Source organism: Bos taurus, chromosome 7, assembly GCF_002263795.3.
Source record: "Bos taurus isolate L1 Dominette 01449 registration number 42190680 breed Hereford chromosome 7, ARS-UCD2.0, whole genome shotgun sequence".
Lineage (NCBI taxonomy): Eukaryota > Metazoa > Chordata > Mammalia > Artiodactyla > Bovidae > Bos > Bos taurus.
In genome coordinates this window covers 51,271,921-51,560,278 of record NC_037334.1, presented here as the reverse complement: position 1 = coordinate 51,560,278, position 288,358 = coordinate 51,271,921, and the positions used below count along the sequence as shown (strand labels likewise).

At 43.6% G+C, this 288,358-nt stretch overlaps 6 protein-coding genes and 1 long non-coding RNA gene across 15 annotated transcripts in view; 3 read left to right on the top strand and 4 right to left on the bottom strand.

Annotated features, from left to right (window-relative positions):
• The window catches only part of SLC4A9 (solute carrier family 4 member 9), a 14,267-nt gene extending 12,676 nt beyond the window's left edge, over positions 1 to 1,591 (bottom strand). Inside the window, exons 1-3 of one of the 2 annotated variants that reach the window (XM_024994056.2) lie at positions 1,111 to 1,591; positions 599 to 759; positions 192 to 305 (exon numbers count right to left, since the gene is read on the bottom strand). In XM_024994056.2, the coding sequence (XP_024849824.1) occupies positions 192 to 305; positions 599 to 759; positions 1,111 to 1,538 (703 nt within the window). In that variant the 5' untranslated portion in view covers positions 1,539 to 1,591. The remainder of the gene's footprint in view (positions 1 to 191; positions 306 to 598; positions 760 to 1,110) is intronic. The other variant, NM_001192206.2, reaches the window with a different exon arrangement.
• Positions 1,592 to 14,582: 12,991 nt separating this feature from the next.
• On the top strand, positions 14,583 to 27,461 carry HBEGF (heparin binding EGF like growth factor). Of its 3 annotated transcripts, none has more exons than XM_059888201.1 (7): positions 14,583 to 15,241; positions 15,488 to 15,822; positions 16,020 to 16,193; positions 19,061 to 19,238; positions 24,520 to 24,675; positions 25,500 to 25,590; positions 26,004 to 27,461. In XM_059888201.1, the coding sequence occupies exons 2-6, from the start codon at positions 15,777 to 15,779 to the stop codon at positions 25,570 to 25,572; spliced, it is 627 nt and encodes a 208-aa protein (XP_059744184.1). In that variant the 5' UTR covers positions 14,583 to 15,241; positions 15,488 to 15,776; the 3' UTR covers positions 25,573 to 25,590; positions 26,004 to 27,461. The 3 variants fall into 3 exon arrangements, with proteins under 3 accessions (XP_059744184.1, XP_059744183.1, NP_001137562.1); XM_059888200.1 differs by lacking the exon at positions 14,583 to 15,241 and adding an exon at positions 17,505 to 17,558 and having other exon boundaries at positions 15,471 to 15,822; NM_001144090.1 differs by lacking the exon at positions 14,583 to 15,241 and having other exon boundaries at positions 15,496 to 15,822; positions 26,004 to 26,679.
• A 22,454-nt stretch (positions 27,462 to 49,915) lies between these two features.
• On the top strand, positions 49,916 to 123,754 carry PFDN1 (prefoldin subunit 1). Its single transcript, NM_001078062.1, is given in 4 exon segments — positions 49,916 to 49,962; positions 52,514 to 52,680; positions 90,836 to 90,920; positions 123,361 to 123,754. Coding segments are annotated over 4 exon segments (369 nt in total). The 5' UTR covers positions 49,916 to 49,929; the 3' UTR covers positions 123,445 to 123,754.
• Positions 123,755 to 125,027: 1,273 nt separating this feature from the next.
• On the bottom strand, positions 125,028 to 266,720 carry CYSTM1 (cysteine rich transmembrane module containing 1). Of its 6 annotated transcripts, none has more exons than XM_059888444.1 (4): positions 266,424 to 266,720; positions 205,216 to 205,385; positions 169,969 to 170,192; positions 125,028 to 125,506 (listed from the first exon to the last, which is right to left on the bottom strand). In XM_059888444.1, exons 2-4 carry the CDS (start codon positions 205,233 to 205,235, stop codon positions 125,400 to 125,402), a joined length of 351 nt encoding a protein of 116 aa, XP_059744427.1. In that variant the 5' UTR covers positions 205,236 to 205,385; positions 266,424 to 266,720; the 3' UTR covers positions 125,028 to 125,399. The 6 variants fall into 6 exon arrangements, with proteins under 6 accessions (XP_059744427.1, NP_001071632.1, XP_059744424.1 ...); XM_059888442.1 differs by lacking the exon at positions 125,028 to 125,506 and adding an exon at positions 138,766 to 138,950 and having other exon boundaries at positions 266,295 to 266,720; XM_059888443.1 differs by lacking the exons at positions 125,028 to 125,506; positions 266,424 to 266,720 and adding exons at positions 138,766 to 138,950; positions 218,685 to 218,901.
• LOC132345757 (uncharacterized) lies at positions 125,506 to 139,928 on the top strand. The gene is made up of 2 exons (XR_009495279.1): positions 125,506 to 130,141; positions 133,014 to 139,928. It is a non-coding gene; the product is annotated as an uncharacterized lncRNA (long non-coding RNA).
• Positions 245,496 to 245,907, bottom strand: IGIP (IgA inducing protein). The gene is given in 1 exon segment (NM_205771.2): positions 245,496 to 245,907. A coding segment is annotated over 1 exon segment (144 nt). The 5' UTR covers positions 245,779 to 245,907; the 3' UTR covers positions 245,496 to 245,634.
• Positions 257,788 to 261,322, bottom strand: PURA (purine rich element binding protein A). The gene is made up of 2 exons (NM_001205434.1): positions 261,127 to 261,322; positions 257,788 to 260,593 (listed from the first exon to the last, which is right to left on the bottom strand). Exon 2 carries the CDS (start codon positions 260,447 to 260,449, stop codon positions 259,481 to 259,483), a length of 969 nt encoding a protein of 322 aa, NP_001192363.1. The 5' UTR covers positions 260,450 to 260,593; positions 261,127 to 261,322; the 3' UTR covers positions 257,788 to 259,480.
• Positions 266,721 to 288,358: the final 21,638 nt, after the last annotated feature.

Below are 288,358 nucleotides of genomic sequence, written 5' to 3'. Positions count from 1 at the left end.
ATGGAGCTCTGGCCCTTGTGCTTCTAGCCCTTCCTCTCCCCTCAGGACTGCCCCTGCTGCTTCTCACCCTCGAGTCCTAAGTTGAGGTCTGACCCAATGCCAGGCCACTGCTGGTCCAGGAAGGTGAGGGGAGACCTGGGGTCCTCCCACCCCAGGGATTTTGGTCTTGGGCCCAGGGAGGGCCCTCTTACCCCAGCAGGGGCCGGTGCATGGGGTCTGGATGAGGTGCTGGGGTCTCTGCAGCAGCAAAGCCTTCAGCTTCCCTCTCAGCTCTGGGCTCAGCGACTCCACTCTGGTCACTTGCTCTGGAGAACAGAGGTGGGGCTCCCATCCTTTCCTGAGAACTCCCTGCCCCTGAATTCTTCCCCTTTCCCCTCTGCCCAGGCTCCTTTCCCTTCCAAGAGTCTCAGGGAACACAAGTCCAACCAATGGACTTGCTCTTCCCCTCTGCATTTCCACCTCTTCCTTGTGATACAGGGGTGGATAATTCTCAAGAGTAGGGTGGGGTGGGCTCTGGAAAATTCTAAGACTTCATGGGGAAAATCTTAGAGAAATCATGAGGATGCCCAGGCCCTCCCAGCAAAGGGTCCCAGGGCACCTGTGAGCTCCTGGAGGCTCAGAGCTGGACAGTCCAGCAGGACAAGGCCCTTGGCCAACAAGCTGCGGAGCTTCTGGAGGCTGGGCAGTGCCACGGTGGGCACGTGGGGGGTGCTCCACCGGCCTGCACCCACTTCCAACTTCTCCTCAAACAGCACCCACCTATGGTGAGAGGGGCAGACAGTGTTACTGGGGGCATCTCTCCCAGGTCCAAGAGTGAGGATGCAGGAGAGCCAAGGAAGGTGAGACAAGGGTGAAGTCATGGGCCCAGTGGTACAGAGCCCCTCCCCAGGGAAGTCACCCCCTCATCTTGGATCTTGGGGAACTCAAAACCAGACTGCAGAAAAGGCTGAGCACCATAGAGCATGAGGGTCTGAAATGGGGAACACAAAAAGAAACTCATGATTGGAGGTGATAATACCAACCCCGCACACAGGAAGAGCTGGGGTCATGGAGGAGGACCCAATGGGGGAAGGGGAAGGACCCAATAAAACTGTCCTGGATCCCACTCACCTGCCTGTCTCTTTCCACTCGGGTGCGTGGGGCCAGCCCAGCAGCTCATTCAGCTGAATGAAGAGCGGAGGGTCCTTGGGTACCTCCAGTTCCCTGCTGTCTGTGTCTAAGGGGCCATCAGGGCTGAGGCCAGAGCCAGGGCCACTGTCCAGCTCTCCTGTGGGCACATTTTCACTAGCACTGGAGATGTCAGACTCCTCTTGACCTGGCAGCTTCATCTCAGTGAAGCTTCTACAAACTCTCAGGGACTGGTGTGGTCCTAGGTTCTGAGGCCAGGGGCCCTCTGGCTGGCTGCATTTATAATGCACCCCCCACCCCGCCATACAACACAAACAGAGCCAGACCTGCTGACTCCAGAGCCAACTGGTCACCTCCCCTGTGGTTGTTTTCCCCTCTTGGCTAGCCTGAGTGTGAGGCCAACCTAACATTTTCCAGGCTCTCCAGAAACGCCCAACCTGGAGCAAAAGTGTTATGCGTGTTTCCTGTGGGATCAGGTCTGACCCTATTGTATTTTGTGTAAATTAATGGGAGTCTATCACTGGCTTGGATCTGAGGACTGACCCCCAGATTATACCACCCCATACTCTGTATCAAATACAAACACAAAATACAGTGGACTGTTTTGGGTGTCACCAACACACCCTGAGGATATACATTTGGAGAAACAGAGGCCTACTAAATAACTGGGTCTGTAGAAGTTAGGCAGACTAACGAAGAAGGGAGACAGCAAGCAGAGACCCTGTCATTAAATGAGCTAATGATGGAAAGTGGAGGCCGTTCATGGAGAACATAGGTCTGCATCTTAACTTCATTTGTTCAGCCACACCTGGAAACTTCCTAATTTAGCTGTGTGCCTGGTATTGGCCTCTCTAACTCAGCCCCCCAGTGAAGATGGAGGAGCCACCTAGGGTGTGTGTGTGGAGGAGTTCCTGGAGCTAGATGAGCAAGGGAGAACATGGTCTGTTAACATGCAAGTCCTATTGACTCAACCTTCAAAACAGACCCAGAATTCAACCACACCTCCCTACTTCCAACATTACCTCCTTGTTCCAAGCTATAATCACGTCTCACCTGAATTATTTCAGCAGCTTTCTAATTTCTTATGGAGATCTCTCTGCTTCCACTCTTTCATTCTCCACAAAGCAACCAAGAGGACCTTTTTATATTATTAGTGTAAGTGAAAGTCACTCAGTTGTGTCCAACTCATTGCGACCCCATGGACTATACAGTCCATGGAATTCTCCAGGCCAGAATACTGGAGTGGGTAGCCTTTCCCTTCTCCAGGGAATCTTCCCAACCCAGGGATCGAACCCAGGTCTCCTGCATTGCAGGCAGATTCTTTACCAGCTGAGCCACAAGAGAAGCCCTATTATATTATTATTTTAATAATCTTGTTATTTATTTTTGGCAGTTCTGAGTCTTCGTTGCTTCAAGGGCTTTTTTCTAGTTGCATGAAGTGGGGCTACTCTTCATTGCAAGGTGTGGATTTCTCACTGCAGTGGTTTCTCTGGTTGCAGAGCTTGGGCTCTAGAGCTTGAGCTCAATAGTTGGGTGCACAGGCTTAGTTGTTCCATGGCATGGGAGATCTTCCCAGAGTAGGGATCGAAACTGTGTCTCCTGCATTGGCAGGCAGATTCTTTACCACTGAGCTACCAGGGAAGCCCTATTATTTTTATTTTTAATGTTTAAACTACATTTCCATTTCATTCAAACGTAATGGTCCTTTTATTCTGCTGAAAATCCACACAATACATTCTCATTACTCTTAGTAGAATAATTAAACTCTGTCATGACCTGAAGATCTGATCTATAGTCTGGCCCCAGCCCACCTCCCTGATGGGCTCTTACTGTTCTGTCATTGCTCGCTCCTTTCCAGCCACACTGGCCTCCCTCTGTTACGTGAAGCCTGTTCCTGAGGGAGGGTCTGTGCAGCACTTTTTCTCTCTGCAAGAAGGGTTTTTACCCCAGATTGTCACAGGACTGCATCCCTGTCACCTAAGTCTCATTTCAGACATTACCTACTCATGGAATTCTTAGTTTCTTCATCACTTTTCTCTGTTTTATTTTCTACCCAGCAATTGTCACTACTAGTAACTGCCTTGTTTATTTATTTATTTTTAATCGTTTATTGCCTACCCCTCCGCGCACACACACACTGGAATGTACAGTCCACAAAGTAGATATTTTATCTATCTTCTTCACCACTGCCCCTAGAGCACCTAGTGGCACTCAATAAATACCTGTTCAATGAGCTCATAGAAAGGGAGGGGCTAAGGGAAGCGCTGCGCTTCTTCTGGAGACCACACGAGGGCGCTGCTCCCCGCGGACAGGATCGCTAGAGCCGCTCCCTTGGGCCAAGCGGCGGAGTTTGCTTCTTGAGCGGGCCCGTAGAGTGCACAGATGGAGGGGCGGCCCGAAGGAGGTCCTTGAATATTTTGCCTTGCCTTGGGGTGTAGCGGGGAGCAACGGCCTGGGGCGAGAGACCCATCAGGCTCATCTGATGTGGGTCAATCAAACCCCCCACTAGATACCTGGGACCCATTTCCTCTCTGAGAAATGGGATTCAGGCCAGTCCTCCCCACCAACTCCAGGTCTGGACTTGTGGCAAATATCTCCAAGTTCACGGAGGTCCCAGGGCAGGAATTAGAGGATCGAGTCACCATATTACCAGTTGGGAATGGGTGCTGAGTCTGAGGGGGGAAATTGGTTTCAATCCAGGATGAATAGAAACTGGCCTAAGAACTGAAAGTTCAGGGAATCCCTGTGACCACTCCTTCAAGAATGCGTCCTAACCCCAGGGGCCAGTGACTCAAGGGAGCCTGAGGGGGACAGGAGCTGGATTTAGCATGAATACCCCCTCACAAACATGTCCTCCCTTCCCACCCCTACTCCAGCTAAAGTTCAGAGGGTTTGCCCTGCCCTCTCTGGCCCCAGCTACTCTGGCTCCCCAGGCTGCCTATAGTAGAAGGCCACCATGCCTCCATCCTCTCCAGACCCTTTTTTCTCTTAAGTCTCAAGTGCTCTGAGCTGCACAGGTTGATGAGGGAGTGAGTGAAGATCTGTCTGTGGGCATCAGTGGTCTCCCAGACAGGGCCAGTGAAAGTGTGCTGTCTGAGAGATCAGTACTGGGCATGAGCCCTGGAAAATGCCCTGGCCCAGGATGCAAAGACTTGGTTCTCCTCCTGGCTCAGTCACAGACTTGTCAGGTGTTCTTGAGCAAAGCTCTTCCCGCCTCTGAGCCTGTTTTCTTCTACCAAAACTGCGACAGTGTTTAAAGCAGACCTTTAGCAGTACATGGGGGAGCCGTGTCATCAGCTGGCTGCCTGGGTGTAAATTCCAGCTTGGTCACTGTCTAGCAAGTGGAGAAGAGATTTATCCTCGCAGAACCCGAGTTTTCCTATCAGCAGGAGGGGAATAATAAACGTGCCAACTTCATAGGCTTTATTAAAGAAACAATGCATGTAAAATAGGCCTGGTAAATAGTAAACACAATAAAGGGAGGCTGTTATTATTAAAAATGATGAATATAGTCACTTCTAGAGTGGAGAGAAAAGAAAATGTATGCTGAAATGTCAATTGCATCCAACCACTGTGCGTGGCACATTTTCTTATATTATCCTTAGGACAAGCTTTTAAAAAACTTTATTTTTGGAGGGTTCAGGATGGGAAACACATGTATACCTGTGGCGGACTCATTTTGATATTTGGCAAAACTAATACAATTATGTAAAGTTTAAAAATAAAATAAAATTAAAAAAAATAAATAAAATAAAAAACTTTATTTTTACAAACTTTTAATTTATTTTTAAAAAACTGTTTATGTGAGTCTAATTATAGAAAAAGTTGCAAGAAAAAAAAGTAAGTCTCTGGCTGGTACCTATCATCCAGCTTCCCCCAGTGGTAACATCTCACATAACAACAGTACAACATCAAAACCAGGATGATGACATAAGTACAACACTGTTAACTAGACTGCAGGCGTTATTCAGGTTTCACTTGTTTCTATTGGCACTCATGTGTCTGTGTGTGTTTGTGTGTATAGTTTTATGCAATTTTATCATATGTATAGATTCACTTACACCCAACTGGACAAATTGCTCCTCAAGACTTGGTTTTCTCATTTATAAAATGGGAGTGAGAATGAGATGAAATAATGTATGTAAAGTGCTTGGAACAGCACCTAAAATTGAGTAGCAAGTATTCAATAAATTTAAGTTTTCTTTTTTTTCCCCAGAAAAAAAGCATTTTTTAGAAAAAAATGACTTATAATATATGAATAACTTATATTTGTTATAGAAAATATCTTCCTTGGTGGCACAGAGGATAAAGAGTCTGTCTGCAACACGGGAGACCCAAGTTCGATCCCTGGGTCGGGAAGATCCCCTGGAGAAGGAAATGGCAACCCACTCCAATATTCTTGCCTGGAGGATCCCCATGGACAGAAGAACCTGGTGGACTACAGTCCATGGGGTCGCAAAGAGTTAGACACGACTGAGCGACTTCACATCACATTATAGAAAAAAACAGAAAATATTCATAAGATTAAAACTAAAATAAATTTTCAAATGCCCATACCTCAAATTTTTACTCTTACCACAAATTTTAGGTGTATTTCATTATCCTTATTTTATTGTAAAGGCACTGAGGCTCAGAAAGGAAAGCACTTTGCCATAGTCACTAAGCTTATGAATGAGGAGCCACGATTGAATGCATACTCTTGCCTCCAGGAGCTCACAGCTGTGGGGCAGCAGACAGGCCTATGAGTCATACCAACCCAGAACAGACTGGAATGAACAGCCACTGGTGGTTTCTGAACACTTGTTATGTTCCAGTCACTGCCTGAACACCTAGCAGGTTATCTCAGTGAGTCTTTGTAGTAGCCCTTTGAGATAGCTAACATTCTCATTTCTGGTGAGGAAGCAGATGAGGCTCAGAGAGGTACCTTGCTCAAGATCAAAATTAGGGTCTGGTTGGCCCAGGGTTTAAAAAGGGGTCAGTTGCATGCCTCAACCTGAGCTTCAAAGCTCCTCGCTGAAGGATTCAGACAAGGTGTGGAATGTGTGTGGAAGGAGGGTCTCTCCAGCTGGAGCTTTGGGCTTCTCTCGTCCTGGAGCTGGGGTGCCCTTCTCTGACCCCACTTTGACCCCAGACCACCAACATCCAGTCAAGACTTGGGAGTGTACCCTAACAGCTGGAGCCTGCTTCCACTTCTCACAATACCCAGACTCCATCTGGAGCGGAAGAGTGAGAGCCTATGAAAGGAAATCGTGTTAGTTGCTTCAGTCATGTCCGATTCTTTGCAACCCCATGGACTATAGCCTGCCAGGCTCCTCTGTCCATGGGATTTCCCAGACAAGAATACTGGAGTGGGTTGCCATTTCCTTCTCCAGGGGATCCTCCCAACCCAGAGATTGAACCCAGGTCTCCTGCATTGCAGACAGATTCTTTACCTCTGAACCACTTGAAAGAACGAAGTAGAGGAAAAAGAGCAAAACTGTCTGAGCCTAAATCGCTCTACCAGGTGCCTCTGACCCAGACTGCCAGGCTCAGGAATTGTTGGAAAGGCAACTGCAGGTATGTGATTGTTGAGTTTCAGAGTAATTACTTATGCTCCCCTTACTTCCAGAAAAGGTTTAGACAGCAAGAGACATAGAAACAAGTATTTAGAGAATGATTAAAGAACCCCGTAATGAAATGAAATTGGAGAAGAAAGAAATAATTGTCCTCAAAATGCTGAATAGGGGATAATTGCTGTAATTGAGCATCAAAGCTTAACTGTGAGCTTCCTGGCGGTGGATGCAAAAAGGGAACATATGAATTCTACACTTGCATTGTCTCATAAAAGGAAGTACTTCTACCAGATACCAGATGAGCCAAACTTTCTAACACTGAGCTACAAGAGAATTTATTGTACTTCATTCAGGCACTGGCCAGGGGCCTTATATGTAGTAATATCTAGAACAGTGCTTTTATAAAGGATACAGATATTCATATTCCATGTGAATATGTCTTATGTTAGTGGTTCTCAACCCTTTCTGAATCAGTATTTCCTTTCTTATTACAAATATATTAACAACCCTTTAATATTCTGAAATGAAGTTAACAATAATATCCTATCTGCACACTTTTCTCTTTAAAGAAAGTCAATATCCAGGACATCTCTGGCGGTCCAGCAGCTATAACTTCACACTCTCAATGCAGGTTGTATGGGTTCCATCCCTTGTTGAGGAACTAAGATCCCACGTGGTGTGCCACGTGGTGTGCTCTAAGCATTAAAATATATATGTGTGCGTATGTATATATGTGTGTATATATATATAGTCAATACCCTAATTAATATAAAAGTGATTAAAAATATGATATTTGAATATCAAATGCTTGGCCACAACTACTCTAGAAATCTCAATGAAGTAGCCCATTACTTGCACCTACACAGACTTGTCTTGAATGTGACAACTACAAATATAAATATAGGTTTTTTGTTCAGCAACTCAAATACCACCAACATTAATAATTCACGCTTAATTCCATTCCTGGAAAACAGTGCAAAAACCATTTTTGTGTTTTTAAAAATATTTACTTATTTATTTGGCCTTGCTGCAGGTCCTAGCTGCAAGTTGGATCTTCAGTTGCAGCGTGTGACCTCTTAGCTGCAGAAGTTCTCCAACCATGGATCAGACCCAAGCCTCTTGCATTGGGAGCACAGAGTTCCAGCCACAACACCACCAGGGAAGTCCCTCTTTTTGTGTTTCTGTGTGAATTAGGAATGAACCTAGGTTCAATTAATTGTAATCAAGAGTTTTACCCATATGAGTGTCTGGTGAGACACTCAACAGCAGTGTGGAATGTGCGGAAATTTTTTCCCTCATAAATTGCTTATTGACACATCCGTCCAAGTCACCTTTACAAACAACCCATCAAGAATCTTAAATGTCATTGAAGCATCCTCCAATTCCCAGGGGCAATTCTTTTTTTTCCATCTCCCAAACTCCTTTTATTAGAAAACTACTGGAGAATGTCGTCTACCAAAAAACAGAGGTTTGGACCGAATACATACAGATATGGGGGTCCGGGGTTCAGAAGATCCAACGCAAGGCAGAATCAGAAGGAATCCTGAGGGTGACAGTAACGGGGAACCAGGCTAAGACAACACTGAACCCACATTGTTAGAGAACTTTAGGAGTGATTTCTTCAAGAAGACAAACTTAACATAACCCTCAATGAACTTGAAGATTTTGAAAAGAGATTTACATAACTGAGGAAGTGTTTGGATTTGAATTACTACTAAGTACATAGAAAATTAACCCAATATAAAAATGCCAGAAAATCATTTCACTCCAGGGAAAACAAAATGCACTGGAAAAGACAAAGTAACCATAGTATACTATAAGATTTACCTATGAATAGATACCACATTGCTGTTGTTTAGTCCCCATAAATCGTGTCCAGCTCTTTGCAACCCCATGAACTGTAGAGAGTCACCAGGCCCCCCTGTCTGTGGGATTTCCCAGGCAAGAATACTGGAATGGGTTGCCATTTCCTTCTCCACAACAGGCAGTTCTTAATAGTGTGAGCCCAACAGCTTTCCCTCACAAATAAATGCCTGCTGCTGCTGCTGCTGCTTCGAAGTCGCTTCAGTCGTGTCCAACTCTGTGCGACCCCATAGTCGGCAGCCCATCAGGCTCCCCTGTCCCTGGGATTCTCCAGGCAAGAACACTGGAGTGGGTTGCAATTTTCTTCTCCAATGCTTGAAAGTAAAAAGTGAAAGTGAAGTCGCTCAGTTGTGTCCGACTCTTAGCGACCCCATGGACTGCAGCCCACCAGGCTTCTCTGTCTGGGTTCCTCAATTGGTGACAATGAAAACTTTCCCACAGATTTCTAAAATGTTCCTTAAGACTTAGTACCTCTTCCTTTGTGAATCATTGTCTTAGATCAATCCTAAGTTATAAAAAAGAACAAATGGAACTTCCTTGGTGGTCCAGTGGTTAGGACTCTGTGCTTCCACTTCAGGGGGCATGGGCCTGATCCCTGGTTGGGGAACTAAGATCCTGCAAGCCACTAGGCACAGCCCCCAAAATAAAATAAAATAATAAAAAGGCAAATGGATGTTGTTAAATTGCAGCTCTCTGTGACCAAATTTCTTTCCTTTTTTTTCTTTAATTATTTATTTATTTTTGGCTGTGCTGGGTCTTCATTGCCACAGGGGCTTTCCTCTGGATGTAGCGAGCAAGGGCTACTCTGTAGTTTCAGTGCTCAGGTTTCTCACTGCTGTGGCTTCCCTTGTTGCGGAGCATGGGCTTTACGGCACACGGGCTTCAGTAGTGATGGCTCACAAGTTCTAGAGCACAGGCTCAATAGTTGTGGCGCATGGACTTAGTTGCTCCAAGGCATGTGGGAATTTCCTGGATCAGAGATCAGAACCCATGTCCCCTGCATTGACAGGTAGATTCTTTACTACTGAGCCACTAGGGAAGCCCCGACCACATTTCTAAGGGGAATGAAACTTACACATTCCTGGTACAGGATGTGATGTGATCTTGTTCCAAGACTGAGCTCTGGAGATGTTAATAGTAGTTCTGGCCTATTCATATAGTGCTTTCCCTTTTGCCAAGCACTTTCGGAGATGCTATCTCCTTCAATTGTCAAGAGCCCCCTAAGAAGATTGTTATTCTCTCCCCATCAGAAGACAAAGTTGAGGCACAGAGAGAAAGGTTATCACATAGAAAGTTTATCACATCTTGTAGATCAGGCACTGTAGATCGTCATAGAATTGTCTTGGCAAGCCTTTTCACAGCAACATGACTGCAAACAGTTCACGATGGACATCACTGGCCAGTGCCTGAATACAGAACAATTGTTTCAAAGTTTCATTTTACACAGAGGAACCTGAGGCTTGAGGAGGGAGGCAGGTTGTGTGATGCACAAGAATCACATAGCCGTCTATGCTAGGGGATGACTGAAGGGGTAAAGTCCTGGGACTGGAAATTTAAATCTCTTGAAGTCACAGAAATGGGCCCAGAAATGATGGAGGATGGCCTGGAATCCAGGCCTTCGCCAAGCACATCATAAATCCCTTTCCTCCACATCTTCTGTGGATGACATGGGTTCCAGACATCCTCTAACCTCCCCCTCCATCCATCCCTACTTTCACCCTATTCAAAGGATCTTGACTCCAGGCAATCAGACAGCAGAGCCTCTCCACCCCCTGAGTATGCATGAAGCATTATCTGGCACTTCCTCCAGGGGCCCCCAGTCCCCTTGCATAGGAGGTGCAAGGGGACTTCAAAGGGTAGACCAGAGTTCAAATCCAGCTGCACCCCCAAAACTGCTGAATCAACGGGCTCTGATGGGGAAAGAGATATGGATGAGAGAAATCATACTGGGATAGGAGCAATGACCCCTTACCCTGAGCTTCCAAATTTGGGTAACTGGGCCCATGGCCACCTGGTGATAGAAGTATCTTCCATGGAGGAACCCCTCCCTTAGCAGTCTCCCCAGCCAGCTGAGCTCTGGGTCCACTTAGCACTCACCTCTCCGGGTCAGAATAGAAGGAGAAGGCAGCTGTATCCCTCCCCCATGGGACACATGTCGTGAGTCAGGACTGCTTTCTTGGGTGGAGGTTTCTGAAACTCTGAGTGGCCTTGCAGAGCCACTGTCTCATTGGTAATTATGGCCATCTCCCAGCAGAGAGGGACCACTTCAACTGAGGATGACTGGTCCAGGTTAAAGCAGCACCTTACTAAACTCCCACTGGAAGGAAGGGAGGGAAGAATGAAGGAAGAAAGGAAGGAAGTGGGGAAGGAATAAAGAGGAAGAAAGCAAATCTGCTCTTAACTGCAGCTGTCACCAAGTCAGCACCTACAATGGGCCAGGCATCATATTCTATAATTATTGCCCCCATTTTGCAGATGAACAAACTATAGATAAGAGAAATTGACTAACATGTCCAAAGTTAGAAAGCTAGAAAAATAGCAGAACCCAAATTTGAACCCATGACAGTCTGGCTCCCGAGAGTGTACCCATTTCGTTAACTGCCCTGCTGCTCTTACCTAGGCCTCCTTCCAGTCTGTGAGGCAGAGAGTCTTACCACCTCCCCCAGGACAGATGGAGCACTGAGCCTCAGTGAAGCTGAGGACGTTACTGTCTGTAGAGGCAGAGGGAGGGCGGCCATCGTCTCATGTGTTTGTTCAGAGTAGCGCTGAACCTTAAGAGCACAGGCCCAGAAGAAAGAGAGGAATTCTAATTGAGTCTGAGATTCTTGATAACTGGGTGGCATTGGGCTGTTACTCACCTGTTTTTTGCTTTACCCCTTTAAAATAGGGAGGAGTATCTAGTCTTAGGGCAGTTGTGAAGATCATGCAAGATTATGAGCACATGGGAAGTGTCATTGCTTAAAGCTCGACCGTCTCTGCCTCAGAGGTTCAGATTTTGCTCAGATGCTTAATTCGCTACCCTAGTTAATTATGTAGACCAGTGCTTTAAATCCTGGTTGATGTCAAACTTACATGCTCAAAATGTAAATGTTTGGGCCCTACCCCAGGAAGTTTTGAATTAGGAGGACTGGGATGAGGCTTGGACCTCTTTATCTTAAATAAATTCTCAGGTAATTCTGATGCACAGTCAGGTGTGGGAGCACAATTGACCTGCATAGACATCTCAGCCACATTTGGAGAAGGGACTCAGGTGGGTCCCTTCATGTCCCCTTCTCCCCTTTCTTGTCACCACCAGCACCTCCTCCCCACTGGCTTGAAAGTGCTCTTCCCAAATGTAGGTCTGTGTGGCCTAGCAGAGAGTCAGTGACACTCAGGGTCCCATGAAGCCTGCCTTTCCAGAGGCCTGGGAAGCCAGCACAGAGCTGGGAAGCAGGATGCCAGGGTTTCTGCTGTGGATTTGCCCCCTTGGGACTCACTGGTGGCCCAGGGCCAGCAGGTTTCCAAGCCTCAGTTGCCCATTGTCCATCACTAGATAGTTAGGGAAAGCAGAGTGGCCTGTCTGCTTCCTCAGGAGTGTGTCCTTGGTGCTTGAATGCCAGAGAGCATGAGGAGGCCTGGGTGGAGAAAGGGGAGGAGGTGAAAGAATCCTTTATAACTGTGCTTTCCCACTGACATCGCCTTTGATGCTCACAGAGATAGGGAATAAAAACCAGCATCTGCCTGGGGCTTGGGGGCTTCCCTGGTGGCTCAGTGATAAAGAATTTGCCTGCCAATGCAGGAGAGGACCCCTGGAGAAGGAAATGGAAACCTACTCCAGTATTCTTACCTGGACAGAGGAGTATCATGGTGGACTACAGTTCAAAGGCTTTCAAAGAGAGTCAGACATGACTTAGCAAATAAACAATAACAACAACCTGGGGCCTATAACATCCTCTGTTATCTGTCCTTGGTCTTTGCTTTAATGTTATCTAACCCTCCCTCCTTTCTGGCCTTCTTGCTGTTCCCTGAGTGCTCCAGGCTTGTTTCCACCTCAAAGTCTTTGCCCGAGTTGCTCTGCTTAGAATACTTCAGCAGTGGATCATCACAAAGCTGGTTCCTTCTGTTATTCAAGCATCAGCTTCCAGGTCACAGGCTCAGAAAGACCTTTGCTAATCAGTCACCAAATCTAAAGTGTTGTTCCGAGCACTGGGACATAGCATCCTAGAGTATACCATTAAAATTTAACTTTCATCTTAGTATTTGTCATCATAGGATCTATTTTCCTTTTTAATTTATTTAATGTGTTGCCTGTCTCCCCCTACTGTAGAATGTGAGCTCCATAATAGCACATCCTTGGCTGTCTTGTTTTTTGCTGTCTCTTAGTGCCTGAAAAGTGTTCGGTGATTGTGGAATAAATGAGTTAATGATACTGCCCCAGAATGAATTGTGATTCCTTTTTCTATTTTTTAAATATTTTTAATTTATTTTTGGCTCTGCTGGGTTCGTTGTTGTGCAGACTTCTTACTGCGGGCTTCTCTTGTTGAGGAGCACAGGCTCTATGCACCCAGACTTCAGTAGTTGCAACTCCCAGGCTCTAGAGCATAGGCTCAAGAGTTGTGGCTCTTGGGCTTAGTTGCTTTGTGGCACGTGGGATCTTCCTGAACCAGGGATTGAACTCGCATCTCCTGCGTTGGCAGGCAGATTCTTTACCACTGAGTCACCAGGGAAGCCCCTCCTTTTTCTATTTTTGAAAATTAATTTATTTATTGGCTGAGCTGGATCTTTGCTGTGCGTGGGCTTTCTCTGATTGTGATGAGTGGAGGCTACTCTCTTGTTGCGTAGCATAGGCTCTAGCCGCAAGCTTCAGTAGTTGGGGCTCGTGGGCTCAATAATTGTGGCACACAGGCTTAGTTGCTCTGCAACATGTGGGATCTTCTGGGACCAGGGACCGAACTTGTGTCCCTTGCGTTGGCAGGTGGATTCTTAACCACTGGACCACCAGGTAAGTCCGTGATTTCTTTTTCAGATTAGAGGACACTCAAAGTTCTGAGAGAAGTGACTGTCCCCAAACCATTCCAGGCCTTTTGAATTCTTTCTCCAGGTCCTTCCTGTAAAAAGTGAATGACATACAAACGTAGCTGGGGTGAGGCTCACAGGTGTGATGAAAACTTGGAGTTGCCCCGTGAATGGGCTACGACTGATGTGAGGGTGAGAGGGCGGAAGGACAGAGCCTGTGAGAGGCAGGCTGAGACAGGAGAGCAGGGTGTGGCCCTGGCAGGGGCCGGGGGAGGGGTGACCTGGCTGCGTGTCAGGAAGTGTTCCCCCCACCCTCCCCTGGGGAGAGCCCTAACCCTGAGGCAGTTTTGTTGTGGGGAAGCAGGTTGTCAGGCAGCTGTTGAAGGAGAACAAAGGTGTGGCCTGGGTGGTGACTGTCTACTGAGGTCCTAGGCCCGATACTGATCACCCAAAGGAACAATCCCACAGTGGCGCTTGGCCAAATAGGTGATAGGTAAGCTTCCTCCTAAAACCAGCCCAACCACACATGAAGCCTCAGACTTGTGGGGAAGGGAGAGAAAAGAAGTCTCTAAGGAAATGGAATGGTCAATGTAGAATGCTTAGTAATAATAATGATAATAATATGGCACATTTACTAGAACATGTCTGTTCCCTTGATCAATCTTCAAGAAGCTCTCTATAAAGTAGGCATTATTATTTTTGTTATTCCCATTTGAGAGACGTGGAAACTGAGACTCAGTGAGATTAAACATCTTGTCCAAGGTCACACAGTAAGAAGCCAAGTCAGGATTCCAGCTAAGGTCTATAGTGATTCCAGGGCACTGTGGAAACCTAAACCTGGGGGTAGTTGCTAGGGGCAAGTTAAGAAGCCAGAGCCCCATGGACTCCTGCAGAATTATGGATGGGGAGGGAGAGTGGAACAGGCTGTGTATAAATAGCAGGCCTGTTTTTATCCCTACACATGGGCTGAAGCAGGCAAGCAGCTCTATCTGGCACAATTTGAGGGCTCTGAATGCCAACCCAGCCTTGTGTCATACAACTCCCGCCCCAGCATGTCCCTGGGAGCTGAAATGCCTACTGAGAGTTATTTCTTTGGGTCAGGACATTGACTCCAGAGGATTTCTGTAAAAATACATAGATTGTTAGAGAAACACATCAATCTCCTGGCACCTGTTGAAGGTGGCAACGTAGGCCAGCCAGCTGGGTCCTGTGGGAGGGGGCTCAGCTTTTCTGTTGAAGAAGATGGCGTTCAAAGACAAAGAAAAGTATGAGGCTTGTTTCACAGCCTGTGTTTCTTCAATCCCAGAAGCCTGGGAATTATAATCCAGAGTTCAAAAATCCTAATGGAGACTATGTCATCTGGGACAAAGATGGAAAGAAGCCACTCCAGTGGATGGAAGAATACTAACTTCCTTTGCTTTTGCTGGGTTGATACCAGATGCCTGCAGCTGCACTTGCTGGCATTCATGTGTTTAATTTTTAAATGATAAATGAATTAATTATTATTTACTCCTTGATTTGTGGGTAGGCAAAGAAGCAGGTTTCTGAAACTCAGAAGAAGACATGGGCGGAGATCTCTAGTTTAGAGCACGGATAACCGAAGAGACCAGGCCTGGAAGAGAAGAAAAAACGAGGGGTGTCCAAGGGCGAAGCGCAGCTCAGCGGTCACAAGGTTGCAGCGGCGGACCAGCATTTGGGGAAAGGTAGGAACTGGTCCCCGCCACCTGCCGGTCAGCAGCCCTACCCACAGTCAGGCCGCGGCTGCACTGGCCTAGTCCCAAAATATGTGAGCGCCGCCCCTTTCTCCCGCCCCCTTTCCCCGCCGCGCCCGCGGGGTCGGGGGCTGAGCGGTCGGCGCCTGGAGCCCGGCCGGCATCCCAGAGCGGGAGGCGGGAGGGGGCCGCGGGGGGCGGGGCGGAGCCTCGGCGCCTCCCGAAGCCTTATTCCAGGCTGCACGCCGAGGAGTGCTCAGTCGACCCAGGGAGCTGCGCGCGGCAAGCAGCTGGCTCTCTTGCTTGAGGCACTAGGGCTCGGGCGGTCGGACAGACGGAGTGAATAGAGAGACGCCCAGCGGCCGCGAGCTCCGCGCAAATCCCAGGCAGGCTTGCACCCAGAGGCCGGCAGCCGACCGTGCCCGCCGGGATCTCCAGAGCTTCTCCCGCCCGTCTCCCGTGCCAGCGTCCGGTGGTCGCCGCCCCCCAAAGTGATTGCTGCCTCGCCTCCGCCGAGTCCGGGACCATGAAGCTGCTGCCGTCGGTGGTGCTGAAGCTCTTTCTTGCTGCAGGTAAGCGGGCTGCCGCCGCTCCCGGAGGTCTGGGGGGATGGGGACTCTGCTGGGGGCACGGGGGAAGATCGCTGCAGCGTCCCCGGCGCGAGCCACTTGGTGGGGCCCGTGCTCCCTGGCTTGCGGGAGCCGGCCGCGGTGCATGGCGACTGGGGTCTGGGCTGGGGGTCTGAGGCGGCCTCGCCCCTTACCCGCAGTGCTTTCGGCGTTGGTGACTGGCGAGAGCCTGGAGCGGCTTCGGAGAGGCCTGGCTGCTGGAACCAGCAATCTGGACACCCCTACTCAATCTACGGACCAGCTGCTGCCCGCGGGAGGTGGCCAAGGCCGGGAAGTCCTGGACTTGGAAGAGGCAAACCTGGACCTTTTCAGAGGTGCGTGTGGGGGCTGCCCATCTTCGGACCCTGGTGGTCAGTTGAAGTATCATAGGATCTGGCATTTATGCCGATTGGGCACAGTTGTGGTTTGGAGCTTTTCAAGAGAGGACTTCAAGGAAAAGCCTCTTGGCCTGACAAGCTCCCTGGGGGATCCTAGAACGTAGGTCCTGTTATCTTTTTTGTCCTCGGGTCTCACATGCCACATTGCTGCCCTTCTGCATACTTGGGGGCAAATTGAGACAGGCAAGGTGCTTGGGTTTTGTGTGTTCTTCTCTGAGGTAAGCTAGGTGACAGGAACAAGGACTGGTTGAGATGCTTTCCCTAGAGTTTCTATATAAAAATGTGCACAAGATCTAATTTCCACATTAATTGACTATTATGTATAAAATCACAGATGTGGAGGTGCTAGGCACATACCAGGTGTGCAGGATTAGTCTCCTGCATCCACCTGTCTCCAGGTTGGGGAAACAGTGGGGAATGAGGAACACTTGGTCCTGCCAGGTGAGGCCGGCACCTCTTGGGGAGGCTGTGAATGGCGAGCACTGGGACCCTAGAGAGCTGTTTTGATATGCTGGGTGTCCACAAATCCTTCACAAGCCTGGATACTTCCTGACCACTTGGAGGCCCTGAGAGGGGCTCCAGAGGAGGAAGGGCCAGGTGGGATCCTTCAACCAGCAAAGGTGCTGTGGCCAAGTACATACAAGTGCAGGGCAGAGTCCAGAGCCTCCAGTATTGCCTGTTTCCCTGCCCCCAGTCACCTGCAGAGATTCTTGAGGGTGGAGCAGGGACTGAGCCCTGGAGCCCCGGAATGACTATATTTGGTTGGAAAGATACCCACCTGTTCTAACTCTGCCTGCTTCTCTGCCACTCTTCTTCTTCCTTACCCAGGGATTACCTTAGGTGCTGTCCACTCCAAAGCTGAGGCTGGGCTCTCACCTTCCATCCTTTCACAGTAGCCCTCCAAGGGGGCGGGGATCACCCCTGGCCTGAACAACCTGGATTCTCCTGGCCCTCTCCTAGGAAGGGCAGAGCTGGGCTGTGACTCACTCTCCACCCACACAGCTGCTCCTCATACCTCGCAGACCTGACTCACTGCTCCCTCTCCCCAGCAGGAGCCTGACTGTCACCCTGTCACTCTCTCCCTCCCTTTTATGATTGGCTCGTTTCTCCTGCCTCAGTTTCACCACAACTGTGGTCACTAATTTCCTCTGAGCATCTGCTTCTTCTGAGTTCTGAAGGGGCCTGGGTCTGCACGGTAGGAACAGGGGACTATGGGACTATTGGCACCTGTCTCTTCTCTTTTCTCAGGTTTGCTGGGCAAAGACTATTTTTCAAGTCTAGGGATCCTGTCACCTGAAATAAGTAACTGTTACCATTTACTAAGTGTCTTCTGTGTTCTAGTCACTTAACATGTTATTGTGAATTAATTAATCCTGCTGCAACCCTCTGAAATAGGAACGCCTGTTCACTTTTTACCAAGAACCTCAGGGTTCAGAGAGATTAAGGGACTTGCCCAGGATCACATGGCTGTAATTCGAGCACCATTCTGCTGACTTCAGAGCCCATTCATTGTCTGGTTCCTGGCTCAGCATCCCAAGTGCTCTGGGCTTGTCTGGAGGAGGACACTGCTGGGGTGTATGAGGCAGCTTAGTGTGTTGGGGAAGAGCACTGGATATGGAGTCCAGAGACCACATTTCAGATCCCAACCTGCATGACCTTGGTCAAGTCAGTACCTTTTGGGACCTCAGGTTTTTCATCTGAAAATGGAAAGCCATATATTTTGAAGTAAATTCTACTTTCAGAATCCTAAGCCTTCAATCTAATAATGTATGATGCTCACCCTTCTGCCAGACATGTGCCTATAGCCATAGACAGCAGGCACCTTTTCTTCTGCTGGGACAGGGAAGGGAAGACTGGCGTCAGACCCCTGGGCTGATGGGCATAGCCCAAGGTCAGTCCCAGCTGGATGTCTGTGTGAGATTGTTTTTCTCCTTTGAAGCATGGAAAGAATGGAGAGAGCCATCATTGTTCTAGTTCCTTTTGATAGTTCTTTGCTCTCCGTCTTTCTGCCTCTTGGGCACCCCATCCTAGAAAGCAATAAACAGGACATCTGGGGATAAATGTAAATGGGCCTTCGAGAAGTAGTGAACTGCAAAGAGCACCGAGCAGGGTAAATATTTACCCGAGCAGGGTAAATATGTCAAAAAAGCAAGGCTCTTTGAAATTAGCACAATATTATAAATCAATTATAGATCAATAATATTTTTTTAAATTAAAATTAAAAAAATTTTTTTTAAGTTAAGAAGCAAGTGTCTGACCAAGGATGGCCTGCTTGCTGTCCCTGAGCTGGGTTCTGGTCTGGGCTTATGGTACCCTGGTGCTACAGGGTACCCCAGAGGGTACCGCCTGGGCATTATTATTATTTTAGAAACCTCTTTCCTCTAAAATACCCTCCAAGTGCCTTCTCCAGAAGCAGTTTTTATCTCTGACACTGTCTTCCTGTAAGTGGGTCACTGAGTGCAACATCAGGAAATGAGGCTAATTTAAGGCCAAAATAGAACCAAGTGGGTATGGGGGAGTAGGAGCTGAGTATAGACAGGGGTAGGAGTGAGGTCGGTAGAATTGCCCAATCAGCTGCAATTACTCTACTGAAGCTAGCATTCTTAGAATGAGATTCTTAAAATGAGGTTGTGAAATACCTTCGTTGGGACCCCCCACCAGCCTCTACTTCCTCTACCACTTTTGGGTGGTCTGCCCAGACTGACTTTAGGTAGAATCAAAGTGTCCTTCCAAACACTGTGCTGTTCTGATTTTTTTTTCCCTTGAGGGAGTCAAAGACTTAACAGGGTACTTTTCTACTGCAGCTGCTTTCTCCTCCAAGCCACAAGCTCTGGCCACACCAAGCAAGGAGGAGCGTGGGAAAAGAAAGAAGAAAGGCAAGGGGTTAGGGAAGAAGAGAAACCCATGTCTTCGGAGATACAAGGACTTCTGCATCCACGGAGAATGCAAATACGTGAAGGAGCTCCGGGTTCCAACCTGCATGTAAGTGTCCCTTCCCTGTGGCTGTTATCAGCTCGGTCTGTCAGCCTAGTGGCTGTTCTTCCATTATCACTGTTCCTTGAATTCATAAATCCACTCAGTTTCTTCTCACCCTCTGGGAGGAAGTTGGGAGGAGGGGAAATATTTTTAGTCAGCGGAAGGGGCTCCCCCCAACATAGGATGCAATTTCCTGTGGCGTGGGTTTGTGACGCTCTTTCATCTTTGGGGGCATTTCCTGCTTGTTCAGAAATGAGCATGTGACTAGGAGAGCTGACACCTGAAGGCAGGTTCTTCATCTCTGCCTCATGCTCTACTCCAGATGGGAGAAGCAAGTAGGAAACACGGCAGAGTGGGGCTCCTGGGCGGAGTGCAGCTCCCGTGGCCTCCTTTGCTAAGTCCTGCAGGCAGGTACGAGGTGCCTTTGGACGTGTGCTGTGCAGGTGTGCTCAGACAAATGTGCATGTGAGTGAGCAGATGTGGGTTAATTGTAAGGCATGGCAGGATTGTACAGAAAGCAATCATTGTGGGAGCAGGGAGAAACCCTTCTTCCTCACCCCAGCGAGGGCCAGGATGTGAGGGACGTGGTGGGTATTGACCTTTGGCCATGGGGGTGGGAGAACACTTCCTTTGTGCAGGATTAACGGAAAATAGAACCCATCTCAGTAGGCATCAGCCCCCGGTCAGACGGCACCACCCCTTCCCTGGGCAGGGGTGTGGGTGGAGGGGCCATGGGTTCCCCAGCTACTTTGCTAGGCTGAGCCCAGCAAACGGCTGCCTTGGCAGTCCCTCAGGGATGACGACACTGCCATGCTCTGTGGCAGGCATAATGTCACCACTGTACCCAAGACCCACACCCACATCAGGCTGCAATCATGCCCTGTCTTCTTTCGGGCTGGAGTTTCTATGGGGAGGCAGCCTCTGTGACCTGGGAGACTCTGGGCAGATCAGGAAACTACTGTGTGCACACTGCCTCCCAGCGTGGCAGGAAGGCTTGGCTGCCTGGCACTTCTGCTTCTGTGATTGGTACAGATCCTTTGATTTTTTTTTTTTTTTTTAAAGCTTCCTTTTGCCATCTGGTCTCATATAGCAGAGTTGCCCTGTATTTGGCAGTAGGATCCATCATCCCTCTCCATGTCCACAGTCACTTGTGGGTCGTCTCCTTTAATATCTGTATCAGGAACTTGGTGTTGGATGGGGGTGCTTAAGAGTAACCTAAACAGTTCCCATATTATTCTTCCAGAGGTCTGGGGACAGGGCAGGGAATGTTTGTCTTAAATTTGTAAAATGGCCTCATTAACACAGGGTGGAGGCAGTCACTCTGAGGGTTGTCAAGATGGATTCAGGCCAGGAATCTGTCTGGGCTGAACTGGCCAGGGCACCGGTGGGTGGACTTCCATTGCTCAGCTGAGAACCCTTGTAAGGCTGCTCTCCTGGACACCTGGGCTCGATCGACCACCTAAGCCCAAAGAACCTAGGTAATGGTGTCCAGGGCCAAGGTGCTCCTAGGGATGGTGATGAAGACTGTGATGATGCCTTCTCTCCTTTTTCCTGGAGCTTAACAGTTTACATTTAATATGAATTGAGCCCAACAGGTATATGTTGACTACCCACTTGGTGCCAGTTATTCTAGGGGATGGGAAAATATAGCCCTGTATTCTCAAAAACACTCTGCTGGTTAGGCAGGGCTTACTGTCTCTACTTGAAAGATAAGGAAACTGGAGCCCGGAAGTAGGAAATGATTTGGTTTGAGATCAGCAGCTAAATAAAGTGGGTGGAAATAGGACAGGCACTCAGGTGCCTAACTTCCAGTCCAACATGCTTTTCATGCCCCCAGGCTGCACTAGGTGTTGGCTTGCTTCCTTCTTCCCCGTCTGTTCTTACAGAGTTGGAGCACAGTTTTATAGAGAGCAGCTATTATACTAGAGGTCTCTTAAGGCTTTTACTAGTTGAAGAACATGTTGAAGTCTGATGTGACTACTTTGTCTGCTTCCAAGGCAAGATTTTCAAGGGGCTGGATTCTGTGTCTGGTTTTTCTGCCTCCTGCCTCCAGCCCTTGGTACTCAGGGCAGCAGACAGCAAAAAGACATAGAGCTCCTGGTTTGGGAGAATGTGACATCTGGGCACCTAAATCTGGGGCCCTTTGTGGCTCCTTCTAGCCTCCAGACCCAGCAACCGCCAGCCAGGGTGTGTCCAGGCTGCCGTGGTAAGCTTGAGGCTGGCCGGCTTCCTAAACCAGCCCTCCACAGCCATCATCCACAGGAAAACCCTTTTGTGTCACCAGCCAAAAGTTACCCTCAAAGAGCAGTTTCCTGGGGCTCCTGACGAGCTGCTGACCCAGAAATTGACTGCAAAATTTCCTGTGGCTGGAGGAAGCCTAGGGACAGTTAGCCTGAGGAGGACTCAGGGCTGAAAGAGGGCTCTACTTGGCCTCGCTGCCCAGTTGCCAAGAAGCAATAGCGAGCCCCCCTCCCCTTGACTCTGACTCTGGTACCCCTTTCCTAAGGATATGGGCAGTATCCTCTGGAATCTGATTAACTCCCACACAAGTGGGATTTGGCCTTTATTCAGTGCTTTTATCCATATTATCTCATTTGATCTTCATAAAGCTCTAGTGAGGTAGGCACTTATTATTCCTGTCTTTCACATGAGAAAATCAAAGCTTGGAAACGTGACCCTCCCTTGCTCCAGATCACCTGGCTAGAAATAGTAGCAGAGCCAGTCTGGAACTCATATATGCAGAGTCCCCTCTGCCAAATGGTGCCCCTCCACCTCCTGGGATAGGCATGGAGAAATCCAACTTGGAAGATGTCTCTGGACTCTAGAGGGTTCTGTTATAATACACGTTCTGAAACGGGCCACAGACTTGGGTAGGAGGAACACGTCCCAATTTGATGGGTCGCCGGCTCTGGGCAAGAGACACGATCTTGTCACCACCCTGGGATGCTTGGAATGCCCCTTCCCTGGGGGAGCCAGGAGTTGTCTACAAAGGGAGGGGGAGGTGGGTAATATTAGGATGTTTACATTATTATCCTTTTGACTCAGGGTGGCGGAGGGGGTGGAGGGATTATGTAACTGAATTGCGGGACTCTGAGACCAAGCTTTATTTCTATCATCTGAGTAAGTACCTGTGGGGTTTGAATGATGGGCTTGAAGTGAAAAACAGACTCAACTTCAGCTCCCCTCCCCCCAGGAAAGCACAGTCTCTGAAGTCAGCCAGATTACTGGGTTGAATCCTTACTCGACTCTACCACTTACACGCTGTGTAGTCTTCGGCAGGTTATCTAACAGAAGTCCAACCTCTGTCCCTTCATCTTTAAAATGGAGATAGTAACTCCTATTTCAGAGGGATATTTTTAAGAAGAAGTGATCCTTGTAAAGCCATTAGCACAGTACTTGGCTCATAGTAAACCTATAATGTGTGCTATTAATTATTATTTATTTATCATTCAAGATACTAATAATTAAGAAATCAGAGTCAGACAACCCCCAAAAATCCATCAAGCCCATCAGATATGTGTTTCCTTGGGGTAACAGTGTTCAGAATGGAAAGAATTATGAATTTGGAATTTGGCCCTTCTGCTCTCTAGTTTTGAAACATTTGGCAAATTCTTTACTCTCCTCTGACCTTAATCTTAGTCTTTCAATATGTAAAAGAGGCTATCGCTGCCTACCAGGGTGTTGTCTTAGTTAAGCTAGTTGATAAGAATAGTGTCTTGTAAAGTGTGGTGCACAGGTGATGTTCCAGGGTGCTCCTGAGAGCATCCTGTATGTCCCGGCAGGAAGAGGGGTCATTGTCTTGCCCACCTGGGTCGATGGGACAGTTGTGTGGAGAGGCTGGGCACGGAACTGTGTGCTGTGCTGTGGGCCTGACCTACCTTTATCTTGCAATGAGATGGTTCTCAAAACGTGCAGGAGATGGGAGAGAAAGAGGTGCTGGGCAGGATGGCAGGGGCAGCCTGCCCCTGGGCCTGCGTCGGTCTGTTCCTTGGAACTTGCCTGCTACCCTTCCACAGGAAAAAGAGGTGCTTTGCTCTGAGGAACCAGGTGCCTCACCTTCTCCCCAGAGGATGTGCAGTTCAGAATAAAGGGCCCCCAACTTCTTGGTGCTTCCTTTTGCAGCAAATGGCCTAAAGGCCATGGGCAGACAGGGCCACCACATCCCTGACTAGGCATTCGTGGATGCGAGTGAGCAGCATGCTGAGTTCAGCGTCAGACAGTCGGCATCTGTGTTTCTGCCCTGCTGTGTGACCATGGGGAAAATTTCTCTGCCTTTCTGTGACATGGGCTCCTACCTACATCAAAGGATCTGTGGGCTGCTCAGATAAAGAAAGGGACGTGAATGTGCCTGATCAACAGTGCGCATTTCTCAGTCTTCCCAAGAGCTTCCAGGAAAAGTTTTGTGTTAGAAGAGGCTGTTGCCTGTGATTTCTTTCTTTTTCTTTTTGGCCATGCCCTGTTGCAAGGATCCTAGTTCCCTGACCAGGGATCAAATCTGCCTTGGAAGCACAGAGTCTTAACCATTGGACCTCCAGGGAAGCTCCTGATTTATTTCTTGAGTGAAAAAAGCCGAGGGGGTTGTTTCTGATGATCTAAAATGCGCTGGCAGGACAGCTGGGCAAGATGTTTTTCTTGCTTTGTTGCTTTGTCTTGGGATGATAGCTGGATGTTCAGAGGTCAAAGGCCAGAATTCAGCTTTCAAGTTGGGCCTTGCACCCAGGGGGAGCTGGGAGTTAAATGAAGGAAACTTGAGAAAAATGACTCCTGGCAAAGGAACAAGGCCTATTAATAGGCTGGGCAGTGGCAGAGAGGGACTGGCTGCTGGGAGCATCGGTGGGGAAGGCTGGGTTTATTTCTGGGTCAGAGTGATGAGGGGCCTCACTAGAGAGAGTGATACTGAATCCCCTCAGTTCAACCCATGTGTCTAAGTCCTCAGAACTGACTGAAACAACATCTTTACACACATGTAGTTAATCATCCACACGTGGAACCTGTCTAGCCAAAACCTGCAGTCCTTTCTTTTTTCCTGCCTGGAGCAGGATTCTGGGGCCAGAAAACCAAAGGGAATGAAGAAGGGGAGGGCTTGGAGTGAAGGAGGAAGGCCACAGAGCCTTTAGAGGGGCTTCCAAAGAGCCTTGTACTAGAGAAGAATAGAGGAGCAACAGGGATCACAGAGACAGAGAGGCTGAAGCTGTGAGGAGTGGAGTTTGGCTTATGTAGGCAGCCCATCATCAGGAGTGAAACCAGACCACTAACTTTGTCTCTGCTTTGTTCTGTTTTGGACCAGCTGCCACCCAGGTTATCACGGAGAGAGGTGCCATGGGCTGAGCCTCCCGGTGAAAAATCGCTTATATACGTACGATCACACAACCATCCTGGTTGTGGTGGCTGTGGTGCTATCATCCGTCTGTCTGCTGGTCATCATGGGGCTTCTCATGTTTTGGTGAGTGTTACAGGCTGTTTCTGAAAATCACTTCTATTTCTCCTTCGTTAGGATCTTTTATCTGATGGTCACATGAGCCCTCCAAACCTCCAACCCCACCTCCTACTCCCCCTACCCTCTGCCAAATCCTGGGCTAAGAGCCTGACTGACATTCCTGGGTATGGGCCCTCCAAGAGCCTGGCTTCTTTGGTATGACGTATGTCCAGTGTCTAGAGCCCAGGGCCAAAGTCACCAGGTCATAGGAGGTCCTGTTCTAGCAGGCTCTGCAGCCCTCCCATGAAGCCACATCTTCACACAGTTCTTTTTCCTGACTCTATTTTCTGTTGGCATCAGGATGTGATTTGGTCAACAGAGCACGAATGGTGCTATTGGTATATTTTTCTAAATCTGAGGCATCCGGACCTCAGGCCACACTTCTGATCCTGCTTCTGTTCTAGATCGGAGGGACCTATTAATCACTCTGTGCCCATTTATAAGCAGTGCAGCTCATCTGTTGTGAGACCTGGATCTAATTACCTGTCTTTCTAAGAGCTGTAATCTTCCAGGGATTGTAATCTCTGTTCCCCTACTTCATAAGCATGTTGTGAGGATTGTATAAATTAGATGAAAACTCTTGGCAAATTGTGGCCTGCAATTAAGAGACGGGCATCCTTTGGATATGGGCATTTGGACCTTTGGGCAGAGGTCTGTTGACCCACCATGTCCTCTGGGTTTTTCCAAGTGTGAAGAGAACCACTGCGCCAGAATCTTTTAGGAGGGCCAGCTCTGGAACCCACACCCTGTTACAGCAGGCAGAACTTGCTCACAAAACTTACCTTCCTCAGGTACCACAGAAGAGGAGGTTATGACGTGGAAAATGAAGAGAAAGTGAAGTTGGGCATGACTACGTCCCACTGAGAGGAACCTGCGCTCAAGGTAATGGTCCATCCTTTGCCCCATGGTACCATCACCGCCTTTCCTGGATCTAGGAAGAGATCCAAGCATGCTGGATTCTTCTTTCTAGGCATTTTTCTCTTGACCTGGAAGTTAGGGGGCAGGCTTCCATGGAGTCAGGGACCCATTGCGGAATTATTTTCAAAAAGGTTGTCAGTGCTGCATCTCTACTTAGGGTGAAAGTTGCCAGAGAGATACCCAAGAGAGATGCCTGAGAAGACAGCTTCTCCCATCCTCCTCTCCTCTCCTTCCCACCCCTTCCCAGAAAATCTTTCCACTTCTTTTTGTTGTAGTTGTTTGTTTTTAGATTTTCCACTTCTTAAAGCTGGACCTAGGAGACTCTTAAGACCTCTTAAGCTGGATCCAGCTTTAAATACCTTCTTCTTGTACTTTAGGAATCAGCTGGGGACTGCTACCTCTGAGAAGATACAAGTTGATCACAGATTCTACAGAGGGGAAGGACTTCACAACTAGCCATGAAGATTCCTTCATCCCCAGTTGCCATCTAGATTGGGCCTCCCATAATTGCTTTGCCAAAATACCAGAGCTTTCAAGTGCCAAACAGAATATGTCCAGTGGGATCTGGGTCAGAAGAAAGCAAAAGTGAGGGACCTTCGTGTCCTGATTCTCCTGCACCAAGCCCTACTTACCCCCATACGTTTGTTTGAACACTTCTCTTCTGGATTAAAAATGCCAGTTAAATTCCATATGCTCCAGGATCTTTGACTGAAAAAACAGAAGGAGAGGAAGAAAGAAAGATTTGGGGACTGGAAGAAAGTAATAAAGATCGAGAAGCCATGTACTCAAGTCACCACCAAGGGATCTGCCATTTGGACCCTCCAGCGCTGGATTTGATGGGTTAACTGTGAAATACCATAGACCTGAGAACTCTGAATTTTGGGACTTCTACCCAGATGGAAAAATAACAACTATTTTTGTTTGTTTGTTTGTAAAATGCCTCTTAAATTATATATTTATTTTATTCTATGTATGTTAATTTATTTAGTTTTTAACAATCTAACAATTTTTCAAGTGCCTAGACTGTTACTTTGGCAATTTCCTGGCCCTCCACCCCACATCCCCCACCATCTGGCTCAACATTAGACTCTTCTGCTGCAAACATGAGATGGCTCTGTGACCCATCTGTAGTCATCCATTGTCTGTCCACATTTCTGAAGATCTTCCATGATCAGAGTGCCACAGGGGGAGTTCTGTATGGTCAGGATGTAGGAATTAACTTTGTCAGATCCACTCTGTGAGTTGGACTGCAGTCTTGCCTAGGCGATTGTGTCTACCGTTTGTGTTTTGAAAGCCCGCGGTGCTGATGTCAAGATGTAACAGATATCAGTGTTATCCTGTGTCCTCTCCCTGCCCAATCCCAGAAGAGGTTGGGCTTCCATGCCTCCAGCTTTCCTGGCCCCTCACTCTCTGTGGGCCCAGGTCCACAGAGTGGGAACTCACTGTCCCTTGTGTCAAGACATTTCTCTTACTCCTGCCGTTCTTCTGGTGCTACTCCATACAGGGGTCAATGCAGCAGGGGATAACCTAGAGAAGGTATTTGCAAAGAAAAAGGCTGAGGAGGAACAGGAGACATTGGAGCTGACTGTTCTTAGTAATTGATAACCTACCAATTGCTACAGAGAAGGATGGAGGTGGGGAGGGCTTTTGTGTAATCCCACCCACCTCACCCAAACTACAAAGGTATGCTGTCATGGTCCCTTCTGGAAGTTTCTGGTGCCATTTCTGAACTGTTACAAACCTGTATTTCCAAACTTGTATTTCTAAAACTGTATTTCCAAACTTGGTTCATGTTTATACTTTGCAATTCAAATAAAGATAACCCTTACTCTGTAGTCTTCTGTGTGCTTGTTTTAACTGGGAAGTGGTTTAATGTAGGTATTTTCTAAGCCCTGACTCTCTGTTGGGCTCTACATCAAGTCTGTTTATACTATCTCAGTATCCCCAACAATCCTGTGTAGGAGCTACTGTTGTCCCATTTTTCCAGAATCAGAAACTGAGGCTTGGAAAGTCTATGTAACTTGCCTGAGGATACCTAGTTGGTAAGTGACAGAGCTGCAACTGGTAATCTGACTTTTATTATTTGTCTTAATACTTACATGATAGCATATCTGAGGCAAGAGAGAACAGACTTTCACAAAGGAAAGGTTGTAACCAAGAAAGACATCTACTCTTTCAGTCAGCAGACCTTGGCCTCAGGGCCTGACCCTACTATGCTGTCTGTGCAAGCAGGCATTGCTCCTGGTGGAAACAGGCACGTTTGACTCCCCTCTCGTGCTCTACATTCCATCTATCATCCATCAACCAATCTTGTCAGACCTATCTTTTGGGTATATGCAGAGTGCAGCCACTTCTTATCACGGCCACCATCATCATCTCAGTCAAATTCGCCATCATCTCTCACCTAGACTTTTTTTTTTTAACTTTTGATTTTGTCTCACCACTTGTGGCGACCTTAGTTCCCTGACCAGGAGTTGAACCTGTGCCCTCAGCAGTGAAAGTGTGGAGTCCTAACTATTGAACCACCAGGGAATTCTCTCTTACCCAGACTCTTGTGATGTCCCCTTTCTTCCTCCTCACTCCCGTATAGCCCATTTCCAACATAAAACTCAGTGATCATTTAAAACATAATCCAGATCTTGTCTGCCTTGCAGGCCTTTCCCGACCACCCTGTTACACAATAGCACATTCCTTCCCAGCCCACTCTTGCTCTCCTTGTTATTCTGCCTTATTTTTCTCCACTGCCCTCATCACCACTAACATATTCTTATTTGTTTTTGTCTATCTCTTCCTACTAGAATGCTAGCTCCATGAAGATTGGGGTGTGGACATTGCTCCAATCCCAGATTGTAAAACAGTGTAATTGAGTTGTAGGCACACAATATTTGTTATGTGGATAAGTGAATGTAAGAGATGACTAAAATCCAGTCCAAGGCCAGCAAATGGACAGATACGGGATGGAGTACTGCCCTGGAAGTGTGGTTAGGTTTAAAGAAGGGTCTTTGTTGGGGAGGATGGATGGGGATGACAGGGTGAATGGAAATTGGGGCAGGTCATGGTGCCCTGGATAGACTGGAGGCAGAGATCCATTGGGAGGCCATGGAACAAGAGCTAATGGATGCCCCCTCCTCATCCTCTTCTCGTAGAGTTGTGACACTGTGAAGTTTCTCCAGGAGCCCACATAGAGATCTTATATCTCTTTGAATATCCAGAACTGAACACATGCACACCTGTAACCAAGCACTTCCAGGGATATACACAAGACAAATGAGTATGTGTGCTCATCAAAAGGTATGTGCAAGAATGATCTTAGCATTATTCACAATAACTGAAAACTGGGAACTACCCCATTGCTCATGAGTATTTGATGAAGAATAAATGCATTGTGGTGCAGCTATATAATGAAATGTTAAATAGCAATATGGATGAATCTCAACATACTCCAGTATTTTTGCCTGGAAAATCGCAAGGACAGAGGAGCCTGGTGGGCCACAATCCATGGGGTTGCAGAGAGTCAGACATAACCGAGCACACAGCACAACATACTGCGGAACCAAAGAAACCAGACTCAAAAGGATTCTGTGTGATCCCATTTATTTAAAATTTTAAAACTAATATATAGGGAAAGAAATCAGGAAAGGGATTGCTATTAGGATCTGTAATGACTGGAAGGGGACAGATGGTGATACTTCTGGTGTTCTGATAATGTTATATTCCAAGATTTAGGTACTGACTACCTAGGGGCCCCCTCCCTTTGAGAAAATTTATTGAGTGGGATTTGTGCAATTTTTTTATAGGTACTAAACTTCAAAGATTCTTCTTTGTTTTTTCTTTTTTTTTGTTTAAACTTCAAAGATTCTTAAAACTTGGGTAGGGGACTCTTTTGCTATTTGCATTATGCAAAGCTCTGTAAAATACCAATGTATTACTGTAGTAGTCAGAAAAAATGGTATAGATGTCAGAAGTAATTGGAGTATGAGTTACTTTGAACTCTTCATGGGGCTCCCTTTCCTGCTTCTAAGCTTCAAGCCTCTAGTCCTCACACGGGCTGGGCTTTTCTGAGCACAGCTAATGTTTCCTGTGGGCTCTGGGCTTCCTGCCTTTCAGCTGCTTTCTCCTCCTGCCCCTGCTGCTGCTGAAATCTCTCCTCAGCATCCTCAGAGGAGGTCCCTTGGGCATCTACCTGGCTGATACAGTGACTCTGGGAGCCTCTGAACCATCAGCCACTTTTCAAGATTGGTCAGCAGAAGAGATTGGGCCCTTGTGAGTACTGAGAAGCATCTACCTCTTGTCTATGAACTTCCCTTTCAGCAGCCTTGGAGAGACTTTATTTTATGATGTTCATAATCATTGTTATCAGGTTAATAAAGATTTAACAGTCATTGAGTGCTCACTGAACCGGGTCTGCTGGGTTAGGAGAGAAGTGCTCTGACTCTCCTGTGTTGTAGTTGCTTAAGTTAAGGGGTAAAGTTAGACTGTTAACCTAATCCTTTAACCACTAACTACATTCCCAAATGAGTTCTTGGGGTCATATTTATCTTCTCTTCCTCCCAAATCCAAAAACAATATAGTGAAGAAATCCCATCAAAGGAATCTGAGAGAGCAGCTCCTCAGAGTTTCTTCTCCTGCCCCAAGGTGCCTTATTAGGGTGCCAGGGGAGGAGCAGGAGTGTAGCCTGATACACACTTGAGCCCGTGTCTAGGCTCCACTGTTTCATGCATGATACCTGACCTCTCTGAACCTTCCTTCCTACCTATAAACTAGACATACTAAAAATACCCACCTGGAAGAGTTGCAGAAATTATATGTGTGAGTAAAGTGCCTTACTCAGGGCCAGCCAAATGTTAGATGCTCAGTAAATGTTGATTATCATCAGCAACCTGTCCAAAAAGCTAATTAGTGGCACATCCAGGATTGAAACCCAGGCTTCTGATTCTCAGTCCACAGTTCTTTTCCTTAGAAACAAGCAATACTTTTCAATTGTCTTACATTTTGTCATCAGTTTTGGTTTTTAACAAATATCTGTGGATTTAAGAAGCCATGGAACAGCAACTCAATCCAAACATATCACTTCAACTTGGCTGGCCTGAAATTTTTCCCTTTGTCAGCGGTGCCTGAAATTCAAGCTTCCTGTTTGAGAATGCTGATACTCCTGGGAACAGCCATGTGTTAAGAGGCTAGCATTCTTAGTTGACATAAGTCATTTTAGCTTCATTCATTCAGTGAATATTTGTAGAGGCCTCTCTGTCAACTTCCAATGAAATCCATGCTCTGAAGAAGAGGGAGGGCATTTTGATGGAGTTGTGGGAAGCAGGGGAGGGAGAAGAAGTTGTCTTGTAGCAAGTACATTCATTTACTCATTCAAAAAAATCGACTGGGCACTTATAATGTGCCAAGTACTATCCCTGTTTCTGGAGAACAGTGAACAAGAATGACACGTGGATCAACAATACATGTGTAAATAAAGAAATAGAATAATTTCAGAAATATACAAGTGTATTCTGCTAGAGAGTCAGTGGGGGTAGAATTAATTTATATAGGTGGCTCAAAAAAGGTCTCTCTGAGGAGATAACATCTGAACTGGGACAAGACAAGATCAGGCACGCAAAGAATAAGCTTAGTATGTATGTGTGACAAAAAAAGAACCCCTGAGCTGCAGCATAGGCATTGGAGATTTAAAAAGGAGGTAAGGACCAGATCATGTGGGGCCTTGTAGGCTGTGGTGAACAATCTGGAAGCCAGTGGAGTGTTTTGAGCAGAGGAGTGATATGATTTGATGTACGTTTAACACATATGACTTCGATATACAGAGAAGGAGTCTTAGGGGACAAAAGTTAGGAGACCTTTGGAGTCATCCAGGCAAGACAATGGTGGCCAAGATTACGGTGGGAGCAGAGGAGGTGGTGGTCAGATACAGGATACATATTGGAGGAACCACCTATAAGATAGGCTGGTGGATCAAAGGTGGGCACTGTGGGAGAGAGAAGAATCAAGGTTGATTTCTTGGATTTTAACCTGAGAAACTGGCCACATAATGGTTCTGTTCATCAGGATGGGAAGGAACAGGGCAGGCATGTTCACAAGGGCCACAGAAATCAAGAATTCTTTCATGGACATATTAAGTCCAAATGAGGTAAAGAAAGGCACTACAAGTGAGAGTGATGGGTGGGAAAAAGATGCAAGGAGGAGAAAAATGGAACCAAAAAGGTAAATAAGAAGGACTTGAAGATAGAAAAAGGAAAAAAAGAAAAGACACTTGACATATGGTATTTCACAACTCTTCTGTTAGAGGATCTTATTTAATCCTTATAGTGCCTGGGGGAGATGGGTAGTATTATTATCTCCAGTTTAATGGAAGAAGGCCCTGAAACTCAGAGGAATGAATGCAATTTGGTGTATGCTGCCTAATCAGGCAGGGCCCAGGCTCCTCACTGACCTCAAGCTTCTATCTTGACCCCTGTTCTCCAAAGAGAGAAGAAGGCTCTGTGTTTTCCTTCTTGCTGTGGTAAGGTGCCCAAGCTGAGACAGGCCTCTAGGAATAGGACACCAGGCAGTGTCATTCTTGGAAAAAAGGAAAAGGCTAAACTTGTCTGAGAGCAGAAGAGGGAAGTTAGAATTGCCCCTTCCATGGTTGGTTTCTGGAGGGTCAGGCCACCACCATGTTAATGTAATTTGGAGGTTGTTGTGGTTTGGATTTTCTTTTTGAATTTTTAAAATTGCATATTTTTTCTTGATTTCCCCCTTGACTGATGGAGAAGAAAATGGGACCTCTTAGCTCACTGCCACCCACACAGCTGTAAAGGAAGCCAGCCCTCTTGCTCTTCAGAGAATATGTCCCCTCCCTTCTTTCTTCCCTCCCAGCATCTTGGCCATTACTAAACAACAGGGCATCTAAGGAAAAGGGCTCCTTTCAGAGCTGGAGTGCTGTAGTTAGTGGCTCATAGTCTGTGTGGGAGGCTTCCCCAAAGATGTATGATGTGGGTGCAGCAACCAGACAGATGGGAGGAATTAAGTCACCCTTTTCCCCAACCCTCATTTCCTTGTAACCTAGAAGTCATTGGGTTGGTTTCCCTATGATGAGAGACTGGTTTTATTTTTGTTGTCCTCCAGATTTCAACAGCAGGCATGCTTCACTGAGAGTGTGAAAAAAGGAAGAAGCTACCAGCTTGTTCTTCCTTATGCCATTAGTGTCTGGGTTAAGCCTGGTTATGTATACCACACTCTCACCCAAGACTGTCTAGGAAGGCTTGATTTCTTTCTGTTTCTTCGGTGGTACTGAGTGGATCAGTGGCCCTGGGAAGCCCTGTGCTTGGTAAGGAGGGCCTGATCAGGTCCATTTGCATGTAAGTGTGCTCTCCTGCCCAGCGGATGCAACTCCAGACCCCAAGATTCAAGGCGAGAGAAGCCTGATCCAAGTTCCACCCTGCAGGTACAAACATCCTTTCCTAGTTTGGACACCTGGAGAAAGTCCACAGGTCCCAGTTGCGTTTGTCACTCCTCCTCTGCGCTTTCACAGCACCTGGGCCTGGACAATGCAAGGAAAATTGGTCCTCTTCTCATAGCAGCTTTGGTTTTCCTCTCCCATGGCTTCCATTGCACTGTGTATGGTCATTGCTCATCTGTTTTTCCCACTGTGAGCTCATGGAAGTCATGGAGAGTGTTCTTTTTTTTTTTTTTTGAAGAGTGTTCTTTTCCAGCTCTCTCTGCCTGTACCTGACACAGTTCCTAGCTCATCAGAGGCTCTCACTAAATGCTTGATGCATGCATGAATGGACAATTGAATAAATGAATGAATGCATGAATAAAGAAATGAGTGAAAATAGGGGAGAGGTTAAGAGTTCAGGCTCTGCATTAGACAAAGCTGGGTCCATGGGATTTTCCAGGCAAGAACACTGGAGTGGGTTGCCATTTCCTCCTTCAGGGGATCTTCCCAACCCAGGGATTGAAACCCCAGCTTCTGCGGCTCCTGCATTGCAGGTGGATTCTTTACCGCTGAGCCATCCGGGAAGTCCTCAAATCCTGACCAGGCCAATTTCTGGTTGTATAATAATCTTAGACAAGTTATTTGACCTCTCAAAGCTTTACTTTTTAAAAATTCTTTTCTGTTATGGTTTATCATAGGATATTGAATATAGTTCTCTGTGCTAACCAGTAGGACCTTGTTTATCTGTCCTATATAAAAGCTTAGCTTTGTTAACCCCAATCTCCACTCCATCCCTCCCCCAACCCACTCCCCCTTGGGAACCACCAGTCTGTTGTCTATGTCTGTGATTCTGTTTCTGTTTCATAGATAGGTTCATTTGTGTTATTTTAGATTCCAGTTATGAGTGATATCATATGTTATCTTTCTCTTTCTGACTTATTTCACTTGGTATGATAATTTCTAGTTGTATAAAGCTTCACTTTTCCTATTAGGATTTTTGTGAGGATTATGGTGCATGTAAAGCATTTATCATAATACCCAGTGTGAAGGACATACTCAGTCCAGGATAGCTATTGACAAGCTCCGACTTCTAGCCCTCTGCTGGTTTTTCCCATTGTGGATCTTGTTGGCAGTCTCCTTGCCAGACTCATGGCTGTGCGGGTACAAGTCAGAGTCAGGCTATGGATGTGCATACAGCACTGGGCTTTCCTGAGAGGGGGGAAGCTCTGACAGGGTCCTGCCTGGAGCCGGGCACAATAGGTCAGCGGCTATCCCCATTATCTCAGGCCTTCTCTACGGGCAGGCGTCCTTAGAAAAAGTAGGAACAGGGCTTCTTTTAAGGTGTCTGGATGACAGCCACATCAACTATGTGACCTTTTCCTAGGAAGCCTGGTTTCCATGGTGAGCAAGGCATGTTCTTTCTCAAGCTATGGTCTGTGGTCTGTGACTTGTGGCCCTCTCTGGAATCTGGTGGCAGTGGCCCCAGCAACTGGGTGGGGACATCTGTCCAGAGGCTTCCCCTCCAATATCTCCAGGGTGTGCAAGTGCAGAGATAGCCTCCCAGGCTCTCCAGTGTCCACACCAGCCCTCTAACCTGGAAGGATTTGCCTTGAAGTACTGACATTACTTCCCTACCCCATGCATGCACACTTACTGGCTCCTGGCCAACTGGCTGCCAGACTAGGCAGAAAGAAGGGGACTCTTTCTGTGATCCCCCATCTTAGGCAGAGGCCCTGACCTCCTCTACCTCATTCTGGCAGCCTGGGCCGGGAGAGGGCCGGCCTCCCTGGCCTTGGCAGAGTATGTGTTTGGGCCCAGGCTCTGCAGCTGCCAGAACAGGAGCTGAATGCCCAGTGCGTCTGCCAAAGCTTGCTAACTTCTTTCTTCTCTCTCAGAGCTATGCAAACGGAGGCCGCTGAGGAATGTGGTGGCAGCGAACCTCCCCGCCACCGCCTCCCTCCCGCTGTGGCCTGTGCTCCCCCAACCCCCCAGGCTGGAGTCACATCAGAAAAATGCTGTGGAAGAAAGAAATCCCCCAGTGTGTCATGACATTACATTTCCGCCTGGTGCTCAGAAACAAGAAAAGTGGGGTGGGGGGAGGTGGAGGTGGTGTGGTCATAGTTGGATCCCTGTGACTGCCTCACCTCTCTGCTTCCCTGGGGCAGATCACCTGCTCCCTTGGAGCTCTGTTTCCTCATTAAGAAATCAGAGCACATCACCACTGACTCAGATCACAGAGAAACTCTGAGAATTAACTGCTATCATGAAAGAGCACTGATATTCCTAAGAGGCTGCTGAGAGAGGCCATACTGCAACTTTTAGTTGATAGTTACTGATCTAGTTTACTGAGAGCATATGTTCATTTACCGTCATACAGTGATTCCTATTTTGTTCTAGAAGCTAAGAACGCAAGAGTGAACAGGACTCAGGCCCTGCCCTCTTGGAATTTGCACTCTAACAGGAAAGATAGACAATTAAACAAGTCACACCAATCAAGTATCAAGAGACTTGTGATGGGCAGTAGGCAGTGCCAGGTGGGTGAGCCTGCTCCAGGGGTCAAGGAGGCCACTTCTTGAGGAAGTGAAATTCAAGCTGAGTCCTAAAAGATGAGCAGATGTGGCCCAGGGGAAGAGAGGGGTTAAGCTTGTTCTAAGCAGAGGAACAGTCAGTTGGGGGAGGGAGGATGATATGAATGAGGAACTGAATTTGCTGTGACAGGAGGGCAGACAGCTGGGCTGGGGTCAGCAGAGGGGCGAGGAGGTAGAGGGAGGCTGGCTCAGATCATGCAGGGCCTTCAAGACACTGCCAAGGAGTTTATACTGGATCCGCAGGGTGATAGGGAGCCAGCCTAGGGTATAAAGTAAGTGTGGTACCTCAATGTTCAGAGCAGCACTCTTCACAGTAGCCAAGACATGGAAACAACCTAAATGTCCATCAACAGGTGAATGGATAAAGAAGATATAGAAAACTTATGGTTACCAAAGGGGAATAGAGGTGGGGGAGGGATAAATCTGAAGTTTGGGATTAACAGATACATACTACTATATATGACATATAAATAGATAAACAACAGGGATCTGTTGTATAGCTCAGGGAACTATATCCAATATCTTATAACTGCCTATAATGGAAAATATTCTGAAAAAGGTTTTATATAACCACTTTGCTATATACCTGAAACAATGTAAATCAACTATATGTCAATTAAAACTTAATTAATTAAAAAATAGTAAGGGTGGGTAGGGGATGCTGTGATTGGATCTGCTTTTGAGTAGATGCCTCGGGCTATAGTATGGAGAGTAAGCTAGAAGGGTAGCAATGGTAGAGTAGTGAGACTGTTTAGTGGTGGCTATTGTAGTAACCAGATAGCAGTATCTGATGGTGGGAGCAGTGAGGAAGAAGAGAAGTACATGAATGCAAGAGATGTTTATGAGGCATGTGGAGGAGAGAAAGGGAGAAGAGTCAAGGAAGACTCTGAGTTTTAGGCTTATGTGCCTGGATGGACTGTGGTGCCATCCACTGAGATGGGCCTTACTGGAGAAGTAGAAGCTGGTTGGGGATAAAGAGAGTAAGCCCAGTATTGACCACATTTGACATCCCACCCTATCAGTAGGGTGTCTGGTGCTTAGTTGTAGAGCTAAGTTTGGAGCTTAGCTCCAAAGGAGAGGCTCTGGGCTGGAGAGGTATCATCATCCTGGACAGAGTAAGGAACTATATAATTAAGATAATGCTATCAGCTCTTAACAGGTAAATGCCCAGCTTAGTGGTCCATCACAGTGGTTTATTTCTCAGATCAAGTCTAAAATAGGTGTTATTAAGGCTTCCCTGGTGGTTCAGTGGTTAAGACACCATACTTCCACTGCAAGGGGCACAGGTTTGATCTGTGGTTGGAGAACTAAGATTCTGAATGCCACGCAGCACAGCCAAAAAAAAGGAAAAAAAAATAGGGTGTTCTTAATAAATGGGAGGCTCTTCTCCAAATATTAGTTCAGGGACCTAAGTCCTTTCATCTTGGATCTCTGCCATCTTTAATACATGACTCGACCTCTGAGGTCACTGTGATGTAGCAAGAACATGAAGGATTGTGCATGGGAGTTTCTATCACTTCTGTCCACATCCCACTGACAAAAGCTCATCATGTGGTCACATCTAGCTATAAGAGAAGTGGGAAAGCATAGTCTAGGTGGGTGTCTATGAGAAAGAGGAAATGGGTTTGGCAACCAGCTAGCCAGTGCCTGGCACAGGAATGCACAGGAGAGGATAAGATCATCTGGCAAGTCTGGAGCTTGTGCCCATTCATTTACCCCTATTTGTTATATGCCTACACAGGCCCAGGGCAGACAGAAGTGAAGGTAAGCCAGTTCTTCCCCTCCCCAGGCTCATGTTCTTAGAGACCAACAGGAGAGGGTAGACTCCAGCCCATTTTGATCCCTCCTGTAAGTTCAACAGATCTTCAGGGTGAAATGATCCTGCAGTAGTGAGGCACATTGATTCTGACACTGGCCACCCTTGCCTCTTCCCTGAGGCTGGCTGCCACTCACCCTTACTTACGTTCCTTCACCTCAACAAGCATTTATTGAGTATCTACTGTATGGGGGTATACAATGTCCAGTTCTGCAAATGCAGCATCGAAAAGAGCAGGCTTATTTGTTTATTGTCTACCTCCCTCACTAGAATGTTAGTATCATGAGTAGGGTCTATGGCTTATCTAGCCTCCCACTGTATCCTCAGGCTCCCAAACAAGACCTGGCACATAGTAGGAATTCTAGAAATGATTGTCGAATACATAGATGGTTGAATAAGGCCCTTTGGGAATTTATATATGTAATGAGTGCTAGGAAAGGAGGAGGACAGGTTTCTGTGGGGTGGCCCACAACAGTGACCTATTCTGGTTCAGGAGGTCAAGAGAGCTCTTCCTGGAAAAGAAATTTTTAAGCTTAAAATAAGTGGGTGACCGGAAGATGGAAGAATGTGCAAAAGCCTGGCATCAAAAGGGTGTGTGGAAGAACGAAGGAAGTTCAGTGTGGCTGGACCCTAGAGGGGAGGATGGAGGAAGTGCTGCAAGATGAGACAGTGGGCAGGGGGGGACCAGACTGCATTTGGCCTTGCGTGTGTGCTCAGTCGTGTCCAACTCTTTGCAACCCCGTGGACTGTAGTGTGCCATGCTCCTCTGTCCATGGAAATTTCCCAGGCAAGAATACTGGAGTGGGTTGCCATTTCCTACTCCAGGGGATCTTCCCGACCCAGGATCAAATCCGCATCTCTTATGTCTCCTGCATTGGCAGGCAGATTCTTAACCACTGAATCACCTATATGAATCACCCCACATATAGCCTTGAGGAACCTCTTAAGTCTCTGTATTCTGTCCTGAGGATGCATCACTCAGCAGCATCTTTGACATGCAATCATTATATTTCAAGTCATTGTCCAAAGTGGGCAATTTTTACTTCACTAGTGATTTGCACATCACTGTCTCAATAGTGTTTGAACGTAGGTCGGAATGAAAGTTCCTGTCTGCTTGCCCTACTTCCTACACAGAGAGAGCTTCTCTTCTTTTCAGCAAAACAGACACCTAGACTCTTCTTCTTGCTGAAAGGATGTTGAGAATTGAACAATCGCCTTGATGTGCTCAGTGCTTTTACATAAGCCCTCATTTAATTATCACAACAACCCTGGAAGGTTGGCATGACCACCCCCATTTTATAGATGAGGAAACTGAGTCCCAAAAGGAATGAGAATCTGCAGGAAGGCTTAGGTAAAGTGCATCTCTCTAAACTAGAGATGTTGAAGTAAACGCTAGTCTTTATCAGAAAAATAATAACTCTGAGCTGCTCTGACAGGCTGAGAACAGAATTGCAAAGGAGTCAACAGTCCAATGAGTTAGGTTAGTTTAAGCAGCCAGTTGGAAAGTGTTAATGTCTGAGATGCTTAACATGACATTTTAAAAGAGTTAAACATGGTCCCAGCCCTGGAGGAGCTCACTGACAACTGAGAGACAGATGAGGGAACTACAGTTTCAGCATCATGTAAGCAGCTACTCTCCAGAAGGTGTTGATGGAGAGCTGGGAGCCCGCAGGAACTTTGGTCAAGTTTACTGTGTGCTCAGAGCTGAGGGGGCAGGGAAGATGTGCAAAAGCTGGCAGTTCTGATACTGACCCAGTCTCTCTCTTCTTTTGAGATCCTTTCTTTTACCCCGCAAACATTGATGAATTTCTAATTATGTGCCAAACACTAGGGATAAAGCAATGAACAAATATACACAGTACATACTCTCAGTTTAATATAGGAGATAGCCATTTAACAAATAATTACATGGACCCACAAAACTATATAGAATTTTTATAGAATATAATGGCATTTGGCTGTGGGAAGAAGAGCTGAGAATCAGGGGGTCAGGAGCATGAAGCTAATTTTCTTTCCCTGCTATATATAATTTATACAGTTTTCATTTAATATGTGGTTATTGCATGAGTTACCTTTTTTTTTTTTAAAAAAAGTGATTTGGGACTTCCCTGGTGGTCCAGTGGCTAAGACTCCACATACGCAATGCAGAGGATACAGGTTTGATCCCTGGTAGGGGAACTAGATCTTCCATGCTGCAACTAAGATTCCATATTCGGCAGTGAAGAGCCAGTGCAGCAAATAAATAAATATTTTAAAAAAATCATGCAAATAAATATATTAAAAACTGTGATAAATGCCATGGAAAAAAAGTGTAGGATTCTCTGAGAAGATAACAGAGGCATCTACTTTACATTTTGGAGTCAGCACAGACTGAGAGAACAGACTTGTGGTTGCCAAGGGAGAGGGGTGTAGGGGGGTGGGTTGAGAGTTAGAATCTAACGGGATTAGCAGATGCACAAAGCCAATGTGTGAGTAGTTTTTGTTCAGAAACTATAAAAATACCAAGAAGGGATTGATTTGCACTAATGCTCTACTGCCCTAAGGACTGGGAATTCACAGAATCACACAGTCACTGGTGGGTAGAGTCAGGGAAACAAAGTCTGGGCTAGGAGCTGATCTGCTGGGTATGACCTGTGGTCACAGTGCAGTACAGCAGAAACTCGGCACCTGCTTAATTCCACTGTTCTCTCTACGGCTTCTTGGGTTTCAACTTCCTTCCCTTTCCAGGAATTCTCATTTTCTCTTTGTAATAAGCACCTGAAGCATTTATATCAGAACGGCTTTAAAGTTCTGAGCTAATTTTTCTTTCTCTCTTCCAGAAAAGCATTTCATTAATATTTCCTTCCTGGTAAGTTCCTGGTAACATGCAGGTTCTCTGGGCTCCAGCACACAGATCCACTGAATCTATCTCCCCAGGAGGAGGGGCCCAGATATCGTGCTTTTGAAGATTTCCTGGGGAACTCCTTGACGGTCCAGTGGTTAGGACTCTGTGCTTTCACTGTCGAGGGCCCGGATGTGAGCACTAGTTGGGGAACTAAGATCCCACAAGTCATGAAGCACAGTTGTGCTTATGGTGTCCCCAGAGTTCATGTGTAGTCCAAATCTGAAATAACACCAGGTTCATGTTTCTTCTAGGGAGCAGAGGCCTAGAGCTTTTTCTATACCAACTTCTCTTTGTGCCCTGGGATTGAGGTCCTTTTCCAAGATCTGCATGTTAAAGTCCAGTCAAGAGTAAGTGGTTACAAAAAGGAGTCCCATATTCCCAAGACAAATGGAACCTTTTGATTCTAAATTCTGTTTGAGATTCAGCATAGTTTTGCCAGGATCCACTCAAAAGAGGCCATAAGGTGGCATGGAAGGAACTCTGGAAGGAAATCCAAGACTCCTGGGCTCTAGTCTCAGCTTGGATACCAATTTGCTATGTTCTAGACAAACTACTTTTCTTTTGTGAGCTTCATTTTCTATATTTCTATATTATGCTGTCCTATATATTTCTGTGTATTTTCTATATTTTCAACTATAAAATGAGAGGATAGGTGACAAATGGATGGACTAATTAGGATCCGTTGCAGTTTGCCCCCTGATTCTATGTGGCTTTCTGTCCTCAGAAGCTGATGTTTCCGGATAAGTATTTCTGCTAGGGACTTCTTATGTATTCTTCTAATCCCTGTGGTTAGAAAGACCAAGACCTATGAGGTCACTTACCCACAGCCAGCTACCCTTTGCCATCTTCCCAAGCCCAAGCTGACCTTAGCATTTGACCTTAGCTGAGGGGACAAAAGGAAGTGGTAACTTCCACATCCCCTCAACAATGCCTGCTACAATTTGTCATCAATGAAACAAAGAGATAGTCCTTAGTGTCCCTGAGCTAGAAACGCCAAACGATTCTAAAACTTAGATTCAGTGCCCTTGGGTGGGACCCTCCATATTCTATGATCCAAGGACTCCATTGCAAAATAAAACTCTTTCCTTGAAGTCCCTGACCTCCACCATCTCAGGAAGAATAGAGGTTCACTATCATGAAGTTCATGTATTGACTGAAATGGAATTGACCTAATCATTAGGAGAGAGGATTGAGAAAATTGAAATTTTGGACACTAAATTGTAGTGGACACATTTTTTCCCCTATTTGTGACATCCATCACCTCTTTCTTTGATAGTTACACTTTGTCCTTTGGTAAAGAAGACACTTTTCCCTCATTCTCAATCCTTGTGCTTTTTGGGTGGGGCTGTACCCCTAACCTTCCAGAAATGGTTGTATGACCTGCTCCTGGCTGATCAAGAGCCATGCCATTGGCTATTGTGATTGTTTCAAAGATGGGCATATGATCCAACCTAGGCCTGGAAAATCCAATCCTGGCACTCTTTTTGGAAACAAAGGAAAGAGGTCTCTCTCTGCTTGGAGGCTAAACTGGTCAAATGGAAGCCTGGAGTTGCTTGTGACTACAGATGAGAGTTAATAACAAGGTGGGCAATGTGCGGCTTCTTGTTCAACTAAGTTTTCTGCTTATTAGGTGTTACACTTACTCATGTTCTAATTTCTGAAAGGAAAAATAGTAAGTTTTAAAGATTCTTACAATTTAGAAACCCTTGTTTAAAAAATTTGGAGCTGCTCTATGTGAGTGCTCTGAGGAAAAGCTTTAGTCACCATGTCCTAGGAACAGCTCTGAGGACAGAAAAACATTCTTCCATGTTGATGCTTTTTTGGAGCCTATTTAAAAATCGCCTGTGGAGTTTTGTCCAGATCTCAACCCAACTCCATTGTATTCTTCTTCCTGTTTTAAAGGACAATGAACATTTTCCATTTAGGGTGAGCTGGGCGATAGAGACATGGATTCTCCACTAAGCTTTTGATTTTTCTGATTTTATTGCTTCCCTATTCTTGAGTCTTCTATTCTTGGCTCTCACCTCTGCCAGGCCCCACACCCTCACTTTCTCTGGTGAGCAATGGGATAAATATCCCAGTCTTTGTTATGCTCTGTTACCCAGTTTCATCTCTGAGGCAAGGTTAAATCATCAGATTGATTGAAAGTACCCACTTTCTTTGGATTTTTCATAAACAGTTTGAATCAAATGTGGCCAGGTGCCTGGGAAAAGCTGCTGACTGTTCCTCCTTAGGACAACTCACTTCCTCTCTTTGCAGTTCACAATGACTGTTTCATTTGCTAGGCACAGCTAAGGCTCCCTCCTAGGAATGTCCCAGCCCCAAATCTTACTTTGTCAGCCAGAAGAGCTACTTCAGTTTCTTTGCAAATGTGTCACTTGGGAAGGACCACTCCCTATTCTTGTCCCTAAAGCCCTTACAGAACCATATAAGTCATACAAATGCCCCACCCCATCCTACCCTACTCCTAGGCAGACCCCTGCATAATTCATTTTCAGAGGAAACAGGTGCAAATTCCCTATTCCTGAGGATATCAGGAAGTAGCCCACTTGGAAGAGAATCTTAAAGGCCTTCAACACTATTAAATTCAATTTAATGCTCCCAGAGGCTACCCACAGATAACAGAGTCCCCAGGATCACAGAACTACTTTTTCTCACCATCCTTGGGTAAGGTGACTGGGAGCTTGAATGAAAGATCTGGAGACATCCAAGAAATAATGACAGAGCAAGAGGACATGTGGGACAGAAATGAAATAAACCAGAAGGCAGTAGGTTTATGCGTGTTCAGTTGCTCAGTCGTGTCTGACTCTTTGCGACCCAATGGACTGTAGCCCATCAGACTCCTCTGTCCATGGAATTTTCCAGGCAAGAATACTGCAGTGGGTTGCCATTTCCTCCTCCATGGGATCTTCCCAACCCAGTGATCGAACCTGTGACTCCTATGTTTCCTGCATTGGCAGGCAGTTTCTTTACCACTAGTGCCAGCTGGGAAGCCCAGTAGGTTTATAACAGCTATAATTTCAGAATGGTCATGGCAAATACAATTTTCTGGGTATCAGTCTAAATTTTAAATAGTATAGTTGTCTTTCAGTATTCACCAGATATTGGTTCTTCCGATCCCGTGGATATCAAAATCTCAGGATGTCCAAGTCCTTTAGAGTTAGCCCCTATCTTGAAATTGCATCCACAGATACAAAAGGCCAGTCTATATTATTCACTCAGTTAATCTTCACAATAACCCTGTGAGGTAATTACTACATTGCATCATCTCCATTTTTCATGTGGAGAAATTGAACTACAGAGAGGTAAAGTAACTTGCTCAAGGTCCTATACTTGATTCATAATTGGGCTAGGATTTGAATCCAGGCAATCTGGGTCCAGAATTTTTCTTTTATCCAGTACACAGTCTCTCTGTAAGCTGAGTGGTTGTCCTGGCCTGCCCAGGATTAAGGGGTTTCCCAGATCACAGGGCTTTCAGTGCAAAAACTGGTATAGTCTTGGGTAAACCATGATGGTTGATCACCTGAATATAGAAATATTATCAAAGAAGATGTTTCTGTAGTAAATTAAGTGATGCAAAAGCAGCTGAGATAAGGCAGAGTTAAGAGAGAACTTGCTCAAAGGAAAGGAATTTTGAAAAGCAGATGAACCCTAGGGCTCTCCTCTCTCCCACTGCCTTAGTTTTGGGCCCTTGCTATCTTCATGGCTGCTCTATTCTGATCTGGTTTCTCATCTTCTGCCTTCTAGGAATCACTCCCCCTAAAGCAGCCACCACAATTTTCTGGAGTGTAAATAAATGTGACCAGTCACTCTCTTGCTTACAACACTCCATTGCATTCAATGACCATCGCACTCAATGAGCTTGACTTGGAAGGCCCTCCACTGCTGGCCCTCATCGCTCTGTCCCTTTCTCTCTCAGTGTTTAACATGCTCTGTGCTTCAGCCATACCAAACAATTTGTATTCCCCCAAAGACACTAGGCTCTTGCCTTGGTGTCTTAGTCTCTTCTAGGAATATTGTTTCTACTTTCTTTGCTGCAAACTCTTACTTTTCCTGCAAGACTCCTGGATTAGGAGTCCCTCTTCTCTGTTCTTCCAACTCCTGGTGTCACTTTCTCTACAGCTGAATTTTCAGATTCTTTCATAACTGTTTATCTGTGACACCTGCTGTACTGTGAACTGCTCTTTTATTTATCTGCAGGTTTGTAATACTTGATACATAATAGTAGCTAGTGTAGATTAGGTGTAACTGTATATCAAGAACTTTGCATGCATTATCTCACTTAATCCTTATAAAAACCTATGGGATGGGTACTATTACTATCTCTGTTTTATAGTTGAAGAGAAGGAGACTTGAGAAGTTAAGTCCTTTTCCTTGAATCTTGCAGCTAGAAAATAGTAGAAACAGAATTTGAAACTAGAAGGTCAGATTTCAAAGTCTATACTCTTAACTACTCTGCTAAACTTTCAAATGGAATGAACCCTTCAGAGTCTATCCATCTTACAAAGTTGTTAAGATCAAATAACTTGATAAATAAGAAATGGCTTTGTAAGCTGAAAAGCTCTGATGTCAGAAACTGCTAATTTTAACCCAGTATCTCTCTTCAATTTCTCTTTCATAATAATATAATTCCTGGTGTTTAGCTGGTCACATAATTGCCCACAATAATAACTACATTTCCCAGTTTTTCTGGTCTCCAGGAATGGTCATGTGATTCTGTCTGGGCTAATGTGATATGAACAGAGCCACATTTTTATTTCTGGGTTACGCCTTTAAAGGGACAGAGTGAGTGTCCCCCGCACCCCCTCCCCTCCTGCTGACCCCTGGGTCCTTTCCCCTTCCTTGTAGCTAGGCTATGAACATGGTGGTGATGAGTCATTTTGGATCACAGGGATAAGATAGAAGGAGCCTGGGAACTGCGGCACTGTAGAACTCACATACTTACCCTACATTGCTTTTGCCTGGATGATTGAGATGGAGAGAAAGAAACTTCTATCTTGTTTTAGCCATTGTTGTTTTGGATCTCTATTATAGCAGCTGAACGTATCTCTAACTAATATAGTCTGTTCACAGGGAGAAAGATTATTCTTACTATTCCTATAGAGCAGCTTTGAAACTGCTTATAGGCTATATCATAAGAATTAACTTTCTTTTCTCTGTAAAAGACATTATCATTCAACTATTAATAGTTTGCTTGGGTCAAAAACCTTGGAGTCTTTGCTTTTCTTTTAAAACAACTTGATTGAGGTATAATTGACATATGATGAACTGAATATGTTTAAGTGTACACTTTGATAAGTTTCCACCTAGGAAACCACCTTCAGAATTAAGATAATAAGTATATCCATCACCACAAAAGTTATCTAATGCTCCTTTGTAATCACTTCCTTGTGCTTCTTCCTTAGGTTTCACCACCCCTAGTCTGTCTAGTAACCACTGATCTTCTTTCTGTCACTTTAGATTTGTTTGCATATTCTAGAACTTTAGACATGGAATCATACAGCATGTTACTCTTTCTCATCTGGTTTCTCTCACTCAGCATATTTATTTTGAGATTACAAATCATCTTTGATTCATCTCTTTGTTTCATTGCCAACCCCTCTGCCCCCAATCCATTCCTTCATTAAGTTTAGTAACCTCTACCTGAATCCATCTACTGCTATCTGTCTCCATCGTCATCATTCTCAGACCATTAGCATCTGTCTCGTGTACCACTGCAGTAGTCTCCCGACTGGTCTCTTTGCTTCCAAGCTTGCTCCTTCCAATCCATTCTCCACCTTGAACCCACAATGCTTTCCTTAAAATAGAATCATATCAATCTCTTCAGATCATATCAGTCCTCTGCTTGAAATTATTCACTGGCTTATAATCACACTCAGAATAACACTCTGATCCCTGACTGTAGCTTAAAGGTCTTTCATGGTCCGGCCCTCTGTGCAACTCTCTGATGTCACTGCCTTCTACCATTCTCTGCGTCCAGCCATGCTGGCGTCTTCCTTTTGTTCTTCAAATATGCCAAGACTGCTCCCATCCTAAACTCTTTGTTCTTGCTGTTTCTTCTGTCTGGAAGGCTGTTTCCCCAGCTCTTTGCACAGCTATCTAATTCTCATTTTCCAGGTCTGATTTCAAATGTTATGGCCTTCCAGAGAGCTTCCCACACGTAAGTGGCCTCCACCCAGCAGCCTCTAAGCACATTGCTGTTTCCTTCTTAATAACACTAATTAGTTTATTAAATTACTTGTTGGCAATGTTTATTGTTTCTCTTTTCCCACTGGAATGTGTGCTCCACTGGGACAGGGAATTTGTCTCTTGTTGTTGTTATATCCCAAGGACCTAACAGATATTATTCAATAAATATTTGTTGAATGAATAAATAAGGGTATTGTGCATGGGTTGGCAGAGCTGAAGGGTAATAGGGGATCACTTTTTAAGTTCCACAACTGTGGTCTCTTTGCACCTCAGGAGTATATCCCTGTACTAGTGAAGTTTTCAGTGTGAAGGCTGTTTGTTTGTTTTTTTTTTTAATAAAAATAACAGAAGCAAGCTCAGCATGGTTATTCTCTAGACAAGTGTCCAAGGACTGAAAACTTTTTAGGGCTTTCATAGACAGTGTCTTCCTGTCATTTTAGAAACTCTAAAGAGGGAAAGGCAATAACATTTATTTTGAAGTCCAAAATAAAAGGGTGATAATATAGTGGCTGCCCATCCATAAATGTGGATCACATTCTGCCAACTTTATGCTCTGGGCAAAGTTTATTTTCCCCTAGGTTTGCTTCATTCATGTAGTATCAAGAATTAGCATAAAAATTGGTCTGGAACCTATGACTCTCTCAGGGATCTGGTAGAAATGAATGTGGAGGAATTCCCTGCGAGTCCAGTGGTTAGGACTTGGTATTTTCATGCCAAGGGTCTGGGTTCAGTCCCTGGCTAGGGAACTAAAATCCCAAAAGCCACAAGGTGCAGCAAAAAAAGTGAATGTGAGACGTTTCTGTAGTCCATGGACATGCTGGACACTGAAGACGGGTTCTAATCAAAAATTTATGAGTCAAATGAGAAAATCAGCTCTCATAAGAAAGACCAGCAGATGCCCAACAGTGGAAGAATTCATACCCCAAAGATTTCAACTGATAAGACATAAAGAAATTAAAAAATAGTTATGTTAATTATGTTTTAATTATTTTCACCATTAGGCAAGAATATACCACTGCATATCACTATGAAAAAGAAAAGAACATGTAGATTTGAAAAAAGAACAAATACATTTTTTCATTTTTTAAAATGTGGTGAAATATACCTAACATTTACTATTGTAATCATTTTTAAGTGTACAGTTCAGTGGTATTAAATACATTGACATTGTTGTGTTACTATCACTACCATCCATCTCCAGAACTCTTTTCATCTTATAAAACTGAAACTCTACACCTATTAAACAAGAATTCCTAGGCTTACCTGGTAGCTCAGTGGTAAAGAATCCACCTGCCAATGCAGGAGACACTGGTTTGATCCCTGATCTGGCAAGATTCCACATGCCCATGGAGTGACTAAGCCCACGCACCACACTATTGAGCCTGTGCTCTAGAGCCCAGGAGCCACAACTACTGAGCCGTGTGGCTGAACTGCTGAAGCCCTTGCACCCTGGAGTCTGTGCTCCACAACAAGAGAAGCCACCACAACGAGAAGTCTATGCATCACAACTAGAGAGTGGCCCCCGCAGCAATGAAGATCCAGTATGCTGCTGCTGCTAAGTTGCTTCAGTCATGTGCGACCCCATAAACGGCAGTCCACCAGGCTTCCCCGTCCCTGGGGTTCTCCAGGCAAGAACACTGGAGTGGGTTGCCATTTCCTTCTCCAATGCATGAAAGTGAAAAGTGAAAGTGAAGTCGCTCAGTCGTGTCCGACTCTTAGCGACCCCATGGACTGCAGCCTACCAGGCTCCTCCGTCCATGGGATTTTCCAGGCAAGAGTACTGGGGTGGGGTGCCATTGCCTTCTCGGAAGACCCAGTATACCCATAAATAAATAAATACATTAAACATTTTTTTCCTTTCTATCCCTTCCTCCTGGCTCCTGGCAACACCATTTTACTTTCTGTCTTTATGATTTTGTCTACTCTAAGTCCCTTATATTGGAGAAGGACATGGCAACCACTTCAGTATTCTTGCCTGGGAAATCCCATGGACAGAGATGCCTGGCTAGCTATAGTCCGTGGGGTTACAAGAGTCAGACACAACCACCACCACCACCACCACCACCAAGTCCCTCGTACAATGGAATCATACAGTATTTGTCTTTTCGTGACTGGTTTATTTCACTTAGTGTAATGTCCTCACATTTTGTTTATCCATTTATCCAATGATGGACATTTGAATAGCTAATAAGTCTAATAAAAATTTTTTTTTAAGACAGAAAGTGTCATGTGTCTTGAAAAAGGAACAGAAGTAGTCTTGAAATTCCGAGATTATTTATGATCTGTGTGATGAGTGATGTAAAAAATAAAAAAATACATAAAGGATACATATTACGTGTCTGCTTGCTGGACCTTGAAAGACAAATATAACAATGCTAATTACATGAACTTAATTACAGCTTTTTATTGTGTTCCTACTGTGTGCATTGTGCTATGCCTGGAGCTTTCCATCCTGACCTTATTTACTCCTCAGAATAACTCTGTTAGGTCAATACTGTCATTCTCATATTAAATGAGGAGACAAACTATTGATACACAACTAGTAAATGGAAGCAGACATACCTATGCTCAATGTAGACCAAACCTTGAATAGATTTGTTTAATTCCAAACTCCTTGCCCTTTCCTCTGACTCACAGGTTTTTAGAGTAAGGAAGATATCCATTTCTTTCATGTCCATCCTTCTAGTCATCCTTCTGGTTCAAATGCCAGCTATTTTACAGCCGATTCTCAAAATGTGGTTTGCAGACCACTTAGACCAGATCATAAAAGGAGTTTGCAAAAGTACATATTTCTGTGCCCCATATCAAAGATTCTAATAAAGTTTGGGATGAGGATCAGAGAATCTGCATTTTTTTTTTCTTTTCTTTTAAAAAGAAATTTGGTCTCTCGTGAGAACTCCTGTGTCTACAAGGTCTTCTGAGAGCATTCAATAGAAATAAGTTCTTTGGGAAAACACTTCAACTACGCCTTCTGGTCTTCTCCATGCTGCCACGCCTGAAACTCAGGCTGATTTTTTCTCATCCCTCCCTGACAGCACCGGACCCACTGAAGGCATGAATGACTTTAGAGGTTTTAGCCTGATCCACACACATTTTAATTTAGCGACACAAACTAAACTATTTGTCGAAGTGCTTAAAACCACACACGAAATCTGTGCATTGTGCTGTGTTTGGAAGGACGTGGAGAATCAAGGCAGGCCTATAGGTAACGTGGGGAAGACGTACTCTGAATCGGAATCCCGGTTATTTTAGGCGTTAATAACGACGGGGAAGGTAGGAAAACCAAGCAGCCCCCTCATGCGCAGGCGCAGAAGGAAGAGGCGCTATCAACCCTTCAGGGCGCGCCCTTCCCCCACGCTCTTTCCGGGCTTCTCCCACTGCGCAGGCGCAGTAGTGAAGCAAGATGGCGGCCCCCGTGGATCTGGAGTTGAAGAAGGTAAAAAAGGGTCTTGAGCAGGCGGAAGCTTTTGTTTGGAAGCTAAGGGGACTGTGGACAAGAATATCGAATGAGTCTCTAGTGCTGCAGAAGGAAAGAGGCCCCAGGGAAATGGGGAGTGGTTTCTCAGAGTTCAAAGGCGGGACCGGGCCTCCTTAGGCTGGAGTCGAGGGCGAGCGGCTCTTTGCCGGGTAAGAGCCGGTTGGGCTGGGCCTGGTTAAGTTTGGCGAGCCTATAGCGGTTTTGTTCCCTTGTTCCGAGTTCCAGAGTCCTTTCGTTGCTCTTGGTGCCTTCAGTTCCATAGTGAGGCCTGAAGTGAGCGCTTCCAGTTGGAGCCTTTTTAGCCTGCTTGCCCGATCTGTAGCATCTGTAATTCTGTATCCTAATTTGCTTTGAAAAACTTCAAGTCCAGTCTGTTTTTAGGTCAGTTCTTTAATCCCATATCTTGTAAGGTCGCTTCATACAGTTCAGTCATGTATCCTCATAGCAATGTTCATCTTAGGGCTTTGCCAACAACCCTCCCCCCCCCCCCCCCCCCCCCGTTTTTAAAGACTTGTCAAAGAAGAAGCAAGTCAGAGTTTTCCAGATAAAATTGGTATCAGAAGGAATTGAGTTTCTCTCTTCAAACAATTGCCTAGAAATGTGTTACACAGAAACGTTTTCACCACCTAAGAGTTGTCAGGATTCTAACACCACTACCGGCTCAAAAGCATATCCTTTTTTTTGGCGAAGGGAGGGAGAATGGGGATTGGAAAGGAGCCTAGACTTCATCTACTTTAAACCAATACTTTTCTAGAAAAGGAAACAATTTAACAGAAGATTCAGCCCAAGCTTGGTTCTAGAATACTGCATTCTCTGCCTCACTTCACACCTTTTGACCACTACTTGAGGTTAGAAGAGCAAATTTTGTTTAAGACTGTCTTGTGATCAACCTTTGCATGAGAAATAAGACAGTTGAAGTAGCTCTTCCACGTAATAGATGAAGCAGTGTATTATTGCTCTGAGGATTTGCGTGTGTGTGTATTGCGTTTTGTTTGGAACTTGTACCTTTACTCCTTACGGTGCTCTCTAGTGCTGTATTATCTCAGCTTTAACAATATACTAGCTTCCTTAGCAAACTGTGTCTTAAAGTGTTTTAAAAGTTTACCTTTTTTTTCTGTTAGAAGTTCAAATTTAAGTTAGGGTTTAGTGAGAGCTAACAATAGAATACAGCTGTGAATGGACTTACCCCTCAATATTATTTGAATCTGTTGCTGGGAAACCTATGGACAGTGAATGCAAACTAAGAAAATAATTACAGACTTAAATTGGGTAGTTTTGGCAACCAATAAAATTACAGAAGAAACTTGTTTAAAGGTCTTTTAATATGTTTATAATTTTGGGGGGAGGGGGAGGGATGGAGACTAAACTTTGGGTACCTCCTCTCCCCTTTAGATAAATCTTTTGAAACCTTACTAGTAGGTGAGAACAAAGTCAGAATAAAAGTTTAGTAGCGTTTTGCCATGTATTGCAGCCACAGGTGTTATTATTAAGTCAGAATTTGACAGCATGTGAAAATCATTCTAGGCACTTCAGAAGTATCGAAAACCTTTTGAGTTAAGAGTACTCAGAAGTCAAATTTGGCTTATTGTGTACATATGAAGATTATGATGTAGTTCTTTTATCAATGCTTCGAATTTTTTGTGTCTTTCTCTTAAGATATTCATTTTCTGAATATTACTGTGGATAGTAGAGTAGAAAGATTCAGTAACTAGCGGTCAGAAGAAGTTAAGTACTCGGTTTTTGAGCTAGTAGTTGTTCAGCCCTGTGAAGGTCATTTATATCTCTTCAAAATGTTTAGTTAATTTGTAAACTGTGCTGATGAATCTGCCATCCTTAACTCAGGATTATTGAAAAGAGAAAATGAGACATTTATTATATGTCAGTATTCTCATATTAATTTTCACATGTTAATATTTTGAACAAGTGTGGGAAAGTGCTTTAAATAATCTTGAGTAGTACAGATGTGGTGAGTTGTTACATTTATGGTTCTTGATTTCGGTCTCTGGGTTTCTGATTTTTGCCTTTAGAGCTTTTATTACTCCTTGGGTACCTTCTACTTGGTATGGTTATTATTTACCATGCCTTTGTTCAGCTTCTTCAGATAGGTTGCATCTTCTGAGGACTGGGTAAGTTCAGTACAGTTGACTCTTGAACAGCATTGGTTTAAACTGCAGGGATCCAGTTGTACACAGATTTTTAAAATAGTAAATACTAGAGTAATACATGATATGTAGTTGGGTGAATCAACAAATGTAGAACCAGGGATACAGAGGAACTGCAATATGGAGAGTCAACTATAAATTATATTTGGATTTTCAACTGCACGGAGGGTCAGTGCTTCTAATCACTGAATTGTTCAGGGCTCAAGTTTTTAGCAGACTGGCTTTGAGATGTTTGCTGTGGTAAATTTCACAGCTTTTTCTGTTTAGCAGGCTTCATTTTAATAGATTTGATTTAAACATTTACTGTAAAATATTGCACCTACTAAATCAAGGACATTTCTTTTTAGGCTTTCACAGAGCTTCAAGCCAAAGTTATTGACACTCAACAGAAGGTGAAGCTTGCAGATGTACAGATTGAACAGCTGAACAGAACGAAAAAGCATGCACATCTTACAGATACAGAGATTATGACTTTGGTAGATGAGACTAACATGTATGAAGGTGTAGGACGAATGTAAGTAAAGTATATCCTTAAGGGGGTTATCCTGAAAGAAGTTTATCTGAATTAAGTTATAGAATTTGTTCACTTTACAACTTGGATTAAAGTATCATAGTAGCTTTAAAGAACACTAGGTCAATATCTTTTTTCTTTTAAATGAGAAACTGAATTCCAGGTAGATGTGTTTAATCTTAAACTTTGAAGTATATTTTAAAAATATTTATTCCATGTTCTCTCCATACTTAGGTACTTATGTGTGTAACTTCAATGGTAAAAATATGATTTGTTGTGAAAAGATGTTTATAGTAGTTTTGTGTGTGAAGATTTTTTTTTAAGTAGTTGTAGTTTTAACCTCTTCTTCCCACCCTGATTATTAATAGTCACACAAGTCATGAATCTTAGATGTCTGATCAGGTTGTAAAACAAAAATAAATATTCAGTTGTCTATTTAAATATACTCATTCTGTCAAACATGAGAAATCTAGTAAGTCAGCTTACCGTGTTCGTTCTAATTCTTATTATATGATTAACCACCTGCACTTCACTTTTTTTTTTCTTTTAAAAACTATATTGCCATTCTGAGGGAGAATACATCTGCTTCATGTTCTCTAAGCGGTAAATGGGAATGGAAAAGCCCTTAACTGCAGGTCACATTCCATTACACTGAGCTAAAAGGAGACTGATTTTTTTTTTTTTAAGTGGAGGAGGTACAAGAGAAGGGTTTTTCTGGAATTTGGTCTTTGAATATTACTTAGTAAGTGGACCATTACTTAAGTTTGGAGCTCCTTTAGTTGGAAAGGAATTTGACCTCAGTCTAGGATGATTTGTTTTGTGATTGATTTGAAGGAAGCACGGCATGTGTAACATTTACTGATGGCTTTAGAATGACATCATGAGAAATAGACTCTGCTCATGACTGGCTAATCCATATTGGTTTGAAACAGAGGTAAATTATGATAAACTGTTCATCTGATTTGCTCTCTGAGAATAAACAGCATGGATAAGTAAACAAAATCTTATTGTTGGAGTCCATTTTTTCATTTTAGCTTGTTTTAAAAGGAAGAAAATTCCAATTTGAGAGTTTGTTACTGGGACACAAAAGAATTGGGATGAAAACAAAGTAGAACCCTTGAATATGTGTCTGTGTAGCATGAAGTGCATTGTTGGCATTCACTGCAGGATAATTTTATCTTTGTTATGAATATCCTTAGGTCTTAAAACAGTAATGGTAGCTTTTATAGCATGCTTGTTAACATGTTGTGCTTCAGTTTCACATCATTACATTAGCCTTTGCTTGCTGCTGTTAAAGAATTTCTCTCTCCTGAAAAGAAAAACTCTTTGGTCTTTTGATCTATAGTGAATTTGTTTTTTTTTAATAATTTTTTTTTTGGCTTTGCTGGGTCTTTGTTTCTACACGCTGGCGCGCTCTAGTTTTGGGGAGCAGGGGCTACTCTGGTTGCAGCGCTCTGGCTTCTTGTGGTGGTGGCTTCTCTTGTTGCAGAGCACGGGCTCTAGGGTGCACAGTCTTCCGTAGTTGTGGTTCCCGGGCTCTAGGGTACAGGCCCAATAGTTGTGGCTCACAGGCTTAGCTGCTCCATGGCGTATGGGATCTTCTGGGACCAGGGATTGAACCTGTGTCTTCTGCACTGGCGGGCGGATTCTACCAGTGAGCCACCAGAGAAGCCCAATCTATAGTGAAGTTTTAATTTTTAATAGAATAATTTCATTTACTAAACATTCTGCAGAGATGGTAGACAAGTTGCCTTTTTTTGCTTAGTGCCCAAAGTGCTACTTATTGGTTGTATTCCACTCAAAGAATTTTAGAGTTTAAAGGCTGGGATATGAATTAGTTAATGGTAGAACAGTAGTATTTCCAAAAGATTTATTTCATGTGAATTATGTTTCTTAAAAGAAATAAGTAGCTTTAAGTGTTTAGATAATGTGGAATATCTACACGGTTTTAAACTTTGGTTTTAAATTTGTCTTTTGTACTTTGTGCATCTCACTGGAGTTTGTAGGGGCATGTAAGGTAAGTTGTATTTGTTGTTTGGCTAGAGTGTTAGTGCCCTCAGGAGGAAAAGACTTGCTGAGTATTAGTCTGGTCATGAGGATGTTCTCTTTCTTGATGCTAAGCCTGAAATAGCTATTTCTGAATTTATAGTCTTGAGTAATCTTGAGTATCATTGTGAAAGAAAAGACAAATTAAGGTAAAGACTAGAGTTAAAGAAGTGAATCACAATGATACTCTTCTTTAACTCTAGTCTTTACCTTAATTTGTCTTTTCTTTTCCTTTTTGAAAATTGTTAGGGAATTCTAATTAGAATGCTAATTTTTCTCAAACTGTTGTTTTAAAACCAAGAATTATAAAATCTAAAACATTACATTTTGGTTTTAGAACCTGCAGTTTTACCATTGCTGAAATTCAGGCCTCTTGCCTGGACTAAGAAGCAATAGCTTCTGAACTGTTCTTTCTGCCCTTATTGTGTTGGTTTAAATGCTTTCTTCACACATCTGCCAGATATGATTATGTCATTATTTTTCATAAAATCTTTTGTTCATCCTTGGTTGCCCACAGGATAAAATCTAAACTTGTTAGCCTAGCATTCATAGTCATTCATAATCTGTCCTTAATTTACCCTTCTAGCCTCAAATCCTACCACTTTCTATTCCCAGGCTGAGGATAGCACATAAATTCATCTCATGGACTTACTTCTTTTCATTGGTTTTGAGTTATCTGTTGAGTTTGAGTCTCATGTGGGCTTAAACATGCTTTAATTGATCAGTGAGGTCTGTCATGGGCTGAAGGTAGAAGGGGAGTGGCTCATGTACCCAGAATTGTTACCCACCCTCGTCACATGGGCTTCCTCGCACATGCCATGTTTTTGTGTTTTCTTGGTTTTGCTCCTTCTGTCCTTCTTGGCCTGCAGTATCCCACTTTTCCTCCTGAAATTCACATCCTTTAAGACAGAGCTTATCTTCTCTGAAGAGTTTTCCATCTTCCCTGGCAGATTTACTAACACGTTCCTGTAGCTAGTAGAGCATGTGGGTGGTGGCATGAGGGTAGCGGGCAGAACCTGACTGAGTTTGAAATGGTCTGGTCTCCCCAACTAGATTGTCAAAGACCATATTCATATTTATCTTTGTTTCCTCAGTCCTCAGTATAATGTCTGGCACAAAATGCGTGTTAAATGTGTGTTGGTTTGAATTGAATATAATTCTGTTGGCTAAAATAACTGCATTTTCTTTTGGTCCTTTAGAAAGGAAATGTTTAGTAAGTGTCAGAGACTTAAGAATTGAAGTTTATTATGCTTTTTAAATATATGATTCAATAAAGTAGAAAATTTTAAAGTTAACATATTTTGAGTAAGGTCAAAGGAATTGTTTCTGACCAAAATTATGTCCTCTAATCTGACAGAATTAATTCTTTATTAAATCTTTTGAGAAGATTGACTAATTCTAAATGCCAACCGGTTGCAGAGATAGTCAGCATTGACAATATAGAAAAACCCCAAGCCTTTAGGATTACGCTGAGGGCAGTATAATCCTTGGAGAGTAAAGGCTGTTCTGTGCAGAGTAATACTGGTATAATTGTATATTTTACCTTGCTTATGCTTACATAGGATGGAAGTCATATTTTTCATTTTAGGGTGTGCATTTAGTTTACAAAGTCATTTCAAGCCCAGATGCCTTTCCCAGTCATGAGTATGGAGAAAACTGGTAGTGTTAAATATCTTTTATATATGGCTATTTTCGGGTTAAAACAAAGAAAATCAAGCTACAGGGTAAGAGATAATGAATTGCTGTATACTGTAAACTCTGCATATTCGTTGCTCAAAAGTTATCGTCCATCTAGTCTCTTGGCATGTTGCCAGCACATTTTAGTTCTCTTACTTCATATTCTTTGGAGGGGCTGTTATGTAGCCTGATACTACTACCACCAATTTCTAGTTTTGCTACTTAAGCTGTTTGTGAGCTGACCTCACCATACTGCTTTGAGAACTATGATGAAAGTTACAACTGTGGAATGATGTGTCTGAATAGTTGGACGTGTTTGTCTTTTCATCTTTCTAGCATGCAAGGAAGGAATAGACACAGATCTCAAATAAATATTACATGAATGTTTCTTGTAGTTTTTTTGTGTGTGTGTGAATAAAAACCAGCTTGTAATTATTTATGGTAGTTTTCTTCCATTTTCCTTTGCATAGTAGAAATAAGAATATTTTTCAGAGTTAGTATTACATCTGAAAGTGCATATAAATGACATTTAGTCATACTAATGTTTGAAAGGACCATCATTAGAATAAAGGTCAAATTTATTTTTATTAACAATAGGTATGATCCAGACTCTGATTTGATATTAGGTCCATTATTCTAATATCTTTGTGCTTGAGCATTACATTAATAATACTTCTTCTTTCCAAAAGAGATAAATTAAGCTTTATATTTCTTTAATGAGAGGAACTTGAGTAGATTAGCCTTTGAGAAGAATGATTAGTGCCTTTGTAAAACTTGAACCTAATTAAAAATAACTTTGTACCATATTTAAACTAATTTAGAGGTATGCCACCATTCTGTGGATATTTTTTACATTTAAGGAACTAAGAATGAACAATGGTATAAATCTACCAACTAGATAAGTGTCTAGCAATGCAGAAATTGCTGTTTGGGAGCGGTGTTGCTATTTCTACTTGTTGAAGTAATTTGATGGTTGATCTCTGGTGGTTGAAAAATCCACAAGTATAAAACTTAAGATAAATGTGGCACAGGTAGAAAATGAAAACAGTAGGTATATTTCTGATGGGTAACAAAATTTTAAAAAAATCCAAATAATTGAACAGATTTTCAACTAATTATGATGTAGAAATCTGAACTGTGACAGTTTGGTTGAACTGCCCTTTGTTTAGAATGTTATGTTAGTTTTGTTTTGATTTTAATTTTTAGCTTGAATGTTGACTTGTAATTTGGATTGTAACATTTAGAAAAGTCAAGATGAAACATTTGCAGTTGCTCTTGGTTTAGATATATTAAATATTAGTCAAAAGGGATATAACCAGGCTGTCTTAAGTTTTGCAGCCGTTTTACTTTATGTAGAGTTGATATTCCAGTCAATTTGAGGTAATTTTAAAGCTGAAGATAAGTTGCATTATATTTTATTCCTAATACATTAGGAGAGAAACCACAAATCTTGGTGAATTAGACATTGTTAAGTATTATTGATATTATAGTAATAATAGTCTCACTAGAACCAAGTTTAGATATTTTATGCTTACTGTTGGAGAGAAAAAATTCAGTCTACTTTTGGTGTGAGGGTCACATTGCAAATTCAAATTTATAAGCTCCTTTATATACTGTCTTTAAAGGTGTTAGTCTGTATTTTAGAGCAGAGAAAATGAAGCAAAGATAAAATAATTTTCAGAGGTAAGAAGAAATTTAATCATTTTTTAGGTTTTAAAAGGAAGAGGAGTTTTAATGTTGAGCTGCTTTTCCTAATAGAATATGAACCACCCTTCTTGTGTTTTTAAACAGAGCTGTATAAAGTCATGGCTTTCATTTCTCAGAGTTCTAATGGGGAAAAAACAACTCTTTCTGTTGTGCAGGGGAAAATGACTTCAGTTTTGTTGATGTTGAGTATGTATATAACCCCAGCTGGGCATAGTCTCCTCTTCCACAGATGTGATACTCTAGGGAGAGGAGATTTCTGAGTCATAGTCTTAATTTTCTTAAGCTGTCAGTGATTTAAAAACTTGGTGTTCATTATAAGTCTTCTGACTGGTGTGTAGAATGACATCACTGTTTTTATGCCAGGAGAAGTTAACAAACATTTGCGTAGGAATGACATAGCTATGTTTCTTCTGCAGAAAGAGTAGTTTTAATAATTCTCTCCCTTCTTCCCCTCCCATGTCCTCCAAGATCCAAACAATCTCATTGAAACACTGGAAATTAATTTCCAAAATGTTGTGTTAATTAGGAGTTTATTGTAAAAAAAAAAAAGAGAGTTTGTACACTTACCTTGGGATGTACAAACATACTGAAATAAAAATTTTATTTAATGTGTCTTTGTTGTAGGGTTGGTTCATTTATGCTAGAACTTGTTGAGAAAAGGTAAATGTAATTGATTGATTTTGTTAATCGTTACTGGGAGGAGTTTGCTTCTGCCATCTCCTGACATCAAAAAGCCTGCCTTTTTTTTCCCCATCTGCTTTTGTTGCATGAAAGTAATTAATCAGCAACATGAGAGGATTGTGGTACAGTGTATTCCAGTTGGTGATTAAGCACGAAATTAATGTAGTTAACTGAGGGAAGGGTGAAAAAAATTACCTTGTTGTTCCTATGTAAATAAAAATAAAGCTAGCAGTAATCTTGAACTTTGTTACTTTGTCCTTGGGGATTTGGGTGCTGTAACTGACTTAAATCAGGTTGAATTTCTCTGAAGTAAAAAACAATCAATTTTAAGCTGTACCAAGGATTTTCTGATTTTAGCTGTCACTTATCTCATAGTGGCAAATTTAGGAACAACTTGTTATCTAATCTGTTTGAGAGAAGACTGATATGGTCAGGTCAAGGAACATAATCTGCTTAATGAAACATCCAAAAAAGAACTAGAAAAAAAAAACTGGCTTAAAAGGTAAGAGCCAGTCCATATATATGAATATATAAGTAATGACTTATTGGTGTTTTTTTAATTTATTAGTTTTGTCAGGAATTGCTGTGAATTGCAAATATCTTTTGCCCAGATAGAATAATTAGGATTGCATTGTGTTGCATGCACCATTAGTGCCTGTGGTTTTGTGAAGAATGCATGCCCACTTTATTTTTAGAATTTAGGTTTGAATGGACATTCTGGGAGAACGTTATCTCGTTGTTCTGACCAGAAACGCTCATTACCAACTCTTGTTCTAAGATCAGTTACCTTGAAATGAACCAGATTACTTGGAAAACACTACCCTTTGGCTTTGAAGGGCTACCCTTTGAGGACTTGAAATATTCTTACATCAAAATTTCACAGCAGCAGGAGCACAGTATTGAAAATGTATCTTTAAATAGGTAAGAGCATAACTGGCCTAAGCAAAGCCTTTTACATTGTTTGGCTTAGGGTAAAAAGATTTGGACCACAGTATGCATCCTATATGTGTGTAACTCTTTTGTGCTTGTACCAAATTGTGTTTATGTTTCTCTCTGACTTTCTGCTTTTGCACCAATAGTCTTCTGTTTGTGTTCTTCAGTACTCATTTTTTATTATCTGGTGATTCTAGTTTATCCAGTGTTATATTTTAACCTACGAGTGAAATAAAGATCACATCTTGGAAAAATTTATAGCATAGCTCGATGCTTATGTGTGAAAATGTTTAGGTTTTGATGAGGCCAGAGTAAAAGTGGTAAACATCAGAGGTGATTATTTACCAGAATGCTTAGAATACCAAGTAGTGACCAAAAATAAGTGTCATGTTTAAAATAGATTAGCATACTACTGTTTCTAATTTTGGAGTAATACTTTGATTTAAAAATACACAGTGGTTTTTAACTAGTACAGATTGAACCTGTCAGTATATGAGTTACTCATCTAGAACAAGGAATGTTTACATGAAATTGGGTTCCTGATGGAACCATGATTTTTAAAAATAATTCCAGTGAATTCCCAATCCTCATCTTATTTAACTTATCAGTAGCATTTAGTCCAGTTTATATTTCTTTCCTTTATGTGCTTTTTTCCCATGGCTTCTAGGATACTGCCTGTTAGTTTTCCTTCAATTTCACTGGCCATTCCTTCTCAGTCTCCTTCACTGTTTCCTTTTCTTTCCCATTTCCAAATATTATTTGGGCTCATCTCAGCCTTTGGATTTTTTTTCTCTTTTCTTATATATAGTCAGTTTCTTAGTGATCTCATCCAGGCTTATCTCTTTAAATGCTTTTTTGTATTCTGACAACTCCCAGAATTTTATCTTCCCTTCCCTGAACTCCAGACTTGGATATGTCTACCTCCTTCCTTTACATTTCTTTTTGATGGGCTAATAGGCATCTCAAAACTAACTTGACTAAAATAAAAATGTTATTATTATTTAAAATTTTGTGTATTTTTGGCTGCGCTGAGTCTTCATTGCTTTTCACGGGCTTTCTCTAGTTGCGGCGAACGGGGGCTACCCTTTGTTTTGGTGTGCAGGCTTCTGATTGCAGTGGCTTCTCTTGTTGTAGAGCACAGACACTAGAGCACAGGCTCAGTAGTTGTGGCACATAGGCTCAGTTGCTCCATGGCATGTGGAATCTTCCTGCTCCAGGGATTGAACCCTTGTCACCCGCCTTCACAGGTGGATTTCTTTCCAGTGTGCCACCAGGGAAGTCCAAAATGTTGTGGCAGTCTGAATAGGGTTGACGAGTTGGAAAAGAATTTCCAGACACAGAGTATTTCAGAAAGGAGTGAATTTATTGAGAACAAAGAGCAGAGATAGTGAGGAGCATTGCAAATGCCAACTTTGTGACACACCAGGGAGAGCCCGCTGTGAGAACAACAGGCCGGCTCAGGGAGAGCTGTCGCTTTTCATGGTTTAAGTACCCAATTTTTATAGCCTCAGGACAAAGAAGAATCCTACTGGAAGGATGGCATTAGGTAATTGGTTAGGGTGCTATAGGGTGAGTACTGGAGTGGCATTTTTGCCTAATTTGGAGTCAGGAAGCTGGCTGGTAATGATCAGGGGGGCTTTTGGCAGGCAGTGGTTACAAAGGGGCTCATTCAACTTCAGCGGTGACCTTGGTTTTGGGCTCTGCATCTATGGCCTTGGTACGAGGCCTTGCTACTGTGATCTTGGGATGGGACTCCACACAAAATTCTTATTATTTACAAATTAACCAGTTCCTTCTTCAGTCTTTCTCATTTCAGCAAATGCATTTTCTTTCCTTTTAGTTCTTCTAAATCTTGGCTCATCCTTGACTCCTCTCTTTTAGTCTTAAGTTCAGTCCGTTAGCAAAGACTGTCTAAATTTTGTCTAGAATCTGCACATTACTTGTTACCAAGTTGGTCTAAACTGTCACTGGATTGCAGTTTTCTCTTAAATGGGTTTCCTGCTTCCATCCTTACCACATTATAGCTTTTCTCAACTGTGTAGCCAGAGTGATTCTTTTTTTTTTTAATTAATTTTTAGGCTGTGCTGGGTCTTTGTTGCTGCTTTCAGGCTTTCTCTAGTTGAGGCAAGCAGGGGCTACTCTCTAGTTGCAGTCTGTGGGCTTCCCATTGTGGTGGCTTCTCTAGTTGCAGAGCACGGGCTCCAGGGCACAGGGCTTCAGTAATTGTAGCACACAGGCTCAGTAGTTGTGATGCACTGGGCTTAATTGCCCTCTGGCATGTGAAGTCTTCCCCAACCAGGGATCGAACCCATGTCCCTTGCATTGGCAGGTGGAGTCTTAAGCACTGCACCATCAAGAAAGTCCGAGAGTGATTCTTTTAAAATATAGATCTTTCTTCCAGATGTCTGTATGGCTTATAACTTCCCTTCCTTCAGTCTGTACTAAGTAGGCATTGAGACCTTTTGTGACTACCCTATTTAGTTATTTATCAATATATTAAATTTTTAAAAATTGATACATAGTTAATTACAATGTTGTGTTACTTTCTGCAGTATAGCGAAGTGAATCAGTTATACATATACGTATATCCACTCTTATGACCGCCCAGTTTAAAATTGGTAATGCATACTTCACCTCCCACCTACTTGCCTTGTGTACTCTTTTTTTTTCCTTGGCTTTATTTTTCTCCTGCCACTTTAAACCATCTGACATACCATAGTACTAACTGTCTATCTTTCTTAAATCAACTTTATTGAGCTATAACTTACATATAGTAAAATGCATTCATTTTAAGAGTAGAGTTGGGTGAATTTTGACAAAGTGGTGATTACACTCCAATCATGATATAGAACATTTTCATCTCTCTAAAATGTTCTTCCTTGCTTTAGTCAACGCACTCCCCTAAATCCTGCCCTGGGCAACTGATAGTCAGATTTCTATCGCTGTAGATTAGTTTTGCCTGTTTTAGAACTTTATATAGAATATATAAGTAGAATCATTATAGTATATACTCCTTTTGTGGCTTCTTTGATTAAGCTTAATACTTCTGAGATCTGTCCATATTGTGCCTATTAGTCTTCCTCAGGGACTGTATTTTGGGCTTTAGTTCCACTTTTTAAAGTATTCTTGCCTCTGCCCTCCCCGCTGTGTTTGCCAGCTTCATCTTGAGATTGGTTGCAGGAATTCCAAGGATTTCATTCAGATGTGACAACATCCAGAGTTAGAAAGCTATCGTGTTTTTTTGTGTCACTTTTTGTGAGCAAAGAAATCTTTCCTTGAAGTCATCAAAAGGACCATCTCTCATACTTCACAACAAGAGCTGAGCTACATGCTTGGCTTAAATCTTGGGGGTTGGAACTGCCATAATTAGGAAAGACCAAGATTTACTGCAGGATTCACCTCCCGGAGTCACTCAACAGTGCAGGCTACCCAGACAAAACTGGGGCTCTGTCAACAAAGAAGAACAGATATTGGATAGCCAACCAGTAGCATCTGCTAAAATCATGAACAGTAATCATTGCAGTGTCCAACAGTTCAGGGCTAGCTACATGAGAATTATGTAAAATATTTAAGAAGAATTAGGGAGTTTAATTAGGGAATATAGGTAGGAAATTCTTGAAGTAATTCAGGAGTATAGTAATAAGGGCATAATTAAGGTGGAAGAAGTGGGATGGAGAGGAAGAGGGTGAAAGAAAGTGATGAGCCTTGGAGATAAATTGGGAATATGGGGACACAGAGAATAGCTGTAGGTTTGGGACTTAGGTGAGTGGGCAAATGGTGACATTATTGATAGAGACTGCATTTGAAATGGGGAAACCTGATTGTAGGCAGTGTTGGCCTGGGTAGATAAAATGAGTTTAATTTGGGACTTGTTGAATTTGAGGAAATGTGGAAAATATAAGTGGAAGTGACCATTAGATGATAGTGCAGGTGGTAGGGATTTGTACTATTTTGAGATTCATTAGCCAAGTTTGTGGTGGTTTAGTCGTTAAAGCCATGACCAACTCTTGTGACCCCATGGACTGTAGCCTACCAGGCTCCTCTGTCCATGGGATTTCTCAGGCAAAAGTATTGATGTGGCTTGCCATTTCCTTCTCCAGAGAATCTTCCTGACCCAGGCATTAAACCTGTGTCTACTGCATTGCAGGTGGATTCTTTACTGCTAAGACAGCCAAGTTTAAGCCTTGAAAATAAGAGAGTTCTCAGAGGGACTTTGGGTGCAAATAGCTTAGCCCAGAGCTTGCATAATACTTTTAATATGGGCACTGGAAGAGAAAAGGAAAGAAGGACTTAAAGAATATAGTAGTTGGTAAGGGGAGCATGAATAGTATAGTACTAAGATGCAGCAGTATCACTCAGTGTGTATTAATTTTTGATAATATTCTGTAGGTTTTTATCAGGGGATCTCCTGTATGCTTTTAACATGTTCTCAACCTGCTTTATTTTAATTAATAGACTTTTATTTTTTAGAGCATAACTTTTAGTTTAAAAGAAAACTGAGCAGAAAGTACCAAGAGCTCTCACATTCTTCCTCCCCAGTCTCCTCCTTTTATATCTTGAATTTGTGTAGTATATTTGTTTCAGTTGAAGGAATATTGATACATTATGATTAATAAGATCCAGTGGGCTTCCTGGTGGCTTAGTCAGGAGATGTGTGTAGTATTTTAGTTCCCCAGCCAGGGATTGATCCCATATCCTCTGCATTGAAAATGGTGAGTAGCCACTGGACTGCCAGGGAAATTCCAGCTCACTTCTTTTTTTTTTTTTTAATTTATTTATTTTTGGCTGTGCTGAGTCTTTGTTGCTGTGCAGACTTTTTCTCTAGTTGCAGTGAGCAGAGACTACTCTCCAGTTGCAGTTGCTGGCTTCTCATTGCCGTGGCTTTTCTTGTTGTGGAGCATGGGCTTTAGAGCCTAAGGGCTTCAGTAGTTGCAGCTCTCGGGCTCTAGAGCACAGACTCAGCAGTGTGGTGCCCGGGCTTAGTTGTTCTGTGGTATATGGGATCTTCCCAGATCAGGGATCCAACCCATGTCTGCTGCATTGGCAGGCAGATTCTTTATCACTGAGCCAGCAGGGAAGCCTTCATTTCTTTTTTAATTTCCTTTTTTTCTCACAGTGTTTCCGTCTGTCAGTTCTGTTGTTACATCTTTGAGTGTACTTATTTATTTGTTTAAAACATTTTATTGGAGTAGAGCTGATTTATAAGGTTGTGTTAGTTTGGGTGTACAGTAAAGTCATTCAGTTATATTCATTATTTTTCAGATTCTTTTCTCGTATTGGTTATCACAGAATATTGAGTAGTTCATAATGTATACAGTAGGTTCTTGTTGATTTATCTGTCTTATAAATAATACTGCATGTATGTTAATATCAAGCTCCTAATTATCCCTCCCCACCACATTTCCCTTTTGGTAACCATATTTGTAAAATGTTTGTATATCTGGATATCTGTTTAATCAGATAATCTGTAAGTCTGTTTCTGTTTTGTAATTAAGTTCATTTCTATCATTTTTTAAAAATTACATTCCACATATGAATGATATCATTTGATATTTGTATTTGACTTACTTGCATTAGTATGATAATCTCTAGTTCCATTCATGTTGCTGCAGATGGCATTATTTCATTCCTTTTTATGTCTGAGTAATATTCGTGTGTGTGTGTGTGTGTGTGTGTGTGTGTGTGTGTGTGTGTGTATACACCACATTTCTTTATCCATTCTTCTGTTGATGAACATTTGGGTTGCTTCCATGTCTTATAATTGCAGATAGTACTGCAGGGAACATTGGAGTGCATGTGTGTTTTCACACCATGGTTTCCTCCATATATATTCTGAGCATATTTTCATGTGCTTCCTGTTTATGCTGTGTGTTTCCTTTGGAGAATTGTCTGTTTTAGATCTTGTGTCCAGTTTTTGATTGATTTTTGAATTGAGCTGCTGGAGCTTTCTGTATATTTTGGAGATTAATCCGTCAATGGTTGCATTATTGGAAATATTTTCTCCCATTCTATGGATTGTCTTTTCATTTTGCTTATGGTTTCCTTTGCTGTGCAAAGCTGTTGAGTTTATTAGGTCCCATTTGTTTGTTTTTGTTTTTATTTTCATCACTCTAGGAGGTGACTCAAAGAAGATATCACTGCGATTTATGTCATAGAGTATTCTGCCTGTGTTTTACTCTTTAGGGTTTTATAGCGTCTGGCCTTACAGTTTTGAATTTATTTTTGTGTATGGTGTTAAAAATAGTTCTATTTCATTTTTTACATGTAGCTGTCCAGTTTTCCTAGCACCACTTATTGAAGAGACACTCTTTTCTCCATTGTATATTTTTATCTCCTTTGTCATAGATTAATTGACCATAGGTGCTTGGATTTATTTCTGGGCTTTTTGTCTTGTTCACTTGATCTGTATTTCTGTTTTTGTGCCTGTATCATACTGGTTTTTTTTTTTTTTTAGTTTATTTTTAATTGGAGGATAATTGCTTTACAATGTTATGTTGGTTTCTTCCATACATCAACATGAATCAGCCATAGGTATACATATGTCCTCTCCCTCTCCCTCCCATCTCCCACCCCATCCCACCCTCTAGCTTGTCATAGAGCACCCAGTTGAGCTCCCTGTGTCATACAGCAAATTCCCACTGGCTGTTTTACCAGTGGTAATGCATACGTACCACTGTTTTGATGACTATAGCTTTGTGGTATAGTGTGCAGCTAGTGAGCCTGATTCCTCTGGCTCTTTTTCTTTCTCTAGATTGCTTTGGCTATTCAAGGTCTTTTGTGTTTCAATAGAAATTAAATTTTTTGATCTAGTTCTGTGAAAAATGCCATTGGTAATTTGACAGGGATTGCATTGAATCTATAGATTGCTTTGGGTAGCATATTCATTTTAATAATATTGATTATTCCAATCCAAGAACATGATATATCTTTCCATCTGTTCTGTTATCTTCAGTTTCTTTCATCAGTGTCATAGTTTTTGCAGTACAGGCCTTTTGTCTTCTTAGGTAAGTTTATTCCTAGGTATTTTACTTTTTTTTTTCTCTTTAAAAAATTATTTTTTAATTGAAGGATAATTGCTTTACAGAATTTTGTTGTTTTCTGCCAAATATCAGCATGAATCAGCCATAGGTATATATATGTCCCCTCCCTCTTGAACTTGCCTTCCATCTCCCTCCCAATCCCACCCCTGTAGGTTGTTACAGAGCCCCTGTTTGAGTTCCCTGAATCATACAGCAAATTCCCATTGGCTGTCTGGTTTGCATGTGGTAATATAAGTTCGCATGTGGTAATATAAGTTTCCATGTTACTCTCTCCATACATCTCACCTTCTTTCTCTTCCCTGTGTCCATAAGTCTGTTTTCTATGTCTGTTTCTCCATTGTGTATGTGCTTAGTCTCTCAGTCGTGTCCGACTCTTTGAGATACCATGGACTGTAGCCCACCAGGCACCTCTGTCCATGGGGATTCTCCAGGCAAGAATACTGGAGTGGGTTGCTATGCCCTCCTCCAGGGGAATCTTCCCAACAAAGGGATCAAACCCAGGTATCCTGCATTGCAGATGAATTCTTTACTGTCTGAGCCACCAGGGAAGCACAAGAATGCTGGAGTGGGTAGCCTATCCCTTCTCCAGGGGAACTTCCCAACCCAGGAATCGAACTGGGGTCTCTTGCTTTGCAAGCGGATTCTTTACCAGCTAAGCTATCAGGGAAGCCCGTTTCAGCATTGCTGCCCTGCAAATAATTTCATCAGTACCATCTTTCTAGATTCCATACATACATGTTAGTATATTTCTCTTTCTCTTTCTGATTTCACTCTGTATTTTAGGCTCTAGGTTCATCTACCTCATTAGAATTGACTCAAATGCATTCTTTTTATGACAGAGTAAGACTATTTTTGGGGCTCCAAAATCACTGCAGATGGTGATTGCAGCCATGAAATTAAAAAGACGCTTGCTCCTTGGAAGGAAAATTATGACCAACCTAGATAGCATATTCAAAAACAGAGATATTGCTTTGCCAACAAAAGTCCGTCTAGTCAAGGTATGGTTTTTCCATACCTTGGAAACACATTCCCATTCACATTCATGTATGGATGTGAGAGTTGGACTGTGAAGAAAGCTGAGCGCTGAAGAATTGATGCTTTTGAACTGTGGTGGGTTGGAGAAGACTCTTGAGAGTCCCTTGAACTGCAAGGAGATCCAACCAGTCCATCCTAAAGGAGATTAGTCCTGGGTGTTCTTTGGAAGGACTGATGCTGAAGCTGAAACTCCAATACTTTGGCCACCTCATGTGAAGAGTTGACTCATTGGAAAAGACCCTGATGCTGGGAGGGATTGGGGGCAGGAGGAGAAGGGGACTACAGAGGATGAGATGGCTGGATGGCATCACCAACTCAATGGACATAAGTTTGAGTGAGCTTGGGAGTTGGTGATGGATATGGAGGCCTGGCGTGCTGTGATTCACCGGGTTGCAAAGAGTTGGACACGACTGAATAACTGAACCATTGTATATATATACGACAGCTTCTTTATCCATTCACTTGTCATTGGACATCTGGGTTGCTTCCATGTTCTGGCTATTTTAAATAGTGCTGCAGTGAACATTGGGGTACTGTGTCTTTTTCAGTTTTGGTCTTCTCAGGGTAAATGCATACTAGTGAGATTGCTGGGTCGTGTGGTAGTTTTATTCCTAGTTTTTTAAGAAATCTCCATAGTGGCTGTTTACATTCCCACCAGTAGTACAAGAGGGTTCCCTTTTCCATACCTCTCCAGCATTTATTGTTTGTAGACTTTTTGATGATGACCATTCTGACTGGTGTGAGGTGATACCTCATTGTAGTTTTGATTTGTATTTCTCTAATAATGAGTGATGTTGAGCATCTTTTCATGTTTGTTAGCTGTCTGTATGTCTTCTTTGGCGAAATGTCTGTTTAGATCTTTCCCCACCTTTTGATTGGGTTGTTTATTTTTCTGGTATTGAGTTGTATGAGCTGCTTGTATATTTTGGAAATTAACCCTTTGTCACTTGTTTCATTTGCTATTAATTTTCTCCAATTCTGAGGTTTGTCTTTTCACCTTGTTTATAATTTCCTTTGCTTTGCAAAAGCTTTTAAGTTTAATTAGGTCCCACTTGTTTGTTTTTATTTCCATTACTCTAGAAGGTGGGTCATAGAGGATTCTACTTTATGTCAAATGTTCTGCATATGTTTACCTCTAAGAGTTTTATAGTTTTTGGTCTTACATTTACGTTTTAATCCATTTTGAGTTTATCTTTGGGTATGGTGTTAGGAATTGTTCTAATTTCATTCTTTTACACATAGCTGTCCAGTTTTCCTAGCAGTAGTAACTGGGATTGGCTCCTTAAGATCTCTTTCTGATCTTTCATTGTTAGTGTTTAAAAATGCAGCAGATTTCTGTATATTTTGTATCATGCAGCTTTACCTAATTGATTGATGAGCTCTAGTAGCTTTTGGTAGCATCCTTAGGATTGTCAAATATAGTATCACGTCATCTGCAAACAGTGACAGTTTTACTTCTTTTCCAATTGGATTCTTTTTATTTTTCTTCTCTGATTGCCATGGCTAGGACTTCCAACACTGTTTGAATATCATTGATGGAAGTGGACATCCTTGTCTCGTTGTTCCTGATCTTAGAGAAAAATGCTTTCAGCATTTCACCTTTGAGTATGATGTTAGCTGTGGGTTTGTTAGATATGGCCTTTATTATATTGAGCCATGTTCCCTTAATACCCACTTTTTGGAGATTTTTTTTATCATAAATGGGTGTTGAATTTTGTTAGAAGGTTGTTCTACATCTATTGAGATGGTCATATGATGTTTATTCTTCAGTTTGTTGATGTGATATATCCCATGATTTGAAGAATCCTTGCACCTCTGGGATAAATCCCACTTGATCATGGTAAATGATCCTTTTAGTGTATTGCTGTATAGAGTTTGCTAGTTTTTGTTGTTTTTTTTTTTTTTTTTTGCATCTATGTTCATCAGTGATATTGGCCTGTAGTTTTTCATTTTTTGTGGTATCTTTGCCTGGCTTCGGTATCAGGGTGATGGTGGTGTCGTAGAATTAGCTTGGAAATGTTCTTTCCTATGCAATTTTTTGAAAGAGTTTCAGAAGGATAGATGTTAATTCTTCTCTGAATGTTTTATAGAAATCCCCTGTGAAGCTATCTGGTCTTGGACTTTTATTTATTCAGTTCAGTTTAGTCGCTCAGTTGTGTCCAGCTCTTCACGACACCATGGACTGAGCACACCAGGCCTCCCTGTCCATCACCAGTTCCCAGAGTTTACTCAGACTCATCTCCATTGAGTCAGTGATGCCATCCAGCCATCTCATCCTCTGTTGTCCCCTTCTCCTCTTGCCTTCAATCTTTCCCAGCATCAGGGTCTTTTCAAATGAGTCAGCCCTTTGCATCAGGTGGCCAAAGTATTGGAGTTTCGGCTTCAGCATCAGTCCTTGCAATGAACACTCAGGACTGATCTCCTCTTGGATGGACTGGTTGGATCTCCTTGCAGTCCAAGGGACTCTCAAGAGTCTTCTCCAACACCACAGTTCAAAAGCATCAATTCCTCGGCACTCAGCTTTCTTTATAGTCTTAACTCTCACATCCATACATGACTACTGAAAAAACCATAGCCTTGACAAGATGGACCTTTGTTGGCAAAGTAATGTCTCTGCTTTTTAATGTGCTGTCTAGGTTGGTCATAACTTTCCTTCCAAGGAGTAAGAATCTTTTAATTTCATGGCTGCAATCACTATCTGCAATGATTTTGAAGCCCCAGAAAATAAACTCAGCTACTGTTTCCACTGTTTCTCCATCTATTTGTCATGAAGTGATGAGACCAGATGCCACGATCTTCGTTTTCTGAATGTTGAACTTTAAGCCAACTTTTTCACTCTCCTCTTTCACTTTCATCAAGAGGCTCTTTAGTTCTTCACTTTCCATAAGGGTGTTGTCATCTGCATATCTGAGGTTATTGGTATTTCTCTTGGCAGTCTTGATTCCAGCTTGTGCTTCATCCAGCCCAGCGTTTCTCATGATGTACTCTGCATATAAGTTAAATAAGCAGGGTGACAATACAAGCCTTGACATACTCCTTTTCCTATTTGGAACCAGTCTGTTGTTCCATGTCCAGTTCTAACTGTTGCTTCCTGACCCGCATGTAGGTTTCTCAAGAGACAGGTCAGATGGTTTGGTATTCCCATCTCTTTAAGAATTTTCCACAGTTTATTGTGATCCACACAAAGGCTTTGGCATAGTTAATGAAGCAGAAGGAGATGTTTTTCTGGAACTCTCTTGCTTTTTTGATGATCCAGTGGATGTTGGTAATCCTCTGCTTTTCTAAAACCAGCTTGAACATATGGAAGTTCATGGTTCACGTATAGCTGAAGCCTGGCTTAGAGAATTTTGAGCATTACTTTACTAGTGTGTGAGATGAGTGCAATTGTGCAGTAGTTTGAGCATTCTTTGGCATTGCCTTTCTTTGGGATTGGAATGAAAACTGACCTTTTCCAGTCCTGTGGCCACTGCTGAGTTTTCCAAATTTGCCGGCATATTGAGTGCAGCACTTTCACAGCATCATCTTTTCGGATTTGAAATAGCTCAACTGGAGTTCCATCACCTCCACTAGCTTTGTTTGAGGTGATGTTTCCTAAGGCCCACTTGACTTCACTTTTCAGGGTGTCTGGCTCTAGGTGAGTGATCACACCATTGTGATTATCATTTTTTTATAGTTCTTCTATGTATTCTTGCCACCTCTTCTTAATGTCCTCTGCTTCTGTAAGGTCCATACCATTTCTGTCCTTTATTGAGCCCATCTTTGCATGAAATGTTCCCTTGGTATCTTACCGGGGTCCAGCCCTGGTTGGACCCAGGGATTCCTTCGGGAGGACGGCGTTGGCGATTAGAATAGCAAAGCAGAGAGATTAGAGGCTCATTATAACTGGTTTACACGGAAAATCAATGTAACCTGTGACATCAGGTTTGCTTTAACCATGGAGGCCGCAGGCGCCTTCTAGAATCGCTGAAGGTGCCCCACCTTAGGCACCTTCTCGAGTGGTTCTTAGAAGCCCAGACAAGTAAGTGGTCCCAGAGGACCCCCGCGCTCTAATTAAATGTCCTGAAGGAAGAACAGAAAAGAAAAGGAGAGAAAAAGAAACAAGAAGGAACGACCCGGGGAGACCAAGCTTTGAGCAAGGCCCGTAGCTTTATTTTCAAAGGGAGCTTATATACCTTAAATTGTGCATAGAGGATAATAGGGGGTGTGAAATCATGCGAAGTCAGCAGTCTTTGATCCTTATCAAGACCAGGCTTTCTTTTCTGCAAACTTATCGTATACAAATGGTTTAGGTGATTTACATCATCTTCTGGCCAGAAGGCCTGTTAACATTTTATGACTCTGATAAAGGTTTGTCAACCATAAGACTTATTTTCTCTAAGAGTAATTATTTTAAAGTTTGGTGCCATCCTCCGAAGGTGTTAGATAAAGTTGCATTCCTATAGGGCAGAGGTGCAGTGGGTTTACAACAAGGAAAGAATTTATTACCTTAAGGGTCTAAAGTTGTTAGCACCAAGGCCACTACTTATTTTTTCTACATACCAACTATATTAATTAATACATGTCCAAGGATACAATACAGGGCATGTGGAAACTTGGCAGCAAGCATTGGCTCAACAATGAAATCTTCTACTAGTTCTAACAATTTCTAACTCTCCAAGAGGCTCTATACTATTTGAATATCTTAAGCTTCCCTTGCCTCTCTTGGTTGGGAGACTGTAAACAATGTATGAGTAGCTGTAGGAGTCCTGGTAAACCTGTCAGGCAAGTTAGAGAGCTGTCTGAGGGGTTTGGATTGAAACACTCCTATTATGCCCAGGAGGCTAATTAGCTAGAGCTCTAAGTTGATTTCCTTCAGAGAAAAGGTGGTTGGGGATAGCCCCCCCGCCGTGACTGTCAGAGGAGTTGGTGAAAGTCATGAAGCAGTAAAACAGACAGACTCTGGTTTTGGGGTAGACGCTCAGGCAGGCCCAGAGGGCCTTGAGTTCTGGCTCGACTTGCCCACCAGAACTCTCCCACGTGACCTTGTCATGGGTGGGGACTCCCGTGCTGGCTCCCGGCAGTATCTCTAATTTTCTTGAAGAGATCTCTGGTAGTTCCCATTCTGTTGTTTTCTTCTGTTTCTTTGCATTGATCACTGAGGAAGGCTTTCCTATCTCTCCTTGCTATTCTTTGGAATTCTGCATTCAAACATGTTATCTTTTCTTTTCTCCCTTGCTTTTTGCTTTTTTTCTTTTCACGGCTATTTGTAAGGCCTCCCCAGACAGCCATTTTGCTTTTTTGCATTTTTTTTCTCGGGGATGGTCTTGATCCCTGTCTCATGTACAATGTCACAGGAACCTGTGTTTATAGTTCTTCAGGCACTCTATCAGATCTAGTCTCATAAATCTATTTCTCACTTCCACTATATAATCATAAGGGATTTGATTTAGGTCATACCTGAATGGTCCAGTAGTTTTCCCTACTTTCTTCAAGTCTGAATTGGGCAATAAGGAGTTCATGATCTGAGCCACAGTCAGCTCCCGGTCTTGTTTTTGCTGACTGTATAGAGCTTCTCCATCTTTGGCTACAAAGAATATAATCAGTCTGATTTTGGTGTTGACCATCTGGTGATGTCCATGTATATAGTCTTCTCTTGTGTTGTTGGAAGAGGGTGTTTGCTGTGACCAGTGTATTCTCTTGGCAAAACTCTGTTAGCCTTTGCCCTGCTTCATTCTGTACTCCAAGGCCAAATTTACCTGTTACTCCAGCTGTTTCTTGATTTCCTACTTTTGCATTCCAGTCCACTGTAATGAAAAGGACATCTTTTTTTGGGTGTTAATTCTAGAAGGTCTTGTAGGTCTCCATAGAACCGTTCAACTTCAGCTTCTTCAGCATTACTGGTCAGGGCTTAGACTTGCATTACCATGATATTGAATGGTTTGCCTTGGAAACAAACAGAGATCATTCTGTCATTTTTGAGATTGCATCCAGGTACTGCATTTAGGACTCTTTTGTTGACTATGATGTTTGTTTACTGGGAGTTTTAAAATCACAGTTTCAATTTCAGTACTTGTGATTGATCTGTTTATATTTTCTTTTTCTTCCTGGTTCAGGCTTAGAATGTTGTACATTTTAAAAATTTAGAAAATTTCTTCCAAGTTGTCAGGGTTTTTTGCATATGATTGTAGTAGTCTCTCATCTTTTATATTTCTGTGGTGTCCATTGTAACTTCTCCTTTTCCATTTCTGATTTTATTTATTTGAGCCCTCTCTCTTTTTTCTTTTTTGATAAATTTAGCTAAAGCTTTAACAAATTTGTTTATCTTTTAAAGGGCCAACTTTTAGTTTGATCCTTTTATTGTTTACTTCATCTCTGTTTATTTCTACTCTGATCTTTATGATTTCTTACTTCTGCTACCTTTGGCTTTTGTTTATTCCCCTTCCCCTGTTACTTTAGGTATAAGGTTAGACTGTTTCAGACTTTTCTTGTTTCCTGAGGTAAGGTTGTATTGCTGTGGACTTCCTTCTTAGCACTGCTTTTGCCATATCTCAGGTTATGGATTGTATTTTCATTGTCATTTGTCTCTAGGTATTTTTTAAAAATTTCCTCTTTGATTTCATCAGTAATCTATTGGTTGTTTAGTAGCATGTTGTTTAGCTTCCACATGCTTGTGTTTTTACAGTTTTTTTCCCTCCGTAATTGATTTCTAATCTCATAAAATTGTGGTTGGAAAAGGTGCTTTATATGATTTCAGTGTTCTGAAATTTACCAAGTCTTGTTTTGTGGCCCAAGATGTGGTCTGTTCTGGAGAATGTTCCATGTGCAGTTGAGAAGAAAGTGCATTCTGCTGCTTTTGGATGTCCTATAAATATCAGTTAAGTCTGTCTGATCTAATGTTTCATTTAAAGCCTGTGTTTTTTAAAATTGATATTCTGTCTGGATGATCTGCCCATTGGTGAGAGTGGAGTGTTAAAATCCCCCACCATTAATTGTGTTAATGTCCGTCTCTCTTTCTTTGAGTGTTAGAATTTACCTTATATATTGGGGTGTTCCTTTGTTGGGTTGTTGTTGAGTCACTGTTGTATCTTGACTCTGCGACCACATGGACTGCAGCATGCTAGGCTTCCCTGTCCTTCACTGTCCTGGAGTTTGCTTAAACTCAAGTGCATTGAGTCAGTGATGCTGTTTGACTGTTTCATCCTCTGCTGCCCTCTTCTCCTTTGCCTTCAATCTTTCCCAGCGTCAGGGTCTTTTCCAGTGAATCAGCTCTTCACATCAGGTGATCTGAGTATTGGTGCTTTAGTTTCAGCATCTGTCCTTCCTATGTTGGGTACATATGTATTTTATAATTGTTACTCTTCTTGGATTGATTCCTCGTTCATTATTTAGTGTCCTTCTTTCTCTCTCGTGACATTCTTTCTTTATTTTAGTGTCTGTTTTGTCTGCTGTGAGTATTGCTGTTCTGGCTTTCTTTTGATTTGCGTTTGCATGGAATACCTTCTATCCCCTCACTTTTAGGTCTGTATGTGTCCTTAGATCTGAAGAGCGTCTGTTACAGACAGCATATATGTGAGCCTTGTTTTTGTAGCCATTCAATCTGTGTCTTTTTGTTGGAGCACTTAATCCATTTATATTAAAGGTAATTATCAATATGTATATTTCTATTGTTTTAAATTTGTTTTTGTGGGTCTTCTTCCCTTCCTCTTTTGTCTTTTTGTGATTTGATGTCTATCTTTGTGTTTGGATTGCTTTTTCTTTTTTATGTGCATATCTATTGTAGATTTTTAGTTTGTGGTTCCCATGAGGTTTTGCTATAGTAGTCTATATATAAACAAGTTTGTTTTAGTTACTGGTCTTTTAATTTCAAATGCTTTTTTAGTATTCTGCATTTGTGCTCTCTTCGCAGTATTGCTGGTTTTGATGTCATATTTGTGTGTAGATATTTACTACTTTTGCTTTATGCTTGCCTTTTCTGGTGGTTTTTGTGATTGCAGTTTTCTTATGTCTGATAGAGGCCTTTTCTATTTGGAGAAGTTCCTTTAGCGATTGTTGTAGGTTATCTTGTGGCATTGAATTGTCTTAGCTTTTGCTTGCCTGTAAAGTTTTTCTCCATCAAATCTGAATGAAAGCCTTGCTAGGTACCGTGTTCTTGGTTGTAAGTTCTTCCTTTTCATCTCTTTAAATATATTGTGCCACTGCCTTACAGTCCACAGACTGTCTGCTGAGAAATAACTGATAATCTTGTGAAAGTTTCCTTGTGTATTATTTATTGCTCTTGCCTTGTTGCTTTTAATATTTTTTTCTTTGTCTTTTTGTCAGTTTGATTGCTGTTGTCTCTTGGTGTGTTCTTCCTTGGGTTTATCCTGCCTGGGGCTCTCTGTCCTTCATGGACTTGGGTGACTCTTCTCTTTCCCATGTTAGAGAAGTTTTCAGCCATTATCTGTTCAGGTAATTTTTTATTTTATAATAAAATTTTTATTATAAAATATTTTCTCAGGTTCTTTCCTGATCTCTCTTCTCCTTTTGCTGCTGCTGCTGCTGCTAAGTTGCTTCAGTTGTGTCCGACTCTGTGCGACCCCATAGATGGCAGCCCACCAGGCTCCTCTGTCCCTGGGACTCTCCAGGCAAGAATACTGGAGAGGGTTGCCATTGCCTTCTGTGTCTCCTTCTGGGACTCCTGTAATACTCATGTTGGTGTGTTTAATGCTGTCCCAGAGGTCTCTGAGACTGTCCTAATTCCTTTTTCCTTTTTTCTGTTCCATGGCAGTGATTTCCACAGTTCTGTCTTCCAGCTCACTTATCCGTTTTTCAGCCTCCGTTATTCTGCAATTGATTTCTTCTATTGTACTTTTCATTTCAGGTATTGTATTGTTCATCTCTGTTCATTCTTAGTTCTTCTAGGTCTTTGTTAAACATTTCTTGTATCTTCTTGATGTACCTCCATTTTTTCTCGTGAGATTCTTAAATATCTCTACTGTTATTATTCTGAATTCTTTTTTGTCTAAATTGTCTATCTCCAGTTCACATCTTCTGAGGTTTTATCCTGTTCCTTGATATGGGACATGCTCCTTTGCTATCTCCTTTTGCCTCACTTTCTGTGATTGCAGTTTCTGTTCTGCAGGCTGCAGGATTGTAGTTCTTGATTCTGCTGTCTTCTTCCCGGTCGATGAGTCTAAGAAACTTGTGCAGGTTTCCTGCTCGGAGGTACTGGTTCTTGCCCACTGGGTGGTGGAGCTGGGTCTTGTCCGTCTGGTGGGCAGGGCTGTGTCAAGGGTTGTATTTATTGGGCAGCTGTATGCTTAGGAAGAATTTAAGCACTTTTCTACTAATGCATGGGGCTGTTTTCACTGTGTTGGTTTTTTGATCCAAAGTGTACCTGCACTGGAACCTACAGGTTGTTGGGTGGGGCCAGTTCTTAGGAGAAAATGGCAGCCTTTCAGAGGGCTCATGCCAGTGAGCACTCCCCAGAACTACTGCTGCCAGTGTCTTTTTCCCTGCAGTAGGCCCCAGCTGCTCTTTGCTTCCACAGGAGACTCTCCAGTTCCAGCAGGTAGATCTGGCCCAGGCGCTTCTGAGGTCATTGCTTTTTTCCCTGGGTCCTAGTGCTTTTGAGACCTTGTGTGCCCCCTCCAGGAATGGAGTTTATGTTTCCCCCAGTCCTGTGGACTTGCTGTGTTCAAACCCTGCTGACCTTCAAAGCTAGATTCTCTGGGGTCTACTCTTGTTGCCAGATCCACAGGCTGGAGGGCCTGACAGGTGGCTTAGAACTGTTGTGCAAGAACTGTGATATAGTTATTTTCTAGTTTGTGGGTTGCCCACTCAGTGGATATAGGATTTGATTTTATCATGATTGTGCTCCTTCTGTGCTGTCTTGTGGGTTTTTCTTTATCTTTGATATCTTTTTTGGTCGGTTCCAGTGTTTTTCTGTTAATGGTTCGGCAGTTGTGATTTTGGGGTTTCCATAAAGAGGTGAGCTCATATCCTTCCACTATGCCATCTTAAGTTTATAATTTACATTTAGTTGATATTTAATTCAGTAATCTCAAAATGTTCCAAAAATAATTTAATGTACTTATCGCTGTAACATTGAGAATATCTGGCATACGGTTTGAAGAGACTGGTAATAAGGAAGGGGGCTTCTATGCTGTTCCACGCACAGTGAGGCTCCTGCAACATCTTCCTAGGACTGCTCCAGATCCCCCAGCTGAACCATAATTACACATCATGTGCCCCAGGCCCCCCACGCCCCAAACTTTGGAGACAGGTGGGGTCTGCATGGTCCACATAATGCTGTCCAAAGCAGGTAGCTAGCAGGGGATCGGTGTGTAAGGGTGGATTTCTTCTGCATTAACATTTTAGTTGTATAGTTCTGTATGTTTTGAGAAACATGCTGCTGTGTAATTATCACCACAGTTAAGTTATAGAATATTTACATCCCCTCAAAACATTCCTTTATATTCATTTGTAGTTAGTTGTCTCTTTATCCTCACCCCCTAACAACTGTTAATTTGCTTTTTGTTCTTGTAGTTTTGCTTTTTTAAGAATGTTTTGTAAATAGAATCATAATGTATGCAACCTTCTGCATCTGTCTTGCTTGGCTTAACATAATGGTTTTGAGACGTCTCCATGTTGCTTAGTATGTCAGTAGTTTGTTCGTTTTCATTGCTCAATAGCATACTGTTGTATAATTGTACCACAGTTCGTCCATGCAATTCTTGGTGGACATTGAGTTTCCAGTTTTTGGCAATTCTGGATAACCCAGCCGTAAATATTTGTGTACAGTCTTTGCATGGACATATGTTTTGTTTCTCTTAGGTAAATATCTAGGAGTGGGATTACTGTGTTGAAGGGTAAATGATTGCTTACATTTATAAGAAACCGCCAAACTCTTTTCCAAAGTGGCTATACCATTTTGCGTGCCCACCATCTATATGTGAGAGTTCTAGTTGCTTCCATCTTCACCAACGCTTGGTATTGCCTTTTTTTGTTGTTAATTCTCGCTATTCTAATAACTGTAACAGTATCTCTTTGTGGGCTTAATTTTTATGTCTCTAAAAACTAATGATGTTGAGCATTTATTTGTCATTCTTACCTCTTCCTTGATGAAATGTCAGTTTAAGTATTTTGGCTTTTTTTTTTTTAAGGTTTTGCTTATTTATTTGACTGTGCTAGGTCTTATTTGCAGTATGTAGAATCTTTTAGTTGTGTCATGAGGGATCTTTAATCATGGCTTGCAAACACTTAGTTGTGGCATGGAAACTCTTAGTTGCAGCATGGTGGGATCTGGTTCCCCAAACAGGAATTGAACCCAGGCCCCCTGCATTGGGAACACGAAGTCTTAGCCACCTGACCACCAAGAAAGTCCATTCTTGGCTATATTTTATTTTTTAAATATTAAAAAAAATTTACTTGGCTGCACTAGGTCTTAGTTGTGGTACACGGGATCTTCGATCTTTGTTGTGGTACTCAGCATCTTTAGTTGTGGTGTGTGAACTCTTTTGTTGTGGCGCGTGGGATTGAGTTCCCTGACCAGGATCAAACCCGGGCCCTCTGCATTGGGAGCATGGAATCTTAGCCACTGGACCAGCACGGAAGTCCCTTGGTTATTTTTTTAAAGATAAAATTAATTATAACAAAATTCACTCTTAATAGTTTTTAAGTATACAATTTAGTGTTTTTTTCAATATTTATGAAATTTTTAAAGATTTTTATATATTTTTGGCTACACTGGGTCTTTGTTGCTGTGCACAGACTTTCTCTACTTGTGGTGAGCGGGGGCTACATGAGTGGGCTTCTCAATGCAGTGACTTCTCTTAGTGTGGAGCACAGGTTCTAGGGTGTGCAGGCTTCAGTAGTTGTGGCTCAAGGTGTTTGTTGCCCCATGACACATGGGATCATCCTGGAGCAGGGTTTGAACCTGTGTCCCCTGCATTGACAGGTGGATTCTTAACCACTGGACTACTAGGGAAGTCCCCAGAAAAATATAGCCACAAAAAGTATTCTTAAACCTATTATCAGTTATTCCATAATACCCCTTTCCTCTGGCTGTGTGTGTGCGCACGCACATGCTTAGTTGTGTCTGACTCTCTGCATCCCTATAGACTGTAGCTTGCCAGACTCCTCTGTCCACGGAATTTTCCAGGCCAGAATACTGGAGTGGCTTGCCATTTCCTTCTTTAAGGGATCTCTCCAACCCAGAAATCGAACCCATGTCTCTTGTGTCTCCTGCATTGGCAGGTGGATTCTTTACCCCTGCACCACCTGGGAAGCCCTTCCCCTCGCCCTTTGCAATCACTAATCATTCTGTCTGTATAGACTTGCCCATTTTGGATATTTCACATAAATATAACCTTACAGTCATATAGCGTATGATCGTGTCTCTCTTGTCAGCATTATGTGGTAAAGGTTAATCCATGTTATAGCATGTGTCAGTACTTTGTTCCTTTTTATTGCCAAATAATATTCCTTTGTATAACTGTGCCACATTTTATTTATCCATTTATCATTTGATGCACATTTTAATTGTACTTTTTGGTTATTGTGAATAATCTACTTTGAATGCTTATAGTCAAGTTTTTGTGCATGTGTGTTTGTGTGTATTTGTTCTTTTCTCTTAGTATATTTCTAGAAGTAGAATTTGCTGAAGTGTAACTCTAACATTTTAAGGAACTGTCAGAATGTTCCACAGCAGGTATACCATTTCATGTATCCATCAGCAAAGTATGAAGGTTCCAACTTCTCCATATGCTCTTAAAAATTGTTATTATCTGTCTTTTTTGATTATTTCCATCCTTGAGGGTGTGATGGTTGTGCTTTTACTTGGAACATATCTGTGTCTTTTTATTGAAAAGGGATTTCTTGTGATTGTATGTAGTTGGGTCATGCTTTTAGATTAAATCTGGCAATCTTTGCCTTTTAATTGGGGTCTTTAGATCATTTACATTTCCAGTAATTAATGCTGTAATTGGATTTAAATCTACCACCTTGCTGCTTGCTTTGTCTTTTCCTCATCTGTTCTATATTCCTTTTTTTCTTTTTCTGCCTTCTTTTAGATTAATTGAGTATGTTTTATGATCCTGTGTTATCTTCATTTTGGCTTATTAGTCTTTAGTAAAATTTTTTTTATTTAGCTATTACCTTATTTTTATGCAATATGTCTTTAGTTTATTGTAACCTGTTGTTAAATAATATCACTTCATCTTGTTATATTTCAAATTTCTGCACTTTTTTTATTGTTATACATTTTAAGATATGTATTGAAATCCATGGTATATTGTTACTATTTTGCTTTAGATCATGGGTTAACAAGCTTTTTATTTTTTAATTGAAGAATAATTGCTTTATAGAATTTGACAAGCTTGCTTTTTAATGGGATATAAATAGTTTTGCTGACTGTATAATTCCTGTCTCAGCTCTCTTACCTGCCATTGTTGGGAGAACACAACCATAGACATTCTGTAAACAAATGAGTGTGACCAATTCAGCCTGCAAGCAGTAGTTTGTCAACCCATGTTTTAGACAGTGAACTATTTTTAAAATCATTAACAATGAGAAAAACATGTGTTTTATATTTACATCTTTTTTGTTGTTTTAATTCTAAACTTTAAACTTTTTATTTTGTCTTGGGGTATAGTTGATTTTAACAGTGTTGTGGTAGTTTCAGGTGAACAGCAAAGGGACTCAGTTATACATATACACATATCCATTCTCTCCTAAACCCCATTCCCATCCAGGCTGGCACATAACATGGAGCAGTAAATTTATCTTAATTTGTAATATTTTTAGTGCTTTTCATTTCTTTGTAAGTTGACATATGTTATCATACTCCTGCTGGAACAACTACTTATGAAATTTCTTGTTTATGTTTGCTAGAATAAGTTCTCTGAGTGTGTTAGTTTGAATTTCCCCTTCATTTTTGAAAGATATGTTCCATGTGTGTGTAATGCTGATTAATAGCTTTTGTCTTTTAGTACATTGAAAATGTCATTCCATTGTCTTCTTCCTTGCATAATTTGTGGCAAGAAATTTGATGTAACTCTTACCATTGTTTCTTTTAATGCAATGTGTCATTTTCTACCTTCAAAGTTTTCTTTCTAGTTCTCAATAGTTTGATTATGTTACATGTAATTTTGTTCTGTTGTATTTATTTTTGTCTGGCTTTCTCTGAGTGTCTTGGAACTGTGATTTGGCTTCTTTTTTTTCATTTGTTTTAGAAAATTTTTGTCCATTATTTCTTCAAATATTTCTCTAATTTTCTTCTTCTATTTTTGGGTCTCTAATTACACATATGTTGTGTGTTAGTTGCTCAGTCGTGTCCAACTCTTTGCGACTCCATGGACTGTAGCCCGCCAGGCTCCTCTGTCCGTGGGATCCTGGCAAGAATACTGGAGTGGGTTGCCATTTCCTTCTCCAACACATATGTTAGGCAGCTTAATTATTATCTCTTGCTTGCTATATCCTGTTTTTGCTTTATTGGTTTTCATGCCATTTTTTCCTCTTTGTGTTTCAGTTTGATTAATTTTTCTTAACCCATCTTCACGTTTACTAGACCTTTGCCATTTATGTGAGTAGGAACACTGTAAATTAAATTCTGTGAGTGAAATTTTCTGGACCGTATATAGTAGGTTTTTTTGTTTGTTTGTTTGTTTTAATTATTTTCGTGTTTTATTTTCGGCCACCCTGCACAGCTTATGGAATCTTAGTTCCTTGACCAGAGATTGAACCTGCATGCTTGGTAGTGAAAGTGTGGAGTCTTAACCACCGACTTCCAGGTAATTCCCTGATAGGTTGGATTTGGACCACAGCCCATGAGGAAATGAGCTTGAATTTGGACCACAACCCATGAGGAAGTCAGCTTAGGGTTACAGATTCTTAGGGGACCTTTTTTTTTTTCCATTTTACTCAATACCATGGTATGGATAGACGAGTTTCTTTTATTTTACATACTGAGAGACAAGTTTTTTTTCCCCCCTCCCTAGACTGAGGGTGGAATCCTTTAATTCAGGATTATCTTAATAACTCCTTACTTTGGATGGTGCCTAGATTTTATCTTCTGTTTTAAATCCTGTTTCTTTGACAGTTTGGATGCTCAAGGTGAAAACCAGTTTATTGCTTTCTTCTTGAGTTGTTCAGTTGCAAAGTTGTGTTCAACTCTTTGTGACCCCATGGATTGCAGCACACCAGGCTTCCCTGTCCTTCACTATCTCCTGGAGTTGGCTCAAATTCATGTCCACATTTCACTTCATTTTGGCCCTCTGTATTTCTTTTTTTATTCTGTTTTAATGAGATGTAATTGACAAAAAAGCATTGTGTATGTTTAAGGTGTACAGCTTAATGATTTGGCTTACATACATTATGAAATGTTTGTCACCTAAGTTTAGTGAACATTTATCTCATAGATACAATTAAAGAATAGAGAAAAATATTTTTTCTTTGTGATGAGAACTCTTAGGACTTACTCTACAACTTGATATATAACATACAGTAATGTTAATTATATTTACTATGTTAAACACTGCATCTCTAGTACTTACTTGTCTTAGAGGGAGTTTGTACCTTTTGACTGCCTTTATCCAATTCCCCTTCCCTCACTCCCTGCTTCTCATAACTACAAATCTGATTTCTTTTTCTATGAGTTAGTGTGTTTTTAAAGTATAATTGACCTAAAATGTTATGTTAGTTCCTGTTATACATCATAGTGATTTGATATTTCTGTACATTTCAAAATGATCACCATGGCAAATCTAGTTGTGATATGTCACCACAGAAAGATGTTGTTGAGTGTGACCCCCATGCTGTACATTTTATACCTTTGACTCATTTATTTTGCACCTGGAATTTTGTTCCTCATTATTTCCCTCACCTGTTTCTTCCCCTTGCCCCTCCTCTCTGGTGGTTGCCTGTTAGTTCTCTGTATCTATATCAGTGTTTCTTTTTTGCTAAGTTTGTTTATTTGTTTTTTAGATTCCACGTATAAGTGAAATCATAGGGTATTTGTCTTCCTCTGACTAATTTCACATATGGGAAGATTTTATTCTTCTTATGGCTGAGTAATATTTCATCATATATTTATGTATGTATATATATGTATATATCTTATGTCTTTTATCCATTCATCTATTGATGGACACTTAGGTTCCTTCCATATCCTATTACAAATAATGATGCAATGAATATATGGGTGAATATATCTTTTCTAATTTGTGTTTCCATTTTCTTCCTATAAATATTCAGGAGTGGAATTGCTGGATCATAGGATAGTTCTATATTTAATTTTTTGAGGTATCTCTATACTGTTTTCTGTAGTGACTGCACCAATTTACATCCCCACCAACAGTGCACGAGGGTTCCCTTTTCTCCACATTGTGGAATATTTGTGGTTGCTCAGCAAAATGTTAAAAAAATTTTTTTTTCTTTGTCCTGGATGTCTGCTCTACAAGATGCCAATAATAGAAGTCTTACTCAGGCTTTTACAATGTGGAGAGTTGTGAAAGGCTGAGTAATTTAATTGCATTTTTACTAAGGGATTTAGGTTGTTGTTTGTTTTTGTTTTGCTAAAAAACTATGAAATAAAAAAAATTTGCATGTAGGCCTTTGTGCACACAGGCAAAGTTATTTCATCATCATGGAATGAGACAAAGGAATAAGATACGATCATTCTTATTTAGCTTTTTCTATGCTATATAATTTGTGGATTCCTTAAATACCACTAAAATATGTTTTTATATTCTAAAAATTTCCCACCCAGACAAAATACATTATCATAAGCATATCGTTGTTTCTGAATAGTGTGTGTCCAGGTTACCATACTTTGCAAGTGTAGCCAAAAGACAGCATTGCCACTGATTCTAGGTTGTGTTTTGGCAGGGAATAACACTGTGGATACGTGCTGAATCATTAGAAAACGGAAGTTATGTACCAAACTGCATGGCAGTTCAGAACACAGCTTCTGATGTTTCTCAAATAAAACCAGACGTCATTGTAAAATTATGTTTTTCAGATGGCATAGTTACAAATAAATGAGGAAATGAAACAGCAGGCTACGCATCATTGGTAGATTACGTACATAGCCACATGGCATTGATTTCCAGTGTAGAGGCTTTTTTACAAAGCAGTGACAATTGTAGGTTATGTAATACTGAGGATTAATAAGTACATTTTGGATATATCATTTGTTATATGAAAATAAATTTTCATTTCATGCTCTATTTTTCCTTTGCAGCACATTCTGAGCTGTAGAACAGTATCTACCATTTGGCTTTCCATAAACCATCAGGCAAGATACCTTTGAGAGTCTCTACTTTGAGAAGTAGTGTACATAATACTTATTATATACCACTCATCAGTTCAGTCGCTCAGTCGTGTCCGACTCTTTGCGATCCCATGAATTGCAGCACACCAGGCCTCCCTGTCCATCACCAACTCCCGGAGTTCACCCAAACTCATGTCCATCGAGTCGGTGATGTCTTCCAGCCATCTCATCCTTTGTCGTCCCCTTCTCCTCCTGCCCCCAATCCTCCCAGCATCAGAGTCTTTTCCAGTGAGTCAACTCTTCCCATGAGGTGGCCAAAGTATTGGAGTTTCAGCTTCAACATCGGTCCTTCCAAAGAACACCCAGGACTGATCTCCTTAGAATGGACTGGTTGGATCTCCTTGCAGTCCAGGGGACTCTCAAGAGTCTTCTCCAGCACCACAGTTCAAAAGCGTCAATTCTTCGGCGCTCAGCTTTCTTTATAGTCTTAACTCTCACATCCATACATGACCACTGGAAAAACCATAGCCTTGACTAGATGGACCTTTTTTGGCAAAATAATGTCTCTGCTTTTGAATATGCTATCTAGGTTGGTCATAACTTTCCTTCCAAGGAGTAAGCGTCTTTTAATTTCATGGCTGCAGTCACCATCTGCAGTGATTGTGGAGCCCCAAAACGTAAAGTCTGACACTGTTTCCACTGTTTCCCCATCTATTTCCCATGAAGTGATGGGACCAGATGCCATGATCTTAGTTTTCTGAATGTTGAGTTTTAAGCCGACTTTTTCACTCTCCTCTTTCACTTTCATCAAGAGGCTTTTTAGTTCCTCTTCACTTTCTGCCATAAGGGTGGTGTCATCTGCATATCTGAGGTTATTGATATTTCTCCCAGCAATCTTGACTCCAGCTTGTGCTTCTTCCAGCCCAGCGTTTCTCATGATGTACTCTGCATATACGTTAAATAAGCAGGGTGACAATATACAGCCTTGACGTACTCCTTTTCCTATTTGGAACCAGTCTGTTGTTCCATGTCCAGTTCTAACTGTTGCTTCCTGACCTGCATATAGGTTTCTCAAGAGGCAGATCCGGTGGTCTGGTATTCCCATCTCTTGAAGAGTTTTCCACAGTTTATTGTGATCCACACAGTCAAAGGCTTTGGCATAGTCAATAAAGCAGAAATAGATGTTTTTCTGGAACTCTCTTGCTTTTTCGATGATCCAGCAGATGTTGGCAATTTGATCTCTGGTTCCTCTGCCTTTTCTAAAACCAGCTTGAACATCTGGAAGTTCATGGTTCACGTATTGCTGAAGCCTGGCTTGGAGAATTTTGAGCATTACTAGCATGTGAGATGAGTGCAATTGTGCGGTAGTTTGAGCATTCTTTGGCATTGCCTTTCTTTGGGATTGGAATGAAGACTGACCTCTTCCAGTCCTGTGGCCACTGCTGAGTTTTCCAAATTTGCTGGCATGTTGAGTGCAGCAGTTTCACAGCATCATCTTTTAGGATTTGAAATAGCTCAACTGGAATTCCCACCTCCACTAGCTTTGTTTGTAGTGATGCTTTCTAAGGCCCACTTGACTTCACATTCCGGGATGTCTGGCTCTAGGTGAGTGATCACACCATCGTGATTATCTGGGTCATGAAGATCTTTTTTTGTATAGTTCTTCTGTGTATTCTTGCCACCTCTTAATATCTTCTGCTTCTTTTAGGTCCATACCATTTCTGTCCTTTATCGAGCCCATCTTTGCATGAAATGTTTCCTTGGTATCTCTAATTTTCTTGAAGAGATCTCTAGTCTTTCCCATTCTGTTATTTTCCTCTATTTCTTTGAATAGCTATCTTCAAAGTAACATCTAATAACTCATTTTTTTTTTCTTTTTGACACCAGATAAAGGTATTTTCTAAAGACTTTCCCCAGAAATCCAAATGTTTCTGGGGACTCCTTCCAATCCTCAATACAATGTGTCTTTGGCATTTTAAAAATTGAGGACTATGAAAATGAGTATACTACCCAAAGCAATTTATAGATTCAATGCAATCCCTATCAAGCTACCAACAGTATTCTTCACAGAGCTAGAACAAATAATTTCACAATTTATATGGAAAACCCAAAAACCTCGAATAGCCAAAGCGATCTTGAGAAAGAAGAATGGAACTGGAGGAATCAACCTACCTGACTTCAGGCTCTACTACAAAGCCACAGTTATCAAGACAGTATGGTACTGGCACAAAGACAGAAATATTGATCAATGGAATAAAATAGAAAGCCCAGAGATAAATCCACGCACATATGGACACCTTATCTTTGACAAAGGAGGCAAGAATATACAATGGATTAAAGACAATCTCTTTAACAAGTGGTGCTGGGAAATCTGGTCAACCACTTGTAAAAGAATGAAACTAGACCACTTTCTAACACCATACACAAAAATAAACTCAAAATGGATTAAAGATCTAAACGTAAGACCAGAAACTATAAAACTCCTAGAGGAGAACATAGGCAAAACACTGTCCGAGATACATCACAGCAGGATCCTCTATGACCCACCTCCCAGAATATTGGAAATAAAAGCAAAAATAAACAAATGGGACCTAATTAACCTTAAAAGCTTCTGCACATCAAAGGAAACTATTAGCAAGGTGAAAAGACAGCCTTCAGAATGGGAGAAAATAATAGCAAATGAAACAACCGACAAACAACTAATCTCAAAAATATACAAGCAACTCCTACAGCTCAACTCCAGAAAAATAAACGACCCAATCAAAAAATGGGCCAAAGAACTAAATAGACATTTCTCCAAAGAAGACATACAGATGGCTAACAAACACATGAAAAGATGCTCAACATCACTCATTATCAGAGAAATGCAAATCAAAACCACTATGAGGTACCATTTCACACCAGTCAGAATGGCTGCGATCCAAAAGTCTGCAAATAATAAATGCTGGAGAGGGTGTGGAGAAAAGGGAACCCTCTTACACTGTTGGTGGGAATGCAAACTAGTACAGCCACTATGGAGAACAGTGTGGAGATTCCTTAAAAAACTGGAAATAGAACTGCCTTATGATCCAGCAATCCCACTGCTGGGCATACACACTGAGGAAACCAGAAGGGAAAGAGACACGTATACCCCAATGTTCATTGCAGCACTGTTTATAATAGCCAGGACATGGAAGTAACCTAGATGTCCTTCAGCAGATGAATGGATAAGAAAGCTGTGGTACATATACACAATGGAGTATTACTCAGCCATTAAAAAGAATACATTTGAATCAGTTCTAATGAGGTGGATGAAACTGGAGCCTATTATACAGAGTGAAGTAAGCCAGAAGGAAAAACATAAATACAGTATACTAACGCATATATATGGAATTTAGAAAGATGGTAACAATAACCCGGTGTACGAGACAGCAAAAGAGACACTGATGTATAGAACAGTCTTATGGACTCTGTGGGAGAGGGAGAGGGTGGGAAGATTTGGGAGAATGGCATTGAAACATGTAAAATATCATGTAAGAAACGAGTTGCCAGTCCAGGTTCGATGCACGATACTGGATGCTTGGGGCTAGTGCACTGGGACGACCCAGAGGGATGGTATGGGGAGGGAGGAGGGAGGAGGGTTCAGGATGGGGAACACATGTATACCTGTGGCGGATTCATTTTGATATTTGGCAAAACTAATACAATTATGTAAAGTTTAAAAATAAAATACAATTAGGAAAAAAAAAATTGAGGACTAAACCAAATTTTCTGTAATTTTTTTTTGAATTTTGTCTATGTAATTATTCTTTGAAGTAGACATTTGCATTTACTCCATACTCATCCCTGTTTAAAATTTTCAAGGCTAAGATGTCCTCAGGCTTGTAAGTAGATTGGTCAGCTTTGATGACATCTCTTTGGCCTTTGAAGTTGGCCCAGTTCAGTATAGATACCTCAGGGGTGTATGGTCATGGAAAAACATGTTTTTGTTGAGTGTTCTTGCTTTCTAGTAATTTTATTTTCTGCTCAAGGGATTTAGTATCTGTTCAGATACTTTATTTTTAAAGACCACATAAGTAATGACTTGACCTCTAATCTTAGCTTTGAAAATTTCCCAGACACTAATAAAGATAATGTCTAATGACCTATTATTTGAGAATACTACTCACTGGCTAGCAATCAGTGCTATTTAAAAATGTATATTTTACTCTGAAAATTATTTCCTTGGCCAAAAGCCTTTGTTAGTAAAATTGTGCGTATAATGACATAATTTGGTAACTCGGGCCTTGATTTGTAATACTTTTTATATGTTGTCACCAAGACTTACTACAGTTCAAAACAACTCTTTTCCTTGAATACTACACTAAATAATTAGTTCTGAGAAAAATATTCTGTAAACTGTAGTCTTATCAGAAATAGCACCTGTCTCTTGGACTAATAATATGAGTATTTTGGACACAAAGCATTACATGGTAATCCTTGTTTTGCATGAATGTGGGCTATCTTTGCAGTAAATATATGAATAAGATTTTTGCAAAGGGTCAAGTTAGTACTGAAGACTAGGATTATCAATTAAATTTCCTGGACTGTCTTTGTCAGGACACATGCTTAATAATTTGTGGAGTGAAAGAAAGAATCACACCATACTGTGTTATATGTGTGTCAGGGTGTATTCATGAAGAGAGGAAAAAAGTTTCCTCCTAGGTGTCTGGGCAAAGCTAGAGTTGTCCTTTTTTGGTTTTTTTTGTCTGTGATAACAGACCCACTTAGTAAGAACCTACCTAGATACAGTGTTGTTTTTGTGAGATACGGTGTTGTTTTTGTGCCCTTGGTAGAGGAAACATTCTGTTGCTAACTTAATGTGCTTTCTTGTATGGGTTCTTAAGAGATGATGTTTAGTTTTTTGCTAAACTCTTAAGTTATATGCAAAGAGAAGAAACAGTCTGTGTAATTATTTTTTTTTTAAATTTTTTATAACTGAGTTGGATAATTCTTAAAAGAGATTTGAGTAATTGAGATTTTCCCTTGCTTCCAGTGGAAGGGAAATATTTCAGTTTACTTACTTTAGGCTATAAAAATAGTTTGTTCTTCCTTTGCCTGCAGCAAGACTTATGAACATAAAGTCCCAAAACAGTTTTAGTATTAATTTTTAAAGGTTCCCCATATTTCTTCCCTCATCTTCTGTAACTAATGTGTCTGGATGTAAAATGGAAAAAGTTGAAAATTGCCACTGTGCTTTTTGAGCTTTTCAGAGGTATTATACACTCTGGATATAGTAAAAGATACTGGGGCTTATACAGTGCTTTTTGTGTGAGGAACTCATATAAACACTAATGCATTGATCCTAACACAGTAGTTGATTGTGACTTGAAAAGGTCATGAGTTACTGCTGTTACAGAGAAAATTTTTTAAAGATTGGAGGAAGAGCTGTGGTTTACAAATATTGTTTGAAAGATATCTAGATAAAATTTGATACAGAAAACTGAAAAATTAAAATTGGGGCGGATTTTTATTATTTGTTCAGTTTTCTTTTAGCCTGCAATAGATTTTTATCTCCCTTACTTTTTTTCTTGTCTGTGAATATCCTTGAAGCCTGATTCCCTTCTTGAAGGCAAAATTTACTTTTAAACTTTTATTCCTTCTCAGCCAAGAAGGCTTCAGCCTGAGGACGTTTCGTGAGGAAGTTGGTCATATTAACATAATAATGCATTTTATTTGTTCTGAGTTGGGAGATGATCCTTCTGGTTTTCTTCGTTTAGTATTTGTGGCATATGGTTATTGATAAACATAGTGGTCAAGTGGCTTAATCTTCAACCATTTGTGTTTTTAGGTTTATTCTTCAATCCAAGGAGGCGATTCATAATCAGCTGTTAGAGAAACAGAAGATAGCAGAAGAAAAAATTAAAGAATTGGAAGTAAGTAGGTTTTGAGTGAATAATGATAGCTGTAGTCAGTTTTTAGGCGAAAAGTAATGATCTCATTTTGTCACATGAAATGAAAATGTGTGCCTACCAAGGTCATGTCACATTGTTTTTATTTTTTCTGATTGTGCTAGAGCTAATGATGCAGTCTTTTTATGGCAGTGTATGACCAAAAAAAAAAAAAAAAGACTAGTCTCTTAAAACTTTAGGGAGTTTTGGATACTTTAGGATAGGATATTGTTAACCTGAATGTGTTTCTTCCATTTCCTTTGAGTGAACATGTTTATTTTTAAAAAATAAAAGCACAGTGTGTATGTGAATACCACATATTGTGGCAGATGGGTGTGAGAGTGGGTAATGATAATAGTAGTTAAAGAATCTAGATATATGACTCTTACATGTTGTAATTCTACATAAGGACAGAGTGAGTAGTAAGCTGTAATTGGGCTTCCCTGGTGGCTCAGACAGTAAAGAATCTGCCTGCAATGCAGGAGACCTGGGTTCAGTCCCTGAATTGGGAGGATTCCCTGAAGGAGGGCATGGCAACCAAGCGAAAACTAATTATTTATCTGAAGGATAGTGCTCCAGTCAAGAAAACAATCTTTTTTTTCTTAAGGAAAAAGATGATAGGTAAGAAAAATAACTTTATAAGTGTTTGGAAAATAGGGAGTTTATTATTATCATCTTCTTACACATTAAAACCTTTGCTGTTGCTGTTTAGTTGTACGACTCCGTGTCTGACTCTTTGTGATCCCATGGACTGTAGCCTGCCCGGCTCCTCTCTCCAGGAACACTGGAGTGGGTTGCCATTTTTTTCTCCAGGAGATCTTCCCAACACAGGGATTGAACTGGGGTCTCCTGCATTGCAGGTGGATTCTTTACCAGATGAGCTTTCAGGGAAGGCACCTGGGAAGTCCTTAAAACCTTTAATGAAATAGTTTTCTTGGACTTTGGTGAATGGTCTATCCTCTGTGTAGTAAAAGTTGGATAGGACAAAAAATTGGTCATTATTTTTGGGGACCAAGATTTCCTGAGATGGGGGTGGATACAGTGACTTCATAGGTCACTTTATCTAATTTCTTTGAATACTATTTGAGGCAGTGGTTCAGAATCTGACTCAGCCTTTTACTGAATTGATGAGACATCCCTTATAGCCTTTTGGGGATTTCTCAAGGACACCAACTTGGCATGGCCTGGGCAAGGATGTGGTGTTTTAGGTTACTTAGGCTTATTTTTGTTTGACTACTGATAAAAATTTAAGCAGACTTGATAATGGCTTTGTAGCTTAGAAAATGTATTGTGAAACAAAACAAATAAACAACAGAAAAAAGAAAACTTACCTTGTAGTAATCAGGTTTTTATTATTTCCTACTTTATCATTTTTGTCAGCCCAACTCTTCTAGGTTGAGTTTTCCAAACAAAAATACCTTAAAAAAAAAAAACTGAACAAAACTATTTCATGTAGAGTACCAAAAAAAAAAGAAAATGTGTTTTTGCAATTGTTGATAAATATATCTAAACATTGTCCTGATGAATAAGTGGCAAAGTAATATGTAAATAATTCTTTTTATGAAAACAAACAAAAGCCAAGATCTGTATATGAACATTGAGTATGATTGTTGTAAGTGTGTATTAAATTAACACTAGTTACCCTAAGGAAATTAGATGGGATGTGGCTGTAATTGTTTTTTTCTTATAACCTCTGTGTTGGATAAATTGTAACAAGTATATGTTAACTTTCATAGTTAAAAAGAAACATCAAGGTGTAAAATTGCCACAGATGATGATTTTAGCATACTATTTAGCTCTGGTGAATATCAGGAAATTCATTTTCCAAGTTTCCTTTCATGGAGTCTCTCAAATACTGGTAAGAGTATTCTGATATCTGTCAGATGATAGAATAGATTAGCTCGCTTTTTGGTATTTGAAATGCTTGTTAACAACTATAAAAAGAGTAATTCTGTCTGGGAACTTCCTCTTCTTCTTCCTACCAACTCTGTTAATCCTTAAGATCTTAGTTTAGGGCTACTTCTGAGAAGCATCTTCTGATTCCTCAGTATTCAATTAAGTGCTTTCCCCTTGTTCTAATTTTTCTAGTTTCATAGCACAATGTGAGGATTTGAGCCTATAAACTATTATCAGTTGAAGTCATTACAAATATTACTTCCTATTACTTGGGAAGCCTGATACAGATTCAGAGCTCTAAATAGTTTTTCCCAAGGTCTTCCAGTTATTACTCTGCCTTTCAAATATAGTCTCTTCTTTTGAGCATTAGTATTTCTTGCCAGTCCAACATAATTATCATTATTGTTAATAATTTTGAACCCTCAGATACCTTACTATTAAGTTGAGGAAGCATAATTTATACAATAACTCTGCAGACTAAGGCCAGGCTGCTTCGTTTAGCACCTATCATCCCTTATGAAGTAAGGTTTTTGGTTTGGGTCAAGAGTTCCAGTTTCTGACCTGGTTCGCTGGGTATGCCTCTGCATCCCCTACCAGTAGTCTATATAAATGACACTGTGGATCAGCCATGATGTAGCATAGGTGCTGGTCTGATCTGAGAGCCCACCTTCGTTAGTATTTTTTAGACTGCCTTTTCTCCACCTCCATTCTTAGTTTCTTTTTGCCCTCTCCATATTTTTTTCCCCTAGTCCTTAACTTATGAGTGCAAGGATTACCTGGAATTTGTTTAGCTTTTAATAACGCTAGTATGCTGTGCCGACATTGTCAACTAGCCTGGTATCTCACTTTCTGGCCCTTTTCCTCTTCTGAAGCAAAAGTGGGAATACTGTAATGTTGCACTCAAGTCCTTAGTTCCCCAACCAGGGATTAGACCCATGGCCCCTGCAGTGGAAGCCCAGAGTCTTACCCACTGGACCTCCAGGGGAGTCTCTGCTCTCATGTCCTCTTGATAGGGAGTTCTGTTACCTACTAGAAGGGTAGAAATAAGTACCATGTTAACCTTGGGAAGATAGGCTGTCTTTTTCTTTTTAAAATTCAGTATTTTACATTTTAATACCCCTATGTTGGTTTTTCAGGCTATAATCAGTTTCTTGGGTTAGGTTAGGAAGTGACTTCATAACAGACTCACAATGTGATAGTGTTGTATAGATTTTTACCTTTCCTTTATAAAGATGATTGATCAGGTTCTGGGAGCAAATGTCACAGTTTCATCCTCGTGGTGATTAGCAGACCAATGATGCTACTCCAATTGAAGAGAAAAAATAAAATGATGCCTTTAGTATGGTAGAGTAACCATGTTGTTTATGTCATTGAGGGAATTCATTTTTTTTTTTTTAAATACTGATAACAAATAACTTTAAGGAAGCTGCCTGAGTATATAACACACAATACAGTATATGCTATTAGAAAGTATAAAATTGTACTTCTTAAAAATGACATACATATAATTGGGGTTTCTGATTAGGACTTCATGTGTCTCATCTGTCTGTATATAAATAATTTTTGAAATATACAGCATTGCTACATAAAGAAAGTACAAGTTTTTATTTTTTTGAGATTTAAGAGTTTAATTAGACACCCTGTCATTAAACTCACAGACACTTTTGAGGTATCAGACACAAAATACAGTAGTAATGTAGTGTTGTTTGTTCAGCTGTGTCCGACTCTTTGCGACCCAATGGACTGTAGCCCGCCAGGCTCTTCTGTCTGTGGGATTTTCCAGGCAAGAATCCTGGAGTGGATTGCCATCCCCTTCTTGGGGAAAGTACAAGTTTTTAAAAGTTTTATTTTTTTTATGGCTGCTCTGGGTCTTTGTTGCTGCTTGCAGGCTTTTTTTGTTGCAGCTACTGTGTAGTTGCAGTGCGGGGCCTTCTCAGTGTGGTGGCTTGTTGGGGGTGTGGGCTCAGTAGTTGTGGTCCACAAGCTTAGTTGCCCCGCAGCATATGGCATCTTCCTGAACCAGGGATTGAACCTGCGTGCCCTGCACTGGCAGGCGGATTCCTAACCACAGGACCACCAGGGAAGACCTGAGTTGTTTTTTGTTTGTTTTTTTTTTAATTTCAGTTTTAGTTAAAGTGACCTAAAACCTTATTGATGGATTGAAGAGATATGTATCTTCTAAAGAGTGAAAAATACATCCTATATTTTTGCTCACTTTTGGGGGGTAAAAAAAAAACAACAACAAAATTACTTGTGGACTTTTACAGTTGCAAAAACTTAGATTCAGCATTTAGATGAGCTAGAGCTGAATTTTTGACCCCTTTTGCCTTTGACTCTCAAGTATTTGGAATACTTGAGATAACTGTAAGCTTTCAGTGATGTGTTTGAATACATTTTGACCATCATTCTCCTGTGTTCTCTCTCATTGAATTACTGCTTCAGGCTCATCTGCCTAAAGTCTAAGATTCACCTTATATTTTAGGCACATGCAAATATTGGTTGACCACTTTCCTTCCTCTCTTTTTCTGACGTGGTTCCCACCCTTCCACCACCCAGGTTAGCTCAGCAATGACACAATAAAAATAAGAATAAGGAAATTAAGACATCTGCCCTGCATAATACCACTCTGACGCAGAATGTTTCAATCCCAGAGTTGTGAAATAGCTCTCCAGCCCATGCTATAAGTAAAATCTGAGAAACTGTGAAAGTCCTGACTCTTCCATAAAAATGGCTATTATGGTCAGATGATAGTTCCTGAAACAAGTTGAAAGACTAGTGGTAAGAAAAGTGGATAGGAGGTGCCTGTGACACTCTGCAGTTGGCTGAGTTCTGAGACTCTGATGAGAAAATGTTTTGGAGTAGTTCCCATGATTAAGGATATTTCACTCTGCCTAAGGAGGATCATTTTTTCCACAGCATGGGTGGTGACTGGTAGGCACTTGGATGGATGCCTAGTTTTTGCCCTAAATACTTCACTTTTGAGCTGGTACCTTTGTGTGTATGATGGGACACCCTCTTTGGAGGTGATGTCAGGTGGACACTACTGTATGTTAAGCACTGATTCTTACCTGTGTTTTCAATGAAGAGAGAGGGGCAGGTGAGAGCAAAGCCAGTGGCAGAATGTTTTACATATATTAAACAAGAATTATACCCAGTGGTTCATCTGCTTGCATACCTCAAAGTTTAGAATCCATTAAAAAATTCGTCATTTCTTTATTTTGTAGTGAAATACGGCATTTACAGAAATATGTATTAAAATTCATGTAGTTTAATCAGTAATGATAAAGCAGTCACCTGTAACAATCATCCAAGTCAGGAAATCAAACATTGACAGGACACCAGAGTGCCACCCGCTTCCATTCACCTGTTCTCCCCCTCCCCCAGGCAACTGTAAATTCTGGATATTTATTTTCTTTTATAAAAAGTTTTACTACCTCTGTAGGTACCCCTCAAAAGTTTTTGAACTTTATGTGAACAAAATCAATCTCCATATTTTTTGCTTTTCTTCTTTCCCTCAACATTGTGTCTGTAAACTATTCGATATGTTCATGTTGAGATTGTGATTTGTTCATTTTCATTGCTGTATGTAGTCCGTTATATAGTTGCACCACAATTTATCTTTCCAGACAGCTCATTTTTAAAATTTTTAATTGGAGAATGATAGCTTTACAGTGTTGTGTTGGTTTCTGCCATATATCAACATGAATCAGCCATTGGTATACATATGTCCCCTGCCTCTTGAACCTCCTTCCCCACATATATCCTATCCCACTGGTCTTGGTTGTTAGAAAGAACTTGGTTGAGTTCCCTGTGTCATACAGCAAATTCCCACTGGTTGTTTTACATATGGTAATGTATTTGATTCAGTGCTAACTCTGTCAGTTTATCCCACCCTCTCCTTCCCCATGTCCACAAGTCCGTTCTGTATGTCTGCATCTCTGTTGTGACCCCCCAAATTGATTGATCAGTACGATTTTTCTAGATTCCATATATATATATATATGCATTAATATATGGTATTTGTCTTTTTCTTTTTGACTTAGTTCACTCTGCATAACAGGCTCTAGGTTCATCCTCAAATTTGTTCTTTTTTATGGCTAATACCCCTTTGAATATATGTACCACCATCATTCATTTGTCGACGGACATCTTAAGTTGCTTCCATGTCCTGGCTGTTTTAAGTAGTGCTGCAGTGAACGTTGGGGTACATGCAGACAGCTCATTTTTACCCTTAAGACAAGATGTTTTCATAAAATATTTGCATAGTTTATCGCTTAGCCTCTTGCTGAGGAGATCTGTTTTCCAGAGACATCTCCTACTCTATCCCAGGAGAGTTTGAGAGTCTAGAGAGAAGTGAAATATAAAATGTCTGTGCTCTAAAAGTTAGCTTGGTGAGTACCCACCTTCAGTAGGAACTAGATAGCTAAGCATGTCTGGTATCTTTAAAATTAAAAAAAGAAATAATTGCAAGTTTAGCAAATCATCTCTTTTCTATGTTGATTTGAATTTGGGAGTCTTGGGTGAAACTTCTCTTATTGTTCCATATGTTGGGATTTCAGATATGAATCAGTTCATTCATTCGGTTGTGTCTGACTCTTTGCGACCCCATGGACTGCAGCATGCTAGGCTTCCCTGTCCATCACCAATTCCCGGAGCTTGCTCAAACTCATGTTCATCGAGTTAGTGATGCCATCCAGCCATCTCATCCTCTGTCGTCCCCTTCTCTTCCTGCCTTCAGTCTTGCCCAGCATCAGGGTTTTTTCACATGGGTCAGTTCTTTGCATCGCGTGGCCAAAGTATTGGAGTTTCAGCTTCAACATCAGTCCTTCCAATGAATATTCAGGACTGATTTCCTTTAGGATAGACTGGGTGGATCTCCTTGCAGTCCAAGGGACTCTCAAGAGTCTTCTCCAACACCACAGTTCAAAAGCATCAATTCTTTGGCACTCAGCTTTCTTTATAGTCCAACTCTCACATCCATACATGACTACTGGAAAAACCATAGCTTTGACTAGATGGACCTTTGTCGACAAAGTAATGTCTCTGCTTTTTAATATGCTGTCTAGGTTGGTCATAGCTTTTCTTCCAAGGAGCAAGTGTCTTTGAATTTCATGGCTGCAGTCACCATCTGCAGTGATTTTGGAGCCCAAAAAAAGTCTGTCACTATTTCCATTGTTTCCCCATCTATTTGCCATGAAATGATGGGACTAGATGCCATGATCTTTATTTTTTTAATGTTGAGTTTTAAGCCAGCTTTTTCACTCTCCTCTTTCACTTTCATCAAGAGGCTCTTTAGTTCTTCGCTTTCTGCCATAAGGGTAGTGTCATCTGTGTATCTGATGAATACTTATCTCTTTGTAGAGCTCATTTGCATTCTCAGCATACATAAAAATGAATGTTTTTAAAATAGTTTTTAGTTACTTAAGACTCAAGTCTAAAAGGGCCTGATGGTTGGAAGGCTAGAGTTATAGTGAACTATATATATATATATATTACACGCACATACACACTGTCTCCATGTCCTGGTGTTTTAGGACATGTAGCTTAATGTAGCTATGTGATCCTCCTCTGTGGCTTTCAGAGGAGAGTGAATCTGAAAAAGCCCATGTATGGTCCTTTTTCTGGTTGAGTATTTATTGGTTATTATCAATATTATCAGTATCTTGGTCAATATATATGTGATATGATTCAAGTGCTAATATTTGCCCAAATGTAAACTGTCTGTGGTGTATTTCATTTCCTCAGCAGAAGTATTTCAGTTCTGGTAAGAACGTAGATGTAACCAGTCCAGATACATTTACCCTTTATTGACCATTTCTTGTTTGTCTGTGAAGTGCATATTACAGATATTTTACACACATACTCCTTTGATTTGATCTGTTCATTTCTGTGTCTTCATTTTGTGATTAAGATTTTAAAAAGGTTTTGCATTCCAGTTAGTCCAGAATTAAGCTTTTTGCATCTTGATTCAGTTATTCTTTTCTTCTAGGATACATTCCCAGGGTGGAACACTTGTCTGTAACCACACCAGACTCTTCCTTTGAATGCTTTAGAGGGTTGTTGACCTCAGCCTTTGCAGCTGTATGCTTTATATGGTCTGTACTTTTCTTTGTCTAACCATAAATGTTTGTCCTTAGCCTCCTCCCTCCCGTGCCTGAGAGTTCCTCCATTCATTTTCAGGCTGCCTAGTGAATTATTTCTTTTGATGAGTTAGAATTTGGATTTTGTTTTCTGTTATTTGTATGCCTCCTTGCTCTTGTAACTTGATGGTAAGGTGAAGTTGGTCGGTATACTTTCTTTGTACTAGATTTTTGGGACTTCCCAGGTGACAGTAGTGGTAAAGAACCGTCTTGCCAATACAGGAGACATGAGATGCAGGTTTGATCCCTGAGTTGAGAAGATCCCCGAGAGGAGGCCATGGCAACCCACTCCATTATTCTTGCCTGGAAAATCCCACAGACAAAGGAGTGTGGAAGGCTACAGTCCATCGGATTGCAGAGAGTCAGATGTGACTAAAGTGACTTTGCACACACAGCACATACTAAATTCTTACTATGATCAGTCTTTATATGGTAGGTCCCCTTTAATCTGAAGTAATAGATGCTGGCCAGAAGAAATGAGTTGTTCAATACTTAATGTGGACAGGCCACACCTGTATTAATGAGCACACTGTATATGTTAACTCAAAAAAACAAGATCCAAACTAATATTTGAACCTGTATAAATAGAGATCTCCAAGTCAGCTAGACTTGTAGTAGAGCATTCGTTACTCTAAATTCCTAATTTAAATACTAAATTCTCATTTAAATGCCTTCTGTTGAGTTATGAGTTCTGGATTCTAGCCCTTGCTGTATTCTAACCCTCGGTGTCCTCATCTGTAAAAGAAGAAGGTTGGACTAGAAGATATCTAGGGTCACTTCTATTACATTTATTGTTAGAACCTTGTTCTTTTTTTGAATTGCCACTTTAGAAGCAAAAATGCCCCCTTAAAATGAAAAGATGAAGGGAGGCAGACCAGAACAAAAAAACCCAGTTTCCTTTCTATTCAGATCATTATCTTAATTTAAAAAAGTAAATTGTAATCATATTTTTGCAGGTAAATAAAATTAGTTGTCTGTCTATAGCTTTGCCAGCTAGAATGTAATACAAGGTGACAGCATCTCCTTTGATCTTTGTAGTAGTTGTTTAAGTTTCTGAAATCACAGAGATTGTGTGTGTGATGGCTTAAAGGTAGTTTACATTAGGTATCACCTGTTCTAGAGATACTTTTGGATAGAGCTATGTAATAGCTTATTAACTCCACATTCATAAAGTAGCATTCTCAAGGAATGTTATTATTTGTAGTGTTTTATCTTTTAGTGATCATGTAAAATACATGATACTTAAAATAGTGGCAAAAATATTCAGAAAATGTTGAAAAATTATTAAATTCCTTGAGTGTATGTGGACATTTTTTATAAGTGGCAAATTTTATAAAATGTGTTTTAATGAATTTTAGTTAATCTGCTGATATAGATAGTTATGCTGCTTAGGACTTTAATATTTTTATTTTTACCATTTTATTCATTTTTCAAAGCATTTTTACTCCATTATTTCATTTAAAAGTAGTGTCTATGCTTGATGCTGTCTTGCTAATTATGATTAATTAGAGGATTTTCTCCCATCTCACTTTGTCGTTTCAAACAAATCTCTCACTTGCCACTAGGATAATAAAAATATTTGAATTCCATCACTGTTCATGAGGCTGTTCTTTTGGGTAGGTAATTATCTTGTGAGGAAATTTTTCCAAAATGGACACACATGCATTAAACTCCTAACTTTTGTATAAAACAGTGTCGTTCATTTTATTCTGCTTATGTTTTTAAGAAAACACATGAGGGTGGAACAGTACTTCATGTCAGGAAGCATTATCAGTTTCCACTGATGTTTTATACGTGCTCTGTTTTTATATGAGACTCTAAAAGCTCAAATGCTGTGTGATGCTATAAAGACATGGAAAATGATTCTTTCTTAGGGTTGGAGGAAGTGATGACTAGTGTTTTGCTGGTAGTATCTGATAATCCCCCCTCCCTTTAGCTATTCTAGGCATGTTTAGTTGTTGGGCGTTGTCGGACTAAATTGCTAAAAATAACAAATAAGGGGGAGGCTGTTATAAGACCAGCTCTTGCCACTGTCTGTAATCTGTTTAATTTAGTTCCTAAGGAGAAAGGGCAAAAGTAACATGGTGCCATTCTCATTGAATGGGTTTTTTGTTTGAAGTGCTGACAAGTACATGGAGCTCTGTCTTTCCACAAACCCCATAGGGCTCACATATGCACATCCACTTATAGTGGAGAGCCGGAGCTGGGGGACTCAAAGAGCATGTTCTAATCAGTGGTTATGCTTGAGATTAACCAAGTGATTGTGGTCTTTTGCATAACTTTAATGTGGTTTTTGACAGTGGAAATGTGCAGTTAGCCTGTGAGAGAGGGTGAGGTGGAGAAGATGGTGATTAGAAATGGATATTGTAAGAATAGACATCTATATAGTACTCTCTACTACACTAACTCAGTGTTCCCAGAGAGTCAGGTTGTTTAAAATTAACCACATATGTGACTTCAGTACATCTGCATGTATTGATAATTTTAACTCACATTGCCAGCATAAACCTTTCTGTGGATTTGGCTCTTGATCTTTCTTCACCTTAACTTCTTTCTAGTAATAGAAATAACTTTCTGTAAAGTGGAGATAGCAATCTAGTCAGTCAGTTCAGTTCAGTCACTCAGTTGTGTCTGACTCTTTGCAACCCCATGAACCGCAGCACACCAGGCCTCCCTGTCCATCACCAACTCCCGGAGTCCACCCAAACCCATGTCCATTGAGTCGGTGATGCCATCCAACCACCTCATCCTCTCTCATCCCCTTTTCCTCCTGCCCTCAATCTTTCCCAGCATCAGGGTCTTTTCAGTGAATCAGCTCTTCGCACCAGGTGGCCAAAGTATTGGAGTTTCAGCTTCAACATCAGTCCTACCAATGAACACCCAGAACTGATCTCCTTTAGGATGGACTGGTTGGATCTCCTTGCATTCCAAGGGACTCTCAAGAGTCTTCTCCAACACCACAGTTCAAAAGCATGCATTCTTTGGCGCTCAGTTTTCTTTATAGTCCAACTCTCACATCCATACATGACCACTGGAAAAACCATAACCTTGACTAGACGGACCTTTGTTGACAAAGTAATGTCTCTGCTTTTCAATATGCTCTCTAGGTGGGTCATAACTTTCCTTCCAAGGAGTAAGCATCTTTTAATTTCATGGCTGCAATCACCATCTGCAGTGATTTTGGAGCCCCGAAAAATGAAGTCAGCCACTGTTTCCCCATCTATTTGCCATGAAGTGATGGGACCGGATGCCGTGATCTTAGTTTTCTGAATGATGAGCTTTAAGCCAACTTTTTCACTCTCCTCTTACACTTTCATCAAGAGGCTCTTGAGTTTTTCTTCACTTTCTGCCATAAGGGTGATGTCATCCCCATATCTGAGGTTATTGATATTTGTCCTGGCAATCTTGATTTCAGCTTGTGTTTCCTCCAGCTCAGCGTTTCTCAAGATGTACTCTGCATATAAGTTAAATAAGCAGGGTGACAATATACAGCCTTGACGTACTCCTTTTCCTATTTGGAACCAGTCTGTTGTTCCATGTCCAGTTCTAACTGTTGATTCCTGACCTGTTTATAGGTTTCTCAAGAGGCAGGTCAGGTGGTCTGGTATTCCCATCTCTTTCAGAATTTTCCACAGTTTATTGTGATCCACACAGTCAAAGGCTTTGGCATAGTCAATAAAGCAGAAATAGATGTTTTTCTGGAACTCTCTTGCTTTTTCGATGATCCAGTGGATGTTGGCAATTTGATCTCTGGTTCCTCTGCCTTTTCTAAAACCAGCTTGAACATCAGGAAGTTCACGGTTCACGTGTTGCTGAAGCCTGGCTTGAAGAAATTTTAAGCATTACTTTAGTAGCATGTGAGATGAGTGCAATTGTGCGGTAGTTTGAGCATTCTTTGGCGTTGCCTTTCTTTGGGATTGGAATGAAAGCAATCTAGTACTTGTTAGTAAAGCTATTGAAGATCACTGAAGTGAAAGTCGCTCATTTGTGTTTGAATCTTTGCGACCCCGTGGACTATACAGTCCATGGAATTTTTCAGGCCAGAATACTGGAGTGTGGGTAGCCTTCCTGTCCTCCAGGAGATCTTCCCAACCCAGGGATCAAACCCAGGTCTCCCACATTTCAGGTGGATTCTTTACCAGCTGAGCCACAAGGGAAGCCCAAGAATATTGGAGTTGGGTAGCCTATCCCTTTTGCAGGGGGTCTCCCCACCCAGGAATTGATGATGACTGAAGGAATGAGTTAAGTGTCTTTCCTGTCCCCTGTTATGCATTTACCAGCAGTAGAGTGTGTGAAAATTGGAAGCAAATTTGCAGTTATATTTCTGGTATTCCACATTCTTTGTTGACTCACCTGAGCATTTATTGATTTTTATATTCTGAAGTTGCTTATTGATTTTTGCATCTGAAGTCCTATCCAGAAATCCCTTTATGTAATAATTGTTTTGTTTTTTTCTGTGTGTGTTTTGTTTTGGTTTGAATCTGGCCACTTTACTGCCAAAGAAAGAATGGATTGCTTTTATTAGAGATTCTTGCTAAGGAGTATCTTGGGAAAGCCTGTTTTTAATGAAGATCCTGATATTTACCTAAAGCTTTGAAATCTGAGCGGTTGGACACTGCAAGCTTTGGGAATGCTTATTCCTTTTAGGCATTTCTTAAGTCACCAGCCTGCCTTACTGCCTAATTTAATGAAACACATAATCATTTTAACTGAACTAAAGGGTCTTAGAGAGATAATTTAGAGCACAGTCTTCAGCACTACCTGTGCTATATAGTTGATGATGAAGTCTTGTGATTCATGTGGAATGACATGTATGGCAGCACTTAAAACCTTTACAAGTAGCTCAAGATTGATATCATTTATGGCCAAGTTTAATCAGCTCTAGAAATTTGTAAAAAAAAAAATCACTTTGCACTTCTGGATTTTTGAGGTTCAAATTCAGATCCTTCATTAAGGCAGGCTTAGTGTCTTTATCTCTTTAGAGAAGGCATGAGAGGGAAATAAAAGGTAGATGGTGACGGAAAACATAAGAGGAAGAGGAGCTTCTGGTACTAGAGTTGATCCTTGAAATGGATCAAGTTTTGAAATTAATTGTAAAATGTCAGCTGCCTTAATTTTTAAGTGTTGATGCTTTCAGTATCAGGGTTTGAGTTTCCCACCTACAGTAGATGTTCCTTCCTTTGGGCTGTGTGTGCCCTCAGTCCTGTCCACCTCTTTGGACCCCATGGATTGTAGCCTGCCAGGTACCTCTGTCTGTGAGATTTTCTAGGCAAAAATGCTGGAGTGTGTTGTCACTTCTTCCTCCAGGGGATCTTCCAGACCCAGGGAGCAAACCTGTATCTCTTCTGTCTCCGGCATTGGCACAGATTCTTTACCACTAGTGCCAGCTGGGTGAACAATTCTAAGATTCATGAGCTAAGACTCTGGCCAATAATAAGTTGGCCAGAAGAAGAGTATGCATGTAAAAAAAAATGCATCATTAAATGTTTGCTGGGTGTCTTGATTATACAGTATACTTTGGTGTTTTGACTAACTGTGGAGGTTTTTTGTTCTTATTTTTATACATCAAGAAACCTACAGTCTATTGTAATACTGTGTGCCATGCACTATTATAGGCAAAGAAGACATAATTAGCAAAGACCCTGATGGCATGGAACTTATATTCTGGAGAATGGGAGTGAGGGGACAGATAATAAATAACTGATAAATGTTAGAAAGACAAACAACACAGGATAAAGAGAGAATGGTGAGAGATATATATGCTGTCTTACGTAGTGCTGACAGGGAGGGTTTCTCTGACAAGGTGATATTTGAGCAGAGAGACCTGAAGAGAGTAAGAGAGCAAGCTGTGAGTACATCTCGGAGAAGAGGGTTCCAAGCAGAGGGAACAGCGAGTATAAAAACGCTGGAGGTGAGAGCATATTTGATGAGTTGTGGGAACAGCAAGGAGGCCATGTCAGCTGGAGCTGAGTGAGCAAGAATAGTAGGAGATGAAATCAGAGAGGTATCAGGGAATAGATTATATAGGGCTTTGTAGGCCATATTAAGGATTTTGTATTATGGTCTGAAGTTGGGAGTTTTGGGAGGGTTTTGAACCAGAGGAATGATATTATCTGATTTACATTTACATTTTAAATTTCACCATTCTGGATGCTTTGGTGAGAATAGATTATGGAGAGTAAGTGTGGGAGCAAGGAGACTTGTCAGGAGGCTGTTGCATTAAGATTGATGGTGGCTTGGACCATGGTGGTGGCAGTGGAGATGATCAGAATCTGGATATATTCTAAGGTAGAGCCAAAACAAACTGAGTGTAGGGATGAAAGAGACTGAAAGTTTTGAACCTGTTACAAAAGAATCATACCTCCTTTCTCCCACATATATCACTCATCACCTGTTGTAGAGATCTGGATTGGGTTCATGAGAGAAGGAGGCATTTTAGCTGGGCCTTGAAGATCAATTAGAATTTTATTATTAATACATAGGATTGGTTCAGGGGGGTCAGCATTTCAAAGCAAAAAAATGCTATGACCAGAAGTCTGAAAGTATAGGTAGAATGGAGAGGTAAAGTGAGAAACGAAGCTGGAAAGGCCTAAGGGAAAGAAGTGGAAGCTAAAATGAATGAAATCAGTATGGTGTATACTCATTTTAAGTTCTCCTTGTTCTGGGTGAGTAGTTGTTTCCAGTGCAATGCTCTTCATTCACTCTGGTTTCCACACAGCACTCCATGTATGATGGGCTTCACAGGGATTCCGTGTGTTTATGGGAACATACATGCTGTTGATAATTCATAGATCAGTATTTCTTAGTCAATTTTCAAGTTTCAAAAGTAATTTTAAAAGCAAATTGAAAGTTTGTTTTGGGCCTTGTTAACCTTTGAGATACTGTTAGACACCCAAGTAGAAATGTTGAATAGACAGTTGGAAATAGGAATCTGGAACTCCAGGCTAGTGAAATAAAATTGAGAATTGTCTATAAATTGTCAGTTTATAGGTGGCATGTAAAGTCATAGAACTGGATTAGATCAACTAAGGAGAAAGGTAGCTGCTTATAGGAGGTATAAAAAAGGTCATGTACTGAACCAAGGGCGCTGCAGCAGGATGTAAAAGCTCTGTACAGAGGTGTGGACTGTGTGCAGTGTGAATTCAGAGAACTGAGTGAGCACCCCCATGGGCAAGCCTCTGCTGTGAAGGGGCCAAGCTGCAGTGATGAGACCGGCTTCCTCCATGGTTAGGGGGCTGTGCGGGCCCCTGGTTTTGTGCTGCAGCAGTCACTGTCACCCCAGTTAGCCCTAAGTTTCTACGGCTTTGTGACCTTCTCTCATTAGCACTGACCTGGAGCTGGGCAGGCCTGGTCTGTTGAAGGACAATTTGCTTTCTCTGGGGAGACATTGCAGAATGTAGAGACCGACATCTAGTTAATCTCAGAGCTGACCGGGCTCTGGGGGCTGCACTGCAGGGAGTGGTGCAGCATAGCTCCTTTAAAGCACAGGAGATTATAACACTGCCTGTGTGTGTCTGGTTTCTTGGGTGAGACCTGATGGAGGAGTGTGCTTGCATGGGTGGAAGCAAGCGTGCCTGCCAGTGCTGAAGGGTAAAAGTTCCCTAAAAGGATTTTATAATACAGTACTTTCACTGGTGTTTATATACACTCAGCACACATGCATATACAAACGTGCAGTTTCCTGCCCTCTTTCAGTGTGTATTAAGAAATACTTCAACCTTTAGAATATTTTTTGAGTTCCCCTTACAAATTCTTAGCAAGTAATTGGCACTGCTTTTCTTGGCTCTGATAAGCACAGCATAATGCCTTGACATAATTATTAAGAAGATGAACTCTGGAATCAGTAAATATGAATTTGAACTCTAACTCTCCCACATACTATCACCTTGGGTAAATTACTTAGTGTCTCTAAGCCTGAATATACTTTTCTATAAAATAGCAACAACAGCAGGGTTGATAGATAAGGACAGTAAATAACCCTCTTATTTCCTGTTTAAGTATGGAATCAACTGAAAGTTGGGCATATTGATATGAAAATTTAAAATATCAGATCAGTCACTCAGTCTCGTCTGACTCTTTGCGACCCCATGAATTGCAGCACGCCAGGCCTCCCTGTCCATCACCAACTCCTGGAGTTCACCCAGACTCACGTCCATCAAGTCAATGATGCCATCCAGCCATCTCATCCTCTGTCATCCCCTTTTTCTCCTGCCCCCAATCCCTCCCAGCATCAGTCTTTTCCAATGAGTCAACTCTTCGCATGAGGTGGCCAAAGTACTGGAGTTTCAGCTTTAGCATCATTCCTTCCAAAGAAATCCCAGGGCTGATCTCCTTCAGAATGGACTGGTTGGATCTCCTTGCAGTCCAAGGGACTCTCAAGAGTCTTCTCCAACACCACAGTTCAAAAGCATCAATTCTTCGGCGCTCAGCCTTCTTCACAGTCCAACTCTCACACCCATACATGACCACAGGAAAAACCATAGCCTTGACTAGACGGACCTTTGTTGGCAAAATAATGTCTCTGCTTTTGAATATGCTATCTAGGTTGGTCATAACTTTCCTTCCAAGGAGTAAGCGTCTTTTAATTTCATGGCTGCAGTCACCATCTGTTATTACTGGTGAAGATTAGGTTGAAGGATGTGTCTTAGGTGTGCAGCAGTAATAATGATTTCTAATACTGATCCAGAATTAAGTTACCCAGCAAATCTCTGGAAGTTTGGGACAAGCACAGGTCTCTCTCTGCAGAGGCAGGGAGAATATATCTGTTAAATTTATGAGGAAAATATGTACCTTCTGCAAGCAGGCAAATCCTGGCAAAGTGGCAGGAGCCAAGCCATAGTTCCTTTTCCTAAACACACCAGTCAGAAAAGCCAGTAGTCTTCCTGAGAGTAGATTGGGGAGACCAGGATGGATAGCTGGTGAAAACTGGAGGTGAAGAGAATCAGCATTTCTTCGTTCTTACAGGAAGTACCTACTTCATAACATGATACAGACAAATCAATTGGTGGCTGGCACCCATTAACTACTTGGTAAATGCAGGGTTTTGTTACCTGCATATGATGGGTGCTCAGTAACTACTGATGGAGCATTTTGCCACCACATGCTTATAAGATAAAAGTTTCCTTTTAATTGGGAAAAAAATAAAGGCACACAAATGTACAAAACTAACACAACAAACACCTGTGTACTCATCACCCAGAGCTAACAAATGTTAGCATACAGTAATGTTTATTTATTTTTGTTTTTTTACAAAAATAAAACCATACTAATGAAATTGAAGTCTGCTTTGTAACTTGCCTCCTGGCTATACATTCGTTTCATTCGCACTAACTAGGAGAAACTACTCTGAGCTATTAGGTATAACTTTCCAAGCCATGTTTCATAACATCCTATAGTCAACAAATGACATTATATTGTTCATGTCTTTAAGTAACTTGCCTTTTTTTTTTCTTTTTTTTCTTTTTTTTAACTTGCCTTTTTTTGAGTTCTGTTCACACTAATATATGTAATTTATTCAGTTTGCTGTAGGGTATTCTATAAGAATATGTAACTTTCTGTATTTTATTCAAAGGATCCATTGTTGATAGCTTTAGTGTATACATGTAAATGTGGGCAAGGGACCCGATGACTCCTTTCACATGTAGCATAAATACAGACATGTTAAGGCTAGTCAGTGGGCTCAAGGATGTAAGTGCCAACAGGTTGGTGAGATCTCCTGCTCTCACTTCCTAATGGCCAGGGATTCTGTGGTGAAGCCATCTCCTAAACTAGCTGGGCGGGATTGAAGACGGGAGGAGAAGGGGATGACAAAGGATGAGATGGTTGGATGGCATCACCGATGCAATGGACATGAGTTTGAGTAGGTTCCAGGAGTTGGTGATGGACAGGGAAGCCTGGCGTGCTGCAGTCTTTGGGGGTTGCAAAAGTCAGACACGACCGAGTGACTGAACTGATTGAAACTAGCTGGCCTCTGCCAGTGTTTTAGAAATGGAGATCACATGTCCTTCACAGAGCCAGAATCAGAATTGATGAGAAAGAGAGGGCAGGCCTTAGTGGGAACGCAGGATTCCAGATTCTCATTTCCAACGACTTTTGCTGTGAAAGAAATGAGGATTCCTCTGCCATGGTTGGATACTTCTAGTAGCTGGGTCCTCTAATGTTAGTGGTCCTTTTCTTATAAAATTATAAATCCCTAAACACCAACTCTTTGAGTAAAGAGATAAAGTGGGTTCTAAGTGGCCTTGTGTCTGGAAATTGAAGGAAGGGCAAAAGAAAAACCACCCCTTGAATCATGTTTGCAAAGAGAAGTGTGCCAAGTGCTCTTTATTACTCCAGTGTCATTATAAATTTAATTGGTCTTATGTCAGCTACTTAGATCAGAGCTAATAGCATGTTCAATTCCATTCTGTTTGTACCAGTTCCATGGTAACATGGGTGGGTGTGGAGTTGGGACAAGTGGCAGCTGCGACGTCTGGTCTGTGGAGTGATTTCATCATGATACGAGCCCCTTTATCAGCCTGGATGGAGAAATGTCACTGGGCAATGTGACCTGACTTTCCAGTGCCCTCAGAGCAATGAGCCAAGGCCTTGGGCTGCTTGTCCGACCTAGAGGTTTAGCTCAGAGTTAGAGAGCAGTGATTTCTTGGTGACATGAACAGGTGTAACTATCAGTTTCCCTTTTCTCTTTCTGAGTAAAAAGAAAGCTGAGGTTTTTTGAAAGCTTTATAAAGTAACCCTTTGGTGTTAGAGTGAGTTTGTAGTTCTCTGGTTCTGCCCTCTGATGACCTGTACAAATCAGCAGAGGAGGTGCCCATGAGTCATGCATCTGTGCTTTTAGTGGCTTTGAGCTCTTACTTGTTTTCACTGTCTCCTGGTCCTTTTATGGGTTTCCGGTTGCCATATCTCTATTTTTTTAGTTGTATAAATATGTTACTCGATTGGAAAGTAATATTGTGATCACATAGAAGTTTCCTTGCCTTTGTTTGTCCATAGTCTCTCCCATAGTACCTTATAAACTCATGAAATGTTAATGCTTCTGCTGATAACATTAATTTTCAGAAATTAATACATCAGTTTATTTTATCCTGCCTGGTTTGTGTATGTGTTACTGTCAGCCTCTGGGTGGAGTAAAGACTAATTTGCTCTGAAAATAATTCATTCGGAACTTAGATTGCTATGCCTGTTTTTAAACACAGCCTTATTACTTTCTAATTCTAGAACATGTTCATCACCCCCCAGAAGAAACCCGTTAATCATTAAGCATTTGCTTCCCATTTCCCCTTCCCCCAGCACCTGGTAATCATTCATCTATTTTCTGTCTTTGTAGATTTGCCTGTTCTGGATATTTGTATAAATGGATCACACAGTATGTGGCTTTAGGAGTCTGGCTTCTTTCACTTAGCTTAGTGTTTTCAAAGTTCATCTGTGTTGTAACATGTATCAGTACTTCTTTCCTTTTATGGCTGAATAATATTCAGTTATATGGATATATACTACATTTAGTTTATCTGCTTATCAACTGATAGACATTTGGGTGGTTCCTACTTTTGGGCTATTATGAGTAATGCTACTAACAATCACAAGTTTCTGGTACTACACCTGTCTTCATTTTTCTTACTTGGATATATACCTAGGAGTGGAATTGCTGGGTCTGATGGTTATTTTGTCTTTTCAATTTCTTGAGTAGCTACTAAATTGTTTTCCATAGCAGCTGCATCATTTTACATTTCCCACCATCATATATGAGGGTTCTGATTTCTCTGTGTCTTCATTAACACTTATTTTCCATTTTTGATTGTAACCATATTAGTGGGTATAAAATAGTATCACATCGTGGTTTTGTTTGCATTTCCCCAGTGAATAATGATGTTGAACATCTTTTCATGTGCTTATCGGCCACTAATATATCTTCCTTGGAGAATGTCTACTTGAGGGTCCCTTGCTTGTTTTTTAACTGGGTTGTGTATCTTTTGTTGTTGAGTTGTAAGAAAATAGAAATTCTTAACTTGCTTGGAGCAAAGAGTAGAATCAGACTGACTTCTGGCTTTTGCCACACATATTTGCATGTTAGTCTTGCCACCACAGGTGAGTCAGTTACACCTCCACTTCTAAGAATGCAAGGTGTTGCCCTTACTTCCGCTCTGAGAAGGCACACCTTTGTTCACCTAACCCTTTACCATGCCTACAGGCCAAACTCCATAGTAAACACTGTTGATTTGATCCTCTTGCTCTTCTCGTAAGAGGGCAAACTAAAGACAAACTGAAATAGTAAAACTTGTTTTATTTGGTCATTTGGAAGACTTGGATAGTTTCGATAGTCCTGTTGATAGGTCAGGCTTTCTGACCCTGGAGAAGCAGAAGAAACTAATGCATATTAGAAAATTTCCTTTTGTAAAACTTGTTTTCATGAGACTTATTTATTATGTACTGTGTACATTTATTTTTCAAATATGATGAAACTTAGAATAATGTTCTAGTTGGGCTCTAAGGAATCAGAGACCCCAGGGTTGTGATATTGGTAGTTGTGTTTGCCCATCGTTTTTCTGATCTCTTTCCTGCAGGCCCTGAATCAAACACTTACCATGTTTAGCATACTGTTATGAGATTTGTACAACACACAGTTCTCAGTTGTGGCATTACGTGATCTCTGAAGGATATTTTCTTTGTGTGTTTATTTCCTGAATATAGCAATTCGGCCCTTCTAATAATTTCCTTGGGTGTACTGATACTCTACAACTCTTGTTTTAGACCTATGTGAAGCCCAGTGTCTCCTTTGAAGTTAAGAGGTAAAATTAATTTGTCCTGACACTTAACGTACTCTTAGGGCTCATCTGTGACAATTAAAATACCAGGTGGTTTCCCTTCATGAAGTTTTAGGGTCAGGTCTCAAAGAGCTATAGCCTTTGAATTTTTATTTTCAGTTTTTTTGGCTGTGCTGCTTGGCTTGTGGGATCTTAGTTCCTAGGCCAGGGATTGAATCCAGGCCCTCAGCAGTGAGAGTGAGGAGTCCTAACCACTGGACTGCCAGGAAATTTCCTGCTGCTAAGTCACTTCAGTCGTCTCTGGCTCTGTGCGACCCCGTAGACGGCAGCCCACCAGGCTCCCCTGTCCCTGGGATTCCCGGACGTTTTAAAGTTGGAAGATATTCCAGAGGCCACTTGATGGAACACTCCCCCCACTGCCCTCAACATTTCTGATGTGTTGTCGTGGTTCCTACTTGAACACATCCAGTGATTTCTCAGAGAAGGCAATGGCACCCCACTCCAGTACTCTTGCCTGGAGAGTCCCATGGATGGAGAAGCCTGGTGGGCTGCAGTCCATGGGGTCGCTAAAAGTCGGACATGACTGAGTGACTTCACTTTCACTTTTCACTTTCATGCATTGGAGAAAGCAATGGCAACCCACTCCAGTGTTCTTGCCTGGAGAATCCCAGGGACGGGAGAGCCTGGTGGGCTGCCATCTATGGGGTCGCACAGAGTTGGACACGACTGAAGTGACTTAGCAGCAATAGCAGCAGCAGCAGTGATTTCTAGTCATCTCATCCTTTTTTCCTGAACCACTCTTCTCTTGGTTTTTATGAAACAGTGCCCCTCCTCTTTAGATATTACTGGCTGGTGCCTCTTCTTCCTTTGATTCTTCCTAAACGTTGACTTCCTATAAGGCTAAGTCCTTGTATTCTGAGTTCTTTCTCAAAGAATTCCAATCATTCTCATGGCTTCAAGTACCTATATGTAAACTTGTATCTCTAGCCCAGACTTCTGTGAACTTCAGGGATGCAATCTAGTTTTCTTTTCACATCTCACTTAGATGTTTCACAAGTACCTTAAACTCGGCAAGTCTAAAATTAAACTTAGAATCTTTCCTTCCAAACCTGATCCCCTTGGGAGGTGTTCTTGACACCGCTCCCCCCTTCTGATTAATAATGAAGGTTATGGTGAAGTCCTCTGATAGCTTTTCTCTTAAATATTTCTTAAATATGTTCTTCTCTAGCTCCATTGCCATCACTAAGATACTGTCATCTCTTTCCAAGATTATTACAATGGCTTCCTAATAGGTTTCTCAGCATTCACACTTGTATTCTCTAACCACGTACTTCCCAACCCTTTTCACATCACAGCACCTAGAGAATAGTATTTGCATGGTTCACTGGGATAAGTGGACAGAGGGTGCTCAAGGTGGCAGCAACTGCCCAGGGGAGGTGGGGGGCCCTTTGGCTACTCCAGGGACTAAAGGGATCAATATCATGGATACATCTGTTACCCTTTCATTACTCACCGGGCTTTCTGCAGGAAGCCTTGCTCTAGCTCATTCTCTGTGTTGCAGCCAGAGTAGTTTTTGTTTCCAGTGGAAATTTGATTTTTGTCACTCTGTCTTAAGACCCAGTGGCTTTTCATCATCTTTAAGATCTTTAATATGGCTTTTGACCCTCTGTGATCTGACTCAACCTCACCAGCCTTATCCTTCTGTCTTATCTATCCCTCCCTCCCCCTTCAGTACTTCAGCCTCACTTGCTGTCATTTAGTTCCCAGACGTGTCTTGCTTCATTTGACCTTTGCACATGCTGCTCCATTTGCCTGGAATTGCTCTCTCCCCCTGCTAACCTCTCCACTTAATTTTCATTCATCCTTCATAGCTTATTCAAAAGTGCTTCTGTGATTTCCTTGATTATACCAGGTGTTTCCTGTGTTAACATGCTCAGACACTCAGTTGTGTCCGACTCTTTGCGACCCTTTGGACCGTAGTCCACCAAGCTCCTCGGTCCATGGGGTTTCCCAGACAAGAATACTGGAGTGGGTTACTAATTTCCTCCTTCAGGAGATCTTCCCAACCCAGGAATCAAACTCACATATCCTGCATTGCAGGCAGATTCTTCACTGCTGAGCCATCAGGGAAGCCCCTTCCTCTCTTAGACACTGTGGTTTCCCCTCAGAGCCCTTATTGCAATGGTGATTAAATGTCTGTGTGTCCAGCAACAGTGTGACCTCTGTGAATAAGTGTGTGACTTGTTCACTGCTCTAAGCCCAGTGCTCTTCGGGTGTAACATGCATTGAGTGCCCAATAAATATTGGTTAAATTATGTGTCACTTCTTGATACTGAGGATGAAGGATTAATCACATCAGAGAAGATCCCTACTTTTATGAAACTCATATTCAGATATAGACAGTGACAATATAAGCAAGAAGACAATGTAAGCAAGAAAACACGTAGTAAAGTGATGTTTTAGAGAGCTGTTGGGCAGGCCTCTCAGAAAAGATGAAATTTCAGCTGAGGTCTGCATGAGAGGAAACAGCCAGCCACTTAAAAGTATGCAAAGGAAGAACATTCCAGGTGGAGGGCACAGATGATACAAATGTCTTGTTAGAAAACATTTTGAATTGTTTAAGCAAGTGAGAAAAGGAAAGTGTTGTAATAAGATTGGCGTGGTTAGTATGGACCAAATGATGCAGGGCCTTATTCCTGGGGTGAAGAGTTCAGATTTTATTTGAAGTGTAATGGGAAGATATTCAAGGGTTTTGAGCAGAAAGTAACCCTGATTTACTTGTTAAAATATCCATGACAAACATCCAGGCGAGGATGATAGAGGCTTGAGCTAGGATGGTAGCTGTGGTGCTGGATAGAAAGAAGAGGATGGTTTGGGGATATCTTTGGAAGTAAGTTAAGACTGATGGGTGGGTGGAAGAGGGGATATTGGGTTCAAGGAAAAGAGAAGAAAAGAGTGGCTTCTGTTTTTTTTTGTTTCTCTGGTTTTTAAATTGAGCAATTGAATGTATAAATCAATTGTGCTTATTTTAGACATGTTAATTTGGGGTTTGACAGCCAGGAAGATACGTTTTATAAGCAATTTGATGTGTAAATCTGGAATTAAGGGGTCTGGGTTGGAGATACAGATTTGGGAATCATAATGATGTTTAAAGCTGAGAGTAGAGGGTTTCTAAGAGAGAGTGATGAAGAGAAGAGAAGTTAAGGACAGCTTCCCAGAAAATACCAACATTTTGAAGTTGAGCAGAGAAGTAGTCAGCAAAAGAGAGCTTAGAAGGAGTAGCCAGTAGTAGGAGAAAGATAGGAGTGTGGTATCATGAAAGCTAAGAGAGGAAGTTATTTCAAGAATTGTGTTGAATGCTGTTGATGAGTAAGAATGAACAGGTTGAGTAAGAAGAGAACAGAGAGTAGCCACTGCTTTGGGTGACATAGAGATCATTGGTGACCTGGACTTCATTCAGTTCAGTAGAGTAGATGGGAAGCGTGATTGGAGAGGTTTTAAGAGATAATGCGAAGTGAGGAAGTGAAGGCAGCTGCTGAACAGTTAGTTCAGGAGGTTTTGCAAGACGGAGAGGAGAGAAAGGAGACAGTACTTACAGGGGAATGTGAGGTCAAGAAAAGTGTGGTTGTGTGTTGGGTGCGTGACTTGCCTTACCAATAGTTACCTTGCAGAGAAAGAGAAGTTGAAGATTAAGAAGAAAGAAAAAGGATAACTAGGAGTGAAAATTTTGAAAAGGGGATGGATTCAACCCCAAAGTGGAATTGTGTTTTTATAAAAACAGAGACACGTGTCCATTTTGGAGTGTCTCCAACATGGAGAAAGAAGAGAGTATATTTATAGGTGTAAGTCAGGTGATGGATTTGGTAGTGAAAAGAGATAATACTCCTCAGATTGTTTCTGTTCTCTCTGAGCTGGGGATGAGAGAGGAAGAAAGAGTATAGGAAATTTGAGGAGATAGGAAAGCATGAAATAGTTATTTGGGAGAGCAGAGAAGTTAATATGTTAAGGAAATTTAATAGAGCTTCTGGACGCTGGGTGAGTGCTGAAATTCATGGTCTTGAATTTAGGTGAAACTGTGTAGCACAGTTCCGTGTTTTTCTCCAGCTACGTTCAGCTAGTCGGGTACAAACGTGGAGTAGATGGATGGTTGGATTAGCTTGGTTTGTTAGTATTTTGCCAGGGGAGTGCAACAGAGGGAGAGAGGGGGCAAAAGGGAGTTCAGAAGGGGAATAAATATAAATGATTGACTGTGGAAGCTGAGCTGGGTGGGAGGGGAGAAAGTCCTGGAAGCAGAGTGGATAATGAAGAATTTGTTGAGTGATGAGGTTGAAGAAGTGCTGGAGGGAGAGTTATCAGATCAAAATGACCTGGAAAAATATGAAGTGGTGGTGGTGAAATTGAAATTCTGGAGGAGGTACAGTTACTGGTGTCAGTGTCTCTGGGGTATGACTATGGCCTGGGTGACTCAGGTGGGGTAAAGTAAAAATTGTGAGAGGGGAGAGAAGGTCATAGTATTAAATGGATCATCTCCACTCTTGTTGAAGTCACCTTGAGTGGTGTAGCTGTGGTGGAGAGGGAGACGGTGAGCCATTGATGAATGAGGGGCCGCACCCAGACTACTGGTAGATTGCGGCAGCAAGGAGGGGAGAAGAGGATGGCACACTGTGATGCCACAGACTTCAAGGAGGAAAAAAGAAAATGGTTTGGCAGTAGGCTTGATGAATGAATGGAAGGCTGGATGGATGGAGATTTATGCTTTTATTAGGCAGCTTTCATTGAAAGTTAAAATCTCTGCTTGCTGGATTCAGTTCTACCTTGTTAAGGCTCCCTCGTTTTTTAAAGATTCTCTTCCTTGCTGGCTAGATCTGGCTTGCTTCTTGTTTTTGTGTTTTTAGAACACAGCTAGCCCATCTGTTTACACATTAAAAAATTTTTATTTTTGGCTGTTCTGGTGGGTCTTTGTTGCTGTGCTCAGACTTTCTTTAGTTGTGATAAGTGGCAGCTACTCTCTAGTTGCGGTGCGTGGGCTTCTCATTGTGGTGGCTTCTCTCATTGCGGAGCACCGGCTCTATAGAGTGTGTGGGCTTCTGTAGTTGGGGCGCACGGGCTTGGTTGCCCATCAGCATGTGGGATCTTCCCGGCCCAGGGATTCTTAACCACTGGGCCACTGGGAAGTCCTGTTTACACATTTTTTATGTTGCGTTTGCACTACAGTGGCAGAGTTGAGTAGGTGTGACAGAGGCAGTTCCACAAAGCCTAAAATATTTACTCTCTAGCCCTTCATGTATTGAAGAAGGAAATGGCAACCCACTCTAGTGTTCTTGCCTGGAGTATCCCAGGGATGGGGGAGCCTGGTGGGCTGCCGTCTATGGGGTCACACAGAGTCGGACACGACTGAAGCGACTTAGCAGCAGCAGCAGCAGCCCTTTATTGAAGGAGTTTGCTGAAGTCCATTTTTGAAGGAGGTTCTCAAACTTCAGTGTGCATCAGAATCACCTGGAGGGCTTGTGAAAACAGATTGCCAGGCTCCATCTCTAGAGGTGCTGATTCAGTAGGTCTGGATTGGGACCTAAGAACGTGGATTTCTAATAAGTTCCCAGGTGTTGATGGTGCTGCTGGTCAGGGGACCACACTTCAAGAGCCGTTGTTTTAGATATTTAAGTTAGTGATTGGATTCCTTCTCTGCTTAATATTCTTTGAGCCAAGTTCCCTACCTCCATTAGCTATATATCTCTTTAACATGATCATTGTCTTATCTTACCCCCTTTAAGCTTGGTGCCTGTGAACATAATGATTCTTTGGCTAAAGCCTGATCTTTGCCACATGCATTGGAACAGGTGCCCGACCTTGCTCTTCACTTAACCTGTGAGCTTGTTTTCTTTGTTTCTCACATTGTCTAATGTACGGGTCTTTCTCTGAGACTTAAATGAAACTGATGTGGTAGGGAGAGTAATAGTAGGCAGAGATCACACACTTTAGGTGGACTAAAATGCTAATAAATGTTATTATTTGGAGGAAATAAGACCCCTTTCCTCCCCCTGCCTCCACCCTGGTATATCTCTGCTCTAAGGAACTTGAGTTTGCTCTGCCTTGGGTAGATTGAGCCATGTGATCATAGGTGGGATATGGGAGTCTGGCCTCATATGGTAGCTGTGTTAGAATCTCTTTAGATGTTCTCTTTAAAAGAACATCTGGGAGAAAAAAAAGGTCATTGCTCAACTAATCCAAGTCTTTTGTCCCTGTCTTTCAGCAGAGGAACTTCTGAAAGGTGTCTTGAAAGCAGTTTCTAAAAGATACGGAGACAGTAACCGCTTCTTAGGCTTCTTTTTATTCTCTTGCTCCATGCCTAAAATTGCTCTCTCGTTCTTTGAGCTCATCTCCCGGCCATATGTAGCTCAGCAGTTACCTTGCAGCCTCATTGTTTCCTAATGGTGAAGTGGATAAACGCAGATGAGTTCACAGGTGGACGTGTGTCCTTGGATCACTTGTCTCTTATCTCCAGGTCCTGGTCAGGTTTGGCCTTCCCTTTCTGCCTCTGGTGCTCCTCACCCACGCAGACTCTCGTTGCACTTGGACTTTCAGAGCTCTGCCCATCCCTGTCTCATTTCCCTTTCTGACTTCTCTCATTGTGCCCTTGCATGGCCTTTGTTTTTCTCTTCTTCCTCTTGTTTCCCTGCCCTCTTCACGTTTTACCCCATCTGCCAATACATGCCTTCTCAGCCTCAGATGCTGGCCTCTTGCTAAATTTCCCCATTATGGGCAACTGGCCCCCTCTGACCATTTTATAGTTCCACAAACCGAGAGAACAGGAGAATCATTGAATCTCTTGAGTTTTTAATTTGGTATTGTCTAAAGCCTCATTTGATAAGTTGGAAAATAAAAAGGGAGAGAGGAAAAAACTTCTATACCCCAAGGTAGGACAGACAGGAAAAGCATTACTTTCGAGAAAGAGAGGAAAACAATGTTCCTAAGAAAAGTCTATAGAGATAGTGTCACAAGATGCATTACCTCAGGAGTCTATTTGAGAGATTGTGTCATGTCAGAAAAGTTCTAGAGGACTTGAGCCTCTTTCCTCTGTGAGAGGATGAGAATGAACTCCAGGCCCTCAGTCTGACTCCGGAAAGAAGGACTTCACGCTGATGAGCAAGAAGGCCAACAATGTCATTTCCCTGGCTGTGCTGAGCCCCACAGGAAAGCTCAGAATTTTGCGTCAGGACAAGGCCCACAAGAATGTTGCTGCGCCCAGAGCCCTGTGGTTTGATGCCACTAGAGAATTTCCTACGGAAAGGGTTCTGAGGGAGTGCTCAGTAAGGCAGAAAGGTGCTGCAGTGAGGCCAGCAAATGCCTTCCTAGGACTCAGGATGGAAGGTGGGGGTTGAAAATGCCTCCTAGAGTTTCCACAGCAGTCATTATGCCCTTGTCACGCACAGCAGCCCTGACAGACATCACATGGAGCCCTTTCTCAAGGATTTCTGACTCTCGGATGCGGGAAATGGGGATGGTTTGTATTATGGTTTCACAAGTTAACCAATTAAAGCATAAGGGCTTTGACCTGTACATAGGGCCTGTTCGCGGGAGCAAGGTTTTGATGTCCGTGTCAGTATCAGTGAGGTCTGAGTTTTAAACCTGTGTATTTCTTGAGGCAGAGGTTAGAGGGCAATGCCAGAAACTGAGAACCACCTTGAAAGAGAATGATCATTTTCTGCCTTTGCTTCCTCTGGTGGGTATTCCTTATTCATTCAGATTGGGAGGGAAACAAAAACCGAGTGTGCATATGAGGAAATCAGAAAGGCCTCGTTTCCCATGATAAGTGTATTATTCAGCTACTGAGTTCCTGTTATGAACCAGCCATTCTTCTAGACACTGGGACTCTGTCATGAGCAGAGTCTTGCCATCAAGGACCATTTCTTCTCATAGGGAAGACAGACAGACAAACACATACACGCCTTCAGGTGGACAGGTCCTAAGGAGGACAATCACAGAATGAGGAGAATAGAGTATGGAGCTACACACGTGGTCATGAAGGCGTTTCCCATAGGTGACATTTGAGAAAGACCTGAAGGAACAAGTAGTGCGGATGTCTGGGGAAGAAGGGCCCTACACAGAGAGAACCAAAGGCAAAGGACAGGCAGGGGCATGGCTGGTGGATCGGCGGGACAGCTTGGAGGCCAGGGGGCTGGAGCCGAAGTGAGAGAAGGAGACGTGGGAGGGGAGGCCAGAGAGTCAGCTTAGAGCAGGACTGTACGTGGCTCTTTGAAAGGCCTTTGCCTCTTGAGAGAGACAGGAAGCTGTTGGAAGGTTTTAAATGTTGAAAGATGACTCTGGGCACTGTGAAGAAACTGAAGGGGGTGGTCAAGGATAGAAGAAAGGAGACCACTTAGGAAGCTCTTGATTAAGGTCAGAGTCTGGAGATATTTTGAGATAGCGCTAGCAGGATTTGTTGTTTGATTGGATGTCAGGTGTGAAAGAAAGAAAATTCAAGGATGACACTGAAGTTTTTGCCTTGAGTTGCGAAAATGGAGTTATTTACAGGAATGAGGAAGAGCCAGGTCCACACAGTTTCTGGTTTGACTAATGGTTTTAAACTGGAAATTCAAGGAAGAGAAGGTTTAACTTAATCATTGGTTCCTTAATTTTATCCATTCTCTCTGATGGTCTCATTTGTATTTGGGTCAATTCTACAGCAATTATTTCTGAGATACATACAACCCCAGCATTCTCACTTTCAGGGCTCCTTAACTAAGCCTCTGTGATGCGGTGTGGTGAAAGGTATGGTCCACAAGAGCCTTGGGGTACACTCTGTCTCTGGGAGCACCCTTCACTTCAGGTGCTGTGTTGGTATCCTAGGGCCGCATAACAAGTTACCAGAAACTGGGTGGTTTAAAACAACAGAAATTGATTTTTTTTTTTTTTTTTGCAATTCTGGAAGGTGAAAGTCCAGAATCCAGGTGTTGCAGGCTGTGCTCCGTGTGAAGGGTTTGGGGAAGATGCCTTCCTGCTGTCTGGCTGATGGTGGTTGTGGGCCACCCTCGGCCTTCCTCCTCTTGGAGGTGCACCTCCCACTCTCTGCACGGCGTCTCCCCCTTGTGTCCCTTAGTCTTTGTGTGGCCTTCTTACAAGGACAGGAGTCATTGGATATAGAGCCTGCCCTAACCTAGTGTGCCCGCATCTTAACCTGGTTACATCTGCAAAGACCCTGTTTCCGAATAAGGTCACATTGACACATACCGGGGGTCAGGACTGCCTCATGTCTTTTCGTGAGACACAGTTCAATCCATTTCATGTGCTTTGGGACAGGTTTGACTGTGAGGGTCTGCTGGGCTTGCGTGTTTGAGGATGAGACAACTGAAATACAGTTGGAAGGCAGGACTATGCTAGAGATGCCCCATCTGTTGGGATGAAAAAAATTCTTTATTGACCAGTAAGTCTGTAAACTGAAGATTAAAAGATAGACAAGTTCATTTTACATTATTTGAAACTTGAAGACTTTAGGATATGCAGTAGTAAAAATAATGAAAAAGTAATGAAATTGGAAGTGGAAGATTGAAGGAAGAGATGTGACAGTAAAGAATTTTAAAGTTGAGAGTTACAGCCTGGATTCGATTGGCCAGAGGCTGGGGCTGTGTTCAGTTTGATGGTTTTGCTCATTGGGGCAGCAAGTGGGTGGACATGAAATGCAGCAGACGTGGGTCCTGAGCTCTGGCTGAACTGCAGGGCTAGAACCCCACTTGGCTCGCCTCACCTCTTCCTTGGATTCCTTACCGGGCTGGGACCCAAAAGGTGCCCGGATGGTGCATGGCATTCACTCTCTGGCTGCCATGCAACAGCTGGTACATGTACATTCTTCAGCGGTGTGTCAGGAGTTACTAAGTATTTGCCTTTTTTACTCACAAGTAAATCTAATGATTGTTTATCAGAGGAAGTTTAAGTTCCCACTCTGATATCACAGTGATAGATAGGACTGTACCAGGTTTAGTGGTGCACAAAATTTTCTTGGCAGTAACACACTTGTGGCCATAGAATCACCATGGTCACTAGGAGTTTTTGTGGAAATCTTGTTCTTTTGTAAGGAATTGAGTGCAAGTTGAAGGGATGCGAGATGGGTAAAGAGACAGGGCTCTTCCTGGTCTTCAAGAAATTTGAAGTTCGGAGACAAACAGGAACCAGAAGTTCACATAAGAACTGTGATAAAGATTTGTGGGATTAGCAGATGCAGAGCGTTACACAGGATGGATGAATGGTGGGCCCTGCTGTGTAGAGCCGGGAAGTGTGCTCCATGTCCTGTGAGGGGCATGGTGGAGGGATATGAAAGAGAACATGCATGTGTGTACTGAGGTATTCTGCCATGCAGTGGAAATTGGCACAGCACTGTGAATCAACTATACTTAAAATTGTGGCTGCCTCAGCACACGGCACCTAAAGGAAACTGTACTTTCCAGTGTATCATTTAATAAATGTCTGGACAGAGAGTGGGAGAAGTTTCAGGCAGGGGTATGGAAAAGGGGTGCCAGAGAGGTTTCATGGTGAAGGCCCTGGGCAGTAGAAGCCCTCATTTCCATTTTTCTGCTTCAGAGGTTGGGGATCAGGTCTTTGCAAGGCCTGAGACCAGGCTGCTTACCTGCCCTCTGCCGCCGCCCTCCCCTGGCTTCCCTGGGTCATCTGGGCACCTCAGCAGTCAAAACCCTCAGCTGCTGGGGTGAGGGAGGGGCAGTGGCTGCCTCTGGGCTAGGGCTCTGCACCTCTGACTCTAGTGTGGCTCCATCCCATGGGCCCTGGCAGGGGGTTATTTTGAGCACTCCCCAAAAGGGAGACTTGCTGTCATGTCTGTTCAGTGGGCGGAGCCACAGTGTGCCCTCAGGGCAGGGGCCAGTGGTGAAGCCACACTTCTGGGGTGGCCACGGGGCAAATAACGCACAGACATCATTTCCTTTGACTAATCTTTCGTAATCCTGGTCCAGATGTGGCTCCTGAAAGTGAAGTTCTTTGTCTAAGTCGAGATTTTTAATTTAGGACCCAGATGGGGTAGGAGGTACACTTCCAGAAGGTCTGTTTTACTCAGTGTGTCATTGTCCTGGATTCCTGGCAGGCAGTGGTTTCATTAGAAAAACAGATTTCATCCTGACTCATCTGCTTCGGTGAGCCGTGTGATACAGCTTCTCAGTCCGCGGGGCAGCCGGTCTCCCGTCGTGCTGGACAGAGCGGAGGGCATGCTGTCCGCTCTGCAGCAGCGACAGCTACAGGCGCCTGGCCTGGGCTTTGGAAAACCTTGAGAGACAGTCTGTTATGGGGCCAGAGCTTTGTCCTGGAATTTCCTGGCCTTTGTCTGTCTGGTGTAACTTCATGTACCACGACGCCTGTTTTTAGAGTCTGCTTCCTTCTGGGGGAAGAGTGCTGTTGCTTTCTACAGAGCACTTCTGCTTCCGGAACTGAGCGACACCCTCCCCGGTGCCCAGGCGTCAGGGTCGGGGAACGCTCTGGGGCAGGTGTGTACACCTGGCTGTCAGTAGACAGTAGGCTCCTGGAAGTCACTAGTCACAGAGAAGCCATAACCCTCGGGCATAAAAGCAGCATCTGTCAGCTTGGCACATTCACCCTGATCCTAACCCTTGTTTCCTTCTCATATTGCAGCAGAAAAAATCCTATCTGGAGCGGAGTGTGAAGGAAGCTGAGGACAATATCCGGGAGATGCTGATGGCGCGAAGGGCACAGTAGGCAGCCTCTCAGGAACCTCTTCCTTCTCACCCCTGCCATTCCTGGCGAGGGGCTTGTGTTGGGAAACTGCTCTGCCCGAGGGACATTTTATCTGGATGGTCTAGTAACCTTATGTTTTATGCATGGCCTGGAGTCCCTTTCAGATCTTATCCTTGTATGTTTTATCCTGGCTCTGCCTGCCACCCTTCTTCCCTGTGGTTGAATCATGAACTCCAGGGAAGGGAACAGGGGAGCCAGGACAGACAGGGGAGTTCTTCTGGGGCCTACTGCTGGTCACGCCAGTCAGACCAATAAAAGACATCTGTCCCACTCTGCTAAGTCTGCTTTTCTTGAGCTGATGGATGAGAACAGAGGACCAGAGAGGCAAAGAGTGTCTCCACGTCACTCCTCCCTGTTGCCTCTCCAGGGGATCCTTCTGCATTGAAGCCTTGCCCTCTTTTTTCTGTTTCTGTTCCTCTAGGTAAACCCCTCAACTTCTGAGCCTTCATGTATCAGTAGTATGCAGATGAGGAAAAAGGGAGAGCAGGCATAGCTGAATGTATGATCACAACAGTGGTACCTCAGTGGCAGTCTGCCTAGAGTCCTCGTGTCTGACTCTCTGCAACCCCCCATGGACTGCAGCACGCCAGGCACCTCTATTCTCCACTGTCTCCTGGAGTTTGCTCAAATTCCACTGAGTCGGTTTAACAATAGCCGTTATTAAAAATTACATTTGTAAATTTACTATTATAGTAAAAGTAAGGTTAATAATTATTAAGAACTTATCCTTTCTGAATTACTTTACTGAATATGACCATTATCTATGTTTTTGAGGTTGACAGTCTGTTGTGTCTGGATGGTGGAAATACAACCTAGCGGTGTGAGCCTGCCCTTCTCTTCCCGACTCCATGTTCAAGATACCACGTTGGTAGCTTCCAATCAGCCATGGGGGTACCTACCGTTTACTCCACAGAAATCAGGTGATGATACAAAATCATGGCTTTTTGCTTTTAAAGAGAGAGATGGTAGTTACATATTTTTGTTTTTAAAGCAAGAGAGCTAATAGTTAAGTATTTGTCAGCAACTGTAGAGGAAAAGTGGGCAGGCGCAGTTATGCAGGGAGAGCTGTCAGCTGTGCCTCAGGATGGGCCGCTGAAGGAAAATGAGACTTGCTGCCATGGTGGCCTAGCGCCACCCTGCGGCCAAAGCTGAGATGGATGGCCTGATCGGCTAGTTTGTATTTAATATTGTGACAGCTCTCTCTTCTTGTGTGGCAATGGAGGGGGAGGTTCTGGGAGGGCATAGCAGGAAAAGACAGACTCAGGTCTGTCCGGCCCTGGGGGCAGCCATGGTTACCAGGACACCCTGCTCTAGGCTCAGGGAAAAAGCCAGCGTGGCTCCTTGGTGAGGCCGTCTCTCAGTGGGCCTGGGGAGAGAATGCTCGCTTGGCGAGGGCCCCATGACCCGACTGAAGGACACCTGGCTTTGGACCACCCTGCCTTCCCTAGGAGCTGCCAGGATGAACAGGTAAATCAGCTTCCTTGTATACTGGTCAGGGACTGAGAAATCCAGGGCTTAGATTCTATCTGAAATAACCGAGACAGTTGAGGCTTAGACAGATTTATTGAAACATACAGGATGTGAGCAGAGAAATCATTCAGTGGTAAATTACATCAAACCTGAATATAATTCTAAAATTATAAATATATATTTTATAACTAAGCCTTTGGCCAAAAAAATAAAGAGAAAAGTCATTTAGGACATTTGTGAAAGGCCAATAAGAATGGATTTGAACATTAAAAAGATCAAGTCACTGAATTAAACAGCAGCAACCCCTGCTAATCTAGAATCCCACTGAGTTGAAGGTAGAAATGTCTGTGCAGAGCTAGTCGTTGATTTCAGCAATCAGAAGAGGCGGGGCAGGCACACCCGTGCACGGTGGTGGCAGAGCTGGCAGGACAGGAGAGCTGGGCTGGTCAGGTGAGCATGTCCCAGAGACAGCAGCAACAGAGGGCTGTCCAGCAGGCTGTGAGGCAGGTAGATGTGCCCAGGTCATCCCTTCTTTGGTCTTCTACCACGTACACTGCAGGGGGAAGGGGACAGAGGGTGAGAATGAACTCTAACAGTAACTTAACAGTAAACCCCAGGCCCTATAAAGCCAGCACCACCCAGATCAAGGGAGAGCTCCATACAGCAGCCAGAGCCACTGAGCAGACATCGTGCAGCCTGTCCACTGATGCAATCTCGGTGATGAATGCAGGAAGGGTAGCTTAGGACTGTCCCCCTTCCTGCTAAGGACAGTCATCCCCGCAGGAGGGCAAGCCCAGGGGAACCTCCACAGTGGCCTCACACCAGGCCAGCCTGAGTTAAGTAAGGAATGTCCATTGTGCTCTGGCCAGAGCCGGCTAACCCTACTGGGTTCATAAACCAGGGAGCACCCTGTTCCAAATCTTACAGGGGAACTGGGGGTGGGGGTGGGGTTTCCTCAGATATACCTAAGCCATCTCCCAAGAGCAAGAGGGTAACTATAATCTAAAGGGGCTTTAGGTTGTAAAAGATTAATCAAGAATCTTTTTTTCATACCTGACCAATGCAGAATGTGCTCCAGCCTCTAAACTTTTGCACAAAGCAATGGAAGGCAGGATGAAAACCTAGGCAAGTGGGAGGGTATGGCCGGAGCTTGGTACTCTTGTGTTTCCTCTGAATGGAGTAGGAACTTGGAGCCCTGTCAGGGCTAAGTGCTCTATTAGGAGAGATGAGTGCTGAACAATCCCCAGATCAAGAAGGACCCCCAGCCGCCCTTTACTCATCAACTGACTTGTGGCTGACATCAGCCTCACTTCCTGTTAGAATATCTGATGGTTGACTGTGGCCTGATCTGCAGACACTTTTAAGAAAATCTCAAAACAGCTACCATCATCAAACTCAAGTTATAAAGCAGTAAGGATCTTAAATTTTTTTTTTTTTTGCAAGTTCATGAATACATGAGTCTTCTAAGTTAAACCAATCCTTGGGCAATCGTCTTTCAGTTCTATTTTTGCATATCTGTTTTTATACCTCCTCGCTTGGCAGCTCCTCTCTCTAGAGCCTGGTATATAGTAGCTAGAACATGCTGGGTAGTGTGAGCTTGTCCAAGTTCTGTTGTATCAGCTGCCCTCCACAGAGAGAGCCCTTTCCCTTCTCTCATGGCACAGGTCTAAATCTCATTTGGCCCCACTCAGCAACACAGGAAAAGCTGTTCAGGGTCTGGGAGTCAAGACCCACCACCAGGGGAGCCTAGTCAAAAAGAAGAGAGCCTGATAAGGCACATGACCTATGTGGAACTATGTGGTGGATGTTCCCATTTCACAGGTAAGGAACTCGAGGCTCAGAGAGGTCAGGTCTCTTGTTGAAGCACAGAAACAGCCAGAGCAGGAATGTGAGCCCAGGCCCCAACTAAGATAGCAAAGGGACCAGGAGGAGCAGAGGAGTGAGTGGGCTCCAGGACAGTCTTCTCTCACCAGCCATCGCACACCCAACTTGGGTCACCAGAGCAGGAAAGCCCCAGGCAGGGCGACCTGCCATTTCTGCCCCAATGACCGACCCAGGTTCCCAGCCTCCCCTGATCCTGCAGGGGTAGCGCTGGACAGGGGTTGGCTGTGGCTTCCCTTGCCTAATCTCTGGTTGCATTCTCCTTGACAGGGGACTGGCTCTGCTGCCCTGAGGACGGAAAGGCTCCCTCCCCTGCAAAGGCAGCCTGTTGGACCCAGGCCAGAGACCTAGCCCAGGGCTGGGCTCCTGTGTGCTGGGCCCTGCAGTCTCTCGCAAGCTGCCTTTACGAGGTGCTCACTACGTGCCCCAACCTATGCTGAGGGCCTTCACAGCCCCACAGGACACCTGTCTGCTCCCGGCTTCCCCACTCCCAGCCCTTCCTCCTGTCAGAACCACTGACCCACAGGTAGCTTCGTCAGGAAAACAAAGATGTCTCCGTCTTGCTTCCTCTTGTCACCTTCCTCCTCTTGTCCACATCTGTCCTAGCCAGGGCTTATTTCACATGACGTCCTCCACAGCCTGGTGCAGTGGAGAGACTCAGCTGATTACCCCCAGACAGTGGTTACAGAGGTTAGAAATAGTCAGTCTGGCTTAAAGAAAAAACAGAACTTCAAGCCCGAGGGCTGCGTCAGCCTTGATGGGGGTAGTTAGTGCTGTACCTACCTTAGAAACCCGGTCAGTTATTTCCTGGAGCACTGAGTCTTCCAAAGCCCTTATTATGTCTTTTTCCTTCGCATTAGCTGAGGACAGAACCTATCCCCCCAGACTGTAGAGAAGACGGGGGCGGGGGTGTGGAGGAGTCTGTTTGGTAAAGTAGGTCTGGAGGTAGGAGTGAAGTGATTTCCTTGCTTGCTTCCCATCACCAAAGCAGGGATGACGGGCACAGGAGAAAGCTCTGAGGAAGGCCTCACAGCACCCACTGTGGGGCCCGGAAACTGCGTATTTTATAACTGAATCTTCCTAGGTGCCCTGCCTACCTGCGCAGTCTGAGGTACTGCTCCTTCAGAGAGGCCTGCTGCACTGAGCAGCGGGTCTGGTCTGCCTCGGGCCCCACCCCACCTCGAGGCTTCTGCTCCTCACATCCTCTACTCTGCCACCCCTCCCCATCCCTGCCCTGCAGTGGTGAACCCCCGTTCCCCCCGAGAGCTCCCACACTGCCCTAGCTCAGCAGTCAGGATGCAGCCCTGCTGCCCGAGTCCTGGGCCAGGACAGCCTCCCTGGGTACCTTAAGTCAGGGCACTGTATATACACCACAGCTTCGCTGGCCGTACTGGTTCCCCAGAAGGAACTGGGGCGTAGAGGATTCTAACGCATGTGTTTCCACACCCAGGCCACATGAGCCTTTCTGGCAACTGGCCTGTACTGGCGAGCTGAGCATGGGGGGTGGGGGTGGCAGGACCATGGTTATGTAAGATGTTAAACATTAAGAGAGGCTGGATCAAAAGTACACAGCAACTGTACTATTTCTGACTCGTCTGTAAATCTACAATTATTCCAGAATTTAAAAAAAATTTTTTTTCTTTTAAAGGAAGGAACAATGGAGAGGGATCAAAAGTGCAGTGGGAGCAGTCAGTGCCCAGTGAGGGGCACTGGGTCTGGTGTGTGCAGGGTCTGGTGTGTGCAGGGGCTGCGCACACAGCGCTCCTACTGAGGGGTCCAGTGCCCCCTTGTGGCCAGCCTGGGCACCAGCTCCTGCTAACGCAGGCAGGCCTTTACAGATGGGCCCACGCACATAGCAACCAAAAGGCTTACCGCCCCATTTGCTGTGTAGTATCTCAGGAGTCAAGGCCACCTTATTCAGCCTGTGCCCTGGTCCCAGGAAAGGGACTGAACAGACTCTCAATTTCCAGAAAACTGTGGTTGAGTTGGAGAGCAGGTCTAGAGGTTCCTTCACCAGCTTGTCTGCCTTGCCCCGACACGGCCCTTTTGTACCAACCTTCAGTGTCCTCAGCCCCATTCCAGGAGTGGGGCCAATACTCAGAGTTGCCACGTGAATGCAGGTGCAAAAGACGGCGTGAGTAGTGGTGGTGTAGGGGTTGGGGGATGTAGAGGGAAGGGGGTGTGAGCATGTGTGTGACTTGGAGGCCCAGCCTCGGTCAGAAAGGCCCAGGGGCGCTGAGCAGACTCTGGCAGAGGATCCTCATCCACTGTCTTGCCTCAGCTGGAAGCAGAGAAGACAGATGCAAGATGCCTGGAGGCACGCAGCCCCCTGGGCCCAGCTGCCTGCTCACCGAGCCCTGGGGTCTTCTCCGGGGCCACCAGCCACACCAACCAGCAGTCCCAAATTCTAGGACTACCGTAGTGTACACCCAGGGAACAGGTATTCACATGGGCTACTCAGAACCCTGGTTCTGGGCATGCAGTGGGCAAGCAGGCTCCAGGCCACACAGGGACCCGGGCAGGAATGTGAGTGGAGACTCTTAGCCAAAGGCTCCAGTTCTCAGTCAGCCCCATCCTGGAATCTGAAACCTCGGCTTGCTCAGCTCAGACATTTTAAATGATTAATCAAGGGCTTTGAAGTGGTAATTGAGCCTTAGCAGGCTGTTAGTCCTTGTGCCTGCATCTGTCTGCAGTCCCAGCCCAGGAAGCTAGTAAGGAGAAGCAAATACAACAGACCGGGGCCTTCCAGACAGTTCTGACATCTCGGGCCTTCTTGCTCCAGAAACGAAGGAAGCTGCACCTTGGCCTCTTGTGCAGGCTCAGACCAATGGTGGGCACCCCATGCTGCTCCTTTACTGCTGAGACCACCACAGCCCAGCGCCGCCCCGGGAGTGCCCCCGGTGGAGGTGACAGCTCTGCCAGAGGCAGGAGGCCTGTGGTCAGTGCTCAGCTGTCTTCACCCCATCTTCTAAACCAGCATCCAAAACAACATAAGGCCAGCCTTGCACGAGGTATCAGAGGATGCCGAACAGCCCTCCTCCTGCTCAGACCAAGAGGTAGGAAGAGGGAAAAATCTTAATGCATCTGAAGAATAAGTACAATCTCAAGACGGCCCCAGGACAGCTCCTGTGCCTTCCGAGCAGCCAGAGACAACACACTGCTGGCTGAGGATGCACTCGAGCTTTCCTTGGGTGTGCACGTGCGGTGGGACCATTTTTTACTCAGCACAAGGGGGCTGCACCCGGGACGGAAGCTGTCCTAAAGGCAGTACCCCTCTGCCACCTGCTCTGAAGGCCACGAGCACCAGGTAAATACGCTGGGGGAGGGCTGCCGTAGGGGATGAAGGGCGGCCAGGAGCATAGAGGCAGTCAAGGGAGTGTGGTTTTCACTGGAGCCTGGAGGTTAAGAGCAGGAGAGGTGAGGCGCAGTTTCCTCTCTCCACGGCAGGAGGGATGCGGGCTGGTGCACCGGCACAGCCTTGGTCCTCTCGCGCTCTGTGACAGCACCGGCCCTCCCGGGCCTCACGCCTGCCCTGCTCCTTCTGCCACTTCAGCCATGTCTTCCACGACTGTGTCCCTCTTCTTGCTTCAGTGTCCCAAGACACCTACTCTAAGGCACGGCAGGCTGGGAGCTGGCCCACCAGTTCATCCGTCCACTCATGTGCCTACTGCCTGCCGCCCCACTGAGCAGCCAGCCAGTCCAGCATCACTGTCAGACATTGAGTGCCAAGTGTTGCTGTGGATTGGTCTGGAAAGGGTGGGATGTCTGCTGACTGTGGGTCCCTGTCCCGAGATGTCCAGAAGTGCAGCCACCACCATCCTCTGAGGAGGAGCTGCTGGACAAAACCCAGCAGCCATCACGGCCCAGCCTGCCTCAGCCAGAGCACCCAGAGGAGGGCTCAGTCGCAGGCCAGCTTGTACTTTCGCCCTGTCCAACACAGTCAGTCCTATGAATAGCAGACCTGATGGTAAAATTTTTTCATGAACTACAAAAAGGTTAAGTACATGTGGACATCTCGCACCAGTCTGGTAAGTAAGACTGGATTGCCACCACCTCCTGTGACCCTATCCTTGGGTTAGACCTGCTGGGGCCACTGGGACAGAGGTGATTGTGGATACAGGGGCAGTTGAGCACATCCCGGATGCCAGAATTGCAAATGAAACTGCTTTGGAGATCATGTGGCAGTCATTTTTTTGGTAAGAAAAGGATCCTGAGCTCAGAAGGCAGGTGGTAGCCAAGGCTGCGTGGTAAGTTGATGGTAGGCCCTGGCCTGTCACCCAGCACTCCTGGCCCAGTGCTATCTGCACATCAAGGTTAAGCTCACTTAAGATCAGACGGCAGGCTGCCTGCAGGTGACCTGAAACCCAGATTGTGGAGAGGCGAAAGGCCTCTCCTCCACTGCCCCATTCTCCCTTGAAATCCAGGGTCTGTGTGCGAGCAAAATCTAGCCCTCACCCTCCCCACAGTGTGTCCCCAAAGAGAGCAGAATGGCCCTGGCCCAGCAGCAGCCAGACGGGAGACGAGTGAGTTCCAGGGTCCCTCCTGGCAGCTGTTCGGCCCAGAACAAGGCACTTCTTGGGGGCGTCCGGGGGAGGTGTACTTGGACTGTCCCCCTGAAGAAATCGACTTCAGACTTCCCCTGGGCCCCCACCACTTGAGTTACTTTATTCTCTGAGGGCAACAGCCGCGTACATGGGCTCTCTGCAGGGCACTGCACAAGTGACAGCTTGCCCATGCCCCAGCCTCTGGCTGGCGAAATGGGGAAGGGGCATAGTGCCTAAGAGCCTATGTTTTGTGACAAAAACATAAAATGTTTGCTCTGGGGCCTGTCACAGAGTGAAGCAGGGAGGACTCATAATAAATGGGAACCACAGTGTGACGGTATCCTACAGAAAGAAGATCACTGAAGTCTGTTTCCTTATTCTCAGTCTGTGTGCAGGGAGGGGCTCCTCCCACCAGTCCATATTCAGGTTGGGATTCGTACTTGTAGCACTAAATCACGCGATGACGAAAGCAGAGGAACCGGCTGTCCACGTGAAGCACAGTTGCTCAGAAAAGGGAAGGAAGAGACAACCCAGGGAGAAGCAAGGGGCTGTGTGTGTGTGTCGCAGGGGCTAGGAAGGCTGAATACAAACAGCTTTAGCTGTTGAGGCCCCTCAAGAGAATAGAGAGAAATATTTAGCAACATCCCATTTCTCGAGATAAAGGGAGTAAGGAGACCCTCCTAACGTACACGGGCGAGCATCTGCCTGGATGTGATGCGTCTGTGGTTGTCCCTGAGACAATGCATACACTAAGGGCCGCAGGAGAACATAATACAAAAGAGAACAGTCAACAAAGCATGTACACGTTCAAAAATACTTCTGTCCACAGTTGTAAAATATTCAAGTGAAAGGACATCCTCCTCCCACCTCCCAGATGGAGATGCTGCAGAAGGCAAGGAGGTTGCTAAGGAGCCTGAACAGGGCATGTGACCGAGAACGCACGAGTGCTGTCCCTCTTCCTCCGATGGGACTCGATGCAGGGCTGGAAGCTGCCAGTCTGGGTGTACGCGGTGGAGATCCAGCCGTGCTCACTAGTCAGTAGGGCCAGGCTGTTTGTTCTACAAGTGCAGAGACAAGAACTCATTGCACTTACACAACATACAAAAAAGGCTTCCTTCCTTCCCTGTAGCGACAGAAGAGGTTAAGACCAGGGCCTACAAAACTGAGCTGAGAGGCCCTGGCTCTGTTCTGCTGTAGCTGGGTTACTTCGGGTTAAGTCACTTAACATCTTGGAGCCCCTGCATCCTCCTCTATGTGAAGGAAAGACGGCAGGGGAAGCTGCTGCCTTAAGAGGACATGTGAAAATTTAATGTGGACAGAGGTGAACATCATTAAGATGGGTCAAAAAAAGAAGTATCAGTTTACAGCCAGGTCACCATGGGGTGAGATCATATCATTCGTGCTTAGTCATGTCTGACTCTCTGTGACTCAGGGGACTGCGGCCCCCCAGGCTCCTCTGTCCATGGGATTTCCCAGACAAGAACACTGGAGTGGGTTGCCATTTCCTTCTCCAGGAGAGCTTCATGACCCAGGGATCGAACCCGCGTCTCCTGCATTGGCAGGTGGATTCCTTACCACTGAACTTTCACACATTATCTTTCACAATTTGAAAAGCTAACTGTTTTATGTCCACAGAGCTGAAGACCTGAGGTGCCAGGAGTTCCAGTGCAGCCTCTGCAACCACGTGTGCTGCTCGGCAGTGTGCACCAAGCTTCGTCTTGACAACTTGGCCACAGTGAGCACCCCGGGCCCACATCTACAGAAATGCCCCAGGCTGACGCAAGGGCTGAACAACTTAGGGGACGAGTGCTCTATCCAAACTTATAGAATGAAAAACCTAGATAAATCTTTTGTTTTTTATTTTTTCTAAAAATCTGAGAAGATAATCAAGAGCTACTACTTCTGCTGATGAGAAAAGAAAATAGGTGATCAAAAGGGAAACTCAAATGATTGGCTAAGGTGACGGCAAAAGACTTCAGTGAGTGACCTTATATACCCTGAGACCAAGAGACAGAACAGCTGGTGTTCTAGAATCCTGAATTCAGCCAAGAGACTAGGGAGGGGACTGAAGAACAGTGATGGGGGGAATACGCAGGTTGAGAACGCACACAGCGACCCCTCAGCACCAGCTATTCTGCTCCAAGTCTGTGTGTGCCATTGCCTCGGGTGAGAGGAACCATGGTGTGACCTAGGGAAGGTCAAAGGGAAGAGTATGAGAAGTCCTGACGTCATGGCTGATGTTACTACAGCAGACAGGAAGACGCAATTCATTATATTGTGATGCATCATGAATATATTTCTAATGTGGGTTTTTAAGAAATAATTACGAGTGAGGCTGCTTTGCCAGGCAGAAGAAATTAAAGGAGAATCTAGAAAAAATTCAGATCATGCCCAGTACAGGACAGTTCTATGATCCTGTGGCTGCAGTTTAAAGACCCCAAGGCAGGGAGATTCCTTTAATGACCAGCAGGTCTTGCTCACAACCTACTCAGGAAGGAGGCAGAGATGAAGGTTGCGAATGATGGTGGCTGACCTGCCTCAGAGCATGACTTGGCCCATAAGCCCCTCAACATACTGGTCATCTTTTCGTGACTGTTCCTACCCAGTTCGATGTAGACACACCTCTACCGCAAAGCTTCAAAAGACACCAATAAAATCAATCATAAGCTAGAATTATCACAACAGAGCAAATGAGGGAGCAGGCTGCCTGGCTTCATTAGAGGTTATGGCATATAAGAGGGAACAGTGAAGTGAAAGTTGCTCAGTGGTGTTCGACTCTTCACAACCCCATGGACTATAGAGTCCATGGAATTCTCTAGGCCAGAATACTGGAGTGGGTAGCCTTTCCCTTCTCCAGGGGATCTTCCTAACCCAGGGATTGAACCCAGGTCTCCTGCATTGCAGGCGGATTCTTTACCAGCTGAGCCACAAGGGAAGCCCAGGAGGGAACAAGTCATGCCACTAAATACCCACCAAGCCTCATAATCTATAGATTTAATGCAATTCTAATCATAATCCCAACCATTTTTTATAGATAAACTGATTCTAAAATACATGGAAAAAAGAGAACTAGAATAACAAAAAATACGGAAAAAGGACTTAATGCTACCTTATTTTAAGGTTAATATAAAGCTACAGGAGTCACGACAGTCAGTTCAGGAGGAGGGACTGCCAGATGACAGGAGCGGCACAGGACGGCAGCAGCGCCACAGGAACACGCCAACTGGCGTCTGACAAACGCGAGAGCGGCTCCATGCAGAAAGGACAGTCTTACCAAACGAACGACTGGCACACAAAACCCCAAGAACTTCAGCCATTTTAAGCCTCACATTTTATGTAAACATTAACCCCAAATGGCTCATAGATCTAAAACTATAAAAATTTAGAAGAAGACACAGATTCCTCATGACCCGGAGTTAGGCAAAGAGTTCTCCAATCTAACAACAAAAGCATGATAGTTTGGATTTAATCAAAATTTAAACTTTTGCACTACGGAAGACACGGTTGAGATGAAAAGACAAGCTACAGACTGGGAGAAAATACATGGAAATAACATGCGGTACAAACCTTGTATCTAGAATGTAGAAACATTCTCAAAACTCCACAGTGAGAAGTCAACAGACATGTCACCAAACAGGATTTGAGAAGAACAAACACATGACAACATCATTAGCCATTTAAAGAACACAAATTAAAACTACACACCTATCAGAGTGGCTAAAATTAAAATCACTGACAATAAGTGCTGGCAAGGACCCAGGGCGACTGGAACCCCCAGTCACTGCTGACGGGGATGCATAATGGTATAGCCACTCTGAAAAACAGCTTCTTAAAGTTAATACACAATCATTTAAGCCAGAAATCATACTTCTTAGAGAAATGAGAACTTACATTCACACAAAAACCTGTACATAAACTTATAATCACCTAAAAGTGGCAACAACCCAAATATCCTTCAATAGGTAAATGAATAGGTAAACAATAGGTAACTGTTACCTTCAGACAATGGAATACTACACCCAGATCTTCAGAAGATCCACCAGCAGTTACACACTGATTAATTCTGCTTACAAGGCAGTATCTCGGAAGGACATTCTAGGGCAGAGAAACCATTCAGCCCAAATCTCCCTTGGCCAAATGTGCTGGAAAATCCAGAACAACTAAGGTTCTCAGATGTATTCCTCAGGTCCGTGGGATTCTAGACAAGAGGCAGGTGACGGCCCCTCCTTGCCTCAACTGCAGTTCCACAGTATCTATTCCACATTGCAGTTACATGGGGAGTTTCTTATAAAACAGTTTATACTAGAAAAATCTATCAGACTGAAATGGTGGTTATGAAGGATCTATACTTGCTGCTGTTCAGAAGGACCTCCCCAGCACGGACAGTCACATGTTTGACAGTCTATGTGCTGGACCCTCCAACGGAGTCCATTTGGAGAGCAGGGTCTCTGTCCAGAGGCTCAAAACCTGCGTGACATTAACTGACTCCCTTGGTGTCTGACCCCTCTGGAACGTTTTTTGTATGGTTCTCTTCAATTTAGCAGTCTTTGAGCTTTCATGGCCCAGCTGGTTCTTTGCACTATGAGCTTGTCTGTTTCTCTCTCTGTCTCACACACGCACGCATGCACACTTGCCTTCCTTTGGACTGTGTTTTTGGTCCTAGCAATCTTGTCGTCTCCTCTGTTGGTGTCCTTCAGAGAATAGAAGCTGGAGGAAAGTTTGCCCACCCTCTGTGACAATAGTGTGGCCAAATCCAGTGCACACTTTTTGAGTTCATACCTGACTTCCCAGCAATATTTGATGCTACTGATGATTCCCCTAATACAAATTCTCTCTGCTTTCAGGGCATCCCATTCTCTTGGTTTTCCATCTTTGATTCTTTTGCAGGTTCATCATCTACAGGTACAAGTCAGTTTTCCTTAAAGCTCAGCCCTACATTGCCACCTTCTCTTTTTTCCCCTCCGTATTTCTACCTGATGTGATCTCATTCATTCCCACAGTTCTGATTGCTACCAATATGCCAGTGCCTCTCACATTTCATCTCTGGCCCAACATCTCCTCCAAGCTCCAGGTGTATTTACACCTGCTTATTTGACATCTCTACTTGAATGTCTGATAAGCACCTTAACACCTCAATCTAACCCAACACATTCAGAGCCCAACATGATTTTCCTCCTCCTGAGCAAATACAGTTCCTTTCCTTTGTTTCCAGCCTCCATAAACGCCATCACCAGGCGGTTAGTTCCAGTCAGAATCTCAGGAGTCACCCCCATTTCCTGTTTCTTCAATCCCCATAGCCAGTCCCTCACCAAGTCTTGTTAATTTTACTTCCAAATATCTCAAGTACATTGATGTCTCTCCATCATCACCATGTGAGTTTGTGCCTCAAACCATTTTCTACATGGAAGCCAAAGGGAACTCTTAAAAATGCAAAGTTGACCATGTCATTCCTTTGCTTAAAATCCTTCCATGGCTTCCCACTGTGAGCAGGACAAAACCCCAAAATCCCTAAGTAGGGCTGTGGGCTCCTTGTCGTGTTCCTCCCTGTTTTTTTGTTTTTTAAATCTGTTCCCATCATCCCACTCTTCTGTGTCACACCAATTTCCTCTTCTAGTTTCTCAAATGACGCATGTTCTCTCCTCCCACTGGGCCTTTGTACATGCTTTTCCTACTGTTTTGCTTATTAACAGCTTTTCATCTTTCAGCACCTTCCCAGACTGTCCCATGTTTATATGTTTTCATGGCAATACATATCTCATAGTAGAGTGCCAGTAACGCCTGTGGGGTTATTAATGTCTGTCTGCCTCCCTCCCGAGTGTAAGCCCCACGGGGCAGGGATGGGGTCCCGTCTATGTGGCCCACCACCTGGCACACTGCAGACACTCGGGTGTCAGTCCTTGTAGACAGAAGGTGGTGCCCTGGGAGTATCCTTGGGGCAGACTGAAGAACTGCACCTCCCAGTTTAAAGTGCCCCCAAGGTGATGTTGTGACAAAACTGGATTGAAAATCCAATGTGACCCCAGTAGAGTGAAGAAATTATTTTCACCAAAAAAAGGAATAATATTGATATTTGGCAAAACTAATACAATTATGTAAAGTTTAAAAATAAAATTTAAAAAATTTTAATAAAAAAAAGAGTCCATATATAATAGCATTAAAACTGCAATGCACCTGAGAAGACATCCAATTTTAAAACCAACAAAGGATATAGGAAAGCTGTGTGAAGAAAATTACACAATTTTATCTAAGGACATAAAAGATGACCAGAAAAAAAAAAAAAATTTAAGAGGGGCTTTCCTGGTAGTATGGGGGATAAGAATCTGCAATCCCTGGTCTGGGAGGATCCTGCACGCTGCGGGGCAGCCAGGCTGGAGCACCGCAGCTGCTGAAGCCTGAGGGCCCCAAGCCTGTGCTCCGCAACAGGAGCGGCTACTGCGGCAAGGAGCCCACGCGCAGCAGCTAGGGCAGCCCCACGCGCCTCAACTAGGGAAAGCCTGCACACAGCAACGGAGGCCCAGCTCAGCCGTAAATAAAGTTTTCTAAAAATTAAGAGAAATCATGTGCCTGATAGGAAGACAGCACTCTAAATATGTCAGCTCTCCTCCATTTACTCTAAATCAAAGTCAGACATGGCAGCTTTCCATGACAGTGTGTCATTTTAGGATGACACACGCATCCTAAAGTCCTGATTAAACGAGTAAAAGGCCAAGAAACTTCTAAAGAAGAAAAGGGTATGTGTGTACACATGTCCGGGGGGGGGGGGAGGGGGGCAGCGAAGATGCTTATCACACCAGATTCCCCATTCTAGCCCATTTGTATGTGGGAATTTGGTGTATGACAAATCTCATTTTAAATCAATGGGGAAAGGGTGACCTAATTAATAAATGGTGTTGGAACTATCAAAACAGAAAAAACCAGAACCCTATCCTACACGGTGATCAAAAACCAATTTAGGTGGACTAAAGACTGTTAAAAAGTTTTAGAAGAAAATATAGACTTATCTTTCATCGAAGATTAAAACACACAAAGCATGAGGGAAAGATTGATAAACATAACATTTAGAAACTTTCATACTAGAAAACACACTATAAAAAGGTTAAGAGACAGGCAGAAGATATTTCCAAACCTATGAAAGTGACAAATATTAGTGTGTGGAATTTTTTAAGTTTCCCTACTAATCAGTAAGAGAAGACAAGTAGAAAAAATGGGCTAAGACTCTTAACAAGCAAGTCACAGGATTTGTAAAGACAAGTCAAAAACATATTTATGTTCAAGGTCACTAGTAAGCAGGGAAGGTAAAATAGCAAGATACCATTTCACACCCATCCCAGATGCTAAAATGTTGAAGTCTGCAGATGAGGTAATTTTTAATGAAAGAAAAACTGTCAACTGTGCAGCACTAGTTGTTTATTCCAGTAACAGAAGGTAGCGGGCCTGGAGGGAGCACTCGGGGCGCCGCTGCTCAGTCCAGGCTTTCCAGGAGGCAGCAGCAGCAGAGAGCGGCCCAGCACGCGGCCAGGGCCGCCTGACACCCGGTGTCTTCCGTCTTCCTCTCCCGCTCCACCACGTACGCTGGGGGGCAGGGGAGGGGCGGGGAGAGAGAGACCCAGTCAGAGGCGACTGTGAGCCGCAGCGGCCCGTGCTGCTCAAGCACCTAGCGCATGTGAGGAGCCGGATTCCAGTCTCCCTCCCTCTCCAGACTGTCAGCTCCAGGAAGGGGAGCCCCGCCTATCTGCCCGCCCGCCCCCGGTGTCACTACCTGCACGTGTCAGGTAGCTTCCTGGATGTGGGAGTGAAGGTGGCATCTGCTTGAAAGTGAAAGTGAAGTCGCCCAGTCGTGTCCGACTCTGCGACCCCATGGACTGTAGCCTACCAGGCTCCTCTGTCCATGGGATTTTCCAGGCAAGAGTACTGGAGTGGATTGCCATTTCCTTCTCCAGGGGATCTTCCCGACCCAGGGATTGAACCCGGGTCTCCCGCATTGTAGATAGACGCTTTACCGTCTGAGCCACCAGGGAAGGATCACTGTTGCCTGCCACCTCCCCTTCCCCAAGCTGACCACCAAACACCACCCAGTACCTGCCTGGACAAAGTCAAACAGTTTGTGGTGAGGCCCGCCCTGCAGCCACATGTGGCAGGCACTGACTGAAAGCTTTACACATTGTCTCATTTAATCCTCACAACAGCTCTGTTACTATCATTTGTAACTCTCAAACACAGCTTGCAGGAGTGTGAATTAATAGAAGCCCTTTGAAAGAGAATGTGTGTGTGGGGGGGGGGTAGGGTGCTGCATAGAATTTTGACCCAGAAAATCTGTATCTAGGGTTTTTCTATAGAAACAATTGTTTCATTGTTCAAAAATGTGTGTACATTGTGATTGCTGCTGTATCAAAATAACCCCAAGCTACCAATAACCTTGATGTCCGTCACCTGGAGACTGACTAGGTAAGCTAATACATCCCATAGAATAGAATACTAAATAGCCATTAAGAAGAAGGAGATGGTTCTTCCATCCTGCCAATAAATTAAGCAAAGGATAAAAGCAAGGTATACAGCAGTGTGCTTGTTATGTTTGTACAATGAAAAGGATACACATACACACAGACATACAGACAGATATCTGAAAGAATATAAACAAAGGTCAGAATGTGGAGGGGGAGGGGCTTTTACTCTGCTTTTGCATTTTATGTTTTTCTCAAATCCAGGCTCGTCCAGTTCCAAAGTCAAGCTCAAAGCTGCTGCTCCTCCATGCCACTGCTGGGGTCCTGTGGGCAGGAGGGAGGGCTGTCCAGGTTCAGCACAGCTTAGACAGCCCCCTCGCCTCTGCCTCTGTGCTAGCTCTGGGGCTTTCTCTGGGGGCAGCTGGCATCGACTGATCTGGGTTCCCTGGTGGCACTGGCCTCAGTCCCAGATGTCTTCCCCAGTGTCACGATCACCTACAGACCACCCTCGGCCCAGCTCCCCTAACCTGTGGTCCCAGTGATGCTGCTCCCTCCACAGCCGGGCCTGGTGGCCCCTATGACCTGGAGTTTGACCCATCAGATTTGCCTTCAAGGCAATTCTGACTTCCCTCAGACCTTGCTGACTCAGCCCCAGGCACAAGCTAGGGTTTCTGCTGGGCCAACCTGGCAAGCAGCGGCTGATCAGATCACCACTCCCCCCACAAGAAGCCTGGAGACCAGAGGGTCCTCACGCTGGTGCAATTCCTAAGGCTGAGCCCCATGAGCCAGAAAACCCGCCACCACGCCAGGTCCCCAACAGCCCCGCTTCCAGGGTTCCTTTTGCACTCTTCCCTCTCCAGTGACAGGAGTTGCTGGCATTTCCCAAACCAACCCCAGCCTCTTCTCCTCCACTCCGGGTTTGGGCAGGAGGGAGTCAGGAGCCCACCTGAGCCTGGTCTGGCACAAAGGGCGCTGAGGAGCAGGTAAAGTCTGTCTAGCCTTGCAAACCGCAGGGAGCCCGTGATCTGCCAGGGGCCGCCTTCAGGTCCCTCACCACCCCTCCTAGCTCCCCTCTCTCATTCACTGCTTTGAGTGCCAACATCAAGATCTTTCTGCTCCCACCACCTCAGCAGAGCCCCCACACAGACCCAGCCCCCCAGCACAGACCTGGCCGCCCCCTCCCCCGCCCCCCCGCCAGCACTGACCCGGCCCCCCAGCACAGACCCAGCCCCCCAGTACAGACCTGGTCCCTGCAGCACAGACCCAGCCCCCCAGTACAGACCTGGTCCCTGCAGCACAGACCCAGCCCCCACCCCTGCCAGCACAGACCCAGCCCCCCAGCACAGACCCCTGTCCCCCCAAAGCAGCCCCAGAGGTTCCAATGTCTCTTCCTAGGAACCCAAGGTTGAACAGGAGTAGGGGTGGGGTAAGTAGGTAGTGAGTTCTCATCAGATTCCAGAGATGGGGAAGTTCAGAGAAGCGGGGCAGAAACTTCCCTATCAGATATGGCTGCCCCAATCCAGGTCTCAATTCCCAGACACTCTGCTCCAATGTAGTGAGAGACCACAATTAGAATTTCAGAACAGAGATTTTTAATAAGATGTATCAAATTGGATTTAAATATAGGCTTATCTACTCGTTGACCATGTAATGAACAGGTGACAACCTCTCTTAGCCTCAGCTTCCTGTGCTGTAAAATAAGAGTGACACCAGTAATCTGTACCCCACAGGGTTGCAGGGAAAATGAGGAGATTAGACGTGCACAGTGCCCAGCACATTGTCACCGTTCAATAAATGCTCATTGGTGTTATTCCATGTTAAAATGACTGACTCTCAGGACTGACTAAAGAGATGGCCTACACACAGGTAGAGAGAAGGGGTTCGGGGGCTCACCTGGACTCAGAAATAAACCAGAGGCCAGGAGGCAGTTACAGGCTGTTCTGGGAGCCAAGGGCCTGCAAGGTCACCTAGTCCTTCACTGTGCAGAGGGTAACAGGTCCCACCCAAGGGAGGGTGTGCCCGAAGCCCGGAGGAGGGGAGTGGCGGAACACAGTCAGGCCCCCACCTCCGCGGCCCCACAGCAGGACGTAAGACTGCTGGAGGAGAGCTGCCCGCAATTCTAGGCCCTGCTCTCACCCCAACTTAGGCGCACGCGCGCGCACACACACACACACTCTCTCTCTCTCTCTCATTCCCTGTCACTTTTCCTTCGGCCTCAACCAACCACAAGGCATCAGAGCCCAAGTTCAGGGTTGGGGAGGTGCGACTCTGGGAAGTTCAGAGACAGTCCAGGACAGGGAGCCTGGGACAGAAGAGGGACCTGGTTAGCAGGGGAATAAACAGGACAACAGCACAAGGTGTAACCCAAGGACCAGAGACAGACCTGCGTCCTGACTGCCAGACCCGCGGCCAGCGACAAGCCACCCCGCCTGCTGAGACCCGGGCACCGACCCAGCGGGAGAGCCCACAGTGGGTGGCACAGGACCTCCCAGACCACCTGCCAGTCATCCACCTTCCCATCCAGCCTGTGACACCTGAGCAGAGATGCCAGCCCCCCTCCCAGGTCCGGCTGTGCACCCCGTGAACAGCTTCCTCTCCTCCTCTCTCTGCCAGAGAACTGCTCGCCTGCCCCAGGGCAGAGAAGTGCCCCTGTGCTCCACGTCAGCGCCAGGAATAGCGGCCTGATCCACTTGCAGGCTCCTCCCAGGGTCAGGCCAGAGATAGCGCTCAAGGTTGGGTTACTATGTGAAAGGCTCTCCCCTTCGACTCAACACACAGATCTTTCAGACGCTCTGAGAAGCATCTTATCTGCCGTTTGTTTGAAGGCAAACTCCTCCCTTCTTCCTCCAGCATCTAAAACCAGAGCCAAATAAGGCGACCCTCAGGAGACTAGAATGGCCACCTGGTGCTCAGTGCATCTAAGGCCGCCTGCAGGACAGCACCCTGACCTGGGGCTCCCTGCGTCTCCCAGAAGCCTTTCCGACCTGGCCCAGCCCAACCCAGATCTTTCTGACTTTGATCTGCTGCTATCACCTATCAGTACAATCATTCAGAAACCTTGGTCTGAGAAATACCAAGCAGAGACAGAGACAGGCCCGAGGGCAGTCCTCAGATGAAAAGGGGAGGCTGCGTGCGCAGTGGTCAGTCCGCGTCTAGAACGCAGCCTGGGGCTAAGAGCGCGGCCTTTCCCTTTGTGGGCCAGCAGTGCTTTCTGTTTACCTGAAGCGCTGGAACAGATAAGAAAACAGGACTGCCTCAGAAATGGCTGGTTTATCCTCAGGGTTTCTGAGTGCCATAGCTATTAACAGACTATAAAGGTCCTCGAGTGCAGGGAGCAGGTCTTCTCCCAGTGCTCCCATGTCCACTTCCTAACTGGTCTGGCAAATACAGACGGGCACTGGCCAAAGAAGTCTCCTCTAGAGGTCGAGGGACCCACGACAGGACAGGTGAATCCGCTGAAGGCCTGTCATCCCTGGATGTGTCCACCTCACCAACACTGTGGGCCTCAGGCTGGTCTAAGCTGGTGCGGGGAAGACCACTTCCTGTGGCAACTCCAAATGCCAAGCTGTTTCAGAAAAGCATTTTATTTTCCTGGGGGGAAAATGACATATAATTCGAATAATGCTAAATGTTGTGTAAGAAAACCGGATCAAATAAAAACAGATGATGAGAACCAGTAGACCTGGGGGATAACACCATGCCTGCCCAAAGCTGCTGGGAGTGAAGACAAGTGACTTCAATATTCTCAGCTGGCAGGGGCTCAGGGTTTTGGGTCCCAAGACGGAGCCAGGGGTGGGGACAAGGCCAGAAGACCAGCTCAACTCAGGTGAGGAGGGGCGAAGTCAGCAAGAGCCTGCACCCCTGGAACAAGCCAGCTGTAAGGAAGTGCACTGCCGAGGGTCAATGCCCACCGCTGAGTGACAAGGGGCTGCCACAATCACAAGGGAGTCACCAGCTAAGTGTAGTCAACAAAAGCTAATACATAAAACTGGAATTTTAACATGTTGTGAAATCCTATCAAATATCAAAAGGAAGCCTGATGTTACGAGTGACCAGTGGTGGTTGCGTTATAGTCTAAAATTAGGCCATGAGTAAAGCCTCCTTTTGGCCCATAAGCCCAGCTCTCAGTGGAGAAGGGTGAGTCATCAGAAACTGACCTTCAAAGACATCCTGCTCCTGTGCTTTACAACTCCTACTCAAAAGAACTGAAAGCAGGCGCTTGGACAGGTATTTGCACACCTATGTCCACAGCAGCGTGTTTGCACTACCAAAAGGTGGAAGCCACCCAGGTATCCACCAGTGGATGAAAAGATAAACAAAACATGGTTTACACATACAATGGAATACTCTTCAGTCGAAGAAAGGAATTTTGACATATGACACAACATGGATTAAAGACATTTTGCTAAGTGAAGTAAGCCAGTCACATAAGGACAAATACTGTAAGACTCCTGCTACATGAGGTACTTAAAGGAATCAAATTCATAGAGACAGGAAGTGGGATGGTGGTTGCCAGGGGCTAGAGAGGGGATTTACTGTTTAGCAGGTAAGGAGTTCTAGTTTGGGATGATGAACCAAGTTTTGGAGACTGATGGTGGTGACGGCTGCACAACAATGTCAACAGGCTCACTGCCACCCAAACTGTACACTTAAGAGTGGTTAAAATGATAAAGCCTATACTCTCATCCTCTGCTTATTTGGGAGGGTTCCAAGCGTATCAACACCTGGGGAAAGGGATATGGATCAGAGCTTTGCTTCCCAGCAGGCAAAGCTCTGTGGGCTGGTGCCCCAGGGCCGTTCCGCGCCAGCAGCTGTGGCCATTCTCCTGGGCTGGTGGTGTGGTGGATCCCACCACCCCGCAGAGGAGGGATGCTCTGCCAGTCAGGTGCCTGCCCACCCTCCGGCCCGAAGACCCCTCCAAAACGCTCCAGCCGGACCTCACAGACAGAGGATGTGCCAGAGGAGACAGAGACACTGCTCAGGGTCCCTCCCAGCCCATACGCTCACTTCTCATTTCCCTGACATGGCCAACTCTGCAGGGGAGTCTGGGAATAAAGGACACCAGGCCTGACTCAGGCGGCTCACAGACAGCCTGGATGGAAGAGCCCACGAGCCAGCTGAGGAAGCGCACTGGCACGCCACGCTGGGGGCACCAGTAATCACCAGAGAGCCTGGACAAGGCCTTTCGGTGAGCTGAGGAGACAGGAACGCCAGCCCATTACTGCCCTGTCCTCGCGTTCCTTCCTTCACAAGAAAACCTAGAGAAACGCGGGCTTTGAGCGGCTCACTTACAAACAGGTGGCATTGTAGGGTGGCCCAGCTGTGTTCCAGCCCCGACCTCTCCTGACTGGTAAGAGTCATCATGGCCTGAACTCCCAAGGAGGGAGTGGTGGTGATGGGGCCTGACCGCAGGATCTGTTATTTCACAGCCTGCTGAGCAGCAAGAAAGACGCTTAGAACCAGGCAATCGGGGGAACAAGTGATGAGAGAAAAGGTAAGAGGAGAACAGAAATAGACTCAGAACCCACAAACTTCCAACACTGCTGCCCCTGAATATAAGAAAACAACTGCCATGATTTTGGATGCTAAACAGAACTAGGAAAAATTTTTTTTTTGGTTTCAGGCACTGCTGCTGCTGCTGCTAAGTCGCTTCAGTCGTGTCCGACTGTGCGACCCCAGAGACTGCAGCCCACCGGGCTCCCCCGTCCCTGGGATTCTCCAGGCAAGAACACTGGAGTGGGTTGCCATTTCCTTCTCCAATGCATGAAAGTGAAAAGTGGAAGTGAAGTCGCTCAGTCGTGTCGGACTCTTAGCGACCTCATGGACTGCAGCCTACCAGGCTCCTCCGTCCATGGGATTTTCCAGGCAAGAGTACTGGAGTGGGTTGCCACTGCAGGAAAAAAAAGGTGAGCTCATCAGAGGGGAGCTGGCTTTTTGGACTCTCTTGTTGACTATGAGAGCTACTCCATTTTTTCTAAGGGATTCCTGCCCACAGTAGTCTTTAACTCAGAAGTTAAATTCACCCACTCCAGTCCATTTTAGTTCACTGATTCCTAAAATGTCGACGTTCACTCTTGCCATCTCCTGTTTGACCACTTCCAATTTACTTTGATTCATGGACCTAACATTCCAGGTTCCTATGCAATATTGCTCTTTACAGCATTGGACCTTGCTTCCATCACCAGTCACGTCCACAACTGGGCATTGTTTTTGCTTTGGCTCCGTCTCTTCATTCTTTCTGGAGTTATTTCTTCACTCTTCCCCAGAAGCATACTGGGCTCCTGCTGACCTGGGGAGTTCATCTTTCAGTGTCTTATCTTTTTGCCTTTGCATGGGGTTCTCAAGGCAAGATTACTGAAGTGGTTTGCCATTCCCTTCTCCAGTGGACCACATTCTGTCAGACCTCTCCACCGTGACCCACCCATCTTGGGTGGCCCCACACGGCACGGCTCATAGTTTCACTGAGTTAGACAAGGCTGTGGTCCATGTGACCAGTTTGGTTAGTTTTCTGTGATTGTGGTTTTCATTCTGTCTTCCCTCTGATGGATATGGAGAAGAGGCTTATGGAAGCTTCCTGATGGGAGAGACTGACTGTGGGGAAAACTGGGTCTTGTTCTGATGGGTGGGGCCATGTTCAGTAAGTCTTTAACGCAATTTTCTATTGAAGGGTGGGGCTGTGTCCCCTCCCTGTTATTTGACCTGAGACCAAACTATGGTGGAGGTGATGAAGATAATGGTGACCTCCTTCAAAAGGTCCCATGCACACACTGCTACACTCAGTGGCCCCGACCCTGCAGCAGGCCACTGCCAAGCCAGGCATCCACCGGAGACTCCTGGACACTCACAGGCAAGTCTAGGTCAGTCTCTTGTGGGGTTACTGCTCCCTTCTCCTGGGTCAGTACTTGGGTGCAATCTCAAAAATGACAGAATGACCTCTGTTTGTTTCCAAGGCAAACCATTCAATATCACAGTAATCCAAGTCTATGCCCCAACCAGTAATGCTGAAGAAGCTGAAGTTGAACAGTTCTATGAAGACCCACAAGACTTTCTAGAACTAACACCCAAAAAAGATGTCCTTTTCATCATAGGGGACTGGAATGCAAAAGTAGAAAGTCAAGAGATACCTGGAGTAACAGGCAAATTTGGCCTTGGAATACAAAATGAAACAGGTCAAAGGCTACTAGAATTGTGCCAAGAGAAAGCACTGGTCATAGCAAACACGCTCTTCCAACAGCACAAAAGAAGACTCTACACTTGGCCATTGGCGGACGGTCAATACAGAAATCAGACTGATTATACTCTTTGCAGCCAAAGATGGAGAAGCTCTATACAGTCAGCAAAAACAAGACTGGGAGCTGACTGTGGCTCAGATCATGAACTCCTTATTGCCAAATTCAGACTTAAATTGAAGAAAGTAGGGAAAACCACTAGACCATTCAAGTATGACCTAAATCAAATCCCTTACGATTATACAGTAGAAGTGACATATAGATTCATGGGATTAGATCTGATAGACAGAGTGCCTGAAGAACTATGGACAGAGGTTTGTGACACTGTACAGGAGGCAATGATCAAGACCATCCCTAAGAAAAAGAAATGCAAAAAGGCAAAATGGTTGTCTGAGGAGGTCTTACAAATAGCTGAGAAATGAAGAGAAGCAAAAGGCAAAGGAGAAAAGGAAAGATTCAAGCATCTGAAAGCAGAGTTCCAAAGAATAGTAAGGAGAGATGAGAAAGCCTTCCTCAGCGATCAATGCAAAGAAATAGAGGAAAACAACAGAATGGGAAAGACTAGAGATCTCTTCAAGAAAATTAGAGATACCAAGGGAACATTTTATGCAAAGATGGGCACAATAAAGGACAGAAATGGTATGGACCTAACAAAAGCAAAATATATTAAGAAAAGGTGGCAAGAATACACAGAAGATCTATATAAAAAAGATATTCATGACCCAGATAACCATGATAGTGTGATGACTGGACTAGAGCCAGACATCCTGGAATGAGAAGGCAAGTGGGCCTTAGAAAGCATCATCATGAACAAAGCTAGTGGAAGTGATGGAATTTCAGTTGAGCTATTTCATATCCGGAAAGATGATGCTGTGAAAGTGCTGAACTCAATATGCCAGCAAACTTGGAAAACTCAGCAGTGACCACAGGACTGGAAAAGGTCAGTTTTCATTCCAATCCCAAAGAAAGGTAATGCCAAAGAATGCTCAAACTACCACACAATTGCACTCATCTCACATGCTAGCAAAGTAATGCTCCAAATTCTCCAAGCCAGGCTTCAACAGTACGTAAACTGAGAACCTCCAGATGTTCAAGCTGGATTTAGAAAAGGCAGAGGAACCAGAGATCAAATTGCCAACATCCACTGGATCATGGAAAAAGCAAGACAAGAGAGTTCCAGAAAAACATCTACTTCTGTTTTATTGACTACGCCAAAGCTTTAGACTGTGTGGATCACAACAAACTGTGGAATATTCTTCAAGAAATGGGAATACCAGACCACCTGACCTGCCTCCTGAAAATCTGTATGCAGGTCAAGAAGCAACTGTCAGAACTGGACATGGAACAACAGACTGGTTCCAAGCCGGGAAAGGAGTATGTCAAGGCTGTATATTGTCACCCTGCTTCTTTAACTTATATGCAGAGTACATCATGAGAAATGCCAGGCTGGATGAAGTACAAGCTGGAATCAAGATTGCCAGGAGAAATATCAATAACCTCAGATATGCAGATGACACCACCCTTATGGCAGAAAGTGAAGAACTAAAGGGCCTCTTGGTGAAAGTGAAAGAGGAGAGTGAAAAAGTTGGCTTAAAACTCAACATTCAGAAAACTAAGATCATGGCATCCAGTTCCATCACTTCATGGCAAATAGACAGGGAAACAATGGAAACAGTGGCTGACTTTATTTTGGGGGGGCTCCAAAATCACTGCAGATGGTGACTGCAGCCATGAAATTAAAAGACTCTTGCTCCTTGGAAGAAAAGCTATGACCAACCTAGATAGCATATTAAAAAGCAGAGACATTACTTTGACAACAAAGGGCCATCTAGTAAAAGCTATGGTTTTTCCATAAGTCATGTATGGATGTGAGAGTTGGACTGTAAAGAAAGCTGAATGACAAAGAGTTGTGATATTGGAGAAGACTCTTGAAAGTCCCTTGGACTGCAAGGAGATCCAACCAGTCAATCCTAAAGGAGATGAGTCCTTAGTGTTCACTGGAAGGACTGATGCTGAAGCTGAAACTCCAATACTTTGGCCACCTGATATGGAGAGCTGACTCACTGGAAAAGACCCTGATGCTGGGAAAGATTGAGGGCAGGAGAAGGGGACAACAAAGGATGAGATGGTTTGATGGCATCACTGACTCGATGGACATGAGTTTGAGCGAGCTCCAGGAGTTGGTGATGGACAGGGAAGCCTGGTGTGCTACAGTCCATGGGGTCACAAAGAATCGAACACGACTGAGTGACTGAACTGAACTGGCTCTTTGGAACAGGCCCAGATGGACAGAGATCAGCATGGAGGTCACTGCTGGGCCCTTCCCATTAGTGTCCAGGCACAGATGGGCACAGGCCCCTCTGCTATCAGCAATGTTAGTCTGACTCACGTTGAGCACCGGCCTCGGGAGTCTCATTCAAATAGGTCTTGCTGCATTTTCTCACAAGGCAAACACCACCCTATTGTTTTTTATCGAACACCAAGTGTGTCTTTATCTTACGTATACAGACCACAACTGGCTTCTGCAGGTACCAGGTTCCTACGTTATTGATTAACAGTCCTAGCAGATATATTGATGCAAAATGCCCCAGGTTGATTTCTTCCTCCTTGGTCAAGCTTAATTTGGCGACAGTAAAAATAGCTGGGTTTTCACCTGAATGCACCCCAGTGCAGAGCCCTGGTACACAGTGACCTCTAGGGCAGGGCGGGACAGGATGACCACTCTCAGTGAGCATGCTGAGTGGTGATTTCAGCAAGGCAAACCTCACTTGTAATGACTGTCTCCTCCATAGGCCTCTACTCCCTGAAGCACACCGCCAGCCATTTCCCAGCAACAAAGGTCGTCCTTGTAGATTTGGAAAGAACTGTGAGGGGCGCCTGGGCTCTGCCGAGTAATCCCCAACAGTTCCTCCTGCTCTTTAACTGCCACAACCCAGCATCCACCCAGAAGTCAACCAGGAAGGGCCCCGAAAACCACCACCCAACCTGCTGAGATGTGCCCCTCGGCAAATGTGAGGCCAGAGACGTCCCTAGTGGAGAAAGGCGGGCAGAGGGGGAACCTGGCCCGTAGAAAAGCTTCTTTCCATGGTCAACTCTACTATTAATATTAATAGTTCTAGCCAGCTTGTCATTGAAGCTAGATCCAAAAAGTCTCCCAACATCGTGACCAATCACCTTTCCAGTGAAACAGGAAGAGACAGGCTAATCCTTGCCATGAAAGGCTGAGGTGGGAAGCTAGGTGAGGTTAGCCCTGGTGATGGAGCAGGTACAAAGGGAGCCCCATTGTGTCAAGAGTGACGGAGGCAGCTGACTGCTCCCCATCTGCTGAGCGGGGTTCAGTTGCCCAAAGTGGCGGGTTTACTCACAGCCCTGCCGGTCTGGAGAACGCAAGGCCTCTCAGCAAAGTCAGAAAGCCCAGCCCCCTCGGCCGAGGGCCCCCTCCTGTTGCCCAGCTGTCGTCCTGAGTCAGGAGCACCCCGAGGTCACCACACAAACAGACCCTAGCCTCCTAACAGCTCACCAAGGAACCCTGTGCGGATGAGGAAAGACGGTTGTAGAGTCGGGTACCCCAGGGTCCACTCTAAGTGCCACTTTGAAGGGTGACCACCTCTCCCAGCTTTGGTTTTCTCACTTGTGAGATGGGAATAATAACAGCACCTCGTCCCTCACTGGGTCCTTTGGGGACTTAGTTAAGCCACACTAACCGCCTAGTATACAGTAGGCTCGAAGTTTTTGTCAGCTGCCATTACTACTCTCAAGACAGAGACCTGAAGGACAGAGGTGCCGAGACAGCTGGAAGCGGCCCTGGCATTATGTGAAGCTGCTAGGAGAGCCTACAGACAGCTTCTCCTTCTACCTGATGAACTGAGGTTTTTGAAGAACAACCAAGTGATGTGGAAATCGGGTAAAAGAGGTGTCTATTTCCGTTAAGTATTGCCTAGACCCCCTCCTTGTGGATGCCAGGCTGCTGGGCAATGACCCAGGAAGGCAGGGGGCACGGCCGCCTAATGAGGCACAACCACTAGGCATCCCCACGACCCCCCACCCCACCACAGCAGCAGCTGGAGCTGGCGACCCCCAAGAGTCCTCCTACCAGCCCCTCACTCTCCTGCCCCTTCCACTAGGCCCACAAAGTGGAAAGGTCCAGTCCAGGAGGAATTCCTTTAGATCTCCAAGATGAAGTCTGGTGACCCTTAGCTCCCGATTCTATGCTGCACACGCCAACGTTACTAACCACGCCCTGAGTCTACTCCACAGACCTGAGGTACAGGAGACATGGAATGAATGAGTGAATGAATGGAGGACTGAACAAAAGGTGTCTTGCACCTTTTACCTCAGCTGGAAAAGCTGTTTGTAGCTGGCCTTGCAGGCAAGCTCAGATACGGCCTCAGCTGGCTCCTCTCTGAAGCAATGGCAGAGTGCAAGTAAGAAAAGATATGAATATCCTGTCAGTCTGAAGTTCTGAAGGAAGGTGCCACTCTCACTTTGGTCAATTTAAATCCTTCGAGAGATCTTGGCTCATCCTGAACTTCTCTGAAATGGTTGAGGGTATCAGGGCCATCACTCTATCCCAGAAGGAATCCATGTGACTAGGAGGATATCTTGGAATGAGTGAAGCCAGCACAAACAGCTCAGGATCCCAGGCCTGGCTGGGCTGGGGAGAGTGGGCCCCACAGCCCCAGGATTCACCTTCTCAAGAGGGGGGACCCTCCCGAGAGCCTTTCCTTCAGATCCGTAGGCCTAGGGCACTGCGCCCATAGCTGTGAGGAATTCATGGTTACCCACGGCTGCCCGGGGTGCTGGACAGGGACTGGGGTGGAGGGGGGAATACTGATCTTTTATAAACTACCCATGATACGCCTACTCTCAGAAGCAAAAATCCATTTTTATTCAAAAACAATCTGGTCCACTCTAAAATCCTCCAGGCTGACAAGGTATCCCAGGCTACCAAATGGACTTATTTCAGGGGTAAATGGAAAAGCTCAGAGGGAATCAAGACACTACCAAAAAGAAAATCTAATGGAATTCTTTTTTTCCCCTAAGGAAAATGCAATTGAAAGGCACTAGAATCTTCCCTGGACCATTTTGATTTACAGTCTTGAAGCAGGCATATCCCTGGGAAAAGACTCTGATGCCTGGGCTTCCAAGAACAAAGCTCTCCATGTCACCACATACACCCAGGGATAACCTCTAGAGGAAAAGTGTGTGCGTGTGCCTGCACTTGTACGTGTGTGTGGGGGGTGGGGTTGCCCTTCTCCAGCTTCAGAAAACCTCTCGAGTCTAAAAGGCTGAGAACGTGTAAGGGCAGCCGGAGGGAGTGAGTCACCTTTTCCATCGCACCACAGATCTAATGAGGAAAAAGCCACCAAGCCCAGCACTGGGACAAGGAGGCAAGCGGTACTGGCTTCTCGAAACTAAAAGGGTTGGCATCTACAGCCATACCACCCTGAACGCTCCTGATCTTCTCTACAAGGGTGGGCAGCCTTGACAGCACACAGCAGCAAGCTTCCTGGTTGCAAGCTGATGAGGCTTCCCAGAAGAGTGGATAGGAAAGTGCATTTCCTGGAGGAGGAAGCCACTCCCTCAAGAAGCCAAGGCCAAGTGTGGACAGCAGAAGGCCAGGGCGGGCTACTAATACTGCCACGATCCGCTCGCTGGCGGTTCTTGGTGGGTTTGAGACCAGCTCTCAGGGCAGGAGCTGGGCCCTCCTCATCCCTGTAGTGCCCCACCCCCGGCCCAATACAGCCGCTGCAGACCTGGCTTCACTGGCTCTGGGGCTAAGCCTGCCACAGCGGAAATAGCCCATTTCAATACAATGCACTTATTTCCCTTCACTTCTTTGTGGCTCATCTGAAAAATGGAGGCAATACCACCATCCACCTCTTGGGATTGTTATAAAGATTAGATGACTAACTTGAAAAGCAGCACAGTGCCAGGCACGAAGTAAGTGGATAATATACTATAAGTATTACTGTTACTGTAAAAAAATAAAGGGCTAGAAGGAAAGGCACTTCTGGAGACTGGGTGGAGGGCAGGCATGAAGTCAGCATAGTGAGACTCACATCTGCATGGAGACCTCACTGAGAACCACTGCTCACTGCTCACAAGACTCCCACATTGTATGGGGCCAAGATGCAGCTGAGGAGATACAGACTTAATGAATTTAAGAAGAAGGAAAAAAACCCAGAACACCCAACCACACTTTTATGCAGCATTTATATCAGCTACAAATAGATCTCCTGGACAGAGATGAACATAATAGTCAAATTTCAAAAGGGCTGCATCATGAAGAACTAAACACAGACCAAAAGATTTATATGAAAATGTTAACTATTGTCTCTGGATAGCAAAAGTATGGGTATATTACTTTTTATAAGGAAGAGCTATTTCTGTAAATTAAAAAGTTCTTTAAAAACAAAGCCATGTTTTTCTGTGTGAGAACCTGGTTGTCCCCAGGAGCAGCGGCCTGGGCTCTGGATAAGCGGCACTAAGTCAGGGTTTGGAGAAAGCCACTCTGGCCCCTGACCACACTGGGCTTGGTCCCCACACTCGTGTCAGCGTCTGCTGGGCAAAGCCCTCATCCACTAATGAGGCTGTCAGTCCTTACCATCTTCAATGCCAGCATTTTAGTTACAACCATCCCATGTTGCATCCCTCCTTTTAGAGAATCTCAACTCTGGGGAGCCACCATATAAACCAAATATAGATTTTTTCCTCGGTGGCTAACCACACTGACCGCGGGGAAGCAGGTGCCCGTGGGCACAGGGCCACAGCAGCACGGGTGCAGGCAGAGCCTCAGGGCCTGTGCTCGGGCCTGGGCCGCCTCTCAACAAGGCTAGTCTTACTTCTGTTTGGAAGGGTTCATCCTAGGGAAAGACCCACCACTCTAGTGGCCTCACACTCACAGGGCAGTCCCAACACCCTGGTGCTGGCTCCAAGCCCACCGGCGCCTCCCAGTTTCCCTGGATACCTTTCACCAAAAGCAGCCTTCCTCTCCTCACCCGCCAAACCAATTTCCTCATTGTTTATACCAACCTAACTGAAAAGGCTTATGTGAGATGTGAAGGAAAGGCGTCTGTCAAGTTTCAAGACTGGATGAGAGCAGTTGCTGCTAAGTCGTTTGTCCGACTCTGTGCGACCCCATAGACGGCAGCCCACCAGGCTCCGTCGTCCCTGGGATTCTCCAGGCAAGAACACTGGAGTGGGTTGCCATTTCCTTCTCCAATGCATGAAAATGAAAAGTGAAAGTGAAGCCGCTCAGTCATGTCCGACCCTCAGCGAGTCCACGGACTGCAGCCCACCAGGCTCCTCCGTCCATAGGATTTTCCAGGCAAGAGTACTGGAGTGGGGTGCCATTGCCTTCTCCGGGATGAGAGCAGTATTAGAGCCGAAAACCCTGGCTGCATCTGGAGGGCGGGGGAGGCTGACGAAGCAGTGCAGCAGAGTCGTTTGGGGGCAGGAAGGACTTCAAACCCCGGCCACATGCCCCTGGCCAGCTGAGCAGACTGGACCCACAAAGAGCAGCCGCCTTTTATACTCCATTACCCCTGCGTGCTGGGCGGGCCAAGGCTTTTGAAAAAGCAAAAGTGTTTTGCATTAAGCACTTGAACAAAACAGACTGTGTCTCTAAATCCAAAAAGAATTAAAAGCCCAAGGCCATCTTTAGGAGCCTGTGGTCCTCCAGTGTCCTTGTGACCAGGCTGTCTTCATGTGATGCCAGGTCCCAGACCTTGGGCTGTCACTAGGGAATGGGGGACAGGGCATGGGTCTTCATTTAAGCGCAGGCCTACCGGAGCAGATCTGTCGAGTTAAAGCCTGAGGTCACAAACCTGGGGACTCAGAATCAAAACTGGTGCCAAGAGCCCACTCACTAAAGACTAGTCCCATCTGCTTTTGTGAAGAGTTGCAACTGAGGGTCCCAGAAAGAAGAGGTGAGCCTGCCTCTTCATTGCTGTTAACAATGTACGTTATTGTTATGAATATTATACATCTTATATTTAAACTATTATATATATTATTAATATTTTGAAGTATTTCAAGGGCATTTTCTAATGTAATGTAAATAAGCATGCAAATTAAGAATACAATTTGAAACCAGACAGACGTGGGTTCAATTCAAGGCTCAGGGAGTTACTCTCTGACTTTAGGGCAGTTAAATTCATCTCTCTGAACCTGTGTCTGCATCTCTGAAATAGGAAACCACCAGCACAGGACTGCTATATGGATTAAATAAGATAATATACACAAAACACCTGAACAAGATCTAATTAGAAACAGCAACATTTACTTAGTGCTTGGCACTAAATTACACAAGGCATTTAACAACTATTGGAGCAAGAGGTGAGATTCCAAGGGAAAGTGAAAGACAAAGTTAAAAAAAAAAAAACAAAAAAAAAAAACAGAAAAAAACTTTTATTCATTCATGGGAGGCCGAATGATACATGGAAGCATGTCAGGCCTTGGGTCAGATCCCCGGGGAACCATGGTCAAGCCATCACAGCCTAAGAGTCAGGTTCCCTGACTGTAAGGTCTGGGATAACTTACCCAGAAGGACTATAAAAAGAATCAAAGCCATGTCCATAGAGCTTCCAGCCCAGCATGGGGTACCTCACTAGGTGCTTAGTAGTCACAGAGGAGCACAGCTTTGGGGTTAAGACTGGTGGGTCTGAATCTCAGCCCTACAACCTCCTAGTTGTAGGACCATGAACAAGGTTCATGCTTTCTCTGCTTCAGTTCCTTCATCTATACCAGTGGTCCCCAGCTTTTAGGCACTGGGGACCAGTTTCATGGAAGACAATTATTTTTCATGGATGGGGCGAGGAGGATGGTTTTGGGACGATTCTCATATTCTCATAAGCAGTCCCCAACCCCGATCCCTTGCAGGTTCAGTTCACAGTAGGGCCTGAACTCTAATGCCACTGATCTGGCAGGAGGTGGAGCTCAGGGGGTAACGTGAACAGTGGGGAGCGGCTTTAAATACAGATGAAGCTTCACTCACTCACTCACTGCTCACCACCTGCCCTGGGGCCCAGTTCCTAACAGACCACAGACTGGCAGCAGTCTGGGGCCCGGGGCTTGGGGACCTCTGATCTGTATGATGGGGATGGTAAGAAACCTATTTCACAGGGTTGTTACAAGGACTAAAAGAGCTGACTCATAAAAATGCCTGATACACCATAACCACTTGATAACTATTCGTTCTTTTATTTAGCTTTTATTAATTATTCAACAATTAATAATTAATATTAAATGTTCAAAAACTTAGACCACTGGCCTCAAACTCTTCTTGTCCTGCTAGTTTTAATCTAGGAATTGCTTCCAGACACCCAGATTCTCCAGGCCCACCTGCAGAGAGGCTCAGAAACAAAGCTTGTCTATCCAGTAAGAAGTCATGAGTGAATTCTTTAAAGCTCCAGGTTCCTGGAGGCTTTTTCCTGGGCTGGCCACCAAAAAAAAGTCATGAATTTTTTAGCTGCTGATAAAGCTTTTCCTCCACTGGGCTCAAAAGCCCAACTTACAGCTTTCATATGAAAGACTCTATAGAAGTGGTTCTCAAAGGCAAGTGATCTGAGCCCCTCAGGAACATCTGGTAACGTCTGGACAACACTGCTGGTTGTCATAACTGAGTGGATACTACTGGCGCATAGTAGGCAGAGGCCAGGGATGCTGCTAACCACACAGTGCACAGGGCAGCTCTGTGTTCCCCCCGCCAAAACCATCCAACCCAAATATCAAGGCGCCAAGGGTGAGACACCCTGCCCTACAGGGAATCTGCTTATACAGGTAAGTGGGGTGGAGGACGGGACCGGACACACAGTGGACTCTACACGACAGTGGCCGCCAGGTGCAGACGACACATGCATCTAAGCAAGAACTGCTGGGCAAATGAGAACACAAAAACGATTTGAGATAATGGGGTATCTGGACTATGAGTGGAAAAAAATTTTTTTCTATGAGAGTTGTTACTATATTCAGTGACCAGACCACTCAGTGGAAGCAAAAATGACCCAAAGCTGCATCTCTCAGTTCTGATAATTCACACACCCGTGACTCTGAATATCCTGCTCAGAGCCCAGACCAACAAATGAATTACACGAGGGAGGGGAAAGTGGTGTAAATGATCCTTTCTGCAAATTCAAGTTTAAAGTTTAACAACTTAACAAAGCTTACTCCAGAAACTCACTCTGTCCTCTCTCCTGTGTATGTTCAAACTCCTCTTCATCTTTAATCACTCAAGTACTCACCGGGGAATCAAGGGGTCAGTCAATTTATTCAAGGTCTCTGCAATCAGGACACTTTTGGACAGCGGTGGGGACCTTAATTCTCTAACTAGAACCAAGGCTGTAAAATTACAAACCTACAGCGCGCTATGAAGGGCAGAGAGCTGACCCAGGCTACGCTGGGGAGCGAGGGTGAGGTACCACTCAGCGTCACCGATGCGACACAAGAGTGAGATGGGAAGGATTAATAAGAGTTACTCGCACTGAGTCAAGAGAGGTATGATTTTGCAAGCCATACAGAGGAAACACCATTTGCAAAAGCCATACGGGAGGAGAGGCCTAGGGAGGTTGAGGAAGTGGAAACAGAATCTGCTAGCAAGGCTAGAACATGAAGGACCTCTCAAGGCCTTTGGAAATGTTGGTCTTTATTCTAATAATAGGAAGGGAAAAGAAATGTTTAAACCCTTAACTTTTATAGGTTCTACTCTGGCACACTCAAGGGTTAGGTGAGGAACAGCTCTCCCCAAAACCTCTTTATCCTCAGGTAAATCAAAACTTCTGGCCTATCACACAGAAACCCAGGCCAGCAGCAAAGCCTCAAACTAAATGGAAAACAAGAGACCATGACCAAAAGTAAGGAGGAGCAGTTTTCTCTCCAAAGTAAGGATGAGCAAGCTGAAAGCCCAGTGGGCTGGCCCCCCCTGCATCAGGGAGAGGGGAGGTCTGCAGTGCTGAGAGAAATAGCTGGTGCCACAGCCCTTGTCAAGAGCCACAGATCCCCGGAGGACCCCACAAGCAGCCCACCCCCTCCTGGTTGAGGGGTGAGCATGTTCAGGCTGGCCCAGACCACAGGCAGCTGTCCCTTTTGCCCCATTCCTGTGCCTTTGTCTGGACAGGCCCTGGGATTGATGCTTTCTGTAGCTCTTTCTAGAAACCCTACTCACTACCAGCTACTGTGCCAGCTCTGGGCACCTTACTGTCTCCATCTCATACCCCTTCTTTGCTCATCCTCTTCTTCCTCCTCCCTTTCTAGAGACCTTCCTCCTTGTGGTCACTGGGTCTGTCTCAGGTCACACATGGTGTTAGAATGACTGCTTGCCACTTACTAGCTCTGACCTTGGGCAAACTCTTCTTTAATAAGACCCACCTCATGGAGCTGTCCCCTAATTAAAAGCTGAAGGATATATAGTGTTCAGCACCAGGTCTGACCCACAGCAAAAACTCAGAGCCACTCCCAGGATTCTATACAGAGAAGATGAGAAGGGAGAGGAACCCAAGGTAACGTCACAAGGAGGGTGCTGCAGAGACACCTGTGCAGGCAGAGGACCCGGGAGGGGACAGCCTGCCAGCCAACACACCCTTGGAATCAAGTAGAGAACATGATGTACAAAAGGCCCTGCCTTCAAGCAACCTACGTTCCAGCAGGAGGACGAAGGCAGCCAAGGAACCCGCAAGCAATGTGCTGGGAAGGGAAAAGAGGCGGGCAAAGTGGGGAGAGAGTGCAGGCTAGGGTGTTACGTTTGATGCGGTGGGGAGAGGGAAGGTGGGTGGAAGGCCTCTCTGACCAGGTGACAGCTGAGCAAGAATCAAGAGAACACAGGCCGGGTGGATTTCGGAGCAAAGAGAAAGGCAGAGGGGAAGGGAACTGCAAATACCGCAAATACCAAGGAGCACTGGAGCAGTGCACAGCGGCAGCCTGCCCATGGAGGGCCTGGCTGGTCACCTAAGGACTGGTTTTTACTCTGAGTGACAAGGGAAGCATCTAGAGGGTCTGGGGGAGAAAGCAGACAGCAGGGGCAAGAGGAGGAGGAGGGAGATCAGTTATAAGGCAGATGACGTGACTCTGGAGTTGAGGGTCCCATGGCTGCCTCAGGCTGGTGGGGATTCTGGCGGGGAGATCCGGAATGACTCTCAGTAACTGGGATCCCCACCTTTCCCCTGACAGCTTCCTGTCTTCAGCAGCCCCATCCACCCACAAGCAAAAATTCAGAAAAGTGGTGTGGGCCAAGGGAGGGTGCTGAGTCCTCCCTGCCTGTACACTGGACAGTATATGACTTTATGTTTTGCCTCAGTCCTGCGATCACAGTATGACAGATAAGGAAGCAGAAGCTCAGGGAACTGGAGAGACTCCACCTAGATTCCTGAGCCAGCGTGGCTTTTGGTGGCTCCACACAGAGTCCTTGCTGGGACATTGTGTCATCCGACACCTGGTGAAGAAGGTACTGTGCTGGGCTTTACCCTGGAAAGGCTTCCCGGGGCAATGAAAAATGCCTCATCAGAGTTTCTGATTAAAAAAAAAAAAAAGCATAAATGGCTCAAACAAGCCAGCTGTAATTTCTTAGCAGAGATTCTGGATCATTCAATTCTTTCCTTGTTTACCCCTGCGCTGAGTGAGAGAGCAGCGTCAGACATGAAGGCGGTGCGCAGGCAAAGCAGGCTGCGCCGCCAGCCTGCACCGACTGCGGACTGGGGACAGGCCGGCTGGTTGGCCAGTGATCCGGGTAGGGCTCTCCTCCTGCAAGCACTCACCTTTGCATCTTCAAATTACAAAGAGCAAAAACAGGCACATTTTACAGGCTCAGAAACCCCGTGCAAAGGCCAATCAGCCTTCTGAACTCCACGGAGACATCCTAGGGACTCTGCTGAAGCAGAATTTTTCATTTTACATCCATACATTGCCAAATGTCAGTCCTAACCCAGAAGAACATGAATAAAACCCCAGTATCTGGACCTACAACAGTTAAATAGCAAGGGAAGAGTCTCAAAGGGAAAGGGGACCAGAAATGGAACATGAATTCACAAACATCTTTCGAACTGATGTTATTTCCATCCATTCAGCAGACATTTACTGAGCATATACCACGAGTCAGCACTGTTCTAGGTTCTGTGGAAACAGAGGCTGAGAGAAAAAGATCACCTTCCTGAAGCTTACAAGGGGAAGCAGGCACACTCAAAAATCAGAGAGGTTAAGCCATCTACCCAGGTCCTAGCACTAAGGGGATTTGAATTTAGCTTTTATTACACTTGCCACCTGTCTACTAGGAAAGTGGTTATCCCTGTTATAACTACCAGCTTTCTGTGTTTCTTTCTGTGGCTAGGGGGTGAGGGGGAGGGAGGAAACAGGTGGGGAGACAGGGGAAGAAATAGGCTGAGAAGAAGGTACTTTCCTCGGATGGGTGTCTGAGGGCTGCTGTGGAATCAGTGCTGGATTGCAGCAGCATGCAGTAAAGAGGAAATGCATTTAGCTTGGATTCAGGACTTAGGTCCTTGTCAAAACACAAGCATCCCAGCAAGTCACTAAACCTCTCTGTATTTCAGTATCTCTAAGAAAGAGGGCCTAGAGCCAGACATCCTGGAATGTGAAGGCAAGTGGGCCTTAGGAAGCTTCACTACAAACAAAGCTAGTGGAGGTGATGGAATTCCAGTTGAGCTATTTCAAATCCTAAAAGATGCTGTGGAAGTGCTGCACTCAATACGTCAGCAAAGTTGGAAAACTTAGCAGTGGCCACAGGCCTGGAAAAGGTCTGTTTTCATTTCAATCCCAAAGGCAACCCCAAAGAATGTTCAAGCTACCGCACAATTGCACTCATCTCACATGCTAGTAAAGTAATGCTCAAAATTCTCCAAGCCAGGCTTCAGCAATACATGAACCGTGAACTTCCAGATGTTCAAGCTGGTTTTGGAAAAGGCAGAGGAACCAGAGATCAAATTGCCAACATCTGTTGGATCATTGAAAAAGCAAGAGAGTTCCAGAAAAACATCTATTTCTGTTTTACTGACTATGCCAAAGCCTTTGACTGTGTGGACCACCACAAACTGGAAAATTCTTCAAGAGATGGGAATACCAGACCACCTGACCTGCCTCTTGAGAAACCTGTATCCAGGTCAGGAAGCAACAGTTAGAACTGGACATAGAACAACAGACTGGTTCCAAAAAGGAAAAGGAGTATGTCAAGGCTGTATTCCTGCTTCTTTAACTTATATGCAGAGTACATCATGCGAAATGCCAGGCTGGATGAAGCACAAGCTGGAATCAAGATTGCTGGGAGAAATACCAATAACCTCAGATATGCCGATGATACCACCCTTATGGCAGAAAGTGAAGAAGAACTAAAGAGCCTCTTGAAAGTGAAAGAGGAGAATAAGAAAGTTGGCTTAAAGCTCAACATTCAGAAAACTAAGATCATGGCATCCAGTCCCATCACTGCATGGCAAACAGATGGGGAAAGAATGGAAACAGTGGCTGACTTTATTTTGGAAGGCTCCAAAATCACTGCAGATGGTGACTGCAGCCATGAAATTAAAAGATGCTTACTCCTTGGAAGGAAAGTTATGACCAACCTAGACAGTATTAAAAAGCAGAGACATTACTTTGCCAACAAAGGCCTGTCTCGTCAAGGCTACAGTTTTTCCAGTAGTCATGTATGGGTATGAGAGTTGGACTATAAAGAAAGCTGAGCGCCAAATAACTGATGCTTTTGAACGGTTGGAGAAGACTCTTGAGAGTCCCTTGGACTGCAAAGAGATCCAACCAGTCCCTCCTAAAGGAGATCAGTCCTGGGTGTTTATTGGAGGGACTGATGTTGAAGCTGAAACTCCAATACTTTGGCCACCTGATGCGAAGAGCTGACTCATTTGAAAAGACCCTGATGCTGGGAAAGATTGAGGGCAGGAGAAGAAGGGGATGACAGAGGATGAGATGGTTGGATGGCATCACCGACTCAATGTACATGAGTTTGGGTAAACTCCGGGAGTTGGTGATAGACAGTTCTTCTGAACTGAAGAAAGAGGGCACAAGGAATGGTAAATGGCCGCATCCTACCTAACAAACAATTTAAGCCTTGTTCATAGCTGCTGCCTAGGACCCTTTGGTAAGGAGACTTCTGAAGCCACATTTGGGCTGAGCAGATAGAGCTGGAATTGGTGAGTGACGTCTCCCATGAGCTTGGGAGAGTGATCAGCTGGGCAACCCAACATTTTCGATGATCTGAGGTATCCGAGTGGGAGCCATTTCAATTTTGGTGACAGAATTTAAAAACCTCTGACTTCCTGACTTTCTAACCAATTCACAGAGTTTTCCTTAAAAAGACAGATGGCCTATTTTCTGACATAAGACTGGAGATGCTGCTGTGTTTAACTGCCACCTTAAATAGTTTTGTTACTATCGCATATGCCCAAGAACCTAGAAAGACTTTTATTATTTAGAATGCTTCACTGAACATGAGCTCACCCAGCACCAGGACTTGGGGGTGCAGTTTCCTAAGATCTTCCCACTCATTTTGTATGTGGCTTTGCCACCCACCCATCAAGAGTAAAGTCTACCCACTCCTCCCACCACCACACACACACACACACACTGAAGTTTTGCTGCATAGGCCTGTGCCTTCTCTGACTGAGAGAGTGTGATGGAAGTGACATGCTGAGACTTGTGAGTCCGGGCAGTGAAAAAGCCAGGCTGATCATTACTCTAAAGTTATATAAAGTTTGGGGAAATCTGGGTGAAAGGTACACAGAACTGCTTGTACTATTTCTGCAAAGCTTTTATAAAGTCTGGAATTTTTTCAAAATTAGAAGTTAAATGAAAAGTTTTTTGTTTCTTTTCTTTTTTTTTTAAGGGAGGCCTGGGAGTTGCTACTTTTGCACTCTGATGCCAGAGGAGCCCAGACCTCTTGAGGCTGTCACACTGTGCGGCCCCAGTCAGCCTCACTGAGAGGCCATGTGGAGGCAGCTGGAGGTGGAAAGGACACCAGATGCATTTGGGGTTTTTTGTTTGTTTCGTTTTTGCATTTGAAAGAACAATTTCTTGTTATAATGAAGCAGAAGTATAAGATTTCACTGAAACTGAAACAACTGACAGAATGCTACAAAACTTAAACTTTCATGGGAAACAAAAGGGTCAGATCAAGCCAGTAGCAGTGGAAAAGCCCAAGCCTGGACTGCATACAGATGGAGAGAGTAACTTCTCAGCCTGTGCATCACCTGACCCCTCCCAGCAGTGAGACAGCCACAGTCATGCTCCTATCCCCCTCTCCCTTCCAAAGAATCTGCCAAACCAAATAGCTTCTTCCTCTGTGATACAGGTGTAAGCCAAACCAAGAATATCCCTTTAGACAGCTATAAATATGAAAGCCAAGAAGGAAAGCGTGTAAATCCCATTCAAGGGTAGAAAGCACACAGACTCAGCCCAGCCCCCTCTAGGTCATCCTCTATGCTCCAGCCCCAGTGAGCAGAGACACATCTTTCTGGCCAAGTTCTGCCAAATTATAGAATCTTTAATGGCAAGATTTAGGGTAATTTACTACATAAAGATCTGTTTAGTCAAGGCTATGGTTTTTCCAGTGGTCATGTATGGATGTGAGAGTTGGACTGTGAAGAAAGCTGAGTGCCGAAGAATTGATGCTTTTGAACTGTGGTGTTGGAGAAGACTCTTGAGAGTCCCTTGGACTGCAAGGAGATCCAACCAGTCCATTCTAAAGGAGATCAGCCCTGGGTGTTCTTTGGAAGGAATGATACTAAAGCTGAAACTCCAGTTTCAGCTCATGCTGAAGAACTGACTCTTCATGCCACCTCATGCGAAGAGTTGACTCATTGGAAAATACCCTGATGCTGGGAGGGATTGGGGGCAGGAGGAAAAGGGGACAACAGAGGATGAGATGGCTGGATGGCATCACCGACTCGATGGATGTGAGTTTGAGTGAACTCTGGGAGATGGACAGGGAGGCCTGGCGTGCTGCGATTCATGGGGTCGCAAAGAGTCGCACACGACTGAGCGACTGAACTGAACTGAACTGAATGTGTATTACTGCAGGGAGATCCAACCAGTCCATCTTAAAGGAAATCAGTCCTGAATATCCATTGGAAGGACTGATGCTGAAGCTGAAACTCCAATACTTTGGCCACCTGGTGCGAAGAGCTGACTCACTGGAAAAGACCCTGATGCTGGGAAAGATTGAAGGCAGGAGGATAAGGGGACGACAGAGGATGAGACGGTTGGATGGCATCACTGACTCAATGGACATGAGTTTGAGTACGCTCCAGGAGTTGGTAATGGACAGGGAAGCCTGGTGTGCTGCAGTCCGTGGGGTCGCAAAGAGTCGGACGAGACTGAGCGACTAAAGTGACTGACTACATAGTAACAGACACCCAAAACATACGTCAAACTTCCACCTGAGGGAAAAAGCCTTAAATTCTGGTTTGGTAAGACCTGGCTTTCCAAATGGGTCTTTGAACCCAATCCTTGGGCTGATATAGCTCCTTGCCCAAGTGCTTTTGTTTCCTGAGTTGCTTTTTATAGAGCATCCCTACTCTTATTTCAATAAGAAATCTCCTTGCATATCTAAGAATACTATAAGATTCCTCTCCTCCCTTTCTTTTTCTAGCAAGGTTTTTGCTCCCTGTGTTGCCTCTGTTCCCTCAGTGACCCTTTTTCCTGTCTTATCATTTGGGGCCTTTACTCAGGTCTCTGAAGATCCTCTGTTGTTTGTTAATATTTAAGGCTGAGATTCTATTACTTGCAGTCTTATGAGTCTTGACTAACACAAATGGTGAAATCTAAACTAAAACAGTAAGGGCAAGGTTGACTGCAGTCAGTCATTTAAGAGGTTCTTTACGGAATATGAAACCTAACTGAATTTGCTGAGAGGAAGTGCTTTGAAAGAAGTCTGTATGGAGTGCAGCTGAAGCACCTAGGAGTGGTAAGTCTACGGAAGGTGTGGGATTCAGGAGGGAAAGTTTCATGGAGATACTGATATTCTGTTTGATCTCTCTGTAGGGTTGGGCAGAATGAGAATGAGGAGCAGGGACTGAAGGGAGCAACATGGCTGGTTACAGGCCATCCTCAGTGGTGACAGCCTTAACTCCAAGCCAGGGTAGTTAATGGATGAGACATCTGATAGTCTAATAAGGGGGTGGGTATATTTTTCACATGGGAGGGATGTGAACTGTTAAAAGCCAAGACCGGAGCGTGGTGGACCAATTGCCAAGACAGCCACAGCTCCGCTCACCCTGGATTCCCATGCTGTTTCTCCTAGTGTGTGCCTGCTCAGTCGCATTCAAATCTGCAATCCTATGGACAGTAGCCCGCCAGGTTCCTCTGTCCATGGGATTCTCCAGGCAAGAATACTGGAGTGGGTTGCCATTTCCTCCTCCAGGGGATCTTCCTGACCCAGGGATTGAACCCCTGTCTCCTGCATCTCCCACACTGCAGATTCCTTATCACACTGAGCCACCTAGGAAGCCCCTGTTCCTCCTAGTGAGATGAAGTCTGTTTTACACCAATATTTGTAACAGCCAATTATTTATTATTCATAAGATTTCAAAAGCAAATATCCATCAACTAATGAAAGGATGAATAAAATATGGTATATCCATACAATATTATCTGGCAAAGGAATGGAGCACTGATATTTGCTACAACGTGGATGAACCTTGAAAACATTACACTCAGTAAAAGAAGCCAGTCATAAAAGACTACATATTACATGATTCAAAGTTCAGCACAGACAAATCTACAGAGACAGAAAATAAATTAATGGAGGAGGAGATTTAAGGCTATGGGGAGTAACTGCCAAAGGGTCTCTTTTCAGGGTGATGAAAATGTTCTGGAATTAGTGGTGATGGTCACACAACTCTGTGACTACACCAAAACCCACTGGACTGTACACTTGAAGTAGGATAGCTATATGCTATGCGAATTGTATCTAAACCAAACTGTTACCAAAAAAGCAGAAGTGGGAGAGACAGCATCTATTTCCCCTCCTGCTGAACCTGGCCAGCCTTTGTGCAACAGGATACAGGCCTCACTATTAAAAGCCTGGCAGCTGCTACTTTCAGACTCTTGAAGGACAGGGAGATGTGCAGAGAGAGGCCTCATGGAGGTAAACGAGGTCTTAGTCATGTGAGTGAGGTCGTCTTGGACATTTCAGCTCCAGCCAGGCTGACAGCTGAATTAAGTCATGCAAGTGACCCCAGGAGAGATCTCCTAAAGCCAACACACTGGACCATGAGAAATAATAAGTCACTGTTGTTTTAAGCCACTTAGTGTCAGAGTGATATGTTATACAATAGTAACTGAGCCTCATATTCCACCATAACATGGGACTAATGCCAGAGGGTCACTGTGACAATCATGTGAAGCTAATGCCAATGCAAGAGATATTAACTATTATTATTAAAAATCATCCCCAGAGATCCTTGACATATTGAGGGTGTGCTCCCCAGGGAAGCCTCATTCTCACAAACACCTGCTCCTTCCAATCACATGGTTCCCAAAAAGCTGGTTTGCTGAGGAAAACAAAGGCTTAAAAAAATATTATATCTGAGAAAATGAAATCTGAACTATAAACAGAGTACCAAAGAAGGGTCTGCTTAGATCAGCCATCTACCCACCTTCTTGTACATTCAACACATCTTTATTAAATCCTTACTAATTACTAAACATCAATTAAGAATAGCTAAGACCCCCTCCAGCTCAGCTGGTAAAGAATCTGCCTGCAATGCGGGAGATCTGGGTTCAATCCCTGGGTTGGGAAGATCCCCTGGAGAAGGGAAAGGCTACCCACCCCAATATTCTGGCCTGGAGAATCCCATGGACTATACAGTCCATGGGATCGCAAAGAGTTAGACACGACTGAGCGACTTTCACTTTCACTAAGACCTTAGAATAATTTCCACCTAGGTGGCTGTTAACAGAATGGACTACACACTAGAACTCCAGCCGAGAGATGGCATAGGCAGCAGTAGATACATCTAAAATCATCCTGCTAGAGGGAAAAAAACCCTTTAAATTTCTGCAGAGCGCTCAAATTCTCGTGCTTAGAATACAGGCCCCAAGAATGATTCTGACTGAGAATCCCAGAAGCAACAGAGAGAAATAAATAAAACGGGTTCCCTAAAGGTGCATCTCTTAGTGAGGGGGGTCAGGGGGTCCCATTCACAGAATCTGGATCCCCCAGAACCCAGGCTGAGAGAAGGACTTCACCATCTGGCATCGCCTGCCAAGTCTGGTGCAGAATGGGTGTAGGCAATTAACAATACCCAGGCTGATGTCAGTGAGAAATCCTGTAGAGAAGGATGCTCAACAGCTTTCAACTGCATTTATGAAATCATGACAAATTGATAACACTGAACTAAAAGAACCTTTTAATCCTAAGAACAATTAAGATCCTATTTTTTCCTCAAAAATGCTGACATAATATTAACACTTAAATGACACCAAAGTTAAGAAAGAGGGCCAAACCCATGAATATTTTCTGCATGAGGGGACAAGGTCCACCGAGCCCAGGAAGCACTTATTCTAGACAAGCTCTGGAACATTCCAACCCACTGAATGCTACTTATAATCAGTACAAACAATACAGGCCCGGAAATGTTTGCAAGGCCTGTACTGCCTGTATTATTTAGGCCAGAAGGGCTCTGGGTGAAAGACACAACCTAGGGAGGCGCTGGACTGAGTCTATTGTTTAATACAAATGCTGGGCTGACTTTTTTTTTATTGACATATATACTAAAGTGCACAGATATAAAGTTTGAGGCTTGTAAAATGTTTATACCCAGATTAAGATAAAAGCATACTCCTAATACCCAGAAGGTTCCCTGTGCCCTTCCCAGTCAATAACAAACCCCACCCTAGCCCCCCACTCCACTATTTTGATCTCCAGAACCACAGGTTAGTTTGGCTTAGTCTTGAACTGCACATAAACAGAATCATACATTGTGTGGTCTTTTCAGACTGCCTTCTTTCATTCATCACAGGGTTACCTTATTTTGAAACAGAAACCTAAAAACTGAGCTTTATTTTCAGGAAATCCCCCTCTGATGTCACAAACCTGGATGCCAACTATTCTGATAATACTGGTTGTACTTCCTGAACTCCTCCAAGCACATGCTGTAACACTTTAAAGCAGAAACAGAGCCTTGGATTATAAAAGTTTTTCTTCAAAATAAACTAAATCTTTTAAAGGTGTTCAAATCTATTCAACCTTAATATAGCCTCTGACTTAATACCATAAAAGTGTAATCTTTCCCATACTGAGCCCACAACTCCTCTTAAATCTATTTTTCTTCCTTGGTATCCACCCATTCTAAAGAACCCTCAAATTCTGAAATAGAAAGAACCTTCAATTCTGTTACTACTTTCGATTAGTGAGGAGTTAAACTATAAAATTGAACCTTAGGGGTTAAACTATTAAACCTTAGGGGTTAAACTATAAATTAACCTCAGAAAATCTCTGAGGCAGCTTAAGGTTCTAAAATTCAGATGAATGTAGCAGTTCAGAAAAGAGAGGAGAGGGACAACAGCAACAAGATACAGGTACAGAGTCCACAGTTAACCTGTCAGGATTCAGATCTGGGCTCTGCCATTTCTAGCTGGGGGGCCTTGTGCAAGTCATTACTCCACTCTGTGCCTCAATCACTTCCCTGGAAAATGGGAATAACCTTGTAAGACTGTTGCAAGAATTAAATGTGAATGTATATAAAGCTCTTAGGAAAGCACCCAGCACATAATAAGCACTCGGTAAGAATGAGCTATATTCAAAAGCTGGAAGCTCTAAGAGAGCAACTATTCTGCAAACCACAAGGTTATAGAACAGTCACAGCAGTCACCCGGACATACACAGTGCTTCTCAAGGTGTTTCCTTCCTAACCCTTCACAGACTGCTACTTTTTGTAAAATGCAGGATTACAGGCTTGAATGTCATAGCAATGTCAAACTATTTTCAAAGTTTTTAGATGTTTACTCTAAAAATGTTTGCACTTCCTGTATTTACCTCATGGCAGCCTGATAGCTGCTCACGGACTGGCCCTTGTCTCTGGAGTAAACTTTGAGAAGCACTGTTCTCGCACACAATAAGGACCACAAGCCTGCTGACAACTCAGCCAGCAGGTTACACAGAATTATGAAAACACATCAGCAAAGAAAACCAACCTCAACAGCAGGGGCAAGAGGATGACTTGAGGGTCAACAAGCTGAGAGATAAAATAATCCCAACAGGCTAAACTTGGAAAACAAAACTGGCTGCCAGAGCAAGAATCCAACTGCTAATTTGCCCCTATTCGCTGCTTGAGGAGGTGTCCTCAGAAAACATGCCGGCCAGGAAGTGATGTGAAGGAAGGAAGGGGTCAAGAGATGTGAAGAAGGAAGCAGAACTGAGTCAACGCTCCTGAGTTAGAAGCCAATCTATGCAGTCAGCAAGCTTTGGGAATGTCAACCACAGCACACAAAGGCCAGAGTTTCTCCTCTGCTAAAGAAAACATGCAAAGCAAACATCTCCCTTGGTGACGTGGGACTGCACACATTGCACCCAGGTACACACAGTCGTCCCTCAGTGTCTGTGGGGACTTACTTGTTCTAGGACCCACATGACACCAACACCTGTGGTGCCTCGAGTGCCTTATATAGAAATATTTATATGAAAGGTATTTGCATATAACCTACACATGTCCTTCTGTATGCTTTAAATCACTTATAAATTATTTATAACACCCAACACAATGTAAACGTTGTTTAAATAGTTGTAAATACAACAGGAATGTTATGGAAGTAGTTTCTAGAGTGCAGCAAACTCAAGTTCTGCTTTTTGGAAATTTCCAGCATTTCTTTCCCCAGACATTTTCAATCTGGTGGTTGGTGAACTCGTGGGTACGGAACCCACAGACACGGAGGGCCGACTGTACACCCACCCCATTCCCATCACAGTACCTGTGGTTTTAGGAGGCTCCTGAGGTCCGCCCTGCCAGCCGTACTGTGGGTATCCTTGGTAGGGGTACCCACCCTGAGGAGGTGGGTAGGGTCCCCCTGGAGGTCCTGGAGGGTAGAACCCAGGCCCCATCGGTTGCGATGGATAAGGGGGATACGGGGCCGTCGGACCGGGGCCCGGATACGGCGGAGGGTTCCCTTGGTTCATCAGGGACTGCAGAGTACACCTAGGAGACAAATGGTGAAAGTTATTTGTTTTTAACCTGACGAAATCATTAGGAAAAAACTGTAATCACGAGACACTTTACAAATTGCCTTAGAGATTTCCTAAACCTCTTGCACACTTTGAGCTCTGCCCATTTTGTTTTCTTCTCACTACTGGCATATATCTTAAGTATCTGATTGCTTTCTGTCTGCCTGCCTCACTAGACGACAGGCCGTGACAGCAGGAATCAGGCCAGGTGGCCACGCCAGCAGTGAGTGACCAGGGACGGGGTAAGGGCTGCTCCGCCCTGGGCGCTGGGTGGCCTGGTCACTCGCCCCAGACCCAGCTCTGAGCAGCTGAGCAGTGTGCTCGGTGGCACCGCGCAAAGGGTAGAGCTATTTACAGAGGATGCCAAGCATCTTCTCTGACCATCCAGGCTCCCAGGACTCTGGAGGGCTCACCAGGAACCCCCACTGTCTTGTAGTTCCTGTTCTGGGTGCTTTCTTCTGTGAGGGAGGCCACTTCCTCCCAGCACCCAGAGCCTTTTATCCATTTTCTTGATTAGGCCTGAAGTCTGGAAGGGGTCAGCATCTCCTTTCTATCATCTCTGTAACCCCCGAAGTGCCTGATCAAGGACTTCCTGAGTAAAAGCATTACTGCAGAATGCAAAGTCCACACACGCTGGATGAATCGGATACTGCCCTCTTGCTGCCTGGTACTGTTACCCCTCTCCTGTGCTGATATGTAACGTTTTACCTAAGTTAATAAAGGAAAGAGTCTCTTGCTCAAAATTTAATAATTTCACCATTAATTCTTTATAACATGCAATCAACAAATTCATAAATGTCTCTATAAAAAGAAGAGAACAACTTCTTATAAAGTAATAAATTACTTTTCTTACTTATAAATAAAGTAAGCCTCCCTAAAAAATATGGATTAAAATAGTGGACTTTGCTGGCTGCCCACACAACAACCATATCCCCCTTCATAGGAAGTCAGATTTCCAGTTACGGATCCATTCTTTCCTCCTGCAGTTCGTGTGCTTCATAGGAAGCTCATTCCTTACCAGCTCCAGGGTAAACCCAGTCTAACCTAGCCAATCCAGGTGACCCTTTCCTCTTTTCCATCAAGACTGATTCAAGGAATTTAGGACTAAGCCAATCACAAATGGCAACCCTTGGCCACTCGGATTATTTCTAAAGTGGTTTGATCAGTTAAAATCTTAGGGCTCTTCAAACACGCTCCCAAACGTCCTTTTGCCTTAACATAGGCAAACACATAGTCCACCAAGGACATGGGCTACAAATTGCTGACAGCCAATCTTCAGCCCTGAGGGGGTCACTGGCCTTAAGATGAAGTAGGTACTTTAGAAAGGTACAGCAGGAAGAAGGAAAGAAATGGAATTCCAGATGACTTTATCAGTTCAGTCGCTCAGTCGTGTCTGACTCTTTGTGACCTCATGAATTGCAGCACGCCAGGCCTCCCTGTCCATCAACAACTCCAGGAGTTCACTCAAACTGATGTCCATTGAGTCGGTGATGCCATCCAGCCATCTCATCCTCTGTTGTCCCCTTTTCCTCCGGTCCCTAATCCCTCCCAGCATTAGGGTATTTTCCAATGAGTCAACTCTTTGCATGAGGTGGCTAAAGTACTGGAGTTTCAGTTTTAGCATCATTTCTTCCAAAGAACACCTAGGACTGATCTCCTTTAGATGGACTGGTTGGATCTCCTTGCAGTCCAAGGGACTCTCAAGAGTCTTCTCCAACACCACAGTTCAAAAGCATCAATTCCTCGGCGCTTGCTTTCTTCACAGTCCAACTCTCACATCCATACATGACTACTGGAAAAACCATAGCCTTGACTAGACGGACCTTTGTTGGCAAAATAATGTCTCTGCTTTTGAATATGCTATCTAGGTTGGTCATAATCCTGAAAGATGATGCTGTGAAAGTGCTGCACTCAATATGCCAGCAAATTTGGAAAACTCAGCAGTGGCCACAGGACTGGAAAAGGTCAGTTTTCATTCCAATCTCAAAGAATGCTCAAACTACCACACAATTGCACTCATCTCACACGCTAGTAATGTTATGTTCAAAATTCTCCAAGCCAGGCTTCAGCAATACGTGAACCATGAACTTCCAGATGTTCAAGCTGGTTTTAGAAAAGGCAGAGGAACCAGAGATCAAATTGCCAACATCTGCTGGATCATCAAAAAAGCAAGAGAGTTCCAGAAAAACATCTATTTCTGCTTTATTGACTATGCCAAAGCCTTTGACTGTGTGGATCACAATAAACTGTGGAAAATTCTGAAAGAGATGGGAATACCAGACCACCTAACCAGCCTCTTGAGAAACCTATATGCAGTCAGGAAGCAACAGTTAGAACTGGACATGGAACAACAGACTGGTTCCAAATAGGAAAAGGAGTACGTCAAGGTAGTATATTGTCACCCTGCTTATTTAACTTGTATGCAGAATACATCATGAGAAACGCTGAGCTGGAAGAAGCACAAGCTGGAATCAAGATTGCTGGGAGAAATATCAATAACCTCAGATATGCAGATGACACCACCCTTATGACAGAAAGTGAAGAGGAACTAAAAAGCCTTTTGATGAAAGTAAAAGAAGAGAGTGAAAAAGTTGGCTTAAAGCTCAACATTCAGAAAACGAAGATCATGGCATCTGGTCCCATCACTTCATGGCAAATAGATGGGGAAACAGTGGAAACAGTGTCAGACTTCATTTTTTGGGGGGTCCAAAATCACTGCAGATGGTGATTGCAGCCATGAAATTAAAAGATGACTTTATAATAGCTCATAAATCAGACTGAATCCAAACCTAACCTAAGCTACTACCTCTGTAGAATTTCCAGTGCTAGGAGCCAATAGTAAGGTAAGCTAAGGAATCCCTGAGTGATGTTCAAGCAAGCAGACTTTTATGTAGTGCTGACTATGCCTGGCACTGGTCTAAGTAGTGGGGTATAGAAATGAACATGGTTCAAATCCTTCCCTGGACAATGGGTTAAAAAGAGAAACATAAGGATGGTGTTTTTTAGAAAAGGTGGTAAACAGATTACTGGGCTGGAGTAGGGGCTTAAACCCAGAAGGAGGAGGTGCGACTGAGGAGACTGTCATTTGAAGGAGGTGATAATAAACTAAAACTTTATAATATGGAGTCAGAATGGCTGGATGCTCTCTCTTTTGACCACATCTGTCTTCTGTCTCCACTCTTCTTTTTCCAGGGGCCTAACAGGGATTCAAAAAAGAATGGGAGTTCTTTTCCCTCTTTGCTATCTGGCCTATTCCAACATGGCATCATACTCTGAGCTGGGAATGACTTTCCCTTTAACCTAAGGCAAAGGCTGGTGGTGACTAACACCGCAATCATCACATGAATCTGAGCATACTTAACTGCTGACTACTTCTGCATTTCCTCTCTCCTACCTGGAAGGCTGTGGTAAAGCTAGTGAGCCCTGGCTAATACAGTAATCAGTCTTATTAATCCCCTATGGCTATTCCATTAGTTACAGAACACAGCCATCATAACTATTCTTTCCTAAAATTCAGTGTGTGTGTATAGGGGGTGGGGTCAGTGGGTATCCTCTGAATTGACCTAATTCCATCAAAACTAGTTTAATAACTTCATTAATCCAACAAGACCCTGTAATAATGATTGTTCTCCCTCTAGCAAAGTCTAGACCTATATTTCTCTGAAGACACTGCCCTTCTACAAACAATGAGCAGTGAAAAGGAAAAGAGAACAAAGTATTTAGAAATATTACAACCTCATACCTCAATGTTTCATGACTTTTCTTGATTGATTTCTGTGTATGTATTCCTCACTATTCCTGGGACCCTCAAAACTCTCTCAAATAAATGTGTCTTCCCTCTTCTCCCTCAACATGTTTCCCCCTCGTTTTTGGTGCATATCTTTCTCCTGCCTGACAAATTGCTTGATGTCTGGCGTTGGGGGGAACCTCATGTGCTACTCAGAGGCACTTATAAAGAGGATAAACCAAACAGTGCTCTACTGTCACAACCCAACCCTACTGCACACTCGGTCCCTGTGTTCCCAGAACACAATCATCTTAGGGCAATAAAATCTGGATTTATTTTTAGTGTCCTCTAGGCTGGAAAAAAATTCCAAGAAGAGAACATCAAAAATCACAGAATCTCCATCTATATTGAGATCAAGGATTCCAGAGCTGGCATCTGAAAAGCAGGAGTTCACCCAGTGAGAATCAATTGTTCCCAAGTTTGCACAGAAGCAAACCCAAGTAAAGAAAGATTCCCTCACATTAACACAGTCTAGTACAAACCATTTAACATAACAAAAATATAAATGAGCTTTAAATTTAAGGTATGATACAAAACTTTAAAACATGAATTTTTCGTTATAAATTTGGTTGGGTGAAATGTAAGCACTGCTCTAGGAGTGTGTGTTATACTGAAGATCAAATATAAACAGTGGAAACTGCAGCATTAAGGACAGTTCACAGCTCCAAACGGAGAAGGCAATGGCAACCCACTCCAGTACTCTTGCCTGGAAAATCCCACGGACAGAGGAGCCTGGTAAGCTACAGTCCATGGGGTCGCTAAGAGTCGGACACGACTGAGCGACTTCCCTTTCACTTTTCCCTTTCATGCATTGGAGAAGGAAATGGCAACCCACTCCAGTGTTCTTTCCTAGAGAATCCCAGGGACGGGGGAGCCTGGTGGGCTGCTGTCTATGGGGTCGCACAGAGTCAGACACAACTGAAGCAACTTAGCAGCAGCAGCAGCAGCACAGCTCCAAAAAAGACCGTTCAAATCAAGCAGCAGCCAGGATCAATTAAGACTGCATTGAATCCATCTGAAAAAGAATTCAGAGTAATGACAGTAAATATGATCCAAGGTCTCAGAGAAAGAATGGAGGCAAAGATCAAGAAGATACAAGAACTGTTTAACAAAGAGGTAGAAAATCTAAAGAATAAACAGAGATGAACAATAACTGAAATGAAAAATACGCTAGAAAAAAATCAATAGCAGAATAAATGAGGCAGAAGGATTGGTAAGTGAGCTGGAAGACAGAACAGTGTAAATTATTGCCATGGAACCAAATGAAGAAAAAATAATGGGAAAAAAAAAAAAGGATGGTCTCAGAGACCTCTGGGACAACACTAAACACACAACTTGCACTATAGGGGTCCCAGAAGGAAAAAAGAAAGGACCTGAAAAAAATATCTGAAGAGATAATAGCTGAAAACTACCCTATCGTGGGAAAGCAAATAGTCATACCCAAGTCCAGGAAGCATAGAGAGTCCCAGGCAGAATAAACCCAAGGAAGAGTGTGCTGAGAGGCATAGAAATCAAACTGACAGAAAATATTAATACATTATTGACTGGGAGATTTCTGCAGAAACTAATGCCTGTGGCTGGCAATTTCTTATGTAAGTGAATACTGAAATGCTTCCAGTCAATAATGCTTGGATAACAGATATATTAATATGTCTCCAGTCATTAAGTTGTTAAAAGCAACAAGGGAAAAGCAACAAATAACACAAGGGGGAAGTTCTCTGTTGGTCCAGTGGTTAGGATATGGCACTTTCACTGCCATATCCCGAGTTCAAGAACCCTGGTAGAACTCAAATCCCATAAGCTGCACAGTGGAGAAACAAAACCAAAAATAGAAACCATATATAAGAATTCCCCTAAGGTTATCAGCTGATTTTTCAGCAGAAATTCTGCAGGCCAGAAGGGAGTGACACATTATATTTAAAGTGATGAAAGGGAAGAACCCACAACCAAGAACTCCACCCAGCTGGACTCTCATTCAAATTTGATGGAGAAATCAAAAGCTTTACAGACAAGCAAGAGCTAAGAGAATTCAGCACGAGCAGACCAACTTTCCAACAAATGCTAAAGGAGCTTCTCTAGGTGGAAAAGAAAAGGCCAAACTAGAAACAGGAAAATTATGAATGGAAAAGCTCACCAGCAAAGCAAACATATAGTAAAGGTAGGAAATCATCCACATACAAATATGATATCAAAACCTGCAATCATAAAAGAGGAAAGCACAATGCAGGATATTGAAAATGCATTTGAAATTAAAAGACCAGCAACTTAAAACAGTTTTGTTTATATATAGACCACTGTATCAAAACTTCATGGAAACCACAAACCAAAAATCAACAATAGATGAAAAAAAAAGAAAAACCAACCCACACACAAAGAAAAGCAATCCAAGACAACACTAAAGTTAGTTATCAAATCAGAAGAGACAAGAACAAAAGAGGAAAAAAGACTTACAAAAACAAATCCAAAACAATTAACAAAATGGCAATAAGATACATACCAATAATTACCTTAAATATAAACGGATTAAATGTTCCAACAGAAGACAGAAACTGCCTGTCTTAAAAAAGACAAGACCTATTTTTCTCTCTCTACAAGAGACCCAATTCAGATCTAGGGATGCATACAGACTAAAAGTGAGGGAACAGAAATCTCCATGCAAATGGAAATCAAAAGAAACCTGGAGTGTCAATACTCATAGCAGACAAAATAGACTTTAAAATAAAGACTGTTACAAGAGACAAGGAAGGACACTACATAATGATCAAGGGATCAATTTAAGAACAAGATATAACAATTGTAAATATATCTATGCACCCAACATAGGAGCATCTCAATATTTAAGATAAATACTAACAATCATAAAACGAGGAAATGACAGTAACACAACAATAGTGAGGGACTTTAAGACCCCACTTTCATCAAAGGACAGATCATAAAGACAGAAAATTTAAAAGGAAACACAGGTCTTAAATGACACATTAGACTACAAACACTTAACTGATATTTACAGAACATTCCATCCCCAAATCAGATGAATACACATTCTTTTCAAGTGCACATGGAACATACTCCAAGAATGATCACATGCTGGGCCACAAAGCAAGTCTCGTAAATTAAAGAAAATTAAAATAATAGCAAACATCTTATCCAACCACAATGCTATGAGATTAGAAATCAATTATAGGGAAAAAACTGTAAAAAACACAGACACGTGGAGGCTAAACACTGTTACTAAACAACCAATGGATCACCAATGAAATCAAGGAGGAAATTAAAAAAAAAACAAAACCTGTAGACAAACAACAGTGAAAACACAACAACCTAAAACCTATGGGATGCAACAAAACTAGTTCTAGAAGTAGAGAGAGGTTTAAAGCAATATAATCTTACCTCAGAAAACAAGAAAAATATCTAACAACCTAACCTGACATCTAAAACAACTAGAGAAAGAACAAACAAAACCCAAAGTTAATAAAAGGAAATAAATCCTAAAGATTAGAGCAGAAATAAATGAAATAGACACACACATACACACACAAACCCAGAAACAATCAATGAAATTAAAAGCTGGTTCTCTGAAAAGATAAAATTGATACACCTTTAGTCAGATTCATCATGAAAAAAGGGAGAGTGCTCAAATCAATGAAATAGAAATGAAAAAGATATTACACTGACATCACAAACATACAAACGATCATAAGAGACTGCTACAAACAACTATATGCCAATAAAATGGACAACGTAGAAGAAATGGACAAATTCTTACAAAGGTACAACCTTGCAGAACTGAACCAAGAAGAAATAGAAAATATGAAAAGATCAATCATAAGTACTGAAACTATGATTTAAAACTCCCAACAAAGAAAAGTCCAGGACCAGATGGCTTCACAGGCAAATTCTATCAAACATTTAGAGAAAATTGTACATCTATCCTTATGAAACTATTCCCAAAAAATTTCAGAGAAAGGAACACTCCTTAATTCATTCTATGAGGCCACCATCACCCTGCTACTAAAACCTGACAAAGATGCTACAAAAATAGAAAATTAGAGGCCAGTATCACTGATGAACATAAATGCAAAAATACTCAACAAAATACTAGCAAATCAAAGTCAACAATATATTAAAGGGCTCATACATCATAATCAAGTGGAATTTATCCCAGGGATGCAAAGACTCTTTAATATACACAAACCAATCAAGGTGATACACCATCAAGAAACTGAAGAATAAATACGATCATCTCAATAGATGCAGAACAACTTTATGACAAAATTCAACATCCATTTATGATAAAACTCTCCAGAAAGTGGGCATAGAGGGAGCTTACCTCAACATAATAAAGGCCATATATGACAAACCCACAGCTATCATCACACTCAATGGTGAAAATCTGAAAGCATTTTCTCTAAGATCAGGAACAAGAAAAGGATGTCCACTCTTGCCACTGTTACTCAACATAGTGTTGGAAGTCCTAGCCATGGCAATCAGAGGAGAAAAAGAAATAAAAGGAATTCAAACTGCAGAAGAAGTAAAACTTTCACTCTTTACAGATGACATGATACTATACATAAAAAATCCTAAAGAGGCTACTGGGTAACTACTAGAGTTCATCAAGGAACTTGGTAACATTGTAGAATACAAAATTAACACACAGCAATCTGTTGCATTTCTCTACACTAACAATGAAAGAGAATTAAAGAAACAATCCCATTTTCCATTGCATCAAAAAGAATGAAATACCTAGTAATAAACCTGCCTAAGGAGACAAAAGACCTGTACTCTGAAAACTGTAAGACACTGATGAAAGAAATCAAAGATGACACAAACAGATGGAAAGAAATACCATGTTCTTGGACTGGAAGAATCAGTATTGTCAAAATGACTATAATACTCAAGGCAATCTACAGATTCAATGCAATCCCTATTAAATTACCAGTGGTATTTTTCACATAACTAGAACAAAACATTTAAAAATTTTTATGGAGACACAAAAGACCCTGAATAGTCAAAGCAATTTTAAGAAAGAAAAATGGAGTTGAAGGAGTTAGGTTCCCTGACTTCAGACTATACTACAAAGCTAGAGTCATAAAAACAATATGGTACTGGCACAAAAACAGAAATATAGACCAATGGAACAGGATAGAAAGCCCAGAAATAAATCCAAGCTACTATGGTCAATTAATCTATGACGAACGAAACAAAAATTTACAATGGAGGAAACAGAGTCTCTTCAATAAGTGGTGCTGAGAAAACTGGACAGCTACATGTAAAAGAATGAAATAAATTTTTTTAAACACCATACACAGAAATAAACTCAAAATAGATTAAAATACCTAAATATAAGACCAGATACTATAAAACTTAGAGGAAAACATAGAGAATGCTCTATGACATAAAACAGAGCAATGTCTTTTTCATTTGACTCTGAAAGTAATGGAAATAAAAACAAAAATAAACAAATAGGACCTAATTAAACTCAAAAGCTTTTGCACAGCAAACTATAAACAAAGTGAAAAGACAACCCACAGAATGGGAGAAAATATTTGCCAATGATGTGACCAACAGGGATTAATCTCCAAAATATACAAACAACTCATGTACGCTAACATCAAAGAAACAACCTAATCAAAAAACAGGCAGAAGACCTAAATAGACATTTCTCCAAAGAAGACATACAGATGGCCAATAGGCACGTGAAAAGATGCTCAACATTGCTAATTATCTATCACCTCACATCAGTCAGCACGGTCATCATCCAAAAGTCTATGAACAACAGATACTGGAGAGGGTGTGAAGAAAAGGGAAGCCCTCCCCACACTGTTGGTGGGAATGTACACTGGTGCGGCCACTAAGGAGAACAGTACAAAGGTTCCTTAAAAAACTAAAAACAGAGCTACTATATGATCCAGCAATTCCACTCCTGGGCACATATCTGGAGAAAACCATGGTTTGCAAGGATTTGTTGTTTAGTTATAAACCACGTCTGATTCTTTTGCAATCCCATGTCTTAATTCATGCACCCATATGTTTACCGCAGCACTGTTTACAATAGCCAAGACATGAAAGCAACCTAAATGTCCATCAACAGATGAAAAGATAAAGAAGATGTGGTACATACGTACAATGGAATATTGCTCAGCCATAAAAACAATAATGTCATTTGCAGCAACATGGATGGACCTGGAGATGATCATAACTAAGTGAAGTAAGACAGACAGACAAAGACAAATATCATATGATAATGCTTATATGCAGAATCTTAAAAAAAGATGATACAAATGAACTTATTTATAAAACAGAAACAGACTTAGAGAACAAATTTATGGTAACTGAAGGGGAAACATGAGTTTGGGATTGACATATACACACTATATTTAAAACAGATAACTAACAAGGGCCTATTATATAGCACAGGGAACTCTACTCAATCTAAATGGGAAAAGAATCTGAAAAAGAACAGATACCTGAATATGAATAACTGAATCACTTTGCTATATACCTGAAACTAACACAACATTATAAATCAACTATAACCCAATATAAAATAAAAACTTTTTTAAAAGACTGCATTGAATAGTATCTGATGATCCCACTCAAGACATGCTTGAAGTCACAGGATTTTCAGTCATTCAACCATAAAATGAGAAGAGTAGAAACCATTCTTTCAGAAAGTGGTCCATGGAGATAACAATCAAAGACCTCAGTAAAGTAGAGATGAAGGAAAGAACAGTTTTTCAAAGTTGTTAGTTTTTAAATGACAAGATACCTGGTATCTTGGCACTGACCTTGCAGGCAGTAGGGTGGAGAATGTTCCTCTGGAAAAACTGAGCAGCCCCAAGGGGAAAAATATATTGATAATGATACTCGAGAGTCCAAAGAAATGACTCACCCAGTCATTCCATATAAAACCCATGAACAGAGAACTTCTAATCGACTTTTTATTGCCTCATAAATAAATGAATGAACAAGGATTATCAAGACATTTGCGGAAAGCCTGCAACATAAAAGAGCAAAACAAAAAAGAAAAAAGAAAGAAAACCCAAATGTCCAAAAAAACCAAAACAATAAATTATGGTATATCTATATAATAGTTTCTTTGCACTTATTTTTAATTTGCTTTCAAAGCATGATATAATATTAAGTGTAAGAAAAATGCAATAGCATGATCCTAATTTTCTTTAAAATAAATATTAATAAATGGATCAATGTTACAGAATCAAGAATCCCTACAAGAGACCCACATAGTAGTCACCTAATTTAATAGAAAGGTACCACTGCAACTCAGAAAGTAAAAATTAGTCTTTTCAATAAATAGTGCCAATTATTCTTATGGGAGAAAAAAAAATGATCTCCATCCTTATAAACCATGAATAATTCATACTACACCATGGATTTTTATATAAAAGCTAAAGCAATCATACCTTTAGAACAAAGTTTATAATATATTCATGACTCAGGCAGTATTTACCTTATGACCTAGCAACTCTTCTCTTAGGAATACACTGAAATAAAATGAGTGCATAAGCACACCAAAGATATATGCAAGAATCGTCAGTGACTTCCCTGGTGGTCCAGGGGTTAAGATTCTGCACCTCCAGTACAGGGGGTGTGGGCGCTATCTCTGGTCAGGGAACTAAAGATCCCATATGCTGTGTGATCCGGACAAAAAAAAAAAAAAAGGTCAAAGCAGCTTGATTTATTATAGCCCCAAACTGGAAACTATCCAAGTGTTCATCAACAGCACAACAGAAAGATTACAGTATAGTCTATCAAATAGAAACTGCCCACCAATAAAGAAAGAATGATTACTATCTGCAGCAACATGGATGAGTCAAACAGATAATGATCAATGAAAGAACCTGGACTTCGTATTGTTAAGATTCCATTTATACGACGTTCAAGAACAGCCAAAATGAATCTACGGATATTGACTGGAAGAGGCACTGGAGGTGACTTCTGGGATAATGGAGATGTTCCCCATCTTAAGCTGAGTCATGATTACATGAATACTCCTGGAGTTGTACATTAAGATTTTCATGCTTTAAATGTACAGTAACAGTAGACAAATAAAATTTGGCTAGATGGGGAAAAAAAAAAAAACATTTATAGTGGTTTTCCCTGGGTGCTAGAATTACAGGCAATTGTTATTTATTCTGTATTTTTAAAAATTCCACAGTCAGAAAAAAATTGTTTTCTTAGTGCTTTTTGGTGTTTTCATGCTACCCACCTATTTTTTTTTTTTAATAGCTAGAATGCCTCTGTAAACCTTCTGTCTCCTTCTAGTACTAATTTCCCTTCCTATTACTAAAAATTCTCCTTTATGGATAAACTACTTTATATCTGCTCATCACTGCTTTTTACAGTGATTTTTGTAATTGTGATTTTTTTTTTTTGGTTATACCACGAGGCATACAGGATCTTAGTTCCCAACCAAGGATCAAATCTGTGCCGCCTGCAGTATAAGCTCAGAGTCTTAACCATTGAACAGCCAGGCAAGTCCCATGATTCTTTTCTTCACAAGACACCACAGTTCCTTAAGCTGTTTACATGTTTTCTTCTGCTTCAAACTGAGAAGTCATCTGGCTAAGTGACAAACTTGGGGTTAAAAAAAAATCTCTCTAGGTTACATACAGACTTTCCCCACCTTGGAACTATTCTTATATTCAAAGCCAGAAGTTATGCTTATCCCTCTCCCTTTACATATCCTTTCTGGGATTTTACAAAACTGCAAAGTTTGAAAACATGAAAGCTGATCTTATTCTAAAGACCTCCTCTGTGTCTTTTTTTGAACTCCCTAATTAGCTGGCCTTTTAATAGGATCTTTGTGAAGAGATTATTTTGTATTCTAGGTCGCTCAGGTTTTTTTTTTATTCTCATACCCATAATTTTGGGTATGACTGTGCTAAAAAAAAAAAAAGCTTTAGAATTACTAGTTCTGTGCTGCTCTACCATCTCAGGTTTATAGTTTTCGTTAATTTTGGTGTTGACATGTTTGTTTATTCTATTCACAGTCATCTGGCCATTCTAAAAAAAGCAGAGACAACAGGTCAGGGGAGTCAGAGAAGGCTTTTAAGAAGAAGCAACGATCACACCGAGAATTAGGCAGAAAGAGGAATTCAGATTACTCAAACCTCACACTCTTGTCAGAGACAACACTCAAAAACAACCTTGCTAAGAGTAAACTTTCAGGATCATTGCAGCTTCTTTTTCTATTATTTTTATAACTTTTTCTAGTTATTCTTTATATCTTTTAGTAGGATTCATGCAATTTTGTTTGCCTGGCAGAAAACTATTGGCAAACCTGATCATTTGTTTATTCAACATTAAGTACTTACTACCTGACAGGCCCAGTAATGAAGATATCAGAGGAAGAACTAACTCTAGCTGGCTTGCTCTTCCTCTTCAGTACCTCTGATAATAAAAATAAAATTATCTTTTCCATTTGTTGGTTACTGCATCAGATGGAAAAATCTGGAAGTTCACCAAATTTCAACAGTATGGTGTGGGTGGTTTGGCTAAACAGACCAGATGCTTTGCCTGGTTCAGAGGGCAGTTATTGCAAAGAGTTACTCAAGTTTACTGAAACTCATGTACAAGTAGAGAATGACCCTGCCAACAGAGGAAGTGGGCCACATAGTGTGAGTCTGCTGTGGGCCAAGAAAAGAAGCAACGGCATCAAATCCAAACCCCAAAGCCACAAGAACAGGCATTCCACAGCCACAGGCCTTCATCTAGGAAGAACCTACTCCTGACATGCAAACTTCACACTGGGGCCCTGGGGAACAGCAACAGCAAGGGTTCACTTCTACTGAATTTTTTTTTTTTGGCCATGCTGCATGGCTTATGGGATCTTAGTTCCTGGACCAGGGATTGAACCTGTGGCCTCCTCAGTGAAAGCACAGAGTATTAACCACTGGACCACCAGGGAATTCCCAGGATTCCCTTCTAAAAGGTGGCAGTGACATTCACAATAACAGAGCAACACCAGGAGACTCTGACAGTTGATACTGTGACATAGACAAGATCTTTGTTTTTATGACTTCCTCGCAATGGGTAACACATTTGGCTGTGTTACCACTTCCTAAGTTGTTTTTCTTTGGGGAACAGGCGGGAAGGAGACAACCTGCTGTTTTATTCATTACTGTCTAAATACTGATTCTGGTATCAATCTCCCAAATATTATTAACCATCCCTACTTCATTCATGATCTTTCGTTTGCCAGAGAGTTAACCGGGCCTGGAGCTGTCCTCACATAATCAATGAATGAATAAACCAGGGCATGCCTTTTGTATCAGCATTTTGGCTTGTGGCTTTAGCATAGTAGCCTCTCAGTGGAATGCACAATGACACAGAGCTCAGAAATGGGCTTTTCACTGAACAAGAGCCTCAAAATGAACAAGGGAGGCAAAAAAATAATAGTGGATCATCCACCCCTGGAGGCCCTGTCCTAGAGTAATGAAGAATTTCACAGACTGTCTTGTTTCCCCTTCTTACAAAGGCTATAAAAACTATTTATTGCTTATATAACTGAGTTACACATGAAACTAAAAAAATCTACGAATTGTTTAGTAACATGGCTTGCTAAAGCCACTCAGGTAATTGCTTTAAGCCACTATCTCCAAAATTAAACTAACACAAAGATATAAGCATTCTCCATTTGTCCTGATATATTAGATGAAGAACAATGAAGTCTGAAAAGTCATACACACGTTAATAATCCACAATAGTTCAATATTATTTGAAAACATGGCTATAGCCAATCTCATCTCCCTCCAACAATAAACTTGCAGCCTTGGAGACTGTGAGAATCCAGAGAAGTTCCCCTCAACACAGAAAACATATCATCTGCTAAAATCTCACTGCATAAAGCTTTCTATACAGAATCTCTGGCTGGATCCTAGGCCTGTCACTCTCTAAGGAATAAGATATATAACCTTTACTAAACAGCCCTCAAAAAAAAAAAAGCTTCCTGAATTACTCAACCATCAAAAAGAATGAAATAACATGGATGGACCTAGAGATTACCATACTAAGTGAAGCAAATCAGAAAGAGAAAGACAAATACCATATGCTATCACTTACATGTGGAATACAGAAGACAACACAAGTCAACATATCTGCGGAACATAAACAGACTCGCAGATACAGAGAACTGACTTGTGGTTGCCACTGGGGAGAGGGAGTAGGGGAGGAAAGGACTGAAGTCTGGGATTAGCACAGGCAAACTTTTATGTATGCGACGGATAACAACAAGGTCCTACTGAATAGCACAGGGAACTATATTCAATATCCTGTGACAAGTTATGAGGGAAAAGAATATGGATAGAATATACATGTATGACTGAGTCACTCTACTGTACAGCAGAAATTGACACAGCATTGTAAATCAACTATACCTCAATAAAATTTAAAAAGAGAAATGCAAATGCAAAAACAACAAAAATCGCTCTCTGAAAATATCTACCAACAACTAAAATAGTGTATGCTGAACCATCCACGCATCAGAATCCCATTCCTCTCTAATGTTTGGAGGAAACACCCTTTCTTTTTACTGAGAGTTCATTCTTTTTCCTTATAAATTCTTCAATAAAGACTCATTTTTAAGTGAAACTTTCAAATAATAAAAAGAAGTCTATTCTATGAACGAGAAATTCCTCCTTTAGGATTTATCCTAGAGGTTATAGACTAGTGCCAGTATGCCAAAAAAAAACACACCACTTACACAATTTTATACCACAAACACAAATACTTACTATAACATTTGTTTACAACTATATAACATATTATATATAAAATACATACAAATACATATATATTTGTTTGTTGTTTAGTCACTAAGTCGTGTCCAACTCTTCCTCTGTGCATGATATTTCCCAGGCAAGAATACTGGAGTGGGTTGCCATTTCCTTCTCCAGGGGATCTTCTCCACCCAGGGATAGAACCTGAATCTCCTGCATTGGCAGGCTGATTCTTTGCCACCACAAACACAAATATTTATTATAACATTTGCTTATAATAACTATATAACATATATTATATATAAAATACATACACATACATAAATGATAGTTAACATCCTAAAGGTCCACCAATATGGGGACAGTTAAATAAGCAACGGAATTTCCAAACCACAGAATTTCTATTTGACCCTTAAGAAGAATGAGGTAGAATTATATGCACTGATAATGGAAAAGTGCCAACACAGTGAAAAAAGCAAATTACAATACAAAGCATTCTTACTATCTCATTTGGGCTTAAAAATAAAGTTCTATTTCTAGACCTGAATAGGTTACAGTTATATTAGTGAATATAATTATTCATTAAACTGTACTTTTTTGTCATACACACTTTTCTACACAGTTGGCCCTCTGTATATGCAGGTTTCACAACCTTGGATTCAACCAACAGCAAATTAAAAATATTCAGAAAAAAAAAATCCCAGAGAGTTCCAGAAAGGAAAGCTTGAATGGCAACCATTTATAAAGCATTTACAATGTGTTAGGTATTACAAGTAATCCAGAGATAATTTAAAGTATTCAGAGGATATGCATAGGTTATATGCAAATACTATGTCATTTTATCTAAGAGATTTGAACATCCACATAATTTTGGTGAGAGGGTCCTGGAACTACTGAGAGGTGACTATACATGCTAAAAAATGGAAATTATCTTTAGGTAAAGTCTATTTCATAGCTTTTAGGAGAACCCAGGTGGTGCAGTAGAAAAGAATCCACCTGTCAATACAGGAGACATAGGAGACTCAGGTTCAATCCCTGGATGGGAAAAATCCCCTGGAGGAGGGAATGTACCCACTCCAGGATCCTTGTCTGGACAGTTCCATGGACAGAGGAACCTGGCAGGCTATAGCTCATAAGGTCGTGAAGAGTCGGACACGACTGAACAGGCGCACAACCTATTTCTTAACTTATTGAGCTGGAAAGCCATGCTTCTAGATGCTTCCAACAACCATCCAACTACTACTGAGAATATGTTTTGTTCCAGCTTCAGGGCAGGATCTACAGCTGTGAACAGACCCATAGATTCTAGGCAAACCTCACCAAGGGCTCCTTCTCCAGCCTTTATTAATCTTGGATGGTTCTCTGCAGAAACCACAGGACACCTGAATGCAGGGCAGACTACTGTCTTCAGCTTCTGGAAGGACTCCTCAAAGGTGGACCTCACTCAGCCCCTTGTCTGACAGACAGCTCCCCAAATGCCAGTAATTCCCCCACCTCTCAATACCTCCTTTGGAACTCCAATGTCCAGCTTCATCCGACCATAAGTTCAGGGACTCTGGTCAGTACCCCACTAATGTAGCTATCTGAAAGCCATGGGGAAGTGAAGACTGGCTCCTCCTCAGAAAGAAAGGCTGGGATCTCTGAATTACATCTAGTCACTTGGATGTACAAGATGGCATTGTCACTCTGCAACTTCAAACAGCCAGTCCTCAAAGTGACAATGGAGAGAAAATGAGTTCAGCAAGAGGGAGGGCAGAAGCGAAAGCAGCAGTGAACAGAAGGAAAAGTAAAAGGGAAGAAAGCTGTTAATAGAGAAAGTGAGTTGAGGAGATGAAAGGACAGGTTAGAGCAGGGAGAGAGAAAAAAGGGAGGAACTCTGCCCCCTGCCAACTTGAGAGGACACACTAGAAAGGCACAGGTCCGTCCCTCCTACAAGCTGACGAGGCCACTTCCCAGGCCAGGTCCCCCACCAGCACAGCCCCTGAAAGACGGGCTCTGCCTGCCCCCTCCCAGAGCATTAGACTAGGCTTTGTGGGAAAGCTGAAATCTTGATAGCTTAGAAAGAGGCCCCTACAGCTTCATGTGCTGGTAATGTAACTGAGCACTCCTGGTTCCTGCTGTCTACCAGACCGGCCCTGGCTTTGCTTCATCATTAAAGCAAGCTCTCCTGACCCTCTGCAGGAGCCACAGCTCAGTCAGCACCGCAGGGCGGCTTCAAAGGACAAGAGTGGATTTCACTGCGCACCAGCAAGTACCAGTCACACCTGCCATGTGGTCACCCCAAGGACCAGACAACCCAGGGCAGTTCATTTCTTCCTCCTTTCTTTTCTTCATTTTCTTAGAATTTTTAAAATAGGCATTACAGACAAAAAGGTTACACAAAACAGAGGCTAGATGCTAACTTCAGAGTTCTGTCATTAGTTACACCCACCAAGAGCAACTGTATGTTAATATATGGAAGCCAAGGAGATCAAAGGAGTATGGGGTGGTGATTACTTGAAACCAAAACAAAAAACACAAACTGCATCCACCCTGAGCAAAATTTTGAGTTTTCCAAGCACACACTTGCACAGAAAGAGCAATAGAACACAGCACCAATAAAGTCACATCCTTGGCAGAGGGCCTAGAATCTATTGATGATATAATATACAGGTTCAACACCACCCAGACCTCCTTCTGGCAAACCTCCTATCAAAACAGCAGTGGTTTCAACTGACTGCATGCATTTCTTTTTAGTTCCTAGACCCTTCACTCTACTGTCTTCCTGGTATCACAGAGCCACTAGGAGTGTCAAGAGGTGGGGTTCAAGGGGCCCTCTCTGAAACCTGGCTACCCGCAAACCATCCCTATCACCTGTCTACTGCCGCCCGAAAAAACTCACAGTGAGTCATATCTTTGGATGAAGGCAGTATTTTTCCAAGTGGGATACATGGCAGGTGTGGGGAATGTGGACAATTGTAACAGTTATGCTTTTTAAGATTTGCCTTCTATTTGTGTCAGGTGATAGCTGTTTCCAATTTAAGCCAATCATAGTTTTCCCCTGAAATAACTTCTGGAGGGTTTTTTTATAAATGGCACATTTTAAAGAAAAATATGTTAACAGTACTGACAGCAAAGAGATAAGACAAAAATCATGCAGGTGGAATACAAATGAACTGTGAGAAACAGGTAAAGCATCCACCTCCAAGCCCTTTGACTTTGCATGCAACTAGCCCTCACTGGGGCCTTCCCAGGTGGCTCAGTGGTAAAGAATCCACAGTGCACGTGGGTTCAATCCCTGGGTTGGGAAGATCCCCTGGAATAGAAAATGGCAACTCACTCCAGTATTCTTGCCTGGAAAATCCCATGGACAGAGGAGCCTGGCAGGCTACAGTCCATGGGGTTGCAAAAGAGTTGGACATGACTGAGCAACTAAATAGCAACAACAGCCATCACTGGTGTTTCTACTGCCACCATCACGTATCAAGATTTGCCAAGGTTTAGCTCCACAAAGTCAGCAGAACCAGAAGGATGCAGAAACTGCATCAGAGACTGAAGAAACAATCTTAATGAGGGTGTTGCAGAAGAAAGGCTGGGGGGTGGGGGGGAAGGAGGGACACTGGGTCTGGGGTCTATGGGAAGCTGGCAGGCAGCAGGAAAGCAGTAAAAACAAGCTTAAAGATAAGGGCTCATGAGCTAGGCACATTCCTACAGAAGTCCCCCTCTTCACATGTCTTGTACCCACATGATCCTACCCAAGGTCCCAACACTGAAAGCTGACGGGCGAAGTACTGAGGCCAGAAGCCAGGCACCACTTCCCAGGTCTTCTTGGTCCCAAAGAACTTTGCAGCTCAACAGCCCCCAACCCCTACCTTTTTGTGAACACTGGCCATGAGGTCAGATAGTTTTCAGTCGTGATCTACACTATTTTCTGAGCCAACTCTCTTGACACTAATAACTCTTTAGCACAAATCAGAGAAGTGATAAGAGGCATCCGTGAATAAGGCATTACTCTCTAATGAGTAAATTCAGGTAAATCAAACCCTCTTCTCACCATGATTACCAAGACTCCCTTATATCATTTACTTGCATCATCACAATAAACTGAATATCACAATAAAGCAACTAACACAAGTTTTTTGGCTTCCCAGTGCAGATAAAGGTTATGTATTCACTATACGATAGTCTGAGGGTGCAAAAGTATTACGTCTAAAAAAACACTGTACACACCTTAATGTACAACCTCTGATGCTGGTAAAGACTGAAAGCAGGAGAAGGGGATGACAGAGGATGAGATGGTGGGATGGCATCTTCGACTCATTGGACATGAGTTTGAGAAAGTTCTGGGAGTTGGTGATGGACAGGGAAGCTTGGCGTGCTGCAGTCCATGGGGTCGCAAAGAATCGGACACAGCCGAGCGACTGAACTGAACGCACCTAATTTAAAAATATTTTATTGCTGAAAAATGCTAACAAACATCCAAGCCTTCAGTAAATTGTAATCTCTTTGCTGGTGGAGGTTTGAAGTATTGTGAGAATTACCAAAATGTGACACAGACACACAAAGTGAACAACTGCTGTTGAAAAATGTCATCGACAGACATAGGGTTGCCACAAACCTTCAATCCCTAATAATCGCAGTATATGCAAAGCACAACGGAGCCAAGTACAATAAAATGAGGGAGGCCTATTGAGAAATGGAGTGTTTCCTGCCCGATTAGTAAACAGGGATATCACCATCATTAGCAATTCAATTGCAGCCCTCAATCGTGAGCCTGAGCCAGGCAGCCCCAAGGGAACTCAGGAAGGAGAATGCCTGCCATCCAGCCTCCCTCAGACTCGAGCCTCTTCCTACGGTGAGAGTAAGCCCTGATGAACTGAGGATATTCATTCACAGGATACTGGCCTGATAGCTGAGGTGTATATCAAAGGAATGATTTCAGTTAGCTCAGCCTCTCACATCTTCCACATACAGAAAATAGATATATTCCTTAACTTGGGTTATCTGGTTTTCTTTAAATAATAATAACCTTTTGATGTTCAGACTACCTGCCTTTTGTTGCAAAATTTCTATATAACCTGGCTCCCCTTCTCATCTCCTTGGAGCAATTTTCTCAGGATTACTTCAGAAGCTGTTTTCTGGGCTTAAAAGTCCTCAAAATTCCCACCAAATAACACTCAACTTTAAGTTGTGAATATTTTTTAAGTCGACACTATAATCGAAAGGTTCAGAAAAATAGACACTATCTCTTGTTTTTGGCAAAGACATAAAAGACTTGCTGCCTGCCCACAGAGACTGGATTCAAAGCATTTATCTCCCTTGCTTTAGAAGGGAGGGCCCATTCAGTTTCCCAGCTCTGATTCTGAGGCTTAAAAAAGTACTAATATTCCACACAGCCCAGTGAAAGTCGCTCAGTCGTGTCCGACTCTTTACAACCCCAAGGGCTACACAGTCCATGGAATTCTCCAGGCCAGAATACTGGAGTGGTTAGCCGTTCCCTTCTCCAGGAGATCTCCCCAACCCAGGGATTGAACCCAGGTCTCCCATATTGCAGTGGATTCTGCAGTAATATTCCACATGTGCCTCTGAAAAACTACAAAAGAAGTCATTCTCAGTTCACTTCCTTTTGAAGAGCCCTTTATATACAGTATCCAAGATGGTGTGAACTTTTTGGTCAGAGCTTGGAGGGTCAACTCATGCCCACTCCCCTTGCTTCTAAACTGCTGGGTTTTAATTACTGACTCCCATTTTACAGCCAAGTCAATTAGTAGCCTTGGTTAAGTGTGAGGAGGTTGGAGGCCTAAAATACAGCTTTCAATTCAGCATGAGAAAAACAGGAAGCCTCTCCTGTCAGCAACTTCCCTCATGTGATAACTATGCCACAAGTCTAAGAGATGGATTTTGTAGTTCTGTAGGGTCCCTGGATGCTTCAGCAAGCACCTGAATCCCTACCTGACCAAGGACTGGCAGAGTGACATAGTAGGAGAGGGGAATTTTAAAAGGTGACTATTTCACTCCTCATTCAATTTAGTGAGCATTATTGCTCACTTCAGTCTCTGAAGAGCTTAATAACTAACTCCTGGGTTGAAAGGATGCTGGGTCAAAAGCCCAAGAGGCTGCTAGGTTACTGGTTTACTCCAGACACTCTAAACCAGCTGGATAAAATGTAAAACAGTCTGAACTTATTTACATATGAAATACAAACATGAACTTACCCTTAGGCCTCCAGATCACACTACTGGTTTACTGGTGACCAAACCCAAATATACCAGGAAACAAAAACAAAAAAACCTCAGGGTGCTCAATGAAGCTTTTATAAAAATTCAGAATGTTCACCTCTTTTTTTTATTTCACGGTATCTCAAAAAAATACCATTCATCCAACAAAGCAAAATATTTGCTTTGGAGGAGCTCAAATTTCATATAAGCGTCCTATGAATACTCCTTCAGAATCTCTGTGAAGAGAGCGCTGCCCATTACCCCATTTCAAGGGTGAGGAATGTTTCCAGCCAGGAAAGGAGGGACTGCTGTTGGGTGACAAAGGCATAGGCCTAGAAGGTTCCATGGGGGTCTGGCTCATACCCCAGCCCTGCCTCTCTCTCACCTGGGCCCAGTTTCCCTTAAGGGAGGTTATTTCTGTTCTTCAACAAAACAACCAGAGAGAGGCAAAGTGACAGATGAGATTTACTAGAACAAGATGCTTGTAAGGTTTACAAGCAGGCAGGCAAGTGTTGCACTGCCCTGAGTACTCAGTGGGTTACATTTTTATAATCAGAAAAAGAGAGGGGTAGGGGAGAAGATCTTTGTCTTTCTTGAGTAGTGTCACACTTCCATGATCAGTTCTTTCCCCAGGTAGAGCAGGCAAGTTTTCTTGTCCCTATTGGATCGGGCCAGGACTGTCACAGCACTTTGGAAAAGTTATTCAGGTCTCAGTACAATGCGGGTCTTTCATTTTGAAAAGTCACCTTCCCATAAATGACTGTTTTTGTGTGCACATAGCACATCCTGAGGGTCATTAACTTGATGACGCCACTGGGTAGGTTGTGGGTCTTATTCTCTACTATTGTTTTATTGCTTGGGGGGCACTGTGCAATGAACATGTCTTAGGGGTCAAAGAGTATGTTTTAGGGGTCATTAACTCACTGAGCTCACTGAGTAGGAGGTAGGTCTCATGCCACCACTGCTTTATTGTCTGGGGGCATGTCTTGTGCTTCTGTTGCATGGTTTTGTTGCTAAGCAGGTTAGATTTGATTTTATTGTTAAGCCAACCAATCTGGCTTTGATGCTAAGTGACTTGTTTTGCTTTGTGAGTCAAGCAAGCGCACATGGTCTCAGAATCTTCCCATTATTTTCTTGAGTGATCATTAATCTTACTGTAGTCTCCCAAAGCCCCCTGAAGTTCCCTCTCTATCTACAATTCCCTAACCGGGTTTCTAAGCTAACTGTTTGCTTATCCTTGTGCTTGCTTGCGTGTGCGCTCAGTCCGACTCTTTTCGATCCCATGGATTGCAGGTCACCAGGCTCCTCTGTCCATGGAATTTTCCAGGCAGGAATACTGAAGTGAGTTGCCATTTCCTACTCCAGGGGATTATCCTACTCTATCCCTATTAGTTATCGTGTTTGGAGGGTGGGGGGACCGTTTACAAAGAAAGCATGATTAACTGGCCGTTTCAAATGCTTCCAAAGAGATTTAGAAAATTGATAACAATTTTTAAAAAAAGTGGCCCAGAAATCTAATCTCCAGTGATTCTTAAAATTATGGGGCTCCTGGAGAGCCCAATAAAAAACACTAACAAACCCTACCAATGAATAAGCACACAAGGGGAAAAGCTCTCCGGCTTAGTAGAAATATGTTGTAAACACACATTGCTCAATGCTCAAATGGCCTGTCTTAAGATGTCATTTACAGAGAATGATGTTGCTGATCTGACTGGAAGTTCGCTTTGCCCAGATACCACCACTCTGGATTTGTCCTCCCTTGGGTGCTGTGCTGGTTTCTCCATTTATACACAAACCTTGCCAAGTTCTCAGCAATTCCCTCAACTGGCTTTTACTGTACAGGATCCCTGGAGGTTCAATTCTGTTTTCTGGAGTCAAGCAAATACAAAACAAGTTGGTGAGAAGTTTCAGCTATTTCACTTCCTCCAGAAAAGAGAAGTTTGTGGAAGATTCAATATAAAAGGGACAGCTGTTTTGTTTTTTGTTTTTTTAATTCCCCCCCTCCACAGGATCAGTAAATTTCAGAGTTGTAAAAAATTGTACATCAATCATTCCTCTTCAATAATCAAAATATCTTCTTCTCACTTCTTAAGAATTTAAGACAAAAATGGCCAATTAACACTTATGCAGCGTTACCTGGAAAGCCCACACACTGAAAGTAGTAGGTAGGAAGGGGGGAATCTGTTCTACAATTAACAAAGAGCATGGAACTCCTTTCAGCTTCCCCAGTGCCCCCATATTCATGTTTTGGGCACTGATTATCCTTCAAGAACTTCTGTGCCATTAAATCTCCTATCATTCACTTGCACTTTGGGTTTCACCTAGGAGAAGGCAATGGCAACCCACTCCAGTGTTCTTGCTTGGAGAATCCCAGGGACGGGGGAGCCTGGTGGGCTGCCGTCTATGGGGTCGCACAGAGTCGGACACGACTGAAGCGACTTGGCAGCAGCAGCAGCAAGGTATAAGAGGTGTTGTAGAACACTCTGAAACCTCTAAAGGGTTAAGTGCTGTGGACAATACAACCTCAATGCATATGGAGGAAGGCAAATCCCGTAAACAGTCATAACTGATCGGATCAAATGAGATAAGAGAAGGCAGCTGGGTGCTTCTTTTCCCTCAGAAGAAGGAATTATTTAAAAATCTAGGATAATTGGCACCTGGCTGCCTACGCCCCCATCCCTGTCTCCTACAAACATTTCCGAAGCAAGGTTTCCAGAATCCCAACAGATTAGAGTTCTAGGCGTTGTCATCTCTTTTCCAGGCTGTCACAACAGCCTCCTCAGTCTCCCCATACCAGTGTTCCCCCTACCGCAATCCAGCCGACGCTTCAATGGGCTCCCACCCACAAACCCTCAGCTAAGCACTCAAAAGTTTTTTCAAATGGGCCCTAACCTAACTTTCCAAACTTCTCCTCCGACCCCAAAACCTCCCTAGCACTCAATCCAGTAAGTCTTTCCTTTACTTCCAGCTCAAGGTCTCTTTCCCAGAGGTCCCCGTTCCCTCCCCCTACTCTTCCAACCCCCACAGCTGCCGGAGATTAGCCCCATCCCTTGGGGCTCCGCTCAGATTTCACTCCCCCCAACAGGTCTATTCACATTTCTATCAACCGCATTCAACAGGACTGAAACATCTTTTCTGAACACCTCTGGTCCCAGCTCCCGCCGGGCCTCGCGTCCCCAGCAGGCTCGGTTCTGCGCATGGAGTGGGTCGCCCGCAGCACTCTAGAAATCGCAGCTCAAGGCGAAGAGACGCGGACGCCTCCCGCAGACGTCCCTCGAGACCGGGTGTGGCAAGCCTAGCTCTCAGTCAGCCGACTCCTCGCTACGCGGAGCCCCTAAGTCCTCGGCCCAGAGGCCCCGGCGGGCAGTGCGGGATCTTCCCAGCCTCAGCCAGCGGCGCTGCGACTGGACCCGGAGGAGCAGCCGCTAAGCGCTGGGGTGTGTATCAGGCCGGCTCCAACAGCTCCGCCGGCTCCCGGCCTCTCCCCCAGCTCTGCTCGCTTCCCGGCTCGAGTCCGCCCATAGCGCCCGGGAGCCCGTCGCTTTCCCGGCGCCCTCTGGGGAGCTCGGGGGTGCGCAAAAGCCCGGAAGGGCGCTGCCCGCGCCTAACCCCCTCCTTGGTCCCAGCTTGGCTGGGCCCGGGTCCACCGCGGGCCTCACCTCTCCTCTCTACGAATCCGCTGAGCACTGGTTCGGCCGGGACCCGCTGGAACCTGACGACACCGCACAAGTGGCGCCGCACCTGCCAAGGAGCAAGAGAGGTGACTAGGCTCGCCTGACGTCACGGCCTCCCCGAGCGCCGCGAGCGCGGAGTCACCTGATCACCCTGGCAACACGCGCGGGGCGGGGCGAGGCGGGGGGCGGCGTCACAGCGCGAGCCCCGCCCCGAGCAGCGAGGCCCGGAGGCGCCACCCAGAGAGCTCCCGAGCGGTTTACGGTAACTCGAGGTCCGGGTCCGGCCGTCCGGCTCCGGCTTCCCTGCTCTGGCCTTAAAGTAGGCATGGATAAGTGGGCATGGATACCCGAGGCTCCAAAAGGCAGTCACCTCAGGCTGGATCAGTGCTCCGAGACTCCAGACGTTATCCCCTCACCGTCAGGGCAAGTGCCTGGCCTCAGGGCCTGTGTCCTCACCGAACCCATAAGGGATTCAGTGCAAGGCATGCTGCAGGCTTCGCTTGTGGGCCGCTTCTCTCCGCGTCTTCTTCTAGATCCAACTAGGTTTGAGGGTTTGCTTCGAAAACTGTACATGAGAGGACTGGGGCTGAGTTTGGTAACTGGATTGCTCTCTGGCAACTTTACCCATAAGCCTCACAACAAGTAGTGCAGCCTTTGCTGGAGAATATAATAGTAAGACTTCATTCACTCAGGATGAAGAACAGGCTGTAGGCCAGCCCAGTCCTCCAGTCCTGCAGCCCTCCTCCTCTGCCAACAGAAAGAGAAAGCACTGAAACACCCAGAGCAAAGCTTAGCACAACTCTGAAAGTCCTAGTTGAAGTCCGATTTGTTTTCAGTTTAGAAATTGATTTTCCCTTCAGTTTCCTCCCCTAGCTCACTATGATGGTATGCCTACATCTCTGTGACTTTCCAGTCACTAGACATAGACCGTCAGTTTCAAAATGAAAATGTAAGATCCTGTGGAGGCCCTGGTTTGAGAGCCACTGCTTATTCTATCCCTTTACTTCTTTCTGAGTTCCATTTAAGTTTTACTCTCCTACACGCTGCACCACTATGGAAGTTTCATATATGTTGTCCTTCCCTCTTAGAGTATGGGATTTTAAACCAAAAAGTTACTTTATAAATAACTTCTAGTGAGCATCTTTGACTGGCAATGGGTACTTAAGGCACGATCCTTGAAGATTAAAAGTTTATGAGTGGTGCATCTCATATCCAAGTACCACCTGTACTGTTTACTTAATAGTTTTGTTTCAAGTGACACTTGTTTATTTTTATACATTTAAAAAAGAAACTAGCATATAAATGGGGTGGGGGAAAGACAGCTGTGAAAGAGAAGAATCATGGCTCCAGACAGAGTTGTACTAAAAGGAAAGAGATTTAAAACATGAGCCCAGGTCCCAAAGAGCAGAGATTAGGAGGCAGGAAGATGGTGGGAGCAGAGCAGGGGTAGCCAGACCTGGGGTGGCTGGTTGGGCTGAGGAGAGGAGCTCTAAATGCAGGTTAGGGATGCGTGGGGGAAAAGCTGCGCTGGAATGAGGTTTGAGGGATGCAGTAGAGGGGAGAAGTCTGGGAGTGGAGAGAATGGAGAGGGGATCTAGAGGAAGAAGGAACAGTGGTTTGAGGAGGGACTACTGAAAGGAAGGGTGTGCTAACAGCATTAAGGAAAGGGAGATTACAAAAATGAGGACTGCAAGGAAGGAGGAGCAGTGAGAAGAACCTGATGGAGGCCCTATGGGAAAGCTCAGAGCTTCTGAGGCTGTAATGTGGGCAGAGCAAGGTGAGATGAGAGTGGGGGCAGGGTTAACTGCCTTGGAAGAGAGGGCAGCTGGACATACAGGGCCATGCTGTGGGAGAAGAATGGTGTTTTCAGTAAGGTCCTTGGCCACTCCCATTTTACTGAGTTGTTTGGGATAATGGCAATAAGCAGTTCATGATCTGAGCCACAGTCAGCTCCTGGTCTTGTTTTTGCTGACTGTATAGAGCTTCTCCATCTTTGGCTGCAAAGAATATAATCAATCTGATTCCGGTATTGACCATCTGGTGATGTCCATGAGTAGAGTCTTCTCTTGTGTTGTTGGAAGAGGGTGTTTGCCATGAGCAGTGCGTTCTCTTGGCAAAGCTCTGTTAGCCTTTGCCTTGCTTCATTCTGTACTCCAAAGCCAAATTTGCCTGTTACTCCAGGTATTTCTTGACTTCCTACTTTTGCGTTCCAGTCCCCTATAATGAAAAGGACATCTTTTTTGGGTGTTAGTTCTAGAAGGTCTTGTAGGTTTTCATAGAACCGTTCAACTTCAGCTTCTTCAGCATTACTGGTCAGGGCATAGACTTGGATTACTGTGATATTGAATGGTTTGCCTTGGAAACAAACAGAGATCATTTTGTCATTTTTGAGATTGCATCCAAGTACTGCATTTGTTGTACTTGACTCTTGTTGACTATAATGGCTATTCCATTTCTTCTAAGGGATTCTTGCCCACAGTAGTAGATATAATGGTCATCTAAGTTAAATTTACCCATTCCAGTCCATTTTAGTTCACAGATTCCTAAAATGTTGATGTTCACTCTTGTCATCTCCATACAGTCAGCAAAAACAAGACTGGGAGCTGACTGTGGCTTGGGTCATAAACTCCTACTGCCAAATTCAGACTTAAATTGAAGAAAGTAGGGAAAACCACTAGACCATTCAGGTATGACCTAAATCAAATCCCTTACGATTATACAATGGAAGTGACAAAGAGATTCAAGGGATTAGATCTGATAGACAGAGTGCCTGAAGAACTATGGACAGAGGTTCGTAACATTGTACAGGAGGCAATGATTAAGACTGTCCCCAAGAAAAAGAAATGCAAAAAGGAAAAATGGTTGTCTGAGAGGCCTTACAATAGCTGTGAATAGAAGAGAAGCAAAAGGCAAAGGAGAAAAGGAAAGATATAAGCATCTGAATGCAGAGTTCCAAAGACTAGCAAGGAGAGATAAGAAAGCCTTCCTCAGCGATCAATGCAAAGAAATAGAGGAAAACAACAGAATGGGAAAGATGAGATCTCTTCAAGAAATTAGAGATACCAAGGGAACATTTTATGCAAAGATGGGCACAATAAAGGACAGAAATGGTATGGACCTAACAGAAGCAGAAGACATTAAGGAGAGGTGGCAAGAATACACAGAAGAACTATTAAAAAAAGATCTTCATGACCCAGATAATCACAATGGTGTGATCACTCACCTAAAGCCAGACATCCTGGAATGAGAAGGCAAGTAGACCTTAGGAAGCATCACTACGAACAAAGCTAGTGGAGGTGATGGAATTCCAGTTGAGCTGTTTCAAATCCTAAAAGATGATTCTGTGAAAGTGCTACACTCAATATGCCAGCAAATTTGGAAAACTCAGCAGTGGCCAAAGGACTGGAAAAGGTCAGTTTTCATTCCAATCCCAAAGAAAGGCAATGCTAAAGAATGCTCAAGCTATTGCACAATTTCAGTCATCTCATATGCTAGCAAAGTAATGCCCAAAATTTTCCAAGATAGGCTTCAACAATACATGAACCAAGAACTTCCAGATGTTCAAGCTGGATTTAGAAAAGGCAGAGGAACCAGAGATCAAATTGCCAACATTCACTGGATCATTGAAAAAGCAAGAGAGTTCCAGAAAAACATCTACTTCTGCTTTATTGACTACGCCAAAGCCTTTGACTGTGTGAATCACCACAAACTGTGGAATATTCTTCAAGAAATGGGAATACCAGACCACCTGACCTGCCTCCTGAGAAATCTGTATGCAGGTCAAGAAGCAACAGTTAGAACTGGACATGGAGCAACAGACTGGTTCCAAATTGGGAAAGGAATACGTCAAAGCTGTATATTGTCACCCTACTTCTTTAACTTATATGCAGAGTACATCATGAGAAATGCTGGACTGGATGAAAAACAAGCTGGAATCAAGATTGTAACCTCAGATATGCAGATGACACCACCCTTATGGCAGAAAGTGAAGAAGCCTCTTGATGTAAGTGAAAGAGGAGAGTGAAAAAGTTGGCTTAAAACTCAACATTCAGAAAACTAAGATCATGGCATCTGGTCCCATCATCACATGGCAAATAGATGGGGAAACAGTGGAAAGAGTGACAGACTATTTTGGGGGGCTCCAAAATCACTGTAGATGGTGACTGCATCCATGAAATTAAAATACGCTTGCTCCTTGGAAGACAAGCTATGACCAATCTAGACAGCATATTAAAAAGCAGAGACATTACTTTGCCCACAAAGGTCCGTCTAGCCAAAGCTATGGTTTTTCCAGTAGTCATGTATGGATGTGAGACTTGGACTATAAAGAAAGCTGAGTGCTGAAGAATTGATGCTTTTGAATTGTGGAGTTGGAGAAGACTCTTGAGAGTCCCTTGGACTGCAAGGAGATCCAACCAGTCCATTCTAAAGGAGATCAGCCCTGGGTGATGCTAAAGCTGAAACTCCAGTACTTTGGCCACCTCATGTGAAGAGTTGACTCATTGGAAAAGACTTTGATGCTGGGAGGGATTGGGGGCAGTAGGAGAAGGGGACGACAGAGGATGAGATGGTGGCTGGATGGCATCACCGACTCGATGGATGTGAGTTTGAGTGAACTCCGGGAGATGGTGATGGACAGGGAGGCCTGGCGTGCTGCGATTCATGGGGTCGAAAAGAGTTGGACACAACTGAGCGACTGAACTGAACTGAACTTGGATGTGATGGGGCATAACCATCAAAGGAAAAATAGAATGTTCCCCACCCTCATTCCCACCACTCCCTTGAGGAAGGAGCGCTATCATGAATACAAATTCAAGGAATGTTACTTGGCAGCAATCCAGAACTGAGACATGGCAAAGGAGCATGGCCATTTCTAGGATTTGACCTCCAATCCCAGAAGTGAATAGTCAGCCAGATGTAGAAGTTATTGGAGTTTCTTAAAATTTTCTTTCCTGAAAATAAAGAAAAATGCCTGTGTGAAAGGTCCTGAAACTCCAGTACTTTGGCCACCGCATGAGAAAAGTTGACTTATTGGAAAAGACTCTGATGCTAGGAGGGATTGGGGGCAGGAGGAGAAGGGGACAACAGAGGATGAGATGGCTGGATGGCATCACTGACTCGATGGACGTGAGTCTGAGTGAACTCCAGGAGTTGGTGATGGACAGGGAGGCCTGGCATGCTGCTATTCGTGGGGTCGCAAAGAGTCGGACACGACTGAACGACTGAACTGAACTAAACTGAACTGAAGGTCCTGACAACGCAAAGTTTTGTGAATGGATTAGCCACAGAAATGGCAAAGGATTTTCAACATTTGTGAACTCAGGAAAACCATCCAAGGATTGTGGAGGCAGCATAATGCAGGGGTAGGGAACATATGCTCTGTGATTTATCCATTTTGTAAAATCAGACAAGTTATCCACCTTCCTTGACCCTCAGTCTTATCTGTAAAATGGGTTTAATACCTACTTCATGAGACTGTCATTAACTCGAGGTGAATTCTAAGTCAAAGGAAAGACACAGATTCAGGTTTTCAGGAGGCCATTTTCAAACTCATTGTATTTGGGGGACTTCCCTGGTGGTCCTGTGGTTAAGAATCTGCCTTGCAATGAGCAGGATGCAGATTCAATCCTTGGTCAGGGAACTAAGAGCCCATATGCCACAGGGCAACTTAGCCCGTGCCACAACTACTGAGCCCATGGGAGCCCACTCACCACAACTAGAGAGAGTCTATGCCCCGTAACAAAAGGTAACAGATGGCGCAATGAAGATCCTGCATGCTGCAACTAAGACCTGATGTATCCAAATACATAAATATTTTTTAAAAATCACTCTATTTTCATTGGCCCCATTTGTTCACTTACCAACTGGATGAAGGAATGTCTCTTGGATGCCTAATATACACACTACACCGTGATGGATATGAAAGGGGTGAGTTCTCTGACTTGGTCCTCCAGACAGGACAGTGGGACAGTATGAGAGCTCCACAAAGACCCTGTGAAACTGAAGGCTAAACTATGTCATGCCCTTCTCTGCCCTTAGCATTCACAAAGAGGGACACCATGCTGGCTGCATTGGAAGGTGGGATGTATGAAAGACAGGGTCTGGAACACAGCCGGAAAGGCAAGATTTGGAGAAGTGGTGAGAGAAAAGAGCTTTCTTGGTCATGTCATCCAGATGACATGAACACCTGGGACAGGGGCTTAGTAAATATTTGCTGAGTGAATAAATGAATGAATGAAAGATTTGAACAAATAAGCAAAGGCCATACCATTAGGGAATGGTGGGCCCAGGCATAAGCCCAGCCTAGGTCGGCTGTGGAAACTAGAGAGTTGTGAGAAACAAGGTAGGGACAGGGAAGACTGTAAGAGGAGCTTTTGAAACAGCAGAATCTTCTGGTAGCAACACAGGGTCTGGAGCCAGGGTGACAGGGTTGCATTCGAACTCTTATCACTTATTGGCCACATGTCCTTGAGAAAGTTATTTAGCCTCTTTCTGTGTTAGTGTCCTCATTTGGAAAAAAAATATGGATTACATTGTTATCTACTTTATAGATTTTTTCCCCACCCTATCCCTATCCACAGTGTATCTAGAGTGTTATTTTGAAGATTAACTAAGATGATGTGTATGAAACCTAGACATGGAGCTTGGCACCTAGTCAGTGCTCCTACCGGAAAAGATGCTTTTGAACTGCGGTGTTGGAGAAGGCTCTTTTTATTAAAATCTAAATTTATTTATTTTAATTGGAGGCTAATTACTTTACAATATTGTATTGGTTTTGCCATACATCAACATGAATCCGCCATGGTGGAGAAGACTCTTGAGAGTCCCTTGGACTGCAAGGAGATCCAACCAGTCCCTCCTAAAGGAGATCAGTCCTGAATGTTCATTGGAAGGACTGATGTTGAAGCTGAAACTCCAATACTTTGGCCACCTGATGTGAAGAGCTGACTCATTTGAAAAGACCCTGATGCTGGGAAAGATTGAGGGCAGGAGGAGAAGGGGACCACAGAGGATGAGATGGTTGGATGGCATCACTGACTCAATGGACATGAGTTTGAGTAAACTCTGGGAGTTGGTGATGGACAGGGAAGCCAGGTATGCTGCAGTCCATGGGGTTGCAAAGAGTCGGACACGACTGAGCGACTGAACTGAAGCGCTCCTAACTGTTCACTTTTCTTTATTATTGGTATTGGTTTTATTAAGGCATGAGAAGAAGAGTATGGATTCAATACAAAAACAATAGGAATCTACTGAAGCTCCTCAGAATGGAAAGTGGGAATGGAGGCAATGTTTTTGTGTTTGTTTTTTAAGAATATATTTTTATTTATTTTAAAATTTCTATTGGAGTGTAGTTGCTTTACAATGTTGTATTAGTTTCTACTGTATGGCAAAGTGGATCAGCTATATGTATACATATATCCCCTCCTTTTGGAGGATGTAGTGTTTTGTAAAGAATTGTTTGGAAGCAGCATCCGACATGGTCAGAAGGGAGAGAAGGGGCAAAGGTGCAGCCCCAAGAGCTGAGGAAGGGCTGACCAAGGACTAGAAACCACCCCTTCTGGAGAGGAGGAGGGCTGTCTTTTGCTCACATGTGTGTGGCAGTTGGAGCCTGGCAGGTGGAGGTGCACAGAAACCCTATTAAAATGAACATCTCTACATGCTGCACAGGTGAAATAATGTCTTTCTGGAGCTCACAGGCTCAGTGGCAAACACTGTGGAACTCCTCTCAGAACAGAGTTTTAAAGCACTGGGAAATCCACTAAGAGTTGGCTTCTGGCTTTCCTCCTGTGGAAACAGACAAATGAACACATGTGAAAGGAAAGCCAGTGAATGTGGCCAGTACGTACACAAACACCAGAAAAAAAACAAATCAGATTCTTTTCATGTTTGAGGATATTAAAGAAAGGGGAAAACAGCTTCACTTCTGTTTGCTAGCTCATTGGTCTGCCTGATTGTAACAGAATTTGAGGTCCATGTGAAGGAGAAAGGTGTCAGTCTGCTTTCGGCCGTGCTTCAAGGTTTGGGGTTTCACCTGAGCAATGAGTTTCAGTTTTACACATCTTTTTTCTGATTTACATTTTCAGATTCCAATCTGCTAGTCAGGATTGTCTCCATTGCAAGGAACTAAAATGCTCTTCAAATCAGTTTAAGAGAGAGAGAGAATTTATTGGCTCTTGAAACCAGGAGTCCAGACACAAATCTGAACTTCAGGTATAGCTGGATCCAGGCACTCAAACAGTTTCACCAGGAATCACCTCTCTTGCTCTATCTCTCGGCTCTCTTTTCTGTGCATTCTCTGAGAGTGCAGCCCCTCTGAGAGTGTTAGAAGCACATTCTCAAATCAGACAAAAAGCTTTCTCTTTCCCAGAGAACTTTTTACTAAGAAAAGTTCCAGATTGGAGTCTTACTGGTTGCATCGGCTTGGGGTAAATTGCTTCTCTCTGAATGTGTGGTTGTGGCTAGGGGATGTGGCATCTTGGCTAGTTCGTGCTGTCATCTGGAACTGGGGGTAAGGCTAGCCATCTCTCAAACCCCACGTTGGAAAGTGCGGAAAGAACAGCTTCCCCAGGAAAATTGAAGTTTAGTTACCAGAATTAGGAAGAACAGATGCCTAGCAAACAAACAACACAGCTGACCCCTACAGGCCACTGATACCAAAACCACAAGCTTATTGAAGAGTCCTGTAGGCACATGTATTCAATAATATGAAATTCCAGTATTATTCCAAAAGGGTAGCTTTGACTCTAATTGGGAGCCAACTCACCTCCGGTATTTCCAGGAAAAGTGCATCCACTGGGGGGCAAACTCCAGCACTGAGAGGTTCAGCCTTGTTGAGATCATGGTATAGAGCCCACCACTGGTTTTACCTAAGTGCACTCTCTTCTCTGGAAGGATTACTTCTGAGGAAAGTGCTTCAGAGAGTACTTCATGCTTTAAATGTGTTTGCACAGCACCTTGAGTTCTCAAGAAGCACCACATAAAGGCGTGCAATTTTAATTGTGACTTTTCAAAGCACTGATTCCTAAAGTGGCCTGGCATTTAGATAATGATCTTAGAAACCCAGCCCTGGAGGAAAACTCATTTTTCTCATAGGCTGTGACTCAAGTGAGTATGAAGTTTTCATCAACTCTTAAGAATCTCCCTGATTTCTGATATTTTGAAAATAAGGGGGAAAAAATCAGCACCTATAAATTTGAGATACTCAGCCTATATGTCTGTTTGCATTTATATTTATTGAATGAACCAATGATTCATGGAGAAGGGAGCCACAGAGGATCAGATGGGTTGATGGCATCACTGAATCAAAGGACATGAGTTTGAGCAAACTCCAAGAGACATAGTGAAGGACAGGGAAGCCAGGCATGCCGCAGTCCATGGGGTCGCCAAGAGTTGAACACAACTTAGCCACTAAACGATAACAAATGATGATTTAGCACTTGACATATGAAGAATATGAACTCAGGGAAAACATTAAATCCACATATTCATTCAGCACATGTATTAAGTACCAACCACGTGCCAGGGGCTGTTCTAAGCTCTGGAGATGTAGGAATAAGCAAAACAAAATTTTCAAAATCCTTGCTTATATCAAACTTACATTTTAGTAGCTGTGTCCATTCATATACAGCTTTGGGTCTCCTCTGTGTCACTGACAGGGATTGTCATAATCACCAGTAAACATGCAGGACAAATTCTTTGCGAGTGCTTCCTCTAAGGCAAGGCTTTTGGCCAGCGCTCTGTGTACGTTTTCTCGTTATTCTCTTCTTCCTAGGGATTAAAAACAGAATTCAGAGAGATGCACAACCTGTTTAAGAGGCCCTAGGAAGTAAGGGGTGGAGCCAAGATTGAAACTCATTTCTCCATTTCTGCCTTTTTAAAAATTATTTCATTTCTTACGGTTGTATCATCTATTTATTTGTTTTTGACCATGCCATGTGGTATGTGAGATCTTTGTTCCCCTACCAGGGATTGAACCTGAGCCCCTTGCATTAGAAACACAGAGTTTTAACCACTGGACCACAGGAAAGTCCCTTCACATCTGCCTTTTAATTTGTACCCTTTCTTCGAGTGTGGAAGGAGGATGATGCGAAGTGGTGGGATTATGGCAAACTGGAGAACAAGCTCTGTGCAAAGGGAGCCACTATCTAGCCACTTGGCACAGGGGAGTTGGCCTGGTGTAGCCAAGTCTTATGATTTTTTTTCCAGAGAAGCTAGCAAACAGAATTTTGACGTGAAAACCAGTTTTTAAAATACTAGTTAAGCTAAGTATTTTTTAAAATACTGGTGAAAGCTAAACACAATCTGTCTGAGCATTATTCAGGCCATAGGTCTGCCCTTCTATGAGAAAGCACCCCAAAACGAAAAGTGGGTTGAAAAATACAGCTCTGGGGGCTTGCATGATGTAGTTGTCAGGTTGATTTGATAAGGCTAAGTTAAACAGGTGCCCCTGTTTACCAGTAAAGCAATGTCCTTAATGAAAGTTAACAGTGAGGGAGCAGCTGGGGCGTTCCTACCCACTAGCATGGAGGAGGCTGAAGTGAGCCATCTTAGGCTGGGTTGACAGGCCATGCTTATCTGAAAGGGAAAATTTAACTTCAGGGCGGGCTCCATGTTACATCTGAGGCCCTAATAATGATGATTATGCTGTCACTGCACAAGACGCAGTTCAAAATAATTCTCTTCCTAAAAATTACATTCTGCTCGCTTCCTGGTTCTTCTTTGTCTCCTCTTGCCCCAGGACTCCCATGCTCAGCAAGCCTTTCCTCTTACCCACCCCAACGACTGGCAGTCACAGGACAGATGGTGGTCCCATCACTGGGGTGGTCTGAGACCAGAACAAGGCTGGTCACCTGTTGGTGGCAGTGCCTCTTCCTGTCCTGGCCTTTGGAGGGAGGGCAGGAGAACTTCCACATTAAAAAAAAAAAAACATTTGCACCATCAATAGGCTGAGACTCTACAAGACAATAGTTTTGCTTAAAATGAGTAAAGGAATTCCCATCTCCTGGATCTTCACAAGATCAGAAAACCTCTGTTTACTACAAGGATAGTTTCAAAAAGGAAAGTGAAATCTGGCACATGAAAAATCCCCTTTCTATCCGTTCTCAAGATAGTAACTCTGCAGACATATGCCACGTGTATTCCATCACAGCACAACAGTGCTGTCGTGCGCTGGGGACAGATTTGCTGCTGCTGCTAAGGCTGCTGCTGCCACCGCCGCCTCCACCACCTCCTTCTGTTGCCTGGAGAAAGCCGAGGCATGTGGCACTGCTGTGAGATTCTTAGAAGATCAGGCAATTGTTCCTGGCTGGGGCCCTACAACTCAGTTTGTACAGCAAGGCTCTGAATCCTACCTCTCCTGGGCCCTGGAAGCCTTGTTTTTGTTTTCTTTGGAAAACACACACAGTAAGGACTTAGACACTTTCTGAAAGGAATAGGAGAAGGAAAACTCCCCCATTCCTTACTTGAAAGATCATTTACTTCTCCCGCTCAGGGAGGCAGGGCAGTGCTATGAGTGTCCAGAGACCTGCATTCTAGCCCTGGTTCCCCTAAATCCTTGTTTTGGAACCCAGAACCATTTATTAAATCTTTTTGGGCCTCAATTTCCTCATCTGTAGAGTGGGAATAGTAATAGGCCCAGACACACAGAGCTGTCACAAGGGTTAAATGGTATGGGCAGTAGAAGCTGCTCTCTGCACAGAACAAGTTCTCCAGGTCACGGGAGCCTCCATGTATCCCCACCATTGACCGCCAGAATCCACACCCTAGGTTGCTGCTGCTACTGCTGCTAAGTCGCTTCAGTTGTGTCCGACTCTGTGCGACCCCATAGACGGCAGCCCACCAGGCTCCCCTGTCCCTGGGATTCTCCAGGCAAGAACACTGGAGTGGGTTGCCATTTCCTCCTCCAACGCGTGAAAGTGAAAAGTGAAAGTGAAGTCGCTCAGTCGTGTCTGACTCTTAGCGACCCCATGGACTGCAGCCTACCAGGCTCCTCTGTCCGTGGGATTTTCCAGGCAAGAGTACTGGAGTGGGGTGCCATTGCCTTAGGCATCTGCTTCACCTTGGCCTCACCACTAATTTTTCTGGGGCCCCTTGGTCAGGTGATCAGGAGTTATACATGATGACCAGGGTTACTCAAGTGCAGTTCTTTTTCAAAAAAAAATTTTATAGAAGTATAGTTAATTTGGGTTTTCCAGGAGGCAGGAGTGGTAAAGAACTCGCCTGCCAATTCAGGAGATGTGAGACAGGTTCGATCCCTGGGTTGGGAAGATCCCCTGGAGGAGGGCATGGCAACCCACTCCAGAATCCCATGGACAAAGGAGCATGGTGGGTTACAGTCCATAGGGTTGCAAAGAGTCGGACAAAACTGATTCGCCTTAGCATAGCATGTGTAGCACATAGTTACACACTTTACAATGTTATGTTTAATTTCTTCTGTAGAGCAAACTGACTCATTATATATTCTTTTTCACATTCTTTTTCATTATAGTTTATCACAGGATAGTGAATCCCTGCGCTGTAGAGTAGGGCCTTGTGGTTTACCTCTAGTGCAATTCTTTGGCTGCTGCAGGGGAGACCTTGGTACCAGCTACACCCGGAGCCTTATTTAAGTGTCACCTTTACCTGAATTTCTGGGCTGCTTTGGCCACAGGCCAGAGGAGAGTAAGTCTGTCTACCTCCTGCTCCAGGCCGCTCCCTGGAGAGGCCAAACTCGCAGTTCCCTGGGTGTGGAGTCCACCTGCATCAGAGAGGGAGGGGCACTGTGGCCATGCAGTTTCCTCAGCTCCAGGCTAGATCCACTGCTTCTTTTTTTTTCCCCCATATTTTAATTTTTATTGAATATATTAACATAATATTTGGACATAGGTGAAAAATATATTGTTGAAATTCATTTCACCTGAGCTTTTTACTTTTAATTAAAATTGCATGTATGATTTTCATTATATTTCTATTGGCGAGCACTATCCTAAGGTGTCCTGGACGAGCCTGTTCTGGGATTCCCTGGTGGCTCAGTAGTAGAGAATCTGCCTGCCAAGCAGGAGGTGCAGTTTCGATCCCTGGGTCAGGAAGATCTCCTGGAGAAGGAAACAGCAACTCACTCCATTATTCTTGCCTGGGAAATCCCATGGACAGAGGAGCCCGGCATGCTACAGTCCATGGAAGACTCACTGCTTCTGAATCACTGGGGCCAGGGCCTAGGCATCTTCAAGTAACAAACCCTCTGAGAGAGAACAGCCTATCAGATCAGATCAGATCAGATCAGTCCGACTCTTTGCGACCCCATGAATCGCAGCACGCCAGGCCTCCCTGTCCATCACCAACTCCCAGAGTTCACTCAGACTCATGTCACAGTTAGCATTTATGGCCCTCTGGTCCCTCAAACTCTGCAGATGTTTTCCTCAACCTATCTCTCCTCGTGTGTCCTGCTTAACTGGGTCATTGTCGTGCAGGGAAGCCACGCCTTCAAGCTACAAAGTCCCCTGAGTCTGGGATCGTCCCCATCACCTCATAGCAGAGTTTGGCCCTTCTCCCCTCCCCCTATCCTCACCCCCCAGACCTGTTCAGGCCTTCCCCTTGATTTCACACCAGAACCAGTGGTCTTGCTCTCACCTGTCTAATCTGGAGGTCTTGATCTGGAATGGACACCTGGTTCTAATATTCCCGTATTTAAAATTTTCCAGTGGTTTCCCATCCTGCAGGATCCAGTCTGAGGCAGTTAAAAGCCTTTGTCCTCAGCTTCATCTCTCTGGCCACTCCCCTAGAAGGAAAACTCCAGCTGGACTTATCTGATGCCCAGATCTTTGAATTTTCCATGGAGCTGCTTGCCTCTGGGCTACTACAGACACAGCACCCTTCACTGGAACAGTCTTCTTTGCTACTCTTCCTTCAAGTCTGAGCTGAAATGTCACCTCCTCTGGTGAGAGGTTACAAATAGAACATCTGTCACCTTCCCAGATGTTCTCAGGTAGTGCTGACTACTCCCTCCTCTTTCCCTGTACATGCCCTCAAAATATCACCCATGACTCTGTATTGCCTTTATTTGCTTGTGTGTTTCTGCCCCTCTAGACCCATGAGGGATTTCCATCTCATTAATTTCAAATTCCAAACCTTTATCAGGGTTGATAAGGTCCAGTATGATTTGGCTCACACCTACCTCTTCACCCCAACTCCTATCACTCTGCCCTACCCACTTCACCCTGTCACTCTGGCCTTCGAACTGTTTCCAAGATTACCAGACTGCTTCCTGTTCTGGGTCATTGTTCTTGAAGTGACCTTTTTCTGGAATGGCCTCCCCTAGATCTTTCATGGCTGTCTCTCTTGAATGCTCAGTCACTTTAATCGTGTCCTACTCTTTGTGACCCCATGGACTGTAACCCAGCAGGCTCCTCTGTCCATGGGGATTCTCCAGGCAAGAGTACTAGAGTGGATTGCCATGCCCTCCTCCAAGGGATCTTTCCAACTGAGGGATCAAACCCACGTCTCTTATGTCTCCTGCATTGGCAGGCGGGTTCTTTACCACTAGTGTCACCTGGGAAGCCCCTTGACCTCCAGATCTCCTCTCAAATGTCACCTCCTCAAGAATCACTTGGCCAACCAATCAAAAGTAATCTTCCCTCCTTCCATTGTCTCTTGCATACTATATTTTCTTTCCTTTATAGCACTTACCATAAGCTATAGTTAATTCATTTTAAGAATCAGCCCTATTGGAGTACAATTTACATATGGTAAAATGCACATGTTTAAGGTGTACAGTTATGTGAGTTTTGACAAATACCCAAATATTTACCACTCTACTCAAGATGTCAAATATTTCCATAATCTGTATAATTTTCCTGATACCCCCTTCCAGTCAGTACGCCCCCTCCCCAGGGCCAGCCCCAGTCAATCTCTACTCTGCTTTCTGTTCTGTTCCCATAGCTTCATGTTACTTGTTCTAGAACTGCATTTAAATGCAATCATCCAGGGAGTTCTCTGGTGGTCTAGTGGTTAGAATTCAGCACTTTCATTCCTCTGACCCAGGTTCAATCCCTGGTCAGGGAACTGAGATCCCACAAGCTGGGCAGAGGCAGCACCCCCTAAAAAGAACAGTGTAAATGTTATTATCCACCAGCATGTACTCTCCTGCCTGGCTTCTTTCACTTTGCAAAATGTTCTGGAGGTCCATTCATGTTGTAGCAGTTATCAGCATCTGTTTCTTTTTATTATTGAGTAGTAAGCTATTGTATGAATATATCTATTTGCTTGTTGATGGACACCTGGGCCATTTCCATTTTCAGGCTATTACGAATAATGCTGCTTTGACTTACAGACACAGGAAACAAACTTATGGTTACCAAAGGGAAAAGGAGTTGGGGAGGGATAAATAAGGAGTTTGGGATTAGCAAATACAAACTATTACATATGAAATAGATAGACAACAAGGTCCTACTGTATAGCACAGGGAACTATATTCAATATCTTGTAATAAAATATAATGGAAAAGAATCTGAAAAAGAATATATCTATATCTATCTGAATCCCTTTGCTGTATACCAGAAACTAAAACGGCATTATAAATCAAGTATACCTCAATTTTTAATTATCTAAATAAATAAATAAAGCTGCTTGGACAATTTATGACAAGTCTTTGTGTAGACATACATTTCATTTTTTTCAGCTAAATATCTGTATTAGAGATTGCTGGGCATATGGTAAGTGTATATTTTACTTTATAAGATACTGCCACATTTCTTTCCAAAGTGATTTTCCATTTCACACTCCTGCCAGCAAGATATGAGTTTCAGTTGTTCCACATCTTTGACAACACTTATTACTGGTCTTTTAAATTTTAGCCACCCTAATAGATGTATGGTGTTATCTTATTTGTATTTCCCTAACAGCTAATGACATTAGACAGCTTTTCATGTGTGTATGGAATTTGTGTCACTTCTTTTTAAAGTATTTGTTAAAATCTTTTGCCCATATTTTATTTTGGTTATCTTCTTAATATTGAGTTATATTTCTTTATGTATTTTAGATACAAATATTTGTCAAAAATGTGATTGCAAAACTTTCTTCTAGTTGGCAACTTACCTTTTCATGTTCTTAATGCTGTCTTCCAACTCACTCCCCCTTTTATAATTAGTTCTTTCCATGATCTGAGAAATCTCTGCCTATCCCAAGGTCATGTAGATTTTCTTACGCTTTCTTCTACAAGTTTTAAAGTTTTCTTTTTAAAAAATTTAGTTCTTTGATCCATCTCAAGTATGTTGTGAAGTAGAGACTGAGAGTCATTCATTTCCATATGGATATTCAATTATTCCAGCACCATCTGCTGGAAAGTCTATCTCTTCACCTGTAGTTACTTAAATTTTAATTACTGAATTTTTCATTTAATTATTTGTCTCTCCCACTAGACTGTAAACTCCATATATTTGTTCTAACTGAATCTGGGCTGTTTTCCATCACTGCTACCCCCTTGCAGGGAGAGGAAACAGAGTAAGGTTTACTCGGCAGTTAATTTTAGACGTGACCCTGGGAACAGGAGTAGGGTGTGGGACGGGAAGGAAGGAAAGCAAGACATGTACTGTGGAGTTGGTGGCCACCGTGGAGCTCAATCCAGCAGGGGCCTGCTGAGGAGCAGCACAGACGGCACCTCAGAACTGTCCACCGAGCATCAGAGCAGCGAGCATCCACCCACCAATACCAGTCCAATGGGTCCAGGGTTACCCAGCAGGGCTAACTCACCCACACTTCCAGACCATCATGCCTGAGTCCAGATACAAGCAAGAAGGCACACGTTGTGGGGAGCAGCTAAGCCAACCTGCCCGAAGCTGGTTGCCATGGCAATGGCTGAGTAAAGGGTGGGCCAGAAGGATGGGAGAAGCGCCACAAGAGGTCTCCGACCCACACTCATTCAACAAATACTCATTGTCTCCTCTGTGCCAAGCCCTGTGTTAAGCACTGGAGACAGTCATCAAAAAGCCAACAGGAGACAGACAGTAAACAGTTTGGTAACTGAATCAACATTTTATCAAGCAAAGTACTATGAAGACAAATAAAACAGGGTAGGAGAACTGTGAGGCTGAGTAGCAGGATGGGGTTCCTTTGGACCATCAGGGAAGGCCTCTGAGAAGCTGATATTAGACAGAGAGTAAATGGGGTGAGAAACTGAGCCACCTGCATACAGAGAGCAGGAACATTCCAGACAGAAGCAGCTTAGGGTGTTAGAGAAGCAACAGGGAAGTCACTGCGACGGGAGCTCAAGGCACAAAGGCCAGGAGAGAGGGTCTGGCAGGCCTCAGAAGTGAATTTGAACTTTATTTGAGTGTGGTGTGAAACCACTGGGGGTTTTAAGAAGGGTCATGGCATAGTCTTATTTACAGTTTAAAAGTTGTGCGGGCTACCATGACACATGTATTAGAATGGCTGAAATTAAAACTGATAATACCCAGTAGTGGCAGGAATGCAGGGTGACTGCAGCTCTCATACATTGCTGGTGGGAATGCAAAGTGGTACAGCCAGTTGGCAAAAGAGTTCAGTCATTTCACATAAAGATAAACAAAGATAAACTTACATTTATCATGCAACCCAACAATCCCATTCTTAGGGATTTACCAGAGTGGAATGAAGCTTATATTCACAAACCTGTTACACAAATGTTCACAGTCATTTGTGTAACAGAAACAATTCAAATGCCCTTCAATTGGTGAAAGGCTAAAAGGTGGCAAGTCCATGTAAAAATATTCTTAGTAACAAAAAAGGATGAACTACTAATCATACATGCAACAACCTGGAAGAACCTCAAGAGCCTTATGCTTAGTGAAAAAACTCAATCTCAAAAGGTTACATATGAATGATTTCATTTAGACAACATTCTAAAAATGACAAAACTATAGAAATGGAGATCTGATTACTGGTTGCCAGGGGTCAGGGAGGAGGACCAGGGAGGCCTGAGGTGGGAGTGAGTGTCACTACAAAGAGCGAGCATGAGAGAGTTCTTCCATGATGATATAACAGTTATCCATCTCAACAGGCTGTGGTAGTTACAGGAATCTCTACTCTGGATTTAAGTGCATACAACTACATACACAGCTCCCCCCTACACAAATGAATGCGGTTAAAAACTGGTTAAAACTAGGGAATTCCCTGGTTACCCAGTGGTTAGTACTTTGTGTTGCTTTCATTGCAAGAGTGAGGGTTCAATCCCTGGTTGGGGTACTCAGATGCCATAAGCCACGTGGTGTAAGGTCTGTTGTCTAGTTAACAGTAATGTACCAATGCAAATGTCCTAGTTTTGATATTTTACTGCAGCACAATTTAAGATGTCTGAGACTCTATTATTTTTGCAGGGTCCTGTGAGTGTATATCTATTTCAAAACTAAAAGTTTAGAAATAAAACTCTAGCAAGTGCGTAAAAAAACTATAAAAGGCTTTCTCTGAGATAGGGGAGATTTGCAAATGATGGAGAGTAGATGACATTTGGGAATGTATTGTCAACCCTCTTAGGTAAGATAACATATGGTCAGCACTCATTCTTTTTTGGGGCGAGTGATTTGGCCACACCTTGGGGCTTGCAGGGATCTCAGTTCCCTGACAAGGGATTGAATCCACACCCTCTGTAGTGGAAATGCAGAATCTTAACCACTGAACCACCAGGTAAGTCCCTCATCACTCATTAGGCGATATATGTTGAAGTTTTAGAAATGAACTGTTGTTCATTTCTTACTTACTTTCAAATGGTTCAACAAATACATACCTATTGTAGGTGTCACTTTAAAATACAGCAAAATGCAAACAATTATTGAACTAGGTGGTACGTTTATAGGTATTCACTCTATTATTCTTTTAAATTTGTCCTGAAAACATTCTATGATGAAAAGTTGAAAGGAGAAAAGGGATGAATTGCTGATATGTGCAACAATATGGATGACTCTCAAAAGCACTGCAGTAAATGAAAGAGGCACAAGGCTGCAAATTGCAAGATTCCATTCTGCAATCAGAAAAAAAGGCAAAACTATAAGGACAAAATCAGATCACTGGTTTCCAGTGGCTGGGCTTGGGGGAGAGGTCTTATCACTAAAGAACAGAAGAAAAATTTGGTGTGGGGGTGCATATTCTATATTTTGATTGTGATGGTGGTTACACGACTGTGTTTGTTGAAATTCATAGATCTATACACTCAAAAAGGTAAAAATTAATGTGTGTAAATTATACCCTTCAAAAGGGAAGTATCATGTGTAGAAGAACCATTAAAACACAAGCTACTGAAGATCTAAATATAAGACATAACACCATAAAAATCCTAGAAGAGAACATAGGCAAAATATCCTCTGAGATAAATCTTACCAATGTTTTCTTAGGTCAGTCTCGCAAGACAATAGCAAAAAAAATCAAATAGGACCTAATAAAACCATAAACAAAAAGACAACCTACAGACTGCGGGAAAATATTTGCAAATGATGTGACTGACAAGGGCTTAGTTTCCAAAATATACAAACAGCTCACACAGCTCAATACAAAATAACAAACAACCCAATCAAAAAAGGGCAGAGGACCTAAATAGACATTTGTGCAAAGAAGATATATAGATGGCCAATAGGCACATGAAAAGATGTTCAACATTGCTAATTATCAGAGAAATGCAAATCAAAACTACAATCAAAACTATCAGTCAGAATGGCCATCATTAAAAAGTCTACAAATAATAAATGCTGGTGAGGGTGTGGAGAAAAGGAAGCCCTCCTACACTGTTGATGGGAATGTAAACTGGTGCAGCCACTATGGAAAACAGTATGGAGGTTACTCAAAAAACTAAAAATAGAGTTGCCATATGATCTAGCAATCCCACTCCTGGGCATATACCCAGACAAGACTATAATTTAAAAAGATACAGGCACCCCTATGTCCATAGCAGCACTACTTACAATAGCCAAGACACAGAAACAACCTAAACGTCCATTGACGAGGAATGGATAAAGAAGATGGACTATTACTCAGCCATCAAAAAGAATGAGATAATGCCAGGTGCAGCACCATGGATGGACCTAAGGATTAGCATACTAAGCAAAGTAAGAAAGAGAAAGTCAAATACCATGTGGTATCACTTATATGGGGAATCTAAAGTACACAAATCAACATGTCTACAAAACAAAAACAGACTCACGGGGAGAACAGACATGTGCTTGCCACGTGGGCATGGGAGAGGAATGGACTGGGAGTTTAGGCTTAGCAGATGCAAACTATTACATATAGGGTGGATAAACAACAAGGTCCCATTGTATCACACAGGAAACTGTATTCAATATCCTGTGACATAATGGAAAAGAATATATATATATACACACACATATAACTGAGTCACTTTGCAGAACAGAAGAAATTAACACAACATTTTAAACCAACAATACTTCAGTAAAATTTAAAAAAATAAAATTACAATAAAACACAAGCTGTACTGTGCTTAGTCCCTCAGTCATGTCTGACTCTTTGCAACCCCATGGGCTGTAGGCTGTCAGGCCCGTCTGTCCACAGGAATTCTCCAGGCAAGATTACTGGAGATTAATGGAGGGTTGCCATGCCCTCCTCCAGGGGAACTTCCCAACCCAGGGATCAAACCCAGGTCTCCAGCATTGCAGGTGGATTCTCTACTGTCTGAGCCACCAGGGAAGCCCAAGAATACTGGAGTGGATAGCCTATCCCTTCTCCAGCATATCTTCCCAACTCAGGAATTGAACTGGGGTCTCCTGCATCGCAGGCAGATTCTTTACCAGCTGAGCTACCAGGGAAGCCCAAAACACAAGCTACTGGGGGGCAAAGATCTTATCTAAGTCTTGTTTGTTTTCCTTATAACACACCTGGCATCTAATAAGCACTGAATAAACATTAGCTCATATGTGCAGTAAGGTTTTCCCCCAATAAAACCCCTATAGCCTGGGGAGCCTCAGCTGTGTAGGCTCTGCTCTATGGCTCTATGGCTCTATGAGTGATATGGCCTTGTCTTACTCACATAGGCTTGATGTATTTCCTGCTGTATTCTTGGGAACAGGGAGGTCCTTCAGTCTCATGTATCATGATGCTCTCTGTGGCCATCTGAGGGGCCAGCAATAACCCCAGGAAGTGGCACTGCTTCAACAGAGACCCAGGAAAAGGTGTTTACCTTATTCCTGAGACTTGTAAATCCAAACCAAGCTTCCTTCTCCATGTAGCAAAGACTAGCTCATTTTACATAGAAAAAAGAAGTTAGAAATTCTCCTTGCAAACATCAAACGCTAAACAAACATGACACTTAGTCTTCCAACATAATAACATTGATAACTACTATCCGGCTTTCTCAGTGCCAAGTTCCTTCACAGGCTCTGTGTTATCCTCATAGGGCTTGAATGTGGTGGCTATTGTTAGCAGCCCCATTGCACAAGTGGGATAACTGTGACTCAGAGAGGTGAAATGAGTTGCCCTTGGCCACACCCTGGGGTGCTCTGACAACCAACCCTATGCCTACTTACCTGCTTTACTGTTATCTTTCACGGAGCATCCCCACCCCCACCCCCTTTCAGCCACTAGCCCTTCCCCTACCCAGGGAACAGCCTTTATGCACAAGCACTGCGGGTCCAGCAACACTGCACGGGACCTTGGGACTCTTCTCCCAACACAGAATGGAATGTTCTCTCTGCAGTGGGTGAGCGGTGGCATTTGGGTCAAATATGGAAGGCAAGGGGCGGGTGGGGGCGAAGGGAGGGGAAGGGAGGGGAGAACATGCAGAAAACACCAGATGCTCTCTCTAGGTTTAAAAAAACACAGGCATTAGGGAACACAGATTTTTATCAGGCTGTTGGGAGGGAGAGGGGGAGGGAAAGAGTAGGCTGTAGAGGAAGTCAGGGCTCCCATCCAGACCTTAGAACTGGGTCTGGGGCCCAACGATAATGATAATAAGGATGGTGAGTGATGACAATAGTCACAGATGCTGTGTGCCAGGTGCTAAACTAAGTGCCCCACACGAGTGATCTCAGGTAACATTCTCAGTAACTCTTCAGACTTAACTACTATTATTTTCATTCCCATTTTTTCAGATTAGGAAACTGAGGCCTAGAGAGTACATACACGAAATCACGTATTTTCATACTTCAGGCTCGTGTACATTCATTGAATCAGGTCAGGAAGGACACACATCACCACTCTAACAGGAGCAGTTACCTGAGGTGGGGGAAGGGGGCGAGCATGACAAGGGTGCGGAGCTTTAGCTTTTTAATTGTATCGTTTCTTATTTTTTACAAGGGAATGTATATCCCTGTGTGTGTGCTGAAAGAAAAAAAAAAGAAAAAAAAAAAGGAGGGAAGGAAAAAAGAAAGAGAAAAAGGTGGGCGGTATTAAAGACTGTGTCCAGGGATCCCGCAGCTCATTCGAAGCCGGTTCTCCCAGACTGCAGATCGTAGCCCTTAACCGCTAGGCAGCACTGGTTTTCAAACAAAGTCCTGAGTTCTTGCCCCCAAACTCCTGACAGGGAGTAGCCAAAGAGGACTCGAGTTCTGAGAGACGTCGGCCCCTTGCCCCACCCGCCCGCGCTGGGATTCCCCGCGGGACAGGACCAGTCGTGCGTCTCAGCCCCCGCGGGAGCCCAGCGCTCACCGTTCAGCCCCGGGGCCCGCCCACTGTCACTGAACGGACTCCGGGCCAATCAGCCCCGGGTGATGCCACGCCGGGAGACGACAGCGGCAGGAAATCAAGGTCAAGGCCCCGGACACAATGGGGCCATTGTCGGTCTCCAGTCAGTTGACTTTCAAGCAGCAGTTCCCCATCCACCCTCGCTCCTTCCCCCCATTCCCGCCCCCTGCCAGGAAGTCACCCAAACCCACTGCCTCCTTTTCAGCCTCCGCCCGAAGGAAGCCGCATTCCGGATCCTACCCAAGACCCGGGAGGCCGGGCGGCCCCGTGCGGGGGCCTGCTCTGTCCACCAGGTGGCGATAGAGCACCGCACTTCTGAGGGCGGGCAGCCAGGCCAGGGGCCGGCGCTCAATCACCCATCAGGGCGAGGGGGCACCCAGCACTTCCTGTTTTATCCAAAAAACCAAGTCGCATTATGCTTTCCCTCACCTTTACTCTGAGGTCACCGGACCTGAAATTTCAAGGCCTCTTCTCTCAGCAAACGGCAAAATGGCCCGTAGACTGCAGCACTTTTCCTTGATGGAGAGGAAAGCCAAGTGGGAACTTCTTTACTCTGCAAATCACGGCAGGTGAAGCCTTTCCGATCTGGGTTATCAACTGGCTGGCTGATTGGTTGTTGTTGTTTAGTCGCGAAGTCGTGTCTGATTCTTTGCGACTCCATGAACTGTAGCCCGCCAGCCTCCTCTGTCCATGGGATTCTCCAGGCAAGATTACCGGAGTGGGTTGCCATTTAGTGCGTAATAATAAACATCATCTCCAAAAGGCCTTGCTGCTCCGCACCGCACCTCCCCTTGTAAATTATGTCCCCCCTGTTGTTGTGCCTTAGAGTCCGCTGTAGTTTTGCTTCTTGTCATGTATCACAACTAGTAATTGGACACGTTTGTTTGGTTCTTTTCCACGTGGGTATATGCTCCAGGAGAGCGGGTACCAGGTCCACTTTTGTTTACCAATGCATCCTTAGTGCCTAGTACAGGATCTGGCACACAGTGTTGCCCAGTCGTGTCCAGCTCTTTGCGACTGCATGAACTGCAGCATGCCAGGCTACCCTGTCCTTCATCATCTCCCAGAGTTTGCTCAAACTCATGTCCATTGAGTCAGTGATGCCATTCAACCATCATCCTCTCCTTCCCCTCCTGCCTTCAATCTTTCCCAGCATCAGGGTCTTTTCCAATAAGTTGGCTGTTTGCATCAGGTGGCCAAAGGATTGGAGCTTCAGCTTCAGCATGAGTCCTTCCAATGAATATTCAGGATTGATTTCCTTTAGGATTGACTGGTTTGATCTCCTTGCAGTCAGAGGGACTCTCAAGAATCTTCTCCAACACCACAGTTTGAAAGCATCTATTCTCTGCACACAGTAGGTGTGCAATAAATATCTACCAACATGGGGGCTTCCCTGTGACTCAATAGTAAAGAATCTGCCTGCCAATGCAGGAGACATGGGTTCAATCCCTGGTTGGGGAAGATCTCACATGCCAAGGAGCAAGTAAGCCCCAGTGCCACAACTACTGAGCCCATGCTCCACAGCCCACCAGCTGCAGCTACTGAGTCCACATGGGGCAACTACTGCAGCCTGGGCACCCTAGAGCCTGAATTCTGCAACAAGAGAAGCCGCCTCAATGAGAAGCCCGAGCACCACAACTAGAGAGAAGCCCCCACTTGCAGCAACTAGAGAAAAGCCTGTGCAGCAACGAAGACCCAGAGCAGCCAACAATAAATAAATAAAATTACAAATATTTGTCAACATAATAAATGAGCTGGGCTCCAGCTGCCTGGCTCCACAATCTCCCTTCCACCCTGCATATGATGGGCAATTTTACATGTATCACTTAATATTTCTGAGTTTCATTTTCCTCATCAGTTGACCCAGTGGAACCTCAGGCCCTTCCTGGGCCAGGCAAGTGGTCGGATAGGAGAAGATTCAAAACAAGTGCACCCAGTACACAGGCTCCTCCTGAGACCTGCCATCCTCACTGCGTCACCGGGAGACGTGCCCACACCATACCCCAGCCCTGGAGAAGGAAGAAGAGCCTTTCAGGGAGGTGACCAGGAGAAGCCCGCTACTGACTCAGAAGGCCTAGGAAGGGGATCCTGGCAGCGTTCCAGTCCCCATTGCTATGAGGGACTCTTGCAGCCCCTCTGCAAAGTGGGCTGGGGAGTGAGCCAGAGGATCTGAGGGCCCAAACACACAAGCACCCACACTTCACACACTGGGGTAGCTGACAGCACAGACTCTGGAGGCCTACCCCAGCTCTGTGGCTTACCAGTGTTGGCAAATCATTTTCCTTAAGCCTCCGCCTCCTTGCCTATAAAATCGGGGCAATGATAATAGCGCTGAACTCCTAGGGTAGTTTTGTGGATTTACTGAGCTAACACATAAAACATCCTGCACACTGTGGGCACTTAGTAACATTAATGTTACTACCATTAAACACTCCTCTTTAGCTCCTTTATCACAAGGTTCCGCCAGTTAGGAGATAAGGAACCTGAGGCCCAGAGAGGTAAAGTAACTTGTTCAGGGTTACAGGATTCAAACCCAGATTTGATCTCAGAGCCTGTGCTCTTGGCAGGTGAGGCAAGTGGTCCCAGGTGCCCGAAGCATGATGGGGTCAGAGCAGGCAGAAAAGGAGAGGGAAGGAACCCCCAGGGCAGGTAGGTGCTGAGGCCACCTACAGAGCCTGGCAAGCCAGCCTGAGCCACAAATCTCCTCTCACAGCACCCCCAGAAGTTTGTGGCCCCCACTCACCCATGTTGTCCCATTGGGCTTGGGCCCCTCCTTCTCTCCTCTTCCCTCCAGAATTCAGTCATCTTGACTAACAAAAGTGACCATGGATACCCTGACACGTGTGTGACGCCTGCTGGTCAGCCCAGGCCAGTCAGTGTGCCAAGCTGAGCTCAGGCCCCCTCCCACATGCCAGGGTGCACAGGCTCTTCCACCCCAGCAGTAGAGCCATCCTGCTTCCTCCCCTGCTCTGCAAAGGTGGGCCAGGAGCTGGGGCAGAACTGAACTTGAGGAAGAAGAGATGAAAAGGGCTGTGGAGTGTAGAAGACGCTGCCCTGTGAGGCCTTGGGTTTGGGAGTGAGTGGGCATGGTGGGGAAGGGAAGAGGCAGTCCAGCTTTGCCCACTCTCCAGAGTCAATGAGACCAAGTCTGAGTCCAGACACTGTCACTTATAAACTATGTGACTTTGGGAAGCCATAACTTCTCTGAGCCTCAGTTGTCTCAGCTGTAAAATGGGTTTATTAAGCTCACCTGAGGTTTATGGGGGGGAGGAACTTCAAAAACTAATGCATTAAAAATGTGGGACCACAGGGCAGACACCTAGTCAGCTCTCCATACATGGTCTCCTTTACTGCTGCTGCTGTTACTGATGACAGCTTGGGAACAAGGCCATGCAAAGAGTTTGGCCAACCTCTGGAAGAGGGTCAGCCAGGTTGAGTGGGGGAAGCTTCCTCCTTGTCTGGTCCCACTGATGACACCAGGTCCTCGGACCTGAAGGAGGAAGCTCAGAGGTCCTGGAAGGGGGAGTCCCCCTCCCCTTCTGCACCCCAGCCCCCCATCACGTGGTGTCCTGCCAGCCTGTGAGATGGCATGGGGACCTCTTATCCTGAAGCAGCCTGGTGTCTCTTCCTTTCCTCTCACTGCTTCTCTAACTGTTGCCAGTGCCAGAGTCCTGCTTCCCTGTGCGGTGGGTGGTGGGGTGGGGTAAGGTTGGGGTTGGGGGGGGCAGGAGTCGAGTGTGTAGAAGGCTGAAGGAGCTGGGGGGTGGTGAATAGAGAAGATTCTCCAGTGTATAAAGAGGATGGGGCCGCTTCTACTTTAGGCTGAAATGAGGTAATTGTCCCCATACCCTTCCATCCCCTTAGCTCTTTTCCTAAGCATGATGTTGTTGGCAAAGTAAAAGAATGGAAGCTTTAATGAAGAAGTAAAAATGACTTTTTTCCAACAACAGAATCTCCAGTCCAGGTGGCCATCTGACACCCCATTTCCAGGGCTGGGGGCTGCTGCTCCTATATCCCAGCCTGTATCCTTGCTCAACCTGAGAGCAGGCGGGGCTGGGCCTTGCAAAGGCAGCTGTGCAGGCTTGGGCTCAGGCTGGGACTGAAATCCTGCCCTTCAGACCTTTTCCTAAACATTGGCCTGAGTAGGGCCCATCGAGAGCCAGGATGGCTCTGGAGTCCCAATCCTCAGGCAGGGTCTTTCAGCCCCTCCAGTAGGTGAGCCCCACCGGCTCTATTTCCATCCTCCTAACCTCCTAACCTCCATCCCTATCCAGATCCCCCAGAATCTGGGGAGGGAAAACTCTGGGCCTCCTGCCTGCTGAGGGTCTGAATCCCTGAGGACCTGTCAGTACCCCTGGGAACTGGCCTGAGAGGACAGGTGAGCTCCCCAGGGAGACTGGCCCATGTGTGTGGAGCCTCTGGAGTTCACGATCTGATCTTTGATTAGGCTGGAATGTTCCCAGTCCGGTTCGCAGCAATGTCTAATGTCCAACAGGAGAGACTGTGGGAGGGTGTCTCTGGTTCCTCAGCTTGGAAACCCACAGGCCGTTTTCAGGGTCTGTGACTTCTGACCTGCCCACCCACCCTCTCCTCCTGCCTCTGCTCACCTCATCCCCATCCCCCTCCCCCGCCATTTCTCAGCAGCCCTCAAAGGGCTTAGGCCTCCCTGGGCGTTGCTCTTGTGGTCCCCTCTGCCCCTACCTCCAGTCATCCCTCTGTCTCCCTGATTTAATTTTTACTGTTTCATTAGGACTCCCCTCTGAAGCCTTGCTGACCCCTCCCTTCCCTGCTGACCCAGGCTGAGCTGGCTGTCCCTCCACTCTGCCATATGCTAGTTCCAGAGTACTTGCCTTGGAAAGCGTCTGTCCCCTCTCACCTGCCCCAGGACAGGGACGCTGCCATCGCTGGACCTACATGTGGAAGGGCTCAACTGGAATTGATTAATGAGTGGTGGTCACCTTTAGGCTTTAGGTCAAACACCTTATCTACAGAGAGAATGCCTCTCCCCTAATTCCTGGGGTTCAGGACCCCTTTCTCTTCTCCTAAACCCTCCCCACTGGCCCCACTCCCATCACCACCTGATAAAGGCCATGGAGATGATCCCGCCGAGGAGATGACACGGGGCTACACGGCAGCTGAAGGACCCAGGTTTCCCAGCTGGAAAAGCCCTTGACCCTAGTCCCCTCTTCTGTAAAATGGATAATAGGATGGCTTTAAGGACTGAATGTGATAATCCCCATAAGAAGCCCCTTTCCCCTAACTGGTGACTCTCTTTCCCGGAGGCCTTGATCTCCTCTGGAGAGGGGAGGGCGGCTCTGCATTCTGGCACCCATCCTGCTTGCCGCAGCTCTACACCCCTCACCCCTGCCCTGTTCCCTCCCCAGGGCCACACTTTCTCAGAGCACAGAAGCCAGGGCTGCTCTGGGACATGGAGCAAACTCTGAGGCGGGGCTTCAGTGGCAGGTTTCTGCCCACGTGTCTGTGTTTGGCTTTGGGTTCGGGGGGTACCTCTGGCTCCACAGGTGCATCCTTATTCCTAAGCCCACCTGCCTGCCAGGTGCCTGACTCTGGGAAGTCACCACCTAAGCATATCAGGGAGCACAGGCATCTGGGGAGCTCAGCCCTCAGGAACAGGTGAGCTGCCAACTTCCTGCCCTGGCATCTGGAGCCCTCACTGCCCACACTCAGGCCAGCGTCCCCAAGTCTGTGCAGGGGCAGGATGAACTTGACCGGGGTAGAGGCCAGCGTGGTGCCCACCCCTTCTCTCCAGTGCCTCTCCTTCCCCTAGCCCTGGGCTCTGGGGGATGGTCTGTAGGAGGGAAAGAAGGTGTAAACCCTGGAGGCACAGAGACCTCAGTTTTAATCCTAATTGGTTGTGTGTGAATGTGGCCAAATGACTTCATTTCTCTGGGCCTCAGTTTCCTAAGCTATAAAATGGGGGTGACAGGAGCAGTTCTTGCTGAGAAAGTCGTAAAGATGAAATAATATAACCTACGTGGTTCATGCAGCTCAGAGGGCCCCTATCAAGTGAGCAATACATAGTAATGTTACTGTTATTATTACCTGTCCCTTGCTGTGTTCCCAGCATCTACTCAGGATACCTTAATGCTGTCCAAACTAATGGAGCTGGAATTCATTCAACATTTATAATGCCTAAGGGACTTGCCTGGTGGTCTAGTGGCTAAGACTGCGCGCTACAAATGCAGGGGGCCTGGCTTCGATCCCTGGTAGGGGAACTAGATTGCTCATGTGGCAACTGAAGATCTCGCATGCCTCAACTGAGACCCAGCACAGCCAGATAAATAAATATTTATAATACCTTAAAGAGGAGTTCAGTCAACTGAATGAGAGGAGAAAGGGGCCCACCAGCTTCTAAGGCATGGGGTGCTCTCCTTTTCTGCCCCAACTCCTGCCGGGAGCCCCAGTGACCCTGCTGCTGGCCTTAGCTCTTCCATGTCTAAAAGCTCAAGGTGCTCTTGCCTCACTTTCCTGATGTGAAAACTCAAGCAGGAGGGCTGCCGTGCTACTCGAGGCCCAAGTACCCTGGCTGGGATGCATGCCTGGCCAGGAAGTGCTAACAAGGATCATACCTCTGTTTAATGCCTGCTTCCGGCTTTCCAATGAGGACTCTAGGACTTTCCTCTCCACAGACACAACTCACGGGCAATGATACCAGCAGGGGAAGTGGCCTCTCTGTGCTGGGGTCTCAGGGGTGACAAAATCTAGCTATGGAGCTTTGTAGCCGCTGAGAAAGTAGAGTGGCCAGCAGAGGGGAGGGGGGAGGCTGAGAGCCCCACATCCCCAAAGAGGGCAGCAGGTGTGTAGAGCACTCCCCTGGTTCCCAGGTTCTGGCCTCATCCTGTGGAGCACTCAGGGGCTAATATCCAGCACATCTGTAAAGACACAAGGAAGCAAATGCAGAGGCCACAGCTGTTAGCACCTAGCTGTGGGTCTAGGCCACCTCATCCAACCCAGGCTGCTGCCCACTAACCCGTGGCAGCGGCATAGGTACTTGTGTGTCAGCTGAGGGGGCCTGGCATTCACAGCAGGCCACCCTGAGGTCTCTCTTGGTGACACCAAGAAGCCTGAGAGAGAGACTCTGCCCAAGGACTGAGGCTAGTTGGTGGAGCTCAGGAGGCTGGGACACAGTGGCTCCACAGCCTGAAACCCCGCCCTGCCACTGGCCTGGAAACTTCAGTCAGTGGCCACAAGGGGCACTGTGGCCTCCTGCCACCAACTGGCAGCAAAGGAAAAGTGCGTGGCATCCTCAGGGAGAGAGGCTGGCAGAATTCCTGGGTGTTGGGGGTGAGGTATAGGGTACAGGGAGGGGCCTTCTCAAAGCTCTGGGGTCATGTTTCAGGAGGAAGATAAGCACCATACCAGGTTCTGTGGGGGGGGGTCTGTGTCCCGGTCAGTCCCCTCCCACTTCCCCTCCCCCTCAGATTGTTTCCCTCCCCCCAACCCCTTCACAAGCATCCTGTGATTCTCTTCATCATGGCTTATAATTCTCTATTTGCCAGATGGCTTGACTAACGTCTGTATCCCTTATGGACTGTGGATCTACAAGGTGGCACTATTAGGATGGCCAGCGCTGTGCTTGTCTTCTTTGCTGTCTCCCTAGCAGTTGGCACAGGGCCTCATTCATTTGGTGAAAGAATGAGAATAAACTCCTTTATCAGACATGGTGAGCTGTCTAAGGGCAGGAATGGCTTCATTTATTTTTGTACCCCCACCCTCCGCCATGGTGCCTGGCACAAAGTAGGTACCCAGTAAACAGTGTGGGATGGAAGACCCTCTGTGACTAAAGGTAGGTCAAGGGGAGCCTTGGCAGGTGTATTCCTGTCTACCCCTTTCCACTTGCAAGGTAGTGAGGACATGGCCTTCTCCTCTGGGTAGGTCTCCTGGGAACAAAGGACTCCCTGGCAGAGCTGGGCAGGGGGAAGGGTAGTGCTGACTTGAGAAGAGGACAGGATGTGCTCTTCTGCAAGTGAATGGGGAAACTGTGGGAGGCATACGTGGCAAGCACTCCCCTCTGGGGAAGCTCAGAGAAGACAGAGTGGCAGCAGGGTAGGTGTCTGCGCCAAGGTCAGAGGCTGTGGTCAGGCAGACGGTTCACCTGACCCCATCCATCTCCAGAGCTTCCTGAGGGGGAAATGGGGGCCAGGGCTCCCATAAGTGCTGCTCTTCAGGTGTGAGGCTCTGGACTGTAGGCCCTCCTTGTCTCCATGGAGCAAGGAAGTCTCAGACACTGAATGACTGGGGGACCAGGGCTAGGATCTCACCTTGGGCACATGGTGGCTCAGGGAGCCTTAGTGCTGTGTCCTGGGAAGGTGTGGGGTCAGGGGCAGGGGCCGGGGGAGGTTCCCTCAGGGCTGCAGAATCACCAGGCTCTCTGACCATGGCTTGATTTCTGGACCCACCTTTCATGTCCAGATGAACTGAGGAGGAGGCAGAGGGTCTCTTGGGACGCAGGTCCCAGATGCTAAACAGATTTAGAGTCTGGAGTTTGCAGCCCAACCCCACATCCCAGAGCCTGAAAGCCACTTAAGACTACAGAGCCGGTCCCTCTTTGCCGACACACAGGTCAGGCCTTGTGAATTTCCAACTCTCTAGGGGAAGAGGAGCGCACTCGCTCCGGATCCCCGCCCCCAGCGGTTTGTTTCAGCGTATATCAAGCCAGCACGAATACAGCCGTATGCAGATTTGAAAACAGAGCTCATGTGCAGCTTGAGACATAATTTAACCTTTAATTCTGACTTTCAGGGTCGCAAAACCCTCGAAACTGACCAAATCAAAGCAAAATTAAGTGTGTGTGATTGACTAGCGGCGAGTAGAGAGGTACTGTTTCCAAGACTCTCGCTGAAACGAAACATAAACTTGACTTCCTTTTATTCAGTGGTAGAAATACTTACCTAGAATGGATGCAGGCTAGTGTGTGGGCACAAAGAGGATTTAAACACACACATGTTTATCACCAATTCTGTCAGGCCCGACATGTTTTGATAAAGGCTGATTTGGGTTCCAGACTGTTTTTCTACGGAAACAGCATCTCATCGAGTCGGAAGAGCCTCAGCAAAGCCAAGGCCAGGGCGCATGTCCTGAGCCGTCGGGGTCTCCACCGGCAGGCCAAGACTGACCGAAATGTGGTCCTAACTGGCTGACCCAGGAAGGAGCAGACATACGTAATTGTGAACCCATGATTTCGTTTTGTTTTCCTGAAGCCAACTGTGGCCCTTCAGTACACGCCCGGGCAGCGTGTACCACGGGCCGGCTCGGGTCCGAGCGGGTGGAGGCCGGCTCCAACAGGTGCGGCACGGGTGCGCCCGGCCAACCTCGCGCGGGGTCTCTCCCTAGCACCCGCACCAGCACCGGCCCCGGGCAGGGCCAGAGCCCCAGGGCTTAGAGATCGGCCTGCGCACCGCCCGGGGCCGCTTCGCAGGGGTGGGGAGAAGGCGGGAGGCCGAGATGCGTGCTCCCTTGCCCCCTCCTTAAATTCCAGCGTCCTCCATTTGCTGCGCCCGGGGTGCGGCCTATTCAGTCGCCGGCCCCCAAATCGGGGCGGCTTCGAGAGCAGAGCCAGGGCTGCCAAGAGGGCGGAGGAGGGGCGGGAAGGGAGTCCGGCGAGTCCTCGGGGCACTGCCCTGTGCGCGCGGAGCTGAGCGCGCTGGCGGCCCTGCCACCTGTGCTGGCGCGCGGCGGCTGCGCCCCCGCCCAGGCCTGGGGCGCCCAGAAAGACCGAGCCAGCCCGAAGGCGGGGCTGGAAGTAGCGGCACGGCCCAGCTCCGCTACGGCGGCGGGAAGCTGGGAGGTTCTGGCCGGCGCGAGTTCCCTGACCGGGCCTCTCCCGAGCGCTGCGTCGGCGCCCCGGGCGTCCCGAGAGCCTGCGGGCACCCTATTCGCCCCCTGGCGGCGCCGGGGACACGGCGGGAGCCGCCGCTACCACCGCCACCGCCGCGGAATGAGCTGTCCACAGTAGCACTGGGCGCCGCCCGAAGTCACGCAAGAATCTGTCCCAGGGCTGCGAACCGGGAGGCAGGTGGCCCTTGGGAGGGATAGGGGTGGTGAAGGGATGGAGGCAACTATGAGGTCTGGGGGTTTTCCTGGGATCCACGTCCTCTACAACCCGCGTGCGCTTCTCCACCAGCGAGGTGGCTGACACCCAGGGACCTGACTCCCGACTGGTCCTCCCTCCTTTCACCCTGGAAATAAAAGCCTCCCTCTCATCCTCACCCGTTTTAGGAAAAGTTCCTCTGTCTTCCCTCCCCAAGTGAGCTGGCAGTGGGCGCCTCGGAGGCCCAACCACACCAGGACTTGCCACTCCTCCGACCTTGTGCGGAAACCTGAGGCAGCGCTAGGTTCGAAGAGGATCAGCGTTCAGCGTTCAGCGCGGTTGTGAGCGCTGGCCTAAGCTTTGTAGGAGGTAAAATTCCTTGCCTTCCGGGTGCTGCCAATCTCAGAGGACAAACACACTTGGGAGACTTTTGTCACAGCAAGTGACCTGGCAGCAGGAGGTTCAGGAGTGGACATCGTGGAGATGGGCTAGAGTGTGAACACTAGAGCCAGCAGAACTTGCCAAGTGGACGGGGTTTGGAAGAGCAGAGGGAGAGGGAGGGAAAGAGAGAAAGCTGTTCCGAGTCCAGTGGAGTGGTGTGGAGGGCTGGTCTGGGAGCGCTGGGGAGCCGGGAAAGGCTCTGTCAGGGTGGGCTTCTGCTGGAAGCGTCAGCTTCTGCAGTGGGACATACAGAGGGAGAAGGCAGCGCTGAGGCTAGGTGCCCTCTGGGGAGCAGCAGAGGAGGCTGCTCCGAGGTGCTGGCTGGGAAGGCTGCAACCTGCACAGTTCTGAGTGGCTTCTTCAAGAGGCTGGGTCATACATTACAAAAATGAAGTCCCGGGTCGCATTCAGAGGTTTCTGTCCAGAAGGAGGAAGCCCAGGTTATGGAAGGAAGAAGGAGCAGCTGTAGGCTAGGTCCAAAGGTGAAAAGAGGAAGAGAGAGAGGCGGGAGGGGAAGATGAAGTAGCACTGGGATAGGAAGGAAGCTTCAGGCTGCGTCCTGGGGAGGAAGCCGAAGGGTAGAAGCCCCTATGAGGGGCCAGCAGGTGGCGCAGGGGCCCCAGAACCTCAGGCCCACCAGAGCCAAAGGGTAGTTGACAGTCTGGCTTTGTCAGTTTCTGCCCCATTGCACATTCCATTTTCCTTACCAAAGTCATCTCAGGTAGTTCAGAAGAAGGCATCCCACTCAGCTTCTGGCTTTGCACTGAAGATGTGGCAAACCCAGGATGAAACCTCCAAGCCTCAGTGTGCCCTCCTTCCCAAATCTGTCTAGGTCTTAGAGCTGCTGGTATCTTGCCTCCATCTGACTTGGAAAAGCTATCTTTCTGGCAGTGGAGACAGTCACTGGGTCATATATCGGTAATGTGGTCTTCCCAGTTGGCCTCAGCATCTAGGAAAGCCAGCCTGGGGTTGGATTGCTTCATGGTAACCTCTCCTCCTCACTCTGGGGCAGGGTCCAATAGGGTCAGAGAGTCAAGCCTGGCAGACAGAGAGTGAAGAGCCCACAGACCCAGGCACTGGCTGTACCAGCACTTTCACGAGGTGGACTGAGAATGCCCAGATATTGAACTGAGAGAGTTAGGAGCACGATGCCCCAGCCACCAGCTGCAAAGAGGGCTTTGGGAATGGGCTCCCCTGAAGCCCCATAGTCAGACAGGGGCAGCCCTCGATGAGGGAGAGGGAGAGGGCCAAGCGCTGTCACCAAATTCTGCCCTTGTGATCAGGGCACTCCACCAGTGAGGGCCCAAGGAAGCACCATTTGAAAGAAAAGCCAGGGTCAAAAGTCTCCTGGTGGGACTTCCCTGGTGGTCCAGTGGTTAAGACTCTGTGCTTCCAATACAGGAGGCACAGGTTCAATACCTGGTTGAGGGACTAAGCTCCCACATGTCACTCTGCCAAAAAAAGAAAAAAAAAGTATTCTGGATTAAGAGTGGAGGGCAGTTCTGGTGTGTGCAGAGACCAGGCGGGGTTGGGGGGCGGGGAACAGAGGAGGGGAAGGGTCCTTGCCTAGCAAGAACTGAAGAACTGCAAAGGCCAGTAGTACTCTTTTGCCCAGGACAGATTTCCTCACCTTTGCTAATAAATCACAATTAAAGGAGAGCCTCCATTTATACGTGCTCTGCTTGAATTTCTCCAGGGTCAACCACTTGCAGTTTCCCCATCTTCTAAAGGGGCCTGGTGAAAGCATGGAGAAGCATGCGCATTTCTTCATGGGCAGTATGGGGGTGGGGATGGGGGGCATGGCTGAGGGTCTGTGTCCCTGGCTACCATTACCCTGCTCTCCCTTGGAGCCACCTTTCCCTGCCAACTTGTTTTTAAAATTTACAAACACAGCCATCAATATCTAAGTCCCTACTATGTGCCAAGCACCGTAGCAAACATGTTCGGTGCATGGCTTCATCTGCTCCTCTGAGTAGCTTGGGGCCCCATCATCCCTTCTTTGACTAGTTCCGGTTCCCAATACCAGCCAGGCACAAGGGGTTGAAGTCTGTTCCCTATGCTGATATAGAGGACACAGTCCAGTTTTGGCGTCACTTGCTGTGGGGTGGCTCAGTAAATATTAATTAACTTTGAGGACAAACTGCATTTTAACTTACCTTTGGCTAATTAAATAAAACTGCCATGTAAATCCGCAGAGGGGACAGAGAGACAATAGGCTATTTTGAAGAGAAATTGTGCTGGGGGATAGTAGGACTGTTGGCCTTCAAGTAGAAGTTGATCTTGGCCTGCTCTGGCTCCCTTTGCATTCTTTGAAGCTTGAGCCAGAGTCGTGGGATAAGGAATTACCCTTCTTAGAGAAAGCCTCCCCTCTGAAGTTCTGGAGAACTAGAAGGAATGAGGCAGGACGCACATGCACGCTGGGGCCCCCATGCCCACAACCACAGGAGAGTTCTGTAAGGAACAAAGCTGAACCACCCAACTCTCCCTCTTCCCTCCCATTCATCCTCATCTTGAGTTGTCATGTCCCTGCAGTCCTGGGTTGGCTGCAGGTGACCTGGGGCCTAGAAAAGACAGGCTCTGAAAGCCCCTTCCAACTGTTCCTGGCAGTTTTAGATTGTTGGGGCTGGCAGGCACCTTGCTGGGCTCTGCTTTCTTCTGCTTCTTCCTGAAGATAATGAGCCATGGCAATGGCCCAGGCCCTCTGGAGGCCCAGATCCTCCTCTGACCAACTGGAAGACCTGGGGCAGGCCATTTAACCTTACCAGGCCTGGCCCTACTCCATTAAATAGGGAAATAGTAATGTCAGGCTCACAGGGGCCTGTGCACAAAGTAAGGGCTCAGTAAGTCATAACTGCTTGATGATGATGACGACTATCTCTGGTTCCTAACAACGAACTGTATCCCTAATAATGCTGGTCTGTCTTGAGACGTAGTTGGAGTAGCTACTGTGTTTGAGCCCTAAGCTGTCACTTTGAAGATGGATATTTTTTATGTGGAAAAAGAAAGAACAGCATCTCAAAATAATGTCATGAAGTTAACATGTAAGAATAGAGTGAGATAAGGTAAGGGTGAGGGCAAGGGCAGAGTGAGTACAGAAACTGCTGAGAATGAATGTGGCGGTGTGGCAGGACACCCATGTCCCTTCCCGTCCCATGTAAGCCCCTTCCTGCAGCCACGTTGGAGCCTTTGCCCCTCAGAGCTCTCACCCCTCCTTTCTCCCTGGGATAGTGTTGCCAACTCTAGGGGCCTGTGGCTCATAGCAGGTAGACCCCCACACTGTCATCTCTTAGAGGAAGCCACACGGGTCACCATGGTGGGCCACAGGAGCCCTGCAGAGTCCCCCAGAACTGCCAAGCAGGCACAAGACAACCATTTACATTCAACACACTGGAACGGGTCAGATGTGGTTCTCAAAAAGCTCAGACTTGCAAGCTTTGGAGAAGGCCCAGGTTTGGCTTCTTTTAACTCCTAAACAAATTCTTGTGGGATGTTGCAATTACTTGTGACAATCCCTCTCCCTGCCTGGGACTTTGATTTCAGATTTAGACATGTAAAACTGGGTGGCTGGCTGGGCCTTGAGCAACTTGGGGGGTGTGGTGGGAGATGGCCAGGGAAAACTCTTTGTGTTTGGAAGCGAGATCTCTAGGAATTAGATACTGCACTTATGTTTGTGTTATAGAACTTCTCAGCCCCTGTGGCAGATTTCCTGTCCCTAAAATCAGTTCACTGTGCTGTAGTGGCTCCTTCTGTCCCTTGGAACACAAATGTCTAGAAATCATTTTCTCTAAGAGTCTTATGTGGGAGTGACTTTCCAACCACTGTGACGAATTCTGCAGTCCTTACCCTGAAATGTTATCCCCTGGATAAGCAGCAGGTGAAGATGTGTCAAGGGGATATTTTAGTGCTAACTGGTGCTGACCTGGCCCAGTGGTTCCTGGAAGCAGGAGGAGGTGATGCAGAGACAGCCAAGTGGATGCAGAAACACAGGAGGAACATGGCTGGGCAAAGCGTGTCTGACAGTCGGGACTCTGTGGCCTTTCTTGGTAACCAGGTGCATATGCAAACTCTGGGCAAACTGCCTAGGTCTTTGTGTTGCCATTGTACCTGCCCTTAAAGCACATTCAGCTATTCTGGGGAATGAGGTGGGGCCCTAGACCCCAGTAAGGCTCCTGTTTTCCTTCTTCCTGGCTATCACACCTGCTGTGAGAGCCCACAGAACTTTAGTTCTGGCCCTTTAGGCTTTCACACTGGCAACAAGACAGCTGGAAAAGGCTATTCCTGAAAGAGTTTTGAGCGGAAGGGCTAGGACCCCTTGCTTCACCCCTAGGCCTCTGGCAGTCAGTCGAATCTAACAACCTGCCTCTTGAAGCTGTTGCACATGACAGAAATCAGGAGTCACAAATGGCTGGGAATTTCTGGACCCTTTGTAAACCTGAAGGTGGTGAGTAGAGTCACAGGCTGATATCTGCTGGCAAATCTGGGGAAACGGGCTCTTGCTTCTCGTGTAGGCAACAGGCACAGAATCACTAACACTGCTATACCCTCAGATACCTGTGAGCTCTCCTTCCAAGTTATCATCTTGTCTGGATGAAGCTTAGAAAGTACATGGAACAATGTGAAAAAGAGAAGGTCAGAATGAGGGGTGGTGTTTCAGGTCAACCTGATTCTTGGGGACATCTGGACTAAAGAAACCATTAATCAGTTCTACTCTAAAGAGTAGACAGCAAGACAAGAAGGGGGATTCCAGGAATGGGATATAAAGGTAGAAGAGATGGGACAATTCCCCTGAGTACTTTCAGGTCTTGGAAAGATAAAACTTGGAATTCCTGAGCAAAATTAAATATTCAACTGTTTCATTTCTCTGAGGGGAAGAGGGAATGAATAAACTAGAACCATAGTACACTGCAACACAAGGCTCTGGAGGCTCAGGGCACTAGCCAATGGCCACTGAGGGACTGTGGGGGTCAGGAGAAGAGAGAGTCTCCCCTGGAGGCCCTTAGGAACACATCTGAGACATTCTACTTCTGCATGAGAAGACTCAATATCATAAAGACATCCACTCTCTCCCAACTTAATTTGCATAATAAATAAAATCCCAACCAAAATTCCAATAGTACTTGTTAAAAGAAATCTGACAAACTGACAGGGAAGTACATTTGGAAAGAAAACATATGTAAGAATAACAAAAAGCAGTGTTTGGAAAAAGAGCAAAAGAGAAAAATACATTGTATCAAGACACACTCAAAGCTACAACTATTAAAATGGTGTACAGACTTTATTATTTTGGGGCTCCAAAATCTGCAGATGGTGACTGCAGCCATGAGAATAAAAGACACATGCTCCTTGGAAGAAAAGTTATGACCAACCTAGACAGCATATTAAAAAGCAGAGACATTACTTTGCCCACAAAGGTCCATCTAGTCAAAGCTATGGTTTTTCCAGTAGTCATGTATGGATGTGAGAGTTGGACTATAAAGAAAGCTGAGTGCCAAAGAATTGATGCTTCTGAACTGTGGTGTTGGAGAAGACTCTTGAGAGTCCCTTGGACTGCAAGGAGATTCAACCAGTCCATCCTAAAGGAAATCAGTCCTGAATATTCATTGGAAGGACTGATGCTGAAGCTGAAGCTCCAATACTTTGGCCGCCTGATGTGAAGAACTGACTCACTGCAAAAGACCCTGATGCTGGGAAAGACTGAAGGCAGGAGAAGGAGGGGACGACAGAGGATGAGATGGTTGGATGGCATCACTGACTCAACAGACATGAATTTGAGTAAGCTCTGGGAGTTGGTGATGGACAGGGAGGCCTGGCGTGCTGTAGTCCATGGGGTCGCAAAGAGTTAGACACAACTGAGCGACTGAACTGAACTGTACAAGGAATATAAAAAGTTCAGTGCAACAAAATAGAGAATCCAGACAGTCACATGAATTCATGGGACACTTGAATATGAGAAGAGTAGTGTTTTGAGTCACTGGTGAGAAGATGGCCTACAGGATAGATAATTCTGGGCAGCATGCCAGAATTTTCCTCTGGAAAAAAAAAAGTTAGATCCCTAGCTCATACCATATATGAAAATAAATTCCACATAAAGGACTAACACAGAACTACAACTATAAAAGAAATATAAGAAAATATGAGAGAATACGTTTACTATCTGGGGATGGAGAAACCTTCTTTAAAAACCACAAAATACAAAGCCATAAAAGAAAGGATAGGTAATTTGATCAAAATAAAAAGCCTCTGTAATAACCCAAGAAACTATTATGAGGTTAGAAGGACCAGTCAGCCTGGGCCGAGGGGTAGTTCATTCTGCCTGGGAGCAGACTGTGAGACCGGATGGCCTCGGAGGCCTTTCCTTTCCCTCACAATTCCTACATGGAAGTCAGGGTTCAGGAGGAAGCAAACACTAGAGGGTAGCTGCTCCCATAGTTATCATCCTTAGAGCCCTATAATCAAGAGGCATCTGAAGTCATAGTTGTTCAGAACCGGCGCAAAACGAGTGGGTGAAGGGCATCAGGGTGCAGGAGAGGAGCAGTGAAGCAAGATGGATGGAGCAGAAACGCTTTTGCCAGCGCTGGGTGAGGAGGGGGAGGAAGCCCTGACCCTCTGTCAGGCGGCATGGTCTCCAGACAGTAGGCTCACCTTTCAAAGAGGGGAATGTGGCTCAGGCAGCTCCTCCCAGGACCTCATTTTCCCTGTATAGAGAACCTCTTTGGAAGAGCTTTTGGAGAAAATGTTGGCCTGTGTGGCCTTTAATGCCTCCATCCGAACCCTCAGCTCTGTGGGGATCACAGCAGTCCTGGGGTGATGGCCCTGCCCAGAGCTCCAGTGGCAGTGAGGATGGAAGCACCCATGTTCTTGGGGGAGCTGGAGGACCTTACACAGTCTGATGACTCCACATCAGAGGCCTATGTCTGGAGAATATTCCAAAAGCAAAGTTGAAACTTGTCTCATGGAGCTTCTGTCAGTAAATTCACCTTACAGGGACCATGCTGTGCTCTTAGGGGAGTCCAGGGAACCACTGCGTTCAGTTACTTTCAGCTCGTACTTCCTACTTGTGAACTGACTCTGAGCTCAGACAGTGTTTGCCTGATTCAGGTAGGAAGACATCCACATCTTAGGAAACCCTTGCTGCATTCTGAGGCCAACCAGGGAGCTGGCTTGAGCACGTGGACTTGAGGCTGGAGAGGAGGGAGGAAATTCTGAGCAGGGAGAGAGATGCCATTTGTCAACAGGAACAAGTAGCTAAAACAAGGAATGATGGGTATTGAGAAGAGCAGGAGATAGTACCAGGACTGGCCAGAACTGAAATAGACTCAGTGATGGAATCATATTCCAAGAAGCAGCAGACAACCTCAAACGCCCCAAGTTGGCCTTCAGAGCCATTTTTCAGGATTTGTAGGGTAAGGGGTAAGAAGTAAATAAGCACAGCTGGGGATAAGACAGGGGCACTTGGCCTCTCATGAAAGGATGCCACAGGGGTAAGGAGAAGCCACTGGCCCCGGGGAAATTTAAAAAATGGACTATGGAACTTAGATTTATTGTCTCCAAAAGGAAGGATACAAAGACAAAGCAATGTAAAAACTGTGGCTGAGTACCAACTATGTAACAAGCTGCCAAATTAGGGCCATGTAAAGAGACCCCGTAAGGAGACCCTGCTGTTACAACCCCCAGTACACACCCAGCACAGTCACTCAACCTTGTTTCTCACCTCTGAGATAACATTGGACTAGTCCCCCCATGTGGCATAAAATACCACAGTTTAGAGTGCTTTATAATATCGCAACCAAAATTCAGGGAAACAAGGGATATTAACCTAGCTCAAAGTCCCCAACTTCCCAAATGGATAGAGCAGGCTCCAACCAGTCACCCCAGGTCCAATAAAGAGAATAACTCTCTTTCCTCCAAGCCTCAGCAACCCCACTTGCAGGCGCTTTTCATTAACAGTCCTGCTGATCAGCCAAGCTGAAGGATGCAGCCTCTTACAGACCCCCTAGAGGACGGTTCTATTTCTACTTCCAGATCAGGACCAGTGATTCTGAACCTACTTGAGCTCTGACTTCCCTTGAGAGTTTTGAAGAAAACTATGGATCCTCTTCTCAGAAAACTGTACCTTGCAAATAAAGGTATAAACTTGTGTAAAATTTCGGAAGCTTCGGTCTGGTGCTCTGTGACAACCTAGAGGGGTGGGACGGAGTGGGAGTTGGGAGGGAGGTTCAAGAAGGAACATATGTATACCTATAGCTGATTCATGTTGATGTATGGCAGAAACCAACACAACACTGTAATTATCCTCCAATTAAAAATAAATATATTTTTTTAAAACTTCAGGAGCTTTACAGACCCCCAAAAGCCCCAGTGTAAAAATGTCTGCCAAAGGCAAATGTCTCCTTTCCTTATGCAAGAGCTGTTCCCCAGGGCTGATTAACTGCTATCTTAGATGTCCAACAGGTGAATTAATATTCAGCATTGACCTCTAGTCATCCCATGCCCTTAGCAGATGGCAGATTCTCTGCTGTTGCTTGTAGCCAGAAGGAAGCAGAGCGCCTAGACAGAGACCTCATTTTGTTTTTCAAAACAGCACTCTGCTCCACCATCGCCAAAAAACCTCAGACACTCCAGGCCTGGAACAGAGATAGTGAGAGGCAAACCAAAATGCAATCTGGTCTGGTACACAACTAGGTCTGTGAAGAGGGCATCACAGACTGGATCCTCCTTGGGCTAGTAGGGAAACGAATGTAAGAAAGACCAAAGCAGAAACAGGAAGGGGTCAGAATGGGTTCCCCTCCTTTTAGCTAAATGCCGACTAGCTGATCACTCTAGAAGAGGAGTTTACTCTTTCTCTGGCTCCTCTACCTGGGAACTCAGAGGCTGTTGGAGGAAGTGCTCCTATCAAGTACACAAGTTCTACATTTGTTTCCCTTTTGACCAGCAACCTCAACGAGGAAAAGGGTGATGAAAGGATTTATTGATCACTACTCTGTGCTGTAATTTCTTCACATGAATTATTTCATTTAATCTTCCCAATGATCAGATGAAGCAGGCACTCTTATGCCATTTACAGATGAGGAAACTGAGACCAGGAGAGGTTAGGTAGAGTTGCTGAAGGCCACAAAGCTAGTGAGTGGCAGAGTCTGCATTTGTATCTAGATCTGATGTCAAAACTAATATTTTTAACCTCCACCTCCATGCTCCTTCCTCAAAGGCCGGAACTCAGACAAAGACCCTGGAAATCCTCCAGAGTGATGGTCTGTCTCCAAGTCCTTGCTTCCCTTTCCCTGTCCTCTGCCCACCATGCAGCAGCCTGGCTCTCATCAAGGACTCACTTTACGGCAAGTTGGTTGAAAACCATCGAACTCTCTCTTCTCTCTGTATGACTTTGCTATTTGAGTCCATATTCCATAGCCCTAAATTTATCTTGGAGCCTAAATTTATTTTAAACTCAGCTGAGCTCAGGAGCCTCATTTCCTCTTCAGGTTTAGAATGAAGGAGGGAGGTTCTTTTTCACTGCTGCTCTGGAATGCTATTGGGGGAGGGGTTCATTGTCACAACTCTCATTTTAAAGACTGGGAGGACAGGACTTCCCTCATGGTCTAGTGGTTAAGAATCTGCTTTCCAATACAGGGGACCTGGGTTTGATCCCTGGTCAGGGAACTAAGATCTCACATGTCTTGGGGCAACTAAGCCTGCACTCCACAACTGGAGAGAAGCAGGAATGCTGAAACAAAGAGCCCGCGTGCTGTAACTAAGATGTTACACGGCCAATAATAAGTTAATAAGTATTTTAAAAATAAAAAATAAAGATAGGAGGGAGGGCCAAGGAACAGAGAATAGAAGAGCCAGGATTTGGTAAAATGTCACCAATGATGTTGGTGCTCTATGGAAGCCATAATTCTCTAGACACCTCCCAGCTTGTGGCACTGGGAAATAGGGAATATAACTCCTTGAAGAGCTAGTCTCCTCCACTCCCTCAGCTAGTGGATTCCAGGAAGACTGAGTTCCCAGCTCATCAAGAAGCCCAGAAGAATGCTGCCCATCAAAAGCTTAGTGGCCGAGGGCCTCCCTAAGTGCATATTGAATGGCTGGAGCCCCAAACAACAGTGCTTTGGGGGGCAGCTGGGGGCACAGTGGGCATCAAGTGATCTTTTGAGGCCAGGGTTATTGCCCTTTCCCCAGAAGCTCACCTGGAGATGAAATACCTAGGGAGAGAAGATGCTGAGGCCCATTCAGAGATGGGAGGTACATGAAGCTAGGGAGAGTTGGCAGCGTGCAGAGAAGAATCATCTCATACTCAGGGTCCCTGTCCTATGCCACCTGTGGGCCAGAGGTGAGATAAAACAGGATGACAGTACTTGCATTTAACATAGATAAGGAAGTCAGCCCCAGAAGCACTCTGGGCATCACTAAAGTCCAGCTGCTTAGCTAAGAGATGTTTACTGAGTATCTGCTGTGTGCCAGACTTATCCAGGCACTGGGAATGCCTTAGTTTTGCCCTCACAGTGTTAGCCTCCCAGAAGAAGAAAAAAACAATTTTGGACAGTGATAAGCACTAGGAAGAAAATGGAAGTGGAGCTGTGAGGGAGAGGGATTGAAAGGGGGCCTCCTTGAAAGAACATGAAGGGTGATGCCTGTTTATGAAAAAGGGCCAATGTGAGAGGATCTGTAGGGAAGCATGTTCTGGGCAGAGGGCAGAGCAAGGCCGAAGATTCTTAGGTGGCAATGGGCTTCATGCATTTAGGACATGGGAAGATGACCAGCTTAGCTTAAGAGAGGTGAACATAGAGGTGAAAGGAAGGAGACAAAACTGGGGAGTCAGGAGGGGAAGGGCCTTGTAACCACATTTATGGGTGAGCTGCTGAATGGAGAATGGACTGCAGGGGGTAAAAATGGCCACAGGGAGACCAGTGACGAGGCTGTTAGGTGAGAAAAGGGATGACCATATACGATTTGTTGTCTAAACCAAGATACTTGTACAAGCGAACAGGGGTACCACAAATAATCAAAGAGGGACAACCAGAATAACCAGGCCTTGGCACTGACAAAGCTCTAGCTGCAGTCATCTTCCCCAGCCGGGACTGTCACAGGAAGTGCCGCAGTTTTTAGCAGTTCTCTTCTGACACAGAGCTCCCAGCTCCAGGAGATGGAATCACTTTTCTGTTTGCCCAGGCCCTGGCCTGATGCCCCGTGCCTGAGCATTTGGTTTTTGTCTAGAGGCCACGGGTTACAGTTGCAGCACAAATGGGGCAGGAAGCCCTTTCCCCTGGTGTGGGGGCTGCCCACTCTCAGCAACAACCAAGAGGACAGGAATGAAAGCGCTAACAGGGAGTGCGTGGCCACCGCTTCTCAAGGCAGCGTGGAGAGGCAGGAAGCCAGAGAGGCATGGACAAGCTCTCAGTTCCAGAGCAGGGATTCTTAACTCAGACTTGAGGAGGTCTGTGAGGCAGGTGAGAGGGTCCTAACCTTTCATCAGATTCTCAAACCAAAAACGACAAAAAAGATAAAGAACCTTTGTTCTAGAGAGTAGGGGTTCTCACACTTTAGTGTGCATCAGAGTCTCCTGGAAGGCTTGCTTCAACAGGGACTGCTGATTTCAGGCAGGTTCTGATTCAGTTCTGTCTGGAGTGTGGACCAAGAATTTGCACTTCTAACAATTTCCAATGGGGTGCTAATGCTCTTGGGTGAGGGAACACACCATGAGAATCACTGCTTTAGAGGATACAAGAAACATGGGGGATTATGAGCGTCCCTTTTCAGACAAGAGTTCTAATAGATACCACAGCCCTCTAAACCAGCCCTAAGTCCCAAAGGATTTCATATTTTGTATTTGGAAGAAGCCCCTAGGAGAGTGACACTCAGGACCTTCCCTTAGAGCTCAGGAAGCATCTGGGAAATAGCATTTTTAGAGGATGCTAAGTGCCTTCAGAAACATTACAAGCCCCAGCAAAACTCTAAGCTGAAACTACATGGCTGGCCCTAACGGACCCAATTACTGGGCCAATTATTGGCAAGTAGTGAGGTTTAGGGAATCTGGGCAGACCCAGATCCTCTCCTAGAAGCTGCCTCCTGTTCTCTTTTGAGCCTGTATCTGCAGCCAAGTGGGCCCAGATAGGAGGTCAGCCATAAGGAAGACAGAGGGTGTCTGCTGGGGGTATAACCTGGGGACAAGAAAAGAATCAACAGCTCCACTGGACAGAACTGAAGGGCTCATTCACAGGGCTCTTTGATCAGGTCATTGTCATGAAGATGAGAAGAGGCAGGAATAGTACCTAGCACTGTACTTTAAGCAAGAGCAGTGGAAAGAGGCCTGGAAGGGCCATTCGCCTCGTTTCCTCAGACCTTGTCTGAGTAAGTCACTCCCCCATGAAAGTGGAGGGGGAAATGAAAATGTAGATTCATTCATGAATCAAGCTTCAGTACAGGAAGTGTGGCTTGTGAGCTATACGGAGAAATCTTCCTTTACTTCAGGGAACGTTGGTTTTGCCCTCCAGCTGAATACATCCCGAGCTAAGGCACTGTCAGAGTCAGGGAGTCCCTAGGAGTTAGGGGAAGAGGAGGCGCTAGAGTGACTGAGACCAAGTCGCAGTCTCCTGGGCACCATCTGCCAGGATGTGTGACTTGAATTCTGACTGTGTGACTCGGGCATGTTACTTGATCTCTTTGTGTCTTAGTTTCCTCTTCTGTAAAATGGGGGTAATAATAGTGCCTGTTTCATAGGGTTGTATAAAGATTTAATGAAATAACCTAGACAAAACACTTAGCTTGCATATTTTAAGCACTCAACATTGAGCTTTTTTTTTAAGTGAGGGGCTTGGAAAAATTTAGGATGGTGGCAATACATACTCACCCTCAGTGTCACTGCCAGAGGCAGAAAGAGAGGGCTGGCCGAGCCTGGAGCTGCTGCCAGTCTCCCTGGGAGGCTGACAAACAAATTCCTGCTTCCTGGGGAAGGTCTGAGTTGTGAGCTAAGCAAGCAGGGAGAGTCAGGATTCCTAGGATGGTGGGGTTAACTGGACAACTCTGCTGGCTGTGAGGTGGGGATATCCTGCTCTTTTAAACATTGCAACATTCAGTGAGCCTTTCTGTGACATTTTCTCACTGCCAACCTAAGTGCCAAATGGCCTGATTTGAACAAATTAAAATGAATGAAAATCAAAGCTGGTAGGAAAATGGGAATGATGTTATTGGAAACACTCCAGAGATTTGCAAAAATAAGGTAAAATCCCCATTTTCAGAGGGAAAAATCAGTGGTTCCTTCTCAAGTTCCTGAAGTGTGGGGGACGATGCTGAAGTGAACCAGTAGTGCCTGTGCTGACCCTGAGGTTAGACAAAAAGAGCTCTCTCGTTCCTCTGATCCCGTAAGAGCAGAACCTCTTCCAAAACCCAGTACCCCAAATCAAAAAGTCCTGTCTGCTTAGAAAGAAACTGTTACTGGCACTAGGAACACAGTTCTAAAAAAATCATGCAAAAGAGCCAAAGTAAATGACATACTACATGGTTAAATAAAAGTTAACATCCATTGGAGGTGGGAGTGGGGAGAGATTGCCGATTTTATCGCTTTAGAAAACTGCTAAATAAAAATGGCTAACAGTTCTGTTGACCATGCTGGACCCCCTTCCTTAGGGGCTCCCAGGGCCCATAATTCTTGCCCTAGAGTTCAGTCCCATCCCAAGTCTGGGATGTTCCCCCTGCAGCCCTGCAACAGAACTTCACCTCCACCTCTCCAAAATGACTTCAGGGCATATTCCCCGAGGTCAGGGATTCCCATTTGGAATCTTTCAAAGATTAAGGCCACGGGACAGTTAGGAAGGGGCCTGGCTTCCGGCTTTTCACTCCCTTTTACCTTACCACAAATCGTGGCTGGAGTTTCTACCACAATCTCCAATACTAGAGAGTCCTCCTCTGGGACAAGCCCAGGAGTTTGTCTGACTCTACATTGAGGTGAGAGGGAGAATCTTTAGGAAGTACCCACCTGTCCCCTGCGTGCCACCTAAATCAGAGGCACTGCCACCTGCCCTACCCATGCAAAACAGAGGCCCCTCCGTTTTAAGTCTGTTATTTTTACAGAAGTTGGTGGTTGTCAAGTGTGGAAGCTGGTCCAACAGCTGGCTAGCTGTGACTAGCTGTCTTCCAATAGCTAGTCTGCTGCTCTCTACAAAGGAGAGCCATTTCAGTAAGAAAAAACCCAAACAACAACAAAGCTTTCTTGGAATTTACTCAAGGAAGCCTGAAACTGTGTTACTGTGAACATGAGATATTTCAATGACCACGCATCAGTTTTTAGAATATAACTACTGTTATACACATGTATATATGTGTAACAGTATATGACTTCCCTGGTGGCTCAGACGGTAAAGTGTCTGTCTACAATGTGGGAGACCCGGGTTCAATCCCTGGGTTGGGAAGATCCCCTGGAGAATAAAATGGCAATCCACTCTAGTACTATTGCCTGGAAAATCCCATGGACAGAGGAGTCTGGTAGGCTACGGTCCATGGGGTCGCCAAGAGTCAGACACTACTAAGCAACTTCACTTCACTTCACTGTTATACACATGTATATATGTATATTTATTTACTTGGTTGTCTCTTTTTGGCCATGCTGCACAGCATGCAGGAGCTTATTAAGTTGGTGCAAACGTAACTGCGGTTTTGCATTGTTGAAATCTGCCATTTGATATTGGAATACATTCTTAAATAAAGGTGGTTATGTTGTACATCATTTTAAGGTGAATTTCTCACTTTATTTTTTGGTAATGACTTATTAATTGCTGTTTATTTTATATATATTTGAGACTATGGAAATGGTAGACAAAAAGCAAATTTGAGCGATTTTCTTATTCGAGTTCAACATGGGTCGTAAAGCAGCAGAGACAGCTTGCAACATCAATGCATTTGGCCCAGGAACTGCTAACAAATGTATAGTGGTAGTGCAAGAAGTTTTGCAAAGGAGACGAGAGCCTTGAAGATGAGCATAGTGGATGGCCTTCAGAAGCTGACAACAACCAACTGAGAGCAATCACTAAAGCTGATCCTTTTACAACTACATGAGAAGTTGCCAAAGAACTCAATGTTGACCATTCTATGGTCGTTAAGCATTTGAAGCAAATTGGAAAGGTGAAAACGCAATGCGTGCCTCATGAGCTGACAGAAAATTTTTAAAAAATCGTTGTTTTGAAGAGCTGTCTTCTCTTATTCTATGTAACAACAACAAGCCATTTCTCTGTTGGATTGTGACAAGAAATGAAGAGTGAATTTTATATGACAACCAGCGACAACCAGCTTGGTGAATGGACCAAGAAGCTCCAAAGCACTTACCACGGCCAAACATGCACCAAAAAAGGTCAAGTCATTGTTCGGCAGTTTGCTGCCTGTCTGATCCACTACAGTTTTCTGAATCCCGGAGAAACCATTACATCTGAGAAGTATGCTCAGCAAATCGATGAGATGCACAGAAAACTGCAACGCCTCCAGCCAGCACTGGTCAACAGAAAGGGCCCAATTCTTCTCGACAACGCCTGACCACATGTTGCACAACCAATGTTTCAAAAGTTAAATGAATTGGGCTATGAAGTTTTGCCTCATCTGCCATATTCACCTGACCTTTCGCAAACCGACTACCACTTCTTCAAGAACTTGACGTTTTGCGGGGAAATGCTTCCACAACCAGCAGGAGGCAGAAAATGCTTTCCAGGAGTTAGTCCAATCCCTAAGCATGGATTTTTACACTACAGGAATAAACAAACTTATTTCTCATTGGCAAAAATGTGTTAATTGTAATGATTCCTATTTCGATTAATAAAGATGTGTTTGAGTCTAGTTATAATGATTTAAAATTCACACCTCAAAACCGCAATTACTTTTGTACCAACCAAAATAGCTCCCCGACCAGGGATTAAACACATGCTTCTTGCATTCGAAGCGCAAAGAAAAAATCTTTTATAGTGTGATTTTTGCAGGAACTTTGTTTCTGCAACCACTTGTTCCAAGCCTTCTCATATCCAGCCTAAAAGTAACTGAAAGCACCAGAAAAGATAAATTGAGGAGAAAGCAGAAATCCAAACTTCCAACTCCATTTCTAAAGGTTGAGGAAAATACCATACAACTGAAGCCACTGCTGGTTTTTGAGTTAGAGGCCAAAACTGAGATAGCTCTTTTTGGTCAGATAATCTAATCTTCTATGAGAAGGTCCCATTAAAACTATTCTCAAGGATCACTCCTGTGGCACATTTTTATTGGTAACTTCTTTCACTAAATAAGCAGTTTCAAAAGGATCTTATTTTCAAGCACAACTGTTACTTTCTGCAGAGGATTCTCTTCATCTTTTGTCATGACTCTTTTATAACCCAAACCAACTTCAAATTTAAACGACAAAAAACAAAAAGCTTCCAGTGGAAAAGGGGCATAGTCTATGGGAAAAGTTTTTCCTTCTCTTTAGTCGTGATGGCTTGGTTAACCATCCCACCACCAGAGAATTTTTAAAACGGACTTAAGAAGCAAGATAGGGAAGCCATTCACATAAAATCTAATTTGTTTTAAAACAGGAAAGTTTTCCAGTGTGAGACAGCACACCTAATGCCTGAAGCAAATCAATTATCAGACAAATATACCTGCTACTGAACCCTTAAAATGGTTTTTGTCTATCCAAAAAAAAAAAAAAAATCCAAGAGCAACCATAACCACCCCCACCAAAGGCACTGAAACAAAAGACTGATCTGTTTATACGGTCACATGAAAAATAAACATCTTTATTTTTTTGCCTACTTTATTTCATTTTTTTCAAATAAAATTTAAATCTGTACAAAGTATACTGTTACAGTATATATTTTTTAAGAATCAATGCCTAAAAGAATCACAATACTTCAATAAGCAGTACAGCAGACCTCGCTAGTTTCAGCTTTGATATTGAACAAACTCAAGCCGGCTGATGCACAACACATTTGCTTGGTTTCCACATGGTGAGTTCCCAGCACTGAGATGGGAGAACACAACAGCAAGTATGGTTATATTACAGCCCGACACACTGCGCTTCTTCATGTGATAATAGCTGCACAGATTTAATACAGAATGCTCAAATTTACTTTTTAAATTGCATTTGCTTACTTCTTAGTTGGCAAAATTCAGCATTCTTAATGGGGTCCCCAAACAGTGCAAATTAATGATATTCTACTGTATAATTGGCACATCTCCAATAAGGATTAACTTGTAAACTCAAAGAATATTACAACTTTGTCCTAAATTTTAACTAATATACATCTGGTCCATTTAACCAAAGTCATTTTGGAAAGATATTAAAGAACAATTCTATTTCTGAAAGGATATTGTTTTGACCATTCTTTAGAGAAGATAAATTTTTAAATTGTCATTAAAATGTTTTACTATAAAAATTTTACAAACTTGATTAGAAATTTCAAGATTATGATTCACAGCAGACAAACACAAACTGTTCATATTCCAACAATACCTACTCTTAGGCTTTCAGAGCACAACCATGTCAGCTGTGTTAACTAAAATTTTGAACAGTGTACTAAATTTATAAGTGGTGCTGGGTCTAGCAAGTGTAAATACACAGTATATTTTAATGAAAAGAATTGTCTTCTTTATACTTTATTTGTTTTCCCATAAGGAAACATTAATGTTTACATTCTTTAATAAAGTTAATCTTACATCAGAATATAACTTAATACTGTCAGCAACAGGGACCACACACAGTAAATAAGAAGCACATTTAAAATAAGTCTGAATTCACATAGATTAACATTTGTTGGTTAATAAAATATCGACAGTATTACAATCTTACAATATTTACAGTAAGAAAAATCTAGAGTAATATATACCTTTCACAGCAGGATTCCTTTTTTTTTTAATTATTATTTCTTCCAGTTTGGGATTGTGTATACACAAAAAGTTCAAATAAAGCAACTCTGCAATATAATCTTAAAATAATGGCTACTGAGGGAAATTCTATCACAACCATTGAAAATAATGGTGACTTTTCACGGAGTCTGTGGCATCTGAGAACCTAGTTAATTAACCAAAGTCTTGCTCAAACCAGCCTCAGTTACCCAGATTAAAGCTGCAGAACTCCGGCCTTCCCTGACTGCTAAAAACCCAACAGATTTTCTCAACATGCTATAAGAAAAGAGGGAAAATAGGTTTCAGTTCACACCTCATGGCTGGAAGCCTCTGACCAGTGTACATTCCCAACTTATGCTAAAAAGAGGGCCAACTTCATCCCTAAATCATCACAAGAGTTTACCCTCCAACTATAGGGCACTGTGATACCAAGCTCACTCATTCCTCAACCTTCCAGCATTAGGATAAGGCATGAATTTGGCCCATATAATACACACCAGCATCTTAAAGACTTGGGATCAGGGCAAAGAAATATACCAGTGCAGTCTGCACTGAGATCAACAGGGAAAATGGGAAGCGATGCACATTTCCAATTAGAATGGCAAGAAGACCCACATCCCTAAACTGGAATTTGGCCAGGGCATCAGAGTTAGCACCCCCTCTCTGAGTACCACAAGCGATTAGGATGTGTGCTCTGGGCCTCCTCCAAGAGAGAGCATCTACAGGAAGTAACACCATGTGGGACATTAGTTCAGTGATGACTCCCAAGAAAGCAGATACAATTCTTGAATGTGGGGCTGTCCACAGCTCCTGAGGTCACTCATCAGAGCTGTGACCTGTCCCAACCCTGCTTAACTTTAAAAGATCTGATGGGCACAGAGCACTCAGGGATACGGCTGCTGGCTACTTTGGACTCTAGATCTCACAGGTAATCAACAGGTATCTGAGATTGAATTAGCAAACTGTACCATAGCTCCTTAAACAGACACTGTCAGGTTTGAAACCATGTCAAGCATGAACCTTCACTGTCAGGTCAGAAATCAAAGTGGGAGTTTTCCCACATCAGCCAAGGTTATTTTGTCAAAACCTTAGAGGAGTTGGACAGTTTTTCATGTTGCAAGTGATTAGTTTACTTAGTCAAGCTGGATTGGCAAACCAGACTGATTTATTTAGTTAGCTTTGTTTTTTTGATTCCTATGTATGTGTTAACCCAAAGCTGTTCTATTTGGGCTAAATACACTGACAGAGAAAATTCAAACAACAAAAGTTCTCAGCAAACTTTTGTGGCATTTTCTTTTTGGATGTCATTGCAAGATCTAAAGGTATTTCTACCCAACAAAGTCTGTTTAAGTTGTTTAATGTTATTTCCTTTGTGGTCCTATACAGAATGCTATGACTTCTATATAGGTCTGAATGCTGCTCCATGTAGATTCCTTCTGTATATCTAAAAATATATACTTTTCAGTAGTTCAATACATGGTTAATCTTCCCACAGAGGAAGATTTTTGTAATCACATGTTGCAAAGTAGAAAAACATCTCCTTTCTAAGAAAGGAAATACGTATACTTTCCTATTGTACACTTTTGAATAAGCCCAAAGGCATGCACCAAAAATCATTATTAAAACTAATACATGCACTAAAATGGTATACAGTTAGACTTAAATAAGGTGCTGCTTTTTCAATTTTTCAATTTGAAGAAGACATTTTGTCAGTTTGTTGACTCAAAGATCTCTCCCCACCCACCCACCCCACTCCACGGCATCAAGAGAGAAAAATAAAAAGTATGCATAAACCTTTAAACTATTCTTTATAGGGGGAAAGGACAGATATATCAACTATCCTATTCATACACTGGATTCCCAGTTTTAAATAAAACCAATATTTACTGGTAAAAATTGTCAAAGCTAATACATCCAAACAAATGTTACTAGTAAATAAGGTTCTACACAGAGAATAATTTACTTTGGTTTTATGTACTTTCTCAAAAACAATACCGGTGTCCCATACGTCACCAAACTGATGTGTTCCAGCAAAGTTGTAAGGCAAATCTTTTTCTTCCCTAGTGACATCTTGTTTCCCAATAGACAAAACTAAAATCTTTTGGTGAGGAAGGGGTTAAGATAATGGCTTACCCCTTGGCATCCTGAGCATTGTGGTTTATCAAACTCTACCCTGCTAGAAGCTGTCAGGCACCCTGACCCCTGCCTTGAACCAGGAGTGGCTCCCATGTTTAGAGATGCCCTAACTCCTTAGAAATCGCTCTCAGAACGTTGCTGCTCTCTTCCTTCTGTCTGGTTGTTAGAATGTCTAGCAAAGCTGTCTAGAATGCTACATTTTGTGAGTAGGGGCCACCATCTAACAGTAATTCCAATCTGAAATGTTTTATGCCAATACTTAGTTCCTAATTTTATCAATTAATTGCATTAAAATTTTCTCTATGGAGTTTAGAAAAGAGATCCTTAACTTGGATTCCAGAAGATGTGTGATGCCCCTGAGGTTGTGTGCAAAATTAACTGTGTATGTGGTATTTTCTTTCTGGGGGGAGCGTCTATCACTTTCATCTGATAATCAAAGGTATCTGTGACCCCAAAAAGATGATACAGGGACTTAAGAGGGCTACCCGTAATTTGTTTTATTCTAGGATTGGGAAATGGGGTCAAAAAAACTAAAAATGTCCTCAAAAAGTAGGGGGGCATATTGTTGATCTTTTCCCATTATTCATATTTGGGAAATAAGTGCTTCAAACTAGAAAAAATAATTAAGCTGATTAAACCCTATTTAAAAATAATCAAAGCCACTTTCTAAAATTTTTTCATTTTCCATGTATGATAAATTTAGTCTCCAATAAAAAGTTTGGAGACTGAATATTTCTCTTTTCTCAAAGAAAATTCATAGATATACTACTGATCATCATCCACATTTAATCCAAGACAACATAAAACCTAAGACAACTATAATGATGTAAGCCTTTAAGTTAGTTTTGAATAAAGGATTATCTAGAGTCAAATACACATTTGTCAACATTCATTTCCCAAAATTGGTCCATATTTAGATAACTACCGGGCACATTTCCACTAGATAAACCTCAAATCTGAACAATGGAAGTTTATAACTTTCTACCTCAATTAAAAACAAAGCCACAAAGTTCCACAATAGAGTCCAGCCATACACATTCACACTATGTCATAGAGAACTTTCTCATTTCAAATACATCACTGAATTTTCAACAGAATTTGCAAACTTAAGATCCAGAATAAATAGCAAAACGTGCTGAGAAGAGCATGTTGAGAATTAAAACACCACCCCCTGCCGCACCCCTTCCATCCAGAAACACACTCAGGCATTCCAAAAATAAACCAGCTCTGAAGAGAGGCCTCTAGCTTGTTGGTTTTAAGTATGAAGCTCCTAAAAGGCTATGGGAGAGGGAGTATAAAATGAAATAATAATTTACAAAAAATAATTTCATTTAAAACACATTTCTGTTCTATTGACAAAACTGTCTTTTTTTTTTTCTTTTTTTTGCAATTCCAAACACTGTCGCGCAATCTAAGACAAAAAATATGTTCACAGGTACGCTTTTTGTTCTCCTACTAGTTCTAGAGTACATCTTGAGGTTATAAGAATGCCTCTAGTTAAAATAAAGTCTCTTATCCCTTGCTACCCCCCTCCTCAAAAAGTGAGTCAACCTTGAATTCCAAAAAGGAATATTCATCTAATATAGTTATTTCAACACCAGTTATATCACATAGACCATAAGGAAACTCCGTGAGTATTATGGAAAACTACATGAAAGAGGGAGCTGCCACTTGCCACCCACTTCACTTTCAGCTTTTTAAGCCAATGCCCAGCTAGACTCAAATCTCATTGACTTCACTGAAAACAAATTAACATCCAAAATCAGGCCATTTCAGGCTGGAAATTGGATCTCAAAGACATCACTTCATATATATATGTATGTATATATATTTTTTCTACCCTAACTTTCACTTTGTCTATTCAAATAGTTTAATAAAACTCACATTTACAAAGGATTTTATTGGCAAATAAAGGCCCATATTAAAAATTTTATCAAAACAAATTTTTCTTCTACATAGCTAACACTACGAAATATTTTCTTGGACTTATAAAGAATATTTAATTGCATATAAGTTTTGCTTTGGGTGGGATATTGAAAATGTAAGAAATTAGAAAAGACTAGAAACAAAAGTGAAAGTGACTAGTCTTAACTTTCAAAAAATCAAGTGCAAAGATAAATAGTGCAAATAATGAAAACTAGAAATTTTATAGGCAACTTTACAGTCTTTCCTGCTTTTGCACTTTTACATATTGACAACTTTATAAACCCTAACAACTGTATGCAGCATGGAAATGGGCTATCATTTATCTCCATTGACTAGACTCAAGGAAGCCTTTCAAAGACTTGTCTCACAGTTATTTAAATCACTGGTTCTTGACACAGGTTTGGGAATTCACTTCTTTTTAAACAATTCCTAAGGGAGGGGTTTAAGAAGGCTCTGCACTGACTTAAGTTATAGTATGTAACCATCATAATTTAAAATCTGACATATAATACTACTGGATGAAAATCATACTAACTGCCAACTCTACAAAATAAGTTAAAATAAAAATAATTATTATTAATGTATTTGACATTTATTTAAAAAATTACATTCCAAATACAAAATCAGAACCTCTTTTTTAAAAGTTATCTTTAAGAGGTTTTATCACTAAAATATACAGATTTGGGTAAAATGAAACATGAAAGTAATCTGTCAAAATCACTGAGATTAAGTCCATACCAAACTAGAAAACAGTTAATTCAAATATAGTTGAATTGTGTAACTTTAAAAACGAGTATTATAGCAACTTTTCATCTTATCAAAATGTTATTGGGATACTGAGAACAGAAATCTTAACACAATCAGTTTCACCCTATAAAGGACATAAGAATTTCTAAGATATACTAAATTATATTATTAATATTTGCCACCAATGAACTCTTGGGATACAATTTTAAAGTAATATAGAAAATGGAAAAATAAACAGAAACTTGAGCTTGAGGGCAGGTATGTTGCCTAATTTCAGAAATATATATTCTTGAGAGTCTCATAAGGGCCACAATGTTAAATAGTTGCTAGGACTGCAAACAGAAAACAAATAGAAAAGACACCTAAGATTTCAATTCAATGTTTTTAACTTGGTTTATTGTACTTCTAAAAATTTATGTGGAACAAAGGCTCAAGGTTCTATAAAGCAAGGCATAATATGAATCTTTGTGGACTGCAAAGCTGAATAATTTGATCTAAAGAACATTCTGAAAAGCAAATGTAAACTACATTGTAACATGAGTCCAGGAGAATAGTCTGTATGATAAAATATTTCTGATAGTTTAAAAATAAATATGAAAAAGTTTGAAACTTTTAAAATTTCTTCCCCTCAAAATAAGTCTCTAGCACCATTTGCCTTAACCAGAAAAGTTGCCATTCCACAATTGTGCTATTTATATTTGTCCAGAAAAGCAAATATCCTATACCTGAAAATAGATTTATATACTGCATCATCATCATCATCATCATAACATAGACCAACAGCTCTCTCATAACCAACAAGGGACCCATTTTTTCTGAAAACTTCCTTAGTAAACATCAGCTTCACTGTCCTTAGCAAACAACTCTCATTTAAACTCAGTGTCTTTTCCTACCTCCAGTAAAAATTTCTCCCACTTTACCTCCAAACTGTTCCCTTGTATACCTCTCACACTTCCATTCATAAACACTTCAAACAGCTCTCCCCCTTTCTGCTCTCAAATTTCCAAACCAGTAAGTCTCAGCTCCAGGAACTTACCTAAAATACACATACTTCTTACTTTCTTCAATTCATACATATCTTAATAATGTCAATGCTCTTCAAACTGCCAACTTAAGACTATAGGGAAGACAGCAGTCAGAAAACACTGCCCAATTACCTCATAATACAGAAATCTTTCTGGGGTCAGTTAGCTATGTTCTTTTCTAAGGCAGGAGTCAGCAATTTCTTTACTTCCTTCTTGAGGAGGTAAACTGGAGTGCCACTGGCAGGCCTATGGCAAGAAGTATGCTGCTAAGTCACTTCAGTCGTGTCTGACTCTGTGCGACCCCATAGACGGCAGCCCACCAGGCTCCCCCGTCCCTGGGATTCTGCAGGCAAGAACACTGGAGTGGGTTGCCATTTCCTTCTCCAATGGATGATAGTGAAAAGTGAAAGTGAAGTCGCTCAGTTGTGTCCGACTCTTAGCGACCCCATGGACTGCAGCCTACCAGGCTCCTCTGCCATGGGATTTTCCAGGCAAGAGTACTGGAGTGGGGTGCCATTGCCTTCTCCAATGGCAAGAAGTACAAAAGAGAGCAAAACAAGGAAAAAAGAACATGGGAAAAAGAAAATTCCAGTGTATAGGGTAGGGAGGTAGGTCAAATGTCACCAACAACTATCTGCACTGGAAACTGCCAATCCACTCCAGCTCAAGAGGAGTTTGATCCATTCCCCAACATGACTATTAACTCATCAGCGGATGGCCATCACTGAGCTGGTCAATGTGAATACCTAGGTCACCTGTCCCGTAAGTTTGACTGCTACTTCATAGTAAGAACATAAGTCCTCTTAGGATTTTTCTGTATTAATCCAGTTTAGAGCAAAACACATGCTAACAAGAGTACTTCCAGGTTTCTCACAATTCTAGAATATAAAGGTTTGGTCCTTGAACTTGGAGGCTTCTTAAATTATTAAAGTGCACCCTAAATCAAAAAAATTAAACTCTTTAGCTTAAATTTTTTCTAGGAAATGTTATAAAACTTTATAAGCAAATTACTAATAACCACCAAAACAAAGTATATATTCGCAAAAATCTTGCGATTCCAAAATGAGTAAAATATTTCTGGTCCATAAGAAGTAACTTTGTTTTACACAGAGGATCACCACCATGTTTCTACCTATCAAACAAGACAATTTTCCACAAAAGTAAAGCACATCAGGAAAAAAGAAAGGAAATAAATACCAAACACAATATGGGGACAAAATAAAAATGAGTAGCTGTGAAATTCTTTTTAAAAAAAATATTTCTAACAAGTGACCTTTGCCATATTCAACCTTCCTAAAGACATAAATTGCCTAGGACCATCCAACATCAAAACTTGGTAGTCAGTTTAGCAACTGAAAGGTAACAAACTGTTGGTTTGAAACCAATCATATATTTCACTTTTTACCTGGTTCCTGCATTATGAAATTCTGCCTGACTCATGCTAATGCTAATTTAGATGATCGCCATAGTAATGAAATTTCTGCTCTAAAAGAGCCTCTCAAAGGGCCTAGGCCTTAAATTTAGGTTTTATTTTAGGAGCAAATAACTCTTCAAACATTAAAATCAGCTTTTCTTAAAAATTTATTGCAAATCCTTTATATTAATGTTGCTGGGTAAAAATAGTGATTTTAATAGCAGTGATCACTTAAGTTTCACATAATTTCATTAGGAATGGTCTAAATTTGGTTAACTTTCAATTAAAATAAATATTATATGATTTAAAAGTAGATAAACTTTAACAAACAACTTTGCACAAATTACTTTAGTGAATTTATTCACTTAAGCAATTCTAATAAATTCTCTTTCCTATTCATTTCACTCTCATGGGGAAGTGTGCATATATATATGTGTGTGTATATATATATATATATATATATCTACAAATTGTTGATATCCAATTTTAGGAATCATCAACTATAAATGTTATACTCAGTTATCACCAACCTTTTTCAAACTTAAGTGGCTAAAGATTCTCTTAGCATTCTTTATATAGCAAGCAGGATCTCATTCTGATACTGAAAATGAAAAAAGTCATCAGATTTGGTATCTCATTTTTTATGGGGGAAAAAATCTTAAAAGTATGTTCACATGTAAAATAAGACAAATCAGGGAGCTACGAAAGCCACCAGAACAACCATTTCAGAAATCTCCACTCTGAAATCATATGGAAATGTGTGTATGTGTAATATGAAAAAATGAGTGGGAATACTGAAGACAGGGTGAACCATATGTGGTGGTGGTTTAGTTGGTAAGTCATGTCCAACTCTTGCAACCCCATGGACTGTAGCCCGCCAGGCTCCTCTGTCCATGGGATTCTCCATGCAAGAACACTGGAGTGGGCTGCCATTTGCTCCACCATGTGTGGGAGATAAAAATAATCATGCCCATGGTGGGGTCAATCATGGCTGGCAGATAACCCAAAATATAAAAGAAAGAAGTTTAGAGAGTTTCAACATTGCTAAATAAAAAATGTTAAAAGCACAGAAAAAAATGAATGAGACAACCCCCACAAACATCAAGTTTCATAGGAAAAAAGGTAGGAAAAAAGTGACCTATACATCTTTTTTAATATACCAAATCTTAACTGACTTAAAGATTATATAAAGTAGTTGGGTCATGGTACCCACCCATACTCTCATTATCAATGGACTTATCTTTTCCCCTCCCTTCCACCCAAATTTAGTTGTTTCCTGCAGAAAATGTACAGCATTCCTATATCAATAAGTATAAGAAATGAAAACAGTGAGTACAACTGATATAGATCCATTGACTTTTATTACAAATGTACTTGATCACTTGGCTTCAAAAAGTTTAAAATCAATACCCTATTTTCTGTATGCCAGTACAAAGCAAACTGTTTTACAAATTAAATACCTAAAAATTTGACAAAAATATTAAAATTTGATGAAAAACAATTATAAAAATCCTTAATCTCTCTCTTCAAAAAAGGAGGCAGTCTTCCCAGTCCTATTGTACAATATTAATAATATTCACCATTTTTAGAATAGGTAGCTAAATTATATTTTTTCTGTTAGCATACAAAACTCTTAGACTAATAGATTTTATTTGTATATGCTCCAGTTAAGTTTGTGAATGCCATCTGATTGCAATATAATCAACTATCTTTAATTGAGTCCTAATTTACACTTATTTAATAATTTGCATAGTTTAAAAGGGAAAAAGGTTATTCTATAACTAATTATCATAGGCTATTACAGTGCTATTTTTCAAGGCAACAAGTACTTGCTCCCAAATGAAATTATCTGTCTTCTTTAGGCAGGGGTTAAAATTACTAGCAGCTTTCTCCATCACCTGAAAAACCAAATTGCGATAGTTATCCATCTCTAGATGTGAAGACCTATAAAATACATTGATATATTTTTCACTTTGAGTCAAATTTCAACCCCTGCATGGGACAACTACAAAGTGAGACTTCCAGGTTTTTTATTTCCCTGTTGGTTTTGGTTTCTACTCTCCATGGCTTTTGAGAAGCTGGAAAAGTCTGTCTTTCTGACTCACATTGTCTTTTTTTCCATTTGGCAAATATTCATCTACCTCCAATCTGTATCTAGTGGAGGAAAAGCCAACATGGCTTTTCTTGTGAACTTCCTTTGTTGTCAAAGGCATGTATAATGATTTCTACAGTTCTGGTTAGTTAACTTTAGCTCCCTCTGTGGCTGGATGACTGCTGCTTCCAACATCAGCATGATAAATAGGAGGCACAAATAAAAAGTAGCTTAAAAAAAGATTTGGTGACTTAAAAAAAAAAAACAAAAAAACAAACAATACCAAACACACACACTTATATGGGCATTTAAAATCTGGTGGCTGATCTCTGGATTAAATTACTTGACAATGTCTCTCATTTTAAAGAATGTAATGCATTTCAAGTGTTCTTTCATACTTAGGCAAATAGTATAGTTTAACCAAGCTCTTGGACCTTAATTGTAAGACAAAGCAGATCATTAAAAATAAGGCATACTTGTCATGAATTAATTTTTGTTTACATGTTTTTGGCACATTTGATCATACTGTCTTCTATGAATAACACATATGGTCAAATATACCATTTCCTTTTTTGTTTCAGCACAAACAGGGTTTACCAACTAGTAAAATAAAAACAAGGAAAAACTCCAACATAAAACACTGAGTTATAGAACCTTGGTAAAGTACCGAGCACCTGGGGGCAAGGGTGGAAAAAGGATGAAACAGGAGAGGGGAAAAGGGAAGGTTTCGGGTACTTGGGGAGGTAAAGTGAGATGCAAAAAAAAGAGCATCTTTACAGTCATTAGTCTTTTCTATGATCACGTCTTAAGTCTTAAAAGATCTGAATGTGGATTTCTTTTAAAATCCACTGACCATAAATCAGACACTGGTTTCAAAATCTTAGTAAGATTGTGTTTAACTGTTATAGTGTAAAGATAATTGCACAATACATGTGCTTCTTGATCCGGTAGGATTCCAAGCAGAATCTGAAGTCTATAGCTATGAAAGGCTTCACTTTAGGTAACTCGGACCCTAAAGAAAACCTCATGAAAGAACTCGCATCTCAAAGAAAGGACACTTTGCCTAAGTTTGCTGTGTTTTTGTTGACTTGCACTACTTATTGCTGGCTACTATAAAACACTGATCTAGGAGTACTCCAACAACCTGTAGTACAAGGCTTAACTTTAAGAAGCTATAGTAAACAAGAGACAAAATCAAAGCAATTCTCTTTCCTAACTAATAACAGCACAGAGAATGCAGTCTTTTCCATATCACAGTTAAAGTACAGTGAACAAAACAGCTCAACAAACCTTAAGACAAAAAAGTGCAGGTTATTAATGTTTACATGCAGTTGATAAGCATTCCAAATGTCACATTATGCACTGTAAAAGCTCAACTTTACTATGTGGAAATAAGAAAAATGCACCTTGGGGGAAGGGGAAAAGCAATTTAATCATTTCCAGTGATTTTGTAAGTAAAGAAACTCCTAACTATTGTACGGTCACCTCATATTAAACATTGTATGAATATTAAAAGCAAACAATTTAATGGGAAAATGCACAGTACAATGGAAATAGCTTGTTATTCAACACATACAGTAGATCTCAAAAACAAAGACAACACACTCAACCAGGGAGCTTAAAAATACCAAATCAAAACCCAAAGAACCAGCAGAAAAAAAATCCTTCAAAAAGACAACTGTTTCACCTTCCTAGGCCAATGCTTTACAATGTGAGAAGCACTGATACCTTCCAGCTCCTACAGGTGGTGTCTTCTACATACAGCAGTTAGATCTATATGGCTGGATTTGCCAAGATAACAATTCCATCCCCAGAACTCTCTATGTCAGACAAGACCCCTTTTTTTAAAAACCAAAATACTTTCTACAGAATTCCAAACCAAAATGTACTGTTTAAGGCATCTTTTTTTTTATAACATTTTCTCTTCACTCAAAGATGATAGTCATGCAGCAGTTTAATGATAAAAATATATTAATATTTTACTATACAGCAGCAAGAAGTTAGTTGTCAATTAAAAGCACACAAACATCTTTAAATGAAAACCTGTAAAAGACTATCGTTACAAACAATTTCAGTTTGGAGGACACCAGCTTGGTAAAGTGCTCTCCTAAGCTTTGCATTTTCATACCCTACATCTTGAATATATGAGTTATAGAACATACTTTTGATAGAAGGCTTGTACACTTGGGGAACACAAATACACTTAGCATATAATGTAGCCAGTAATAACTAGCACCACAGCTACATGGAAATCCTTTACATACACCAACTTGGCTTTCACTTTTAAAATGAAGCTCAGAATCCATGGCTCAGTAGGATAACTATAATTGTGTTGCTCTGCTTGTTAACAGGTCTACATAAGTTAATAGCACTGGCAAAAATCAAAGGATAGCTTCAGACCTCTTACAAGTTTAGGAGACAGTGCTAGTGACCACAAATAGACTCACTACCTGATGTCCAAGTACAGGTTCACTGGAAATTGCTGCACGTTAGTTAAGTTTTTAAAATCTTTCTACACATAATAAAAAAAATATATTATGAACGATACAAGTACATCTCATATACACAATAATGACAAAATGCCTACTCAAAGCAAACAGATGCAGAAAAATATTATGGGAGATTTCCTTTTCTTTCTTTCTCTTTTTTCTTTTACTATTTGAATAACTTTGGTTCCAACCGTAAAAATCACAACTTAGCAAATTTCATTTAAATGCCTTTTTTAATAATTTCTTCATGTTCACAGAAGTTTCACTGACCATTTTATATGTTTAAGGTCCAGATGCAATGCATATTGTATAAAAGAGAGCACTTATTGTTTACCTTGCATGAATTAAACCTACGTACCTTTAACTCTACAAACTTCTGCATAACATTTAGACAAAGCTCAGACACACAGCATGCCTAGCCCTCATATATATACACATCTCTAATCACAGGTATATAGGGTGTCAAATATACTATAATAACCTCCATGTAAGGTTTGAAATTTGGTAACAAAATGAGAAAAACTAAAAATATTATTTTACGTGTTCTAAAATATCTCTTTTTTGTGCTAAAGTCAAATGTTAGCTCAACATGAAAAGGACTTTTATATAATTCAGCAATATTATAATCTTGACCATTTTGCAAACACTTTTAATAATAATAGCTTAAACGTGTACAAAAGTTCTTGGTTAATTAGGGAAATAAACACTCAGTTCTTTATATTTTTTAATCAAGTAGGAAACACAGTTCATATAATGTTATTACTTTTTGTATTTTTTTTTTGTTTTTTGTTTTTAGCAGCTGCTTACTGTTTTATATGGTGGATAAAGTGGACAACATCCAGCGATGGGTGGCAAGTCAAGAAGAGAAACTGTCAGTTGGTGGAGGTTCTGTGGGTGGTGCTCCCTTGGAGTTAACAGGTTTTTTTTTTTTTTTTTTAAACTTTTTTAACTTTTTATTTTCTCTCTTTCTTTACAGTATAGTTTCTCTGTGTGTGGCTGTGTGTGTGTGTGTGTGTGTGTGCATGTGTGTGTGGGTTTTTTCCATTCAGTTTGATCAATCTTCTTCCCCTTCTTCCTCACCCTGCAGCAGCAGGGTGGCAGCGGCTGTCTCCTCCTGCTGCTGCTGCTGCTGCTGGTGAAGCTGCTCACAGGCAGCTCGCTTCTCCCTCTGCTTCTCTTGAATCTTCTTCATCTCCTCCGAGTACTTGCAGAAGGTGTGTCCAAACTTGGCCCACACCTTGTAGGGCACGGTGATGGAGTTGCGGTAGGTGGGCTTCACCTCGCTCACTCGCATAAACACGCCGTACTTGTTGGAGCCCACATCGAAGAAGAAGCGCTTGTTGTCCACAGTCAAGGAGGTGCCCTCGGGCAGCTCAGCCGGCTCCTCCTCCACTCCGTAGTCGTCGATGAGCTTGGCCAGAGCGTCGCGGAACTCGATGAGCCCCTGTGCGGGCAGTGCAATGGTCTGGCCCTGCGTGGAGCCCAGGCCGGGCCCCCGGTTGACCGTCTGGCGGATGCGCAGGAAGCGGCCGCGCTGGTTCTCCTTGAGATCCATGTAGTACTTGCGGTTCTCGCGCACCAGGAACTCGCTCTTGAGCGCCCGGCGCGGCTCGTCCTGCGCCTGGGCCAGGTCGGGCGGCTGGCTGGGGCCCAGCTGCGCGTAGTGCTCGATGAAGTCGCCCAGGTAGTCGCGGAACTCCACGGCCACTGACATGGAGAGAGTAAGGCGGCTCTTGTTGCCGCCCGCGCCCACCTCAGCGATCTTTAGAAAGCGGCCCTTGGCGTTCTGCTTCACGTCCAGGTAGAAGCGCTTATTCTGGATGTCCACCCGCTTGGAGGCCAGCTCCTGCGTCTCGTGCTGCAGCCCCCCCGGGGCCCCGCCGCCGCCGCCGCCGCCACTGCCGCCGCCGCCGCCCCCGCCGCCACCACCGCCCCCGCCGGAGCCCGAGCCTGGGTGCCCCAGGGAGCCGCCCGAGCCCAGCGCCGCACCACCCTGCTCGCTGCCGCTGTCTCGGTCCGCCATGATGCTGCGCTCCGCCGCCGCGCCGCCGCCGCCTGCCGCTCCGCCCGCCGCCGCCTCAGTCGCCTCAGCCGCCGCTGCTTTCCCTCCCCGGCTCCGCCTGCTGCCGCCGCAACCCCCACAGCCAGTCAGCCACTCTCGCGAGATCTGCGGGAGAGACGAGACAGACGAGACCCGGTAACAGGGCACTGACTCCCCAGTACAGTAGCAGGGCGCCCTACTGTACGCGCCCACCCGCCCGCCGGCACGTGACCCGTGCCCCCTCCCCGCTGCCAGTCCCCCATCCGCCCGCCCGCCAGGCGGCGCCCACCCACCGGCCCTCACCCTACACCCCTGGCTGGGGGGTGGGGGGGATCAGGACGCGCCGCGTCGCAGCTGCTGCCGCCACGGCCGCCACCACTGTAGCTGTCGCTGTTGGCCAGACCCTGGGCAGCCTCGGCCCCGGGAGTTGGGGGACTAGGGGGTAGGAAGGGGACTGCCATACTAAGCACAGGGAGCGGGCCTGAGCTCTGTTTTCCAGTGACCCCAAAGAGGATGTAGGAGGAGGGGCCTGCGTAGCGCAGTCGAACTGCTGCAGAGGGGACACCGAGTCACGGCAACCCACTCCTCTGCGGGCCCCATCCAGACTCAGATCCAAACCCAGACAGGCCCACCCGTCGTTTGGCTGGACCGTCTCCTACCGCAGAGCCCTGGCCGCAGAGGCGGCCGAGGAAGAGAAGAGGTGGTGCGGCTGTAACCCTTAGCTGCAGAAGGGGCTGCCAGGGATGAGGACGGGGCGCCGGCAGCAGTGGCACGGAGCAGCAGACACCTAGCCCGTCCCTCCCCTCGCTCCCGCCGCTCCCCCTCCCCGTGCACGACAGCGGCTCTGGCCTCAGATGATCCCGCTCCCCCCTCCCCCCAACCGCAGCCCCGCACAGTCGGGCGGGCGGGCGCACTCACCGGTAGGGGGGAGCCGAGCAGAGGACGGCAGCCGCACCAGGGCCGGGGTGCCCGCAGTGCCTTTTTCCGTTGGCTCTGCCCTTCTCCCCAACCAACAATCAAAAAGAAACCCCGCACTCACCCCAAAACCTTCAACGAGCCCCCTTGGGGACCAAGACTGCCCGCCTGCCTCCCCCTCCTCCTTCTGAGATTTGGGGAAGGGGGGCACCCAGTTCAGGGCTGAGCCCAGCCCGGGTTGCCGGCCAGCTCTGCGGATAAACCAGGCCCTGCCGAGCCTTCAGCCCCTAGCCCCACTCTTCCTCTCTGGAAGGACCCAGAATGAAGGAGAAAACCAAGCAGGCTTTAGGAAATTCACGAGCTAAAAATGTCAGGAATTTCCTGGGAAACGCAGTTCCTTACGGGATTCATTAACGCAGGTTCGCTCGCCCCTTTTACTCATCCTCCCAGAAACTCCTAAGTGTCAAGGAGGTCCCCCATCTCTCAAAAAGTAAACCACTAAATGATCGCTGGTTTTTAGGAAGACAGCTAGGTTACTGACCATTACCAATGACAGCTAAACCAGTGACAGCAAAAAGGGGTCTTCTCTGGTCTCAGGAAGGGGCTCAGAAATAGATTTCTGTCTTCCTAGATCTGAAGCATAATCTAGGGCCTATTTTCCTTCTCCCAGATAGACAGCTAATGCTTATACTCCCTCACTGCAGTCTTCAGTCTTAGCAGCTGTGGGAAAGCTAGGGCCTATCTCCAGGGCACCTCCTACCTGTGATCCTAGATGGCCCCATCACCTTCTTCAGGGGTCTTAGAGGATACAGACCCCACAGCCCTATTGCTGGTTTTCTTAAGCATGGATTGCTGCCTCCATCCTGAGAAGAGTAGGACCATCTCATCTGTAGGCTCCATTCCCATTGAACATCCCCCAGCCCTGCCCCCAAAAGTAAGGAAACTTGCCTCCCTCAACCTTAACCCCCAAGACATCTGAGTACCTGGCTGCCCAAGCTTCCTGGAAACGAGAGAGGTAAAGAGGGGGCTAATGATAAAGATACCCAGACCAGCCCAGGGTATAAGTCTTATCAACGCCTGAGACCTTAAAGCTCCCTGATACATCCCTTCATCTCCTGGGCAAACCTGCCTGCTAAGTATTCACAGCTTCCTTTTTCTCTTCCAAGGGCTCCATTCAACCCTGTAGTAGCTACTTCAGCTCTGGGCTGACGTTCACTACTTCCCGCTAAAAAGGAAGAAATAGGGCAGAGCACTCTGACTTCCGAAAAGAAAACTGGGATAGTCCTGTGAACCTGTCTCAGAACTACCCACCTGTCCAGTTGTCCCTGAAATGGCTCTCTGAATAGGAGGCCCACTGTGAGAGACGGAAATCACAGGTTTGGGGGCCCATAAAGAACTTCCCCCTAGTTTAGAAGCATCCCGTAGCACTGAGTTAGTCCCCTTTCATTGCTGATTTTTCTGCGCTCCCGCCCCTGTCCCCAAGTCTGTCGGGAGGAGATATAGGAACAATTGGTGCACTGCCCACCACACAAAAATAACATGTGTGAAGAAGCGGCGGCTCCTCTAGGTTTGCATGGTAGCGATCAGGACCCTGGATAGACCCCGTCCCAAACGGGGTCGGGAAGGCAGGTCTCCGCACAGAGCTGGGCGGGGCATTACGCTCCCACCTGTAAGTTGAGACTACTACGACCAGGTTAAGACCGATCCAGAAGAGCCGCTATTCTTTCTCGTGATTTTACCTCGCACTGAACCCAGCACTTGTCCCCCTCTGGAGAGCTCAAAGAAGCAAAGACCAGTGGGGCTGTGAGGAGAAAGCATGCGGCTGCCAGTCCTTGTCACTCTTCCATACTAAAAAATCGCTTCCCCCAGAACCAAAAAGTAGAGCTTGAAACTGCCCGCCTTCTTGAACCAATTCTGGGGTCTAAATTTCTTTCCCTGTCCCAAATGTTTATTTTATGTCCAGGGTTCTGAAGTGGTTTGAGTTTGGGAATGCCCTTATTTTCTGAAAAAATGACAGTCACCAGGAACTGATGTCTTAGTTTCTGCACAGAGGCAAATGATAAAGTTTTTAGACAAAACACAAGTTAAATATCATTTGCACCCATAAACTGGAATTTTAAGCTCAAATAAGCTAACAACTGAGACCTGGAACTCTCCACATAGATATGTATTTATTTCATGCTTTTTATTATATATTTATAAAATTTTGCCATTATATATTAGCTTCTTGCCTAGTTTATAAATGTATCTAAAAGCAACCAAGGTTAATAATGCCTTTCCCAAAATAATACAATGATAAATAGGATATTTAACACATTTTCACTACTTAAACAAGAGAGTTTATTTCAGGATAAGCCTGTGAGTGTGGACTTTTGGTCAGAATGGGAAAGGTGGTGAAAGGCGGCTTTCCTTAGGCTATAGAATACAGTACCCTTAAAAGGTTGTCTGAGAGAAAAGTCTTAAAACAAAGAGGTTAGAACCTTAAATAGAATTTCAAAGTTAGATTTTCATACTATTTTCATACAGAAAATCCATGAGCAAACTTGTGGATTTAAAAACACATCTAGCCATTTGTTAATTACCAAGACAATATGCTAACTTGGTAAGTGAAAAGCCAATTCTAGTGTCTAGATGTTTGCATTGTTATTTTAAAACAAATAGTTGCAGAATTAAAATTATAGTTTCAATACAATGTAGGAAAGACAAAGGGAAAACGAAATACATTAATATGCACAAAATATCTGTGTTAATGAAAAAACCATAAAAAATTCCCTTTCTCCTCAAAGTTTGCTTACATTTTTAAAACCTGATAAACATCTCTAGATTTAGTGTGCTCTCTTATTAACAATACACATACATTTTGAAGAGAATTGAGATTGCTTTATTTTTAATCCCTCTATTTCTACATCTTTAACAAACTCTTAACAACAAAAAATTGTTTGCTAGAGAAATAGATACTAGGCTGAACAAGAAGGAAAAAAAAAACCCTCATTTTCCTCAGCCTGAACTACAGATGAGTCTGAAATAATCTAATTCGAAAAGTTAACACACATTTACAAAATAAACTTGGAGAGAGGGAATCTACCTCTGGATAATAAACTCTTTTGATTATGGAGTTTCCAACAGAAATAACACGCTCATTAGTATTTCACAGAATCACAGATTTCCCAAATAAAAGAGAAGCAAAACCATTAGTACTTGTGTTTTCAAGTGCTGCTTAGGTTAAATGCCTATCTTAAACCAGACAACAATTATCTTCAATACCCAAATCATTAAAACTAACTGGAATGTTGTACAGCAACTGTTCAAAGTAGAGGAATTACCCATTTCTTCTCATGGCTAGCTATCGGGAAAATTAAGGGAAACTCTCAAGTAAATCTTAACATTTTAACAACAACGACTAATAGTATTTCAATGATCATTTTTAAAAAGTCTATCCCCTTTGTATAGCTTACTTAATCTTTAAAACTATGCCTCTCCAATGCTATTTCAATGTTTAGGGTTAAATAAATGAACTAAACATTTAAAATCTGAAGAGAACAATCCATGTGATAGAATCTTCACGTTTCACAAAATGTTATTTTAAGCATTTGCAGAAGAATTAAATAAATGTAGCACACACTCTAAATTCGATAAAAGATTCAGAGAACCCGACATTTTATATACCCAAAAGATCCAAACAGAACCGATGCAAATGTCAATAACTCTCTTTCGTCTGATTCTTAAATGATTTTACTAGTACCCAAAGGAATGAAATCAGCAACTCTTTCCACACTCTAGTCAACACTCCAATTTTCAAAGCCGCAATTCGAAAACGTCAGTTTGGGCGGGGAGCAGTGAGGGTCTTGAAGTAATCAAAAAATTCCTTTTCCTCCTCTGACAGTCTACCAAAAGATGTCAAACCAAATTCAGCCTGTTATAAAGCACTGGGGCTTCCCTTCCAAGGACACGGGACTCAAGCACAGACACCACTGCAAAAACCTGTCCCCAAACGCCTGGTCCGACCGAAACGTAAGGGGCCCAGGCAAGAACGAAATTAGAAGCCTCAAGAGGGTCCCGCAGAGACAACGGAAATTAAAGTAGCATTTATTCAAGGGTAGACAGCAACGAACCAACGTTCTCCCAGCCGGACTCTTGGCCTTTCTCTATCCGAATTCAGGCTCAAGGCAGATATATTTGTGGGGGTCCCTTCCCCACTGACATCTCAGCCGCTGCCGGGGCCTACCGTCGCTCAAAGGGAAGACCCTCCAACTTCACATCCGTCCCCTTTTGCCCTCGGACAAAAGGCAGAGGAGGCTATGGAGCTGACCTAGCTCTGTGGGGCAGCAAAAATGCCTTGTCCGGGCCACCCATCCCTGGGCCTGGCTTCATCTGCGCTGTCAGCACCAATGTATTCTTCTTTATTTTTGCAACGCATACTGGGCGGGTGTATGCATTGCGGGGGTGGGGTGGGGATTGAACAGAGAAAGGAGGGGTTGGTAGTGGAGCCTAGAACCCTCCTTCCTCTCCCCTCCAGCCAGGGGTGCTGTGCAGGGAGTGTCGGCCAGGTCTGGCGCACTGTCCCAGGCCCCAGGTTAAGGTGGCCAAGAGAAATGAGGCTTAGGGATTTCTAAGCAAACGGCACCACTGGTGGTCTCCAGCGCCAGCGGAGGTAGGATTGTTTTCTTTTCTTTTTTTTAAAGGGGCGTGTGACTTTCTTTTTTTGGAGGTGGGAGGGAGTTCGTTCGTTCGTGCACTCCGGAGGAAGGGGGGGCGCTTTGCTGCACTGCCAGGGTCCCCAGAGGGAGGGTGAGGGGATGTCTACAACGGTACAGTAATTATTCCTGGGGTATAAGAGGGCAATCAGAGGGAACAAGGTGGGCGGCACCTCAAACTGTGGCAGTGGCAGCAGAGAAGGTCGCGAGGGGCTTACCCGGGCGGGCGGGCGCTGTCCTGCCGCAGGTGAGGGAGGGCGCGGGCTGGAGGGAGGGAGGGCGCGCGCGAGGCGGGCGCTAGGCAGGCGCGAGGAAAGGGGGAGGGGAGGAGGCGCGCGCGCGCACACCTGTCCTGGACAGCGGCGCGAGCGGAGCTGCGCCTCACTCGGGCTCTGCCGGCTGAGGAGGGAGAAGGGCGGGCTGGCAGGCGGGGGCGGGACGCCGAGGGGAGGAGGAGGAGGCGGCTCGGATGGCTGGCTCGGCTCTCGCTCGTTCTCCCTCCCGCTGGCAAGTCCGGCTCACACCCTGCCTCTCCCGCTCACTCACAGCCCCCTTGACTCTCCCTCCTCCTCCTCCTTCCCCTGCGGGATCCGCTCGCTGCCGCCGCCGCCGCCGCCGCAGACGGCAAGTCGTGGCAGCCAGACGTCGGCGCGTAACCCGGCGCTCTGTGCGTGACTCCGGGCGACGTCAGCGCGCGCTCCCCGCTACCCACCATCTCCCCCCCCACCCTCCTCCCGTGGCTCGCGCCCTCCGCCCTCGCGTCCCTCCGTTTCAGTTGCCGCGGCGGCGGCTGCCGAGCGCGTTCCCTCCGCCCTCCATCTCGCGCGTGCGCGCGCCCTCCCAGCCGTTGGCGCGTCAACAGCCCACGGCCCAGGCCTTAAGGCGCGTCTGAGGAGGGGGCTCCCTGCGGCCTTTTTGCCCGCCCTTCCTCCAACCACCGCCTGTAGCGCCCCCGGGAGGACTTCTCGGTTGTTGGGCTCTGAGGGCGGAAGCCAGGCTCAGGCGGGGACGGAACCCTGTAGAGCCTGCGTCAGCTCCAACTTAGGGCCCTCAGCGTCGTAGTCAGTGTCGCTACCACCCTGTCACCCGCCCCCCCCCCCCCCCCCAACTCTCCACCGTTCCGCTTGCATCTCTTAGGAGGCGACAGGCCTTTCATCTCCCGGGAGGGTCTCACCTTGGCCTTCAGACGCCAGCCGAGAGGGGCTGGAAGGGCAGGATTAGCATAAAGAAGAAAGGGGCTAGACCAGGTTCAGGCTCTAGCCCCAGGAACCCTTGACAGGAAGCGTGGGGTTGCTGCCCAACCTCCCACGCAGTGTAGGTGAAACTGGGCCCTTTTGAGGGACTGTGACTAAGGACAAAACCCTGATAAATAATATTTATGCGTCCTTGGGCCGAGAGGGAGAGAGTAAAAGGGATGAGTTAATTTTCATAAATTGCTACGCTAGGGCTAAATGCAAAACTACAAAATGTCCTTCTAAAAGTTTTATTGAAATCTTACCAGGTTTGACAAGACTTTTGGTACAAGTTAACTTTTTCCTTCACTTTGTATGCTGTTACATCTCATTCTTGCAACACTGCGTACACAGAAGACGAATCAATTGAAAATGGCTGCAAAAGAAGCAGAAAACAGCCTTAGATCTTTATTATTTAAATAGCTCTATGAAAAGTCAATCTGTGACTTAAGAAAATTTAGTCAATGTTTTAGCTTATTTGATTATATTTTATTTTGAAGTAACTGCAATACACTGAGATACTCTTTTTATTAGGCAATAGATTTTTTGTTTTGTTTTTAAGAGCAGGCTTCTAAACTCAGGGCTTTCCCAAGAAACTTATCTAGCTCAACCTTAGAGGCAAGTAAGAGAAAGGTGAAATTAACCCCATTTTATTGATGAGAAAATGGAGCTGCAGAAATATGTCAGTTATTGAGAGTTGCAAGCAGTCTGTCACCGATGACGGGAAGCACCATAGGCCTATTAATACCTGCTTTATCCACTAAACCAGAGATTTCTTGGTTATCTTTTGATCCCCGCCGCCCCCTCCCCCCCCACACACACTTAGGTATTGTAGGCAGTACCTCATGTCTGAAAGAAACAGAAACAAGTTTGGAGACATATTCCTGGAGACCCCAAATCACTATCACTAAAAAGTTTGAATTAGAAAATTTCTGCCATAGAAAATTACAACTCAGCAATAATTTATTGTGAAACAAGCTTCCATATTAACAAAATAACAAAATGTTTATTAATCCCTAGTTAGAAATGAGAAAATTTCAGTTGACAGGCTTCAGAATGATGGGTCATTTCCTTTGAATTGCTTCTTAATTCACCTCATCTTTAGGTGGCAGCACTACTATATAAATATGTTCAAAACTACAGTCTTCTGCAGCTTGGTATCCTAGAGTGTTTTGTCCTAAGTGCTTCCAAGTATATTGTGAAGATTAGAAGCTGGTGAAAATATGAAATCATAGCTGAGAATTAGAATACTTAGGAGGCTACAGAGGAGGAAAAACAGGTTTTCAGAGAAATGAATAAAATACATGGAGTTACTAAGGGAAAAGATTATAAAGGTGTGAGTTTTTTTTTAACTTACAAATTTATTTTTATTTTTTAGCTATACGAGGAGAAAGTAGCATCTTTAAAGACCTCATATTGAAACAGCACAAGATAACCTTCCAAAGCAAACCATAGTTTCTTAATATTACATATTTTTCAAGTATTTAGAAGTTTAGAGTTGTAAGTGGTATAGTTGCCAGTATTCACTATAATTTTTAAATTCAGTTGCAGTTTTCCTCACTAATTGCATTGCATCAAACTTACGAAGATCCTGAATGGGACCTTGTTGTTGACCCTTGTGGAAGAGAATAACTAACTCATCTTGGCCCCTTTTCTTGCTTCCTATATTTTTCATGTAAAAAAACAAATCATTGCTCAAACTCAAAGAAGTGAAAAGACAAACAAGTGTAAAATGATAGCAATTTACAGATATTCTGTATCTTAATTTCTCCCATATTTTTTTGAGGGTAATAAATTGGGCTATATGGGGGTTATTTGGATCCAGTGTTTCCTAAGTAGAACTTTGTTGTAATTAATCTTGTATATTTACAGTAGTTCTTCCTATACCCCTATATCCAAGCAACAAAGCAAAATTGACTTTACATGCATTTCAAAATAGACTGCATTAAATTTACAATTATAAATACAACCACCAAAAAATATAGAGGTATGACCATCAGAAGTGGGAAATCAAATCATTTCTGAGTAGGCGATAAAGTGTTAATAGATCTTTCTTGATGGCAGCTTCCATTTTTCTCAAATCAAACTTGGAGGAGTCTCAAGCAAATTGGTAGAACTCAAACTCAGCAGTATTATGTTAAGATTTTTAAGCTCTCTTGCACCAGCAAATCATGCAGCCTGGGGGCCTTTGCTCCAAACTTCTGCCAACTCCATTTTGGCAGTAAAGTGTTGTGTGGAACAAAGTTTGCACGTGTTTGGGGTGTGAAGTGGTTCCTCAGGCATTTATTGGTTTTATTCCAGTTTAGGGACTTGAAGACAAGGGTCAGAAGCATGAGGCTTGTATAGTTCATATGTGCCCTGAAACAGACTATGCTAGTGATCTTGAATTTTCACTTAAACAAGAGTAGCTTTCTTTGTTCGTGTCTGAGTTATTGAAGTGGACCCTTTAGTTTACGCCTTAAGTGCTCACATGATATTCAACCAGTTCTCAGAAGCAGTTCTCAGGATTCTCTCTGTTGAGGGTATAGAGCTGTGGAAAAATCACTCCTCATCCTCTTACCCACAATATCACTAAAATGTAGCCCACTAAATAATAATATGCAACTTGAGGGCAAAAGGGCCAGTAACTATTTAAGCTTGACCCCTTTGTCAACTTATATGTAACTGTGAGTCTCTAATCTTTTTTTGTATCAATTGTCTAACTTCAGCTTTTTTACCTACCTCCTTCATTCATGAAGTCTGTGGTTAACAACACCTGGTCCAGATATGTGTGCTAATTTTTCTTATTTCAAAGGTCCCTTGTCCTGTTGGAAATGTAGATAAACAATCTCAGTTTCTATTTTTTTTTCAAGTAATTCTAATAGAAAAATCCTTGTGTAGTCTGAGGTAAAAGAATTTGAAAGCCATTAAGAATGCTGTTAGGGGTTCTCTGGTGGCTCGGATGGTAAAAGAATATGGCTTCAATGCAGGAGACCTGGGTTCCATTCCTGGTTGGGGAACTATGATCCCACGTACCATGGGGCAACTAAGCCTGTATACCACAGCTAGAAGAGAAGCCTGTGAGATACAATGAAGAAACAGTGCAGCTACAAATAAAACAGAAATAATAAAATAATAATTTTTTTAAAAAAAAGTAATTCCCAACTCTAACATATGAATGAAGTTGGAGTTGGCAAAGAAAGCTGGGCCTTTCCAAAGAGTGGATCTATTGGATTAGAAAGTACCACTGAACTTTGTTGCACATTTTATGTGACCCCACAACTCCTTTGCTTGCTTACTTTAGGTTATCAACATGTTGCCATTTTATTACATGGAGCAAGGCTAAATACATACATTCATGAGTAGGTATGTACATACATCTGAGGCCAATTTAGGCCATTTTTACAACCCAGTCCAGTAGCACTTGGCAATTCGATGAAAATCAGTTGTGTTTATTTCTGTAGTGAGTAAAATATGTCAAGGGGAAAATCTAAATACATCATGGGAAAAATACAGAGGGAGTTCTTTTAATACTTTGTGTCATGTAGAGTTTTTGTCTTTCAAGTAGAACTTTTCTTCTTGTCTGCTTTCAGTTCAGTTCAGTTCAGTCGCTCAGTCATGTCTGACTCTTTGCAACCCCATGAACTGCAGCACTCCAGGCCTCCCTGTCCATCACCAACTCCCAGAGTCCACCCAAACCCATGTCCTTTGAGTAGGTGATGCCATCCAACCATCTCATCCTCTGTTGTCCCCTTCTTCTCCTGCCCTCAATTTTTCCCAGCATCAGGGTCTTTTCCAATGAGTCAGCTCTTCACATCAGGTGGCCAAAGTATTGGAGTTTCAGCTTCAACATCAGTCCTTCCAATGAACACCCAGGACTGATCTCCTTTAGGATGAACTGGTTGGATCTCCTTGCAGTCCAAGGGACTCTCAAGAGTCTTCTCCAACACCACAGTTCAAAAGCATCAATTCTTTGGTGTTTAGCTTTCTTTAGAGTCCAACTCTCACATCTGTACATGACCACTGGAAAAACCATAGCCTTGACTAGATGGACCTTTGTTGGCAAAGTAATGTCTCTGATTTTGAATATGCTGTCTAGGTTGGTCGTAACTTTCCTTCCAAGGAGTAAGCGTCTTTTAATTTCATGGCTGTAATCACCATCTACAGTGATTTTGGAGCCCAGAAAAATAAAGCCAGCCACTGTTTCCACTGTTTCCGCATCTATTTGCCATGAAGTGATGGGACCGGATGCCATGATCTTCGTTTTCTGAATGTTGAGCTTTAAGCCAACTTTTTCACTCTCGTCTTTCTTGTCTGCTTACTCAAAATTAATTATTAACTGTAAATATAGTTGAATGATTAGTTTTTACTTTCTAGATATTATTGATAAATCAATTTTACTTGATAAGTATGTAAATAAAGAAATGTTTTTAATTACTATTTTAGAATATCATTAATATACATATTACATAAGCATATTACAGCTAATGCTTAATTTACATGGCTCTTTTTTTCCTTTGAATTTCCTTTTGGACAAGAAATATTAGCTGCTACTTCAGAACTGGTTCTTGGAACCCACTGCTATTTATCAATCAGCCTTATTTTCTTGAGTCATTTATTGAACAGTATTAATACCTATTTGCCAGACATTGTTTTAGGTGCTTGAACAAAACAAAATCCTTGCTCTCGTAGCGTTACCAGTCTAGCAAGACAAATAATGTAATAAACTCATATATAATATGGTGCTAAATAATAAGTGTTAAAAAGAAAAAAAATACAGGTAAGAGGAAAGAGTTTTCTGTGTGATTGTGTATGAATGTGTATGTGCATGTCTCCCACTTGACATTTTAAATAGAGTGATCAAAGAAGTCTCTCTGAAGAGGTAACATATGGTCAGAGACCTGAAGTAGTCATGGGAAGATCTGGGGAGATGTGCCACGTGTTATGTTCTAGGTGTTTATTTATGCCACATAAAGTCAGTCACTCAAGTATAATTCAGGTAACGTGTATAATCCAGTTAAACATCATATTAGGTATACATTTTTTTTTTCTAAAGAGAAAAAAACTCATTAGGTTTTCAGAAAAGTTTTTCATTTAATCCCAGCATTGCTCTAGATTTCCCATGATTAGTATTCCATTATTTAATACAATAAAAACTTATGGCTCTACAGACAAAGCTTCATAGTCCCTCCTTATCTGCAGTTCTAAAATCATAAAACTTTTTTCTTAATTCATTTTGTGGCAAAAATGGATCTGAATTGACATAACGGTTTAAGTCTTCATTAATTCCATTTGGTGTGGCTATTGATACATTTCATTATGGAAATATGTGTTTGATTAAGGTATGCTGCCCAGGACAATCTAAGTTAAGTAAAACATAGGTAACATAATACCTTACATTCCTAAAATATGAAAGGAATTTTAATTCAGAAACACATCTGGCCCCAAGGATTTGGGATAAAAGATTGTAGACCTGTATCAGATTTCTTCTTGGTTCTCTGATTAAATATCATATTGATGTTAGTCTTTAGATATTTTTTATTCAAAAGTACAGTGCTTATATAATGCTCTTATTATGTGCCTAGCACTATGTAAATACTCTCTATTATCTCATAAAATCCTCACAACAACCTTATGAGTAAGTTCTATTATTCTTGTTTTATAGATGAGAAAATTGAGCTACACAGAGATTAAGAAACCTGCTAAAAATCACGCAGCTACTAAGTGACACTTCCCTGGTAGCTCAGATGGTACAGAATCTGCCTGCAGTGTGGGAAACCTGGGTTCGATCCCTGGGTTGGGAAGATCCCCTGGAGGAGGGTATGGCAACCCACTCCAGTTTTCTTGCCTGGAGAATCCCTGTGGACAGAGGAGCCTAGGGGTGAGTCCATGGGGTTGCAAAGAGTCGGACACAACTGAGCAACTAAGCACAGCACTAAGTGACAAAGCTAAGAACTGAACATAGACAATTTTCCTTCATAGTTTGCTATGAACTAACTCTCCCTCTTTCTATCCTTTTCACCCTCCCTTCTTCCTTGGAGAAGTTTTGACTATAAGCTCTTTCTAAGAGCGTGGTTTCTCCCTTCTACTCTGAAGTATCAGCTATCTCAACTTTACATTTCATTTACAAGCAAATATCTATCAATAACTTTTTTCATTTTATTTGCTCCTGCTATAATTTCAGCCGTTTCTATTTCAAGTTGACATTGGAAATTTACTTATTCTCGTTCTCATTCTGATAAGTTTCCAAATTAACATCATCTTTCACCATCCTTTTCACTTGAATATCTTTGGACAATTATGAGACACCTCACTTATTATTGTGGTCTTGTCAGATGTCAAATCACATAAAAAGTTTGGATCTAGTTTATTGAGCAGTAGCATCTGCCAAATAAACCTCTGTCACTGCATTGTAAGTTTCTCTCACTCAATGAATTACATAGCTTACTTCAGATCATTTTATTCTAGGCATATTAAGTTTATGTTTTGGGGTTGGAATTATGTTTTCATTAGTTTGTCCTCAGATAAGACTTCCTCCGTAAGTAATTACAAACTGCAATAGTTTCTCCTGTTATTTATTTACTTATTATTTGTTGAGTACCTAAAATCACAAGATTGATTGAGTATATATCATGAAGTTGGGCAAAGACTCTATTATAGGTAGGGTCAATTTAAGTAAGTATATTACGTTGAACTTTCTAAGAATCTATTCTTGATTGTTTCAGAGAACCATTGTAAAACATTAAACAAATCACTTTAGTTGTTCTCTGTGAAAATTAATGTGCTGTCCTTGAATACAAAGATGAAGGTTCTGACACACACTAAGTAAAGCATTATCTTCTGTGTAATGCTGATAGACATTCTGAGCCAAACACAATTTCTCTGGGGTCACTCAGCAACTCATATATGCTAAGTTTAGGGGTGCAGTTCATGGCCACTAGATCTAAAAAGGAATTAAACCCATCAATTTTACCTCATTAACATATTGCTTAAGCAAATGAGCCAACAAGTCAGTTATTAAATTGCTGAGAAGGTAGAGAGACTGAATAAATATGTGTGTGTTGTTGAGACTGGCTATAAAGTACATCCGTTTATTATTTGAGAAATTGAGGGCTTTACCAAGGCTTACCTTGTATAACTTTCTGTCTGCTGAGGGATCCAAAAGATGAGATTTTTTTTTTTTAAGACCATACCCTGGAGACACAGCTTTTCTCCACTTCAGTTCAGTTCAGTCGATCAGTCATGTCTCTTTGCTTCCCCATGGACTGCAGCATGCCAGCCCTCCCTGTCTATCACCAACTCCCAGAGTTTCCCCAAACTCATGTCCATTGAGTAGGTGATGCCATCCAACCATCTCATCCTCTGTCGTCCCCTTCTTCTCCTGCCCTCAATCTTTCCCAGCATCAGGGTCTTTCCAAATGAGTCCGCTCTTTGCATCAGGTGGCCAAAGTATTGGAGTTTCAGCTTCAACATCAGTCCTTCCAATGAACACCCAGGACTGATCTTTAGGATGGACTGGTTGGATCTCCTTGCAGTCCAAGGGACTCTCAATCAAGAGTCTTCAACACCACAGTTCAGAAGCATCAATTCTTCGGTGTTCAGCTTTCTTTATAGTTCAACTCTCACATCCATACATGACCACTGGAAAAACCATAGCCTTGACTAGATGGACCTTTGTTGGCAAAGTAATGTCTCTGATTTTGAATATGCTGTCTAGGTTGGTCATAACTTTTCTTCCAAGGAGCAAGTGTCTTTTAATTTCATGGCTGCAGTCACCATCTGCAGTGATTTTGGAGCCCAAAAAAATAAAGTCAGCCACTGTTTCCATTGTTTCCCCATCTATTTGCCATGAAGTGATGGGACCAGATGCCATGATTTTAGTTTTCTGAATGTTGAGCTTTAAGCTAACTTTTTCACTCTCCTCTTTTACTTTCATCAAGAGGCTATTTAGTTCTTCTTCACTTTCTGCCATAGGGTGGTGTCATCTGCATATCTGAGGTTATTGATATTTCTCCTGGCAATCTTGATTCCAGCTTGTGCTTCATCCACCCAGCATTTCTCATGATGTACTCTGCATATAAGTTAAATAAGCAGGGTGACAATATACAGCCTTGACATACTTCTTTTCCTATTTGGAACTAGTCCATTGTTCTTTCTGACTTGCCTACAGATTTCTCAAGAGGCAGGTCAGGTGGTCTGGTATTCCCATCTCTTTCAGAATTTTCCACAGTTTATTGTGATCCACACAGTCAAAGGCTTTGGCATAGTCAATAAAGCAGAAACAGATGTTTTTATGGAATTCTCTTGCTTTTTCTATGATCAAGAGGATGTTGGCAATTTGATCTCTGGTTCCTCTGCCTTTTCTAAATCCAGCTTGAACATCTATAAGTTCATGGTTCACATATTGCTGAAGCCTGGCTTGGAGAATTTTGAACATTACTTTGCTAGCGTGTGAGATGAGTGTGATTGTGCGGTAGTTTGAACATTGTTTAACATTGCCTTTCTTTGGGATTGGAATGAAAACTGACCTTTTCCAGTCCTGTGGCCACTGTTGAGTTTTCCAAATTTGCTGGCATATTGAGTGCAGCACTTCCACAGCAGTATCTTTTAGGATTTGAAATAGCTGAACTGGAATTCCATCACCTCTATTAGCTTTGTTCGTAGTGATGCTTCCTAAGGCACACTGGACTTCACATTCCAGGATGTCTGGCTCTAGGTGGTGATCACACCATTGTGATTATCTGGATTGTGAAGATCTTTTTTGGGCTTCCTGGTGGCTCAGAGGGTAAAGAGTCTGCCTGCAGTGTGGTTGCCTGGGGTTTGATCCCTGGATTGGGAAGATCCCCTGGAGAAGAAAATGGCAACCCACTCCAGCTTTCTTGCCTAAAATCTCCATGGACAGAGGAGACTGGTAGGCTATAGTCTTGAAGAGTTGGACATGACTGAGCAACTTTCTCCACTAGTTCTGCAATATTCTGTATTCCTAGTGCCCAGTACAAAAATTTGAGGCACACCACTAATATTTAATCAAGATGTAACAATGTTTTGGGGTAAAGATCTTAATATTTACAATTTATCTCAACTGTATGTAAACAAACTTTAATGAACTCATGTGATGAACTACTTTTTTAGCTCTTCTATTTCCCGTAATTTTTAGTTAGGGGAAACCTCCTCTATTCAGTGTAAGTGTTAGTAAGTAAGTGTTAGTCGCTCAGTCGTGCCCAACTCTGCGACGCCACGGACTGCCGCCCACCAGGCTCCTCTGTCCATGAGATTTTCCAAACAAGAATACTGGTGTGGGTTGCCATTTCTTTCTCCAGGGGATCTTCCCCGACCCAGGGATTTGAAGCCGAATCTCCTGCACTGCAGGCAGATTCTTAACCAACTGAGCTACGAGGGAAGCCCTCTATTCAGTGTAGTGGTCAAGAATGTGGGCTGAGTAATCATATGTCCTAGATTCAAAACTCTGCTTTCAAATTCCTAACTTTGTGACTGGCAAATTATTTAACCTCTGTAGGCCCCAGTTTCCTCATTTATCAAATGAGGGTAATAATACCAACTGCCTCATAGGTATATTGTATAGGTTAAATTAATTAATTCATAAAAAGCATTTGGAAGAGGATCTGGCGTACAGTTAAGTATTCCATAAATGTGAACTCCCACCCACTGTAGCACCAACTCTTCTTGGCCTTCACTCAAGGTCCAAGCCAAGTTCTCCATTTTTTTTTTTCCCTTCTGATTTCAGGCTCACGGGTGTTGGCCTGAGATTAAGGCTGTCCTCTTTCTCAACTACTACACTAGCCAACTACATTGTTCTTGAAAACCTCCGAGTATTCTTTCCTTTTCTAGGTTTTGGGCCATTTACTCTATCTAAACAACTCTTTATGGGTTCTGTAGAGAAGTATCTCTTCCATTTACACATTGTAAAGTTTTTCTCTGATTACTAGAATATGAATTCCTTGAGAGTTCGGACTGTGTCTTAATTATCTCTATTATTTCCGTCCCTTCCCTCTCCCTGGTGCAAAAAGTGGAAAAAGAAAAAAAAAGAATTAACCCACTTAGCCTTTGTATTTTTTTGTTCATTTTATCCTGAGTATTATATTCTGAACCTCCAGTTTTCCTGCAAAATGTCTTGCTCCTTTTATCGCTGGAAGTTTTCATTTCACCTAGTGATGCTAGAGTCCTATCTTGGATCATCATTTCCTGGCAGGTAAGAGATTCAATTTATCACACAATCCATTCATGCATTAAAAAAATTCCCATTTAATTCACTTAGAATTTAATTTCTCTTAAAATTCTTTTGGCTCCAGTTAGACTGATTTTTTTTTTTAATTTAATTAATTAATTTATTTTTGGCTGTGCTAGGTCTTTGTTGTTGCACATGGGTTTTCCCTAGCTGTGATGAGCCAGGGCTACCACTCTTCATTGTGGTATGTGGGCTTCTCACTGAAGTGACTTCTCTTGTTGCAGAGCACAGGCTCTGGGGAACTCGGCTTCAGTAGTTGTGGTGCATGGGCTTACTTGCCACGTAGCTTGTGGATCCTCCTTGGGTTCATGGCCATCTCACCAGGGATGGAACTTGTGTCTCCTGCATTAGCAGGCAGATTCTTCACCACTGAGTCACCAGGGAAGCCCTAGACTGATTACTGTCTTTAAAAATCTATTAGTATTTTTGAAAGGGGTACTGTTTTGGAGAACTCTGTCTCATTCCTTATTTGAAGACAGGGCCATATCACCCTAAATTTCTTTCTTTTTCTTTTTTTTGAATAAACTTGACATGTTACATTGTATACGTTTAAGGTATGCAACATGTTACTTTGATACATTTATATATTATAATAATGATTGCCAAGGTAGCAGTAGTTATAACATTATATCATATAGTGCCTGCCTGGATGCTAAATTGCTTCAGTCATGTCTGACTCTTTGTGACCCTATGCACTGTAACCCACCAGGCTCCTCTGTCCATGGGATTTTCCAGGTGAGAATACTGGAGTAGGTTGCCATTGATTCCATCGGATCTTCCTGACCCAGGGATTGAACCTGTGGCTCCTACATTGCAGGCAGATTCTATCACTGAGCCACGAGGGAAGCCCATATGATACAATGCTGCTGCTGCTGCTGAGTCGCTTCAGTCATGTCCGACTCTGTATGACCCCATAGACCGCAGCCCACCAGGCTCCCCTGTCCCTGGGATTCTCCAGACAAGAACACTGGAGTGGGCTGCCATTTCCTTCTCCAATGCATGAAAGTGAAAAGTGAAAGTGAAGTCGCTCAGTCGTGTCCGACTCTTTTCGACCCCATGGGCTGCAGCCTACCAGGCTCCTCCATCCATGGGATTCTCCAGGCAAGAGTACTGCAGTGGGTCGCCAGTGCCTTCTCCGATATAATACAATAGTACTATCTACATTCATTAGACTGTATTGTGCATTACACTCTATGGTTTATTTACTACTCATTCAAGCTTGTACCCTTAAACACCATCACTCTTATCCCCCTATCCCTACCCCAACCCTGGTAACCACCATTTTAACTCTCTCTTTTTTTTTAACAGGTTTAACTTTTTTTAGATTCTATGTGTAAGTGATATCATTACTCTCAGTTTCTTTACATGCAGAATATGATTCAGCTCTCACTTGGAAGAGATGAGGATAAATTAGATCATGCTCATAAATTTTTTTCTTTTTAATACATGCAAAAGATATATGTAACACTGGAAATTCCCTGGCCCTCCAGTGGTTAGGACTAGGTGATTTCATTGTGGAGGGCTTGGGTTCAATCCCTGGTTGGGGAACTAAGATCCCACAAGCCACGACATGGCATGGCCAATATAGGTACATGTATATAGTATATATAATATTATATATTAATGTATAATAATATATGTAACATATTTGAGGTATGAAGCTTAATCATATAATGAACTACCCAATCCAAGAACTAGAATATTTCCCCCAAAATTGTATCTACAATTGTGTTTCTCCTCTATCTCTTCCCTTGCACTCAGAGGTAACCAGTATCCTAAACTTAATGCTGATCATTCCATTGCTTTTTTTTTTTTTTTAATTTTATCACAAATGTATATGTGCTGAAACAATATACTGTTTGATTTGTATTTTTTGAGCTTTATGAAAGTGCACTCATTCAATATATAGTTTTCTGGGATTTGCCCTTTTAACTTAACATTTTGTTTCCAAGATTCATTCATGTTGTTGTGTATAATGATTGTTGATTTTCAGTACCATATAGCATTCTATTATGTGAATATATCACAATTTATTTTCATATTGATACATAGTTGGGTTCTTTCTAGACTTTTAAATAATTATAACATTGTTGCTATAAAAAATTTTACATACACCTCATGGTCACATATGCAAGTATTTTTCTTGGTCATATATCTAGAAGTAGGGTTGTTGGGCTGTAGAGTATGCAAATATTTACTGTTGTGAGATAATTAATTTCAAAAAGTTTTCTACTCTTCCCAACATTTGTAAGAATTCTTCAGTTCAGTTCAGTTCAGTCGCTCAGTCATGTCTGATTCTTTGCTTCCCTATGGACTGCGGCACACCAGGTCTCCCTGTCCATCACCAGCTCCTGGAGTTTACCCAGACTCATGTCCACTGAGTCGGTGATGCCTTCCAACCACCTCATCCTCTGTCATTCCCTTCCCCTCCTGCCCTCAATCTTTCCCAGCTTCAGGGTCTTTTCAAATGAGTCAGCTCTTCGCATCAGGTGGCCAAAGTATTGGAGTTTCAGCTTCAACATCAGTCCCTCCAATGAACACTCAGGACTGATCTCCTTCCGAATGGACTGGTTGGATCTCCTTGCAGTCCAAGGGACTCTCAAGAGTCTTCTCCAACACCACGGTTCAAAAGCATCAATTCTTCAGTGTTCAGCTCTCTTTACAGTCCAACTCTCAGATCCATACATGACCACTGGAAAAACCATAGCCTTGACCAGATGGACCTTTGTTGGCAAAGTAATGTCTCTGGTTTTTAATACACTGTCTAGGTTGGTCATAACTTTTCTTCCAAGGAGCAAGTGTCTTTTAATTACATGGCTGCAATCACCATCTGCAGTGATTTTGGAGCCCCCAAAATTAAGTCCCTCACTGTTTCCACTGTTTCCCCATCTATTTGCCATGAAATGAAGGGACTGGATGCCATGATCTTAGTTTTCTGAATGCTGAGCTTTAAGCCAACTTTTTCACTCTCCTCTTTCGCTTTCATCATGAGGCTCTACTTACTCTTTAATATTTGGTATTATTACCCTTAATATTTTACAGGTTTAGTGGAGGTAAAACGGTATATATCTACTTTTTATAGGATGGAAGAAAGTCATCTTTACCTAAAGCTTTTTAAAGTTCCTCTTCCTTTTTATATTAAGAACTTACAGCCTCATTTGACATTACTGTGCCTGAGAGTTCCTTTGAGAGAAAGTCATTTATTTGTGTGATAGTTTGCAAGGGTATAAAAACTGCTAACTGGATAGTTTGAATATTGCTTTTCAGTTGATCTAGTGTAAATACCAAATTATACACAAACTAGTATTTTTTGTTAATACTCTGTAGAAATGGAAATATACAAAATTGTATTCTTTACTATTGACTCATCATAAATTAATCTAGTCTTGAATTTATACCTGTCTATAAAACTATTTTAAGTAAAAAGCTCTGCAATGTGTTGATCTGGAATATTTTCACTTAATGAAGTTTAGTAAAGATATCTTTGTATGTTTTCTTGTATTTTCAATTTACCAGAGATTCAGTTTGCCCTCTTTTGACACGGTTACATGATGCAATGCAAATTAATCTCTCAAAGAAATTTCAAAACTCCAAATGTTCATCTTACTACTGTTACCCACTGAATTGACCCACACACAATAACCAGGAAAATAAGTCCAAACAGATGGTACCCTAAAATGTGTTTGTGTGTTTTTTAATTGAAAAAGTCATCTTGTATATAAATGGTTTTCATCAGTAACTAAAAACACATGGAGATGAAAAAAGAATTCAAAACAAATGGCATATATATATATAATTATATATAAGTAATATATAATATAATAATATTATATATGATATATTATTATATATAAAAAGAAGAACTTTTATAGCTCTTTGTGTTTATTATCTTTAAAAACAAATATCAAATAAAAATATCAGTTTGTCATTTGTCTGTTTGTTTTTTTTTTTTGCCTTTGAATGAAAGATTTTTGAAGGCAGGGACTGTGTGTTTGTTTTATGTTTCTTTATTATATCATTAAATATAGTGTCATATCTCAAAGGGAAACTTAGAGAATATTAATTGCAAAAGTCCCATCTCTAGCTTTAATATTTGTTGACTGACAAAATAACTGAGTGAATATTCATGACCAAACCATGAGAAAGCTGCAGTTGCTTTCTTCTTTATTGTACTATAGCTATTTTTGGAAATAATCATTCATCTGAGTGATTGCATTTATGCCAGGTGAGTGTTTTTCAACTTTTTTATATAGCTAATATTTTTTTTAGTCAAGTTGCTGTCAGTCATTTGTTTCTTTCAGTGTTCTCTTTTAAAACCAAGTGTTAAGCCTCCTTTCCTTATTCCTACAAGTCCAGATATTCACTTCCATACTGATCAAGGGACATCAGGTGCTGCTGAAGTAAGAATGACTCCTGCCAAAGTTCCCTCTGAGTAGGGGATAAGGGGTCCTTTATACCAAGCCACGTAAGTGAGCTTTATGTTTGTTTTTGTTACCTCGTAAGTGGTGATATACAAGGCAAAGCTAGAGGTTTAAGCTTTTACTTCTAATATGGATTGCAACATGACAACATCCTCACTGCCACAGGCAGCCTTCAAGGAGCCCCTGATTCCTGCCTTCTGGTATTTATACCCTCTTCCCCGTTGTATGGGACCTTCCCTAGTGGCTCAGATGGTAAAGAATCTGGCAGCAATGCAGGAGACCTGGATTTAATCCCTGGGTCGAGAAGATCCCCTGGAAAAGGGAAAGGCTACCCACTCCAGTATTCTGCTTGGAGAATTCCATAGACAGAGGAGCCTGGCAGGCTACAGTTGATGGGGTTGCAAATAGTCAGATACTATTGGATGACTAACACTTTTCTCATTGTATGAGGATTGTTTTGTCTGTAAACAGAATATGGCAGAAATAGTGTCATGTCACTTGCAAGATTAGCTTATAAAAGACTTCAAGGACCCAGGGAACTCAGACCAAGTTAGAATCTCAGCTAGTTCAAGAAGGAACTGAGGTTGAGACTTAGACCCTGAGCCAAGAAAGCCCAGGTCTTTCTTTCTTGGACCTAAAAAAGTGAGAGAGAGAAAAACCTGGACATAACATAACATAATTAGAAATAAGTAGGAATTTCACTGAAAAATAGTGGAAAAAAGAGAGCACGTAATAAAAAAGAAATTAAATACTGATCCACACTACAACATTGTTGAACCCTAAAGATAAGCTAAGTGAAAGAAGCCAGTCTCAAAAGGCCACATATTGTATGATTCCATTTATATGTCATGTCCAGAATTGGCAAATCTATAGAGACAAAAAGTATTATGACAGTTGCCTAGACTGAAAAGGTTGGGAGTGGGGGAGTTTGGTGTGTAATGGCTTCGTTCAGGGTTTCTTTTAGAAGTGCTGAAAATATTCTAACATTTTTGTGATGATTGTTGCAAATCTCTATAAACATACAAGCCATTGGATTGTACACTTTGAATGTGTGAATTGTATGGCATATGAATTACAGTTGACCCTTGAAAAACACAAGGAGTTGGGGTGCTGACCTCTGTTCCTTCCCCATGCTGGCCCCACCCCACACAGTCAGAAACTTGTGTGTAACTTCATATGTATCTCAATAAAGTTGTTTTTGTACAGAAGAACTATACAAAAAGGTCTTAATGACCTGGATAACAATAATGGTGTGATCACTCACCTAGAGCCAGACATTCTGGAATGTGAAGTCAAGTGGGCCTTAGGAAGCATCACTATGAACAAAGCTAATGAAGATGGTGATGGAATTCCAGTTGAGCTATTTCAAATCCTAAAAGATGATGCTGTGAAAGTGCACTCAGTATGCCAGCAAATTTGGAAAACTTAGCAGTGCCACAGGACTGGAAAAGGTCAGTTTTCATTCCAATCCCAAAGAAGGTGATGCCAAAAAATGTTCAAACTACCACACAATTGCACTCATTTCACATGCTAGTAAAGAAATGCACAAAATCCTTCAAGCTAGGCTTTAGCAGTATGTGAACTGTGAACTTCCAGATGTGCAAGCTGGATTTAGAAGGCAGAGGAACCAGAGATCCAATTGCCAACATCTGTTGGATCATAGAAAAAGCAAGAGAATTCCAGAAAAATATCTACTTCTGCTTCATTGACTATGCTAAAGACTTTGACTGTGTACATCACAACAAACTGGAAAATTCTTAGAGAGATGGGAGTACCAGACTACCTCACCTGCCTCCCGAGAAACCTGTATGCAGGTTAAGAAGCAACAGTTAGAACTGGACATGGAACAATGGACTGGTTCAAAATTGGGAAAGGAGTGTGTCAAGGCTGTATATTGTCACTCTGCTTATTTAACTTATGTGCAGAGTACATCATACAACATGCCAGGCTGGATGAATCACAAGCTGGAATCAAGATTGCCAGGAGAAATATCAGTAACCTCAGATATGCAGATGACACCACCCTTATGGCAGAAAGTGAACAGCAATTAAAAAACCCTCTTGATGAAGGTGAAAGAGGAAAGTGAAAACCTGGCTTAAAACTCAACATTCAAAAAACTAAGATCATGGCATCTAGTCCCATCACTTCATGGAAAATAGATGGGGAAACAATGGAAACAGTGACAGACTTTCTTTTCTTGGGCTCCAAAATCACTGCAGATGGTGACTGCAGCCATGAAATTGAAAGACGCTCCTTTCTCCTTGGAAGAAAAGCAATGACAAACCTGGATAGAGTATTAAAAAGCAGAGATACTACTTTGCCAACAAATGTCTGTCTAGTTAAAGCTATGGTTTTTCCAGTAGTCATGTACGTTGTAAGAGCTGGACAATAAAAAAGGCTAAGTGTTGAAGAAATGATGCGTTTGAACTGTGGTGCTGGAGAAGATGCTTGAGAGTCCCTTGGACTGCAAGGAAATTGAAACTGTCAATCCTAAAGGAAATCAGTCCTGAATATGCATTGGAAGGACTGATGCTTAAGCTGAAACTCCAATCCTTTGGCCACCTGATTAAAAAAGCTGACTCACTGGAAAAGACCCTGAAGCTGGGAAAGATTGAAGGCAGGAGAAGAAGGGGATGGCAGAGGATGAGATGGTTGGAAGGCATCACCAACTCAATGGACTTGAATTTGAACAAACTTCAGAAGATGGTGAAAGACAGGGAAACCTGACCTGCTGCAGTCTATGGGATCGCAAAGAGTCAGACACGACTGAGCAACTGAACAACAACAAAAAGTTGTTTTTAAAAAAAACCTGCACCTTCTCTCATGGACTTTCTCTGTCTTCTATCACTTGTTCTGGAGGAAGCCAGTAGCTAAGTCTTGAAGACACTCAGATGCTCTACCTGTGGAAAGGCTTATGAGGTTTCCAGCCAACAGCCAGTGAGAAACTGAGACCTGCCAATGACTTTGTGAATAATCTTTGCTAATGCTATGGATGGAAAGTGGCATTTTGTTGAAGTTTTAATTTGCACTTTTCTATTATGAGTGATATTCAGCATATTTATTTCTATATTATCTTACCACACTATTAGATAAGTAGAAAGATAGTATAGAATTGCCTGGGTTCAAATCATGGCTAGATTTGGGCTTTGGACAATCATAACTTTTGTAAGCCTGAACAAAATGGGGATAATAATAATATTTACCTCATGGGACTCTAAGAGGTAAGGCATAAAATGTTTAATACATGCAAAACATTTAGAATTGTGCCCAGAACATAGTAAGTACTCAATTTTAACTTTTATTTTTATTACTATATATCTTCAAGTCTCCAATGAACATAGATGAAGATGGTCAAGGCCATATTTAAATCTTCCTGTATTTTAAGTTCAATATTATTATTTTCCTATCTTTTAAGTAAGGTAACTGAATCATAGAGAAGGAAATGTGATTTATTCAGTCATACAGAACTGTCAGGGGACCACATATGTTCAGTTGGTCAGTCATGTCTGACTCTTTGCAACCCCATGGGCTGTAGGACACAAGGCTCCTCTGTCCATGGAATTTTCCAGGCAAGAATTCTGGAATGGGTTGCCATTTCCTCCTCCAGGGGATCTCCCAACCCAGGGATCGATCCCGCATCTCCTGTGTCTCTTGCATTGACATGGGGATTCTTTGCTGCTGAGCCACATGGGAAGCCCATACAAAATTGTCAAAGAACCTCGAGTAAGGCTCAAATCTCTTAGTTCCCCTTCACCTCCTTCTTTTTTACAGATCAGTTATTGGTATTATATTATTATTGATAAGCATTGGAAGCATGGATTACATATTTGGGGGAACAGTTTGAGATGCATCATACATATGACTCTATATTTCTGCTACATTTCATTGGCTGTTAAGGTAGACAACTTTATCACTACTGTGTTCATTGAAAGCCCAGAGTATTTTGAACATATTATGAAGATGGACCATACTCTAAGAAATTCACTTGATTGAAGCCTAATAGATTTCTATGTCTAACTTGAACTAAGTAAAAGATAGGATTACACATTTGAGAAGTACTAAGTTCTAGCTACAACAGAAACACTTAAGAGGGCAAGCAGTTTAGGTCCATAGTCTAAGATGTCTGATTGTAATCTCATTTCTACTCCCATATGCTCAAACAAATTATTCTCAGTGGTAATGTGCTCCCTTGATATGAAAAAAAGTGGCATTCACTAAATTACTTTCATCCTGTCCCACATCTGCTTTAAAAACTGTTTTTCCCCAGTGGCCCATCATAGGGAAAATCTTAATTTCTAACCTTGTCACATAGGATCATTAGTAACTGGCCCCAATAGACCTAAATAATATAGGATTCTTTTGTTGCATATGACAGAAAACGTAACTTAAAATGGCTCATGTTATGGAAACCTATTGGCTAACATAACTGCAAAGACTATGGGTCCATTGGTTTCAGTCATGCTTTGATCCAGGGACTGGGTAGTATCAATGGGACTTATTCCTTCTCTTCATCTCTCGGTTCTTTCTTCTGCTATATTGAATCATGTCCTGTCACAAAGTGCTCCTTTCAGCAGCTCCAAGTTCATAGCATTGTTACTATTAGCAATTTCAGAAGAAAAGACCAGACCGTGTGGCTCCCTTAGTAAAGGTTTATTGTGTCTTATTGCCTATTCCTGAGTCATCTCTACAATTTGAGAACTATGACATTCACTTAACACGTGACTAGTTCTAAGTCACATATTCGCTCCTGAACTGTGCTGTGCTGATGCGCTCAGTTGTGGCTGACTCTTTGCGACCCCATGGACTGTAGCCCTCCAGGTTCCTCTGTTCATGGAATTTTCCAGGCAAGACTACTGGAGTGGGTTGCTACGCAAAATTCATCTAGACAGAAAAGAGGGAGAGAGTGATTTGCAAGAGGAAATTAGGGTCATAATACCAGAAGAAGTTTAAAGGGATGCAGAGCAGCAAAAACAGTTGTCTTCTCTAAGACTTCCTAACTTATTTGTTGCCGTATTTCCCTCTATAAATCTCTGCTCATCTAGGTCAGTCTATTTATTTCTCATGATACATCATACACATTCTCATCTTTTCCACGCAGAGGGTTATGATCTCCTCCAATTTATCTCTAAGTACCACTCATTTTTAAAATTTATCACAGAGTCTCTCGTGGATCTGTCGATCTTTTCCTCTTGAGAATTCATAGCTAGACTACTCAAGTAAGTATACATGCATGTGTGCTAAATGAATTCAGTTGCGTCTGACTCTTGTGACCCTACGGACCATAGCCTGCCAGGCTCCTCTGTCCATGGGATTCTCCAGGCAAGAATACTGGAGTGGGTTGCCATTTCCTTCCCCAGGGGATATTCCTGACCCAGGGATTGAACCTGCATCTCTCATGTCTCCTGAATTGGCAGGTGGGTTCTTTACCACTAGCGCTACCTGTGAAGCCCAAGTAAGTAAGCTGCTGCTGCTAAGTCGCTTCAGTCGTGTCTGACTCTGTGTGACCCCATAGACAGCAGCCCACCAGGCTCTCCCGTCCCTGGGATTCTCCAGGCAAGAACACTGGAGTGGGTTGCCATTTCCTTCTCCAATGCATGAAAGTGAAAAGTGAAAGAAGTCACTCAGTCGTGTCCGACTCTTAGCGACCCTGTGGACTGCAGCCTACCAGGCTCCTCCATCCATGGGATTTTCCAGGCAAGAGCACTGGAGTGGGGTGCCATTACCTTCTCCAAAGTAAGTATATCAGGATGCAAATAAATCAGAATGATGTTATCATAAGAATAATCTTCAGTTCTGTGTGTGTGTACGTGTGTGTGTGAAATAAGGTGCAAGCTGATAATGGTTAAGTTATGGAACTTGATTATGCATACACATTAGTCTGACATGCTACACAAGGTATAGTAACACATCGCTGTTCTGAGGCATCATAGTTAAGAACTGCTAATTTCTACTACTTACCTGGTTTTTCCTAAGTCTGAGCCTTTGACTCATACTGTATTATTTTTCTAATGTATGCATTTAATATGATTTTAAAACATATCACAAAATTGGAAAATATTACTGAAAAATTCACACCTATATTGCTTTTTAGCTTTTCACATGTCATATCTCAGTCCCAACCAGATTAGGAATTTCTTTGTGCTTTTGTCTGCATTGAATAGGCAGTTAATAAATATTTGTAAATGAATGAATTAAAAGACAAATTCATGACGGGAAATACTACAAAAAATAGTTCTAGATAATTATAGTGGCAATTTAACAGATCTATTAAGGAAAAAAAGAAATCTTCCTATTATTAAACTTGCTGCACTTTGGTGTTCCCATAATGTTTCATTCACACTTTCATTATTGCACTTACAATGTTAGATTATAATTTATCTTTTTAAATAACTGTCTCCTAAACT

Bases quoted from the DNA above. Each gene is read 5' to 3' on its own strand.
- HBEGF (XM_059888200.1), top strand. From the start codon at position 15,777: ATGAAGCTGCTGCCGTCGGTGGTGCTGAAGCTCTTTCTTGCTGCAG. The intron at 16,194-17,504 runs GTGCGTGTGGGG...CTCTTTTCTCAG, and splicing joins AAACCTGGACCTTTTCAGAG to GTTTGCTGGGCAAAGACTAT. The intron at 19,239-24,519 runs GTAAGTGTCCCT...GTTTTGGACCAG, and splicing joins CTCCGGGTTCCAACCTGCAT to CTGCCACCCAGGTTATCACG.
- CYSTM1 (XM_059888440.1), bottom strand. From the start codon at position 195,142: ATGCGCAGAACCGAGCCTGCTGGGGACGCGAGGCCCGGCGGGAGCTGG. The intron at 170,193-195,086 runs GTGTTCAGAAAA...TTTGTCTCCTAG, and splicing joins GGCGGGAGCTGGGACCAGAG to GTGTACTCTGCAGTCCCTGA. The intron at 138,951-169,968 runs GTACTGTGATGG...CCTGCCCCCCAG, and splicing joins GGAGCCTCCTAAAACCACAG to CGTACGTGGTGGAGCGGGAG.
- PURA (NM_001205434.1), bottom strand. From the start codon at position 260,449: ATGGCGGACCGAGACAGCGGCAGCGAGCAGGGTGGTGCGGCGCTGGGC.